Source organism: Pinus tabuliformis, chromosome 7 (assembly GCF_031772625.1).
Source record: "Pinus tabuliformis cultivar Carrire ecotype Pingquan chromosome 7, CPIR1, whole genome shotgun sequence".
NCBI lineage: Eukaryota > Viridiplantae > Streptophyta > Pinopsida > Pinales > Pinaceae > Pinus > Pinus tabuliformis.
In genome coordinates this window covers 841,792,942-842,081,299 of record NC_142293.1, presented here as the reverse complement: position 1 = coordinate 842,081,299, position 288,358 = coordinate 841,792,942, and the positions used below count along the sequence as shown (strand labels likewise).

The window sequence follows — 288,358 nt, the reverse complement described above, 5'->3', positions numbered from 1 at the left end:
ATAAATCATCTATCATTTCCATTAGATATTAGAAAATAAATCACTTATCCATCCCATTTATAAATCATTGGGAAACTGGTCCCATTATATCTAGTCAGAGCCACCACACCAAACGGAAAATGAGCTGCCTTTAAGGTCCGGACCGGGTGGTTTTCCCCGATGTTGATGCAGCGATTTTCGAGGCATCAATAGAAACATATGGTTAAGTGCTATTATTTTGGAAAAAAATTTCTTGTTCTTCTGTTTCAACTATCTAAGTGTTGGTTAGAATCAACCTTAGGAGGAAATTTTCCTTACATTTGTAGAAATTTTGAATAATATGACACATATTCACATAGATTATCCTGATTATACACTTATAAGCGGAACATGCATAATACATAACCTCCTCTACGTTGATCATCAATTTACAGAAGCAGAAACATTCACAGGCGTACATAGAAGCATCAATCACACATATCAACACAGTATTTTCCCGGGGAAAGCATCTCGCTAAAAACCCCAACTATCTATATATTATAGTGATTGAATCATGTAACAATACATAGTACAATACTCCTCACAAGTACTCAGTACTATCTCCACATGCTACACACAATACAGCTCAGATCTGATCTCCAAATCTCCTCCGCTGCTTGCCTGCCTCCACTGCACAATACCTGCTGAGAATGAATGAGAATGGTTTACCAAACTCGTATTTAACCTCCAAAGAATCACTCACACTGGGAAAGACGTGAGCAGAGGCTATAATACTTGGTATTGGCCAATTCATTGGCATACTCAATCCCTTTGATTGTGCAAATCATCATGCAAAACTATAGTCACAACTGATAGCAATTTGATCCTCTAACACCTGTCCATGTTGAACTGAACATGCACTGACATGCAACTGAGTTAACTGATGTATTCTATAGTTGCATTATGAGTTAATAATTATTTTAACAGCTCATCATTAGTCTATTTGTAGTTAGACTAATTACAACGAGTTTAACCAAGTCAAACTGAACACAACTTCATTAACTCTACAATCAACTCCACCAAACTCAACTGATTGAGTTCTAACTGAAGTCATGCATGCAACAACTCAACTGACCCACAAAGAAAGCGTACTTCCTTCTGACAGCTGCATGTGCCACATCTGTAGCTCAAATTGAAGTGCTCCAAGAGAATAAGATCAAGTTTATAGTCCAAATATTATTATGAGACAATAATATTTGACTTTTCTATTTTTGACAACCAGTCTAAAAATAGACTTTGATCACTCCTGCTGTGATCACTCCTGCTGTGATCACTCCTGCTGTGGTCACTCCTGCTGTGATCATCCCTGCTGTGGTCACTCCTGCTGTGATCATCCCTGCTGGGATCCAAAAATAGAACTTGCGCCATAATTTGCCTGCGGGCCCACTTAGTGAAGGCGACTCCTTTCCACTAAGCTCCATCATCTTGTTGCATTCTCAACAAGAATTTCTTGTTGCACACTTTTCAACACTCCCTCTCAACAAGAAAGGCTTCCTCTCAAATCCGACTTGTAACTCTTGAATTTTCTCCATGCAACACATCTGGCCGGTCCACTTGCTCTGTCATTAAAGTCTCTGACTGCTATTGCCTCTGTCGACTGAAAACTCTGCATCTATGTGCTCTTCAATATCTGACTGCTCTAGCCTCTGTCACTTTGATCTTTGACTGCATCTGTGCTGCTGTTGGTTCTATCTCCCAGCATTGCATCTGCACTGCACCTCCCAACTGACCTCCCTGTTGGGCTAGAAACACCCTCTAATGCTGAAGCTCTACCTGATGCTGACAAGTGCTCCCTCTCTGACATCTGCGCTACTGGAACATCTCCATGCATCTCGCACCATTGCACACCTCTCTGTGCCACCTAACACTGTGCAAAACACTTGTGCCTCTCGCATTGTTGCAGCCTGCTAGCTATGCGTTGTCCTGGGATTCCCTGCGATGTCGCTCTCTCTGCTGCTCCATCCGCATCTGTCTCTACCCAATCAGTTAGTTCCTACTACTCCACATCAGGGCTCCCATAGCAAGGTCTCATCTAAGAGGTTGGGTACCTCAAGGATCCTGCCCCTCCTCCTTGGGACGATCAATCCACATCACCCCACCTCCTACCTAGAGGTATGGCTGCATGCGATCCCTCAGCCCACCTGGCTTGAAGTTTCCCCCTACTGGAGGTCTCTGCATGAGTAGATGTCTCTACTCAATCTCCTCTCAGCTTCCCTTGTTGTGGCTGCTCCACAACCTCCTAAAGTTGTTGCACCAATCGTGGCTCCTCCACAATCGTCTGAGACTTCTTCTGGCTCTGCATGTTAAGAGGTAATATACCTTTCCTCTCAACCACCAAGTCTCCATCAATTACCTCGTTGCTCAAGGCTTTGCATGCATCTTGAACCTCAAGAGAATACAGGTTCTTGACCCGTGAACCCTCCTCATGACAACGAAAGCATCGCACTTTCGATTTGTCAACCTTCTTCCCACCACTGGAAGAACTGGATTCAGAAAGAGAACCCTTCTCCTTCCCCTTCTTCACCTTACTCGCTAAGGCATAGTTCTCCTCATCCTGCATGGATGAAGAACCGTCTCTGGTGCTCCGTCTAATCTCCTCCTGCACAAGATCCGACCAAAGTCTCTCCCATCCTGGCAGTTTCTCCCTTCCATTCACCGAGTCCTGGTAGCTATGCCAACTCTTAGGAAGGTCAAGGAGTGCTAGACTCACCATCCTCATCCGACAGTCACCCCCACACTTCCCAGCTCATCCTGGCATTGGGTGAACTTCGTGAGATACTGGGGCATACTGTCTCCATTCTCACACCTAATGTTTCTGAGTTTATCCTTGAACGCCAACTTCCTCTGGTCACTCTTGCTTTGGAATAATTCTGTCAACGTTTTCCACATCAAATATGGAGAAGCCTTTCCATGGAGGTTGGACACAATGTGATCCCTCACGCCCTCCAATAGAATCCTTCGACACTTTGTTGTCTTCTTTTGCTAATCCCCGACTTGAGCAGCATCAGTAGGTTTTGGGACATCCACATCTATGAACTCCTTCAACCCATTATCATCTAACACCGCCTCCATCCTGTCCTTCCATGCAATATAGTTCGAGCTGCCCTCAAGGGCATACTCCAATCGCAATCCGTTGAAAGACATTTCAACTTTGACACCAAGAAAACACTGCTGCAAATTCGAATTCCACCAGCTCAAAAAACTCAACCGCTTCTGATCTAAAATTCGTGAGAACAAAGTATTTCTCATACAGAGATCGACTGTATGGGCATTCACCGGATATCTCACCTTCCAAAAGAAGGATGAATCCAGAGGCTACCTAGCCCGATCACAGACTCTGCCTGAAGAAATAAAATGTAAACACTTTCTGAATAATAGATCTGATGATCAATCCTCGCTTTGATATCCTGTAGAACTTTTTCTACAAATCAAAGAGCTCCGATGCCATGTAGAAATTTTGAATAATATGACACATATTCACAGAGATTATCCTGATTGTACACTTATAAGTGGAACATGCATAATACATAACCTCCCCTACGTTGATCATTAATTTACAAAAGTAGAAACATTCACAGGCGTACATAGAAGCATCAATCACGCATATCAACACAATATTTTCCCGGGGAAAGCATATCGCTAAAAACCCCAACTATCTGTATATTATAGTGATTGAATCATGTAACAATACATAGTACAATACTCCTCACAAGTACTCAGTACTATCTCCACATGCTACACAATACAGCTCAGTTCTGATCTCCAAATATCCTCCGCTGCTTGTCTGCCTCCACTGCACAATACCTGCTGAGAATGAATGAGAATGGTTTACCAAACTCGTATTTAACCTCCAAAGAATCACTCACACTGGGAAAGACGCGAGCAGAGGCTATAATACTTGGTATTGGCCAATTCATTGGCATACTCAATCCCTTTGATTGTGCAAATCATCATGCACAACTATAGTCACAACTGATAGCAATCTGATCCTCTAACACCTGTCCATGCTGAACTAAACATGCACTGACATGCAACTGAGTTAACTGATGTATTCTATAGTTGCATTATGAGTTAATAATTAGTTTAACAACTCATCATTAGTCTATTTTCAGTTAGACTAATTACAACTAGTTTAACCAAGTCAAACTGAACACAACTTCATTAACTCTACAATCAACTCCACCAAACTCAACTGATTTAGTTCTAACTAAAGTCATGCATGCAACAACTCAACTGACCCAAAAAGAAAGCATACTTCCTTCTAACAGCTGCATGTGCCACATCTGTAGCTCAAACTGAAGTGCTCCAAGAGAATAAGATCAAGTTCATAGTCCAAATATTATTATGAGACAATAATATTTGACTTTTTCTATTTTTGACAGCCAGTCTAAAAATAGACTTTGATCACTCCTGCTGTGATCACTCTTACTGTGGTCACTCCTGCTGTGATCATCCCTGCTGCGGTCACTCCTGCTGTGATCATCCCTGCTGGGATCCAAAAATAGAACTTGCGCCATAATTTGCCTGTGGGCCCACTTAGTGAAGGCGACTCCTTTCCACTAAGCTCCATCATCTTATTGCATTCTCAAAAAGCATTTCTTGTTGCACACTTTTCAACAACATTAGTCACAAAAGGTATCAATAACAAAGCAAAGAATCTCTGCAGAAAAGCTATTTTTAAACTCTACAATTGTAGTCCAAGATAATTATTAAGGAACCAATGACTTCCCCCCCACTCAAGGAATTTGCAAGATTCAACGAGTAATCTAATTATACACTTTAAACTTAAAGAATAAGAGGTCTGATCAACAGTCGGCTTATCATGATCATAAAGATTATAACTAACTTACATTGCCACACTAAATATCAAAACAGGGTAATGGCTCAAGATTATTTCAATCAAAAGACAAGGGGTCTCATCAAGAGGCAGCTTGTTCAGTTAAGTTATAAGTCAAGTGAATGGCATTGTCAATTTTGGCCACCAAACCAAGACATTGTTCTTTAAGAAATAAAAGAGAAATAAGAAAAGAAAAAGTAATAAGGGTATATGAGGATTTATCTTTGAAAATTGCAGTCTTCTCAAATGGGACACTGGTTCATTGTTGGGTAACAGGTAACCCTGTCAAGGCTGTGAACGCCTGCTGGCAGCAGAGGCTCTACCTACGACAAATGAGTACACCAAAATTGATCTAAAGAGATGCTTTGTTTTATCTTTACAAACCAAGTAATGATTGATGTGAGTAAAACGACTAACTTTGAGAAGAAGATAATCAAAATAAAAATAGTTAGAACAAGATGTTGTTATTTAATAGATAGCACTATTTACCTTATATTTCGTACAATGAAGTTTCATTTTCAAAACCATCTCTATTTCGGAAGTTTTAGAAAATTCAAAAAACCTTCAGAGATAATTGATTCCTCCAAGCGAATCCCCAATTGTTGTGCTTATCAACAACCCCCACCCTGCCATTTATTAGTATTAATAATAACATTAATAAATGGGGACCCTTCCAAAAAAATCAAATCTTAGCATCTAATCATGCCTTTTTTTATAATAAAATAAGATGTCAAAGTGGAACTTGCCAAAACATGGAACAAGGACCTTTTCATACTTTAGGCGCATAAAACTTCATAAACATTCAGTTTCTTATAAAAGTGCCACATGATCAAAAAGCCTAAGAATAGCTTTATACCCGAAAGTAATGAATATTAAAGTAAACCTTAAATGACCCACTTTAAGGAGATTATTCTCGCATCGTAAAACAATTATGATGGACCTCCCTTATAAAGTTACCTCATTAAAACGCGATTCGCGAAATGCGAAATATTAAAATTCTCATAAACCTTACCGCATCGTAGTCTCAAACCACACGACGCTATTTGATAAAGCATAAGAAGATATTGTGAGATGCCATATCGCATCAACTCACATGGTAGTAGGTCTTAACGAAAACAAGTTTTTGCGATATAGCGATCTGCGATATTGCGTAGCAAATCGCAAAATCGCTTTTATCGCAAATTAAAGGGCTCACTATTCTAGAAGAGTACTTCATGACTTTCGATGTGAAGTTATGATCATTAAGTTAAGCATAATGATTCATTAGTGGACATTTATTAAAAAACGATTATGATCAGTTGTGAAAGGCCATGTGACATAAATTGATATCTTTTGAAGTGATTTAGAATTAAAGACCCTCCGTTGCCTTATTTTCGTACTCTCTATTGATTATTTATGCATTTACTATCATTTTTATCCTATTCTGCTTTCTGCTTGTAAATTTCAGGAGGAACACACAGAGAAGAACATCCGAAGAAATGGTGAAGAAAGGAAAGGCACCCACTTCTGAGAAGTCAGAAATGACCCCATTGGTCACAGACACTACCTGTAATCGAGATGCAGGGACATCTACGTGGGAAACTATGTATCAGTTATTGGAAGAAGAACAACCAATAATTATAGAAATAACAGTTACAATGGATGGATGCGGCTCTTGTGATGCTTCTTTGACTGAGCTTGCATGCTCATTCTTGCACCACATTGCTGCAAGGCCAAAGATACTCCCTTACACCGACATGGTTAAATGGATTATAGATGATGCAGACATATTTGACAGAGAATTCAAGACGGAAAGCCAATAAGTCATGGGGTCGTTTACTCCAGACAGCCTGAGGCTCATGTACCATTTACCAGAACCCCAGGCCATCTACAACAAGCACTTTGTCGAGAAGTTTGCCAAGGAGAATGAAGACTTGGCAGAACGCATGAAGCATTGGTCAAACAATGAGGAAAGACTCAAAAAAGATAAAAACAGTATGTACGCCATTGGTTCTCTTTGTTCCCCTTACTATTTTGCCACCGCTATGTTATGTAGACTATTTGGTAAACCAGACAGCAACAAATTTTCATCAGAATTGTTACCCCTAGTAGATGCAATTATCAATGCTACAATAATGAATTGGGCTCAAAACCTGTCAAATAATTTAGCCACTGCAATTTCAGAATATAGAAGAAAAAGAAGCATTGCTTCGAGGGTTTACCCTCCATTTTTCATGAGTGCCTATGTTATGGACGCTATTTGTTTTGGTTCCAAATTTCCTGTTATGGGATGGAAGTGGACGGTTCAAAATCCACTTCCCATTCAAATTTATCACAAATTCATGTGGGAATCAAATTTCGTGCCACATTTCTTCAAAATTTGTCACGGAGTTATACTCTTGATTCATAAAAAGATCTACAACAGAGATGCCCCAAGGTTTTCCCAAGAAGCTGAGGTAGATATTCTCCCCGTAGCGAGATGGTTTGGGGAAGAATTATTCACGTATATCAGAGTGTTTGGCAGTATTGCCTCACCCCATGTGCTACCTTTTTATGTCCCAAACAAACTAATGGTGAGGGATATAGCCTATCAGACATGCGGCGAGGAGGGGATGAGCAAAGTACTGAAAGATTCCAAGAAGGCCATTTGGCCTCAATTTCCTGTAACATGCGGAGCATTTGCATTGCATGACTTAGGACATGCTTTCAAAGAGGTTAATAATGTATTATATTTGCAACTACCCAAGTTCCCCGGAACGCAATATGATCCCTTCAGTATTGTAAAAGATTTTAACGCAATGGTTAAAATAAAAGTATTTTCCCATGAAAAAGATCCCTTTGATGATGTTTTCCTGCAGAAAAACACCTTCAAAGAAGTTCAACATACAGAACGAATTCTCTTTTACCAAGAAGGTCTCCAAACTTTTCATAATTATAGAAAACAGAGGTTATCTAAGGTCCCATTGGACCAATTACTCATCGAACCAGTAAGAGATCCTACTCCCAGTGTAAGCATAAGTGAAGATTCAAAAGAAAAATCCAAAGCAAGTACCGAAAAAGAATTAGCAGAAAAGTCTGGCGATCAATCCGAGAATGAACACAGTAGGAGCGAGGAGTCAATAAAAGACACAACCTAGTCCATAGCAAAGTCTGATCAACAGACTTCGTTTGTAAAACAAGTTAAAGCCTCAACTCCCCTTACAAAGCAAGCAAAGCCTCCCGTAATTGGTCTAAAGGAGAATGGGAAAATTTTAATAAGATACTTAACACAAAGGAACAAAGCCCAGAGCCACCAACAAATCCAAAAGAGACGACCACAGAAATGGTAATAAAAAGAGTTGTTAGCACTCAGGAAACAGAGCATATTCCCATTGCTCCCACATCTGAGATTGTACTAAGAATAAACGAAATTCCTTCTCTAGATGTATTCTACAGCCCTCAACATAAAGTCGTCGTTAGAAGACAAAAAAGAAAAGAAAGTTGGATTCTATGCTCACTCCCGAAGATGAACCTCTGGATGTTCTTTGGAAAGACCCATCTACAGATCCATCGCCAAATCTCACTAGGCTCTCGCAAGTCGCGGGCACATACGCTTCAGCAACCATTGACAAAGCAGGAGAGGTACAACTGCTGCTAAAAGAAAAAGAAGATAGGATTTTGTTATTGGAACAACAGTTACAGCAGGTCAGCATCAATCAACAAGCGGAAACATAGTTGGCAAAACTTCAGCGGGACTTTCAGTAAATGCAGTTGGCACATCAAAGTAGTTTAGCTAGTAAAGAATAACAGTTACAGAGTATAATAGAACTACATAAAGATGATCCCAAAATTGAACAGTTTTTCAGAGAGGCACTTGGTCTCAATTCTCAGCTTCTACAACAGAAAGAACTATTATCCCGAAAGATTTTGCAGTAGAATTCTCACTGCGAAATGAGTGATAACATAACAAATCAAGTTGTGGAATTACGACTTGAATATGATTCAATTTTTAAGAAAGTCTCAGACTTCATAAACTGGCAGAAATCCGAATAAGGGAAAAGAGCAGGCATGCCCAAAATTGATGGATCGGACAAAGAAATTTTATTTGCAAAATGGGATTCTCGGCTAAGAGAGGTAGAACAAGTAATGGAGGATGCGGCAGCAACAGAAAGTAGTATAATTGAATGTGTGAATGAAAATCTACACAAGGCTAATTTGGTAGCAGAAACTACCCCTGGTTTTCTTCCAAAAGCACAAAAGCTTCAAGCAGTATGGAAACAAGCAGCGGAGGAAAGGGCAGAGGCAATTAAACAGGTAAACATATTGAACTGGGAAGCATACTGGTAGTGCAGAGTGAAACCACACAGCTAGTGGATGACCATGAAATGCCTGATGACTTCCGCCAAGAAAATAGTGCCAGCACTCACCAATGTTGTATTTGCAGGACAACTAAAAGCTGAAGTCGACCAACTGACACTCTTAAAACCGATGCTAGATATTTGCGATCTCAAGGACCAAATGCAGAATTAGTCATAGACATACTTTATTTTTTTATATTTTTGCTTAAAATGAGGCAGGTCGTTTAAACCTCCTCATCTATTTTTGTAATTTCTATTTTTAAGTTTCATATATTAGTATTTAAACCCCTCTCATGCATTTAGAGAGGGGTCCAGAAATTTTATCAAAAACATTCTTCAGAACATGCACTTATGCCCCCCACTGAGGAGGTTTTGGTAAAATTAATGGAACGAGATTTATTTTCTACTTGAGTTTAACATCTTCTACTGAAATTGCACTTTTGTACTCTTAGTTGATGTTAAGTGATTTGAAGGCAAATCAATATTGCTGGAGCACATGAGTAGGACGTATTACAAATGGTACTTCTATCTCTTAATGCTTTTTACTTGTGTATCAAGCAATAAATTATTTTTAGTTATTTATGTATGAAAGTTTAAATTCTTAGTTATCATTATTGCACTTTTGTATGATGATGATTTATTATTTATGTTGAATATGTGAATGACTCTTTATGTGATATATCTATCATATCGTTTCAGCTAACTTTTTATACAAATCGATCATTATCAATTGGATTCTTTTCCTATCGTGATTGAATGATCTTTATTATCAATTACTTTTAGAAATCATTTTAGATCACATATATAAACGTTACTCCCGGGATAGTTTTTAAAAGTTAGATGTTTTCTTTGATTATGATAGATTGAATATGATAGTTAGAAGATAAATTAAATTCAGAATAAGTATTCACCCCATAAAACCCCAACAAGAAAAATATCATCCCGCTAGCACAAACATCATAAATAGATTGGGAAACTAGTCCCATCATCCCCAGTCGGAGCGACTATTCCAAACGGAAAAGGAGTTGTCCTAAGGTCCAGACCGGGTGGTTATCCCCCTTGTTGGAGTCCCAATTTTTCGAGCCTTCAACTGGATGATAAGCTTTCTTCCGTGTGGTTAGGACTTAGACTGATGGAAACCCTCTCTTCTCATACCAGAACTTGTTGCAGACTAACAATGTTAGATATTTGTATATTTATGTCAGAAAACTTCAACAATAAAGAATCTTCTATACATCTAATGCAAATGATAATAAGTGCGGGGATCTTATGCAGAGTTTTTCCCTCTGAATGGGAAGTTGCTTCAGTCATCGTCATTCAAAACATCAACTTGTCTATCATAATATTGGCATGCATCTACAAAATTGTTAGATCATGAAATCAAACTATATCAGGTTCTGAAACATATATCCATCATGGTCATAACATGTTAATTACATCAACTACTTCATCATCACATATGAACATGACATCAAGTTTTCATCAAGGGTTAGAGTCATATGGTTAGGACAGATGACAAGTGTATCATCAAAGATCATCAACACAATATCACTTACATAGCTTAGTTCATCAAGTCAAGGCATCCATATTTACTATATTGTCAAAATTACTAAGCCAAGGTCAGCAAGGGGATCTTGAGCAACAATATTATTGTTACACTTCTATAATCATGGTTATCGTGGTTATCATGCTTCTCACGAGCATTAACAATAGTATCAAGTCACCATATTAAAAATAGTGTATCTAGCTTGCTTCATAAGATCTAGAAATTCATCATCTTAGATACTTTTCCAAGTATACAAATATATCAAAAATCAATGTTTCTAAATAGCTTTACCATGACTTAATAGAATGTAAGATACTTGTCCAATACCAATTGCACCATCTCATCATAAGTACCATGAATCAAACTTACTTTCATATGCAATATGAGTCATTCATAAAGGCAATATTTCCATCATACTTTAGGGCTTACCTTGTCATCCAATATTTGCAACTGAAAAATAATATTGAAACAGTACATCATATATACCTTTTAGATACATGTGCACCTTGACATTGGCAGCTTGGAGCACTTTGTCAACTTTTCATCAGGTGCCTCTTTTCCTTTTCCAACACTAGCTCTTCTCTTCCTACACTAGCCATCTTTTCCTACACCTTAGATGATCCTCAAGAAGGATCCACTTATCACATCTCATCAGAAGGTTAGAAGTATCCCAATATTCAAATATACATGCAGGAAGTATAGTCAATGATCAAATCAATAAATCTAAACAAAAGTAAAGACATAAAGGAGTAACATAAATCGAAAAGTACTTATCTTCAATGAGAGATGATCATCTCCCTCTTGAACCAACCTTCAAGAGTTGTGTCTATTCATTGTTCATATAACGATTGTTGCCTTCAATATTTCAACCAACTTCATCAGCAACCAGGACTAATAGAGACTATCCCACCTAGGTCTTCATCAAATCTGTCACAAGTGGTTGATCATATTGATCATGCTAGGGTTTCTAGATTGTATATCTCAAATATTTTCCATAAAATAGGGTTCCTTCCAAACCCTAACCTCATAATATCCATCAAACACTAATAACCAAATTACCTAAGGTTTCCAAACCCTGGCCTTCTTTTAGGTCTCCCCCATATTCTCTTGTATCAAAGGTGTCTCCATATGGGTGCTCTTCAATGACTTTTCTTCAACCCAAATCTGATACCATGTTAATTTTTTTCTTAGGGCTACATTGTTCTTTGCTTTGATAATTACATTTCATTATTTCCATATTAAATTCAACCCACAACATCATAACATTATTCATATTTACATCATTATTTAGCAACATATGCAACTATATAGAAAGAAAAATATCATCATTAATGTAGTGGAACATAAAGGAACAATAGAATAAAAACATTCACACATAGAGACACCAAGGTTGGTTGGAGACTAGGAAAAATCCACTACGAGGAAAACCCTTTCAAATTATTCTTCTTGTTAGATTGTCATTGAATGGTTAAACAAAAGAGAGTACAATGATCCATATCTTCATCCATACAACTAAACAATATCCATGAAGAATATCCTAACAAAAATGATCTAACAAAATCAAAAAGAATATTACAACAAGAGTGTCGATCAGATAACACTTCATCATACTGTAGTCAACTTCAGTCATATGCAGTCAACTACGGTCAATTGCAGCAATTGACCCAAAAAAAACCCTACTTTCCAACCACAGGGAAGGCATGTTGTGCATGCAGCTGAGAGGCTTCAACCACATAGATGAGTCAGCATGCATGTGATTGCAGCCAATATTTCTTTGTGACATGCCTGTAATGGAGACCCAAGACCCTAAAACAAAGATGCGAGCTTTGGACCCTACAATTTCACCTTTGAGTGAATCCGTTCTTTGTGAACCTACCTCAGACCTGTGCGAGCCAAAACCAAGGAAGAGAAATAGAAGAATGATCCAAGATGATTTTCCAAATGAGGGTCACTTAACTTACATTTATAACCTTCTAAGGGATTCCGATTTGCTTTGGGGCTGACCTGATCAAATATGCACATGTGGGGTTTAATTCAAAATTACACTTTCCCTTAACCAAACCGAGCACTTCAATAGTCAAAATTAGTCCTCTTGAAAAGAGGAATCTCCTCCCATGGTTGGAATTTGTCACTAAGATGCCAAATTAACAAGTGCTACCTGGGAGGAGTACATATTACATTTGACGTAGTTGTTGGAGGCATTAAAAGGCACCAATTGCTATCAAATCTCAAGAATAGTGAGTTTGCACAACAATCTTTAGTGTATCTGGGGTATGCGATAGGTGTAGGGGAGCAAAAAATAGATCCTTCCAAGATGGATGCCATTATGAAATGGTTGTTTCCTACTAATTTTTATGAGGTTAGGAGTTTCATTGGGGTATCACAATAATTGAGGAAATTCATAGCCTCATTTTTAGCAGTAGTAACAACACTCCACCCCATAACAACAAGTGGAAAGAGTTTCTAGTGGGGAAAGGGTCAAAAAAGGGCCTTTGAGGAGTTAAATAAGAAGATCAATCAGGAACCAGTTCTATCATTACCAAACTTGCAATAGCCCTTTGAAGTGGAGACAAATTTTAGTGGGTATGTTATGGGAGCAGTCTTGATGCATTGATCTGTAATTAAAGACTTGAAGGTATATTAAAAATTTGCAAGTAAGTTTATGCATTGTGGGTAATGGATTAAGTTGCAAAAGCACATAAACTTTAGTTTTTTTAAAACTCAGTTTGTAGAAATAAAACAGAGAAATATGAACCATTAACAACAAAACAAAACAACAAAATGATAACGGAGTTCACCCCTCCTGGGTTACATCTCCGGGTCCAACTTCCAATGTTGGACCTCTTAAATTATGTGCTCAAATATGTAATTACATTAGATTACAGTGCTCAAAATGCAAAAATTGTGTTGCCAATGGATTCATAATGCTTAAAAACCCCTATCTAGGCTCTTCCTGAGCTCAAAAAGGTTAAAAACTGAGCAAGATATGCCTCCTTGAACAATTTCAGCTAACTATTCTGCAAAAATACAATTTTGGCTAATCATCCAATGATTTCTGCCTTTTTTCAAACTACTGAGAGACAAATTCACCTGGTGCTGGTTAAATTCCCACTGAAAAAGAGGCAAATTGTCGACTCCTTAATCACGTCAATATCCCTTAAGCATCGTATAAGGTCCTATGGAGGCCACGTGGCCGGTGCTCCAGTCCCTTTGTTCTTGGCGTATGGTCATATAATTTTTCACTAGACTGGGGATCAGCATGGGCCAGGTGCCAGCCAGTTCGCCCTCTCCGTCATTGGTTCAAGGTCATGTGGCATAACCGAAACAAGGGTCGGGCTTAACCTCCTGCTTCCTCCGCTTAACTCCTGACGTGGTCACTTTTGCACCATGAGACCAAGCCTAGGGCCTAGTCCCTGCCCCCTCCCCTTCCATTCCTCCACAAGTCCTATGGGTAGTATGTGATCGGGGGTTGGGGCCAAGCTCCCCGCCCCCTTCCCCCAACGCACCAAACAGTGAAATTTAAATATTACTCGACAATAATATATGTTAAAAATTGTTGTGGGGTACACCAGTAGAGCGCAAAGTTATTACTTGGAAAGTAGAGGGGTCAAACCCTGCCGACACCCTTGGGCCCCTTTACAAAAATTTTGGCCAACCATAGGGCGCCACATGGTTCCCTCTCATTGGGCGACGTGTCACCTCTTGATTGGTCCACTTCACAACCAAGGAACCAATGAAAAACTGCCAACTGCCTCAGTATGGTCCTGCAAGGTGTCAAGCCTAGGTTGGGTCATACAATCTGTTATGCATGCCCAGTCAGCTATTTATTTCAACGTACAGTTTGCCCAGTCAGCGACCCATTCAATCCTACTACACAATTTTTAGTTGTTTGGCCAAAACTTCATAACATCATAACTTGAGCATACGATGTTGGTTTGAGGAAATTCAAGTGGAGTTGGATTCAGAACGAAAAGCACCATGATCTAGCGCTGGTTTAGGGTGATTTCAAGCACTTTCAATTTTGAGCATTTTTCTGATCCCCTAAATCATTCCTCCCCACTGGAAGCTTTTTTACCACCAAAAGGCTATTTTCAATTAGCAAGTAGGTGAGGGTACAAATCCCTCACCCTTCCAATCTAAATCCATTTGGGCTTAATTGGATTATTTCCCTTGAGCCCCACACGAAGGTACTCCACATTGTCTTTGCGTGAAGGCCTTATCCTCCTGTCAATAATAGTATTTTGTTGCAATTCTTCTAAGTATTTAGGGGATAAATCTTCTATTGTTGGAATCTGAACATTCTCTCCTTTATCTTCAATCAAAGGAGACTCATATAATCTTAAGTTCTCCACATTTACAACAACATAAACTTACATGTATGGAGGTACATTTAACTGAAAGGCATTATTACCAATCTTTTCCAAGATTTTGAAGGGTCCATATCTGATTGTTTTGAGCTTTTCACCTTCTCTTTGGAGCCTTTCCTTGCTGATATAAAGCTAAACTTTATCTCCCACCTAAAATTTGTGGCCAACACGATGCTTATCATGTCTTGCCTTGTACTTGGCTTGACTCTTTTCCAACTGTTCTTGTACCATTTGATGCACCAACTGAATCTGTTCAATGAAGCGCTTGGCCTTATCTATGTCACTGTGTCCATCCACCACAACATCTTTCCCAAAGATAAAATCTAAGGGAGATTTTGGTAAATATCCCAAACATGCTTCAAATGGAGATGTTTGAGTCGAAGAATGCTTGGCTTTGTTGTAGGCATGTTGGATGTAATGTAAGTGTTCATCCCAAAGCTTAGGATGCTTTTTGCAATAACCATAAAGGAGATGTACTATTGTTCTATTCACTACTTTTATCTGGCCATTAGTTTGTGGATGAAATGTTGTGCTCTTCTTCAACTTGGTGTCCACGAGTTCCCATAAACTTGACCAAAATTTCCTGAAAAATTGAGAATCTCGATCAGAAATAATAGAAGTGGGTAACCCAAAATGCACCCATACATTTTGGAAGAACATTTGTGCAGTCTATTCAGTTGTAACCTGCTTCTTACAAGGCATCAAAACACACATTTTGTTGAAACGATCCACAACAACATAAAGATAATCATGACCTTTCCTAGACATAGGTAGTCCTCCTACAAAATCCATAGAAATACTTTCCCAAGGACGAGAAGGAACAAGAAGTGGAGTATACAAACCCAACTTTCTATTGCTAAGTTTACCGCACACATATAACATCCTCTTACATATCTTGACACACTTTCATTCATATGAGGCCAATAACAATACCTCTGTAATTATGCAATTATTTTGCCTACACCAAAGTGACCAACAATAAGAGAAGTATGACCTTCCCTTATGATGTTGACTCTTTCACCCTGTGTAACACATAACTTGCCAAGATGGTACATCAATTTATCATGAACATGGTAATCCAATTCTTCTACATGATTGCCTTGACACAAAGTTGCATAAACATCTTTGAAATCTTCATCTTTAGCATAATGTTCAACATAGCTCTCATGTATGATAGAATTATGCTTAATAATGTTAGATGCACTAACAATAGGCCTTGATAACATATCAACAACTTCGTTGTATATACCTTTCTTATACCTGATTACCAAATGGAACTATTGTAGAAATCCCATCCACCTGAAATGTCTAGCTTATTGTAGCTTGGTTTGCATTTAAAAATATTGCAAAGATTGATGGTCATTATGAATAATTGTTTCCTTACCCATCAAATAATGTTTCCATTTATTCATGCTTTATACCAAAGCATACAACTCTTTGTCATAAGTTGGATAGTTAATTACTGCATTGGTAAAGGTTTCATAATTATAACAGATAGGCTTACCATACTGCATCAAAACTGCTCCAATGGCATAATCACTTGCATCGGTTTGAATCTCAAATGGTTTCTTAGGATATGGAAGTGAAAGAACTGGTGATGTACTAATTTTGTCTTTAAATGTATTGAAGCCTTTATGTTGTTTGCCTCCCCACTGAAAGCCCTGTTTCACACTTGTCAAATCATGTAGTGGCGCTGCAATAAATGAGAAGTTAGCAATAAACTTTCTCCAATATTGGGTTGCTCCCAAAAATATCCTAATCTTTGTTATATTATTGGGTTTAGGCCAATTCACGATGACTTCAACCTTTGAGGGATCAATCTTCAACTCACCCCCTCCAACAATATGACACAAATAAACTAATGAGGTTTTCCCAAATTCACACCTAGACATCTTCAAATACAATTTCCCTTTCTTTAATAAATATAAAACTTGCTTAACATGTTATTCACAAGTCTTGTAGAAAATAATAATATCATCTAAGTAGACTATGACAAAATCATCAAGGAATGGTCTCAACACATCATTCATAACTCTCATGAATGTTGCAGGGGCATTACAAAGCCCAAATGGCGTAACTAACCATTCAAGCAAACCTTGTTTTGTATTAAAAGCAGTATTTTAAATATCACTTTCAGCAATCCTAATCTGATGATAACCACTTCTCAAGTCCAACTTAAGTGACTTAAACATAATCCTTCAATTGATCTAGCAAATCATTAATACGAGGAAGAGGATAGTGGTTCTTTATCGTGATTTTATTCAAAGCTCTAAAGTCCACACACTCACCATGTACCACCCTTCTTTAGAACCAAGAAAATAGGAGAACCACAAGGAGATTGACTTGGTCTAATGGCCCCTTTGTCAAGCAACTCTTGAATTTTCTTCTTGATCCCTGCATTCTCAAAAACTGACATTATATACATGCCAATATTTGGAAGAGGTGCATCGTGCTGCAATTAAATCTCATGTTAGATTCCTCTTTTAGGAGGAAACACTTCAGGTTCCCTAAACATCTTATCATAGGTGTTAACAACTTCATCCAAATCATGCTTGAGAACACATCCTTGAAAGGCTTCAAATTTAGCAGTATCTTTGGGTTTGATCATACACAATACAAAATTCTTACTAGCATTTACAAGCATTTTCATTTGACTGACACTTACAAGAGACAAATTCATTTTCTTGCTATATGCTCTAACAATATACTCAATTCCATCTTTAAACAAATGATATTTGTTCTCATGATGATATAATATGGATTTTCAGTCATATAAGTATGGACTCCCTAAAACAATTCCACATATTTCAAGTGGTACAATTTCAAGCTCTACCTCATCAATAAAGTTTACAGTGATGGTGAATTTAAGTTTACACGTTCTTGTCACTTGAAATTTGGCATTGTCACATATCCAACCCAAAGGATAAGGTTTAGGATGAAATATAGTTTCCAAGTTTAGTTTCTTGAAAATAGTTTCAGAAATAAGGTTAACTTGGGATCCACTATCAAACAAAGTATCAACTTTGGTATGTTTTGTAATGACCCTAATATGCGAAAGCTCAATTCTTTCTTTATCATTTTGAGGCTCAAGAGGCTTACTAGAAGAACTAATAATTGCAATAAAATCTTTACCTTTCATTCCCATGGCTGTGATTTTGGTCTCAGCACCTAAATCAAATCCTAGATCTTATTGAGTTATTGCAACAAACTTTTGTTTCCCTTTGTTGTTAAACTTCTTGGGTTCCAATTCTGGATGTAATTTCCAACAATGGTATTCATTGTGGCCTCCCTTTGAACAATGTTTGCATGCAAGATTTTCTCCCTCTTTATTGACTACATCATTCTTTTTTTCCCTTGCCTTTAAACTTCCCCTTTTCTTTGTCTCCATATTTGAATGGCTTCTCGCCAGTCTCTTGAGGAACATTTTTCCCTCTTGCTTCTAAATGAGTTGCTTGAACACATACTTCATCTAGTTTGGTGGGATTAAACATGAGAATTATATGTCTCAAATAACTACGTAATCTACCTATGTATTTTAAGAGAGTGTCTTGTGAAGACAAATCTACACCCAAGATTAAAGCTCTTCTTCTAAATTCATGTGTATAACTTTGAACATTCTCACCTTAACTTGCCGAAAATTTTTCTAATCCATAATTTCCTTTTTCATGTAATCTAATGGATAAAATTGCCTTCTTAATGTAGCTACAAAATCATTCCAAGAAGAAATAATTTTATCACTTTTCTTCAAGTCTTCTTGAGTTCTAGCCTCCCACCAGATGAGAGTTGCACTTTCCAATCGAAGAGAATCAAGCTGGAAGTTGGCCACATCATCTTTAATCCTTTGAATCCTGTAATAAACTTCAATTTGATGGACCCAATTATCCCACTTTACAACATTTACTTCTCCATGGTACATAGTTAATTCAAACTTGACATCAAGCTTTAACAAAGGAGACTTAGCATGTCCTTTTGGAGACTTTGGAGAATTATGTGAAGGGGATGAAGTATAATACGATGAAGGTGAAGATGGAGGTGAAGGAGGAGTTTGAGGTGGAGGCTTTCTCCCATCACCACCATTACTTTTTGGTTGATTTGAAATCTCTCCATGCAACCTTGTAGTCCTCTCTTCATATAACACTTTCACCATTTCAGACATGTCATAGAAATCCTTTCTGAAATCTTTCTCATCCTCAAACATCATCTCATGTCCTTATTCATGTGCCATGACTGGTAGAGTTTGTGACCTCCTTGAACCAATTTGAGGATTTGGTTCTTCAAGCACTCCTTCTCCTATTTTCAACTTTAACCTTGTAAGCATCAGAAAACACTTGCAAATACAGTCAAACATTGAAAAAACCATGCTCTAATACCAAATTGATCTGTAATTGAAGACTTGAAGGTATATTAAAAATTTGCAAGTAAGTTTATGTCTTGTGGGCAATGGATCAAGTTGCAAAAGCACATAAACTTTAGTGTTTTTAAAACTCAGTTTGCAGAAATAAAATAGAGAAATATGAACCATACACAGCAACACAAAACAACAAATTGATAATGGAGTTCACCCCTCCTGGGCTACATCTCCAGGTCCAACTTCCAATGTTGAGCCTCTTCAATTATGTGCTAAAATTTGTAATACATCAGTTTATAGTGCTCAAATTGAAAAAATAGTTTGCCAATGGATTCAAAATGCTCAAAAACCCCTATCTAGGCTCTTCTTGAGCTCAAAAAGGTTAAAAATTGAGTAAGATATGCCTCCTTGAACAATTTCTGCTAATTGTTCTGCAAATCTGCAATTCTGGCTAATCATACTATGATTTTCGCCTTTCTTCCAACCATCGAGCAACAAATTCATCTGGTGCTGACGAAATTCCATCAAAAAAAGGAAAATTATCGCCTCCTTAATCACGCCAATATCCCTTAAGTGTCAAATAAGGTCCTATAGAGGCCATGTCGTCGAGGGTTGGGCTAACCACCGGCCCCCGCCGCTCCGCTCCCTTCGTTCTTGGTGTATGGTCATACAATGTTTCATGGGACTAGGGGTCAGCATGGGCTAGGGGCCACTTGGTCCACCCCCTCTGTTGTTGGTTCAGGGTCATGTGACATAACCAAAACCGATGGTCGGGATTAACCACCTGCCCCCTCTGCTTAACTCCCGATTTGGTCAGTTGTGCACCATGAGACCGAGGTTGGGGCCTAGTCCCCGCCATCTCGCCTTCCACTCCTCTATAAGTCCTATGGGCAGTATGTGACTGGGAGTTGGGGCCAAACGCCCCTCCTCCTTCCCCCAACATGCCAAACAATGAAATTTAAATATAACTCGGCAGCAATATATGTTAAAAACTATTGTGTGGTCCACCGATAGAGCATAGAGTTGTTATTGGAAGGTCGAGGGGTCGAAACCCACCAAGGCCCTTGGGCCCCTTTGCAAAAAATTTGGTCAACGACGAGGCGCCACCTGGAACCCTCTCATTTGGTCATGTGGTGCCTCTTAATTGGTCCACTTTGCAACTAAGCAACTAATGAAAAACCGCCAAATGCCTCAGTATGATCCTGCCATGTGTCAAGCATATGTTAGGTCATACAATATATTGTATGCCCGATCAGTTGTTGATGTTAGTGTATGGTTTGCCTAGTCAACATCCCAATCAATCTTGTTACACAATTTTTAGCTGTTTGGCCAAATCTTCAAAACATCATAATTTGAGCATACGATATTAGTTTAAGACAATTCAAGTGGCATTGGATTCAAAACGATGAGCACTACGATGTGGCATTGGTTTCAAGTGATTTCAAGAACTTTCAATTTTGAGCATTTTTTTGATCCCCTGGATCATGCATGAAGGAAGGAATGTATGCTACCATTATAACATATTTCATGGGGTGGTTCTTAACTACCCTACCTACGACAAGGAGTTCTATGCCCTCAAGCAAGTTGTGAATAAGTGGAAGCATTATCTGATGGGAAAGGAGACAGTGATCCACATAAATCACGAATCATTATAGTACTTGTAGGCCCATAGTAGGATACATCAAACCAGACATTACAAGTGGATGGGGTTTCCAAATAAAAATCATTTAGTGATCAATTATAAGAAAGGAAACACAAACAAGTTGGTTGACATGCTTTCAATGTCGCTGACATCAAAGATCACAACTTTTGGAAGTTTGATGTCCATGGAGCCATTCACCTATGATGCATATCCATAGGATGAGGACTTCAAGGAATAATTTCATTAGTTGCAAAGGTAGAGTCATGTGTGCGATGGTGACAACACCATTGACTACCAACTCCAAGATGGGTCACTCTATAGGTTGGATAAGTTATGTGTTCCTAAAGGTGAGAAATCCCAACTAATTAGAAAGGCTCACACCTCTAAGGTTGCAGGGTACTTTGATGTAAGGAATACAATGGCCAACATGCAGAGGTATGTGTATTGGACCAAGATACGAGAATAGGTAGCTAAGTTCATAAGAGAATGCATGTTTTTTTGTACCAACAAGCCTAGTAACATGAAACACAATCTATATCATCCCTTACCTGTACCTATTCATCCTTGGGAAAGTATTTCCATGGACTTTATGGGAGGTTTAGCAACAACCAGGAAGGGACATGACTACTTGTTCATGGTAGTTTATAGGTTCAACAAGATGTGCGTTGGGATGCCCTATAAAAAGACAAAAACAACAAACTTGTTCTTTGGATAGGTCTGGGTGCACTTTCGGATACTGAGGAGCATCGTTTCAGATAGGGACACAAAATTTCTTAGTGCATCATGGACTACATTATGAGAGAAGATGGACATAAAGTTAAATAGGTATACAACATTTAGTCCATAGATAGATGGGAAAAACATAAGTAGTCAACAAGACTTTGATGCAACTTTTGAGGGGTTACAATCAAAAGAATCTGAAGACTTGGGATGAAAATCGAGTATATATACATCACTCTTATAATAGAGAAGTCAACACTTCTACTAGTAAGTCCCCATTTGAAATATGTTTAGATATTTGTCACATTCACCTTTGGATATTGCATATGGCAAAAACAGAGGAGTGAGAGACAATCTTACAAGGGATTCCTTGAGGGATGAAAAGTTTGTTGAGAAGATCAGGTAGATCCATATACAAGGTACATGAGACATTGTAGAAGTCACATGAAGAATATAAGGTTAGGCATGAGTGACATAGAATAGAGAAGTCATACAAGGTGGGAGACAGAGTATGGTTACAGTTGAATGAGGAGAGGCTACAAGGTCCTAGTAAGAAAATCAAAGCCCTGCAATATGGTCCCTTTGAGATACTAGAAAAGGTGGGAGATAATGCCTATAGACTTAGTCCACCACCATACATGCACATTTAATCAATTGACAGTGTAAAGAATCTGAAACTTTATGATCCTTCCATGTTAGACTAGGAAGAGGAACATGTCCTATCTTCTATGAAATATTTGGCACCAGTTGCTTAAGAAAAGTTGACATAATGATCCATAAACTGTCATGGATATTCCACTGGATAGCTCGTCACAACAAATCTGATAATAATATATTAAATTTTTGAATTTTAACACTATTACAATTTTATTAAACTTCTAGATCTATAAATTTAATTGTAATTAGTGCATGCATGCAAATGGAAATTATGAATAAAAGTATAGAACGATAAAATAAGCTCACACAGACACATAAGACACAAGATATACCCTCTGAAACCCTTTTGGGAGAAAACCCAGCTAGAAGGTGATGTCGCTTCACTCTCTTTCTCTGTCTGCAAAATAAGGTTGCAGGTACAAAGAAGTAATACTTGTGGCTCATGGGTTGCTATAGTACACAGATCCTCTCTATGTGCTTTACCTCCTATCCTTCATGGCTATCTTTGCTCAACTATGGAACAAAAAATCTCTTGAAAGAATGGAATGCCTCTTCCTCCTACTGGCTTGGTTTTAACACAACCCGATAGCCTACCAGTGGCTAAGTTTGACTACATCAACTCTTAACTAGAGTACCAATATAGAATATTCTAGAGTCTTTTACATCACAAACACGTGGCTAACCCCTTTTCCAGGAATAATGGGGGTTGAAGAAGCATCTTCCTGAACTATAGGTATGAAAACATGAAGCTCAAATTTTGAGTGACATAACTTTTGCATACAGACTCTGATTGACACTCTTCTTGCATCGTTGGAAATATCTTTGTGTGTATAATAGTGTGAAAAGGTACAATGCTAAAGAGACAAATTTTTACCCCCAAAAAACATTATTTGATGCCTCAAAATGCTCCCAAAAGGTGTTACAGGTCTATCTGGGCACATCAATCCCGATATTCAGATCAGTTAAATTAGGGCTCATCAAACCCTAATTTAGTTGTTACATGCCCTAGACGAGTCATCTCATTGAATGCTTCCATCCATCAAAGTTTCCTAGCCTGAAGTCTTGCTGAAATGCCTCCTTGGGACACCAGAGCAGCCCTGGTCAGGGGTAACTACACTGCAGAGTAGGCAAGCCCATTATGGCCTACATTGTAGTGCACTTAAGCCCTCTTTGACCTACGATGGGCGAGATTGAGCGAAATTTGGATAGGGTTATGGGAATATTCCTTGATTCTAGATCATTCTAGAAGGATCCCATCTCTTATCTCCTCCTATGAGCTCAAGATTAGATAGGCTAAGGATCAATTAACCTCCTATCCTCTCATCCCTTGCTCCACAGAAACTAACTCCAAGTTTGGAAGGCCATTAATTACCCTCATTTATGAAAAAACCACCTCCATTTCCCTATAAATTGAGCACTCATCATAGTGATCAAGGGGCTAGAATCTGAAGATTGTAGAGAAATTATGTTGGTTTGAGATTTGAGTTCATGTCAAGCAATGTTATGTTGCTGGATTGGTGTGATTTTGATGTGGTGAGGGTTGGACTGAAGCTGGAGGAGTGGCACAGGATTGAACTATATTGGGTGAAACTCTTCCTTCTACATTAATAAAGTGTTTATTCCTTTTCTCATATTCTTGTTCATATCTATGATGATTATGTGTTTCAATGTCTTCGATTCCATTGGTTTATAGTAGATAGATCATGTATGATTTGATCATTTGTTGTTTCTATTTTTGTTGACACAGGTACCTATTAAGCGGATTTAGTTCAAGTGGGAGCGACGGGAGAAATTCAAAGGGGATTAAGGAAGTGAAAGACTACAAGTAAGTTCCTTCATCTCATCTATCTACTATAGGAAAAGGTTAAACTACTTTCTTTCTATTGTTCTAGGTGTAGCTACCCACCTAGGGAAAATGTGTTTATCCGTAGATACAAATTCCATATAACAAATTGGCGACCATACTGGGGAACGACTGTCGTTCCTAGTAGTTTATCCTCATCAGATTATAACCTAGTAGACATTGCTTGACTTCATTGATCTTATTTCAGTCTTTTTGAAGTGTTTTTGGTCAAAAATTGTGCTTGAATGTCTCTTGATTTGATCCTCTGGCACCAGCGTAGTGTTGGTCTTGACACAGTGCGCTGCGGAGCAGCCTTAGCTTAGAGACAGTGCACTACAGCGCTTGTCTCCCACTCTAGCCTGCACTGATCCCTCTTAGGCTAAAAAACCCATCTTTGGTTTGATTTTTCCAAAGTTGCTTCTAATGTTGTTTTCTAAAAGATCAATGTTTTCAATGGTTCTGAAATCAAGTTGTATTTCTCCTTCTATCCCTACTTTGGCCTTGATTTTTTAGTGTTTCTTAAGTGATTTCTTTATCATTATCAATTCATTGTCAAAGTTAGCTTATATTCAATTAATCTTTTCTGAAAAGGAAGTGTTGTAAAGTCTTCATTTATTTGAAAAAGAAATTGTCGTAAAGTCTTCGTTTCTTGTGAAAAGTATTGATTGATTGTTTGTGCATTTAGTTTCCTTTTGTTCATCTAAACATTAAGGGAAATGAAAAGAAAAACTTGCATTATGCATTTAGAGGTTTGTGTGTGCTTGTAGGAATAGTATAGGGAAAGTTGCATTAGATGTGATTTATGCTCTTTGATTAAAAGTTCTGATTGCTCTATCCCTTGTAGTTAAGGTTTTCATTGTTCAAAACAAATGAAAAGAATGTTTCTCATCATAGTTTCATTCTAGGAATTTCAAAGACATCGCGCAGTGAACCTGAAAGACAAACTCCTAAACAAGATCAACTTAAAAGTTATCTCAATTAACCTAATGTAGCATTGCAACTTAACGCATAACATTTAGAGGTTCTAGGCTAGAGACGTGTTTCAACATCGTAAAACATAGCAATTGTCTTTAATTGTTTGTGATACATTTCGAGTGTGATACCTCATTCCACGTACATAAGTATATTGTAGCTCATCCATGTACCTTCGGGTATATAGGGCGGCGTTATAGTACAAAAAGTATAAAGGAATGCTCTCACTGTGCAGTTTCGCATTAGACAGCGCTAACACGGATTGGGCCTCCACGTACTTTCAGGTATATATGGGAGGACTACATTAGGTTGCTATCCATCCTTAGGTAACTGAGTCAACTGCCTTGTACACTGTGATACACCAAAAACAGCATTCGGGGAGATTGCCTGCACGTATGTTAAGTCCTTGGTTTACTGAGGCAGTATATTGCAGTTCACAGTTTCTTGGTAATTCTTTTTCCTAGATTTCTCTCTTTTTGTTTATTTCTTTTTGTAATAAAATAAATTAGCAATCGTGAAGGAACATCAACCTTTACCATGTTGTTTGCGGAGGACAGCGAGTAAACCGCCTTTACCCCCTAAAGCTACACCTAGTCGGCAAAAGTGGTCTCATTTAACTGAATCCAGTACATCACAAATTTCTGGTTCTTCATCTGAATTACCAGAGTCACCTATATCAGTAAGTACTATGACCCCAGTTACTCCTACAATTATTGGTACATCTGTTACTAAAGTGGAACCTTTACAATTACCTGAGGACACTAAAAGTGAACTTAGTGAAACGGTAACCCAAGTTGTCCAACAAGAAGTTGATTCTCAACCCAAATTTTTTCAACAAGAAATTACTTCTGAAATTGAATCTGTTCAACCAAAAGTTGATCCTGAACCTATCACAGTTCAACCAGAAGTTGTTCAAGAAGCTCAACCTGAACCCATTGTTCTTTTACCAGAACACTTGGATCTTGAAGTTGAACAATTAGAAGTTGTTCCCGTACTGGAAGACGATCGATCGGTTTATCCTTAGACATCTATAACTGTTGAGACTTCCCCTTTACCGCAGAGTCAAACACCAGAAATCTATTACGGACCTGACGGTGAAATCCTTCCACCTGGTTTGATTTCTATTGAAGAGGAATCTGAAGAAGAAACACCCAGAACTCCAACTCGTTTTGGACCCAGGCTTTATCTTTATCCTCATACTCCTCATTTTACTGCTCCTTTTGATCCTGTTTACTTTCAAACTCCCATTGATTCATTAGGACATTTATTGGGTCATTTGACTATGGCTGAATCAACATCCCATACTGTACCATCTGTTACAGCTGTGACAGAATCTATTGTTGCTACTTCTTCGATGTTTACTACAATGCCTGAATCACGTTTGTATGGTGTTTCGTCCGTCCCACCGGGTTACCAATATTTATCTAGAACTCACTCAGGTGTTGCTTCTAGTCCATGGTCTTCACCCATGTCGTCCACAGGAATTTTACCTGGTTCTTCACTTACAAATACTGAATAGTTTGATCCATCAAGTCAATATCAAGTTGGTCCATCTGGTTACCGTCCAATGTATCCACTTTACACTGCATTACCTCCATATGGAGAACAATATGCCCAATCCGCTTATCCTCCATTTTCTGGGGGGCAACCATATGGCAATATACTGTCGTCTTTAATTTAGCCTAGAATTATTGTTTGCCAGTAGCAACTTACAATGCCCACTCAACCAAGGCTTGTGTATCCATCACATCCAGTGCAATTTGTTTCATCCATACCTATTACGCCTGTCGTTACGACTTTACCACAGTGGCAAGCTCAGTTAATTGTATCTCAACCTTTGCAAGCTGGTCCTTCAACCTCTGACCCTCAAGTTTAAGGTTTACAGACTCAGTGTTCTCAGGTTGTTTTACAACAATCATTGTGCGTGGAATCCAACAACCTCAGGCTAGTTTACCATTTACTGGAATGACTCGGACTTATACTGGTTTAATATATTCACAACCTGGTCAAACTTACATTGGTGGGAAACAACCGTTACATCAACAACTGTGGCAGCCACAATATCAACAATAGCAATTGTTGAGCCTCAAACCTGCACCTTCCTATACACCCTCTTAGCCTTCTTTTTCCACTTACTTCATCCACCCAGTTGTTAAATCATTGCATTATAGTCTAAAAAGAGCTTTTTATATGGTTTTCTGACTATGCTTATGACTGTTGTTTGGTTTAGTTTTTTTGTTCATGCAGCTGCAGAAACTTGTCAGTTTCCGCAGCCAGCACAGGTTTCCGCAGCCAGCACAGGATTCCGCAGCTATTTTGTTAAAAGCTATGCTACAGGTGTCCTATGAAGAAACGAGCCACATGGGCAAGCTACAGGTGACGGATATATGGAACTTGTCCCTTCAAATCAGCCAAATCATCCATGGAAGGTCACGGTCAACGAGGGTCAAAGGCAAAGCCAACCAAGGAGTTCAGTGGTGGCATGTCTCTATTTTGGGCACATGAACGACTACGTAGCACAGTCCTCAGCCCACGAAGACACCGGCACACCTGGAGATCATCCCCATAACCTGAATCCAACAGCTACCACTCTGAAGATTTAACAGACATGATGACAGTTACGCTAGATCTCGGCTGAAGGGATCTGCGTGTCTTTGGCAACGCAATTAATAGCGTAGGATTCAGTTCGTTAGTTCAACACTTTTTCATTATAAATAACGCGTCGATGAACGCTGTAAAAAAGCTTTTGGATATGTAATTTCTGAACTGTTATTGTTATCACCCCATTGTTTTATATATGTTGTTGCTTTAATACATGAGAAGACTTTTCTGAGTTCATTTGTGTGACTACTCGTTGACTGGCTGAAGTGGTAGAGGGCCCCTGCGCGCTGAAGCCTTGTAAAGTTTTCATTTGGTTTTATTATGTTTCTGCTTTCATAATCTTTAGCTTGTACATAACACGTTGTTTTAATGTTTCTTAACTCACTGTTGTTTATATTTTCACCTCTGTTTTCTTATAGCTGTCAGCTGATCAGTGCTTTTCTGTAGGTTTTCTTAGGCAGCCCGGGCAAATTTTCATCTTTTTGATAACTATTGACATATGAGATCATCTTGTCCTTCCTGCTAACTTTCATTTTCTGAAGTTTAATTCCAGCACTGTCTTTTTCAAGTTGTGATTTGCTTATTTATTTTTTCTGTTATTTAGATATCATACTGCTCATCAGTTTATGGTTTCTTTCTATAGTCAAGTGACTCTATTAGCAAGAAATCAGAATATTACTAATTGTAGTGTGATTTAGCTATCATATTGCTTAAACTTATTCATGATTGCTTCCCACAAGGTAGATTGAGCTGAAGGGTAAAGGATCAGAAGAGTTGAAGTAGTGTGATTAGTTTCCTTTCTGCAATTTAGTTATCATATTGCTTAAACTTATTCATGGTTGCTTCCCACAAGGTAGATTGAGCTGAAGGGTAAAGGACCAGAAGAGTTAAAGTAGTGTGACTAGTTTCTTTTATGCAATTTAATTTCTTGCCATTTAGATATCATATTGCTTGACTTGTTCATGATTGCTTCCCACAAGGTAGATTGAGCTGAAGGGTAAAGGATCTGAAGAGTTTAAGTAGTGTGAATTAGTTGCTTTGCTTTTAGTTTGAGTTGCTTTAAGTTCAGTTTTTACTTTCTTTTCATTCAGCAGCAAGGATACTGGGCCATTGTCATTAGTTCACTGTTTGATGCATTTACTTCCTCTTAAGAATTGATTTCAGTTTAGTTGTTTTAAAGCTTTCTTCTTGAGCACTTTCAAGTTTGAGAAAATCACTGTAGAAACCACCATCACCATCCATACTCCATACTTCACTTTCATTTTCGCCATCACACATTAGGGAAAGATAAATCCAAAAACAAACTAAAAAAAAACTCAAAAACGATAAAAGACTAAAGAAATGGTTATCTAGTACATATAGTACACTTCACTTCGTTAGTTTACGAATCCCGGATTGACATTTTAAATAGTAATTTAGATCACACTAAATTGACCAAACAGCAATTCCAACAATACCAAACTTATCTTAGACTTGTTCAACAAGCCTATGCTGGGTTTGGTCAACAACAATTTTACCCAGGTCCTGGTCAACAAGCCTATGCTGGGTTTGGACAATAGAAAATTTATCTTGGTGCCCAAAAACCACCTTATACCGGATTTTCTCAACAAACTTACCCCTATCAAGGTTACCAACAGTAGATTCCTTATGCTAGTATGCAAAGGCCTATTGCCCAGGAAATTCCATCTTATCTTAGTTACGCTCAACTTGACCTAAACCGACAGTTGCCTTTTGTCGCAACACTTGAATTACCGGATTTAAATCAGCTTACTAATGATCCCATTCTTTATGCACCTTCGTGGTCTGTGGTTCCTCATAAATTTCCTTCTGATATTCCTAAGTTCAATGGAAACCCTGGAGAAGATCCGTCCAACCATGTTATGACTTTTCATTTATGGTGTTCATCCAACTCCCTGAATGATGATTCAGTTAGACTACATCTTTTCCAATGAACACTTATTGGTCTGGCTGCAAAGTGGTATATTGAATTACCACGAGCTTCATTTGACAACTTTACATCCTTAGCCACCACATTTTTAACCCACTTCTAGTTACCCATCAGATATGAAACTAGAATAGAACTGTTGACCAACTTTAAACAGACTACTGCTACTCACATTTCTGATCATATTCATGAGTGGTGTCGTCATCGTCGAATGGTTAAAACTTATGTTCCTGATCAACTTTTAGCTGAGTGGTTTATCAAATCCTTGTTGCCATCTATCACCAAGGATGTGGCTAAAGGAGGAGTTGTTACTGAAGAGAAAGTAATTGCTCATGCCCAATACTTAGACTTGATTTACACCTAGTCTAGCACGCTCTATGACAAAATTCCAAATGCACCCAGACCAACTTTTACTGTTCCACCACCTCCATCTAGTAAGGACTCTCATGCCGATGACGGTGTGATTGGTTCTTCAAGCACACAAACAGTAGGTAGACCATCTGGTCAAACACTTGCTATTTCTAATCAAACTTCTAGTGCATCTGATAATACTCTTGCTTCCAAAATAAATGTCGTGTCATCTGACAAAGGTAAAAATGAAAAGCAACTTGGAAGCAAGAAAAAGGGGAAAGCTAAAAAGAAACAAAATCCTCCCCCTCAAGAGAAATCATCTGATTCCTCTTCTTCGGCTAGGAAACCTCGTTACCCATGTTTAATCTGTAATGAGGAGCATTTTACGCGAGACTGTCCTCACTGCTCTGAAGTCTCAAAACTTCTTAAGACTTCTAGTGCATTCACTGTGTTGACAGACCCTTTTCCAAACCCAGAGACTCATTTGGTTGCTACAGATCATGCTTCCACTTCACAAGTGCTTATGCTATCCGCCTCTAAGCCTAAGATTGATGTTTTGGTGACTACAAGAAGTAAAGATTATGGTAATCCATTGTCGTTATCGAATAATTAGGCTTTAGATCAACCAAATACTTCGACTTTGACTTCGTCTGATCCTATTCCACCACCCATTGCACCAGAGTTAACAATAAAACTGCCTACGAGAGTTGTACATAAATCTACATTCAATCCTCGAGCTCGAGCAACGCAAAATTATAACATAGTAGAAGATCTGGCTCAGTCACCTTCTGCTATGTCGACGCTTGAGGTGCTTCAAAATTGTCCCTCCCAAAAGCAGGCTTTATTGTTAGCAATTGGTGGAATTGATCCAACAAATTCCAATCTTTTGGTTTTTAACCATGTGGGTTATACGCCACAATTACCGACTCAATTAGCTTTCTTGATCCAAGCAAAGGATTTGAATAAACTCGTTCACTGAACCATTATTGACAAGGGTGCATCTACTTGTATCATGTCAATGAATTGCTGGAAAACACTTGGCTCATCGCATTTGTCACGATTGCCTACAACGTTAAAAGCTTTTGACGGTCGCACTTATACACCTTGTGTAATTTTAAGTAACTTGCAGATAGAACTAGGGGGGAAAACTGTAACTATTGAAGTTGAGGTTGTTGACGGACCCCTTGACTACAACATTTTACTAAGAAGACCGTGGGTTGACGCTATGGATGTTTTGGTTTCGACATACTTTCGTATGATCACTTTCCCTCATAAAGGCGAAATCACAGTAATTGATCAACTCGACTTCTTCGCCTCTAGTTCAAAGGCTACTGGAAGCATTTTGTTAGTTCAAGGACCCCCGATATCTCTTTAGGACATTGGAGTAGGCACCTTCAAAGATTCTTCCCTAGTGGGTAATTTTTTGCTACCGTCACCATCACAAATGGCGGAAGTTGCAAAAGTTGAGACTTGTAACATGATATCTTGCACTTCATCTGATTCATGGAAGATTCCCAATAATTTTGAAGTTGATATGCATAATGAAACCATGCCTCTAAGCCCCATTGAGCTTGCATAACAATCAAGCTTTTTGGCTTGTGCGGCAAACCCAAATCCATTATCACCAACTGTATGGGTTGATCATTCGTTATAATACGGTACTTCCTCTAATCCTTTTTCACGTAAATTTTCTACTGATGAAGGAATCATCCTATCAATGATGATAGAAGAAGAACCATGGGCAAATTATCATCATCGGTCCCATCTTCCAGATCACATAGAAGATGTTTCAAATGAACTAAGTCACCCTTCAATTATTGATTTCCTTTTGAATTTTGTATTTATAGACACAGTTGATTCCGAACGAAACTTATCAAATATCGAAGAAACCATTTCTATCAATATTTTGACCGAACCTAGAATTGTAGAAAGCATCCATGTTGGCAAATATTGTTATCTGTTGGAACTTGAAACTTACCATGCTCTTTTCCGTGAATTCTGCGATATATTTGCCTCGTCATATGAGGAAATTGCAGGTATTGATTCTAGTATAGTTTAACATGAGATTAAAATGTATCCTGATGTCAAACCATTACGACAATGCCTCCATCCCATTCATTCAAAGAAGGATGCTGCCATAAAAGCAGAAATTGAAAAACTTGTGCATGCTGGTTTCATATAACCCGTTCCTCTTACCGATTGGGTTTCCAATCTTGTTCCTATCATGAAGAAACAAGGAACAATACAAGTGTGTGTTGATTATAGGGATGTTAATAATGCTTGTCCAAAAGACAACTATCCCACTCCCTTTATCGACTAGATAATTGATGATTGTGCCGGATTTGAAATATTTTCATTTATGGATGGCTTTTCCGACTATAATCAGATCAATATCTGCCCAGAAGACCAATATAAAACTGCTTTTATTTGTCCCTGGGGCACATTCGCATATAGGAAACTCCCTTTTGGTTTGAATAATGTTGGGGAAACTTTTCAGAGGGCAATGAATTATGCCTTCCATGACATCAAACACATTATTCAACCCTATCTAGATGATTTACCTGCTCATTCACGGAAACGGGCTGATCACCCGCAACATCTGAGAGCTATCTTTTTACGATGCTGACACTACAAAATTCGGGTCAATCCACATAAATGTGTGTTTTGTGTTCGTTCTGGTTTTTTGTTTGGTTTCGTAGTGTCTAAAGAAGGAATCTGACTCGACCCTTTGAAGGTTAAGGCAATTCTTGATCTGCCTCCACCTTCCAATTTACTGCAATCACAGAGACTCCAATGGAAGGCTAACTTTCTAAGGAGGTTCATTCCCAACTATGTTGAAATGGCTAAAGGATTTACTCGTCTTTTGAAAAAGGGGATTCCTTTCCAATGGGATTAGGTTGCACAAGCTTCCTTTTATGCTGTCAAAGATACCCTGATTCGAGCATCATTAATGTATGCCCCTAATTATCAAAACGACTATTTCTTGTATCTCGCCACTGCAGATACAACCATTGCTATGGTTTTAGTCCAAGAAGAATATGGGATTGAACATCCAATCTATTATTTGAGTCACAATCTCAATGATACGAAAGTTAAGTACTCTTATGTTGAAAATCTATCTTTGGCTACTGTTCAAGTTGTACAGAGATTTCGCCACTATATCCTGCTCTGAAAGACCACTGTCATTTCAGATTGCAACCCTATGACATACATCTTGTCACGTCAATTGCTGGGGGGCAAATATTCGAAATGGATTGTCATTTTGCAGGAATTTGATTTGGAATTCATCAAATCCAAGTCAAAGAAATCTCTAGTCTTTGCCGAGCTTCTTTGCGACCTTCCCTCTACTAATATCGATTCAACAACGAAACCATCAATTCCAGATGAGTCTCTGTTTCTGATTTCGTCATCTGACCCTTGGTATGGAGATATACTGATCTATCTCCAAACCCAAACTTTTCGGCCCGATACCTCTCGCTCGCAACAACAACATATTCGATACCAAACCAAAGATTATCTGATCATTGGCGACACCCTTTACCGTCATGGTATTGATATAATTTTACGGAGGTGCCTCACACATGAGGAGGACGAGAAAGTTTTGAATGATTTCCATTCTGGTGCTTGTGGTAGACATTTATCTGGTTATGCTACTGCATAAAAGATTCTCTATGCTGGTTACTTCTGGCCAAACATATTCAATGATTGCATTATTGCTGTCAGAGGTTGTCATGCATGCCAGATTTTTTATGGTAAGACTCGATTACCACTTGCACCACTGCATCCTATCATCGTTGTTGGACCGTTTGCAAAATGGGGCATCGATTTCATGACATGTAACCCTACCTCGGCCGGGGGGCATGGGTATGTTATTGTCGTCGTGGACTATTTTACAAAATGGGCCAAGGCCATGCCTACATAATGGTGAGACGACTGCTCTTTTTTCTTCAACCATGTGGTTGCATGGTTTGGTGTACCACAAGCTATAGTTACAGATCATGGTTCGCATTTTTGCAACCATATGATGACTGAATTGACTGCCAAGTTAGGACTTTCACATGATAGTTCTACTCCTTATTATCCGCAAGCTAATGGACAAGTTGAAGCCATCAACAAAATCCTTAAGCGAATGCTTCAACGAATGATAGGAGTTCATAAACGAAACTGGCATTTAATCCTGTACTCGGCTTTGTGGGCTTACCGAACCTCGGTGAGAAATGCAACTGGATTCACACCTTTTCAATTGGTGTATGGTCTGGAGGCAATCTTGCCCGTACAATGTGAAATTTCATCATTAAAACTCGCGATTGACCTGTTACCTGACACTTCTAATGAAGAATCATGTTTCTTAGAACTCATCCATCTAGATGAAACATGTCGTGAAGCCGCATTGGCTAACGAAGCACATAAGAAATGAATTAAGGTGCAATATGACTGAAATGTCAAGCCTCACATTTTCTCAGAAGGAGACCTGGTCTTACTTTATGATCAGGAAGCTGATAAATTAGGAGCAGGGAAATTTGAACCATTATGGATGGGCCCCTATATTGTCAAGCGTGTTTTGGCAAAAGGCGCTTATTCGTTAGTTGATTATGATGGAATTCCTTTGTCGCAACCCTGAAACGGGTTGTATTTGAAATGTTACTATGTCTGATTTTGCATAGTAAAAAACACTGTATATATGCTTTGATTATGTGTGTATGTGTCACAGTGTGACTTTTAAATTTTTTATGTGGTTAAGTAATCTGCTTTGTATTTGTTGCAGATGTCTGAATCTTTGGAAACATTTGTTGGTTATGCTGATGGTGCTCGTAGTACGCAAAACCTATCTTCTGCAGCATGGGCCATATTCGCTCCAGGTGGCGAGTTAGTGAGTTTTCAAGGGATTTGTATCAGTCATTCTACGAACAATATCACTGAGTATAGCGCATTGATCGAACTCTTCTCTGATGCCATTTCGCTTGGCATTTGGCGAATCATCATTAGGCTGGACTCACAACTTGTTGTACTACAACTTACAAATGTTTATACCATCCAAAATCCAACTATTTATCGTATGTTCCTTAGAGTTCGTCTCTTGGAGATACATTTTGATTACATGCAATATCAACACATTTCCAGGAAATTTAACACATTGACTGATTCATTAGAAAACGATGTGTTAAACAGACATTTACGACACATGTAAAAAGTAAATTTCCAATTCACATCAATAGTGGAATAGGATTACACATAACCATATAAAAAAATTGAAAGTAAAATAGATATATGTTTAAAGTTTTTACAAAATTTGCATCCAAGACATGTTGGTCATCTAACCTCAAAACTCAAAATGCATATAGAAAAACATCCTAAGTAGACCTAATGATGCTCATGATAACAGGTCATAGCCTGAGCTATCATACGGAATAGCCTCATCCAACAGCTAGGTACACCAATAGTATGGCATTGCAGCCTCATTGGTAACTCCTCGATCTGGACATCCGGAATACCGAGGGTTAACCCCTCTATATGATCCTGCAACTCTGCTAGTGTCTCGGTCAAATCCAAATCCTGGAGAACTGCTCTTCTGACATTTCTCTGCGCTGGTTCACCTGCCTCCTGTTGATGACCCATTAGTTGAACAGTGCCAACATCTGTATGCATGAGAACATTTTTAGTTTAGTCTTGGAAACATCAAAAACACAAAAACATGTAGAAACTTAAAAAATTAAAAACACATGGTCAAAACAATTTACCTATAGCACCCCATTGAGCACCCACTGGTAACCTCAAATCTGGATCTCCACGAAAGTCCATCCCTGCATATGGATTCTCCTCGATGACAATGTGTTGTCAACTGAGCCAACTGAAGAATGTAGGAGGAAATGAGATTGATGATTGACCAGCATGTCGAGCCATCAACTCAACCCATCTCTGCATCCGTGGATCTCTAGGACCAATCAAACTCAGTGACACATGCTGAGGTTGCATCAATGTAATTCTCTCTAAGGTAAAGGCAATCAATATTTGAACCATAGCTAAAATTATTTGTCTTATCACTCTTTACTTTGGTCAATTGCTCTTTCATCGAAGAGAGAACTGCCTCACACCAGTTGAATATAGTTGGCTCAAGGCACTCAAGCGCAAACTGCATGTATGATCTGTTCGCCAGATGAAGTGTCGCACTACCCACCAACTTTGCGATAGTGAAAAGGATTGTTCGCAAGGGCAAATAATGGACATCCTTGATATCTATCTTCCCATATTTGCTAGGCTATGTACCTGGACGACAGAACTGTCGAATGTAGTCCCTCACTGATTCACCCCCATAGGCAGAACCTGAAAGAGATATGGGGGCACCACGTATCAACAATCATGTAAGGAAGTAAACATCATCGATCAATATAGGGATCACTTTGCCCCTATGTGAAAAGCCTGATCCGCTGGATCCCATGAATGAACTAAGAACTGCAATAGTTCTAGTTGTTGCCTCATCCCAGACAACCTAAAGTATTTGAGTAACTCACAGTCTCTGAGGGCCTCAACAGTACCTAGATCATTTAGGAAAACCATATCCTGTTCTTCATGTTCTCTTTCACACCAAGTAATAGCCATTCTGATCCAATCAAAGCTTGAGATCAAACCATAATCTTAGTTAGGATCCATTTCATGCAAAAAACTAGAGGATTTTTGGGTAAAACAAGAGAAACAAATTTCTCAACTACGCCCAGCGTAGTCCAGGCCTTGAGACGGTGCGCGAGTAGGTACCCTTTTTCTTGGGTGCAGTGCAGTGTAGTTTTCGATGTGTTAGGCTGCGCTAATCCCAAGTCGAGGTATATTTTCCCTAGGGACACCAAAACCCTAAAAAACTTGCCAGAAACAGCAAAAGAATGAACTTAAATGGAAGAGAAAAGGTAGTTCTCGTACTTGGTCTTGACGGCGCGAAAAATGATCCACAGAATCTCTCGCAATCAGTTACTGAAGTTCGAGGTAAAAACTGGTTCAGAGCACAAAACTGAATGGTAAATATCAACTGGTGAAAATAACTTGGCAAATTCTTGTTTTATGATTATTTCATGTTCATTAAATGAATAAACTATAGTTTTTACCTATTTTTACCAATGAAACAGGTATGTTTAATCCGTCCAGTGTTTCTTTGAATAGACTTATAGCTGATACAGTGAATTTGACGTGAACAATCGTGAATTGTACTTTTGACCACAGAGCATACTTTTATCTCTTTTTCGAGCTCTGTTAAACATCGAAAAAGGAACCCCCTGGAGTCCTCTTTAAGCTCTTTTTCGACTTTCAAAATATGAAAAGATTGTTGAGTGCTTGTCCTTTTCAACTCGTTAACGGATTGGAAATGACATCTACTCAATATAAGTTTAACCCTTTTCTGCACTAAGATAGATTATTTATGAAAAAGGAATACGTTGATCGAACATGGTCAATAGGTTCTCTCTTGTATTATTTTACACTATTTTGGACTTGAGAGACAAATTTACAAAAAAGAACTAGTGGAGTTCTCTTTTTGTCCCTTTTCAAACTCTCTAAACATGAAAAGGACCGAGTTCTCATTGTCGTTAAACTCGTTAAACCATCAAATAGCGACAAACTTATCCATCATGACAAGACCGAGTTTCACCTTCTATAGGCTCATTAAAACATCACATAGCATTGGATTCACCAAAAGAGTGGAATTATACTACAAGCATGTGTAATCCTCCTCAAGCTTGTTAAAAAATAAAGAGGTATTGGTCAGCAATGACTGGGGAAAATGGGAAAAGGGATAAATCACTTTATGGTAGCAAGTTGCTCTTGAACATGATGCTTTCACTTCATCTTTGTGACTATTTGGGTTGGGTTATCTGCTTGATGGCTATCATACCATCCATCACTTTGGTTTTGGGTCAATGCTGCCAATTCATTCAGTGTCGCCGACATGTTCAAGAGAAGTCACTCATTAAACTCCATCCTTTGCAATACTCATAAACCTTCATTTTCATGGCCGCCATTCTTGAACCTTGTGTCGTCAGTCACATTCCGTCTCCAAAATCATTACACTTGTTTTGTGTCATTGATGGGGGATACATCAAGGCCCTCCTACGACCAGTCACTTCTTGTCAAAATCAACACATTATCCAAGAAGTTGAGTTAGAAACAACCTTCCAGTACCTTGGGGCTTGCATGCATCAATGGCAAGTTTCTCACTTCCAGTGACAGGTTGACATCACTAGCCTTCGACCGAAAGACTTTGTATGGTGTTCGACATCAAAACATCTATTCACACCATGCAGAACGTATTGTAGTACCATTAGAATCATTATCATTATCAGTGATCTCTCTCACGTTTGTTAACAACTTACATTATTGGCTGGTAATCAGACGGTGTCTTCCCATGTTCGACCTCAGATCACATTTTCACATGGTTAGACTCGTACTTGAGCAAACGATTGAAAAAGATAGAAGACCCCGGGTCTAGTTTCATCCATCCGAGCTGCGATTTCAGGAGAGTACTAAATCATCTGTACAATGGCTCTACACAGATGGTCATCCTATCAAGGGTCTATATCTGTAGACGACTATCTGATTTATGTACATGTAATGAAAAGTTTATATGCTGAGCATGGGTATGCCTTCCATCAACAATTCATGAAAAATTCAAAATATTATGATGTTATGTATTGTAATCAATGTAGGGCACCGTCCGCTTCAGATCCTCTCCGTCACATTGTAAAGCATATCACTCGACATTATTATTTTCAATTTCATGCTTTAGGGGGCAACTGTTACAGGTCTATTTGGGCACATCACTCTCGGCATTCAAATCAGTACAAATAGGGCTCATCAAACCCTAATTCAGTGGTTACATGCCCTAGACAAGTCATCTCATTGAATGCTTCCATCCATGAAAGTTTCCTAGCCTGAAGCCTTGTTGAAATGCCTCCTTGGGACATCAGCGCAGCCTTGGTCAGGGGTAACTGCGTTGCAGAGCAGGAAGGCCCATTCTGTCCTACACTACAGTGCACTTAGGCCCTATTTGACCTGCGCTAGGCAAGATTGAACGAAATTTGCATAGGATTCTGGGAATATTCCTTTGATTGTAGGTCATTCTAGAAGGATCCCATTTCTTATCTCCTCCTATGAGCTCGAAATTGGATAGGCTAAGGATCAATTAACCTCCTCTCCTCTCATCCCTTCCTCCACGGAAACTAACTCCAAGTTTGGAAGGCCATCAATTACCCTCATTTATGAAAAAACCACCTCCATTTCCCTATAAATTGAGCACTCATCATAGTGATCAAGGGGCTAGAATTTGAAGATTGTAGAGAAATTATGTTGGTTTGAGATTTGAGTTCATGTCAAGCAATTTTATGTTGCTGGATTGGTATGCTTTTTATGTGGCGAGGATTGGACTGAAGCTGGAGGAGTGGCACAGGATCGAACTGTATTGGGTGAAACTCTTCCTTCTACATTAATAAAGTGTTTATTTCTTTTCTCATATTCTTGTTCATATCTATGATGATTATGTGTTTCAATGTCTTCGATTCCATTGGTTTATAGTAGATAGATCATGTATGCTTTGATCATTTGTTGTTTCTATTTCTATTGGCACATGTACCTATTGAGCGGATTTAGTTCAAGTGGGAGCAACGGGAGCAATTCAAAGGGGATTAAGGAAGCAGAAGACTACAAGTAAGTTCCTTCATCTCATATATCTACTATAGGAAAAGGTTAAACTACTTTCTCTCTGTTGTTCTAGGTGTAGCTACCCACCTAGGGAAGATGTGTTTATCCGTAGATGCAAATTCCATATAACAGAAGGTTTCAGACATCGTTTCTCCAAACTAGGTTCTGCTGATAAAAACAGTCCCATGAGATGATTCCTCAACTTTTCCACTATGAATGCATTGATATGGATGACAAACAATATAATGATCCAATCTAGATCACACCTCCCCATTTTGGGATGCTTTTGGTCCCCATAAGCTTCTACTGAATGAGGTGAGGAAATTTGTCCTCCACCTTCTCTCTCGTGTACCATTTAGCCTTGCCTGGAAGTTGTCCCTTCAACCCAATCTACCTAAGGTCATGCCACCCCTGTCTTGTAGTTTTGGACCTCTTCTAAAAAAATATATCTTTTGTCAACTCTCCATGAGCATCTAGTGCCAAATCCTCCATAGAAGGTAGGACTTGTTCCTCTTCCTGATCTAGCATGGAAGGCTCATATAGTTTCAAATTCTCTACATTTACCACTGAGTAAATGTGCATATATGGTGGTAAATTGAGTGGATTGGAATTATCACCCACCTTTTTTAGTATCTCAAAGGGACCATACCTCAGAGCCTTGATTTTATGTTTCCCACCTTGAACGATTTCTTTGTTCTGTGTTGATCATGCCTGGACTTATACTTCTCCTATGACTTCTGTAGTGTTTCTTGTACCTAAAGATGGATCTGCCTGATCTTCTATATAAACTTTCATCCCTCACAACATCTCCTATAAGATATTCCTTCGCTCCTCCATTTTTCCCATATGCAATATCCAAGGTGAAGGTGGAAAATATTTAAAACAAGTCTCAAATGGGACTTTTCTATAGAAGTGTGGACTAATCTGTTGTAAGAATGTTGTATATATACCATATTTTCATCCCAGGTCTTCGGATGCTTTTGGTTGCATCCCTCAAAAGTTTCACCAAAGTCTTGTTGACTACTTTTGTCTACCCATCTGTCTGTGGGTGGAATGTTGTAGACCTCTTCAACTTTATGTCCATATTTTCCCACAATGTAGTCTAGAAGGCACTGAGAAATCTTGTATCTTTGTCTAAAATGATGCTCCTAGGTATCCCAAAGTGCACCCAGAACTGTCCAAAGAACAAGTTTATTGCTTCTTATCCACTAATGGTCTTTTTATAGTGCATAGAAACACACATCTTACTAAACCTATCAATTACCACAACCAGGTAGTCATGTCCCTTCCTGGTTGTTAGTAAACCTCCCACAAATTCCATGGAAATTCTTTCCCAAGGACGAGTAGGTACAAGTAAGGGATGATATAGACCTTGTTTCCTTTTGCTAGGCTTGTTGATACAACAAAGCATGCATCCTCTTATGAACCTAGCTACCTACTCTTGCATCTTGGGCCAATACACATAACTCTACAAGTTAGCCATGATCTTCCTTACACCAAAATGCCCTATAACCTTGGAGGTGTGAGCTTCTTTGATCAACTGCAATCATTCACCTTTAAGAACACATAGCTTATCCAACCTGCAGAGTAACCCATCCTGTAGATGGTAGTCAATGGTGTTGTCGCCATCATGCAAATTACTTTGACTCTACAACTACTGATACACCTCCTTGAAGTCCTCATATTTTGAATACGCCTCTTTGTATGCATCATGGGTGAATGGATCCATGTACATAAGAGTTTCCAAATCTGTGATTTATGATGTGGGTGGCCTTGAAAGCATGTAGTCCAACTTGTTTGTGCTTCCCTTCTTATACTTGATCACCAAATGAAACTGCTATAAAAATCCCATCTACTTGTAAGTCCTGGTCTGATGTAGCTTACTCTGGGCTTGCAAGTACTGTAACGGTTGGTGATTTGTGTGGATTACTATCTCTTTTCCCATTAGATAGTGCTTCCACTTCTTCACAACTTGCACCATGACATAGAGCTCCTTATCGTAGGTAGGGTAGTTAAGAACTACCCCATGAAATACGTTAGAATGATAGCATACGTGGCTTCCTCCCTGCATCAAGACAACTCCCATAACATACCCACTTGCATTTATCTCCACTTCAAAGGGTCGTTGCAAGTTTAGTAATGCCAGAATTGGTGCTTGACTAATCTTCTTCTTTAGCTCCTTGAAAGCCTTCTGCTAACTTTTTCCCCATTGAAAACTATTTCCAGTTGATATTATGGTGTGGAGCGATGCTGCTACCACTGAAAATGAGGCTATGAATTTCCTCAGGTACTATGCTACCCCAATGAAACTCTTGACCTCAGAAACATTAGTAGGCACCGACCATTTCATGATGGCCTCCATCTTGGAAGGATCTATCTTCATTTCTCCTCCACTGATCACATACTCCAAATGCACCAAGGACTATTACGCAAACACGTACTTCTTGAGATTTGCTAGCAGATGGTGGTTCTTCAATGTTTCCAGCACCTACATCAAATGTGAAATATGCTCCTCCTAGGTAGCACTATATACTAGTATATAACCCAAATAGACAATAACAAATGAATATATAAAAGGGCGCAGTCCATCATTTATTAATCTCATAAATGTAGCTAGTGCATTACATAGACCAAATGGCATAACTAACCACTCATATAAACCTTTCCTCGTTTTAATTGTGGTCTTCCATGTATCTTCTTCTTTGACTCAAACCTGGTGATATCCAGACTTCAATTTTGTAACGAACAAGGATCATATACAGAGCGAAAAATATTTAAAATACTTCAAAGACTTAAATGTCCATTGTAATACATGTAATTGTATATTGAATATTACATATTGAATTGATATTGAGATGATTACAAATGAGAATGAGGGTCTGCTAATATACCCTAGGCAGGTGCCCTTTCATGAATGGTAATGTCTCTAAGACATGCCTCTTTATTACTAACTAACTAACTATTAGTTAATTAATTATTATTATATTTATATTTATTATTTTTATATGAATTATATTCATAACATTGCCCCTCTCTTCAAAAAGTTTTGTCCTCAAAGCTTACTGATGAAAGGTTGGATCTCTTTTTTTGCTCATCGCGGAATTTTCATCTTCATTGTTACAAGATGATATGATCCTTGGAGCGATAAATAAAATTGTTGAATCGAAAATGGATCTAACCATCCTAGACTAATCCTCTATAAAATCTTCCAGTCACTAGAAATTTTCACTGAATTGTTATCATCATATTAGATTCTGCAAACTTCAGTATTCTTAGGAACATACATATGTTGTTTTCGTTCTAAGTGATACTGATACGTAGATTGACTGGAAAGTCTGCTATTGTGATTCAAATGTTGATAAGGAGTTTTTTTGGTTGGACTTTCCCTTATCATGTTAGTAGAAATTCCTTGATTTCCTTCAGGTGTTGTTGTTGTTGAGTTGGCATCATAATTTAGAATGTTCATTGTTTGAACTGCAACTTTTGGATATGTTTTAACTTATTTTGATTCTTCATCCTCTTGAGTTGTGACATAACTAGATCAATATTTATTCCTTTTTCTTCAACTTGGACTGAAACGACCGGAGACTTCAATACTTCTTCTTGAAGTTGTTCAAACTTGTCGTTTAGTGACTTCTTGTCACTTTTAAGCTTCTTAATTTCCGTAAGTAGGGCCTGATTATTATTCCGTAGACGTGAAAGTTCATCATTTTCTAAATTGTCGACTTTGTCCTTAGTATCCTTTTCTTTATTTTGATCTGTTCTAATAACCTTTGATTAAGAGTTTTTAAACATAAACTTTTTTTCTTCCTTCTTTGATAGATTCTCATTGAATTTCTCCTTAGAACTTTCACTCTCTTGCTTTAATTTTTGCTTCTTAATCTTGGACTTTTTGACCCGTTCAAGTAATTTTTACTATGGTTTGTGAGGCGCAAAATCTCCTCATTACTTTCTGTTAATTTTTCATGAAACAGATCTTTGAGATTTTTATATTTCTTCTTTAATGCTTTGTTCTTTTGTTGAAGTTTTGCAATTTATTCCTTTAATTGTTTTATTTGTATCTGCTCATTATCATTATTCTCTTCGGTACTAAATAATCTTCCACACCTTGGACATCTTAAATTGCATTTTTTTAATATAAGTGTATCCAATTTCATCTAAACAAAATAGACATTTAGTCCAAAATATTGATTGTTGTGTGGGACTCATCTTGACTACTTTCTTCATTATTTTCAAATTAGGCTCCATTTTTCTTGACTTGATAATTTAATTTTTTATCTTCTATTTTTTATTTATATCATCAACAATTGTTTTTTTTTTTTCTTTTCCTAAACTCTCTTTTTTTTTTTTTCTTTATCTTTTTTTACTTTTATATGTATATGTATATCTATATATATATAATTTATTTTTTCTTTTTTCTTTTTGAAAAGTTACAACCCTAGTTAAATGTGGCTATTCACCTCTTTGGGGTATAATATAAAATATATGTCCACTTATGTTCCTTTGACTCGGTTGATTTTCTCCATGTAAAAAGTAAAACTTAACATTCACATAAAGAGATTTTGTAGTCCTTTTATTCTTCTTTTACCTTGAAAATACCATGGGCAATTACCATGGGTTGCTAAACCCACAAGCTTGTAACCACTTAATGAAGAATCAAGATAATCTTATCTACTCTTTCTTCTCTTACTTATAGTTTTAAAGATATTTGGACATATTCCCTTTTTGAATTTATCATGCACTTTTTATAAATAATGTAGAACCTTTATATATATATATGAATGTTCTCCTTCAAAATTTACATCGGACTATATTTTGTTTTTACTAGAATCATTGAAATGTCAATGACCAAAGGCCTTTTCTTTTTAATTTAATTTCTTGGGGCCAAAGGCCTAAATGGCGATATGGAGCATCTCCAAACTCTGAGAAAAACGCTTCAATTACACAACAACAAGGTTGACAGGAAGTTGATGGCCAAAGGCTTGGTGATCAGCCAACGTGGCTCTAATACTAATGTAACGAACAAGGCTTGTATACGTAGCGAAAATATTTAAAATACTTCAAAGATGTAAATGTCCTTTGTAATACATGTAACTATATATTGAATATTGCATATTGAATTGATATGAGATATGAGATGATTACAAATGAGAATGAGGGCCTATATATATACCCTTGGCAGATGCCCTTTCATGAATGGTCATGCCTCTAAGACATGCCTCTTCATTACTAACTAACTAACTATTAGTTAATTAATTATATTTATATTTATTATTTTTATATGAATTAGATTCATAATAAAGTCCAGCTTGGTGAAGTACTTTACTTGTTACAACTGATCTAGTAGATCATCTATCCTAGGCAGGGGGTATCTGTTCTTAAGCGTGATTTTGTTCAACACCTTGTAATCTATACACACCCGCCAAGTCCTATCCTTCTTTGGCACAATGATGATGGGTGACCCACATGGTGAAGTACTCGGTCGAATGACACCCTATTCCAACAATTGTTGCAATTGTTTCTTCACCTTGCTTGCTTCTATAACAAACTGCCGTTACAACCCAATATTTGGTAATGGGGAGTTTGAAAACAATTGGATTTTGTGTTCTACTTCTGTCTTAGGTGGCAACCCTTTGGGCTCTCGAAACACATCCCTATATGCCTATAACAACTCCTCCAATTGTTGTTTCTATTTCTTAGTACACCCCTCCAGGGATGCATTGCCTCTTATTGACTCTTCTTACGACTGACTTTCTCTTAAAAATAATAAAACATACTTCTTGTTGGAACTGATCAATTTCTTGGCTTGGTTGGCACTTGCTAGTGAAATTTTCAACTTTCCTTTGTGCACATTGATGATGAATGATTTTCCATCCTTGATGAGTCGGTATTGATTGAATCTCCTCATGAATATTTCATCATGCATGTACATGTATGGTCTCCCAAACACGACTCCACATACATCAAGGAGAACCACATATATATCTACTTCATCAATAAAATTAGCACTTAAATCAAATCTATTTGTACGTTGTTTTGTTACATTCAGCTTTGCATCCTTATTTACCCATCCCAATGGATATGGGTTTGGAGGATCACGAACTTCTAACCCCAAATTCTTCACTTGCTCTGCTGCAATGAGATTCACCTGCAATCCTGAGTCAAACAAAGCATCAATCTTTGTCTTCTTGACCTATACCTTTATAAGGAAGAATTTGGTCCTTTCTTTCTCGTCTTGTTGCTGAAGGCTACTTAGATTCACTTCCTTTTGTACTAACGTACAAATGATCTTCTCATTTAGGTCTGAGTTGCTTTCAACTTGGTTTCTCAAATATATGGCCATGAGATTCTTATTCTTGTTATCTTTCTTCTTGTTCTTTGGGTTTAGCTCTAGATGCAACTTCCAACACTTCTCCTCTGTATGACCATCAATGTTGCAATGGTTGCTAGGATATTTACACGTGTGCTATGGTTATCATATTTTTATCTTTTCCCCCTTTTTTCTTCTTCTTCCCCTCTTTAGAAGCTTCTTGTTACTCCTTCTGCTTTGATACACTTGATTGTGCTCTTTTCAAACCTATGTTCTCCAGGTATTGTGCCTATACACAAGCCTCATCCACTCATTTGGGTTTGAACAACACCACTTGCTCACGTAGATGATGGTATATACCCCCCAAATACTTGAGGAGTACATATGGGTTCTTTGGAGAGATACCCAACATTATAGCCATCTTTCTGAATTCTATGATGTACTCCTACATGCTTTGACCTAACTTTTGTTTGAAGTAATGCCACCAGATTCACTGGTCCTCCACGCACCCAATGGGATAAAAATGTGACTTTGAGGGTTTTGAAATCTTCCCACTTATTTACTAGAGGTTCTCCTTCCAACCTCAGGGTTTCTGTGTGGCTCTCCCCCCAAGTAAATGTATGGTCGTCCAATTTTAACTGCACAAATGATAATTTTTGTCCTTCTTCAATCTAATGGATGCTGAAATAAACTTCCAATCGTTGCAACCAATGGTTCAGCTTCATATCGTCAATCGCGCCATGATATGGCTTGATATCGAATTTTGCTTCCCTTTTGAACAGGGACTGATTCACAACACTCAAACCAGGTTGATCTATTCTAGATTCTTTCTTCAACTGGTTCTCCATTTCTCCTCGATCTTCTAATCCCCGTTTTGATTTGTCCTATGCATTTGAACCCCGATATTCTCCAAATATCCACAACTTGTTATTCAGGGCCACCATGAGGAGGCTTACATTGCTGTTGATATTTGCGACTTGTTGTTCCAGCTGTGTAAACCTCACCTTTGCAGGATCACGACATTTACAGATAAGTCGACCATGATTAGGGTTTTACGATTTTCAGCCCTGCCGATATAGATCCCTGAAATCTCCACAAAAATACCCAAAGAAACCTGCTCTGATACAAATGATTCGTAAACTGCCATGGATATTCCATTAGATAGTTTGTCACAACAAATTTGATAATAATACATTAAAATTATGATTTTTTACACTATTACAATTTTATTAAAATTATAAATTTGTAAATTTAATTGTAATTAGTGCATGCATGTGAATGGAAATTATGCAGGAAAGTAGAGAACGACAAAATAAGCTCTCACACACACATAAGACATAAGATATGCTATGGAAAACCCTTTCGGGAGAAAACCCAACTAAAAGGTGAGGTCACTTCGCTCTCTTTCTTTGTCTGAAAAGTAAGGTTGCAGGTACAAAAAAATAATGTTTGTGGCTCGTGGGATGCTACAATGCATAGATCTTCTCTATGTGATATACCTCTTATCTCTCCTGGCTATCTTTTCTCAACTATGGAACAAAAATTCTCTCGAAAGAGTGTAATTCTTCTTCCTCTTAGTGGCTCGATTATAACACAAACCGATAGCCTACTAGTGGTTAAGTTTGACAACATCAACTCTTAACTAGAGTTATAATATAGACTCTTCTAGAGCCTTTTACATCACAAACACATGGCTAACCCCTTTTCCACGAATAATGGGGGCTGACGCGACATTCTCTTGAACTATAGGTATGAAACCAGGAATGTCAACTTCCAAGTGGCATAACTTTTGCATACGAACTCTGATTGATGCACTTCTTGCATTGTTGGAAATATATTTGTGTGTAGAATAGCATGAAAAGGCATGATGCCAATTCAACAAAGTTTTATCCCCCCAAAAAACGTCGTTTGATGCCTCAAAACGTTTCTGAAAGGTTTCAAACCCCGTTTTGCCAAACTAGGTCCCGCTAGTAAAAATGGTCCCATGGGCTGATTCCTCCACTTTTTCCACTCTGAGTGCATCAAGATGGATGACAAACAATATAATGATCCAATATGGATCACATAAGATATAATTTTGTAGAAGAGATCCATAACTACAATACATGGGAACACGAACTTTAACAAATTGAGTTGAAAGGATAATTTCCACGCAAGGCGAGGAAAATTTTCCTCACCTCATTTAGTAAAAGATTTTAGGGACCAAAATCCACCTGAAATACAGAGCTGTGATCCAGATTGGATCTGTTTTTCATCCATATTGATGTTTTTAGAGTGTAAAAAGTGGAGGAATCGACTCACGGGATCATTTTTACCAATAAGATCCAATTTGGCAAATCGGGGTCTAAAACCTTCAAAGACCATTTTGAGGCATTAAATGATGTTTTTTAAGGTTAAAATTTTCTACTTTAGCACAAAATATTTTTTTCCTATTCCACACGCGAAGACCTTTCTAATATCATAAGAATCACCTCAATCAGAGTTTGTATGCAAAAGTTATGCCACTCAAAAGCTGACCTTCATGTTTTTACCACCATAATTTGAGAGGATGCTACATTATCCCCCATTACTCAAGGAAAAGGGGCTAGCCATGTGATGATGATGAAGAAGAATCTATACGATTCCATATTGTAACCCTGGTTAATAGTTGAGGGAGTCAAACCTAACCACTAGTAGGCTATCGAGATGTGTTATAACTCGGCCACTAAGAGGAAAATGGTCAGTTCCATTATTTTCAAGTGTATCTTATTACATTGATGATCAGAGTAGCCAAGATGGATAAGGAGAGAGCACACAAATAAGATTTTTTTCACTATAGTAGCCCACCAACCACATGCCTTAATTCTTTGCACTCAGAACCATTTTCTATTGAGAGAAAGAGAGCAGAGTGACATCACCTTTCAACTAGGTTTTCTCTCGAAAGGGTTTCCTAGAATATAATTTGTGTCAATTGTGGTATGTGAGTATTTATTTTTTTGTTCTCTATTTTATGCATAGTTATAATTTGCATGCATACGTAATAAACAATAATTTACAAATACAAAAATCTAAAGAGAAATAAACCCTCGTAGTGTAGATTTCATATTTTAAAGTATAATTTATTAGATTTGTTGTGATGAACTGTCCAATGGAATATCCACAGGAAATTTACGGATCAATAGTGAAAAAATATGTCATTGATTTGATAAGCTCATTCAAAGTGTAGAGCAAAGAGCATTTGTATATCAATGGTGAATATAACAATATTTGTTACAAATGATGATAAATGCTAACTAGAAAGAGATGAATATAGAGTGAGATGATCTCATTATCCATTTCTAATTTTCTAAGGTCACTTGAGGCATGAAGCAAAAGAACATACACAAATTAGTAGGGTGGGAAATCCAAATAAACCAAGAACATTGAAAAGAATATTTATTAAGCTAATATTTTTATCACCTTTTTAAATCATTAGAAATAAATGACCATATCTCAACCAAACACAAGGAATTTTAGATGAAATGAAAGGAGTTCATAGAAACAAACAACATGTAGACATAATGGAATGGTTCAATCTACCAAGAAATGATCGACAATTATAGAAACAATATTGTGCTTTCAATCTACCAAGAAATGAAAGGAGTTCATAGAAACAAACAACATGTAGACATAATGGAATGGTTCAATCTACCAAGAAATGATCGACAATTATAGAAACAATATTGTGCTTTCAATGCAAGACAAATAATAAGCACAATCATGTAATGAACACAACCAAACTTTGATCAAAATACTACTTTCATACTTGTTACACATTGCCAAAATCTTAAAGTGAAGCTTCATACACTCTTGGATGTTATGTTGGGAAACATGATATATTGACATAGGTCAATCACTAAAGATATTTATTCACACATAGATCGAAGACTTGTACATTAATGTTTACATGGTTAAAAACACTCAAAGAGGAAAAACAATCCACAATGTTATAGGTAATATATTAATGCAAGGAAATAAGTTACATGAACATCTCTCACATCAATCATCAACAAATGACCCTCCATGCTCTTTACATAGAGATGATGGATCAATTAGGTGTTAACCCACATATCAAGTGCCATTAATATTCGGGATATGTTCACCATTAGGTTACAAATACATAAGACGTGATTGTGTTCATGGGATAGTAATAAAGTTCAAAAGCACACTTAAAATACACGTTACTTGAAAGCACATTAAACCAAGTTGAACTTAAATTAGCTTCCGGTGTTAAATATTTTTCATGTAACTTCGTGATTTTGGTATACAATTATAGCCTTGGGCCTTTGTACTATCATAATTCATTATTTGTGAAAGGCGAGTTTTATGTAATAAGGGTTGTGTTACTTTGTTGTTAATTTAAGATTTAAGTTAGGAAGTTTACATCTCTTTGGTTTTATTGCAACATCCTCCTCTGATTTATAACTTATATCATATTTTTTTGAAGGAAAAACGTAAGGGGAAAGTTAAGGCATGCTTCTCCACCTTCATTGATAGTTATTAAATCTCACAATATCATTTTATTCATTTAACTTTGAAATTGAATTTAAGGGAATTCTTGGGTTTTAGCAAAATCAATACAAATAATGTAAAATCATTATTTATATTATAGTATGAATAATAAATTCCACCATTTCAAACATTGTACCATGTTAATTATTTATGAATAGATTATATATAACTTATCAATAATTATTTTATTAAGAGTAAACATGTCACAAAATGGAATTTGAATTCGGATGATGAGGGGAACAACTTTTCCTCACAACCACTTGAATCTCATCCAAATGACCAAGAAAGGTCCACTATCTATATGATTAATAAAATCAATATAAGTTCTAGCAAAATAACATTAAAAATGTAATGATAAAATATAACATATATAATCTCATTAAAATTATAAAAATCTTAACCCCTACATCATTGCCAAAATTGATATCAATATAACATTTTTAAAATATCAAAAATAACCTCAAAACAAAAGTGCACATCAAAAACACTTTTATATTCACATATTCACATATTCACATATTCACATATTTATTTTTATTATTATAAGGTTCCAATTTTTTTCCAAAGGTGACAAAACCTATCATAACTCTGATGTCAACTGACAATAAAGACAACCATCCACGACTATAATTGCGGGCCAAATCATCACAATAATTTAAGAAAAATCATGCTACCTAAAATAAGATGTTAGTGATCTACGAGGGTGAAAATTCACTCTTGCCAAAAGCCTTTAGGAATTTGATTTTTAACTTGTTTCCTAGCATCCAAGGAAGATGAGCTCTTATCCAATAAAAAGTAGTTTCTAGTATCACTCTAGGACCAAAAAAGCATGTTCTTCTAATATGTTAGTGGCACTCTAGTTTGAGAGAAATATGAAGAAGGTCAAACAAGTTCCCATTAGATGGGTTGACGAGAAAAAAATTCAAGATGGTCAAGGCCAGTGACATATGAATATGAATTAGAAGCCTTACTTAAACAAGAGATGTTTGGTTCTTCGAATGTGGAATACAAACTCAAGGTTCTCCGTTTGGAACTTAAGATTGGATAAATTTTGGTTGAAAAGGAAGTTGCATGGAGATTGAAAACCAAAGCTCTGTGGCTAAAAAAGGGTGATGAGAATACTAAATGTTTTCATCAATGCCATTCATAAGAAAAATATATTACTATTTGGAAGATTGTAAGTCTTAATGGAAACATAGTTCAAACTTTGAAGATATTGCTTGTGTTGGAGTTGAACATTTTAATGGTATATATAAGGAAAATAATACTTTGACTCTAGCTTAGGTAGTTAAAATGATAGCATATTTCCCAAATTTTAACAACGAGGATGATAATGCAAGGTTAATGGAGGTATTTTCTAGATAGGAGCTTTAAATTGTCCTCCATACATTCTAAAAAAACAAAAGTTAAGGCCCTAATGATTGACCCATGGAGTTTTTCAAGGGATATTTTTTGAGCATGATTGAAGATTCAAGGGTTGCTAGAAAAGTATTGGCTACTTTGAATTGTACCTTTATTGATTTTATTCACAAAATTGACAATCCTCTCTTGTTTGAGGGGCTTTGGTCCATCTCATTGTATAATTGTATTTATATGATAATGGCCAAAATCATAGCTATGAGAGTTAAGAGCTTATAATCAAAGTCAATATCTACAGAACATTATGGTTTCATGTTAGGGAGACAAATTCATGAGGCAATTGAAGTTGCTCAAGAAGGTCTACATACTATTAAAACAAAGAGGTCACAAGCTAGATCTCACTTAGGCTTATGATAGAGTAAGATGACTATTTTTAAGAAAACACTAATTAATATTATCTTTTGTATCTCTTTTATCAACTAGGTAGTGAATTCTGTGACATTTCTCTATATTGATAAATGGTTCAACTATTGCTTAATTTAGGCCTATAAGAGGATTGAGACAATGTTGTTTGTGATCTCCTTTATCATTTCTCAAAATCACTAAAAGAGTAAGTACCACTAACTTAAGAGATCTAGATCATTCAAGGGGATAAGGAGTTGGGGTTCCTTATTTTTATCTCATCTCTTTTTTTGTGGTTGGTTTGATCTAAGGGGATTTAACCTTGATTTCATGGTTTACATAATACTTCATAACATGGAAATCACCAATTGAGTTGTCACTTGTGGCATTTTATCACATCTCTTATTTTGTGGATGACATTCTTTTGTTATGTGATGGGTCTATGAGAGATGCTAATAAGTTGAAGGAGATTATCAATCTCTATTATATTGCTATAGGAATGCTGATCAATGTGGGTAAGTTTACAATTTTTTTCTTCGGTATAAATGAAGATAATGAAAGGAATTTTGTGTTAATCATTTCCATTCCAAAATATTTTGCCTCTTAAATCTTTGAAGTATCTTGGGTTTTTATTAATATCTAATGTTATGTAAAGAAAGATTGGCATTCGCTAGTAGCTAAGGCAGAGAAAATATATTTTATGTGGTGTAATAAATGGATTTTAAGGGGTTGTAGATTTATATTGGTCAAATCAACTCTAGAGGCAATTCCGATTTGTTGGATGTCTTTAGCTTCTACTCTAAAAGGTGTTTTTAGAGGAAATAAGGAGGATTGACTACAATTTTTTTGGTTTGGTGATAAGGAAAGTAAGGAATTGCATGGGTACATTGGAGGAAAATTGCAGTCACAAAGAGTGTGGGGGTGGTGACTTAAAATTTTTCATAACTTCTCAAAAGCTCTAGCAACTAAGTGTGGAGGGAGGTTGATTTCAAGTGAGGGCCTTTGGAATCAAGTTGTCACAAAAAAATATATACAAACCGATAGTGTTGAGGGTTGGATTAGAAAGCCTAATAAAATTCTTCATAATGCTTCCATTATTTGGAAGGCTATTATATTGGTTTTTCCTATCATAATCATATGGTTGGTTTGGAACGTGGGCAAGGGGAATAGAGTTAGACTAGGGGAGGACCTTTGGGTCATATGTGATGCTTATTTCGAACTCCTTGCAAATTTGGTGGAATCTTATCATGAAATTACTTCTTTATGATCAAGTGGATGATGTTGCTCTGACTACCATACAAAGTTAGGATTGGAAATCTATAAAGGATATTAATTTATTAGATGTGTAAGTAGATGATTAGGAAATATATAATTTCTCTTTGAGACATAAGCATGTTTATATAAAGAGAAATGACGATGAATTGTCCTAGTCCAAGAATGTAGTTGGGTTTTACTACATAACCAAGTAGGGTTCTAAGGTTCTAAGTGAGTACGAAGTTTTGGAAAATCTTGAGCGGTGGTGCATGTGCATTTGGAATTTTAAGTGTCCTCTTAAAGTGATAAACTTCATGTGGCTGGCTCATAGACATAAAATGTTAACTTAGAACAACTTTTAGAAAATAAACAAATGTTTGTTGAGTAGGTGTCCTCTATGCAAACAAGTAGATGAGACTATTTCTCGTTTATTATTATTTTTTCCTTTTCTTGTTCAAGTTTTGAAGCAGGTTGAATCTCTTATAAGTCTGTGTGAGGTTTGGAGAGGGTATTATACTTAATGTTTTTTTTTAAGCTTTACCCTTTATTATTTCTTAGGGTATTCGACCCATTTGAAATTATACTCTCTTTAAAGACAAGCTAAAACCATTGCTTCTACGTGCTTTAAAAGGTTTGAATATGATTAACAATTTCATGTAAACAAAAAATGATAAGCATGATAGTATCATTGTTGAGGAGGAGGAAAATAACTATGGAGAATGGGTATATTTTGATGGGGTGTCTTAGTATGAATTTTAGGAAAATGGGGCTAGGGGAATCTTATATTTGAGAGGGATTCATAATCTTAAATCTATGGTGGGTTCAAGAAGGGGTACAAATAACTATGTTGAGCTTGTGGCTTTAAAATTAATTCTTTGTTCTTCTCTTTGAAAAAGATGTTCAAAATCTCCATATATTTAGGTTTTTTTTGTGGTAATTTATTGGGAGGGGATTAAGTGTTTGCTACAATTCTGTATTAAGGCCTATTTGTGATGACATTCAACTTTTCCCTTCAAATTCTAATATCATCTCAATTTTCTTTTCTACAAGAAAAGGAACACACTGGTGAATGATATGTCTAAGGATGATCTCTTGCTAGATTGGGTTAGTGGTGCATTTGGGAAGACGTGGATGGTCAGATTATTGAACTTGATCATGTTCTTGTTATTTAATTTGATCTTTGTGCATAAATTTTTTGGTTAAGAAGGCTAGTTTTAAATTAGAACATCATGGGTGCTTATAGCTTAGATGATGTTTGCTATGAGATCCGTTTGATACCTCCATATGGTGGAGTTTTATTAAATAAAACATCACTATAATAAGAGGGGCTTTATTTTTAGCATGGATAGATGAAACCCGTTTTTTTTGGGTGAGATATGTGAAAAATGTTGATAGGATCAACATAGTCTACGCAAAAATATATATTTTGTTTTGGGGATTTTCAAAGATGTATGAAAGAAATCCATGAATATATGGAGAAAATGATATAGAACATATTGCAATACATATAAAGAATGCAATTTTGTTTGTTCTTATAGATGATTTTTTTTAAAGTAAAAAATAAATGTTTATTAAATGTTCTTTTTTTTGTAAGTCAATGAGATTTTCATTATGGCAAGTTACATTGTTGTCTACAACTCTTCAAAATCCTACTAGCCTCGCTCCTACTGGATTTGTTGGTCGGTAGTTGATTCACCAGAATTTTGACAGTAGCCAAAAAAATACTAGGATAGCCAAAATAAGAGATTACCAAGAAACCAAAAAATCTACAAAATTTGCACACAACCTATAACCTTCAGGAATCAGAAGAAGTTACTGGCACAGGGTTTGTTGAGCTAGAACCAGGCGGTGGTGGCTTCAGAAGTTCACACTGAATGTACTTCTCCATGTGTTCCAAGCGTGCATCTAGACGGGTTAGATGAGCCTCCAAATGAGCCAAACTGTCTTGCATCCTCCATTGGTTTCTCTGTAAATCATTAAGGAATGATATGATCTCATTATGATCATCATGTTTCTCCTTGAGGACTTTCCCCAACAAAGTCTTTAACTACTAATGTAAGGAGACCAAGTGGATATATTGTGTTCTCTTCCCCCTAGTGTGGCCCAGATCAGGAGCCAATGATAAAATTTTCTAATAAGTTCTAAGTTCGAGAAAGATTCTCCCTCTAGATGCACAATAGGCTCTAGCTTGCGTATGTCAGATTGGGTGTAAGGAGAGGTCATAGCCTAAATGTTAAAATGATGTATGACACTCTTTTTTGTACAATACTTCCTCCTAATATTGCTTAAATTTGAGGTTTGTTCTATATATGTATATACATGCTTTCTCTTCTTAAAACAATTCTTATTTAATATATAGTAAATAGGAGTCCCCCGAGTATTGCTTAAATTTGAAGTTCATCCTATATATGTATATAGCTTCTAGAATTATAATTTAATTATCAATAATTATTAGCTAGATGGTAGGGATTTAACCCCCACAAAATATTCTAGAATATTCTTGGTAGTAGTCACAGATCAAATATTGAAATTTATCTCAAAAGTAGTTATGTCTTTTCTACCCTTCTAATTAAATTGATTAATTAAAAAAATTGTCATATGAACATGAGTTATGGGTTTCTAGGCATGTGGTATTATTAAAGCATGACATGAGCCCATGATATTATAGCAAAGTCTATTTACAAGTTAAAACTCTCCATGGTAAAATGGGGTGGATCTTCTTGGTTAAGAATCTTGTTACACTTGGAGAGTGGAGATTTCAAATTTTTAGGATGTGAACTGTGTAGAAAATTTCCTCGTTTGACGTTTCGAGTGGACACTCCACCCATTAGAAAATTTCCCCACGTTTCGAGTGGACACTCTACCCATCATCAGGGACCAGAAAGCAAGGTAAAATAACCAATTTACCATTGGCAATTTTTGGGGACAACCCATGGTTTTTCCAATGGCATTAGAAATAATATATATATAACCAACCTAGATCCCTCTTAAATTTGAATCTACTAAGAGCAAAGAGGGACCAAATCTCTTGAGGTGCAAACCTCTTTTAGAGTGAAAAGAGATTTGGTCCTTGGTAATTCCAGAGTTAAGATTGATCTAAATCTTTAGAGTGAAAAGAGATTTGATCCTTGGTAGAACTAGAGTTGAGATGGATCTGGGTTGATTTTAATCTTGACAATGTGATATGTATCACGTGGTAAGTGTTTTGATGCTTATTGACTTTTACTAGTTAATTAATTTATATTGTTGTGCTACTTTAATGTATTTTAGATAGGAGTCAGAGTTATGAGGAGAAAATCATGAAAGAAGAGAAACTATTAAACTTAGGGGTAGTCTAACTTATAAGCAAAATAACATTTCTCACCAAAATCTAATAACAAAATTTCAAGAAAAAATGTGATTTTTTGTTGTTTAAAATATATTTTCAAATGCATAAATGGATTCAACATCTTGAAAAACCCTTAGGGTTCTCGAATTCTACATATTAAACAACTTAAACTTGAGTTTTTAAAAATCTTTGACAAATTTTGGTTAAAATTAACCAAAAAAACGATTTGAAAAAGACCATTTCCTCTATAAGTTAGGCCACTCCTTAAACATATATTGTTGTGCTAGTTTAATATATTTTAGATAGGATTCCAAGTTACGAAGAGAAAGACATGAAAAAATAGAAACTAATATGCATATACCAGCCTAGATACATCTTAACTCCAAATCTACCAATCAAATCTCTTTTCACTCTAATGAGCTTTGTATCTCTTAACTCTTGATCTACCAAGTGGGATCAAATCTCTTGAGGTACAAATCTCTTTTCACCTTAAAAAGTTTTGTACCTCAAGAGATTTGATCCTACTTGGTACATCAAGAGTTTATATATATATATATATATATCATTGGGAAAACCATGGGTTATCAAAAGGAAGCCTAAAAACTTCAAATGGTAACTTGACTATTTTACCTCAATTTTATTTTAATTATTATTTTTTTTAGTTTTATTTTATTTTAAACTTAATTTTAATTTTATGTAATTTCACTGAGTCAAAATGTTTAACATGACATACTTAGCTAGAGAGCGCTTCTCAATGCAATAAAATTTGGTTAATAAATATTCTTACGAATGATAAATAATTTTTAACATGTAAAATTTAGGAATTGATAATTTTATTTTAAATTAACGTTGTTAGTTTAATTTCCATAATTACAAGTAAAATATCCAAATCAAATATAATTTTTCAATATTACCTCCAATATTTATATAATTTCATAATAATTTTTTTTGGCTCCACCCACATATATGGTTTAATCATGATTTTTTATTATTTGAAATGTGTTTTTGATTGCATATATGGATTCAACACTGTGAAAACCCTGAAAATTTATAGCGAAAATTTGTGATTTCAAAAATTCTCTACTAGATTTTGAGCAATTTGAACCTGAAAATATGGCTGGAAAAATTCCAAAACTTTAAACCTGAAAATATAGTTGAAAAAATTCCAAAACTTCTAACCTATAGACTACTGGGCATAGTGGGATATAGAATTTGAATTGGTTTAAAAATGGTAATAATTATTCTTTAATAAATTTTATATTATAAAAGGAAAAATTCCATAAATTTCATAGACCAATTTAATTGTCTTATTTCACCATAACTTTAAAAATACTTTATTATTATTACAAGTACACCCATTCTAACTTCAAAAATACATTTATAAGTACACCCATTCTAACTTCAAAAATACATTTATAAGTACACCCATTTGTCATTGGGTGGGAAGGCTTTAAAAATACATTTATAAGTGCACCCATTTGTCATTGGGTGGATGACCTCACATGGGAAGAAACACACAAGGAAAGAAAACAAAACAAATTATTCTAAATATAGCTATAATACATATTGCTTTTTCATATTATTGACCTTGACCCTTTTACTATGATTAAAATCAAACACTTCATTAAAACCTGAAATATGTAGGACGATCCCCGCACGCAATAAGGCTCTCCCATGGATTAGAAAATGCCAGCTCGTGACATGCAGATGATTGATGATTGATTGTGCAGAGGGACACCCACCATTCTAATTATTGTAATTCCGAAGGAAAGGTCCTGAAGGTCTGTTGTGCATACAATGACGATGGCCGATATCAAGGTGATCGGAGTGCTGGGAAGTGGTCAAATGGGGTCGGGAATAGCTCAGCTGGCAGCAGTTGCAGGAATATCAGTGGTGCTCGTCGATTCAAGCGACAGCGCCCTGCAAAAGGGAATGGAGGGAATTCGGTCCTCATTGCAGCGCTTTGTTAAGAAAGGAGAGCTTTCTCAGGTGATTTCCTATTCTTATTCTAGTTAGTTTTCACTATTTTAACTCTTGTATTTTGCTCCACACTGCCATGTGATTTCATTTCTGTGGTCTTATCTTTTGTTTGCTGTTTCATAATTCATCTTCTGCTTGAAGCTTTCTTCAAAAAGATCAGCTGTTCACCAGGAGATGGAATTTTTAGCACAAGATGGAATTTTCCCGAATTCACCTCGTCTCCGGAACCGTTGGCCAACACTAAAATCCATCTGAATTGTTTTTCTTCTACACTGTTCTTTTCCCCTGGTTCGGCCTCTCACTATTACTGTAGAAAAACATACCTTTCAAGCTTTAAAACCATCAATGCCCTGAGAACGTGTAAACAGAGTATAGAAAGTGGAATTTATTCGAGATGCTTATACTATCATTTTGGACGGCAGAAGAGTAAGGTCTCTGAATCCGTGTAACTCAACATCATGACTTCTGATGCAGATGATTCTCTATTCCAGTTATAGTACAGTGAGCGTGAAATTGAGATGGTCAACTTTTAGAGAATATTGTTGAACAAGATCAGAGATTTGTACAAGCCATTTCGACTGTGATCTAATAATCAGTGAATGGAAGATTGGAGTTGTTCTAACTTCCACAGAGCATCAACTTATTAGGAATTGGTCAGAGCTTGAAAAGAAAGGATACTAGAAGCAGGACGTAAAATTCCAATGTGATGCTGGAGCATTGTCGGCCTGTCAAACAGACAAGATCAAATTTGGGCACCAACTAATGGGAAATGAGGAAGAAGGGGTTTTGGACCTTGAAAACCGGTAGAAGAACTAGTCAACAGACAAATTGGAGTTGCCACGTAATCGGTGGTTGAGGTTTCTGCCAGGAAAGCATGAAGACCTAGATTCGTGAAAGACACAAGAGGTCGAGGTTCAGATCCAATGAAAGGCAGTGAAGCTACAGGATTTCTTCCAGAAGAAGGTCAAAGAACAGATAGGGCAATATGGAGGTCTTTAGGGCCTTCATGCAGCTGTCATGTCTTTTGGCTGGGCAATGAGAGGGTATTTCTGCGGGAGTGAGAGAGCAGAAGGTTTTTATAATGGTCAAGTGCCATAGTAATGATTTGTAACAGTTGTAAGCCATAGAAGATCAGAGAGAATGAAGAGTGAGGTTATTAGCTAGCCTATGGAGATTCTGGAAGTGTACTCATAATGCTTTGAAGAATATTTGATTTTGTAAATCGAGGTTCTATTCATTCATCAAAAATAAAGTACATAGATATCAAAATGCAAGTAGTCTCACCCCGACCGGGTTTGTTGACTAAAGCTAGCACCATATGACAAATAAACAGTAGCAAAACTAAAGGAACAATCCACAGCTTGACAGGCCAAAAGCACCAAAAGACAAACAGAACTAGAAGAACACCTGTGACCATGCTCAATCGTCAGAACTAATAGATGCGGGGTTGTCTGGCCTAGTCCCTGGAGGGGGAGGGGGACGATAGGTGCATTGAACATGCTGCTCAAAGTGAGCCATCCACGTTTCCAACTTCTCCATCTATTTAGATAGCAAATTTTGACCACGCCAAACCACCACAATCCTTTTCTTTGACATGGCATTGAAATTAATGCAATTGATTATGCGTAGCGATGACAACCTCGTGTTCTTCCTTCCTGGCCTTATCGTAAACTTCCAGGCGATCCAAAATACACTGGGACAGGTCACGATAGGCCTCAGAGCAACATTGCCGACCAACAACTCCTATATGCCTCAACCAACGATTCTGACCGCGCACACCTCCTCCTACCCCATGCGCCATACTACCCTTCTTTCCATTCTCAGCTGTACGACCACCCCGCACTGCTCTCGCACCACCCCTGCCACCACGGGCTTCTAACGCCGCATGGATCACACCTCCAACAGTTCGATTGCCCTGCGATGGACGCATAGTAACCCTACCCACCAACGCCACCTTTGACTCATTGCTGCACCCTCCCTGGTTGGTCGAAGCTCCCCTCTGCTTGGGCTGGGAATGGGAATTATGCGACACAGGTTGCATGGTGAGGGCCCAGGGATACACCTCTAAGATAGGATCAACAACAAACAACAACACCTCCCGACACCCCATGAACCGCAACAGAGCAAAAGGCAGCCCCGAATTATCCAGCAGACGCCTACTTCTCGGAACTGACGACCACCTCTCTCTAGCCCGGGGAGTTGCAAGCAAACCCACAGATAAGAAATGCGCCAACCAGACTGAGACCTTGCCTTCACCTCTACCAGAGGAAGCGCCTAGGAACAAAGTCTTGACACCAGGGCATAAACACATGAGATACGAACCCAAGCCAATTACCAGCGACAACAGTCGCCTTCAGACCACTTTTCCACCACCGAACCCAATTGTAGCTCTCCTAGTAGTGGGTCTCAGGAATCCAAGGAAAACCCACAAAGAGAGGAGGACTGAGAAGATATCCGACTGACAGGAGACTCAAACACCCTCTCGAACACAGATAACATCCAGGAAGAAATCTAGCATGCAATGCAGGAGTGGGCTCCAAGGCCGACCAAATTACCATGCAAAATTCACTCAAGCCACTGATAAAAGCGAGAAACCAGGTGAAGGGAGAAGAACTTAACGCTTTTGTAAACAGGACTTGGTGGAGGAGACGACGACGATGAAATCTCCACCACTCCTAGACTAACCGAGGGTTGGAGAAACCCGACAGACTAACAGAGATCGGACCACAAACTGCCAACCACCATACTACCACAACAAAATAGCATTCTTGAAACCCGACAAGTGCCATAAACCCACTTCCCTCTCCAGCACACAATTCCAAAGAGAATGAATGAAACTTTGCTCGCAACACCATTAAACTCACCGTACACCATATGATCTGATAACCACCCTATGAGTGATCTCAGTTAAGAATTATTAAATGGAGGTATTACATACTCATGTGTTGGTGTGTGTCTAGGTTATTTAAGCAACGGATCGATTAGATTGCAAATACATAGACACTTGAAATGGAAGACAGCAGAGAAACACAGTAAGCAAATATAAGAACACAAGAAATTAATAAGGAGTTCACCCTATCCTCCAGGGCTACATCTCCGGTCCAACTTTCAGTGGTGGCCTTCTTTTATTGTGTCTTAAAGCAGAGAATTACAAAGAAGGAGCTCAATATGAGTCTCCTGTCACAGGATAGCTTGGCAGGGTGGTTCTTGGATTTCCCAAGCCACTAGAGTACACAGACTCTTGGCCTTACCAACTTTTTGACCTCTTGGGTCTACAATGGAAGGAGCCCAATGTGGTGCTCGGTCCTAACAGATCCCCTTCAGGGATGGCTCGAATTTCTCAAGCCCTCTAGTGCTCGATGCTGCCTTTGGTCAGCTCGACCCTCTGTCTTCTTACTGCTTTTTGCTCTCTCTGTCTGCTTTCTCTGTTCTTCCGTGTGTGTGTCCCTTCTGTTGGTCTGTGCATGGCTTTAAAGCCACTCGAGCTCATGGCTGTTCGATTCCTCTTCCAACTCCGTTAGATCACCTACTACAGCTTCGCTTGGAGTTCCCTGTCTCGGCGTCATCATCAGACTCACAGGGAGTGGCCACTTGTCCTCCTGCGAACTGCGCCAGCTTGCTTCGTCGGTTCGGTTCTTCAGTTATGTCGTGGAATGAGTCATCTGCCACCTTGGCGGTCAAAGCGGACCTCAAATTCTTTTAAATCGCGGCTTAATCCCTCGTTACATCCGGTCTTACTGTCGGGCGCGATAACAACCGTTAGATCTGGATCCCCCAGATCCAACGCCATCCGCTCATTTCGCGCGGTTGACTTGCTCGACCGTTAGCACGCGATGAGCGGCGGTTTTCTCTCTCCTCCACTTGCCATGCGTCGGGCGCTGAGTGGAATCGCTCCATTTTCACCAAATCTGCTTACCGCCCAAGGATGCCCTCGATGAATACCGCCAGTTTTTAGAGCGTGGGTCCCGCCTTAGCCTTTAGCCTTTTTCCCCACGGTTTTCCTGGCTCCCATGTGATCGAGCGCTCGGGGCCCCTCCTTTTCAAGGGTTTTTGCCCTGCAATGCGCGATTAGCGCATCAAAAACTCCCTCTGTTTCCCGATCCGGGCTTCCTAGGGGCTAGTTTCGCCTCCTGCGCAGTCTCCATGGGCCTCGGTTACCGCACTTTGACCGAGGTCCTCGTCGTTCCACGCTGGCTGCCAACTACCACTATTTTAGAGGTGTTTTTGATCGCTGCTCTCAATTCTTTGAAGTCTGTCCTGACTTGGTATAGCCATGGTTCTTTTGATTATTCTTTATGGATCCAATTCGGATCACCATACGTAATGGGAGGATAGGATAATTGTCCTCCTTACCATCCGCCGAATGTACCCATTCATAGCACACGCATCTGGCAGGCCTTGATGTTCGTCACTCCCATCGGGGAATGCTTTGAAGAATATTGAAATGATGTTAAGAGTGATTTTTATGCCCCAGGAGGATTTTCCACTATAATTCCATTGTTCAAATTGTGAAGTTTTGATAGTTATGTTGCTTATTTGTGGTTGCACTGAGAGGCGCTCTCCAACCCAGTAAGGAAGAGATGTTGTAAGGTTATGTTATGTTGTGTAAACATTTTGACTAGGTCAAATTACATACCAATAAAAATAAAATACAATTAAAAAAATAAATAAAATATAAAAATAAATTTAATAATCATAATTATTAATTACAATATTTTGATGGGTCAAATTACATAAAAATAAAAATAAAAATAAAATAAAATTACTAATTATAATTATCAATTATTAATAAAATTAATAATTATAATTATCAATTATTAATAATTAAACCAACCTAGATCCATCTTAACTCTGTATCTACCAAGGGCCAAGAGGGATCAAATGTTTCGAGGTGCAAACTTGTTTTAGAGTGAAAAGAGATTTGATCCGTCTCGGCGCTTGGTAAATCTGGAGTTAAGATGGATCTACGCTGGTTGTATGGCACATGTATTGTTCTTGCCATTGTAATGGTTATGTAAAGTGGATGCTTGTCCGTAAGTGTTGCCAGCAAGTCTCTCTTTCCATTTGGGCTAGTGCTTGCCAACCTCAAGGGAGTGTCTAGCAAGATAATGACTGTTTGACCAGCAAGTTAGTGGCCAAACAAGGGTTTAAACATTCTTAAGTTTAATGTGTGAAATGGTCCTTTGCAAATCAGCTTCTTATATGGAAAAAATAGAGTAAGAAGAAAGTGTATTGAAGTAACTAATTGCTCAAATAAATAGCTGAAATAACTCTTTATATATTCCGCAGAATACCACTGAATCAAACAAACCAGAGTGAGTGGATCAAAACTAAATTTTATTTCGCAAGAGCCAAAAGGTTGGCTGCACCGAGATGACTATCATCGAACTTGAAGACAATGATATCCTGAGACAGATAATAACAGCTAGAAGAGAGACAAGAATGATGGAGAGAAGGGAGGAGGATACTTGCTTTGCTCAAGAAAATTCAAGTTGTAAGGTTGGCCCTTTCCCTATATTTATAATAATTTACCCCCTGCAATTCATATTAAGAGAAACAAAAGGTCGAATTCTTCATTAATGGTCACTGATGCACATGGTTGGTCGAACTAAACTCTGACTATAGAAGAAATTGTGTTAAGTGTCCATTGCTTGACTTTTTTTTCCGAGGAAAAAATCCGTAATTTATATTCATAATGAAATAAATTACATGTTGTAGATGCTTAGAGCATATGCAGATAGCTGTCCATGAGGAGGACAATTACAATAAAAAAGGAAAAATAAAATAAAAAATAACAAAAACAGCAAGCCTATACTTTTCTGCCCTTCTTCTTCTCCACCCTACGCCAACCCTGAGAGTCAGGAGGGGGTACAATGATGGCCTGCAGGTTCTCCTGTGTGTTCAATGGAAGTTCTTTGTCGGATTCTGATCCTTCAGATCCATGAGTTCTTTTTATGCCACTAACTTCCAGCTGTGGTTCTTGATGCTGGTGAATATTGTTTGGCCCCATTTGAGGGTCTGGGGCATTGGCATCCTGTGTACAATTCTGTTCCATATGTATATCAGGTTCCTCTTGGTTCTCTGTATGTTCTGTCTGTCTATCCTCTTCTTCCATCAGATCTGTATGCTGCCACCCTTTGGGCTTTTTTTGCTGTTTCTTGTTTCCTTTGGGGTTCTTTCTGGCCAGTGGGCAAGTATATTGGAGGTGTCATGTTTGCATGCATCTGCGGCATCTGAATGCAGTGTTCTCATAGTCAAGGGGTTGAGTCCTCAGAGTGTTGTTATAGTTCAATGTAATATGATCAGGCAACCCCTGACTCAGGTCCACTTCAACGCAAATTCTGGCGAATGAGAAGATTCCTCTGCTAACTCTGTCTTCATCAATTTTTAGGAATTTCCCCAAGGAATTTCCAATGGCAGATAATACTATATGATGCCAGAAGTGTAATGGGAGGTTATGAAGCCTCACCCAAACAGGCATTGTTGAAATTTTCATAGTGTTTGCATCAAAATCAGCGAACCAGGGGGTAATAAAAAGGCCAGCATTGCCCCAAAACCAAGGCCCCTCATTGATGATACTATCCCGTTCTTCTTCTGTGTGGAAACTAACAATAAAAAATCCTTTTGAACATAGGTGTATATCACAGTCTGGTGTCCAGCAGGAGTAAATCCATTGATGTAGAGCATCGGATTTTGGCCAGAATCCATTAAATCTACATATGACAACATTTTTAGAGAGTTCAGTGTGAAGATCAGTTACCTCTGGCATAGTAACTTGGAGCATTGGGGATTCCAGTTTTTGTTCCACTATATAGGGACCTGGTTGCTCTGGTGTTGACACTGATTTGTGCTGCATTTTTTCTTTCCCCTTGACTGCATCTCGAAAGGAGCTTGGAGTCTTTGAGCTGGATCCGTTGCATCCTCCGCGCAGTCTCAGATTAAGAAAAATGGTTGTATCATGACAGATCCCATATTCCTGTAGGGTGAGATGGTCCTGTAGACTACGGCTTGTACAAATCAGGTTCTGGTCTTTTGTGGGTATTCGAAGTTGGTTCTGTATTTCCTTTTTTAACTCTTGTATGTTTAACCCCATGCTGAGTCTCATACAGTGGTGGCTGCCCCCTGTTAATTTGATGAAGATTTGGATCCAATCTTCACCCAGGCAGTATGATTCAACCACATTGTGGCAAAGCTCCAGTGGTTTGGTTGTTTTCTGTAAAAAACCCATCGCTCCCCTGTTATTTTTATTTTGTCCGCCCCATGGGGCCTCCAAATCTGGTTTATAAGGGTCATTTTTGGAGTACTCTGTCACTGCTCCCAGATTTAATGGGTCCTCTATAGTCAGCCCCCTTACATTTATACTGGGCTTCCTCTGTCCCGTTGTTAACCAGGATGCCGCGCGTCCCTCGTCACATTTCCACTCGCACTCCGGCTTGAGGGAGGTAGTTCTTGTGCCAGGCCAAGTCTCAGACCATACAGGCTGTGGTGTGTCGATTTTGTTTCTAGGCGGGCCGAAAAACCAAGCAGCCGCCTCTCGGATCCGCATCTGTGGGTTAATTCATGTTTCACGCCCAAGTAATGGGTTCTGGTAGATATTGATCCGGCCGAGAAGCCCAGGATCTTGCTGGTAAGAATATGGCAGAAAAAACCCAAATTGCGAAAACGAAAATTGCAAAAATACCTCTGCCGGGCGTGGTTCTTTGTTCAGCAAAAGGGGAACATCTACCGGCCAGCACATATTCTCTACCAAACTGTAGTGACCCATGGGGAGGGTCTCTGCGAACAGGAGGGAGAAAGACGCCATTGTGTTGCAGAGCTCCGGTCGTGGTCACAAGTAGTTCACTTTCCAATACCCCCATTGCTTGACTTGAACTGAAGAATCTCCAAGTTGTCATGTGCTAAAAATATCTATGAGCACAAATATAGCTAATTGTACTTGGGTAAAATGTTCCTTGAAGTATTATTGGAAATTTTTTTCCATGATAAAAGTATCCCAAGGCAATTTCATCTAGGTCGAGTTGCCTAATTTTGCTTCCCAAGGCAATTTCATCTAGGTCGCAATTATCTAGGTCGAGTTACCTAATTTTGCTTCAAGCAATTAGACTTGGCTAATTTTTGTTCCTCATCATCTTCAGCAGTTCAACTTGGTATAATTTTAGAAGGTTTAATTGGTATGCTTTTTCATTCTGAAAAAAAGGAGTATATTAAGGAGAAAATATAGAAAAATGGGAGATGAAAATGGAGAGAAATTAGGGGGATAAAGGAGTAGGAGCAAGAGGGAAAATAGGAGAAAGGAACATACTAGGAGAGAGAATATTATGTGAGAGGAAAACAAACTTGCCTTTATTTCCCTGTCACACTCATGTGCAGCGTGCTCTGCGACTTCACCAATGTCTCATATGAACTCTTGCCACTTGTCCACTCACAACTGCTGCCATGTGTCAACTTCTCAGATTGTCACATCATGCTGCTAAAAACAGACATGCCAAAAATAACAATCCCCAAAAAATAAGAAAAAGTAGAAAATACCTGAAATAGAGGGGGGACCATGCCACATATAGTAAGCCTAAAATAGGCATTGCTAAAAATCACAATGTAAACTACATGCCCACAATATTATACTTATCAGAATCTGATGTGGAACCCAAATATGATGTTGGCACTTCCATGCAAAGACTGCAAAAAATAGAAATATCTTATATTCTAATGAAACTACCCTCATCAAACTCAGAACATAATGGGGAGTCTGAATATGTAATCAAACCTGACTTGCGACCACTGCTAAAAATAGAAAGTCCTTAAAATCTCATGAAATCACACTCATTGGATTTGCCTTTTAGTAAGGAATCCAAATTTGCAAAAATTTCCTATTTGTTACTTCTAGCGAGCAAACCAAGGCATAAGACTGCTTGATCTTATAATTAACCTTTTAACTATCAATAGACATGTGGCCGTTTGTAAGAAATGAGATGTAAATCAGGTTGTTTCAGATTCTAATTTTGGTGATGGGTGCTGTTTTGAAGCTGAAAAACAGCTGATTTACAAGAACCTTCCCAGGTTGAAAGGAGGGCTCTGGAGATGATATAGGGTATAAAGGAGGGCGGAGGTATTGGGAATGGATCAGAAAGATGTTGCTGGTTTAACGAATAGAACAATAAAAAGCGAACCAAAATGACACTATACTAAATTGGAAGATGTGAGGGAAGATAGTACTTCAATAGCCTAGAGAAGAAAGACTGAGGTAGATCAATGTACAAAGGTAAGATACTAAGAAGGTAGTTGAACAGGTAAGTTATGCATTTTTGTTTGCTGTTTTGAATTCTCTTGAACCACATTTTTATGATGAAACAAAGGGAAAAGATGAATAAGGGAAGGCCATGGAGGTTGAACTTGATGTGCTCATCAAGAATGATGAAACCTTTGCACCTACGGTAGATTTAGTAACTTTCAGTTTGGTTTTAGCCCTGATAACACCATCAGCTGGAGGATTTATCATATGGACATAAAGAATACCTTCCTCAACAGTGACTTGGATGAAGAAGTTTGTTTGAATTAGCCACAAGGATTTCAGGCAGGTCGGTTATGCCTACCTACAGGTTTAAATCAGACCCCAGGGGTTGTAAAAAGTTTGACAAACATTATTACTCAGGTGTAGAATTTTGGCAGGCTGACAATTGTGATCTTGTTTTCTAAACAAGGTGCCAAAAATTTGCTAGAAAAGTTTCTTATGATACTGGTAAATCAGCATCTGCACTTATGGAGGCTAAGCTGAAATTTGCAGCCAAGAATGACCCAAAACCTCATGTGCTCCCCCCTCTTCCCTGGATTATCTGGATGGAGACTGGCTCAACTGCCAGCCACAATAGCGTTTGCTAACCCCAAGGGATTCAACTGGATTTGGATCAGTGACCGTTGGATCCCCATCAGCAACATGCCATGGGTGGATGGTTTACCAGTTGAGCTAACCTTGGGGCTACTAGGCTGGATATATGTCTTACAGTCAGTCATGTTTCACACTTTATGACAGCACTAAAAGCTGTTTATTTGAGCAAAGCTAAGAGAATCTTGTGATATATATAGGTGACATTGGATTATGGATTGTGTACAACATAACAAGACTTGCTAGATATGGATGTTCGTCATCACTTTAGTCAGCAGCTGATTTGAAGTGGGGAGATTAAGCTACAATATTATGCAATTTGGGAACTGACTACAGATATCTTCATCAAAGCATTTGGTCCAAATAAGTTTGTAAAAAGTAGCAATAAATGCTTGTATTCAGAGAGGGTATTGAATGCCGTTTTATATATGATGGTCATGTTGTATGTTTGTTTACTTTACATTTTAATATTAGAGTTAGTACATAGGATAGTAATAAATCAAGTCAACAAACATGACTTTAATAAAAATACAACCATGACTTTAATAAAAATACATAAGTTACTTTAATTATGGTAATTCGGTTGTTGGTCATTTCTCTAGTGTGGACATCTTTGTGTGTTCATTATTATAATACAATGCGAACTCTTTCTTCTCTGCAATTATGTCTATACAGGCTACATGATAGCTGATTTTTATAGGTGAGAGTGGACACGCTCGCTTGACTCCTATGGTACTGTTTATGTAACAAATCTCCTCCTAATCCCACCCCAAACACAAGTTAGAAGGAGGTGGTCACTATGATGACCCAAGATCCATGGTAGTGTTATGGAAATGGGGTCTAAAAATTTTGATCTTCAAAACTTCAAATGGACGACATTGTTGTATTTGTCTCGTCGAGAAGATTCCGGTGATATAAATTTTGTCTGGATCTGTCTCTGAATCGAAAGATATGACTTTTTAATGTTGAACTAGTCAATTAGTGCCATGTCATTGATGAGCTCTAGTATTGCAGCAAGAATGCTGCAACTCCCAAGTCTACCAACTTTAATTTATCAATCCGGGATTCGTACAAACTTAAGAGGTGGCAATACTGTATGCACAGTAAGCTAGGTTCTACATAAACTGCTATGAGGTAGTGAGTCAAACTAAAGTGTACAGAGACCATTTGGCAAACTGAATCTAAATTTTTACAAGAAAAGAAAATATTGCGTGAGAGGAAATTCTAATGTAATTGCAAGGGATTAAATACTTGGAATAAAAACCCTAATCTATTGCAAAAACAAATGACAGAGAAATAAACCTAGTCTAGCTGAATAAAGTAAATGACATGGAATCAACCCTAAACTACTGCATCCAAAGTAAATGCTAGTTACAAGCTTGAACAAATGCTTCAAGAAATAACAATGTAAACTATTCCTAGACAACAAAGTCTCCTACCCTGCACTGAGAACAGTTACGTATATGGATCTGTCTTAATATAACTTTTATAACTTTAGTAGTGTTCTTGTTGGATGTTTTGTATGCCATTGAATAATGTCTTACTTTTGCTAACCCAAACCTTCATCTAGTTGCATTCAGGTATGTGAAAAAGTATATAATCCTCAGCTATGGTCTGTTTATATTTTTTTCGTTGGCAAAATATATATTGCTATAAAATAAATTAAGATTTCAAGTTGTAAGCTTTGTGGAAGGACCTGATTGATTTCATGAAATAAAAGTTTTCATTTAATCTTTGTTCCACACTATTAACGTCTCTTTGTGTTTTCAGATAAAGCAAACTCAGATTGTGAAAATTTTGAAACTAGAGGACACTAAACTTTAAACAGTTTCAGAAAAAATGATATGGTGAAATTAGATTTTAATATTTGGCCAAATTTTGGTAAGAAAAAGTGCCGTCCAAAAGAACTAGAGTTAAATTCTATTCGAGGCACATAATACAAATTCAAAAATGGCTTCCCTTAGAATATAGAAGTATTTTCATAATACATATTCATGGTGATACATAGTTTCTCAATCTTCTGTTTCCAATCCAACAGATAAAACATTTGCAACCGTAGTTCACAGGATCATTAATCATGTGAAACTTTAGCAATTCTTTGGCTGGCAACTTAACTTTTGAAATATCTATAGGTTTCAGTGAGTGCTGACATTTTTGTATACACCGAAGTAAAACCTTTCTCCCATATATGCAGGAAGCAGCAAATGATGCACTGGCAAAAGTAAAGCACACAACATCGCTAAAAGAAATGAGCTCTGCAGATGTCATAATTGAGGCCATTGTGGAGAATGAAGATGTAAAGAAGAATGTTTTTTCTGAGTTGGATCGTATTATAAAGCCACACACAATATTAGCATCTAATACTAGTTCTATCTCTATCAACCGTCTAGCTTCTGCAACCCGACGCCCTCATCAGGTTTGAATTGTCAAAAACCTCTCAGCGTTTTTATGTGCTTAACTTGAAGCAACGAGATTTCAAGTTAGAAGCTTCATTTTTTGGATGATGAATTTGCTAGTTTATGCTATTCTGCTTCATTTCCTTATGACTTAGAAGTCGGTGGTCAATGTTCAGTTGTTATTTTTTATGCTATAATTATGTGGTTGCTGCTAGCTAACTTTCTATTGATTGTGTGTTTACTGCTTTTGACTTGCATTAAAAAATTTGCTTAGAAGAAAAGTGATAACTATTGTTGTTTGAAATTGCCAGGAATTGAGTTTATTGACAAGGCAACTCTACAGCCATATAATTTTAATAGACATTGTACTTGTAAATGTATGTCTCATATTCAAAATGTGCATAGAGAAGACTGATGAGTCCTAATCTGGTGGATGTATCCAAATATGCATACTCTCCCTTGTACCTTATTCCATTGTCACTTGTCTTTTATGGGTGACTTACTCTAAATTGATCACTCACCCAACTATGTCTTTTATATTTGTTCTTCTTTCTGATTTTCCCACTTAGCAAATATTGCTAAGTGAAAATACAATTTTGCTCAATTTTGACATTTTTGATTTTCAACTTAGGGAAAGTGGGTTGGAGGACTCCACTTGCAATTTTTGGCTAAGAAAGGCTCCAACATAGGGGAAGAGAGGCAAATTGAACTCTTAGTGGATGGTGGGGCCACCCCAAAAGGGAAATACACACCCCTTAGACAATTCACACTTTTGGAGGGAGAAAGTCAAGAGGGGGTCAATGCATGGGACCCACATGGAGAAAAGGAAGCTCAAGGATAAATAGGAGAAGCATGCATCATTTTGGGGCTTTTGAACATTTGAAAAACAAACTTACCTAGCATGCTTGAGTTGTTGAGCCAAGTTTGTAAGTGTTGTTTAGCCCACGAGATTTCCAAGGGGAAATCTTAACTCTTCCTTCGGTGGACTTCGAGTGCCACCCTAGGGGAGCCATTGTTGCATTGTGGAGCTGTTCCGGAGGTATTTCTATAGGTGAATTCGTGGCATTCTGGAGTAGTTTGGGAGTAGAGAGGGACTACACATTCCTGGGGAGAGTGAGCTACAGAGCAACATCATTTCCGGGAATTTAGGAGCAAATTCCCTTGGGGATTAGCAACAATTTTGCAAGGGTTTGTCTGATGGTTGGAGGGGCTACACTACAAGCCGAGTTTTCTTCATCTGGGCTAGCGCAGAAGTGATTGGACTAGGCTTGCGCAGTCCCTTTGTGAGGGCTCATTCCGGGAGTTTGGAGCTGAGTTGGCGTGGAGGCACAAGGAAAATTTTGGGAGAAGGTTACTCAACATTTTGGAGGACTTGGGAAGCAAAATTTCCTGGGGGTTCGAATTACCCAACTGGTTGAGGAGCACGCTAAAATTGGGGTGAATTTTGGAGATTGGAACCAGGCCCAACCCTTTCTGGGTCTTTGTGGGTTTCTTGAGGAGAGGCCAAGGCTAATTTCTCAGAATTTTCTGAGCACTCTAGAGGGGCCAAACAACAACTTTTTTCCAGCCAACGATTGTAGATTTCCAGGGCCAACGCATAAATTGAAGGGGATGTACTTCCTAGCAGTTGGGAAACACAATTTCTCACCTGGTGTTGTCAAGCTTGCTTTAGCAAGCCCAGGTGCACATGTTCCATTCAGATTTGTACTTTCCTCTTACATATATAATAAAATGGCTCAAATTTGTGCAGTTTTTGGTTGAATTTGTGGGTCACTTATTGCATGTTGGATTTTATGTGTTGCATGTAATTTTTTTTATTGTTTATCATTCTATTTCCTAGTAGGAATATTACAGTGGTATCAGAGCTCTGGTCTTAGCTTAGTTGTGGGGATATTTCTATGATCACAAAGGAAAAGCAAAACGTTACCTATTGGAGGCAGAGGTATAGGAGATGGGAGACGGAGTTGGAGATCACACCTGATACTGAGACCCTAGAATAGGCGGTAGAGGAAATTGACATGGGGGAGCCCAAGAGAAAAGAGGAGGCAACTTTCAATTGCCTCTTGAGAGCCCTGAATGACTTAGCCAGGGGTAAGAAGGAGATGTTGGAAGAGATTAAGTAACAGAACTGGGACAAGGGCATTCACCGAGATTTCTTGTTTGGGGAAACTCCAGGGGTTTCCCACCAGTATGACCACCATTCCCCCTTGACTCACCCACACACTTTCAGTGGGCCAACCAGGACTATGTTGCCCACATTTTTGCCCTCAGGAGCAGGTGAGTAGGCTGGTCGGGATGATATGCCTATGGGAGAATACTGTCGGGAGTGGCAGTCTATGGGGGAGGATTTTCGAGCTGCACTGTCAAGCAGAATGAAAAGGGCAAGGGCGCAGGGGGCTCAGGCATGCAGAATTCAGAGTTGCAGCGTACTATTGGGAGGATGTATCTCCCCACTTTTGATGGGTCATCCAAGTGCATGGCTAGGGCATGGGTAGAGAAGTTGGACACATACTTTCAACTTAGTCGGATGATTGAGGTGGAAGCCATTAAAATGGCTACTCTGCACTTGGAGGGAGCAACACATGATTGGTGGTTCCATGGGTTGACCACGCTAGGGCATGCCAGTGTGACCTCCTATGAGGACTTCACACAGAGGGTTGCGCAGTGTTTTGATAGGAGAGATCCAAAGGCACATTTCAGAGAGCTGACACAACTCAGATAGACAGGCAACCCAGAGCACTACATATCGGAGTTTTTGAGGGTATTAGTGATGGTGCTGGACTTATCAGATGTTAGGAGGGTCTATACCTTTGTTGAGGGCTTGGTTGAGCCACTGCACGGGTTAGTGAGGTCTCTTTGGCCCACCACTGTATAGGAGGCAATATCTTGCACCAGGGATTTGCAGGACACAATTCCCAAGGCTAGGGCACCAGTTCCACCATGAGTTCCTTTCCCACAAAGGGGCTGTGACACTAGGCCTCCACCACAACGAGATATTCAGGGGCGTGGGTAGTTGGATGATGAGACCCGGAGAGAGCTCCATAGGAGGAAGTTGTGCTTCACTTGCCAGGAGCCATGGGCACTAGGGCACAGGTGCATCAAGGGCAAGGCCCACTACATAGAGATGTTTTTTGATAGTGAGCCGGAGGATGAGGTAGAGCAGGAGATGGGCACTGGTGATGATGAGCCGTAGGCGACAGAAGGAGGAGGAGGAGGAGGCCCACCACCCCCACCAGGAGGAGCTCCTTTCTTGCTGGAAATAGGAGTTATCGCTTCACTTTGGGGAGTGCCAAAGTACCTTACTTTGAGGATCAGGGGCACAGTGTAGGGACAACGTGTTTCGGTGCTAGTAGACAATGGGGCAACCCACAATTTCATAGATGCCCAGATGGTGGAGAGGAGAGACATATGCACAGAGTCCTTTGAGGGCTTCTTCATATTGGTGCTGGGAGACTGTACCATGCAGTGTTCTAGATACCTTCCCAGGATGACAGTGGTGATGGGGAACTATTCGATGACAGACTTTGTGGTTGACGTTCCAGACACCAATGTGGTGCTTGGTGTTAAGTGGCTCTACTCTTTGGGGCGTATTACCACTGATTGGAAGAAATTGTAACTAGAGTTCACACGGCCAGATGGGAAGCCAATTTTGTTGAGAGGCATGCACTCATATCCCCCATAGACAATGTCAACACATAGGATGGAGGTAGACTTGAGACATGGGGATATAGAGTGGGTTCTAGAGCTCAGGATATTTGATGTAGGGGGCGGGCCCAAACCACCACACCCGGACATCTAGGCCATTCTAGATAGTTACCCAACAGTATTCAGAGACATCCCATTGGGGCGGCCACCTGACAGGGGGTTTGAGCACACTATTGAGCTAGATCCAGGGGTACAAGCAGTCATCACAACCCCATACAAGCATCCCAAGGCCTATCGGGATGAGATTGAGCGAGCTATCCAGGAGTTGCTAGCATTGGGGCACATTAGGCCTAGCTCTAGCCCCTTCGCTTCATCAGTTGTTCTGGTGAAGAAGAAGGATGGTACGTTGCGGATGTGCATTGACTACTGGGCCCTTAATAAGACACTGAAGAACCGGTACCCCATTCCCCGCATAGATGAGCTTATGGATGAGCTTAGAGGAGCTAAGTACTTCTCTAAGATAGACTTACGTTCGAGGTACCATCAGATTTGGGTGAGGGATCAAGATATCCCTAAGACAACTTTCAGATGTCACTATGGCCATTTTGAGTTCTTGGTTATGCCCTTTGGGCTGACCAACACACTTGCTACCTTCCAGTCCTGCATGAACCATGTGTTTCACAAGTAGTTGCATAGGTTCGTGCTGGTGTTCTTTGACGACATATTGATTTACAACAGGACATGGGAGGAGCACCTACAACATATAAAGGAGGTGCTTCGTATTTTGGAGGGGCAACAATTTTATGCGAAGCTATCCAAGTGTGAGTTTGGGTTGACTAAGATGCTTTACTTGGGGCACATTATTAGAGAGGATGGAGTGTAGGTGCATGAGGAGAGGATTAGAGCCATCCGGGACTAGCCGGTTCCCTGGAATGTGACTGGGTTGAGGGGGTTTGCGGGCAATTGCACATATTATAGGAAGTTCGTAAAGGGCTTCTCACATCTAGCGGCGCCCCTCACAGATCTGACTAAGAAGGGGGCATTCGCATGGACAGATAGGACGTAGGCAACATTTGAGCACCTCAAGGAGGTGATGAGTTGTTGTCCGGTGTTGGCCTTGCCTGATTTTACACAACCAATCACCTTGGAGTGTTATACATCAGGTGAGGGCATTGGTGCAGTGTTGTCATAGGGAGGCCACTCGATAGCTTTTGAAAGTCGGAAGCTCCTTAGTCATGAGAGGCTATATTCTATCTATGACAAGGAGATGTTGGCCATTATGCATGCATTGGCCAAATTCTGACAATACTTTGTGGGCAACAGGTTTAGAGTGAAGACTGATCATAACATTTTTTGCCATTTTTTGGAGCAGAAGGGCCTCAATGAGAGGCAACAGAAGTGGGTCAGTAGGATTCATGCCTACGACTTTGACATAGAGTATGTCAAAGGCAAGTGGAACATAGTGGCATATGCCCTATCCAAGAGGCTCTCGACGCTTTCACTCATGAGCATTTGGCATGATTGGAAGGCATAGCTTTTGGTGGAGTACTCTAAGGATCGATAGATGTGTGAGATCTTGGATGGTAATCATGGGGATGAGCACTACTGGGTGATGGATGATGTCATTTACTACAAAGGGCACATATATTTGGTACCAGGTTCACAGTTGAGGGAGAAGATTCTCCTTGCAACACATGATTCGCCATTGTCAGGACATCAGGGGTTCCTGAAGACTTACAAGACAGTTAGGGAGCATTTCACTTGGAGGGGCCTCAAGGGGGATGTGTTGAGGCATGTGCAAGAGTGTGAGGCCTCTTAGAGGAATAAGGGGGAGTTGACTCATCCCGCTAGGTTACTGCTGCCGCTTCCCATTCCCGAGGGGAAGTGGGAGAGCATCTCGATGGACTTCATTACAAGACTCCCTATGGTGCAAGGCTATGACTGTATATATATGGTGGTGGACCGGTTGATGAAGTGTGCCCACTTCTTTGCTATCCCCAACAGGTACACTACTTCGCAAGTTGTAGAGCTATTCTTCAAGGAGATTTTTTGGTTGCAATGTCTCCCCAAGTCCATAGTTAATGACAGGGATAGTCGCTTCATGGGGGCATTTTGGCAGGAGCTCTTCAAGTTGGTGGGCACAGAGCTCACTCCCACTACCATCTACCACCCTCAGACAGGCGGGTAGACTGAGATAGTTAATAAGTGGTTGGAGGGATATTTGTGGAACTAGATGACAGGGCAACTGTGAGCTTGGGCGAGATGGTTACACTTGGGGAAGTATTGCTACAATACTACCTATCATATGTTTATTGGTATGTCACCTTTCCGAGCCTTATATGGATATGATGCTTTATATTTTGTTGACCTTGTTTTTGGAGACAGCTAGGCCCCAAGGGCCAAAGATTGGATATAGGAGAGCCAAAACATCCTTAAAGCTCTCAAATATAATTTGCAGACAACCCAAAATCAACGGAAAATGTATGCACACAGGCACCGGGTCGAGAGACATTTTGAGGTGGGAGACTTGGTTTTCATGTGTCTCCAGCCATACATGCAGTCCACGCTGAAGCAGAAGGGGGTCGAGAAGTTACAACCACGTTTTTATGGGCCCTATTGATTAAGTGGAAAAACTTGTCCAATGAGGATGCCACTTGGGAGGGTGAGCATATACTTGAACACCCATCTCTATAGTTGCTTGAGGGAAAGCAACATTTTGGCGGGGAGGACTGTGATATTCCCACTTAGCAAATATTGCTAAGTGAAAATACAATTTTGCTCAATTTTGACATTTTTGGTTTTCAACTTAGGGAAAGTGGGTTGGAGGACCCCACTTGCAATTTTTGGCTAAGGAAGGCTCCAACATAGGGGAAGAGAGGCAAATCAAACTCTTAGTGGATGGTGGGAGCCACCCCAAAAGGTAAATACGCATCCCTTAGACAATTCACACTTTTGGAGGCAGAAAGTCAAGAGGGGGTTGATGCATGGGACCCACATGGAGAGAAGGAAGCTTAAGGGTAAATAGGAGAAGCATGCATCATTTCAGGGCTTTTGAACCTTTGACAAACAAACTTACCTAGCACGCTTGAGTCAAGAAGAGGTTGATGCATGGGACCCACATGGAGAGAAGGAAGCTCAAGGATAAATAGGAGAAGCATGCATCATTTCAGGGCTTTTGAACCTTTGACAAACAAACTTACCTAGCACTCTTGAGCTATTGAGCCAAGTTTTCAAGTGCTGTTCAGCACATGAGATTTCCAAGGGGAAATATCAACTCTTCCTTTGGTGGATTTCGAGTGCCACCCTAGGGGAGCCATTATTGCATTGTGGAGCTATTCCAGAGGTGTTTCTACAAGTGAATTCACGACATTCTGGAGCAGTTTGGGAGCAGAGAGGGACTACGCATTCTCGGGGAGAGTGAGCTACAGGGCAACATCATTTATGGGAATTTAGGAGCAAATTCCCTTGGGTATTAGCAACAAATTTGCAGGGGTTTGTCTGATGGTTGGAGGGGCTACACTACAAGCCGAGTTTTCTTCATATGGGCTAGCGCAGAAATGATTGGATTGGGCCTGCGCAGTCCCTTTGTGAGGGCTTATTCCGTGAGTTTGGAGCTGAGTTGGCTTGGAGGCACAAGGAGAATTTTGGGAGAAGGTTACTCAGCATTTTGCAGGATTTGGGTAGCAGAATTTCCTAGGGGTTCGAATTACCCAGCTGGTTGAGGAGCACGCTAAAATTGGGGTGACTTTCGGAGATTGGAACTGGTTCCAACCCTTTTTGGGTCTTTGTGGGTTTCTTGAGGAGAGGCCAAGGCTAATTTCTTAGAATTTTTTGAGCACTCTAGAGGGGCCAAACAACAACTTCTTTCCAGCCAACAGTTGCATATTTCCAGGGCCAGCGTAGAAATAGAAGGGGAAGTACTTCCTAGCAGTTGGGCAACATAATTTCTCACCTAGGGTTGTCAAGCTTGCTTTAGCAAGCCCAGGTGCAAACATTCCATTTATATTTGTACTTTCGTCTTACATATATAATAAAATGGCTCAGATTTGCGCAGTTTTTGGTTGAATTTGTGGGTCACTTATTGCATGTTGGATTTTATGTGTTGCATGTAAAATTTTGCTTGTTTATCGCTGTATTTCCTAGTAGGAATATTACATTCTTAGAAACTTGGTCAAAGACTCAAAGATAAAATCTCCACCAGTTTCATTCTCCTATATACCTAATGTAGTCTAATGAGTACAACATGCGCACAGTTTGGAAATATTCTCTTATGCTTGCATACATGCTCCTTTGCTTTAAAACTTGAATGTGAGTATTAATTATTTTATCATTGTTGTTAACTGTTTTCTTAATATCATATCTTTCAGAGCCTAAAATCAAGGCTTTTCAGGGTTCTGCAATTTTGACCTCAATGGGATCTTTCTTGCTCAAAATTCTTCTTGAATTCTTAACTCAAGTGGTTTGAGCGATTTATAGGGGTGTTGACATTCTCCTTTCCTATATGTAGCCATTGAGTTGTAGGTAAATTGATCACTACTCAAATTTCTCTCCCAAATTTTTGCATTTTCATTTTTCTGTGACATTCTGTAGCTCCTCGTTAGTTGTGGTTTGTCTATTTGCCACATTTATCCTGCTGGTTTCTAGGTAGAAATCTGCACCATTGCACAAACTTATGATACCACTAATTAAGCTCACAATATGGTTGATACTCACGATATTTTTCTTATGGGTGACATACTTCGATTGCTACCTGTGATTTGCTCCTTTTAGGTTTCAAATTGACGAAGTTTGTATTTCTATACTATGCAATGCCCTCTAGTCACTCTTCCAAAGGCTTCTCTGACTCTCAAGAGTCCACCCTCACTCAGTTCATGGTAGGGCTAAAGAAAGAACGAAAACCCGAATGAAACCAACCCTTGATGAAGCAGCTTGCTGCGAAATGACAACAATAAAAAAATTGCAAGCCAAAATGTTGCAAAACATGTTGGGCATCTTCCAGCAGCTGATAACCACATAGTAGCAAACTTTGCAACAATGGTCATTGTAACAACACTATATGCCTACTGGTATCCACCCCATCCAATTTTTTTTCAAGTTGGACACTAAACTCTTTTTTCCCAGGTTCAACAAAGCTTTCAACGGGGACAAGCTAGATTCTAGACCTAGTGGTCTAGAGGCCTCCTTCATGAATTAACCTAATTTGTTTGAAGGAATGGCATTATACATAAGTAAAATCGTTATCCTAAAATAAAGACAAATACTATGGGTCCATATCATGTCTAGGAGGTTGATCAAATGCATATTGAAAGGCCAGTGCTAGGCTAGTGATATTGAAAATTGTTGATTTTGAAGCTCAGGTAGGTACTTCCGAACATGCCTTGTGTCTAGGCATGCAAAATTCATTCACATCTCCTTAGAACTCTAGCTCTAGGTTAAGCAAGTTGCTGATGTAACTTAGTCTAAGTCTAACTTAGGAGAAAAATTACATATTAATATGTTGGCTTATTGAGCTAATAGAAACTTAGAAAAAGTAAAGTAATTTACTTTATTGAGTAATTTTTAATCTTAGACTTTGATCTCAAGTGAGGCAAGATCTAATATTGGTCGTTAATCACTTTGAGATTAGGGTTTTGGCTCAATGCAAAGTTACAAAAGCAAGGCCGAGGAAAAGAGATAGACACACAACAACAACACAAGATTGAGAGAGGCATCTCAGTTAGCAGTGTGTTGGGTCTGAGAGAGTGTAGAGAGGTTGGAGATCTAGATCTACGAGTGAAAACGAACATTGATCTAAGGCAGATTTACTGGATCAGATCTAGGTTATTGTATCTGTATTTTCTTAGGTTGGCCATTTTCCCTGGATGGGAGCCATATTTCTTAATGAAAAACTTGTTAGGCAGAAATTTGTGTGTATCATTGTGATTAGATCGTTAATTGCTTCCGCTGAATATTTTTGTTAGGAACCTAGCTTTGTTTTTATTTAGTAAGTTCTTGCTAGGAATTAAATACTAGGTGTTGGGTTCAAGGAAATCTAACAAAAATGAGAATAAAATGCAACAAAATTGTTTGTATGTTGAATAATGTGTTATTGATGTCAAAGTTAAGGGAAGACCCAAAATGGATACATTTCAAAGTTAGGGGGAGACACTTTCTATTTGTTGGCCTTGTCAAAGTTACTAGTCGACCTAGTAAAGTTCAAGGGAGTGCATTTGGATGTTGATGTTCTATAAATAATAGATTGGTGAACACATTAATGTGTGTGTGTGTGAATTAAGAAAATGAAGCGATGTGATCTAGGGTAGAGGAGCAGAGGAGTGAGGAGCAATGTAATGGAAGTTTGAGGCTCGAGAAGCAGAAGTGTGAGGAATACAGGGCCAAGGAAGTTGAAGGCATGTTTGTGGTGCAAATAAGAAGTTTGAAGTGCAAAAGAAGGCCCAAGGTGCAAAGAAGAAGTTTGAAGCGCGAAAGAAGGCCGAAGGCTTGAAGTGGGAAATTATTTGAAAATATTGAAAAAACACCAAATTTCATTATAACATGGAATCCTTGCAAGTTCCATAGTTCCATGATGTATCCATCAATTAATGGAACAAAAGCTATGCTGGTAGTTGATGGTCCATGTACTAGGCCCTCCACATATCAGATTTTTTATATAAGGTATGTTGTGTGTTTTTCCCAATATTCCGATTTCTTGTAACCCTGGTGACAAGGGTGCTTAGGTATAGCACCTAAGGGCTAAAGGTGCTCGACATATAATCATATTAATGTTTTATTTAAAGGCATAGATTCATTGGATTTTTTGATGTTTTGATGTCTAGAAGCCCCTTGTCACAACCCTTCGTCATGAGGGTGCTTATGTATAGCACATGAGGGATAAAGGCCCTCAACATATTGGCACATCAATGTTTTGGGTAAAATGTGCAGATCTCAAATTTCTTTGATATTTGGTATGCACCTAGTCCCAACACTTGGTTGTAGAGGCACTTGGTTATAGTTCTTGAGGACTTAAAGCCCTCGGCATATCGATTATTGGGGGATTAAGAAGTGCAGTTGAACCTCTGAAACTTCGATATCCCCGTGCTCAGGCATGTTTACTAACAAAAAGGTTGCTGATTATTAACAATAATATTTATTGTCATTTGGTCCAAAAGAAATTAGTTTTGCTAGGTATTTTAGTGTTAAAATTTTTTCGGGTATTTTCTTGATATCTTGATATAATGCTGAAATTCAATGTTCTGTCGCCAAAAGCCCGATAACACTGTGTAATAGAGAGTTTGTGCTAAGTGTCATCTGTCACACTAGACCTTTTCGTACAAGAAGTTTACAAACCAAAGCCTTTCATCCATCTTCCGATATTCAGATATCTCTGTGCCTAGACCTGTTATCTAACAAGAAGTTTCACAACATTTGAAACATATATTTCTTATTTGAAGAGGATTGAAAGAAAGTTGTTTTGTGGGTATTTCCTGTGTTAACAATTTCGGGCATTTCTCCCGGTATTCCAGTGTATGGCTAAAATTTGATGTTCTAACTATTATCACATCATATAGAATTTCGAGGATTCAATAAGTGCTTGGACACCTCTCGAGGGCATATAATATAATGTTGGTGTTGAGTGCCAGGTTTGAAAAGTGGGTTGAATGAAGTGCCAATTATAAAAGTGTTACATTGGTAAAGCATGGTTTTGAATGTTTGGGTTGAAGGAAGTGCTTGGTTCAGAATAACACATTAAAAAATGAATGTGCAGAGACAAAGTACAAAGAATAATTCAGAGAAGTAGAGTGGACCTTTACGGAATTGATTACAGAGCAAATAATACAGAGGATTGATGTATCCTATAGGTTGGTGCCTACAAACACTTGCAACATAGATTGGATTGGTGTATCCGTAGGTTGGTAGCTACAAACACTTGCAACACAGATTGGATTGGTGTATCTTGTAGGTTGGTGCCTACGAAGTTGAGGGGATGGGTGTCTCTTGTAGGTTGGTGTCTACAAATCTTGCAACATGGGGAATTGGTGTCTTATGTAGGTTAGTTCCTACAACTCCTGTAGCATGGGGGATTGGTGTCTCCTGTAGGTTGGTGCCTACAAAGTTTGTATCAATAGGTTGGTGCCTTTCTTTTAAAAAAAATTTCATTAATATCTTGTGTTCCATATGTGAGATTGTTTAGTTATGATTCATGAATGTTTAAATAATAAATTGTATTATATTGATTCACCCTCCCCTCTAGCTATAATTGTGAATCCAAATATTGCTATAAGAGCATGTTCCTTTGGAAGCGACCTAACCACTGGAAGGAAGATCTCAAAGGGACCATGGCTAGTCATAAAGGTTCTTTCTCATACAAAGCACCTTTATTCGATGGAACAAATTATGCTATTTGGAAGGAAAAAATGAAGTCTTATCTAATGGCTCATGGCTTCAACATTTTGTGGTTTATAGTAAATTCTTACGAAGCTCCAAAAGTGCCACCATTAGATCAAGTTGGAAAGAAGGCTAGTGAGCATAATACAAAAGTCATGAATGTCATCTTGTTGTTGATTTTTGTGTAGCTTGGGAGGTACTCCAAGTCCTAGTGTTTGGGGTTTGGAGGGAAAAGCGCCACAAGTAGGCTTGTGGGCTTAGAACCCAAGTATGGGGTTTTTCACCCATCAGGATTTGGGCCCAAACCATGATGAATTTGAGCATGAGAAAATTTGAGGTGATAGAGCTTGGCGTGCCGATTCCAACACTCTAAAGATGACTCAAATCGAAGCTCTAGAAACAAAGTTATGAATTTTTGAAGTTGTCATTAATATTTGGACAAGACAAGTCATGTAGGCTTGAGGAATTTGTCCAAGAGACATGACTCTTCATCAAATTCGTGGAGCCCTCTTTATGTATATATATAGAGGTGGAGTGGAGTCTTTATACTAATCCATTGGGTAACACTTACCTCACAAAGAGCTTGTTGGAGAGGGAGATACCTCTGTTCTAGGTTGCAGCAAGGAGGACATGACCAACGAAGGTTGAAGGGTTGTTTTGAAGCCAATTCAGGAGCACCGAGTTGCTAGAGAGAGGGCCGAAGTGCATTGCTGGAAGGCCACAGGAAGAGGGGGCTGTTTGAGGGCTTGTTTGAGGTGGGACAGTCCTCAAAAGAGGCTGCCGCAGGCCTGTTTGAAGGTGTTGTAGGGTGCCGCTGTAATAAAGGGAGGGCAGTCTGTGTTAAGGGCTTGAAACTACCCAAAAGTTGCAACATGGAGGGACAACCTCTCATTGAAGGACAACCACAGTCCTTAGGTGCAAATCTGGGTAGAAGTAAAGGCTGAAAAGGGACCGTGATGATGCCCTAGTTTGCAGTAGTGGAGTAGACTTCAAACAATGGATAGAGGTATGTATTTTGGTGAATATTTGTAGGTGTTGGATCCTAGTTTAGGATCAGTTTTGGATCAATCTACATTGCAGTTTGTTGGGAGCCATTTGTTGCAGTTGCCTTGGGCATGAAGGAACTTAAACTAGGCGCAGATCTTTTATGGAGTGATGTAGTTGTCCTAGTGTGGACAGAGTTGTTGCAGCCTGTGGAAGCCAAGGAGGTAACGCTGATGTGGCATGTTAGAAGCCCTAACTGGTGGGCAGTTTCCACAATGAAGATTGGTGCCTAGATTTGTGCAATAACTCCTCTATTGTAGAGCAAAGGGCAGATATGGAGAAGTCTGTTGGCAACCCTGTGTAAGGTTCTTCTAGGTGTGAGGATGCCCTAACTAGGAGCAGATGCTACAATGTGGACTTGGTCACTCATGGACTGTTGGAGGGCAGCGTGAGAGTGGACCTAGTGTGAACGTGGATTGGGCATTTATGGTCTGCTGGAGGACAACGTGATAGTGTCCAAGTTGGAGCCCAGTGAGCAACACCTTGATGGACAAAGGTAGTTGCGAGAGTGGCAGTTGATGAGCTCAAGGGTCTGATCAACCAGGAGCAGTTTGTGGAGCCTGAGACTTGTGTGTGGAGAAGGACTTCTACAGCAGATGATGGGCAGTCCTCCTAGCCCGTGTTCATTGTGGGAGATGGACATCTTGTAGTGATAGGTGGTAGCCCTTTGTGCCCTATGTTGGTCTTCATCGGAGCAACGCAGGAAGACCATAGTGGGCTGAAGTCCTTGAGTCGCTGAGGAGCAGTAGTAGGCAGTCGAGAGTTGTTCACAATCGGAGCTGTGAACAACTCGACAGGAGTCTCGATATGTTGATGGATGAACGATCAACTAGTGAGCAGATTAATAGCCAAGATTCAGTGGCCAGATGGACTTGGAGCATTGATAGAGGCAAGAGCTGTAGATCGGCAGCCGAAGGACCAGGCAGGTACAAGGTATGACCGAGGGGAGCTGAGAGAGTTGAGTTCATCAGCCAGATGGTCAGAGTATCTTGTTAAGGGCAGATTGGTCGTTGATGTACTGACACCAAGCCCCAGTTTGTATCTTGTACTAGTGGATGTCTGAGGACCATTATCCCTGGTACGGAAGTCCTAGATTGTTGTATTATGTTGTTTAATATAATGAAGTTGGGTTGAAAAATGTAAAAAGCTGTCTATATTTTGTGCATGTGTGATTTACTATTGTTTATGTTCCGCTATGCAAAGTAGTATCGTTGAGATTCTTGGTTTGGTAGCGTCAGAGATTTTAAGATTCTATCCTAGAGCCAAGATCGTGGAAAATCAACACTTGTGTGGTCTATCAAAATCATAGTTTGATAAGTTGTGCATTGTGAAACAACAAAAGAAATCTAGGATAAGATGCAAAACATCTCAGGGAGGTGACATTAAAGAATGAAAGATCTGGAGAATTTGAAGATGGATGAATTGCATGGAATTCATGCTACATATGAAATGAGGGCAGAAAAGCTAACATTGAAGGAAGCAACTCTAAAAGCTTTAAAGAATACAGAAGAAATCAAAGCCATTGATGCAGACACTGCTAGTAAAGAAGATCAAGGAAATCAAGAAGAGAAAACTGATTTAGAGGATGATGATATTGATGGGGAAGTAAGGCTTAAAGTAGAGCTTGTTGGTGCCTTAGAAATAGGTAGACTCAGAGGAAAGATTAAAAGGTAGAAGGAACTATTGTAGAAATATGAGAAGAAAGATCGTGATTATGATGAAGCAACAATCATCATCCTAAGGCATAACTAAAAGAGACAAGGGGGATAGATGAAGTAGTGAGAAACAAGTTGAAAGAAAAAGAAGATTGTGAAAAGCTAGAAGCAGAAATCATTTCCTTGAGAAAGGAAGTAAAAAAGGAAAATTTAAGTTGAATCAAAGCTTGAAGTTTGGAAAAAGTACTGAAATTTTAGATGACATTCATAGTTGCTAGAGGTCTCCTTTTCATCAAAACAAGGTTTGGCTACAAAGAAAATCATGAGAAACTCCAAAGGAGAAATAAGCCTAAAGACATTAGTGAAAGAAAATGAAGAAAAACCCAAAAGCCATGTTGATGTTCTCAAAAGTTCTATGAACAATGAAAGTAGTACCAGGAAAGGAGTTGAGGACCAACAAAGACGTGACTTTTCCAAAAGCTCTATCAACAATGTAAGCAACACCAAAAAGGGAGTTGAGGACCAACAAAGACTTGACTTTTCGAAAGGCTCTATCAACAATGCAAGCAACACTAGAAATGGAGTTGAGGACGGTAGAGACCTTATTTTTCTTACAAAGACACCAAGAATGGGTTCATAAGAGCTATTTATCCAAGAAGGGATTTCACATATAGGTATCAAAATCTCTTCTTTAGCTTTTGCTTTGTTTGTAATAACTTTGGTCATAAGGCAATAAATTGTAGAGCTTGTGAAAGAAATGTGTTAAATTTGGAAACTAGGGCCAAACTCCACCTTGGACAGCTCATATGATGAAGCTGATATTTTATTGGATTCCTCTTTCTGTGAGGTGTAGGATTGATCTAAAGATCATCTCATTTTGACATGTACAAATGGAATTATGAATTATTTCGTTTATGGTCAAATTGTCAAGGTCGACCAACAAACTAATGTAGGCTCAGAAGCCCAAAAGACATGTCTTTTCCTCTTCAATGTTGCATATAAATAAAAGGTGCATCTACCTCATTTGGACATCATTCATTACTGACATATCTCTCTCTCTCCTCATCTGATTGGATGTACAGATTTCTGGGCAGCCTCTCTTCTCCACACGTGCGAAGGACAAGTCTATAATATTTTGTTTTATGCGTTGATCAAAGTGCGGAAGGGTTGACCAGCGGACCAACGTTGACCGTAGGTTTGACTCTGTGTTGACCGAGTTTGACTAATATTTTCGGGATTGTTTTGGGTTGATTTGGACTATCCTTGGAGGCCGAGTTGACTGGGTTTGACCGAGCTAATTTGGAGGAAGATTGCAGCTAAGTTGATCAACGTTGACTTTTTGGTTAGGGCATCCTATTGACTACAGTTTCACTGGACAGATTTGACTGTGTTTGGGCAAGTGAATTTTGTATATTGTACTCTCTCTCTCTTTGTTGGACTTTTGAAGAATATATAGAAGACTTGATCAAAGGGTTTCCCCACATTGGGGTTTTTCCCTGGCATCCGCCAAATATTGTGTCCTCTTGTCTTGGCTTGTCTTCTGCTTTTTATTTATGTTCTATCTGCATTTACTATCATGTTAATGTGATTGCTAATCTGGAAATTGATATTGGGCTAATAAGAAAAATTGAAGTAAATTGCTCTTAAGCATAGAACATACCATTGTTATCTAAAATTAACATGGTATTAGAGCTGAGGTGAAGACAAAGCCCAAGCAAGAGTGAAAAGAGCAATCACTGAGAAGAGCAATCACTAAGATTTGTTGGACAAGGACAAGAGTCAATGGCCTCTACATCTTACTTCAAGCCTGATGACAAGCTCAATGATAAGTCTGATTATCATGCATGGAAGATGTCTCTTGATTTGAATTTGGAAGAGTAGGATGTTATGGACTATGTGCAGGGAAATATTACTGAACCTCCTACAAGTGCACTGGCTTCTGCTAAGACAAAGTACAAGAAAGGTGAAGTCAAAGCTAAGAAGATCACCAGAGATTCTATTAACAAGCATTTGGTTGCATACATCTCCGATTTGAACACATCTAAGGAGATGTATGACAGGTTGGTTGGCATGTTCAAAATTAGCAATGCAAACCAAGTTCTCTTCCTCAAGAACAAGTTGAAGGACATAAAGAAGGGAAGAGGTGAAGATATCCAATCCTACTTCATGAGGATTACCGAGATAAAAAATGATCTTCTTTCAATTGGAGAAGTTATTGCTGATAGGGAGCTCACTCTCATTGCCCTTGGAGGTCTCCCTCGTGAATGGCACGTGTTCAACACTACTATACTCAACAATGACAAGATTCCAGGTTTTGATGAGTTGTCGACTAGATGTACTCAAGAAGAGACAAGGATGATGGAGAGAGACATGCCTTCAAATAGGAATGAACCTACTGCATTCTCCGCTCATGCTAAAAAGAAGAACAATGCAGGTTCAAAGAAGCAATGTCAAAGAAGACTGGGATTCAAAGATGGAAGGAAGGGAAGATGCTTCATTTGTAACAGGTTTGGCCACTATGCTAGGGAGTGTCCTAATAGAAGGGATACACCTCATGATGATGACAACCACAACCACAACAATTTCAGGGGAAACAACAATCAAAGGAATGGCAGATTCAACAACAAAGGAAAAAGGAATGCTTCCGCTACTCAACATGGAAATGGTCGACCTCCCAAAAGATCAAGAAACTCCAGATATAATGAATCTAATGTTGTAGATAACAAGCAAAAATAATTTGATCTCATATCTTCCCTCTCTACTGCCTCTCCTCTGGATACCTTGGGAAATTGGTTGATTGATAGTGGTGCCTCAAGGCACTTCACTGGGTATAAGGAAGCTCTTTCAAATCTGATACAAAATGATACAAATCTGGAAATCATTCTTGGGGACAATGCCACCTATCTCGTGAAGGGAGTTGGAAATGTTACTCTTCAATTGAATCAAGGTAACACCATTTATCTACAAGAAGTTCTATATGTACCTGATCTAAAGAAGGACCCGGTATCTATATTAGCGCTGGAGGACAAAGGATTCAAGGTGGCATTCATTGATGGAAAGGTACATGTTTGGAATAGAAATTTCAAAGAAGCATTTACTCTTGAATTCAGGGTTGATAGGTTATATCAAGTTGGAGGAAGCCCATTGGGAGCTATGTCTTGCGACACATCACTTCAATAAGAATTATGGCACCAAAGGTTCGCTCATCTACATTATAAGGCTCTACCCGATGTGAGGAAGATGGTGATAGGTATGCCCGAATTTAAAGTAGAACATGAAGGTGTTTGTCAGGGATGTGCCAAAGGAAAACATACAAGGGGACCATTCCCCTCAAGTGATAGCAAGACTACTGACATTTTGCAATTGGTTCATTCTGATCTATCTGGTATGATGCCTTTGACATCCTTGGGAGGATATTTATATTATGCTATCTTTGTGGATGACTTCTCTCGCAAAACTCAGATATATTTCTTGAAGAAGAAGGACGAAGTATTCTCATGGTTTCGTTCTTTCAAAGCCTTGGTCAAAAATCAAACTGGGAAGAAGATCAAAATATTGAGGACCGATAATGGGACTGAATATGAATCAAATGAGTTCAATGACTATGGTAGAGAAGCTAGCATTAAGAGGGAGACTACTACCGCATATACTCCAGAGTAAAATGGCGTTGCTGAAAGGAAGAACCGTTCTATCATAGAAGCCACTCGTGCCATGTTTCATGATCAAAGCCTTTCGAAGTTCTTATGGGCAGAAGTTGGCAACACTACTATGTACGTTCAAAATAGATGCCCTCATCAAGCGTTAGACTCCAAAACACCCGAAGAAGTTTTCACTGGTAAGAAACCTGATGTTTCTCACTTTAGAATTTTTGGTAGCCCCATATATTTTCATGTGCCGCAAGAAAAGAGAAGCAAATTGGATGCATCTGGGAAGAAAGGAATTTGTGGGCTATAGTGAAACTTTAAGGCATATAGAATCTATGTGCCTGGTCAAAGAGAAGTGGAGATAAGTTATGATGTCACCTTTGATGAAGATGCTTCCCTTCGGAAGATTAGTAACCTTCCTATTCCAAGGAAGGACAAAGAAGCAGATACAGGAAAGTAGGGCGAATCGCAGGATGAGCCAATGCCCGATGTTGAAGGACCAATGGATCCCATTGATCCACCTCCTCATGAGCCCTCATGGCTTAGGGAAACTCTCGAAGATGCTGAGAGACATATTGCACCAAGGGGGACTTTTCGTGAAAGTAAGAAGCCAAATAGGTACCAAGGGTACTTAGCTGCCATGAGCACCATTGTTCAAACTGAGCCTTGCACATTTGAAGAAGCTGTGAAGCACCAAGTTTGGAAGGATGCTATGAACGAAGAGTATGAGTCGATTATGAAAAATGATGTCTGGGATGTGGTCCCTAGACCCAAGGACAAATCCGTTGTCACCTCAAAATGGCTCTACAAGATCAAGCATGGAGCTAATGGAAGTGCTGAAAAGTTCAAGGCCAAGTTTGTTGCTTGAGGCTTCTCTCAAAAGGAAGGTGTGGACTATGATGAGATATTTGCACCTGTTGCTCAATATACCATCATTCGTTCGATTATAGCCCTTGCTGCCTCGCAAGGATGGAATCTACACCAGATGGATATCAAAACCGCCTTCTTGCATGGTTCAATTAAGGAGGAAGTCTATGTAGAACAACCCGAGGGGTTCGAAGTTCAAGATCGTCAAACACATGTGTGCAGGTTGAAGCAAGCTCCCCGGGCTTGGTATGAGAGGATCGACAACTATTTGATGAAGCTGGGTTTTACAAGAAGTGAAGCCGATCCGAACCTTTACTTTAAGGTTGAGAATGACAGGCCTCCCATATTGGTACTTTATGTGGACGATCTCTTTCTGACAGGTGTAGACCCTCTTATTCATCAATGTAAGAGGGAGTTGGCTTCCGAATTCGAGATGAAGGACCTAGGACTGATGCATTATTTCCTAGGGTTGGAGGTCTGGCAAAAGCCAGGTGAGATTTTCCTTTCTCAAGGAAAATACATTGTGAAGCTACTTGAAAGATTTGGGATGGTGGACTACAAGTCCGTGACTACTCTGATGGAACTTAACTTCAAGAAGTTATGCAGAAGCGTTGCTGGGCCTGATTTGGGAAATCCTTCTGAGTATCGTCAACTTGTGGGGGCCCTGATGTTCTTGGTGAACTCTCGTCTGGACATATGCTTTGCAGTGAACACATTGAGTCAGTTTATGGTTGAGCCTCATCACATTCATTGGATTGCTGCCAAGAATCTCTTGAGATATCTTCGGGGCACAATCACTTATGGATTGAGATACACTGTCGGGAATGTGCGGCTCCATGGTTATTCTGATGCTAACTGGGCTGGCAGTGTGGTGGATTGTAAGAGCACATCGGGATGTTGCTTCTCTCTAAGTTCTACTTCAATATCCTGGATGAGTAGGAAGTAGAAATCGGTTGCTTTAAGCACTGCCGAGGCCGAATATATTGCTGCTAGTATGGCCTCCTGTGAAGCTATTTGGTTGAGGAAGATCTTTAATGAGCTGTTTGGACATGTGATGGTTACCACCGTGATCTTCTGCGACAACCAAAGTGGGATTCGTCTTTCTGAGAATCCTGTGTTTTATGACCGTTCTAAGCATATTGATATCAGGTACCACTTTATCCGGGATATGGTACAACAGGGAGCAATAAGGCTCCATCACATTGAGACTGATGATCAGGTCGTAGATATTCTTACGAAGCCCCTGGGGAAGGTCAAATTCTTAACCTTTCATGAATGAATTGGAATCGTGGAGAGACCCTCTTATGAGGGTCCCGTTTGATTTGGATATTGAGCTTTGGGAGCTTCGGGGGGCTTGGGGTACTTCTTGGAGCAATGAGCGACCATAGGGTGAGTGGTTCACCTTCCCCTAGTGGTGCGTGATGTACATGGTGAGTGGTTCACCTTCCTCTGTGATACCCCATGATGGTCGAGATATGCATAGGATGAGTGGTTCACCTTCTCTTATGGCATATGAGCAGGATGAGTGTTTCACCTTCTCCTGTCGATACATCCTACACATGTAGTCTGGGACTCATGGGGAGTACCTCTCATTTGCCCAATGAGTAGGGAAATGAGGATAGGGACCATAGTACTACTGATGGATGCATCGTGTACTACCGTACTCCCTATGCTAGGATGTTTGATATTGATCTGGGATCAATGGAGACTGACTTCGGGTCAGTGGAGAGTGGTATGATACACTCTCAATCATTGGAGACTGACTTTGAGTCAGTGGAGAGTGGTATGACACACTCTCGATCATTTCTTCTTCATTATTTCTTCATGGTTCAGCAAAGAAGAGCATAATATAACAGGGATGTCAGAAATGGTACAGATTGACAGACGATTGGCAGGTGGAGTTCTTCCTAGTTGAGAGGGAGTGTTAAATTTGGAAACTAGGGCCAAAATCCACCTAGGACAACTCATATGATGAAACTGATATTTTTATTGGGTTCCTCTTTTTGAGAGGTGTAGGATTGATCTAAAGACATCTCATTCTGACATGTACAAATGGAATTATGAATTTATTTCGTTTATGGTCAAATTGTCAAGGTCGGTCGGCGAACTAATGTAGGATCAAAAGCCCAAATACATGTCTTTTCATATTCAACGTTGCATATAAATAGAAGGTGCATCTACCTCATTTGGACATCATTCATCACTCACATATCTCTCTCTCTCCTCATCTGATTGGGTGTACGGATTTCTGGGCAGCCTCTCTCCTCCACACGTGCGAAGGACAAGTCTGTAATTTTCTATTTTATGCGTTGACCGAATTGCAGAAGGGTTGACCAACATTGACCAGGCAACAATTGACCTTGTTTGACTGCGATTTTCCTTGGAGAAATTCTGTTTGGGCAGGCCACATTTCTGGGCACAGAAATCGAGGCATTCTGAGCTGTTTGACTAGCGTTGACCGCAGGTTTGACTCTGCGTTGACTGAGTTTGACTGATATTTTCGGGATTGTTTTGGGTTGATTCAGACTATCCTTGGAGGCCGAGTTGACTGGGTTTGACTGAGCTGATTTGGAGGAAGATTTTTGCTAAGTTGACCAGCATTGACTTTCTGGTTAGGGCATCCTGTTGATTGCAGTTTGATTGGACAAATTTGACTGTGTTTGGGCAAGTGAATTTTGTATATTGTACTCTCTCTCTGCTGAACTTTTGAAGAATAATAAGAAGACTTGATCAAAGGGTTTCCCCACATTGGGGTTTTTCCTTGGCATCCGCCAAATATTGTGTCCTCTTGTCTTGGCTTGTCTTCTGCTTTTTATTTATGTTCTATCTGCATTTACTATCATGTTAATGTGATTGCTAATCTGGAAATTGATATTGGGCTAATAAGAAAAATTGAAGTAAATTGCTCTTAAGCATAGAACATACCATTGTTATCTAAAATTAACAAAATGACTATGTGAGAAATAGAAGCAAAGGATCTTATAAGACCTTAATGAATGGTAATGTAAGCAACAAATCTAGAAGTCCTTATGTTAGAAGATACAACTTATCTCCCCCCCTCTTGGATCATATTGAATCTTGCAAGTGCAATAACTATGGGTACAAAGCATATGATTGTAGAAGTAGCACAATAAGGCTTCCTAATTGTTGACCACTACCGGTCAACTACCCATGCAGTACATTCCCCTTTTCTTTGCAAAAAGGGGCAGCATCTGATCGACACGTCCGTGCCAGCCTACAGTCATCAACAGCTTGATCATTTTAATTGTAAACCCAGTCTGCATGTATGAATTGTAAATAATCTAAGCAGATCAGAGTCATGTATGTAAAATTGCCTAGGTGGACCTAACTTTCTAATGATGATCTGCGTCCCGGGAGGTTTTTCGTCTCACCGATCTACGATCGGCAGAGTTTTCCTTCAACCTGACCCCAAAGCCGGGATGCATTTTGTTATTAGAACTTTAGGAGAATCCTAGCGTGTTAATCTGCTAGATTATAGTTGTGTCGCAGAACTGGGTGGTTTATGAGGGTCTATGTTAAAGTGGGTTTGTCCCCTTAAGATGTAAATTGTAAAAGTCATGATGTAATGTGTCTTGAGGGTTGAAAAATGTTTTAGTCCCCTCATGAGTCCTAAGTCCTAGGTCCTAGTTGATGTTTCCAATGGCTTAGTTCGAATGATCCATTTAAGAAAATAAATAAAATACTAAAATAATAAAATAAATAAAAATTAAAAAAATTAAAAAATCAAATAAATAAAAAATAATAAAAAATTCATGAAATAAAGCAAAAACCCTAAATAATAAAATAATAATATTTTTTGTGAATGCATGCAAAATATCATTTTTTAATAAAATCGACGGATGAGATTAGGGGATGTCTTGATCCTAATCGACGGTCGAGATCACTTCAACATGGATCACTCAAACTAGCCGTTGGGATCATTTCCTTTATATAGGGTCTTAGGGGGTCATTTCAGAGTTTTATCCGATCTGTGAGTCTGTACTGAAAAAGCTCTCTTGTAATCTGATTTCTGGTTAATAAAAGAAGACTTTGGGGTCCAAATCTTGCTGGTGTTACTCTCTGGAATTGCTGTGAGATGTTTATTTTTCTGCATATTTCAGTTTTCAGCCATTAATAGTAGCTTGTTTTCAGAGTATTGTGAGCACAGGTATCTTGTTCACTTGCTAGGGTTTGAGTGTTGTTAGGGTTTCTGAAATAATGGCAGGTATCTCCATTATTTCCTGAGATCTAGCAGCATTCTTGCTCTCTTTATTGATGGTTGCTTGAGATGTGCAGGAAATCTTTAGGTGAAGGATATTGGTGGGCGTTTGGGGAAGTTCTAGGCTGAACCAGCCGACTCCCACAGGCTCTTCTTTGCAGAGCCCAGCTGATTTTGCCCTGGGTTAATCATTCAAAGTTTATTTCATGTTTTACATTGAGAGATTTTCTTTCTGTTCACAGCAAAGTTCAAGTTTCTGATATTTCGAAAATATTACTGCAATTATTGTTAAATTTGGCTGTTCTAGAGCTGTGATTTTCTTGTAATTCTAGGTTAATTTTGAAGTGGTTTTACTTTGAAGTTTTGCATATATCTGCCGGGCTCTTGTTTTCTGTTTTCCAGGGTTATCATTACGCTGTCTAAGGTTTTGCAGGCCCACACCTTTCTGATCTGAAGCTGTAAAAAATGAACAAATCCAATTTGGATAGCAAGTGCATGCCTCGATCAACAACGCCACGGGTGGAGCCAAAAGTCCTGGCTGTTGACAAATTTCAACGATTTTGAAACGCTGCTCTATCCGCCATTTTCCCTGTCCACAGCAAAAATGCATTGACTTCATGCTTCAATCAGGCAAAACGAAATCATTCTCTGCGGGATTTTCAGATTTGATCTCAGTAGCACAAAACGCTCAGGTAAAATTTCAGCGAATCCGTTTCTCAGACGCCAGGTACGAAAATCTCATTCAATTGAAGTGATTCGATTCTGTGCATTTCCCTGATAAATTTCTTAACCAACGCATCCTGTATTCTCAAAAAAAGGTTTTTTGTGTCGGTGCTTTATTTCCAAAAGAACGCATATTTCGATAGTCTCTGTTTTTTTTATAGCTTGCTGGGGTTTGCGGCTAGGGTCATTGTCGAAGTCTTCAACAGGTGAAATCAATTTTTTTTTTTAAAATCATTGCGTCTGTCCAGGTAAGTATCAAACCCCTACCATCCTTTGTCGAGTTTTTTTTTCTCTCCGCGTGCGTTCAGTCTTTTCCGGCCAGGGATATCGATCGCATTTGTTCTATTTTGATTTGGGCATTCATCGATTTATTGACTGGTCGCAGTGCGTTTCTAGGGCATGCTTCACGCCATTCACTGGTTTACGTTCTCGATTTGGGCATTTGCGTTTTTTTTTTAATTGCTAGCTCACTCAGCGATCCTTCTCTCAGGGCTACGATTTTTGTTGTAAGTTTTATGCTCTTTCGATTTATGCCCTTGACGCTTACGCTCAGCAAATAATCACATCTGCGGTTCTGCGTATTTAACTGTGGGTTCGATTCAGTATACCATCACATTTGGTTTGGCGTTTTCTTCAGGCCGTTTCATTTTACTTGTGCCCTCATTCGATCCTGTCATTTTGATTGTTTACATCGTCATTTTCGTGGTCCAGGGTTACGCTTCTTCCTCCGGTGGCTGAGACGTTTCAGCGTTTTATGATTTTTGGTTTTTCGATTTTTTCATAATTCCGTAGGTTCAGTGTTTTGACTCCGTCGTATGTTCCGACTTTGTCATTGTGTATGAGTCTTCACGTTTTTGTTAATTGTATTTTGAATATAAAAGAAAAGGGGCAGCGTAGATTTGTAATTTAGATTTTTATTTCAGTTTTTTTTAGTTTTGTATAGTTTTCCCTTTTTATTTTATGTGTTAGTTTTTTTAATGTTTTAGATATTAGTTAGATTTTAGATTTTAGTTTTAGATTTTTTCTTTTTAGGATTTTATCTAAAAAAAAAAAAAAAACTTTTTGGAAAATTTTCTTGCTTGCAGAAATTTTCATGTTCAGATTCAAAAGTTACTGATGTGGAATGAATATTTACTCGTACATGAATGTTAGCTGCATGTGGTATCTAGTCAATGACTGTGTGATTGATTAAAGCATTTATTTCTTTTTAGTCGCTGGATATCGTTATTTGAGGAACTTTGTGGTTTTACTGGATATTTAAAGCATTGTTCTCATTATTTGATGATAAATGATTGCTGTTTATGGTTCATGTTCTTATATCGTCTAGCAAGTAATCATTTAAGCACCAATCTCATAAGGCACTGGTCTATCAAATTAATAAAATCATTTTAGTGCATCTCGTCTCCCAGCCCAACTGTTTGGCAGTTGGCCTTCATCATTTCACAGGGTCTACCCCCCTTAGCCGTGGGAGACAGGCTTAAACGGAGGGATCGGGGATCAGAGTGACAGCCCCCGGTCTGAGCGTTGTCGTGTCAATCTGCGCGACAACATTTTTTGGCGCCGTTGCCGGGGATAGAGTTTTTCTGTCCTTGGTTCTTTCATTTCAAGCTTTTCTGTGTTCAATTTCTTGTTCAGGTGGCGACTCCACTTCCTATATTATCTGCAAGAGTACACTAGGAGACATCCAAGCAGTCCGTGCAATCCTACTCCTGATCCTGAAAAGGTTTATAGGGTGCGATCACACAAACTCGCTTCTCGTACACTTCTTGGAAATCTTGGACAAGAAGCCCTCTCCGATATTCATTTGCTCTTTAAAGGTCAAGTTAGGCGCAGCACCATGAGTCTGTATGCCCCTTGTGATTTTTCTAACATTCCTGGATACCCCAATGCTATTCCATCTGTTGGGATAGACAAATTGCCTAGCTTTCAAGGAGATAATGCTATTACTGTTAATTCCCATTTGCGAGATTTCAACATATGGATGGCTAAGTATGTTAGATCTCCTGATTTTGATCATGAAGATGTCAGGATGACTCTTTTCATCTTGACTCTAGGAGGTGATGCTTATGACTGGTTTACAGAAAAACCTCCAAATTCATTTGACTCTTTACAATCGATCATTAATTCATTTAGAGAAAAATATGGAGATAAGAGAGAGGGAAGACATCTTGTAAAAGCTCTTACTCTAATGAAAAAGAGAGAGGATGAAACCATTGAAGAATTTAATAAAAGGTTTAATGGTATTATTAGAGAACTACCTCAAGACTATAAACCTACAGATAAAACTCTCCAAGACTTTTACATTGATGCCTTTAGTCCTGAACCATCTTATGAGTTAAGGCGTGCTAAACTTAATGATTATAGAGATTGCCAAGCCTTAGCTATAGAACTTGAAAAGGACAAGGCAGCTTCTGGGAAGTCTGAAATCCTAGGTTTTGATAGGGCTGCTACAAAACTAAAGGAAACTAAGGGAAAAGCAGTCCAAGAACCTGAAAGTGAACTTGTTCTTAAATTGCTTCAAAAAATTGAAACTATGGAAATTAATCATAATAAGGAGATAAACACTTTGCAGAATAGATTGATTCAAATGGAAAGAACGCAATCGCAAAATTTTCAACCTCGAAATAATAATAACAGAAATAGTAATTGGCAAAGAAAGGGTCAATCTAGTGAGCAGAGGCCTCCTAATCCGCTTACTAATCTGGTTGATAATGCTCCTCCTTACTGTCGTGCTTGCGATGCTTTTCACGAAGAATCCTCTTGTCCCATCATCAGAAGACTCTTGGATAATGGAATGTTTGGGACAGGTGAGCAAATAAACGTAGTAGGGAGCAAATTTCCTTTGCTTATGAATGATTGGATAGAGGTTAAGGAAAGGAGCTATGATGTTATGAATCCTGCATCTGCTTTTAGTGTAAATAACCTTGAAAACGAAGATGACATTTTGGCTAGGTTATATGGTGAGAAACCCTCTCCTGAGAAAATTTTAGAAATTGCTAGAGATAAGGGTTTAACATACCAGAGAAGGGATAAAGATCAGAGCGGAAATCAAATTCCCCCTCGAACTTTAAATATAAACTCTGGAATAGATGTCGATTTGGGAAGTTGGTTTAATAATGCTAAAATCTGGGTTCCTGTATCTGAGATCGCTAAGATCCCTTCCCAAAGAGACAAGTTACTAAAAGCAATTCAGGGTCCTCAAGTCAACGCTTCTCAACAGAAGATTCGTGAGGTTGACTATCATGATGCTCCTATTTATCTGCAAAGCATAGATGCTGATAACAAAGATCATCAACCCTTCTTTATCACCTTATTAGTCAATGGGTATAAATTGAATAACTGCATGTTGGATTCAGGTGCATCTGCTTGTGTTATGACTAAAAGGGTTATGGAACAGCTTAACTTAAGAGTTTCCAGACCCTACTATAATATATGTGCCATGGATTCTAAGAAAATCGAAGTACATGGTTTAATCAAGGATTTGCAAGTTCATCTTTCGGTTTACCCAGACATCATGGTTGTTATGGATATTGTTGTCGTTGATGTACCTGATGCTTGGGGTATGCTGTTATCTAGAAAGTGGGCCTCTGATCTAGGGGGAAGCATTCAGATGAATTGGTCATATGCTATGATTCCTTCTCCTAGCGGTGGTGGTTTCGTTAGACTAAATAGAGAGCCTGAGAGGAAATTTCATGTTGAAGATCCTAAGAAGCCTCATAACGAAATAATTAGAGAACAATCTGACATCGGGAACTACTCTATCATGTCCAATTTCATAATTCCTCCCGATGATGAGATTAAAGATCTCAAGGATGAAGTCTGGTATATGTACTTTGATGGTGCGTCCTCTAGTCATGGTAAAGGTGCTGGAGTAGTGCTTAAATCTCCCCTTGGTCACATATTCAAGTTTGCCTATCGTTTAGAATTTGAAGCAACCAACAATGTCGCTGAGTATGAAGCCATATTGTTGGGACTTGAATTGGCCAAAGCTTTGAGGATTAAATTACTTAGCATCAAGGGTGATTCCGATCTGGTTATCATGCAGCTTAAAAACAAATTCACATGTAGAAATCAGAGATTAAGAAACTATCGAAATGCTGTGTGGGATACTATGGAGCACTTCGATGCCCTTAACCTTGAAGCAATTCCTAGAGAGCTAAATAGTTTGGCAGATGAACTTGCCGTAGCTGCTACCACTTTCCAGTTGTCTGACGAGTTAATTAACGATAAAATTAAAATGGAAGTAATATTCAGACCATCTGTTCCAGACAACTCAGAGCATTGGCAAGTTTTTAATGATGAAAAACAAGTCGTTCGTTTTCTCAATAGTTTGGATGAGTTTGAGGATTTCCGGATAGTTTCTGGCGAGAATGGTTCTTTAGATCATAGACATATCATAAATCCTACTCCCAGAAATGTGGTTGCCTTAGAGCAACATTTTGATCGGCATGATGCCACGAAGCTGAGAGAAGAAAACAAGTTGGACCCAGGCGAGTACCTTGAAGTTAACATTGGTACTTCTGAAAATCCGAAAATGGTTAAAATCGGTAAAGGTACTAGTTTGGAGGAAAGGAAAAAGTTAACTGATTTACTTTGCGAATATCGAGATGTTTTAGCTTTTTCCTATGATGAGTTGAAGGGCTATAGGGAAGATATTATGGAGCATACTATTCCCTTAAAAGACGAAAATGCTAAACCCTTTCGGCAGAAACTTAGGCAGATTAATCCTAAGTTAGCCCCCCTGGTCCAGAAAGAGCTTGCGAAGATGCTTGCAGCAGGAATCATCGCTCAAACTAGGCATTCGACATGGTGTTCGAATTTGGTGATTGTCAGGAAGAAGAATGGTACAATAAGACTTTGTGTCGATTTTAGAAACCTTAATCTAGCATGCAAAAAGGATAATTACCCTTTGCCAAACATGGAAACTTTGTTGCAAAGGGTAACTGGGTCTGGAATGATGTCATTGCTAGATGGCTTTTCTGGGTACAATCAAGTTTGGGTTAAAAAGGAAGATCGACACAAGACCACATTCACAACACCATGGGGCACTTTTGAATACATTAGAATGCCATTTGGGTTAACAAACGCTGGGGCTACATTCCAGAGGGCCATGGATTATGCCTTCAAAGGGTTGATCGGGAAAATTATCGAAATTTACCAAGACGATCTTACCGTTTTCTCTAAAGATGGTATCAGTCATATAGATCATCTTAGGAAAGTTTTCGATAGATGCAGAGAATATGGAATTTCTTTGAATCCGGCTAAATCTGTTTTTGGGGTAACAGAAGGGAAATTACTCGGTCATATCATTTCTAAGGAAGGAATCAAGATCGATCCCGAACGAGTTGAAGCGATTCAAAAGATTCCTCTCCCGCATAATCTTAAATCCCTTCAGTCTTTCCTTGGAAAGATAAATTTTATTAGAAGATTCATCCCAAATTATGTAGAAATAGCTAAGCCCATTCAAAGTCTTCTGAAGAAAGATGCGAAATTTGTCTGGCAAGAAGAGGGCAAAAAGGCTTTCCAAGAAATCAAGTCCGCTATTGCAAAAGCTCATGTCCTGGTTAGTCCTAATTACTCCAAGAATTTCATGATTTTTTCTTTCGCTTCTGAAGATACCATTGCCGGTGTCTTGCTTCAAAAGAATCGAGATGGTCACGAGCAGCCTATTGCTTTCATGGGTAGAGCACTTCAAAACTCTGAGTTGAAGTACAATACCATGGAAAAGCAGGCCTATGCCCTGGTCAAGTCTCTCAAGCATTTTAAAACTTATGTGGGTTATTCTAAGATTATTGCTTTCGTCCCACATTCTGCTGTTAAGGACATATTAACTCAAACTGATTGCTTAGGGACTCGTGCTAGGTGGGTTACTAAGATACAGGAGTATGATTTAGAAATCAGACCCACCAAGCTGATCAAAGGCCAAGGTTTAGCTCAAATGTTAACAGAAAGTAATGAAAAGACTCTTGGTTTGTTTTGCCTTGACGATCTATCTTCACCAGAATTGAGAAGATTAGCAGAGCATGAATGGTAAAAGGACATAGTTTACTACTTGACAAATCTTGCATGTCCTAACCATTTAGTCGCTCATAAGAGAAGGGCTCTTAGACTAAAGGCCACTAAGTATTGCCTTATGAAGGATGGCCTTGGATGGAGAAATCCTGAGGGCATAGTGCTTAGGTGTGTTGACTATGTTGAGTCCAAAAGATTAATCTCCGAATTTCATTCAGGATTTTGTGGTGGTCATTATGCCGCTAGAACTACCGCCCACAAAATCCTGAGAGCTGGCTATTATTGGCCTTCGATTTTTTCTGATGTGCACAAGTATGTTAGAACGTGTCAAACCTGTCAGCTGTTCACTGGGAAGCAGAAGCTTGCTGCCCTTCCTCTACAACCTGTTGTTGTGGAGGCACCTTTTCAGCATTGGGGTCTGGACTTCATAGGGAAGTTCTATGAAAATTCTAGCAATGGCTACTCATGGATTTTGACTGCTACAGATTATTTCACTAAATGGGTCGAAGCCATTCCTGCTAAGAATGCCACTGAAAAGGTGATTATGGATTTCATTGAGAATAACATCATTACTAGATTTGGTGTCCCCGCTAAGATCACTACGGACAATGCCAAGGCTTTTAGTTCTTCAGAGTTTACATCTTTTTGTTTCAAATATGGCATTGTCTTATCTCATTCGTCGAATTACTATCCTCAGGGTAATGGTTTGGCTGAATCAAGTAATAAAAATCTCATAACCATTATCAAGAAGATAGTAGGAGATAACAAGAAGTCTTGGGACAGCAAAATCAAGTATGCTTTGTGGGCAGACAGAATTACTAAGAAGAAGTCTACTGGTAAATCTCCCTTTGAATTAGTTTATGGCTTGGATGTTACCTTACCTGTGCACCTAAAATTGCCAGCCTATCAGCTTCTCCAAAATTTTTCCACTAATAAAGATGTTGTTCAGAATAGGATAGATCAGATTGTGGAATTAGATGAGGCTCGTCGGACAACTTTTGAGGCTATATGTAAAAATCAATCTAATATTAAGAAAAGCTTTGATAAATGCTCTCGATCTAGATCTTTGCAGGTTGGAGATATGGTTTTACTTTGGGATCGCAAAAATGAAAAGCCGGGAAAACATAAGAAGTTTGATAGTTTGTGGCTGGGACCATACATCATTAGAGATATAGCCGGGCCAAACTCATTCTACTTGAGCAGATTGGATGGCGAACCACTTGATCTACCAGTGAACGGCCAAATGCTCAAGCTGTTCTTCAGAGATGATATCTGATGCCATGGGGCATCTTCTGTATTGTATTTCTATCCCTACTCCTTGTCTTTTCAGCATTTCATTTCTGTTTTTAGGATTAGATTTACTTTTCATGTTGTTAGTTAGTCAATAAATGAAGAGCTTTTATCTTTCCTGTGCTTAATGTATATGATGATTTTGGAATGGACGCTACTTATTTTTATCTGTGTGTTGTATGGGTGCAGATTCTGGATTCTCACATTCCTACAGTGCAGCAACGTGTCCCCAAGTAGAGCCAGATGTTGACCACTACCGGTCAACTACCCATGCAGTACATTCCCCTTTTCTTTGCAAAAAGGGGCAGCATCTGATCGACACGTCCGTGCCAGCCTACAGTCATCAACAACTTGATCATTTTAACTGTAAACCCAGTCTGCATGTATGAATTGTAAATAATCTAAGCAGATCAGAGTCATGTATGTAAAATTGCCTAGGTGGACCTGCGTCCCGGGAGGTTTTTCGTCTCACCGATCTACGATCGGCAGAGTTTTCCTTAACCTGACCCCAAACCCGGGATGCATTTTGTTATTAGAACTTTAGGAGAATCCTAGCGTGTTAATCTGCTAGATTATAGTTGTGTCGCAAAACTGGGTGGTTTATGAGGGTCTATGTTAAAGTGGGTTTGTCCCCTTAAGATGTAAATTGTAAAAGTCATGATGTAATGTGTCTTGAGGGTTGAAAAATGTTTTAGTCCCCTCATGAGTCCTAAGTCCTAGGTCCTAGTTGATGTTTCCAACTTCTTAGTTCGAATGATCCATTTAAGAAAATAAATAAAATACTAAAATAATAAAATAAATAAAAATTAAAAAAATTAAAAAATTAAAAAATCAAATAAATAAAAAATAATAAAAAATTCATGAAATAAAGCAAAAACCCTAAATAATAAAATAATATTTTTTGTGAATGCATGCAAAATATCATTTTTTAATAAAATCGACGGATGAGATTAGGGGATGTCTTGATCCTAATCAACGGTCGAGATCACTTCAACATGGATCACTCAAACTAGCCGTTGGGATCATTTCCTTTATATAGGGTCTTAGGGGGTCATTTCAGAGTTTTATCTGATCTGTGAGTCTGTACTGAAAAAGCTCTCTTGTAATCTGATTTCTGGATTAATAAAAGAAGACTTTGGGGTCCAAATCTTGCTGGTGTTACTCTCTGGAATTGCTGTGAGATGTTTATTTTTCTGCATATTTCAGTTTTCAGCCATTAATAGTAGCTTGTTTTCAGAGTATTGTGAGCACAGGGATCTTGTTCACTTGCTAGGGTTTGAGTGTTGTTAGGGTTTCTGAAATAATGGCAGGTATCTCCATTATTTCCTGAGATCTAGCAACATTCTTGCTCTCTTTATTGATGGTTGCTTGAGATGTGCAGGAAATCTTTAGGTGAAGGATATTGGTGGGCGTTTGGGGAAGTTCTAGGCTGAACCAGCCGACTCCCACAGGCTCTTCTTTGCAGAGCCCAGCTGATTTTGCCCTGGGTTAATCATTCAAAGTTTATTTCATGTTTTACATTGAGAGATTTTCTTTCTGTTCACAGCAAAGTTCAAGTTTATGATATTTCGAAAATATTACTGCAATTATTGTTAAATTTGGCTGTTCTAGAGCTGTGATTTTCTTGTAATTCTAGGTTAATTTTGAAGTGGTTTTACTTTGAAGTTTTGCATATATCTGCTGGGCTCTTGTTTTCTGTTTTCCAGGGTTATCATTACGCTGTCTAAGGTTTTGCAGGCCCACACCTTTCTGATCTGAAGCTGTAAAAAACGAACAAATCCAATCTGGATAGCAAGTGCATGCCTCAATCAACAACGCCACGGGTGGAGCCAAAAGTCCTGGCTGTTGACAAATTTCAGCGATTTTGAAACACTGCTCTATCTGCCATTTTCCCTGTCCACAGCAAAAATGCATTGACTTCATGCTTCAATCAGGCAAAACGAAATCATTCTCTGTGGGATTTTCAGATTTGATCTCAGTAGCGCAAAACGCTCAGGTAAAATTTCAGCGAATCCGTTTCTCAGACGCCAGGTACGAAAATCTCATTCAATTGAAGTGATTCGATTCTGTGCATTTCCCTGATAAATTTCTTAACCAACGCATCCTGTATTCTCAAAAAAAGGTTTTTTGTGTCGGTGCTTTATTTCCAAAAGAATGCATATTTCGATAGTCTCTGTTTTTTTTATAGCTTGCTGGGGTTTGCGGCTAGGGTCATTGTCGAAGTCTTCAACAGGTGAAATCAATTTTTTTTTTTTAAATCATTGCGTCTGTCCAGGTAAGTATCAAACCCCTGCCATCCTTTGTCGAGTTTTTTTTTCTCTCCGTGTGCGTTCAGTCTTTTCCGGCCAGGGATATCGATCGCATTTGTTCTATTTTGATTTGGGCATTCATCGATTTATTGACTGGTCGCAGTGCGTTTCTAGGGCATGCTTCACGCCATTCACTGGTTTACGTTCTCGATTTGGGCATTTGCGTTTTTTTTTTAATTGCTAGCTCACTCAGCGATCCTTCTCTCAGGGCTACGATTTTTGTTGTAAGTTTTATGCTCTTTCGATTTATGCCCTTGACGCTTACGCTCAGCAAATAATCACATCTGCGGTTCTGCGTATTTAACTGTGGGTTCGATTCAGTATACCATCGCATTTGGTTTGGCGTTTTCTTCAGGCCGTTTCATTTTACTTGTGCCCTCATTCGATCCTGTCATTTTGATTGTTTACATCGTCATTTTCGTGGTCCAGGGTTACGCTTCTTCCTCCGGTGGCTGAGACGTTTCAGCGTTTTATGATTTTTGGTTTTTCGATTTTTTCATAATTCCGTAGGTTCAGTGTTTTGACTCCGTCGTATGTTCCGACTTTGTCATTGTGTATGAGTCTTCACGTTTTTGTTAATTGTATTTTGAATATAAAAGAAAAGGGGCAGCGTAGATTTGTAATTTAGATTTTTATTTCAGTTTTTGTTAGTTTTGTATAGTTTTCCCTTTTTATTTTATGTGTTAGTTTTTTTAATGTTTTAGATATTAGTTAGATTTTAGATTTTAGTTTTAGATTTTTTCTTTTTAGGATTTTATTTAAAAAAAAAAAAAAAAAAAAAAACTTTTTGGAAAATTTTCTTGCTTGCAGAAATTTTCATGTTCAGATTCAAAAGTTACTGATGTGGAATGAATATTTACTCGTACATGAATGTTAGCTGCATGTGGTATCTAGTCAATGACTGTGTGATTGATTAAAGCATTTATTTCTTTTTAGTCGTTGGATATCGTTATTTGAGGAACTTTGTGGTTTTACTGGATATTTAAAGCATTGTTCTCATTATTTGATGATAAATGATTGCTGTTTATGGTTCATGTTCTTATATCGTCTAGCAAGTAGTCATTTAAGCACCAATCTCATAAGGCACTGGTCTATCAAATTAATAAAACCATTTTAGTGCATCTCGTCTCCCAGCCCAACTGTTTGGCAGTTGGCCTTCATCATTTCACAGGGTCTACCCCCCTTAGCCGTGGGAGACAGGTTTAAACAGAGGGATCGGGGATCAGAGTGACGGCCCCCGGTCTGAGCGTTGTCGTGTCAATCTGCGCGACAACACTAATCAAAGCAAGGAAGAAGATATTATTAGGCATAGAGAACGATGCACTAAGATATGGAAAAGGAAGTAAGAAAAATAGGAAGAATGTGGGCTAGCTCTATATGTTCAAAACAAAGGAAGTCAATGATGTATTGATAATGGGTGCTCAAAACATATGACAAGAGATAAGAGCAAGTTTCTCTCTCTAAAGGAGGACAAAGGAGGCAGTGCCACTCTTGAAGATAATGCTTTAGGAAGGATAATTGGAAAGGGGATGGTTAGTCTTGATAATGGAAAGACTAAAACTCAAAATGTCCTGTATGTTGGTGGTTTAAAATACAATATTCTAAGTGTAAGTAAAATGTGTGATTGAGGATATGATCTCACATTTCATTCAAAAGCATGTGAAATAAGGAAAGCAGGTTCAAGAAGATTGGTGGTAAAAGCAATCACGACCTTAAGTAATGTATATGTCCTTAATGAAGTTAATAAGAAGAAAGTTGTTATATGGGAGTAATATACCTCTCATCTCATCTGTAAAAGGAAGCATAAGCTTAGGGGGAGCAGTCTCTTGCGCATGATTGTTGATTTTTCAAGTGCAATATAGACAAGCGCAATTTTCTATTATGGATAATTGCTTCAATGATATTGTTTATACTTTAGTAGCACATTTCTGATCATTAAGCAATTATACTTAAGAAAATTTCAACCACAAATGCAGTAGGACAGTAGAGATCATAGTAAGATAAGCATGCACAAGAGACAAAAATTTTTACCCTGGGAAAACCCAACCTTGGGAAAAAACCAACAATCTTTTCTTAGGAGAAATTGTCCAATTCAAAAAATGTACATTTTGAATATCCCAGTCAAACTTAGTCAAACTGACCAATCAATTCATATAGGTCAAACCTGGACACAAGAGAGAGAATCTTAGTCTTCTGCTACAGCGAGTCAAATCTGGTCAAATAGGTTGAATTTTGGCCCTTGCAATTGCCTCAGGAATTTCGGTCAATTGTCCTAGAATTTCGGTCAACTGCCTTAGTCAAATTGTGGTCAAACAAAGCAACAGGAGGTTTGGTCAACACAAGTCAAACAACCTAGACAAATTCTCAGTTAACGCTGGTCAAAGCATATCAAACTTATGGTGAACTTCGCTAGTCTTGACTCTCTCTATTCTTCGCACGTGTAGATAGAAAACAAAAAAATAGATGATCTGAATTGATGCCAAATGGAGGAAATTGATTGGTGTATTTATAGAGGTCACTTTAGGAGGGTTTTGACCAAGGGTCAAACCCATTTGTATGGTGGGGTCGACTTGTCCTCCTGGAGCCGACAATAACTCTAGAAAAATAATATTTTCTTTCTTTTGAATATTGACCACAACTACAAAAATTCAACACCCCCTCTTAGCTAGGGACGTGTTCACCTTGACTTCCTCATATGTACATTTGTTGAAAAATTTCTCCATCCCAAGAAAAGATTGAATGAGCTAGCTATGTTGATGTATCCATCCACTACATGTGGAAAGCATCCTGCATTAACATCATGCAAATAAATCTAGCTACCCACTAGACATACCCCCTTTGTTGTTGGAAATGTAACTAGTTTTGGTCGTCATAATTTTTGTTTTACTCATTTCAATATGTATATCTTATGTAACAAACAAAGGAAGAAAGAAAAGTTATTATTTTAAAGCATGAGTTTCATGCTCGTTATTGACGGTCTTCTAGGTAAAAGCATGTTTTTCACGCTTCTAGGATTTGTTAGGTCATAAGATTTATTGTCTTGAGTCAAGAGAGTCAACATCATGTTTATAAGATCCTTTTGGGCAAAATATATCTTGTAAAAGAATTTATTTTGAGTCTAGAAAGTCCTGGAAACCTCCAAAGTACAAGTTGGCCCTTGCAACTTCAAGTCAGCCTAAAGGAAGAAATTCAACCCCTTGGAAAGGCTATATAAAGGAGTAGATTCGACCTCATTTGGCACTCATTCACTCACAAGTTCGATTTAAGAGAAAAAGTTCGATCTAAGGCTAGAAGAGGCAAGAAAGAACGATTGAAGGTCTAAAAGGCAAAAGGAGTTCAAAAAGTCACGGGAAAAATTGTTTTTGGGCTCTATCTCTCTCACACGTGCGGAAATCTATGGTTTCTGCAACTACAATGGAGGCCAAAATTGTAGGTCTGAGTTGCAGTAGGACGAGTTGCAGTATCAAGTTGCTGGGAGAAGGAATATTCTGTCTTGACCTCATTGAACTTGGGAGGACCTGTCTTGATCAAAGAAGGATCTCTTGAAGAAGTTGGATTAGGGTTTTTGCAACAACTACAAGGCCGAAGGTGCAGGACAAAATTGCAGGCTAGAAATTGTGGTCGAAGTTGCAGCTAGAAGCAAGTTCTCTTGGAAGGGATGACTTGGTACTTGGAGGAGAACTTGGTCTAGGGTTTGGGTCTTTGTTGTCTCATTTGAAGATTCTATAAGAAGAGAAGAGTTTTTTGGGTTTTCCCCCTTGGATGGGTTTTTCCCTAGCTTGGAGCCTAACTTGGTGTTCACTGTATTGTTTTTCTCTTGATATTTGTTTGTTGATAAAGAACACAAGAAGAAGAATAAAGTCCACAAGCAAGTATTAAGGTAGGAAAATTGGAATTAATAACTGCCACACTGCATTTTCCAACATTTGCAAATGGATCTAGTCACCCGCAAGCCAGTTACCCATTGGCTGGTCTGGTACTCCCTAACACAAGACTAGTCCTTGTTTCACCAACCCACCAAGTCGTCACTTGGAACCATGTCAGGTACCCCCTGACAAATGGTGAAACACTGGGCCCATTTACCGTTCCCACATGTCATGACATGCTATTGAATGGTAAAAATACTTGCTCGATGCTATGAGGCATTCACTCAACCCACTAGCCAAGTAACCCTTGGCAATATGGTTAGGTAATCCCTGACTAGGGGAGCACTCCGGGCCTTGATGCTCACTGGGCCAATCTCCCTAGCCACATTACATGGCTCATGGTCATTACTCATGCCTTGGTCAATGCCCTTGATCTAGGGAGAATCTTCATCCCTTGATGCTACAACAACAATACTCCCTCTCATCGAGGGAGGCATTCTCGACCACTGCATGCGTATCCCTGAAGTATACAAAATTTGCTTAGGGTAGAGGCTTTGTGAGAATGTCAGCGACTTGCTCGTTTGTAGAAATGTATTAGAGCTTCATTGCTCACTTTTGTACCATGTCACAGATGTAGTGGTACTTGATCTCAATGTGCTTCGACGTGTCATGAAAAACAGGATTTTCTGAAAGCTTCACATAGCTTTGATTGTCACAATATATCATGGTCGATTCCAACACTCGATCAAACAATCTTGCGAGTAGCTTCCGAAGCCACACTGCTTCACAACTTACCAAGCTAGCTGCAATATACTCAGCTTCAACAGTGTTGAGTGCGACAGATGTCTGCTTTTGGCTCATCCAAGAGATCATAACAGATTACAAACTGAATTAACATCTTGATGTGCTTTTCTTGTCATCAATACTTCTTTCCCAATCGGAATCTATGAATCCCTGTAGTTGAACTTCGCCATTTGAAACATATCTCAATCCATACTTGACTACACCACATAAATATCTCAATATATGCTTTTGTTGCAATCCAATGTTCATGCCTCGGTTCCACGTAGAACCGATTTAGAGTGTTTACTACAAAGCAAATATATGGCCTGGCATTAACTAGATACATCAAGGATCCAATCAATTGTCGATACATAGAGGGATCCACCAAATCTGACTCAGAGTCTCTCAACTTCTTCAGGTTAGTCACCATGGGAGTGGCCATGGACTTGCAGTCCAACATCCCAAATCTTTGAAGGATTGTAATAACATACTTCCCTTGAGCAAGGAAGATCTTACTCGGCTTCTGCTATACTTCTAATCCCAAGAAGTAGTGTATCAGACCTAAGTCCTTCTTCTCGAACTTAGAGGTCAAATCCCTCTTACATTGAACAATGAGATTCTATGCTCTATAGTAACAAAATTACCGGCTCACCTCCAATAATTTTGAAGTAAAGATTTGGATTAGCATCATTCTTGGAGAAACCAAGACTCATTAGGTATCCATCAATTCGAGAATACCGAGCATGAGGTGCCTGCTTGAGTCCCTACAAAGCTTTCTTTAGTCTACAAACATGAGTCTCCCTCTCATGTACCTCAAAACCTTGAGGTTGTTCTATGTACACTTATTCCTCAATCACTCCATTGAGGAAAGCAATTTTCACATCCATCTGATGCAATTTCCAACTTGCAATAAAAGCAATAGAAATAATCATTCTAATAGAAGTGTACTTGGAAATTGGAGCAAATGTGTCTTCATAGTCCTTTCCCTCTTTCTGGGAAAACCCTTTTGCCACAAATCTTGCTTTGTACTTCTCTATGCCGCCATCCACCACATGCTTGATCTCATAGATCCACTTGGAAGTCACCACTGACTTCCCTTCAGGTCTCGACACAACATCCAACACATCATTCTTCATGATGGATTGATATTCCTCCATCATGGCATCCTTCCAAGCTTGCTGGCCTGTTGCTTCCTCACAATTGGATGGCTCAAAATCAATGAGGTGAGTCATCAATGCTGCATACTTGTTATTGTCACCAAGCTCCACTTTTTGTGTTAACTTCTTTTCTACCAATTTTGTGAGACTGTCACGGTTACCTGTCATATGATTGGATGATCTGAAATCTTTGATTTATCGACATAATCCAAGATCTTTTCTTCGGTTGATGTTAGTAGAATTGCATGAAAGAGCATGTAAAAACCATATGTGCAAATACTTAAAGAAGAAGCAACATAAAGGAGACCATAAAGACAATACACACAAAAGTTTGATAACAGAGTTCGTCCAGTGTGGACTACATCTTCGGACCTTGCTTCAATAGTGGGGAGGCCGCTTCATTCATCTCATAAAAAAGAAAGGCAAGTACATGGAAAAATACATCATTATACCTCCAATCCTAGGAGTGACTTGAAATTCGGCTACTCAAATCGCAGCATTCATAGCACCAGCAGGTCCGTCTCGTCCTCTTGAGACTTTTGACTGTAAACATGACCTACTTCTGAAAGGCGCATTTTTGTCTCAAACTTCGTGCCCAACAATTAATGATGAAGACAGGTTTCTACCATGACCCCTAAAATACACTACTCATATGCAAAAACAAACTGCACCATTGCGATCCTTGCGAAATTTTGGTTAAAATGAGTATAAAGTTGACCACATTCTGCCACCCGCAATTCTGTCTGCTTAGGGAATCTTTTAGATTCCTCGCATCATCAAAAAAGGTATATACTAGGAATATTCCATAATATATGCTTTGGGATTATTCCTAGAATCTTCTTGTGATTCATGCCTGCATTAGTCTGCGTGCACCCTCCTCTGTCATACATTCTCCATGGTTCCCTTTCAACCATTCGAATGGCATTTTTAAACAAATTGTGAGGGTGAATAAGACAAAGTGTGTGGTTGGCATAGTCATATTAAGTTACTTGTTGCTAGGGAGGTTTTGGGTTCAAAACCCATGGACTCCCAATTTTGGTTTAATATAGTTTTAAAGCCCAAATTTGGTTTTAATATAGTTTTCAAACCATATAATATATGGTAAATGCATATCCACATTGTAACAACTCCCCAAACCATGAGAATAAGACAAAAATGGAGGTTACACCATCCCAAGGCCACTTGGGCCTGATTTGAGGTGCCATGTGGCACCATGTGATTGGGCTATGTGGCAGGCTCTCATTGGTCCACGTCATATGCCATCTCTGCCACTTGCCATGCGTCGACTTGTGGTGTTGCCACATCACTTGCTTGTGGGTCCACTTGGTTCGCTGACTGGGCTGCCACATCAGCTCTATGGGTCGCACCAGGCCTGCTAATTTTGCTGCCACGTGGCAGCCTATGAGAGTACCACGTGGCACCCTGGGTTGACTTTGACTTTGACTTTTGTCTAGTTTGATCAAAACTTTGACAAGCCATAACTTTTGCATACGAACTCAAATTGAGGTGTTGTTTGCACCATTGGAAAGCTTGCGACAAGCTCTTCGATTTGGTCTTGGTTTTGCCGCAATCCAAGGACTTTGATTTTTGAGCCATTAGGGATCCACCTAAATCATTCCTCCCCACTGAAGGACTTTTGGTCGTCCAAAAGTATAAATAGTATTTCAATCTTGATCTGCATAACAAATGTCTTTGAAAGGCCGCACTTTCTTCTCCTTCACCTTTGTACTTCGGAGCTTGAAGTGATGAAATTGACACCTATATCCATATGCAAATCTGTAGCCACCAATACGTGTCCAATGTACAGGATTCCAAACAAGAGCATACTTGCTAAGAGTTTATAACACACTGATGGTCAAGTATTCAACAAAAACCATACCCCTTACATTCCAATTGAAGGCCAAAATATCACTTTGTTGCATATACAAGTGATGTTATACATTCATCGCTTTTACAAACATTTTCGCAACATGTGATTTACAATGGTGGCCATACTCAACTACTTAAAAAGACTACCCATCTCTTACCTAACCAGGCTAATGGGCTTTCTTCCTGTAGCTAACTTCCTTGTTGAACTGCTTCATTGGTCGGTTCCTTCACTGGTGCTTTCACATGCTCCCTGTCCTTCTTTGGGAGTAGCTCTAGATGGAGCTTCCAACTTGTGGATTTCTGATGTTCACCCATGTTGTAATGGTTGCAATGGTTCTTACTCTAGAGTTTCTTGACCTTCTTTCTCCCAATGAGTGTAAGAGGGCTTTGCTTCCTTTTTCCTTGTTGTCGCTATCTTTTTTGCACGACTATCTTGTTCATACTTTCCCCTTCTTTCCAGAAGTACAACCTTCACACTAGCTTCATCAAGAGTTTTGGGTTCAAACAACAACAAAGAATGTCAAAGATAACTATGTAAAGAACCAATATACTTCATCAAAGTATCAAGTGAATCTAAAGGAATGCTCGATGCTAAAGCTTGTTTTCTAAATTCCTTTGTGAAACTTTGAACATCTTGGCCTTTTCCTTGTCTCAAATGTTGCTATTCTATCATGGCATTTTGTCGATATCTTAATGGATAAAATTGTCCTTTTAAAGCAGAAACAAATTCAAACCAGGAAGAAAGGATTTTACCCACACGTTCAATACCTTTCTGAAGCTTGCTCTCCCACACACGAGAATGGTGCCACTCAGTCGAAGAGATGCTAACTGGATCTTGGCCTCATCTTCTTCAATCTGCTGAATCTGACAATACACTTCAATTTGTTTGATCCAATTATTTAGCTTTTCTGCATTAGACTCTCTGTTAAACACATGCAAATCAAACTTTACATCCAACTTAAAAAAGGCTTTTTAGAAGCATTTCTATGCTACTTGTTAGAATGATGAGAATGAGATGATGAAGAATAACTTTCACTAGAAGATGGAGATGGAGGTTCAAGAGGTTCTCCTCCATTTTCCCAATTCACTGAAGCATTGTTCTTTGCTTTCTCTTCCTTCTTCTTTTCCTTCTTGATCATTTTCCTCTCATAATCTGCAAACAATTTGTCTACCTTATTTGCCATGATGTAAAAAGATTTATAGAAGCTTGTTCGTTCTCGGTATGAACATTATCATCTGCCATTTTCCTTCTCCGCGTTGCACACCCAATATCTGGATCAAAGGAAATAATTTTTCCTTCTCCTTGTTGGAGCTTGTTCCTAGTTATCATTCACACTCGCAAATCACATCAGCAAGAAAACTGCTCCGATACCAAACCTGATCCAGAATCTTTGATTTACCGGCATAATCCAAGATCTTTTCTTTGATTGATGTTAGCAGAATTGCATGAAAGAGCATGTAAAAACCATAAAGACAATGCACACAAAAGTTTGATAACATAGATCGTCCAGTGTGGACTACGTCTCGAGACCCTACTTCAATAGTGGGGAGGCCGCTTCATTCATCTCATAGAAAAGAAAGGCAAGTACATGGCAAAATACATCATTATACCTCCGATCTTGCGAGTGACTTGAAATATGGCTACTCAAATCGTAGCAATCACAACACCAGTAGGTCTGTCTTGTCCTCTTGAGACTTATGACTGTAAACATGACCTACTTTTGAAAGGCGCATTTCTGTCTCGAACTTCGTGCCCAACAATTAATGATGAAAGTGGGTTTCTACCATGACCCCTAAAATCCGCTGCTCATATGTAAAAGCAGATTGCACCATTGCGAACCTTGCGAAATTCTAGTTAAAATGAGTATAAAGTCGGCTACATTCCACCATTTGCAATTTTGGTCCCTCGGGGAATCTTTTAGATTCCTCACAACATCAAAAACGAAATATTTTGGGAATCTTCCCTAATATATGCTTTGGGAGTATTCCTAAAATCTTCTCGTGATTCATGCTTGCATGCACCCTCCTCTCTCATACATTCTCCATGCTTCCCTTTGAACCATTCGAATGGCATTTTATAACAAAGTGTGAGGGTGAATAAGACAAAGTGTGTGGTTGGCACAATGGTTGGCATAGTCATATTAAGTTACTTGTTGTTGGGGAGGTTTTGGGTTCAAAACCCATGGACTCCCAATTTTTTTTTTAATATAGTTTTAAAGCCCAATTTTTGGTTTTAATATAGTTTTCAAACCATATAATATATGTTAAACGTATGTCCACATTGTAATGACTCCCCAAACCATGAGAATAAGACAAAAATGGAGGTTGGACCATCCCAAGGCCACTTGGCCTAATTTGAGGTGCCATGTGGCACCATGTGATTAGGTGATGTGGTAGGCTCTAATTGGTCCACATCATATGCCACCTCTGCGACCTACTTGCCATGTGTCGACTTGTGATATTGCCACGTCACCTATTTGTGGGTCCCTCTAGTTTACTGACTGGTCTGCCACATCAGCTTTGTGGGTCTCCCCAGGCTTGCTAACTTTGCTGCCACATGGCAGCCTATGGGAGTGCCACGTGGCACCTTGGGTTGACTTTGACTTTGACTTTTGCCTAGTTTAACCAAAACTTTGACTAGCCATAACTTTTGCATACAAACTCGGATTGAGGTGTCATTTGTGCCGTTGGAAAGCTTGCAACAAGCTCTTTGATTTGGTCCTGGTTTTACTGCAATCCAAGGACTTTGATTTTTGAGCCATTAGGGATCCACCTGGATCACTGGATGCACGATTGTCCACTAACCAAATGTCATTGTGATCTGTAATAGAACCTGCAAGGGTAGAAATGTTCATCATTAATGTTTGGAGCTGAAGCATGTTGCTTGCCCTTCCTCTTCCTATTATCCTTTCCTTTAGGGCACTTGTCCTTATAGTGACCAAACTTGTGGCAACAGAAACATTGAATCTTTGACATATCCTTCTTTCCTTGAGAGGGAGCATGTCTTCTTCTTCCATCCTTTTTTTGAAACTTTCCGAAATTTCTTCTTCCTCTGCCACTCTTAGAGTGGGCTGCGAATGCTTGAGAATCACCTCCTTGAGGTCTCTGAATCTTCCCTTTCGACACTAGTCTAGATTCCTCTTTAGTACGTGAGGTCCATAGCTGATCAAAACTTGGAACTTTTGCCCTACCACAAATGATAGATGTAAATGAATCCCATGAATCAGGTAGACCATTAAGAGTTGCAGTCACAAGTTCTGTCTCATCAATGATTTCTCCAATAGCCTGAAGTTGATCTCTTAATTGAGAGGTGCTCATGAAGTAGGAAGCCATCTTATCATCTCTAGTCATTTGAACATCATGAAGTTGGTTCCTTAAGGTCATTTTCTAACCAATGTTATTGATGGTATACAATCTCACTAGAGCATCATACATTTGCTTTGAAGTTTCCAACCCTAAAACGTATGGAATGAAGTGGTCTTTGATGGATTCAACATAAATCCTCTTAGTTGTGATTTCAAACTTCTTGTTGCTTGCTTTTCCTTCATTATCCCGTGGTTCAGTAACTTTTCCTTTCACATAATCCATAACATCATTCTCTTCAAGAATAGATCAGTCCTTCTCTTCCAGGACCTAAAATTTGTAGCACCTTCCATCTTATTCTTTGTCTTAGTAGATGAACCCATGGTCAAAGATCTGGTCACAAATTAGATTGCCGAAGTAGGTGTCATCAAGAGTGATCTCAATGCTAAATCCTTCACCAAAGTTCTGATACCATGTTGATTTTCAAGTTTAATATAGACAAGCACAATTTTCTGTTACACATAATTACTTCCAAGGATATTGTTTATACTTTAGCACATTTCAAACTATTAAATAATTATACTTCAGAAAATTTCAACCATAAATGTAGTAAGACAGTAGATCACAGTGATATAAGCATGCACAAGAGACACAAAAACTTACCCTGGGAAAACCCAACCTTGGGAAAAAGCCAACAATCTTTTCTTAGGAGAAATTTTCCAATTCAACAAATGTACAATCTGAATATCCCAATCAAACTTAGTCAAACTGACCAATCAATTCATATAGGTCAAACTTGGTCAAAAGAGTGAATCTTAGACTTTTGCAACAACTAGTGAAATTTGGTCAAACAGGCTGAATTTTGGCCCCTGCAACTTCTGGTAAACTCTAGTCAAATAGGTTGAATTTTGGCCCTTGCAACTACCTTAGGAAATTCGGTCAACTGTCCCACAATTTTGGTCAACCGCCTCAGTCAAACTGTGGTCAAACTGAGCTGTAGAAGGTTTGATCAATGCAGGTCAAACAACCCAGAAAAATCCTCAGTTAACGTTGGTCAAAGCAGATCAAACTTTTGGTTAACTTCGCTAGTCTTGAATCTCTATCTCCTTCGCACGTGTGGACAAAGAACAAAATAATAGATGATCTGAATTGATGCCAAATGGAGGAGATTGATTGGTGTATTTATAGAGGTCAAACTAGGAGGGTTTTGACCAAGAGTCAAAACCATTCGTATGGTGGGGCCGACCTGTCCTCTTGGAGCCAACATGAACTCTAGAAAAATAATTTTTTTCTCTCTTTTGAGAACTGTCCGTAGTTACAAAAATTCAACAATGGTTTATATAATTGGGGGAGAGTTGTAGATGAGGAGAAGCATAAGTTCAGGGGGAATTAAGTTGCAGACAAAGGATAGTCGTAGAAAAGGAGAAGTTACAGATAGGGACATAGTTGCAGACAGGGAGAGAAGTTGCAAATAGGGGGAGTATCCCATTTGTTATCGATGTCATAGGGGGAGAAGTTACAGATATAGGAAGAACTGCAAACATAGGAAGTATTACACTAAGGAGGAATAGCCCTTTGCCATTGATGTCAAAGGGGGAGAAATTATATACAAGGGGAGCCTTATAGCAAAAGTGTACAAATGTCTAGGGTTGCCATCAATGACAAAGGGGGAGATTGTTGAATAATGTGTTTTCATTGATGTCAAAGTTAGGGAGAGACCCAAAATGGATACTTGTCAAAGTTAAGGGGATAACCTTATAACAAAAGTGCACAAATGTCTAGGGTTGCCATCAATGACAAAGGGGGAGATTGTTGAATAATGTGTTTTTATTGATGTCAAAGTTAGGGAGAGACCCAAAATGGATACATGTCAAAGTTAAGGGGATAACCTTTTTATATGTCAGTCCCATCAAGGTTACTAGTCAGCCTAGCAAAGGTTAAGGGAGTCCATTTGGGTGATGATGCTTTATAAATAATGGATTGGTGAGTGCATTACTATGTCTGAATTAAGAAAATGAAGCAATGTGATACGAGGTAGAGGAGCAGAGGAGCGAGGAGTAATGTAATGGAAGTTTGAGGCTTGAGAAGTAGAAGTGTGAGGAACAAAGGGCCAAGGAAGTTGAAGGTAGATTTGTGGTGCAAGGAAGAATTCTAATGAAAGAAGGTCCAATGCGGAAAGTGGGAAATTATTTGAAAATATCGGAAATACATGAAATTTCGTTATAATGTGGAATCCATGCAAATTCCATATTTCCATGTTGGTATCCATTAGTTAATAGAAAAGAACCTTTGCGAAAAGTTGATGGTCTATTTGTCGGGTCCTCTACATATCATACTTTTTATATAAGGTACGTTCTGTGTTTTTCTTGATATTTCGATATCTTGTAGCTCTTGGTCACAACTGCTAGTCATGAGTGTGCTTAGGTATAACACCTAAGGGCTAAAGGCCCTTAGCATATCGCCATATCGATGTTTTATTAAAAAGGCATAGATTCATTGATTTTCCGATATTCTAATATCCAGAAGTCCCCAATCACATCCATGGTCACGAGGATGCTCAAGTATAGCACTTGAGGGTTAAGGGCCCTCGACATATCACCATATTGGAATTTTATTAAAAGGCACAAATTCATTGAATTTTTCGATATTTCGATATCTAGAAGCCTTCGATCACAACCCTTAGTCATGAGGGTGCTTAGGTATAACACCTGAGGGCTAAATGCCCTAGGCATATTGACATTTCGAAATTTTGGGTGAAAAGTATTGATCGTAGATTTCATCGATATCTAGTAAGTGCTTGGTTCCAACACTTGGTTGCAGAGGCGCTTGGTTATAGCACTAGAGAGATTAAGAAGTGCAGTCAAACCTTCATTATATCGATATCCCTGTGCCAAGGCCTGTCAATTGACAGAAAGGTTGCCGATGATTGATAGAAATATTTTTTGTCATTTGGGTCCAAAAGAACTTATTTTTGAAAGGTATTTTAGTGTTAAATATTTTCGGGTATCTTCTCGATATCTCGATATAATGTTGAAATTTGATGTTCTATCGGGAAAAGCGCATTAACACTATTTGATAGAGTTTGGCGCTACGTGTCATCTGTCACACTGAACCTTTCCATATCGGAATCCATCTTTCGATCTTGTAATATCCTAGTGACTCGGCCCGTTATTTGATAGGAAGTTTCACAACATTTGACATATATATTTCTTGTATGAGGAGGATTGAAAGAAATTTGTTTTGTGGGTGTTTTTGGTGTTAAAGATTTTGGGCATTTCTCTCGATAGTTTGGTATATGGCTAAAATTTGATGTTCTGACTATTGTCACATCATATAGAGTTCTAAGGATCTGATAAGCGCCTAGACACATCTCGTGGGCATATAATATAATGTTTTGGTGTTATAAGCTTCAAGTTTGAAAAGTGGGTTGAAGGAAGCACCAATTATAAAAGTGCTACATTGGTAAAGCATAGTTTTGAATTTTGGGTTGAAGGAAGTGCCTTTTTCAAAGTAGCACCGTAAAAAGTGAATGCACATTGAGACATAAAACATAGTAGAATTCAAAGAAGCAGAGTGGACCATTATAGAATAGATTACGAAGCAGATAATAGAGGGGATTGGTGGCTCTTGTAGGTTGGTGCCTACAAACACTTGTAGCAAAGGGGATTGGTGTTTCCTGTAGGTTGGTGTCTACAAAGTTTTTAATAGTAGGTTTGTGCCTACAAAGTTCTTATCAGAAGGTTGGTCCCTACAAAGATTTGTTTTAAAGAAGTTTTTATTTATATCTTGTGTTCAATATGTGGGATTGTTTAGTTATAATTCATGAATGTTTAAATGAGGAATTGTTTTATACCAATTAACCCCCCCTTTCAGTATAGTAGATTTATTTTCAAGAAGTTTTCATTTATATCTTGTGTTCAATATGTGGGATTATTTAGTTATGATTCATGAATGTTTAAATAAGGAATTGTTTTATATTGATTCATCCCCCCCCTTTCAGTATAATTGTGAATCCAATGTTCTATTTAAAATTGCTAGCTATGAATCTCTACATCATTTGGGGAGCCAAAAAACATCGTGGGTTCAAACATCAAAGGAGTTTTGAACTAGAAAAGTGTATGAAGGGTGACTCTGTGATGGTGTACACGAAAGGAAAAAGAGTGTTGTTAATGTTAGACTTAGAATGGCAAGGAAGGAATTTTTGTTAAGGGTTTTATTCAAAGGAGAATATAGGTAAGTATACCCCGTTTTAAATTGAACCTCCTCTCCTAAAGTCAATTCGTGGGGGAAAAGTTAAGCAATGTTTTTTTTAAAGAGTGTACTTTTTTCCAATATTCCACCAAGTTTTCGAGACAAGGGGACACAAGAACAGGGAGATGCATAGGGGGGACATGTGAGAACACCCCCAAATTTAGGGAAATCTGGCAGGGATGTGGGTATGCCAGAGTGTGTGTCTATGTGTATTATGAACATGGTTCAAATTCAAATTCAATAATGAAATCCATTGATTCATACATCATAAATGATTCAATGAAATAGAAATAGTAAAATATTGTACACATTATTTAAATTCATAATTCATCATTCTAGAATCCGATTAGTATGGCAAAATAGTAGATACTAAAGTCTGAAGATTTGAGTAGTAAATTGAAATTATTCAAACCCAAAAATTGTAAAGAGTGACGAATCAAAGACTTGGTCTGCGGTCATCAATATCTAGAGTTAAGACTCCGAAGTTAAAATTTAAAATGAACAATGGAAAATGAACCAATATTATCAAAACAAACCGGTCATCTAACTAGTCAACCCCAAGTTCGAGAACCAAAAAAAATTGGTTGACCAAAAAATACATGAATATTTAAATTTGAAAAAAATGCATAAATATTAATGTGCATCCATATGAATCCACATTGTTATACACAAATATGCAAAGTTTCTCATATATATAGCAAGTGTGGATATAACCAAAATAGCACTGAGTGCTATCCATATTTGAACCAAAAATACATTAACAGAGAGGGTTTAGATGGCCTCTATTCCAAAAAAATTCATGCTACAACAAATACGTACGTGTAATTAAAATCGTTGCATATATTGGGATCCTCATCATCAATATCATCGTTTGAGCATTAAGCTAAGATAGAAAAAGCTTAAAGCGTCAAATCAAGATTTTGTTTGAGTGATGGGTATAGTTTTACTAGGGTCATTATAGAGGAGCTCAACAATCAATGCCACCAACATTGAGGTACATAGAGGGATTGGTGCTCTTGATTAAATGATAGCACCATACCCTCACATGATAGTCACCAATGGAAACGTTGCAATATTGAAAATTGTAATGTGGAAGGTTATCTCTGGTTATGGTTCATGCCTTAGCTAGAAAGACCACAAGTTGTCCTTTGACCATGGAGCGTGTTCATGGAGATGGTGAAATTTTTTCTAGTTTGCGGGGATAACTTCACGAGTTCATGCGTAGTGTTGGAGGATCAGTTAGGTGTACCCTTCTTCAATTAACTAAGTAATGACGAGTTATGACTCCAGTGATGACTCGAATCTGTAAAGGAAGGACAAAGGCACAAAGTTTATTAATTGTTGAGTGAACAAGTTTTGTGAGATCTCTTTGCTTGTGGTGTGCGTAACGTTGATGAGCAAGAATGCACATGCTTATTGAGCAGATTTGCGCTATATAATAGGAGACCAAGTGCACACAGAAATAGGAGCCTAGTATGCTACAAAATAGGTGATTTTGTGGGCAAGGAAATAGGTCCTAGTGCGCTAGGAAATAGGGCTGCTAGTGCGCAAAGGATTAGCAGCAAGGATCACGAGTTTTGCAGGGTGAGTCTAAGCTAGTTCAACGAGAGAACAATTTTGTTCTCAGTGTGACAGATTGCCTTATAAGAGATTCAATTGCTCAAGCTCAATCAATAAAATACTACAAAAAAGAAACAACTTTTCCCAGTTGGGTTTCTTGAGAAAATAAGTGTCAACTTGTGTGATTGTGTTTTTATCTCTGTGTTTATATTCCACTACTTATCAGTTAAGAAAATTTGTATCTTGGTGAAAATAATTTTGGTTTCAGTATTGGTTGCCTTTTTTTCAATTATTCACTAAGTAGTTGCAGAGTTTTACGGAAATTTAACAACAATTGCCCCCAATCCTGAAAATTGTTAAGTTTGCTGGAACCACTCTCAAACACCCTAAAACAATTAATGGTAATGTTAAAAATTTATGTAACTTTAACTTTACGAATCTAACATTACCATTAATTACATAGCATTAGTAGGGTCCTAAGGTTGAATATCAAGCTTCCTTGCTCAAAAGTTATTGTTTTAAGGAAAATTGTAGTGGGGGACGCCTAGATGTTCCCCTTTAGAGGGGAGATGCCCACAAGCACTGCTTTTGGGGAAACATGTCCCCCACATTTGGGAAACATTTCCCCCTATGTTTCCTTGAGCTTCCCCAAAAGGGGGACCTGGGGAAATGTTTCCCCAGGTACCCCCCTTCTGGGGAGCGTGGGAAACACGGGGAGCATGCCCCCAACCCTGGGGGATGCATCCTCATGGAACACTGCCTTTTTCTAAAAGGGCCACATTTTAAAGTGAGTTTGTTTTTTCCATAAGCAATTTTGAAGAAATTTTATTGGGATTTATTGAAATTATTTTTAATGGTGGGAAGTGGTCAAAGTGTTACCTTGCAAAATGTAAATAATGTAAAAAAAAAATAATTATAGGTACCCGATACCCTATGTGCACACTGAGGATGTGGTACTTCTTGAAATCACCAATTTCACTCCAAACTTGTTTCCCTGATACCTTTCCTCACTATCTTGCTATTAATTAATCAACACATGTAGGCAAATTTACGCAAGAATAATTAATAATTCAGTCATAATGGTACTATGAAATATAATTGTAGGCTTACACATGCAAACATGACTAAACAAACTAGACAATAATAAAATCCATGACATAAACAACATTATTTCAACATAATTCACAGGGACATTAGTGAACACTTATTTATTTGGAAATTGTCAACCAACTAGCTATAGAAGAAGGATGTTCTACCCAACCATAGGCTCCTTGATGCATCAATTCTATCTACAAGAGAGGCCACTCTTGAGTTGATCCTTTGAATCCATAAGGGAAAACATCTCTTACCTTTAATTCTCTTCTCACAACCCAATTCCCAGGTTCACAATCAATATTTACACCTATTGTTGGTCTCCAGAATTGTCATCTCCAACTACCTCTTTTCTTTATTATTTCCCTACTTCTTGTACCCATTTTGCCTCAAAAACCCATGATTTTAACCCCGAGTACCCCTAACTAGTGTTATGATGTAATAATTGCTTAATCTATTGAAATCTTCAGTTATTAATTAGATTTAAGTGGGTCTTTTGAGATTATGTTACTAATGATGGATTTGTAGTTCACTTCTGGTACATGTAGGAGGATTATGGTACTAAAGATTTATGATTTCATCGTATACCATATGTATAGTTGTACCGTTGTCCAAATAGGAATACAACTCATGAGTTTCGAAGGTACAAATGTCAACATGGTATCCTTCCTTTGGCATGCGCTCAAACTACTTCAAGTAATCCCCATATCAAGTCAAAGCATATATTGGTTTTCTTGTGCACAGGTCAGTGGCAGTGCTCGTTCCTCCAGACGACGAAACCCTATTTTGGCTATGGAAAAACGTACATATGAGATATGGTTGATCCTTGTGCACCTATGTTTATCATGGTGAAGGTTTTAGAGCTTAAAAAGATTTACTTTCTAGTATTTTGAATATTTTGAGAGGTCCTATTCCCAAAATAGGGGAATGATCCTCATCCATGTAAATGGCCTCTCTATGACTATAAGTTAATTAGGTGCTACTGGTTGGAAGGGCTCCTCACACGAATGCATACCTACTCTGTATTTTATCACCTTCATTTATATATAGTTTGAAGGTTTACCTTTGGATATGCTTTACTTCTTGTAGCGTTATATTTCATTGATTTGTGTTTTGATATTTATTGTGGTTATCGTTGTATGTGCAAATACATAATAGGGTAAAGCTGTGTGTCCCATTTGTGAGCAATAATAGCACGTGAAACTTAGATATGAGATCGATTTGATCCCATATTGAAGTCTGTGTCATATAATGCTTTGTATGTCTGTATTTGGATTAAAACCATCTTTCTATTTCGAGATCTTATTAAATTATTAACCCATTGGAAATTGATTGAACATCGTATCAGGAATTTGAGCTGATTAATATTGTTTTCATTCGATTTGGCTTTCTTTGATTTTATATAAAAACTTACATGATATTGTCAACCCTGGATTTCGATTGAATACCCTGTCATTGATGTGACAACATTATGAGATTAATGAGATTGTTCTGAAATAGTGTTGACTTCTATATTGGGAACTCGATGCTTTAGAATTGATTTGCAACATTGATTCATAATCTCATCCCCAAAAATCAATGTCATTTGAATGAGTTGAAATCGATATGCTTGTGATTTTGTATGCTTAATTCTAATCTTTGGTTCGAATAGCAATACATTTTATCGTGAAACTAGGGTTTTATTGTCCATTGTCAAGCACAGTGACTCTGTGTAACATTTACAACACTGTTCTAATAATACTTAGTATTGGTGTGCTTATGGATTGTATGTTTGAGTGTGACTCATTAATACCTGAAGTATAGTGACTGTAATTATTATTATTGGAAGTATTGGGAATCTGTATTGTGTGCTTTGCTTATATCTTTCATGGTTTGTCAGATAGTATTGGTAGAGAATTACTAAAGGTTCCATATCAGATCTCTCGCTCAAGCAAAACACTAGGTGACAACTTTAGTATAGGCTTCATTTTAGTGCTTTGATCTACGATTTAATGCCTTCTCTTTGGATTTCCAGTATTTGATTTCAGGGAACTAAGAACTAGAACTAGAATCTTTCATTCATCAAATCCAACTTGCTAATGAATACATGAATGCTTCCCTACATAGCAAAAAGATTGTGTTCTGGAGTTAAGCAGGGGATTTAAGATAAAGACTAGCTTGACAAATTTTAGACCCAACGTGTTCTATTTCAGTTTCCACAGATTATTCAGTTGCTTTACATTGCCAGCACTAGTTTTAGATACAAGTTCGAGTTCTTTTTCTGAATTATATCATGGAGTAATAGTTTTGGTTGGTTTGGCAAGTAGAATAGTCTTTTCGTTGCCTGCATATACTGTGTTTACAACTCATAAGCTTATGTCCTAGATTGCCTTGTGAAGGGTTTTATTTGTGACATTAAAATAGGCCAACACCTACAACAATCCCAAGCAACAACCCTCTTTCCCCATTAGCCTGCACAACCCAAGGAATGTGATTCCCTTCTTTGCTTAGCAATCCCCTAGGCTATCCCACTTCCCTCTAGGGCTCAACCACAGGTTGGCTAGGAAACCTCATTTTTGGGATTCCATTGTTGGGATTCCATGGATTATCAATTGTATTGAAATTTCTCAATGACATAAATTATCCTTCCATATAGTCACAATTCTCTCATAATTCATGGTTTATCCAGCAAGATGGCAATTTGAGCTCTTCCAAATTTGGTAACTTGAATTCCGTCACTAAGTGATAACTCGGACTACATGAAGATTCAAATTAGAGTGGTCGTTTCAATAGATTGGTCACTTGAACCTCTACTACTTTGAACCCTTTGATAATGCAATTCCTCTATAATTTTAATTGCCCCCCCCAAAACATTCTAACTCACCCCCCAAAACTTCAAACTCTCGCTTTGTCACATGGACAAAAAAGGCATAGGTAAAATTACATGTAAGTGGCAAATCATGTGTCTTCATGGAAAGTACATGTTTTCCCTCTTCTACACTAAATCCAAGGATTAAGGAATACTAATTAAGCAAGGTTAAGGACTTAGGATTATCATTAAAATAATGTTATTTTCTTTAGCCCCCATGGGCCTCTTCAGTCCCCTTTCTTTCTGTCCTTGTGGAGTCATAGCTCCCCATTCTTTTGTTTTTCTCTTTTGTAGCATGTGATGTAATTTTGTGTTATCATTCGATGTATAATCTTATATATTATGTTGTTCGACTCTTATCCATTCATTATATACATACACAATGCTAATCTAGGAGTTAGGAATGGGGTATTACATTCCCCTCTCTTAGATTTTGCACCATTCTTGTTGCACATCATCTTTATATACAATAATTTTTACATCAAGATTTCAAAATAAATGTGAATATGCCTCTTGCACTGCATTCTCCAACTCCCATATTTCTTATTCAAGGATGTAGTGGGTTCGTTGGACCTTTTAAGTTTTACCATCCCTATGACTGTTCCTAAGCACAATGACCTTCTTGTATAGTATGCATATTGGTTGTGTTAACTTTAATACTAGCTCTGATTTATTTTTTCCTCAACAATTAATTTATACCCAGAAAATATTTTGGTCAATAAAATTATGAAAACTGTTGGAAAATAAATACATTGGTATTTCTAATTTCAAAAATAAAATTGCAGCAAAAATAAAATAGGAAAATCAACCACAGGAACAATAGAAAATTCTTCCCAAACAAATTCACCTTCACTTTATTAAATATGGAAAATTGGGGTCTTGACCCACAGAGAAACACAAAAAATACAACACACATGGAACCTAGATTTTGACCCACTATGACTAAAGAAGGTCGGCCCTCTGGAAATTTGGCTTCACTAGAAAAATTGGTCCTTGAAATCTCAACACCACCTGCAAAAATCGGCTTCCTCCACCTGTACGGCCTCTTGTACATTGGGAAACTGGCCTCCCTCCTCTGCGCAAACCTAGTTGGAAAAATTCGGCTTCTCTTTGCTGGTTTCAGCTTGCTCCAAAAACTCTGCCTCTTTCTCCACAAGCTCAACCTCCCTAAATTTCACTCCTGAAAATTCTTTGCTGCACACCTTTCCCCTCTCGTCAGTCTTGGATTCTCTCCCTTCTTGAGAAAATAGCTCTCAATCACAATATGTCTTTCACCTCTCCCTTACTTTTATTTTATAATTTCATCTTGAGCTAAATCCTTAACCCCAGACCTCAAAAGTGATATATGACTAGGATTAATTCTTAACCCACTTAGATTAGTGATAGAGATTAGATCCAAGTAACTTAAATAATTTAATTATTTATCCTTAGAAACTTAGCTTAATAGTCAACATTAATTAATTAAATTAATTAATGTGCTTTTCCTAAGTTAAATCTTAGGAAAGAAATTATAATAATCACTTACTCCACTGAAGCAACCATCTGAAGAGGAAATCAAACATCTTTTGCCATGCTAGACACTTAGCCTATGTAGAAGCACTTGTTCGAGCTAATAACATCAACAGGCTGTACCTAGAAGTCTCCTTTTGATTCCACATGAATCAATGCCGCATCAATGACATGGTTAGGAGCATGCACATACTTTTTCAACAATGATATGTGGAAGTCATTGTGAATTTTTGTCATAGCAGGCAATGGAAGCATGATCTTATCCTAACCAAGATCTCAAAGGGAACACAATATTTGGCTACCAATTTAGTGCAACCCCCCAACTTCAATGAACTTTTCTTTGGTTTTGCTTTAAAAAACACATGCTCCTTGTTGTCGCCTGGATTGTACAGGCACGACGACAATGCTTAGGACGGGGGCTGTCACTCTGATCCCCGCCCACTCCGTTCTAGTTGTCTCCCAACAACAGGCTATGGGGGTAGTCCCTATGGAATGAAGTGAAGGAAAGCAAGTTGAGAATCAACTTACTTGGGAGACATGAATGAGTGGCCTAGCCACTTGGTTGAATTTAAGCAAGATTATTGATTAAATTATATTTTTTTATTATGAGACCAGTGCCTTAATGGAGTCACAAATTCTTGCTTCTTATGAATTGAAACCAAATGACCAGATGGACACTCGCTGCTTGAATGATTGACTAACCTATATGATGTGAAAATCCTAGGACCTATGTGAGATGCAGTGATCTTGGTAAATTTTAGTTAAATGCCTAGTCTAAGTGTAACCTTCCTTTAACTATTTTGAAGCTGGGCTCCAAGGTAGGTTGTGGGAAGGAGGCTAACAAGAAGCAGGCTAGGGCCTGATTAACGATACCTTTTGTTAGGCTTTTATCACTCAATGCCTTGGGCGCTACAAGGTTATTGTGGCTCTGACGACTGCAAGGTTACTGTGTTAGCCACCGAAGAGTTGCCGAGGCCCCTCAAGCTAGATAGAAAGGGTTGACCTATATCTCTATCAACCTAGCTTATGCTAGGAGGTAAATTATTAATGCAAATCTAGATCTAGAATGCTTATGCAAGAGATTATGAGTGAGATTTATCTTGAGTTAAGATTTTATTAAGTTGTTTAAGTACTTTGATTAGAAACCTTTTAAGAGTACTTATCAATAGTGAAATGCAAATCTTAAACAAGATAAATTGCTTACGGATACAAGTGCAAATTTCAACAATATTTCACAAGATATCAAGTAACCCAAGATGCCAAATGCTAACAATAGTCAATCAAGATGCTGATCACAGATTTATGACAGTTTATATCAGCAATACTACTTCAGAAAATTCAGATTTATCAATGTTGTAGTAGCAGTGCATAAACTACTTCAAATGACGAAACTTGCCCAACACATTGAAACATAAAATTTCCAATTTGACCAACAATGTAAATTAGCTTCTTTAGCACACTTTACGATGGTGTATTCAACAATATTTCAGATTTGATTTTGAAATTACAGCAGTAAGTAAAGACAGATCAGCAAGATAAAATTGCCCAAGATAGATGGCCAATATGCCAAAAAATAGCAAAATGCACCAGAACTTGAAAATTTCAATTTTAGGGCTTTTGGTGAGTTTGACTTAGCAATTTTCAGATCTGATATGATTATTACAGCAGTGAGTTAACCATAGATCAACAAATTAATCTAGCCAAAAATAGATGCCCAATACTTCTAAAAATAGAAAATTTTCACCAAACTTGAAAAAATTAATTTTTTGAGTTTTCTAGAGAATGTGATTCATAAATTTCAGAATTGATAAACTAATTACAGCAGTAAGTTAGTTACAGATCAACAAGCTAAAAATACTAAATATGCTGCCCCAAATGTCTAAAAATAGTAAGTTTTAACGGAAACTAAAAATTCCAAAATTTTTAGTCCTTATCAAGTATGTGCTTCAGAAATATTTTAGACTTGAATTTCACATTTATGCAGTAAATTCCAGCAAAGCTAAAATGTAGGTCAAATTAGAGATGCCCAAGTGGCCAAAACTTGTGAAAACTTAGATTTTGCAATTTTAATTGATATTGACCAATTAGAATATGATTTTAGGGCTTAGAAATTAATGATTTAACCATTGTGTTGACGCTGAAGCAAAATAAGGGTTTGGAGGTTAAACCCTAGGCCCAAGGCCTTGAAGATCCCATCGTTGAAAATCGGTGAAACTTTGGGATTACCTTGTCGCTTGCGAGATGTGAATATTGAGACCTTAATCCTGTAAAACTGCCAAGTATTTAGGCTTAAAACTTCAGATTAGGGTTTCAGGTCAATTTTAGGGCAAAAGAGGCCAAAAATTGGAGAACAAGCTCAAGGGAAGCTAATTTGCGAGGATAAATGGGCTAGGATGATAGATCGGGACACAAGGATGGATAAAATGGCCAAGAAGAGCCAACGCTTTCCCTAGTGAGACTAGCATTTGGGAAATAAGGGTTTAGGGGCTAAGGCCTAGGGCCTAGGGCCTAAAGGATCCACAAGGGAGCCGCAAACCCTTAGAGGGCTGCGGCCTTGTTGGGATGGGGTCTCTGGGGTTAAATTTTGTATTTCTTTCTTGTAAAAATGTAAAGTCTCTGCGATTTGTGGAAGTGAAGCACGAAGATAGTAAGATTCAAAGGGGCTTTAGTCTCTTAGGTTGTTAGGTGTTAAGAAGGTTTTGAGACTCAGCCATGGTCCATGGACCATGGTATTGTAAAAGGAAAGAGTATAAATAGAAGAGTCATAGCGAGTCTAGGGGAGCATAATAAGTTAGAAAATCGTTGTTCGGGCAAGTAAGTTAAGGCAGGAAAGTCTGTTTCCCGTACTTAGGTGAAAGGGAAGGTTCTTGTAGCTGAGTGTGTGAAGACCTTGGTAAGTCCGCAAGCTGAGTGCGCGGGCCCCTGCAGATGAGTGCGCAGGGAAGGAAAGTCTGTACTTTGAAAGATCATATAATAAAAGATAGTTTTGATCCGTACTTTGCGTATCTACTTATTTGTATTTACATCTGCAATTTATGTGTTTCCACTCTGTATCTAAAGGTATATGAATAAATGTTTATCTAATGCGTGAAAGTGGTATATCAGTATAAATTATGCATGTTATGACTAGTTAATGACCTTCGCGAAGATATAATTGCTATGTATAAGATTTATTGTTATTAACTATTCCGGAAGGGTTAGGGTTCGCGAAGACAGAATTAAGCCCTAGAAGCCGTAGGAACCCATCACACAGACCTCTGGATGCAGAAACCTGGTTCTGTCATCCCCCAATATTGCTTTGGGTGAGACTGCAGCTTGCGCTACGTGGATTGCTGCTGAAAGGGCCAGCAGTTTAAGGTTTTGTTGGTTGGCGCAACTAACGTTGAACCTAGGTTAGGCCCCATCAAGCCAGCAAATGGTTCTGTTGCTGGGATCGGGATCTTGTTGAGGAATGTGATAAGTGGTTCCCCACTAAGAAAGAGATTGAAAAGTGGATCAATCGAAAGCTGCACGTGTTTACAACTCAGGAGAACAAAAATCCGCGATTGTCGAGGGAAGAGTGGCTGAATAAATACATATTCACAGATGAACACGAAATATTCTTCTGCTCTTTCCCCTGTGAATTGCACGAGTCGCTGTCTAAATTGGTGGATAGTCAGGGTACATGGAAGCTTGACGACCTTATTATGTAGACACCAAAACTTGTGAAGCTCTTGGAGACTTCAAAAAATAACATCGCGCGGGCTGTCGACCATTGGATCAATAGTATTCTGGGAGGATTCATCACTGAGTTCGCGATCGATACGTCCACCAGCTACAGTGAAGCAGAGCGCAGGTTCTTCAAGGGACCAAGAGGTAAGTACCTGAAATCTCTGAAGACCTGGATTAAGATGCTATTGTGTGAAAAGCAGGTTATGCCTTTAAATTTATGTTTGGGACTACGCGAAGTGGGAGAGCATTCAGAAGGAACGAAGAATCAGTCTCTGAATACAGTTTGCTTGTAGGATCTCCTGATTGCGACGATGAAGGTAATATTATGAGAACACCATGAAGCGCGTTGCAGATAGTAAGTCAGGGTATCACAGGGATGCCTCATCCATCCACTCCACATCCACCTCCTCCTCCTCCTCCTCCTCACACACCTACGTCTTCGCCTCCACCTCCACCCCCACCAAAACCATTTAGCATGGCGAATACGATGAAGATGCTGGTATTTAAGGGTTTGGGAATCGAAGACCCTGAACAATTTTGGTTTGTTGCAGATGCTGTATGGAAGGCACAACAGATCACTGATGACAATATGAAGAAAGCACAACTAGTCACAACGCTGCAGGACAGAGCGCTGAGTTGGTACATCAAGTTCTGCACAGATAAACCCAACGTGACTATGCTAGAAACCCAGCAAGCGCTGAACAATGAGTTCAAGAAGCCCAAATCTCAGGCCCAGTCTGTGACAGAGCTTAAGGAGATTCAGCAGAGGGTAAACGAGTCTGTGTGGGACTTCGATCAGAGATTAAAGTGTCAGATTCAACAAGCTAATATGAGCATTACAGATACTCAACATAGAGATTGGTACATTGCTTCACTCCTACCTCATCTGAGATTACCATTGTCGCAACAGAAAATAGGAACGCAAGCAGAAGCAGTGGAGATCGCCATGATATTAGAAGCTTCACCAGTGCATGACATGAATATAGGGGTACAACAGATTTAGTCACATCTGGCAAGCTTGCACATGGAGTTGCAGAGCCTTAAGAAGGGAAAAGAAGTCGAATCCAAAGTGCACACAAAAGTTTGGTGCCTGGAGTGTAAAGGCCTTGGTCATCATAAGGACCACTGTCCAATTGATCAAAATTACCTTATTGGGGGAGGTCCTGTTCCTCTAAAGCCAGAAAATATTGTTAGACCAAGCGCAGGGGTAGCCTTATGGTGCGCTATTTGTCAGATAGCTGGGAAGCACGCGACTGACAACTGTCATCTCCTACAAAAGTTTGTGCAAACTCCGCAACAGTTATTTTGTAATTTCTGTAAATCAGTTGGGCATGACGAGCACAACTGCTGAAGCTACGAACTGATGATGGAGCGGACCCCTACATATAGAATGCAGGTGGAAAATCGGCCTCAGGATCAGGGTGCGGGTGCAGCGCGTGGAGGATTCTAGGGTTGAGGAAGAGGACGAGGAGGAGGGGTTGGAAGGGGTTGCAGACAAGTCATTTGTTATAATTGTGGAGAAGCAGGTCATTTTGCGCGCGACTGTCAGAACCCAACATATCCCTCCTGTCAGTATTGTTGACAGTTTGATCATGTTATAGAAGATTGCCCGGTACTAATAGCCAAGATGCAGGAGAAAAAGGCTCAAATACCTATGTAGAATATTCAGATGATGAGGGCGGAGCCTTGCAAAGAAGAACCTAGCATTAATATAGTGATGCGAAGTGGTATTGCCACTGGAGAAGATAAAGGAAAACAATCGGAAACTGAAGGATGGGTATGCAAGGTTGCTGAGAAGGAAGTGGGATTCGATCTAAGCCAGGCTAAGGAAACCTTTATGGAAGCCAAAAAGAGCTTTGCTGAGGCCTCTACCTCAGGAAGTCAGGCAGAAACAACGAAGCACAGGACGTAGATCCTTCGCTATTAGCTACCTTTCTGAAGACTTGTATGAAGCTGTTACGGGATAGAAAGGCGGTAGAAGGGCTCCAAGAGTTAATTGATAATTGTACAGGTAAGGTTAAGACTCCTCCCGAACAATGCGTCGTACGAAAAGTGGGCAAAAGCAAGAAATGAACAAGTTGTGAAATGAGGCTAACTGCGCAGATTGGAGAGTACGAAATGGATTAGGTAATTCTCGATCTAGGATCTGATGCGAATGTGCTACCAAAACAAACTTGGGAAAGAATGGGAAGACCTGCACTGTAGTGGTCTCCTATCCAGCTACGCATGGCAAATCAACAGAAGATCATTCCTATGGGGCACCTGTATGGGGTTACGGTGGATATTGAAGGAGCGAGCGCCCTGGCCGACTTTGAAGTGATCGAGATAGTGGACGATAGTAATCCTTACCTTGCGCTATTAGGCATTGATTGGGCCTTCGACATGGATGCAGTCATTAATCTTAAGAAGCGCAGGATGACATTTGAGAGGAAGGCGCTTCGAGTTATTGTTCCATTGGATCCAACTGAAGGTGCACGATACACAACCAGTCCGCGATTATGAAGAAGAGGACAATCTGGACTAGATATATAAGATCACTGCGCATGATGAGGACTGGATCAATCCTAAAACAGATGGACAAATTACATGGGATAGAGATAGCTCCTGCACCTCAGATTTTGACGAAGAACTTGAGCATTGGTAGAATAGATTACATGAAGTCTCCTCGCTACGCTGCAACATGTTGACAAAATCGCTTCATGCATATCCACAAAGGTACGAAATCTACCTCATTATGATGGTTTAGATGATGTTAATTTGTTTTTGGATAAGTTTGAAAGGGAGGTGCCAGAAGAGCATCGGTTCCAGGCACTAGATCTGGCGCTGCGCGCTATGCCTGTTGTTGGTGGGGTACACATAAGGGCAAATTTGTTGATTGGAAAGAATATAGGCGAATGATGAAGCTGAGGTTCGAGTACGCCAATACTCGTATGACGGAGAAATACACAAGAAAAGACGATCCGCGCGAGCATTTGGCGCAGTGGACTAAAGCTTGGGGAGAGGAACCTCAACCTGAATGGGTGCACATCTTTTGTCACACTTTGGATACCATTCCGATGAACTGGTACCTGGAAACTGAGCTGCGCCATGGGACGACCAAGTGGGCTATCCTGAGGGAAATTTCTTGTTGACCTTCAACTTTGAGGATGGCTTTGAATGTATTGATGAGGCGCTCCAAGAAATTAAGGCTGCAATCTTTAGAATGCCTGAGGAATCGATAGAATGGGTTCAACTAGACTGGAATATGCAGCTGCGCCATCACCGTTGCAATGCTATAACGTGAGCGCAAAGGAAGAAGAAGATGACCCTAGAAATATCAACATTCCAGAGTTTGAGGGACAACGCGAAGTTGAAGGACCCAAAGCAGCAATCCCTGACATAACAGAGCCTTTGAAGATTAGATAGGTAAACTTTGGATCGGTCAACCTCGCGGCACTACTAATCCAAACCCTGCATGAGTTGCACCAAGGAGTATCGAATGAGCCGAGGGTCAGGAAGCAGTGCGCACTGCTGGTGATTAATGAAGTAAAAACAAATAACCAGTAGATCTTCGAAGAAAAGGCGCAAGCACTGAAGGAGAAGGAAGAAATTGCTACGCACAACCAGCACTTAGAAGCAGCGATTACACAGGCGTGTAATGAGCTGCCTGAACTTAACATTGCAGCTGATGCAGCGTCGATAGAAAAGATCCAGAAGCTGGCCGCGACGATCAAAGAGTCCAAAGATGAAATCGACCGAGTCCGATTTGAATTACAGCTACAGATTTTGGAGCTGCAATTGAAGCTACAGCTGACAACTTTGCCAGAGGTTCGAGAGCAGCGCAGAGCTGCTATAAAGGAAGGAATGGCCACACTAGAAGCAACAGTCAAGGACTGCACAGAGTTGTTCGAGCAAGCCATGGAGCTATGGATGTCTCTGCAGGAGGACCCCACTCTGCAGAAGATTGGCGCAGACCTTAGAGAAAAACAGTGGCAGTTTGATGAGATTAGATTGACTGCGTGCACTTTGGCGCCAGTGCAGCGGTTTGCAAGACTATAGGAAGGGAAGTAGCTTCAGAATGAAATTGAAGAGCTGCGCCGGAAAGAGGCCATTCTTATGGCAAGAACACAGCCTTGGACAGAGGAGGCCAACCAGCTAACTCTGTCAGTGCAAAGCAAGCTTAAGGGCATGCAACAAACTCAAAGGACCATGGGCCTCGCGGTGGAAGGCCCCACTACAGAGAAATTGGTTGAGGAAGTACAGTAGGCAGCTACGCAAGGCACAACTGATCTGCAGGTTTTGAAGTTGGAGTTCTGCGAACTCCAAGCAAAGATTGAAACGCCAGCTGAGTGACTCAAGGACGAGTCACCAAATTGTGTTGGGGGCCTGTTGGGATGGGGTCCTTGGGGTTAAATTTTGTATTTCCTTTTTGTAAAAATGTAAAGTCTCCATGATTTGTGGAAGCGGAGCGCGAAGATAGTAAGAGTCAAAGGGGCTTTAGTCCCTTAGGTTGTTAGGTGTTAAGAAGGTTTTGAGACCCGCCCATGGTCCGCGGACCATGGTATTGTAAAAGGAAAGGCTATAAATAGAAGAGTCATAGTGAGTCTAGGGGAGCATAATAAGATAGAAAATCATTGTTCAGGCAAGTAAGTTAAGGCAGGAAAGTCTGTTTCCTATACTTAGGCGAAGGGGAAGGCTCCTGCAGCTGAGTGCACAGAGACCTTGGTAAGTCTGCAAGTTGAGTGCGCGGGCCCCTGCAACTAAGTGCGCAGGGAAGGAAAGTCTGTACTTTGAAAGATCATATAATAAAAGCCAGTTTTGATCCGTGCTTTGCATATCTGCTTATTTGTATTTACTTTTGCAATTTATGTGTTTCCGCTATGTATCTGAAGGTATATGAATAAGTGTTTATCTAATGCGCGAAAGTGGTAGATCAGTATAAATTATGCATGTTATGACTAGTTAATGACCTTTGCAAATATATAATTGTTGTGTATAAGATTTATTGTTATTAATTGTTCTGGAAGGGTTAGGGTTCACGAAGACAGAACTAAGCCCTAGAAGCTGCAGGAACCCATCACACAGACCTCTAGATGCAGAAACCTAGTTCTGTCATCCCCCAATACTGCTTCGGGTGAGATTGCAGCCTGCGCTACGCAGGTTGTTGCTGAAAGGGCCAACAGTTTAGGGTTTTGTTGGTTGGCGCAGCTAACGTTGAACCTGGGTCAGGCCCCATCAAGCCAACAGGCCTAGGAAGAGGAGGAGGGAGGGCCAAGTGGATAAGAATGTTGTTCTGTTCCAACTTATAACCCTCCTACTTCTGCTGTACATTCTTTTTCTCCAAGCCTTCTTGTATCTGAAGATGATGCTCATTGGAGGTAGTAGCCTCAAGAATTCTATTCCTCAAATCAGATTTGCACATAGAGGCATTGCATGTACTTTTCTATTGAATGCATCAACAACCTTGTTCTCCTTCCTTCTAATATGTTTAATACCAAAGTCATATTCACTGGGAAAGTCCAACAATCTTGTCTGCCTAGCATTTAAAGCCTGTTATTCAGATAAATATTTTAGACCACTGTGGTTTGTTTTTAACTCAAACTTTCTCTCCATTAGGTAATGTCTCCACATGTTTAGTGCATAAACTATTGCAACGAGTTTTAAGTCATTGGTGATATAGTTCTTTTCATGCTTCTTAAGCTTCTTGAATTCATACAAAATCACATGCCCATTTTGAGTAAAAACTCCACCAAGTTCCTCTTTGCAAACACTTGTACATAACACAAAACTTTTGTTTGGATTAACAAAATTAATAATTGGTGCATTACTAGTAATCAATTCCTTTAACATCTAGAGGCTTTCTTCACACTTTCTTCTTTTGTAAAGGTGGGATGGGATGACTATGCTGGAGAATTCTTCTACAAATCCTCTATAGTATCTAGCAAGCCTGATGCATAACCTTACCTCAGCTACATTCTTAAGTGTGAGGCATCCCCTAATAGATTCAATCTTCCCTGAATATATTGCTATATCTTCCTTAAAGATGATGCGTCCCAAATAATGAATCTACCTTTGATAAAGAGAACACTTGCTTAAATTAGCATATAGTTGATGTTCTCATAGCACTTGTAGTATTGACATCAAGTGCTCTTCATGTTCCTCTTTTAAAATTGAATAAGAATGAAATCTAGGAATACAAGGGCAAACTTATTCGAATAATTTCTAAATAGTCGATTCATTAGTTGGTGCATTTGTTGATTCAAATGGCATTAGTACAAACTCATAGTGTCCATACTTGGTTTTGAAAGCTATCGTACTGATATCTTCATCCTTTATTTTTATATGATGATAGCATGATCTTAGATCTATCTTCTAAAAGATCTTTTCTCCTTTTAATGGATCAAATCAGTTATTGCTTTTTGGTAGAGGATATTTATTTCTCGAAGTGACCTTGTTTTGTTGTCTAAAATCAATGCATAGTCTCAAAATCCCATATTTCTTCTTTACAAAGAGTACCTGTTCGCCCCAATGAGAGACACTTGGGTGTATATACGTCTTCTTTAACAATTCTCAATTCGGATGTTCTCATTTTGTATTAAGTCTTGGATATTGGAGTGTCTATAGGCATCAAATTAATAGAGAAATCAATCTAAGATCTTCTTCTGGCTATTAAACTTTTCTTGAAGAAGCTTACTTTGATTCCAATTGTTGGAAATACACAATGATACTGGGGGGGGTGAATCAATATCACTTAGATTTAAGTTGTTTTCACTTTATTAATCTTAAAAATAAAACCTCATAATCAATCATCAACACAATGCATAAACACTGAGATTAAAGTGAAAATTCAAACTCGAAGAAAAAATACTTGAATTGCTTTTCATATACTGTTCAATTTATTACAACCACTTGTGAGGAGACCAATCCTCTATAAGCACCAACTTACAAGAATTGCAGGATCCAACCTGTTAAGAATATGAGGACACCAATCCTCTATAAGCACCAACTTACAAATCTGTAGGATCCAATCTGGAAGCTTGTACTTAACCTTGACAAATCTGTTGTCACTTCTGTTTAGGAAGCCTTGATAAATTAGGGCTCAACCTCCGCTAAACCAACACACAGAACTCAGCTAGGGATCAACCTCCTTCAAAACTCGACCTCTGGAACAGACCTCGGCCTCTCAATAGAATAGATTTCGGCCTCTTAGAATAGACCTCAACTTCTACAAAATTCGGCCTGTAGAACAATCCTTGGCCTCTTGATAGGGCTGACTTTGACCTCTTTTGAAACATAACTCGTCCTTCTTGACACCAAAACTCTATCTCCTTTAAACCAAAACCAAAACAAACAGAAAAACCTTCAAAAATTATGCCAACAAATACTTAACAAAAGACTTCTCCAACTTGGCTTCACTTCACTAAGTGGTTCATGAGGTATGAACCCCAGATCTACTCTTCCTGCTTGCTAAACCAAAACTGAACTTGCTTGGGCAATGGCTAGAAATGATCATTCCAACACCTATTTATAGTGCATTTAGGGTTTAGGGTAGGGCCAACTTGTCCACTGGCTTGGTCAACTTGTGCAACTAGCAGAATGTATAATGAATATTCAAAAAATCATTTCTCCTCAACCATGAGGAGTTAGAAGGCGTGCCATATATCATTGGAAAGGTCTCAAAATATGCTATTTGACTATGTAACTTTCTCTTTCATTTGGACAACCTTTGACTTTAATAACAACCATTTTCAACAATTTTATGCTATTTAATGTAAATTTTGCCATAACCTAACCCTTGTGTACCATGAAAAAGAGGAAGAAGATATATTTTTTTAAAGATTGACACACAAGGACAGTGCCTTTTATCAATTGGGTATATGGAGTTGAAAGGGTGAGGTCAAAGGTGGATGACCTTGAATGGAGTGAGAAACAGAGAGGAAGATTATTAATTTCTAAATACCAGATTTGATTTATATTCCAAGCAATTTTTATAACTCAAAAAGATATTTAACCTAATAAATGATTTTTTGTAATTATTGAAAATATACAATTGCGGTCGGTATTTTTGTCAACAAAGTCAAAGGAAAAATTATTATTTTTTATGCTGTTCAAGTCGACCCCAATTTGATAGGTCAACCCCACTTAATCAAGGGGTTTGATCCTTGGTCAAAACCCACTTGTTTGGACATGTATATATTGACGAATTGACCTCCTCAATTTGGCATCTCACCTCATCACACAAATTCAGGTCTGCACAAGAAGAAGATTTCTGTTCACACGTGCAAAGGAAGAAGAAGACTTTGGCCAACAAAGTTTGACCTATTATCTTCTGTTTAATCGACATTGACTTGGCATTTTTTGGGTTGCTTTGACCAAATCTTTGACAGGTTATTGGAGTGAATATCTTGGAATCTTTGACTGGACCATTGAATGAATCTTTGATTGATTTCTGGGTGTTGATTGAACTTGTTTGACCAACATTGATTGTGATAGTTTGACCAAAAATTCTGAAGAAGTTGCAAGGTCGAAATTCGGCCTCTTTGACCGTAGTTGACTAGGAGCAACAAAGGCCGAAATTCGGCTTATTGACCAGATTGGACTTGCTAACCATCATTTTGATTTTCTCTCTTTTGACTAGATTTGACTTGGAAAGTGGTATGGTTATTTTGACTATGTTTGACTGGGAATTCAATTGTACAAATTGATTGAATTGGACAATTTATCCTAAGAGAGGGTTGTTGGGTTTTTCCCTTAGTTTGAGGTTTTCTCAGGGTAAACTTTTTTGTCTCTTGTGCATCTTTATTTTACCGTGATCTCTACTACCCTACTGCATTTATGGTTGAAATTTTATGAAGTGTAATTGTTTTATGATCTAAAATGTGCTAAAGAAGTAATTGTATCATTGGAAGTAATTATATGGTAGAAAATTTGTGCTTGTTTTAATTGCACTATAAAAATCAACATGGTATTAGAGCTTTGGTGAAGGAAAGGGCATTGAGATCACTCTTAAGAGACCTACTTCTACAATCTGATTATTGTCCAGATCTATGACCATGGGTTCCTACTCTAGGACAGAGAACTGTTGGCGAATGTAACTAGGTTTGGTCTTCATAAAATGTATTTGAGTCACAATGAAATGTATTTATCAAAAGAATGAAGAAGATATTTATTATTATTATTATTATGACTTATTAAAGCATGGGTTTCATGCTTGGGTCATCATGTTTTAGGTCAAAGTCCCCATTGAGGACTTCTAGGATTTATTCTGAGTCATTAGAGTCATTGTCCATTTAAAGAGACCCTTCTTGGGCTTTTGAATCATGTAAAAAGAATTAATATTGAGTCAAATATGCTATTTGTCCCCTCCACACCAAGTCGGCCTCAAGGAGATCAAGTCGACTTCAAGAAGGGTAATTCGACCTCACTAGAAGGCTATATATACAGTGCAATGCAATTCATTTGAGACACACAAGTTTGATTTACAAGCCAAGGCAACTAAAAAGTGTGAAGTTGGAAAAGAGTTGGAAAAAGGGTATGAAATTTGGAAGGAAGGAAGAAGACATCAAAAACGAAGTTTTGGGCCATCTATCTCTCACCCAAGTGAAGTATCTAAGAAGATCGAAGTCTTTATTGCCAAGTCGAAGTTGTTGCTACTGCTAGTTGCTGCCCAATTGCTACCAGGTCGAAGTTGCTGCCGCTAGGTCGAAGTTGTTGCTGGAGAGTTATCATCTGTAGAAGAAAGAAAGGGTTGACTTGGTGTGGAGGAAGTCTTTGTCTAGGTCAAGAGTCTTGGATTATCAAGTAAAACTATTGAAGGAAGAATTGTTGATTGGGTTTTCCTCTAGATAAGGGTTTTGCCCTGGCTGTCCGCATATATCTAGTGTCTATGATCTTTGTGCTATTGTTTTGGTAATTGCCTGATGAACTAAAAGATAAAAGAAGAACATAAAGATGAAAAAAGTCACAAGTAATTATCTATATAAGAAAATCATTATGCCTTTCTGATTTTCTAACATGGTATCGGAGCTAAGGTGAAGAAGGAAAAAGGTAGTTTAAGGATCTACTGAAAGGAGTCTAAGAAACCTCAAATGATTGTGCAAGGGATCATATAAAGAGATCTTATAAGGAAAGAAGCTTACTACCTTCAAGGACAATGTCTAACACAATAAAGGGAGAGAACAATTAGAAGGAGCATCAAATATAGGTCATGGAAGAAGAGAATTGACCTCATTCTTGAAAAGAATAAAGTCTTGGATTTGTTCAAAGTAAAAGTGAAGAAACCTACCAAAGGATCTAGTGATGCAAATAAAGTGAAGTTTAGAGAGTCAAAAATATTGGCTATGACACTAATGGTAGAAAGTATAAAGGACAATATTGTCCCATACATTTCCAACATAGACTATGCTCAAAAAATGTATGAAGCCTTATCAAAATTGTTCACTATCAAGAACATCGGTCAAGTAGCAAGTCTTAAGAATGAATTAAGGACCACAAAAATGACAAAAGATGACACTGTGGCTTCCTTCTTTGTAAGGATAGCTAGAATTAGAGATGACCTTCTAGCAATTGATGAGATTGTACCAAAAAAAGAGCTAGTGATTACTAAATATGGGATTGCCACCTACATGGAGTGCTTTTGCTTCAGGACTCAACAACTGGAAAGAAACTCCATCATTTGAACAATTATGGAATGCCTACAGCCAAGAAGAGATGAGAATATCTTTAGTAAACAATAATGAAGAAGAAAAAGTTTCAAATGCATACTCCGCTTATCACAAGAAAGGAAACTTCAAGAAGTCAAAAGGCCCAAGAAGGAAGGTAGACATGCCCAAAATATAATGCTACCAATGCCATAAAATGGGTCACTATAAAAGTGACTGTCCCGACAATCTGAAGAATAAGAAAAGGAACAGGGACCAAGCTAATGTTGCTGAAGAAGGGTCTCCAAAGAAGAATAAACCCGAAGAACTAGATATAAGGTTATAGGTATCCCTCGAGCTTGGAGGGAGCCCTCACCAACTTCTAAAGATAAGTTTCTTATTCCTTATATTACCTTTTCATTTTTAGTTTTCCTTACTTATCTAATTTTGCTTGCATTAAATATTAATCACATTTCTATTCATATTTTCCTTGTTTAGGAAAATCTTGTTGAATACTCAAGGATTATGGAAGAAGGCCTCACAAAGACAAAGCATTGGAGTTACAAGGTTTGTTAAGAAACAAAAGGTATGCCTTAGACTATAAGTTTTTGCTCTCTTCATGATATTCATTCTTGATAAACTATTCTACATTACTAACATTATTGTGTCTAGCTCTCTTGAATCATAAAGATTCTTGATTGGGTGATTCATCATTAGATAAATCTACCCTCCTCATATCTTTGATTATTCTTGTGGAACCCTAGAAAGGTTCTTTGTAAAACCCTAACTTAAGGGTATGTCGATGATAATGTGTGAAACCCTAGCCTATTTAGGGTTATTGATGAAGTCTAAAGAAAATGTTTGATGCTTTGATGATGTCATGTTTGGGTTTTTGTATGGTTATGAAAAACCCTAATTTGTTAGGGTTGAATGGTGATGTATGAAATCTCAAACCTCTGAGTATTAGGGTTTGCTGTGTTATGTATTGAAACCCTAAATCATTAGGGTTTGGTAGCGTGTATAAGCAAGACTCTTATAATGTCCTAGAAATGCTATCCTACGTATATGTGTGTTTGTCTGACCGAAACCCTAGTTTGATCAAGTTTGTTATATGTCTAACCTTAACATATTGATATTTGCGTCGTTGGGTTTGACTAACAATGATATCTTCAGCCTATTCAAGAGTTTCCATAATGATACATTTGGCTCCTTGCTCAGTTATATATTCGACCTTTCCTAACAAGAATGACTTTGACATAACTACAACAATGATGACATTTGACCTACACAATGATCTACAATGGGCATCTCTATGTCAAAAATGCAAAGAAAAGTAAAAAGGCCGAGCTTGAAAGGAATTACAACAAAATCAATGTATAAGGAGGTTCAAAACAGTTCATAGTACAACTAGTATTCCAAAAACAAGAATATGCTTTAGTATGGGTCATGAAATCTGTCTTGAGAATCCAAAGTGCTGAGCATAAGGATAAATGTTTTGACAACATATCAGAAATCCAAGAACTAAGGTATACTTAATCTACAAGGGTATAAATGGAGCATCCAAAGAAGTCAGTTATCAAGTCTTGGGAATATGTGATAGAGCAGTAGTAAAAGTCGAGTTAAAGATCTATAGCAACATTTTTTAAACAAAAGTAGCATAAGTCAATCTTGGCATTCTTGAAGGCAAAACTTAAGAAGGTACAACTTTATCCTTGAAAAGAAGTCACTTACAAAATAGAATGAGGTAAGAAGGACGTGAGGTATGTATAATTGCGTTAACAATATAAAGTCTAACTCAAATTAGATTAGGGATTTTGAAATCTCTTTTGGTTCTCGGGTTTGTAATATTGAAAGTTGTTGGCATCCAAATTCTTATAAACCGTAGTTAAGAAATCCTAATTCTATTTCCTTTTGTAGAAACCCTAGTTTTGATCTCTAGGGAGTCCAAGAAGAAATTGAAAAATCCTAGCAAGTATAGAATTGAATGTAAAACCCTAGAATTAATATTTTAGAGTTTGGATCTAAAAATCCCTAGTTTGTCATCATACTCTTGTAGATGTATACTTTTGGTACTTGTCAAGTAAATGTTGCAGGTAAGAGGGAGCTCTTCATAAAGAAGCTTCCAACTTCTTACAAAGGATAAGTATTATATATCTAGATTTATCTTTATTATCCTTTCTCTTGTATTTTTTCCTTGAAAGGACTAAGCTTGCAGGTATAAGGATTATGGCTAGATTAAAAGGGAGACTTCAAAGCAAAGACTTGAATCATGAAAGAAGCTTTGTTGCAAAGGGAGCCCTTCAAAGAGGAAGCCCTACAAGGTTTGTAAAAGAAGCAACTGAAGGTATGTTCACGACCACAAGATCTATAGCTAATCTTTTTCATTTTAAAAAGGTACGATCATTTTTGAATTACTGACTCTCTCATGTCTATGGATTTGAATCATCAAGATTCTTATTTAGGGTGATTAATCTTTGCATTACATCAACCCTTACTATACCATCTATCTTTTGTTCACTTTGGTAAAACCCTAACCTTTAGGGTTCTGTAAAACCCTAACATTTTGATGCTTAAGATGTGTTGATAATGAAACCCTAGCCTACTTAGGGTTTGTTAATAAAAGTCTAGAACATATGATTAAATCCTACTCTCTTGATGTTTAGGGTTTGTTGATGCTATAATGAAACCCTAGCTTTATAGGGTTTGTTGATGTCTAGGATATACGATGAAACCCTAGATTTTTAAGGTTTGGTAAATTAGGGTTTATGGAAAAACCTTTGTAATAGTTTGTAAAATCTTAGGAATGAAACCCTAGATGTATATGCTTCTGTATGTTTGAAACCCTAGCTTGGTCGAGTTGTATAACTAACATTGGAGTTTTGATGTTTGTGCCTAAGGTTTACGACAAAACCCTAGTAAAGATTGATATAAGTTTCTAGGGCATGATGATGAAACCCTAGATGTAAAATGCTTTTGCTATCATTGGAATTTTACTAAGTTGTATGATACGGGGAAACAGGTATGAGTTTCCGAAACCGGTATGGGTACGAAACGTGACACCCCCAAATTTTGGAAATGGGGAAACACGATATATATATATATATATCTATATATTAGGACAATTAAGAAATATGTGCAATCACAAAGCATACATGATACATTATCATTTATTACATTATGATTAAATTGTCCAATGTCAATGCATAAACTACAAGTCTCTAAATTTACATCACATTTACTCATGAATGATCACATAATGAAAATTGCAATATCCAAAATCAACCTTTATTGTATATCCAAATTTAAAAATCAGCCTTTATTATATATATGAGGCTGCAAGTACAATAAAGACAATGAGGCTGCAAGTACTATAAAGACTAATAGCCTTCAACCCTCTTGCCACGAGAAATTTCTAATTTCTTTTCTTGTGCTTGATTGGGAGTCTCCTCCTGCATAGTTGAACGCCCTTGGTGCTCTTGATTAAATACAAGTTCCATACCCTAGTACCCTAGGTGCTCTTGATTATTGGGAGTCTCCCCTGCATAGAGGGCTTGGTGCTCTTGATTAAATACAAGTTCCATACCCTAGTACATGACAAAATCCATTGGAAACATTGCAATCCCCCCAATCCCGAAATCCTAAAAAAATGATAAGTCTACTGGATTTTGAGTGATATTTAAGATTCTACTTTCTCCATATGAAATCCAATGAGGGCGAAACCACTCTCAAACATCCTGAGTCATTTCATGGTAATGTTAAAATTTAAGTAAAAAATCACTTTTACTTTAAGAATTTAACATTACCATGAATTGAATATCAACACTAAAGCCATAGCCTTGAACATTAGGTTGCCCCACTCAAAATTTTTGTTTCCAATCTTCAATGGCTCCCTCTGTCACTCCTGAATGTTTTGAGTTTGGAGAACAACTAAAACACTATAAATGGTTTTTTGTGATTGATAAAGCTATGAGCAAGATTCAGTTTTTTTGACGAAATGCTGAGGCTGAGTTTGGTGTTGTTGGATAAGGGAAGCTTCCGTGGAGATATGTTTGGATTATGTGATGAACTAAGTAGCATCAGAAAGATTGAGGACCCCGAAGATTTGTGCTAACATATATATATATATATATATTGAAAGTTTGTTACTAATTGGGGTTATGATTGTGCAAGATCTCTCCATAAGTAGTTTGAATATTTTAGAAGCATGCTTGGACTGGTGGGTATATCTTTTTTAGTTAATAGGAGAGATGAAGCATCTTAGGCTGCGTGCCTGTGTGATGCTTGGGAGGACATCTTGCCGACCTATGATGATGTCTAGATCCCGAAGTAGGGAGGGTATCGTTGGTCTTATGGAGCTCCAACCTTGGATGCAATACCTAGATCCCTGTGGGTTGGTGTTAGAGCTGAATCTTGATGATACCTATAGTGGCATAAGCTTGGATAACGCCTTAGTCCCAACCAGTTAGATACCTTGGTCAAGTATCTAATCTTTAACATTGCATATGCTATGAGTCTTCATAGAACATATCATTTTGAGTTCATCCTTGTACCTATATATATGTACAATTATGAATACCTCTCTAGTTAAGAGGGAGTGTTGAAGAATGTAACTAGTGTTAGTGTTCATAATTGTATTTGAGTCATGGACTTGTTAAAAAGAAAGAAAAAGATTTATTGAAAAACAAAATTATTTTTGGCATGGGTTTCATGCTTATTGTAGGTCAAGCCTCCATTGTAGGCTTCTAGGGTTGTGTCAAAATTATAGTAATAGTCATTATGTAAAAGACCCTTCTTGGGCTCCTTATTTCGAAGAACAAAAATATATTTTTGAGTCAAAGTGTATAATAAGCCTCCATCCTTCAAGTCGGCTCCATCTTCTACAAAGCCAACTCCATCTTCTAAAAGTCGGCCTACCTACTATTCATGTCGGCCTCAAAAGAACAAACATGAACCACTATATATAGCAAATGAACTTGACCTAGTTTGTGGATAGACAAGAAATTCGATCTGCAATTACTTAGTGAAGAAAAAGGATGCGTGGAAGCCAAAAAATGAAGGAAAGCTACAGTTAAAGAAAGGATATACTTGTCTAATGAATGGAATCCGAAATACTTATCTTTCTGCCACATAATCGAAGTCTTGCAGAGCAATTACAAGAAGTTACAAACATATTATGGGGCCGAAAAGTTCAGACTAATTGCAGAAGTTGTAGGTATAGGATCACAGAAAGGGTCGAGACCATATTACACCTATGTTCTTGAAGCACTGTTTGATGTTGACTTTTGAAGAACTAGAAGTTGACTTATCTGCATGAAAGGAGGGCTTGGTGGATGGAGGAAAGTTTTGGTCTTAGTCAAAGGGTCTTGATTGTATCAACTTGATTTGATTCTACTAGAGGAAGAGTTTAATTGGATTTTCCCCTTCATAAGGGTTTTGCCCTGGCTGAATGCCTACATCTTGTGTCTATTTTGTCTTTGATGATCTTCATGTTTTGGTAGTTGTTTGATGATAAAGAACATAATAAAAACAAGAAGAAAAAGAAAGTCATAAGCAACTATCAAAGTTATGAGAAATCAAATTAAATAAGCCCTAACTAAGTTGCCCTAGATTTCTCAACATGGGCCTCTTGCACTCACGAAGAATCTAGACTGTCTCAAGAGGGAGGATTCAAAGACCTCAAGATGGTGATCAAGCATTTGTAGCTCAATCTAGGAATGGCAGAGGAAGAAGAAATTTTGGAAGGTTTTAAAGGAATACAGGAGGAAGGCTTGCTCCAGGAAGAAGACCTTCTCCCTCTCAAGGAACGAACGATATGTCAAGACTTGAATGTTTTCGTTGTCAAAAGTATGGTCACTATCAAGGCAAGTGTTTTGAAGGAAACAATAACAGGGAGAGAAGGGCAAGCAACATGCCTTAGCTGTAGATCTTGATGATAACCAAAAAATGAAGATGATGAATTTTTCTTTTACTCTGCTCTTAGAGGTTCTATTGCTAATAACAATGATGTTTGTCTAGTAGACAATGGTGCTTCTAGGCATATGACAGGGAGTCGTGAAAACCTCACAAAGTTGGTGGCAAAGAAGACTACACAAAACGTGGAGCTTGGTGACAAATATGCAAAGGCATTGGTTCAACATCTTTTCAGCTAGAATCAGGAGGGAACATTTTCTTAAATGATATATTATATGTACTTGGTTTGAAAAATAATTGGAAGATAAAGGGTATAGAGGTGCTTTTCTTGATGATCAAGTTCTAGTATGGAAGAAAGGTTCTAGCATAGATTATGCTAAAGTAATTGGTGTGCGGGAAGGAGGCTTGTATAGACTCCTAGGATGATCATTTCAAGCATTGAGACATAATGACATCGATCTTTGTAAGTTATGGAATCGAAGATATGGACACATTCACTACAAAGCCTTGCCTAGAATGAAAGAAATTTTTACAGGTTTGCCGGAAATCAAGGTTGAACATGAAGGAGTTTGCAAAGGATGTGCACTTGGGAAGAATACCAAAGGACCATTTCCAAGCAGTGATAGTAGGTCCAAAGGAATTTTAGATCTTATACATTCTGATGTGTGTGGACCCATGTCTGTGAAATCCTTGGGTGGTTTTCTATACTATGTAACTTTCATTAATGATTTCTCTCGAAAGACATGGATTTATTTCTTAAAGACCAAGGATGAAGTCTTCGATAAGTTTTAGGAATTCAAGGCTCAGGTGGAAAATTTTACAAGAAGAAGGATCAAAATTCTGAGGTCTGATAATGGTGGAGAATATACCTCCAAGGAACTTATTGCTTTTTGTAAGGATGTTGGAATTAAGAGGGAGTTGATAGTCCCCTACAACCCTCAACAAAATGGGATTGCTGAGAGAAAGAACAAAACCATTATGGAAGCTGCTAAATCCATGATTCATGATCAAGACCTACCTATGTTTTTATGGGGAGAAGCCTCCAAGACAACTGTTTATGTCTAAATAGAAGTCCTCACTGAGTATTGGGGAATAAGACTCTTGAAGAAGTCTTCATAGGTGAGAAGCCGAAAGTTGGACATTTGAGAATCTTTGGTTGTCTTGTCTACATTCATGTGCCCAAGGAGAAGAGGACCAAGCTGGAACCTTTTGGGAAGAAGGGAACATTTGTTGGATATAATGAGACATCGAAGGCCTATAGAATTTATGTTCTAGGACAACAAACAATTGAGATTAGCAGGGATGCTACCTTTAATGAGGATGCTGCCTTCTGGAAGTCCAAAGGATCACACTTGGACACTAATGATGAGGAGCAAGAAGTCCCCAAGGATGTGGGTTCAGGACTTGCAGTTGATCCTCTTAATCAACAGGAAGATCCTAAAGGACCAAATGAACTTATGGACCCACCAAGGGTCATTGTACCAGAAACCAGGAAGAGATTGGCATGGCTTGAAAGAACATTGCAGGAAGTAGAGGGACATGTAGCTCCCTGTGGGACTTTTAGGGAATCCAAATGTGTTAAGAAATTCTCAAGCTATGCAACATTGATGAATAAGATGATTGAATTCGAGCCCTCGATCTATGAAGAAGCAACATGTCAACAAGTTTGGAAAGATGCTATGTTAGAAGAATACTAGTCTATTATGAAGAATGATGTATGGGAAATCGTGCCGAGACCTGAAGGGAAGTTAGTGGTGACTTCCAAGTGGATATACAAGATCAAGCATGCAGTTGATGGCAACATAAACAAGTACAAAGCAAGATTCATGGCTAGAGGATTCTCCCAGAAAGAGGGAGAGGATTATGAAGACACATTTGCTCTAGTTGCTAGGTATTGTTATTGCTTCTATTGCAGGTTGGAAATTACATCAAATGGATGTCAAAACTACTTTCCTCAATGGATTGATTGAGGAGGAAGTGTACATAGAACAACCTCAAGGGTTTGAGGTTCATGAGAGGGAGACTCATGTTTGCAAATTGAAGAAAGCTTTGTATGGACTCAAGCAGGCACCTCGAGCTTGGTACTCTCAGATTGATGGATATTTGATGAGTCTTGGTTTTACTAAAAGTGATGCTGATCCAAACCTATACTTCAGAATTGTTAAAGATGAGCTTGTGATTTTGCTACTATATGTTGATGACTTGTTTCTGACAGGAGCAAAGGATCTCATTGTCTAGTGTAAGAGGGAGCTGATTTCTGAATTTGAAATGAAGGATCTTGGTTTAATGCATTATTACTTGGGATTAGAAGTGTGGCAAAAGCTGGGTGAAATTTTCCTTGGTCAAGGAAAGTATATTGCTAAGATCCTTCAGAGATTTGGGATAAGGTTATTTGGGAGTGGGAGCGCGAGTGGGGAGCGACATTTTCAAAAGTTCCCAGGCCTGGAGCGAATCGGGAGCAAATTTTTATATAATATATATTTTTATATATTTTGATGCATATATGTCAACAAAAGCATGTATAATGATGAATTAGATATAAAAAGCATAAAAACATGGACTAAACCATATAACATCAATCATCTAGAAGTTATGATCTTCATCAACCACGTCCACAAGTTACAAGTTCTAATTTATATAGCATGGAAGGGTGCACATAACCAAAATAGCATCGAGTGCAATCCATCTCTGAACCGAAAATATGTAATATTCCTAATTAGCCATGGCTAATTGGAATATTCGATTTTGCTTATTTTTGCCTTCTATAGTTATTTATGAATAAAAAAGGTGAGGGAAAGGGGACATGACTCACTTTTAGAATAAAAGTCACTTCCTAGTAGCACAATGTTGTGACTTAAAGGGGAGCCAAGGGGGCCAAAGGGGGACGCATTAATGGAGCCCACACAGACACTTGGAGGGACTGCGCAGAAGGGAAGAAACACGTGGCAAGAGAGGAATTACGCTGGAGAAGGTGGGCCTTGGGATTGAGAGAGGCAAAGGCTATAAAGGAGAGAGGAGCTTCCTCATTTTGGCATTCGATTATGTGCATTTGAGCTAGTCATTTTGACTTAGAGCACGCTGGCTGTTTCGCTAGTCTGCAGCACTGTTTAGTGCATTGAGTGTCTCTGTTCGGAGATCTCACCCTTAGCCCCGGGGGACTTCGAGTGCTTGCTTGGGCAAGGTATTTCCATCAGCATTTTTGCAATAGTTTCATCAGCATTTTTGGCAGGAGGATTGAGCATCTTGGAGGACTGCGTAGCATTGAGAGGGAGGACGCAGTTCTTTCTGGCAGGAGTTCTGGATTGAGGGTTTGCAGTAGGATTTGTGCAGGGGATCAACCCTTGCATATTGGAGGGTTTTGGTAGAGGTTTCAGGCAGATTTTTGGAGGGTTTCATTCAGTGGCAGCGCAGAGCCTTGGGTGACTGCGCAGAACCACAAGGGGGTGATTTTCGGGGGTCGGCCATTCCAGGAGAGCTTTCTGGGTTTTTCTGGGTTTCTTGAGTAGAGTCCGATTCCAGAGTTTCAACATTTTCCGAGGAGGGGAACAACCCCAAATCCTCACTTGATTCCAGCAGCAGCAGCAACACAACAGTTCTCCAGCAGCTTCCACGCAGTTCTGAGAGGGGCCATTTCATTGCTATTCTGAGTATATTTCTTCACTTGCCTGGTGCAAGTCGAGGTGCTATCTTCCTGATCACCTCTTGTACTCTGTCTATTACTCAGTATAATAAAATGGCTTAGCATTTCTCGCTGCATTTCTTGAGTATTTGTTTACGTTTCATGTATACATTGTTGTTTGCTGCACTATTGTTATTTCATCTCTGTGAGTTTTTCGGCTATTATACCACTTGTACGTTTTTCTGGTTGGGGTTTGATGGTGTTTGAGAAATATTCCCGGAAAGGGATATTACAGTGGTATCAGAGCATAGATCTAGCTCAGCTTGTGGAGCTAGAAATCTATGACACCGGGGGAAAAACCCTACATCTGTTACAGAGGTAGGAGATACAGAGACACTGGGCATAGGTTGGAGAATACCTACGGAGAGGGAGACTGTGTTCTGGTGGTGGACGCAGAACAGGAGCTTGTGGTGGACGCAGAGCAGAAGGATCCGATGGAAAACGAGGACAGGAAGAGATTTGCGAATATGCTCATCAAATTAGTACAGGATCTGTCGAGGCAGATTGAAGTGATGGGGCAGAGATTCACGGCAGTAGAGGCCAGACAGTGTGAGAGCCCATGGGTTTTTCAGATTGGTGAGGGATCAGGTGCATCCCATCATTTGCTAGAGCAGCGTGATACTGCGTAGCAGGTGGCCTCGCATGCCCCTACACGCTCTACCATGCCCACTTTCTTAGGAGCAGACACGGGGGTCGGGGCCCAGCAAGAGGCAGAGCCCGATCATATGGGCGATTATTTTGCAGGGTACCAGGCCTATGGGCAGGAGTTCAGGGATGCTCTTTCGTTCAGAGACTCTGTTCAGCTCCAGCGGGATAGTAGAACCCGCGACCATCACAGAGGGTACCGGCATTACCATGATGGTGACACCCACCGTGCAACGAGTAGATTCCACTTGTCTACGTTTGATGGTTCATCAAACAGTTCAGCAAAGTCTTGGGTGGATAAGTTGGACATTTATTTCCAGCTTAACCAGATGTCGGAGACAGAGGCCATCAAGGTGGCAACATTGCATTTGGATGGTGAGGCTCAGGATTGGTGGTTTCATGGGATGGTTACACTCGGACACTCCACAGTGATGACATATGCCGAGTTCACCAGGAGATTGATGGACCGATTTGATCGGAGGGATCCAGAGCAGCATTTTGTTGAGCTGACGAGGCTCAAATAGATAGGGAGCCCAGAGACCTACATTGCAGATTTCTTGAGGGTTTCGGTGATGGTGCCAGATCTATCCACGGCACGGAGGATCTATATGTATGTTGAGGGGTTAGCAGAGCCACTTCGCGGTTTAGTCTGATCCACTAGACTAGCCACACTCCAGGACGCCATTAGCAGGACCCGGGACTTACAGGATGTCTTACTCAAGACCCAGACACCATACCCCCAGAGACATATTTTCCAGTCTAAGGGGAAGGATGTGAGGAAAAGGGAATCCAGGACGAGCACAGATTGACGATGATGCCAGGAGGGAGCTGAAGAAGAAGCGGTTGTGCTTCACCTGTCAGGAGCCGTGGGCACCAGGACATAGATGTGCTGTTGGCAAAGCACATTTTATTGAGGTCTTCTCTGAGAGCAGTGGGGAAGAGGATGATGAGGATGATGTGGAGGCAGGAGATAGTCATGTCGTGCAGGGACCTTTGCCACCTCCACCGCTAGCAGCAGGTGGTGCATCTTTTGCACCTACCGGAGGGGCCCTTGCAGCATTGCGAGGAGTTCCCAAGTATCTGACGCTACGCGTACCGGGGACAGTACGTGGACAACGAGTATCAGTTTTGGTTGATAGTGGGGCAACCCACAACTTCATCAATGCACAGATGGTTGAGCGGAGAGGTATACAGACAGAGAGCTTCAATGGGTTTTCAGTCTTGGTCCCAGGAGATCAGGCCATGATGTGTGCTTGTTATGTTCCAGAGCTGTCAGTGACGATGGGCACCTACACATTGATTGACCACTTTTTCGTGGTCGATATTCGGGACACCAACATAATACTGGGTGTTCAGTGGCTTATCACTCTAGGGAAGGTCACGACAGATTAGAAGACCCTAGAGATGGAGTGGGATGATGAGAAGACAGGGAGGCATGAGAAGATAAGAGGACAGCACACACATCCGCCTCAGACTGTTTCGGCTCATCGGATGGAGGCAGTGTTCCGGAAGGGGGACATAGAGTGGGCAGTATAACTGCGTGCATCAGAGGCAGGGACTACAGGGGCAGACGGTACATCCGGAGATACAGTCCATCCTTGACCGGTACGCCATAGTGTTTGGGGAGATTCCGCCGGGACAGCCACTGGACCGGGGGTTTGAGCACGCCATCGAGCTTGAGCATGGCATACAGGCAGTGATTACCACCCCCTATAGGCAACACAAGGCCTATTGGGATGAGATTGAGCGGGCTATCCAGGAGTTGCTGGCTCTTGGGCACATTCGGCTGAGCACGAGTCCTTTCGCTTCTTCCGTGGTGTTGGTGAAGAAGAAGGACGGCACATTGAGAATGTGCATTGACTACAGGGCCCTGAACAAGAAGACATTGAAGAACAGGTACCACATACCCAGGATCGACGAGTTGACGGATGAGTTGAGAGGAGCACGGTTCTTCTCAAAGATTGATTTGAGATCTGGGTACCATCAGATTCACGTGAGGGAGCAGGACATTCCCAAGACCGCCTTCAGGTGTCACTATGGGCACTTTGAGTTCTTGGTGATGCCCTTTGGGCTAACCAACGCCCCCGCCACATTTCAGTCCTGCATGAATCACATCTTCTGCAGTAACTTGAGGAAGTTTGTGTTGGTATTCTTTGATGACATTCTCATTTACAACAGGACTTGGGAGGAGCATCTCCAGCACATTGAGGCAGTGTTGCGTATCTTATAGGAGCAATAGTTCTATGCCAAACTCTCCAAGTGTGAGTTTGGGTTGACGAAGATGTTGTATTTGGGGCACATCATAGGGGTGGACGGAGTGAGAGTTCACGAGGAGAAGATCAGGGCCATTACAGAGTTTCCAAAGCCGAGAAACGTGACAGATCTCCAGGGGTTCATTGGCATTTGTACTTACTGCCGGAAGTTCGTCAAGAGTTTCTCACAACTTGCTGCACCTTTCAGTTGGTCGGATACAGCGCAGCGAGCCTTTGACAGGCTCAAGGAGGTTATGAGCAGCTGCCCAGTGCTTGCATTGCCAGATTTCACGCAGCCATTTGTTTTGGAGTGTGACGCGTCGGGAGAGGGGATTAGCGCAGTATTGATGCAGCGAGGTCACCTATAGCCTATGAGAGCCGGAAGCTCCTTCCGCACGAGAGGTTGTATTCTATATACGACAAGGAGATGCTGGCCATCATGCATGCATTGGACAAGTTCCCGCAGTATTTAGTGGGTAACAGGTTTAGGGTGAGGACTGATCACAACAGCCTCAGATTCTTTTTGGAGCAGAAGTAGCTACAGGAGAGGCAACAGAAGTGGATCAGCAAGATCCAAGCATATGACTTTGACATTGAGTATTTCAAGGGTAAGAACAATGTGGTAGCAGATGCTCTTTCATGTAGACTAGCCACATTGTCTCTTATGAGCTTGGACACAGACTGGAGGGCTCGACTCTTAGTAGAGTACTCCAAGGACAGGTTTGCATGTGAGGTTTTGGATGGGCAGGTGGCGGATGACAGGTACAGGGTGGTCGATGAGATCATCTACTACAGGGATCAGATCTTCTTGACTGAGGGATCTCAGCTCAAGAAGAAGATACTCCAGGCATCACATGATTTACCATTGGCCAGCCATCAGGGGTTTACCAAAACCTACAGGGCCATCAGAGAGAGGTTCTCATGGAAGGGCCTCAAGGAGGACGTACTCCAACATATTCGGGAGTGTGACGTTTGCCAGAGGAACAAGGGGGAGATGAGCCATCCTGCGGGTTTATTGCAGCCTCTTCCCATTCCGGAGGGGAAATGGGAGAGTATTTCTATGAACTTCATCATAGGGTTGCCCATGGTACAGGGCAAGGATTGTATCTTTGTCATCGTTGACCGGCTGACGAAGTACACACATTTCTTTGCCATATCCGCACACTACACAGCAGCACAGGTGGCTGAGCTGTTCTTCAGAGAGGTCTTCAGGCTACATGGTCTTCCTAAGACCATCGTCAGTGACAGGGACAGCCGTTTCATGGGCGGGTTTTGGCAGGAGCTTTTTCGGCTAGTGGGGACGGAGTTGACACCAAGCACCAGTTATCACCCACAGACAGAGATAGTTAACAAGTGGCTGGAGGGCTACTTGCGTAACTATGTCAGTGGGCAGCAGAGAGCATGGCTGAAGTGGCTGCATCTAGGGGAGTACTGCTACAACACTACACATCACATGTCCATTGGTATGTCACCATTCTATGCTTTGTATGGGTATCATCCTTTATCTTTTGTTGACATGATGTTTGGTGATAGCAAGGCTCCGAGAGCCAAGATTTGGATCCAAGAGAGTCAGGATATCCTCTGAGCTCTCAAGGATAACATGGCTACAGTGCAGAACCAGCAGAAGCTGTATGCTGATAGGGGTCGGGTGGAGAGACAGTTTGAGGTAGGGGACATGGTCTACCTACGGTTACAGCCATACCGACAGTCGTCACTGAAGCAGAAGGGGGCTGAGAAGCTCAAGCCCTGCTTTTATGGGCCATACAGGGTGATACGCAGGATTGGACAGGTCGCGTATGAGTTGGAGCTGCCCCAAGGCAGTAAGATTCATAACGTTTTTCATGTATCATGTCTGAAGAAGGCATTGGGGCAGCAGGTGACAGTGACATATGAGCTACCACCCATGGATGATGAGGTGTATTTGGTGTTGCAGCTAGAGGCTATTATTGATACCAGGGAGAGGCAGCTGCGGAGCAGGACGGTCGGGGAATTCTTGGTGAGGTGGAAGAATTTGTCGGATGAGGATGCCACTTGGGAGAGTGAGAAAATCTTGTAGCATCCATCACTTCAGTTGCTTGAGGACAAGCAACATTTTGCCGGGGGAGACTGTGATATTCCTAATTAGCCATGGCTAATTAGAATATTCGATTTTGCTTATTTTTGCCTTCTATAGTTATTTATGAATAAAAAAGGTGAGGGAAAGGGGACATGACTCACTTTTAGAATAAAAGTCACTTCCTAGTAGCACAACGTTGTGACTTAAAGGGGAGCCAAGGGGGCCAAAGGGGGACACAGAAATGGAGCCCATGCAGACACTTGGAGGGACTGCGCAGAAGGGAAGAAACACGTGGCAAGCTAAGTCACAGGGTTCGGCGAACCTGAAGCTTCAGGTTCGAAATTCGCCGAACCCGTAAAAAAAATTTGAGGTTCGTTCAGGTTCGGCGAACCTCAAGCCGAACCTCAAGTCGAATTCGAACCTAATCGAACTCCATCGAACTTGTCGAAACCGAATCGAACTTAATCGGACCTAAACGAACCGAATCGCGTACTTGAACGAATTTTTGAGGTTCGATGGTTTTCTGGACGATTTTAGAAGAAAAACAGTGGGCCGCATACCGCTTTTTAGCAGTTTTGGCCCGTAACCCCTACTGCACGTTATTCACTGACTCAAAGGAGGACAAATTGCAGCACATCTCACAAGTTTGAATCGTCACTGCCTTGGGAGTAGGAAGGTTCTGATGAGGCCAGGAGGAAGGCGATCACAAAGAGAAACGCAACTCCTTCCGCCTTTGAATTTCTTGCCTCCTAGGCATTCCTCCTGATTGGGCTGTTCAGTCATCGAACACCGAGAAAAAACGATGAATCGGATACGCCAACATCGATAGGGTCCTCCCTTCTGTCTCCTTTCCTTATTAAAATAACACTTCTTCCCCCACAGGCAAGTGGCGAGATAACGAGCACAACACGAAAACAAACTATAAATAAGGTTTTCCTAAGAAGGGAAAGCCAATGGAAAATACAATTACGTGCGCTGGTTCACAAGTACAACATAACAACTATTTAAAATATAATATTTCCAAGCATCGAAAGCCCACGGAAAGTAAAATATATTTTCCAAGAAATTCATCTCAGCTTCAAAACGATACTTTCTAGTTGGAAAAAGCAGCGGAAATTATAATTAATTGTACGGGGAAATTAGTTTTAAAATGAAATTTTATTATTTTAAAGGTATTAATAATATCATATATTATAAATAAGTTAATGATTAATTTAAATTATAAATATTTAACTCATCACTTTTATTAATGGAAAATAATTAATTGGTGGTCTGTAAATAGGTTTTGGTAGTCTCAGGAGACCGCCTTTTTGCCAGATATTTTTTGGTCTTTGAGTATAACTTGTTTCTTTACTTCTTGAATTAACCAAATAAAAACAATTTTAAAACATATTCTAAACTCATTATTAATAAATTATTAATTTTTTTTTAAAATTTTTTAAAATATTAATATTACAATAAATAATTAATTAATATTATTATATTTTTTAAATTATAAACCACAAAAATATAATATAATATACAAGAAAAAACCACTAAAATAGAATCTAATATACTGCAGATTATTATAAGATAGAGTAACCAATTTTAAAAGTAAAGATTAAATAGTTATCGTAACACTTATATATACGTTGTGGAAACAAAAAAAAAAGATTTGCATTTTTTCATAATAATAGTGTTTATCATACGGTAATGAATGAGGAGAAGGTTTTTTATTTCATTGTTGTAAATTTAAAGGAAGTGACCGTCAAGGGGAATAATAAAAAATATGATTTTTTATGGTTATGTCAGAAATGTTAAATTTTTTTAATATTTAATATAAATAATAAAATTAAAAATTATTATTTATTAATTTATTTTACAATATATAAAAGATTACTAGTATTTGACATTCATTTAAATTTTGAAGACTGAAAATTATGTCATTTCTTTTTGCAAACTACTATTGTCACATTGTGTATGTTTACATTTAACTAGATGTTAGAATGATTACATTATTCATGTATGTTTACTAATAAGAATTTGTGTTCATGTGTTTATGGATCGATTTTGAATTTTCTATTATTTTGTCATATATATATATATATATATTGAAAAATATGTATAGTCGAACCTAATGCCGAACCTCATTCGAACCTGATCGAAAAATTCGAATTCGAATCGAACTTGATCGTTGTCGAACTCGAACTCGAACCGTGTGACATAGGTGGCAAGAGAGGAATTACGCTGGAGAAGCTGGGCCTTGGAATTGAGAGAGGCAAAGGCTATAAAGGAGAGAGGAGCTTCCTCATTTTGGCATTCGATTATGTGCATTTGAGCTAGTCACTTTGACTTAGAGCACGTTGGCTGTTTAGCTAGAATTTATATTGGGGTGGTAGTGAGACAGATGGAAGAAGCACAACAGGTGGATGCTTCAGCCTTGGATCCTCCATGGTCTCATGGATGAGTAGAAAGTAGGACAAAGTTGCTTTAAGTAGTGCTGAAGCTAAGTATGTTGTTGCAAGTGAAGTCTGTCAAGACATTGTTTCGCTTAGGAAGTTATTATCCAATATGTTTGAAGGATTGATTAGCTCTACACATATACACTTTGACAATGAAAGTTGTATCAAATTAACAGAAGACTCGATATTTCATTCTAGGTTGAAGCATATAAACAACAAGTGCCACTACATCAGAAGCCTAGTACGAGACGGGGTCGTGGAGCTGGACTATATACCTACTAATGAGCAGGAAGCAGATATACTGACTAAAGAATTACCAAACAAGAAGCTGGAGTATTTGAGAAACAAGCTTGGTTTGGTAGACATCTCTTCCCTAATTGAGAGGGAGTGATGTTGGATAGTTTTTGTCTTTATGGGTTAGGCACTAGACTAGGACTAACAACCATAAGTCTTAGTGAAGGCCATAAAGAAAGAATGGAGTTCAGAGGATTGGATAAGCATCTTAGATTGGAACTTCTTGTGGATTGTAGAATTTGGGAAAAGACGTTGTTGATCGATGCTCTTTAAGGATGAGAGAGGGCATCCAAGATAAGAGTAGTCAAAGAGGACCGATATTGTTTGAGGATCCAGGATTGGGAATCCAAGATAAGAATAGTCCTAAAAGGACAAACCTTGTGGACATCCGGATGGGGTATGTGCCTTAGACGTAGTGTGGCAGCTCACATAAAGCCTGTTAACATAATGCTCTCGAATAAGGATGAGCTTGTTTAGTTAAGGCCTTCAAGGACAATGTTGGTTTTGATATAGATGCTTGACAAAGATGGCTTATCAATCCGACTCTTCTTATGAAAATGCTTCAAGATTGAGATTCCTTGTACCATGTAACAAATTATGAATACCTTCCTAGTTAAGGAGTGTTGAAAATTGTAACTAGGTTCGGTCTTCATAATGACCTAATTGTAATCATGACATTGTATATTCTTTATAAAGAAAGAAAAAGAAAGAAAAAAATTTATTTTATTTTTGGAGTATGGGTTTCATACTCAAGTTTCAGTGAAAATCATGTTCTTTGTGCTTTTAGGTTTACTAGGTCTTTCTAGGATAAATAATAAGTTTTCTCATGTGTCATAGTCCCATTTGGACCCATTGTAATAAAGGAAATATTTATTTCATCAAGAAAAAAACCACTTATAAGCCCAAGACCAAATTGCCCTGTTGACCATGTACATGTCAACAGTCCAAGAAGTAGAGTATAAAGCAGTGGATCAAATTTTTTCAGATCATTGTCATCGTTCAGCTTCCGGTTTCATCACTGTAAACCCAATTTTTGCAAGTATATTGTAAATTATTCTAGTATGACTATTAAGCCATGTAATAACACATAGGTAAGTCTATGATTTGTTTCAAAGGGTTTCATCCTAGGGAGTTTTTTAACCTCCCCGAATTATGTGTGTTTCTAAACATGGGTAATCGACAAAGTTTTTCTCCTAGATATAACCCAAATCTGGGGTGGAATTCTTTGATGAGGTCTTAGGTGAGTCCTAGTGTTTATCATGTCTATGTATTATTCATACTAAATCATGTGTCTTGTCACAAAATTGGGGAAAGTCTTGAGGGTCTGTGTCAATGTTTATTTCCCCTTCTAAGGGTTGAACTAAATTGTAATATCTTGTAAAAATATTTGAGTGCATGGTTACTCATATTTAGACACCATGGCTAAAGTATTTGAGGGTGGAAAAATATTTATTCTCCTCTTGAGTTTTTTAATTAATTTTTCTGGCAAAAATAAAAAATAAAATAATTACCCAGAAAATTAATTATTTTTTAGTAAAATAATTTGAGAGAAATTAAATTCTCTCCAAGTGGAAAGTCATAAAAAAAATTGTGGGTCAAAAAAGAATTAAATTTTGGAGGTCTTCCAGCAAGCGAAAAATGATTTTTTTAAGAAAAATTGACCCCTTGGACCTTGGTGGTTAAGTCAGTAATTTTTTTGAGGATAAAAGTCCAAAATATTATTTTTGGACTAAGAAAAAAGAGGTTTTAAGAGAAATTCGATTTTTTTTTCTCAAAATAAAAATAAAAATAAATTCCAATCGACGGTGGAGATAAGTTATTTCAAATGAAAATCAATGGACAAGATTATTTTGACAAGGATCAAGCCAACTAGCCATTATTTTCCACTTGGAGTGGTTTTCTTTTCTCATTTTCTATATAAGGAAGCTATGAAGCTCCTCATTCAATCTTTGGATGATGTAACAATTATACGATGTATTAAGCAAGGCTCTGTTGGTGTTTCTTTGCACTTAATAAAAAGTCTTTGGGATTCAATTCAAGGTGTCTTTCGCTTGCTGATCTATGGTATGTGCTGGATGTTTTATTGATATGCTTTGAAATATATTGTTGATTATTATTTCAATTGCTGGTGGTAGGAACAACTATTGGTACAGGTACCTTGCCTTAGGTGTTGGGCTAGAGTAAGCACTCTAGATCTAGCGAAGTTTGGTAGGTATCTCCAGGATTATAGATCTATTGTGTGGATCAAACCCTTTTTATATATCATTTGAAGTGCATTGAGTTACAAGTTGCTCTAGCCCTTGGCCTCCAAGTTCACAAATTGTGAAGGGATCACACCCTTGTTTGGTTCCAAGCCTTGATTTAACGAGGATCTTATGCAGGAGGGGTTTGCAGAAATTAAAAAAATTATTCTTATTTATCTTGAAATTTATTTACTTGTGTCATAAAGTTTTAACATGCTAATGAGAGCAAATTTTATTTTGTAAATATTGTAAATATTTGTAAATTATTTTTCCACTAACCCTTCTATTTTTTAAATACTAACACTCTATTTTTGTATAGTATTGGAGTTTTGGGGTTTCATTTCAATTTTTGTATATAATGGGCTCTTGGCTCTTCCCTATTTCATTTGTGTAGGTGATAGCTCAAGGGTTTGAAGCATAAATGAATTTCTGAGGCGATCGTTTAAGAGGAGGCTGATCTAGGCCCTAGAGGGTAAGATCTAGCCTCTTCAAACCCTATTTCCTCAATGTCCAACTGAAAGAAGAGGGACGCTAGTTTTTTTGTAGTGTTTTCTCGCCATAATTTTGTGTTTGCAAGGGGCCAAGGACATTTGAAGGCTATCCGTGGGTATTTTAAGGCCTATTACTCCTAGCCAACCCCTTTTGGGCATTTTACCCTAGCGACAACCCTTTAGGACTTAACCACAGGCCTTAAGGCCTCTCCCTTGGCAAGCTGCAGGCCTAAAAGGCCTTTGTTTGGGCAGCCACCACGTCTAGGAGGCGTATCCCTCCTAGCTGCAGCCCCTAGAGGGGTTTTTCTTCTAGCCGCGGTCCTTTTGGGCTCTTTATGGGGTAGCTGCAGGCCTTAGAGGGCTTCTAGCCCTAGGCCGCAACCCTATTTGGGCATTTTTCTTATTGTTATAGTCTTGTATTAGCTTATTTGTGGGGTGTAGCACTTGATTTTGATCCTAATCCTTGTTTGACAGGCCTAGGGTAATTTTGGCAGGGGTTTCAAGTGTTTTCTTGTCTCACGGTATCATTGATTTATGCTATGTTGAGCTAACAATTGGTTTTGTAGGCTTTATCATTCATTGAAGGAGTTTACAAGGGCTCAAGTCCTCTCTAGCCTTCCAACCAACCCTAGAGCCCCTAACTTCAGTCAATAGAGGTCTGATATATCATTTTGTCAAGCTAATATTTGTGTCGCAGGTATTTGAGGAAGCTCTAGTGCACAAGGGAAACTCATTTGTTCATCCACAAGGCCCTTAGGCCTAGGGGTTTGCTCTCTAACCCTATTCTTTTCTTGACTGTCTTAAATAAGATCTGAAGACATCTCATTACAGTGGCAAAATCTCTGAATACACATCCTAAAGCTCATGAACATAAGCCTATAATCATCACACATTTAATCTCAAGTGATAAGAAAAACTTATGCCATTGCATTGGTGGTGTTCTGTGAGATTTTAGAGGACTGTCATATGGTTTATAAGGTCTGATATACACTTTTATAATTTTGATATAAGTCACAGTGGTAAGAAGGACATAATAGAAACCTTTAAGTTCATAAGAACTCATCTTGAGGCTTTGGTGCATCATCTCTCTTACCTTAAGTTATTGGCAAAGTAATTTTGTGGTTGGGCTAATCATTGTGGAATTATATTAAAGGAAAGTGATTGTTGTCTTGCTGATCATTCCTTGCTTGTCCCATGTCTTGCATTGCATCATTGGCATAGTCTTGCTTTTGTCTCTATTTGCATCCCATGGTTGCATATAAGTGCCCCTAAGCTAACAACAAAGTGTTAAAGTGATTGCTTGTATAAGTAGTTCATATTCTAGTTGGTAATTTCATTTGAAAGATCACTGTTAGCAATCTCTTTTGATGATAATTGTGCTTCCACAATAAGCATTGGTTAAAAAGGTGAATCTAATTGCATGTATTTGATGTAAGAAGCTTGAATGATTGCTAATGCTCTAATGTTCTCTTGATATTGCATAAGTGCATCTTGCTCTTTTTCATTTGTTACCATTGGAGCATTTGTCTTGTTAAAGAGCATAATTTCAAATTAGTCTATTGTTCCTAATTGCTAAAGTGACATAAGATTTCTCTCGCTCCTTATTGTTGTCATTTAAAGAGCATTGAATTTACTAATTGATAAGATCACTTTATAATATCTTGTGAGCGTCATGTTTTAAGCTAATATCATCATCATCTTTGGAGCATTAAGGTGAAATTTTAAGCAATATTGTGCCCTTAAGGGTGACTTCACTCAAATCTTATAATTGAATAATCCCTATTGGAAGTTACTAATTGTGTTTAAAGCCTTCTTGTCTCATTTTTGGCATTGTTCATTGTCTTCTTTGGTTTCTAATTTGCACATCAAGTTATGAAGAGTCCATTGATAAATTTGTACTCCTTGCTCTCCATTGTCATTAGATATTGATTATTAGTTCATTGGATAAATCTTGAATTGGTTTATTGTGAAGCACTTTATGTGGCAAATCAAGTGGTTTATTGGCACATTGCTTTAGTTTAGATTGTTCCTTTAATTTTTCTCCAAGTACTTCGTTTGCACTCTCCTGTTGAACATCATAAGCATTGAATCTTAAGTAATTTAACTTGAAGTACTTAAAGGTCATTTAATAATCTCACTTAAATCTGTCACTCATATCTTGCATATCATTCTAGGATTAGAGGTGCATCTATAAAATGTACCTCCAAGCATAAGCTTGGTTGAAAGAAGATAGGGAAAGCCTTTCTTACCCAACTTGTGAAGTTCAATCTGTTAGTTTTTGTAGCATTGAATGTGTTCTAACCATGAAATTTGGTGGAGAGGCTAGAATGCATGAGATCTCCAAAACCCATAAATCGTTTTTGGAAATTCCACCTAGACATGACTTAATTAGACTATTAATCTATTTTTTAATGTTTCCTAAGTCTAAACTTAGAAAAATGGTTAATTAATCAGAATTAATTAAGTCAAGGTGAGAATAGTCTAGAAACTCACACAGATCAACTTCAAGATGATCCTAGCCCTTGATTAAGTTTTAATCTTGGTCATTGGTGCTCCAATAGAGGATTATAAGAAGAAGTCGATGGGCACTTGGAGAACACACTTCAGCAGTTTGATTTCCAGAGAGCAGCAGCGGTTGCCGGAGAGCCAGAGATCGAAGTAGAGACAGTGAGGGGTAGGGACAATGATCCAAAGGAAGTTTTCCAGATCCGGAGAGGCAGCAGCAAGTGACAGAAGTGATCCATGTACAAGCAACACAGGGACTACGTAGTAGTTGAAGCAGAGTAGTTTGATTTAGTTGGGGAGGAAGTCGATTCAATTTCCATAGGTCGAGAAAGTCTTCCAGAGGATTGGAGAGTCACTTCTAGCAGCAGAGACAAGTTAGACGACTTGCTTAGAGGCAGATTCGAGCCACATGTGTAAGAGGTAGCACAAGGATTGTAGAGGGCCTACGGTGGGGTTTGGACGACCAATTTTTTTTGGAGAAGCTAGTGTCGGGATTGCTAGTGGGGTGACAAAATTTTCTCTCTAATTATTTTTGTCAAATACTTGCTATTTGGATTGCCAGCTGGGCATCCGTAGATTGTACTCAGAATTTCACTGCTGCATAATAATAAAATTCTTAGCTGTTGCACTGGTTTTCCCAAGTTGGGTTTTTCCGGGGACATTTGTCCAAAAATAACTGTGTAAAATATATGTGTGTGTGTGCTAGATTTTCTCAGTTTCTAGCGCAATTTTCTTCCACAATTTATTTGTGAAGGTTGTGTTGTGATTTATTTGATATTTGTTGTAGTAAATAAATTGTTAAATTAATTAACAATTAGAACAATAATTTCCAGTTGTTGCAATAGGATTTTAGGCTTGAAATTTTCACATGGTATCAGAACGTGAGTGATCAGCCGGGAAGCTCAGAAGAAGAGAAGATAATTTCGCTATTCAGAGGGAGTAGCAGGCTGAAATTCTTAAATGCTGTGCAATATCTTGACAGGTAGGCCAAATTTGCTGGGATCAAAGTTCAATTTTCAGTCGCAGGGTTGCAGAAAAGTTGAGTTGCCCGAGATAGTAATTCTAGCATTTAGAGGGAGTAGCAACAACTTAGATTTTCATTGAGTAGATTCCCTGGTTGGACACAGAGGGTTTGGCAGCTGCAGAATCAACGTCGGGTGGAAGAGAAAAACACACACAGAGGGAAAATTTCTCCAAGGGAACTTCGAGTTTCTGTAGTTCGATTTTTTCCAGTAGCAGATTGGCAGTAGCTAAGTGCAAATTTTCTCACTCCAGAAGGGAGTGCATATAGCAGAACCAATAACCAAGCGCAGGGAAAGAGGGAGTTTTCGACAGATTCAGAGATGGCCGCAGCGGGGCATAGAGAGATGGCTCTGATACCAAATGTTATGAAACCAGCTCACAAAAAGATAGAAAAGAAAGATCAACGCCTTAGAATTCAGCCTCTTCGAGCGGGCAACCTCCTTTCTATATATAGGAGTCTAAGGGGTCATAATATAATCAGAGCCGACATAACAATAATAATGTAAGGGAACAATAATAACAATAGTGGGCTTCTATGGGGCACAATAATAAAAATATGGGGACGACATGGGTACAACAATATAATAAGGGGGTTGTACTAATAATAATAGGGGGTTACACTAGTAGTATAGGGGCCTAACATTCCCCTCTCCTTCAAAAAGTGTTCTCCTCAATGCTTGAGTAGTTCTTGATGCTTCTATATAAAATTCTTGTCCTCCCATGTGGACTCTTCAACGGGTAAGTTCTTCCACTTGATGAGATACTCTGAAATTGATCGATTTCATAGATGTCGGGTTCTTATTTCGATGATTGCTCTAGGTTCCGATATGATTTTTCCTTCCTCTTCAAGTTTTGGCAATATTGTTTGAATTGGGATATTCTACAACTTTTGAATGAGTGGCCACACTTCTTTGTCCTTCTTCCATTCACCCCTTGCTTCATTTATCCAATTTGGTTGGATAATAGAAATAGCACAAAACAATGCTTCCACATCCTCATCCTTTCTTGAGAGTGCATCTGCAACAAAATTTTTCTTCCCTTTTCTGTAGATGATGTCAAAGTCATAACCCAACATATTTGTGACCCATTTTTTCTGTTCTAAAGATAATATTTGTTCTAAAAAGTATTTAAGACTATCATGATCCATTTTTACCTTGAAGTGTCTTCTCATTGGGTAAAGTTGCCATTTCTTAAGTGCATGTAGTATTGCCAACATTTTCTTCTCATAAATAGCTTGCTTGAGATGTAGCTGTAAAAATACCCAATCACCTACATCAAAACTTTTTTCACTGCGATGTTGATCTACCTGTTGTTTCATTCGATTTTGCACCAAAGTGGCGTTATCCTTTAAAAGTTGGAGAACTTGTTGTTGATGCTCGATGTTATCTTTCATTGCTTGAACCTTTTTCTTCTTGATATGTCCTTCTATCTTGAGAGTTTGAGGAGTAGTAATTTCTTCCAATGCTTTACAAGATATGGTCGGATTCATTTCTTGATGCTCGATGTGATCTTTCACTTCTTGAACATTTTTCTTGTTGATATGTTCTTCTATCTTGATAGTTTGAGGAGTGGTAATTCCGACCAATGCATTACAAGATATGGTTGGATTCATTTCTTCTTGCTCGATGTGATCTTTCACTTCTTGAACCTTTTTCTTCTTGATATGTCCTTCTATCTTGAGAGTTTGAGGAGTGGTAATTCTTGCCAATGCTTTACAATATATGGTTGGATTCATTTCTTCTTTCTCTGGGGCTGGGTCCTGGCGTATATCCTCTTCTTTTGATGTTTCTCAATCCTTTTCTTCCTCCTCTTCATATTCTATGTAAAATAATTTCTTCTCAGCACACTTATGACCTTTAGTGCATTTTCTATCACAATTGTAACAAAGCCTTTTTTCTTTTTTTTCTTCCAATTGTTGTGGTGTAAACCTTGTAGGTTGTGAAAGGCTAGGAGAAGAAACACTTCCATAATTATAGTCGTGAGTGGTGGGATTCCTTGTTTCCATAATTTCTCTTTCAATTTTTCTTGCCCACCTGAATGCCTTCTCCAATGAATCAGGTTCCCAAAGACGAACCTCATGTTGAATGTTATCCTTTAAAGTACCTATGAAGACATCAATCCTTTGCTTCTTTGGAATATCATTTACTCGTATATTCAATTTTTGAAAGTCCTCAATGTGCTCTGCCATTGAACACTTTTGTTTGAGATTTATCAATTGGTTAAAGAAGGCGTTTCTCTTTGTATCCTCATAATGTGCTATCATTTCCTCCGTGAAAATTGACCACATAACAAGTGGTTTACGAGAACAAAGCCCTTATACCATAAAAATTGATTCGGTTCTAAATAATTAGATGCAATACATACCTTTTGTAACAGTGGTACACCATGTAGATCAAAATATTGTTCCATCTGTAGTATCCAATTTACCGGATCCTTGCCATCAAACTTCCTCATATCGCTTTTTCTTGATTTTAGGAGCTCGATCTTGAAATGACTATAATTCTGTAATTTTGGCGCTTCCAGTTCTGAAATTGCGACCTGCAATATCCCTCTATGTCCTCTTTCCAATGCCACCAGTCTGATCAAAATTGGATTCTCCAAGAAAGAGTTATGCACAATCTCCCAAGATGACCTAATTATATACCTTTTCAGAAGAGCGAACTTGTATGAAGTGCCACATGTCACTGTCTTGTCCTTTGGATCTCCAAAATATACACAAGAAACTACAGTTTATCCTCTTTCTGTAACTTCTTACGAAATTTCAATCTGATGCTCAGAGAGACAATTATGACGATTTTCCCAAGGTGACCTGTTTGGAATGTAATTCAGGAGTCTGCAAAACCCTAACTTCCTCAGACTATATCTCCGAAACTATAGCGAGACAGGATCTAAAATTCGGAGCCGAGGTTCAAACCGATTTCTTCTCAAATGGGTTTTTTTTTTTAGCTTCTGAAACTTCGTAGCGAAAGAGTTATAGCGAAAATCCCACGATGATCTGTTTTAGTTGAAATTTTGGAGCTTGCAAAAACCCTAACTTCCTCAGATCATATCTCCAAAAATATAGTGAGACAAGCTCTGAAATTGAGATTGGAGGTTTAGCGCGATTTCTTCTCAAATGGTTTTTTTTTTAATTTTTGAAACGTCGCAGAAAAAAAGTTATAGCAAAAATGCCACAATGACCTGTTTGGAGTAGCAAAGACCCTAGAATCCAAAGCTTTGCTACCAAATGTTATGAAACTAGCTCACAAAAAGATATAAAAGATAGATCAACGCCTTAGAAATAAAACTCTTCGAGGGGGCAACCTCCTTTACATTACACAAATGAACAATTCTTGGCTGATACAAATGACAAGACCTCCTTTCTATATATAGGAGTCTAAGGGGTCATAATATAATTAGAGCCGACATAACAATAATAAAGTAAGGGAACAATAATAACAATAGTGGGCTTCTATGGGGCACAATAAAAAAAATATGGGGACTACAAGGGTACAACAATATAATAAGGGGGTTGTACTAATAACAATAAGAGGTTACACTAGAAGTATAGGGGCCTAATAGAGGGTTCTTCTAACTATGTCATCTGGAAGGCCATGATGTCCTTCCTATTAGATGAATACGGTAGTTCCCTAGGATGTGGATCAACTAAAGGAATACCAGAGGGAAATGGTGAAGGCGAAGCGGTTGATCCTAGATAGAGTCTGGGACCATATAGTCTCGCATATATCTAGCAAGGATACTGCCAAACAGATGTGGGATGCTCTCGCCCAGCTATATCAGGGTACTTCTGAGCAACGAAAGATGTTTTTGGAAGAAAAGATGAGATGCATCAGGATGCAGAAAGGGGAAGGCATAGATCCCTTCCTCACCAGGATTCAGGAGGTCCGGGATCAACTTGCAGTTGTTGGGGCAGCGCCTCAACCAACAGAGCTAGTGTGGTTGGCATTGAACAATGTCTCGGAGGATTAGCAAGTCTTCGACCAAAGTATATTGGTTCGATACAAGCTACCAGAATGGGACAGGATGTGGGCCAACTTGCAACAGGCGGAGTTGAGGCGAGCTCTTCTAAGGAGCTCCATCAGTGGCAACAGTAGCAGTGGATCAAAGGGTGTGAAGGAGGAGGAGAATGTGGCCCTCGCATCTAAGGGTCCCAGTCAGGGGCAGGGGGAGCAGAAGAAGAAGAAGAAGGACCTGTCAAAGGTCAAGTGCTTTAGGTGTGGTGAGTTCAGCCACTACAATACCCAGTGTCCTCTCAGGAAGAAGGACAAGCAGGAGAAGCAGACAACATTCGCGGAAATAGACAAGCTTTCCTCTAGGCTAGAGGAAGAGTTTGCTATGTTTGCAGATATACCTCCAAGAGTGAGGTGGGGTGATTTGGTGTTGTAGCCCCAGAGAGCTACAAAGATTGGGTAGGGTCCTTGAGGAGTCCACCTCATGGATCATTACCTGGCTACGGGGGCCCACAGTATTCAGTAGCAGGATGGATCAGTGGCAATTGATGCAGTCAGTACTAGAGTGACAGTTGCAGACTAGTAGTAGTCAGACACTGAGGAGCGTAGTGCAGTGTTGACAACAAAGTAGGTGGCTCAGTGCAGAGTTAGCAGCAGCGCAGATTCTTCAATGACAATGCAGAGGCTAGTAGCAGTCAGGACTCGGGAGATAGATGCATCATACTGAACACAAATGATTCAGTATTTTGGATGCTTCTCAGTTGTAGTAATTGCAGTTGCAGCAACAACAGATGAGAGGGAGTTGCAGTGTTGGCAGTGTCAGCAGCAACATAGATGCAACATCAAAGTTGCGCAGTGGTTGGTGGGCAGTATGGCCAGACATCAGCAGCGTGACAGAGGATGATACAAAGACAAAGTGTTGTAGTAGGGTGTGCAACACTAGAACACAATCCTCGCTAAGAGGGAGTGTTAGTTTTTGTAGCATCAAATGTGTTCTAGCCATGAAATTTGGTGGAGAGGCTAGAATGCATGAGATCTCCAAAACCCATAAATCGTTTTTGGAAATTCCACCTAGAGATGACTTAATTAGATTATTAACCTATTTTTTAATGTTTCCTAAGTCTAAACTTAGGAAAATTGGTTAATTAATCAGAATTAATTAAGTCAAGGTGAGAATAGTATAGAAACTCACACAGATCGACTTCAATATGATTGTAGCCCTTGATTGAGTTTTAATCTTGGTCGTTGGTGCTCCAACAGAGGATTATAAGAAGAAGTCGATGGGCACTTGGAGAACACACTTCAGCAGTTCAATTTCCTTGGTAGATCGATTTTTAGAGAGCAAAAAAAATTGCCAGAGAGCCAGAGATTGAAGCAGAGACAGTGAGGGGCAGGGACAATGATTCATAGGAAGTTTTCCAAATCCAGAGAGGCAGTAGCAAGTGACTGAAGTGATCCATGTGGAAGCAACACAGGGACTGCACAGTAGCTGAAGCAGAGCAATTTGATTTAGCTGCAAAGGAAGTCGATTTAATTTCCAGAGGCCTGGAAAGTCTTCCAGAGGGTTGGAGAGTCACTTCCCGCAACAGAGATAGGCTAGATGGCTTGATTAGAGGAAGATTTGAGCCACACGTGCAAGAAGCGGCGCAAGGACTGCATAGAGGGCCTACGTTGGGGTTTGGACGAACAATTTTTTTGGAGAAGCCAGTGCCAGGATTGCTAATGGGGTGAGAGAATTTTCTCTCTAATTATTTCTGTCAAATACATGTTGTTTGGATTACCAGTTGGGCATCCATAGATTGTACTCAGAATTTCACTGCTACATAATAATAAAACCTTCAGCGGCTGCACCAGTTTTCCCAAGTTGGGTTTTTCCGGGAACATTTGTCCAAAAATAACTGTGTAAAATATATGTGTGTGTGTGCTAGATTTTCTCAGTTTCTAGCGCTATTTTCTTCCACAGTTTATTTGTGAAGTTTGTAGTGTGATTTATTCGATATTTGCCGATATTTGTCGTAGCAAATAAATTGTTAACAATTAGAAGAATAATTTCCAATTACTGCAATAGGATTTCAGATTTGAAATTTTCACACAGACCCTCATTGTGGTTAACATAGGTGACCTTGCAGTTCTCTTGTGGGCAATCCCTTGTAGGAACGAAGGCACTTGGATGGTTAGAACCTCACGAGAGGTATCGTTAATGAGGCCATAGCCTCCTTCTTGTGGGCTTCTCTCTACAACCTACATTTGAGGTTGACTTCAAAACAGTTGAGAGTACAAATTCACTTAGAATAGACATTCTAATTAAAATTAACCAAGGCCTTTCATCTCACTTAGATTTAGGTGTTGCATCTCATATAGGATAGTTTTTCATCCTAGTGGCAACTATTCATCCTGTAACTTGGAATTTAATCTATATTGTGCAAGTAAATTGACTCCTAAGGCACTGGTCTCTAATTGATAATTTCAATAAATTTAATTGAGTTGCGCTGAATAATTAAACTTGCCAATTATCCCTAACCAAGTTGCTAAGCCATTCGGTTGTCTCTCTCGAACTCATCTCATTCCTAGTGACTACCCTAGGGAGACAACTTAAATGGAGAGGGTTGGGATTAGAATGACAACCCCTGCCCTAAGAGTTGTCGCATTTTGGTGTACAATTTGAGTGACAACACGGCCCAAGGAGCAAATCAACTCAGCCTAAAGGAGGGGAATTTGACCCTCAATAAAGGCTATATAAAGGGGAGAAGTTCGACCCATTTGGGCACTCATCAAGCACAAGTTCGATCTGCAATATTGAAGGTGAAGAAGAGTAGCTGGAAGGATGAAGAAGAAGAGCAAAAGTCAAGGTTTGAAGATAATCTTTCTTTTTCTCATTTCTAGGGTTTGTGAAGTTGTCAAGTGAAGCTACCAGTTGCAGGAGGCTAAAGTTGCAAGGCCAAATTTCTGTGAAGTAGTTGCAGGGGTCGAAGATGCAATAGCAAAGTTGCAGCCTTGAAGTTCTAGAAGCTGCCTTAAAGATCTTGCTGGGGGCTAACTTGGGGCTTGGAGGGTTTGTTGGCTTTGGTCCTTGGGTCTTGGAAGACTCTTTGTAAGCAAATTCTATAGAAGAAAAATATTTTTTTGGGTTTTCCCCCTAAAGCGGTTTTTCCCTGGCTTGGAGCCTATATCCTCTGTACTTTGTCTCTTTGTGATCTTCATTGTTTTTGATAATTGCTTGATGAACAAAACTAAAGAAGTAATTAAAGACAAACTAACGTCACAAGTAATTATCAAGATAAGGAAAATAAGTAATAATCTACAAAACTATATATTTTCCAACAACACTATTAGGTGCTTCCAATCTCAAGAGGAGGAACAGTGCCTAGGCCAACCCATCAATTAGTAGGTGCAAATGAATAGTTGTATGATGGGGGTTTACTTCATAGGGGATGTCGCCATCTATGTACCAATTATGAAATACCATCATCCTTGAGCATTATAATGTGAAGAGAGAGCAATCGTGGGACTTAAGTCACTCCTTTCCTCAACCTATTTTTACCACCCCTCTTGTCTACCTTTTCTTCATTGATTTTTGTTTTTATGGCATATCTTGGGCTACAAGCTTTATTTATGCATTCATTACCCTTTAAGGATGAGGTATTTTATTGCTCATCAAAGTTGGGATATCAAAGTTCCTTTGATTTTGGTTTACTCATGTTTTAGCCACGAACTGGGTGAGGGCTAATGAGGGGGATAGAGATTTATCCTAGCCAATATTTTGCATTCTATCTTTATGGTTCATGCTTTTTCTTTTCTTTCTGTTGCATCAACCTTTGAGAGAAATGTTTCTAAGCCCCTATTGAAGAATGAGGAAATCAGGGTACTAATACTAGTGATAGATTACAGTCAACCCGGAGATTGGGACATGAAACCAAGGGAAAATGGAAAATGGCAAGTATGGATTATGATGGGCATGCGACATCAATTAGTGCCTCCTATTTTTTCCCCTCTTGGACAATGGAAAGAAAGGCCTTAAAGAATGTCACACTGGATTAGGGGCAAAGGATAACCACCAAGGTGAAGCATGCAAACAAGGATACAACCAAAAGTGGTCAATCATCCAATTCAACTTGTGATTCATACCAATATGCTCTTAAACATTAAATGAAAGCACTTGATTACAAACATGGTTAATGTACCTTATGATGGATGACCCACCTTCATCTATTAAGTAGGCTAGATGTCACAAAGCACTAAACGAAGTATAGATGGAGGGCCTTTAAGGCTAGCCATATGTAGATCACATAGGGCTGTTGTGTGGTAGACTGATCAGATTCAGAGAAATGTTTTCTCCTAGGGATCACCCACTTGGGTGGATAACAATGCCATAGGTGTTTTGGTTAAAGCATGCGAACAAGGATACATCCAAAAGTGGTCAATCATCCAATACAACTTGTGATTCATAACAATATGCTCTTAAACATTAAATGAATGCACTTGATTACAAACATGGTTAATGTACCTTATGATGGATGACCCACTTCATCTATTAAGTAGGCTAGATGTCACAAAGCACTAAGCGAAGTATAGATGGAGGGCCTTTAAGGCTAGCCATATATAGATCACATAGGGCTGTTGTGTTGTAGACTGATCAGATTCAGAGAAATGTTTTCTCCTAGGGATCACCCACTTGGGTGGATAACAATGCCATAGGTGTTTTGGTTAATCTAACAAAAGTCTACATGCCCCGATTGGATTGCTCCCAAAACTATAAATGAACTTCCTAGTGTCCTATGGTTAGTCAATATTTATGTTAAGTTCAACATCTTAAACTATTCAAAGATTTCTTTTCCTTTCCATCACTTGACCAAGTTGTAAATATAGTGTTTGGTCCTCTACCTAGGAGAAAGTGATCAAATTTCTCCAGAAAATCTCTCATTATGCTCTTGTTCTTTCTTTTCCTAACTTGGCTAAATACATTTAACATCTTGGGTGAAATTCAACCTTTTCCCAAGCCAAATTAATTCACTATGCTCTTGTTCTTTCCTTTCCTAACTTTGCTAATTAAATATAATGTCTCGGGTGAACTTCGGCCTTTTCCCAAGCCAAATTAATTTACTTTTATTATGATAAAGAACTTTATGCTTTTGCCCAAGCTATTGAGCAAGGGTGTTTCTTCAGTCTTAGAATAACCGATGTCACACAAGTTTTCAGAATGGAGAAACAAGTTGGGAATGACTAGGAGCTCTTCCCAAATTTTGCAAGAAATGACACATTGAAAGAGGGAAAAATAAATATTCAAAATAAAAAAATAAAAATGAAAGAAAAAAATAGCAAAAGATTCAAAATACATAAAAATTTAGCTCAAGAATGATGCATACATAATACTATTACATAATGCATAATAATATCAGTTATGATTCTAAACATGTAACATGTTAACATATCGATACTCAAATGATAACATAATTATTTAATGATAAATGTGAGACTGAATTATTAGTTTTCGACCTATGTGCAATCATTGTAGAGCTCAGCTAGGGTTCCACACAAATGAGCTCTTGTACCATGCTCATGATTGGTAGACCATTATATCCCTTGCTAGAGAAAGGGAATCTTTGACTAAAGATCAGACACATAAAAGGAGGTTTGCTATTATTGTTAATGGTAGGGAAAGGTAGTGTTCTATGCAAATCTTATGACCAAAATTTTGATGCTAATTGGAAGAAAAAGGACCTAGTAGTTGGCAGTTGGTTCACTTGGTTAAACGTAGGGAGAGGTGTGGAAAGAATTCAAGCTAGATTGGACATAGTGTATGTCCTTTTCACTTCTAAGTGGTTGGAGAGTTGGAGTGGTGTAATGATACATAAGTTTTAATCATCTTCCCATTCACACTGTTATCCATTTAAGGAGCTAGCTTGCCTGCATCCCTTTCATTATGCTTGATATTTTGATCTTGAATTTGAAGGTTGTCAACAACTCATTACTAAGCTTTGGAATAAGGTTCATATGCTAAAGGGTGAAGAGGGATGGAGTATTTGGTGGGAGGCAACAATTAATCACATCGGAAGAATTTTTGCCAACCATAGGAGAAGAAAAGAAAGGCAAACTCAACAAAGACTTCAAGAGTTGGGTACTCTTATGGATGTATATGCTCACAATATCACCCTTCAAGAAGTCCCAACAAAGGGGTATTTCATAAGGTGGATGGAAAAATATCATGTTAGATATGCACATGTTAGAGCTAGGTTACAATGGATAGAGGAGGGTGATGAACCATCCGACAATGCTTTGATTTTTTTAGGAGGAAGAATGTGCTAGAGAGGATTATGGGCTTGAAGCACCCAGATGGTGTGTTGGTTGAAGACTAGATAAAATTAAGGTTATGTTTGGGTGGCCTTTCCAAAATATATTTGTAGAGTATCATATTATAAACTAGGTAGTAATCTTTGCTCACGAGGCTTGTAGAAACGTGGTTCCCTAGGAAGTGTGGACTAGTGAGAGGGATATTTGATGGAGGATAATCTTATCCAAGCCTTCAATTGAATGGAAAACATCAAATCACCAAGGATGGATGGCTTTAAATGTGAGATTTTGAAGAAAATGTCACTGTCCATTGGAAGCAATACTTTATCTATGGCACATGAATTGTTTTGCATTAGAAGAATGGGAGAGATGCAAAATTGAGGCTTGATCAAATTGAGTCCTAGGAATGCAACTAATGAGATTATTGGTCTATTGAGATCAATTACCCTTATTAATGTGTCTTACAAGATATTAGCGAAGGTGTTGCCCATACGGGTTCCAAAGTTTGTGTCTTTAATTATCCTGCTAGAACAGGCAAGATTTTTATAGGGGCGATTTTTCTTGGAGATGGTTCCCACAAAATTTGTGAGTATAAAATGGGCTAAGGAGATAGGGAAATATTGATAAAGCCTACGATAGGGTTGACTAGTTTTTAATCAATGACATGCTTTCTTAGCTAGCTTTTGTGGAAATGATTAAGACATTGTTTGCTAATGCCTTGAATTTCCTATTAGTTAATGATTCCCTCTTGGTTAAAATTGTGATTCACAAGCCCATTGGGTAGGGGTGCCCTTTAGCTACTTATCTCTATGTGTTAGCCATTGATGCTTTTGGTTATATTCTTGATTCAACCAAACCACAGGGGAGGGTGAGAGAGAATTCCATTGCATTAGGGGAAGTTTTAAAATGACCACTTTGCTAATGATTCACTTCTCTTGGTCCAACCGTTCCCTGATTTCAATGGAGTTGCTTTGAGTTTTTTAGATACTTTTTGTATTGTAGCAAGTTTCATTCTTAGTGATCAAAAATCTATTTCTTGGTTTACATGGACGGATGTTCTTCTCGCTTGGTTGAATTGCCTATGGAGGAGGGTTAATGAGGGACAAATTGCTTGGTATTTAGGAGTTCCCTTTAGTGTTAGTGTTTTTGTAGCTGATATGTAGGTTTAGATCTTGAAAGATCTTCAATGTAAGAACTGGCTAGTAAAGTCATTGTCCTTAGAAAAATCTTTTGGGCTGGTCATGTGTATTAGGTTGCTTGTTGGTTCCCCTCCAACACCCAATTCAGAAAACTAGAGAAATCATTGAGAAGCTATCTCTAATCCAAGCTTGATGGTAAAAGAGGCATGCCATTAATTCTATGGCTGATTTGCACAATGTCCAAATAGTTTGGGAGTTTTGGCTTGATTGACATTAGTCTTCAAGGTGCTATTTGTCTACTAGATGGGTTGCTCACAATGTTTTTGGTGATGAACTCTAGGAGCGACTTCTCTAGTACAAAATTCTTCATTTTAGGCATACTACTTGCTTAAGGGGTCTTTTTCAACATTTTGATATTATAAGTACTCAAATGATTTTAAGATTTTAGGTTCTTCTATGCTTGAGGAAATTTATGAAGCATGGAAGAAGGTTGCTTCTTGTCTGTCATTGTAAGCTTTGGGCTTTTGGAGGGGTAATAATGTTGCCATCCAAACCATTTCGTCTTGGAAGATATATAACACTCTACTCTCATATAGAAAGATTTTGGCCTAAATGTTTGGCAAAGAAGGGATTTTTTGTGTGGGGTGACCTTTGGGATCATCACAATAGATTTTTGATGTCTTGGTCTTTGCTCTAGCATGAAAATAGCTTCCTTATATTAGAAAATGCCATTATTCAAGAATTAGAAAGCCCATCTCTACAGAAGACAAACATAGGTTGGATAGCCACACACTTGGCCTTATCAGGATGGATTGGCCTTAGTGGTATAATAAGCTGATTTGGGTTTACAAGACTCATCAGTTGTATTGTGAAACCCGCATTTTAACAATTTAATCAAAATCTAGAATTGTACCCCAAATTTGACCAAAATTTGAAACCTGAATTAATTAATTATCTAGAGTCTAAACTCATTTAACAAATTTGTGAAACCCACTTTGGGAAGTCTACCAGAATCTAACCAATTTAACAAATTAACCGGAATCTAAAAGGTGTGCCCTAAATTTATAAAATTTACACCAAACATTCCATAAAAGACATAAAAGATACACAGATTTCCAATTTACTCATACATGCAAATAATTGGGATGCAGAAGAATACCTGGTTATCTGTTTGAAGGTATTTGTTGTCTGTGCTCCCGCTGCCCCCGCTACCAAACCAAATTTTCCTCCCAGCCTATCTGGGGATTAATCTATCCGTTCCCCAGATCCAGAAGACTTCGTATTTGAGGTCTTTTGGCCCCCGTGCCCAAAACCCCAAGAACAATTACTCAATTTACCAAATTTCTCTTCACAAATTCCCTCTGTCCCTTTGTCTATTACTTCTCCACTTCTCTGCATAACCTCTATGTCTTTGCTTCTCGGTAAGATTCATAAATCCTCCTTCGTGTGCCCTCCTCTGCCTACACTCCTCCCCTTATATCATCTCCAGTTCCTTCCTCTCTATGCCACCTCTTCACCGCCCTTCCATAAAATATTGTCCAATTTTCATGCAATGACCGTCTTCATTATAGGTGTCAATAGTGTGATCCTTATATAATTGTGAGTTATAATTCCTTGGTAATTCATTTATAACATATTTCTTTTATTTTGGGTTGTATAAGACGTATATATTATAGTTCCTTTCTAGTTAGCATGATATATGTATATTATAATTATAGTTCCTTTAGTATAATAAATAATAATATATATTATAATCCCTTTTGTTTTGTATAACATGGTTATATATATATATATATATATATATATATATTATGTCAGTGGTACACACATTAAGTACTCCACTTATAATTCCTTTATATTCTTGTGAATTAGGTACTAGTATTTTCAATAATTAATTCATTTATTCTATACTTGGACATTTTTCAGAATCAATTAATATGTATATTAGTGTCGTGCATGCGATGCATGCATATGTAGCTATCATATGCATGTATCGTATGCATGCTAATATTCCTATGGAGCTCACGATTCAAGATGGTTGTTACATGTATCAAATGCTCCATGTGAGACTTCCACTTAAGGAGATCTTCAACAAAGATGGGATATTGAGGAGGAAAAGGAGTGGGATTTTCATTTAAATTTAGTTTGGGATCATAGGGTATCTCACTTGCTGAGGGTCTTTCTTGGATGGTGGTCTATTAGGGACTTCCTTCAAAGTTGAGACATGCTAAATTCGGTTTGCAAATGCATTTTGCCTCCGTTGTGGGGTCACAAAGATAGTTTGCCACATTTTTTGGAACGACAAGTGTGCCAAAGCCTGGTGGGATCTGGTTTGGATCTCTTGGAATCATATTCTATTATCTAATACAAACGTTTTTGTTTTATCGATACCCTTTAGAGGATTTGGATGTTGTTTCCCTACCTCACTTTAGAGGAGTTTGGTATTGCATTAGAATAGGGTGGTTGTTTTCATCTGGAGAGTGAGATGTAATACAGGTTTTTGGCAACTCATTTTTCGTGTTGATCTTTCCATGGATCGTTGTATGCTGAACTTAAGGCCCAACTTACAACTAAGGTCATTCTCATTTGGAAAAAGTATTATTATCCCTGGGCTGAATCTATTTTAACTTTTAAGGTCCTTTTCTTTGCACTTTGGATATAAGCTAGTGTATATTTTGTATTTTTGTTGTTAATATAAGAAGCATTCTTTCAAACAAAAATGATGAGACTAAATTTACAAATTGATAACATGAAGGAGGGGAAAAATCGTGAGGCTGAATTTATAAATTGATAATATGAAGTAGAGGCACAAACTTGAAAATAATACGTTATAAATTAAGCATATTGTTGTTTGAATGTTTATAGTCAAGTCAAAGGCATAATCAATGGAAAATATATCCTCTTAAAGCAATATCCGGTATATACACATCAGTGCTATATTAATCCTATGTTCTTTATCTTGATTGTCTGTCTTTTTATATAGTTTATCTAAATTTTTTTATTTTGTTTTATTTATATTGATTATCTTTGTTGTTGTAGAATTTATCTAAAATTTCTTATTTTGTTGGGCATTGCATTCAACACTTTCCTCAATGACATTTTTTATAGCAATAAATGTTTAAAGTCTAGATCACAATGTTGTCAATAATAAAAAATGCTAATGTAAGGAACTCTCAATTACAAATCGAGAACACCTTTTTCTATAATGCAGACTAATGAAACCGACATAAATTAGTATGTTGTTCTATAAAGTTTCCACCTGTAATAATATATTCATTCTCATGGAAGAGTGCAACTATTAGTGGTTTCTTGGGTATGTTCAATCCTAACATATTGTAATACCTTACTAACAATGAAGATATTTCCTAATTCTTGATTATTTTCCAGTGGTGTTTTTCATACATTCTTGCATGATACTAAACGATAACCAATTCACCATTAGGGCACAACACCACTATAATCGAATATATGAAATGTGGCATGTATCTTACCTCCAAGAGAATGCACTTAAAATATGTGGACATACAAAAATTTTGTATATCAAATGTTAGGTGGCCATTTTCGAAGTCACCAAATATTTCTATTTGTAGAGATTCATGGTTATTATTATTGCTTTTTGATGCCAAGTGAGACACTTTGGAGTGTCAGCTTGGCCGACTGAGCCCTTTATAGGCCTGTTTCAACACCTCCATTGGGTTCACATGTTTGGTAGCTTGGGAAAGTTTTCAACTTATTGAGGAGTGTTGTGGAGAATAAGTTTCAAGGAACAAGATATTACTAATGGGTCCATACCTCAATGAGTTTGTCAAATAAAAGAACGAAAATATATGAAGGTTTTGACCAACAGAGTTAATGGTCGTAGTTGTCCTCACCTTCTCTGTTGGACATTGGATAAACCAACGCTCCCCGTGTGTTTTGCGACATGGACTAATCGCCTCTCGTGGATCCTTATCTATGGCTATGCGATCGTTGACTAACACCTGCGGGTTTTGGTTTGACGTGTGATTTCCAACAAGTGGTATTAGAGCGTAGGTCACGAGTTCGATACACACCCGAATCGCGTTGGGGGGGGGATATTGTTAGACATTGGATAAATCAATGCTCTCTGTGTGTTTCGCGACATGGACTAACCGCCTCTCGTGGATCCTTATCTCTGGCGATGCGATAGTTGACTAACACCTGCGGGTTTTGGTCTAACGACAATCGTGATTCCCAACATTCTCAACCCAACACTTGAGAGTTTCGCATCACGACTTTCAAGATTTGAGTTGTTTGTATAATGCTCATGGACTTTGGATATTTTTTAGGTAGTCACTCATACTATAAGTTCCAATTTCAAGCCTGTTACCCACCAAAAGTGGGTGACCCCTAAGAGAAACTCCATTCCTCTTCATCTCTTTGAGATGACAGCCAACAACCCCTGAGAGCCACCTTGTAGCTAATATGACGTGCCATTCATATCTTTGCCACCTGCATCAGTCATATGTCCCCTTGCCCATTTGTCAGGATCACATGTTGGAAGGTGGGCTTCTGGTCAAAAGGTACATTATTCATTTTGCATTCAGGTGCTTATGCTTGTTTGTATTTTGGGCATTTTGGCATGAATTATGGGGTGACTTGGAAGAAAGAAGGGTCTTGGCGGTAGTCTTTTTCCCTCACCTTAAATGGGGGGGAGGGTAACTTTTTATCTTGGTCCAACAAGACTGCCTCTAATGGATTATTTCTTTAGGAAAGGGAACTACTTTGGAATCCATGATTGAGATAGTGTGTCCCGTCTATCCCTTTTCCATACTTAACACTCCCCTTTGTACATTACTAATCCTTATTCCACTTCCCTTCTTTGGGTCCACTAGGATTGAGGACACCCCCTCCTCTTTTCCACATGTATGGGTCGGGCCCGAAAATGTTGCCCCAGGAGGTTGATACAGATGAAAGAAAAGAAAGAGCATATCGTGGCCACAAGCAAGAAACAAAAGAAAGAAAATTATAAAATGCAAAATATGGTTAGGACATTAACATTAGCACGTGGGTAAAATCCAAGCATGAGCTCTACCCTTATCATTATGGCCATCACCTAGCTCCCGAGGCCAATGTTTCCCTATCACATCATTGGAAAGGAACCCTTGCATGTCCCGACCCTTGGTGGGCGATGAACTGCCCCGCCATTAAGGGGTAACCATTGCTACACATCATTCAAAGCATGCTCTCATTTCCTAGAGCTTCAAGTGGTAATACAAAGAAATATCAAGAAAAACCAAAAGGCAATAAGAGGGGTGGAAAAACAAAGGCCGGGGTGACTCATGCATCCAAAATTTCTCCCTCCTCACATTTGTACACTCAAAATGTGGAATTCCTCATCATTTGTAATATTCCAAACTTAAATAAATAGTGATATGCAAAGCAAGAACGATTTACAACACAAAATTTTTAAACAATCAACAAATGCTCATAAAAGCTCTGGAATTAAGAACCAGCTGAGCCATTTTATTAATCAATGGAGCAAGTATAATAGTATGGAGGAATGCACCTAGGCTTGCCTCAATGGCAAGCATGACAGAACCCAGGTGATAATACATTGATCTCAAATGTTGGGAATGACTATTCCTCTAATGCTCTGCGCTGCCTAGAAAACTTCACTGCTCTTGGAAAGGGACTACAAGAAAATCCTCCTCCAGTGCTTAGAAAATGATGAAACTTCAGTGACAAACTCCTTGGCCAAAACCCACAAAAACCCAAAAATGGTTTGGCCCGATTTTGACTTCCCAAAATTGACCCCCAAAGGCACTATTCAATCCCCAGCGATTCTACACGGTTTGATGCAAAGATATGGCTTAAAACCCCACCTATGGTGTTCAGAAAATTATGAAACTTTATTTATGGGATCCTTGTCAGAAACCCATAAAAATTCAGAAAGGATTTTGATTGGTTTAGACTTCTGAAATTCGACTGCCTTGGAGCCCAACCTCAGTTGCAACTGCAAAACTAGGCCAGCTGGAAACTACCTGTAAATCCTCCTGGAAATGCCCCCAAAGTGCTGGGCTGACCCTTGCTATCCAATCCCTGACTTCCTGGGTGAGCTCTTGGCCTAAGACAACTGCTCCTAAGGTCCATGAAAAACTGATGAGTAACCTCTGCACTGTCCCCTAGCCCAGCAATTCGAACTGGTGGAATGTTGGCTTCGCTGGCTGTAAAACTTAGCAAGAATGCTGGTTTATTGTTGCTATCTCAGCTCTCTAACTCCTCGACAAACAATCTGATCTCTGCTGGCCTCTATCTCCCTTTGTGTATTCTCTAGCTGCCCAGAAATACGCACTCCCTGCTCTGCGCTGGTTGGTGGTGCTATGTCACTACCCTGAAACTCCTGAAATCCTTGTAGAACTGCCTCTCTAGGGCAGGCATGGATGGTCCCCTGAAGTAGAGGTTGAATCTCCCGCTTGAGAGATTCGTGGCTAAACAACTAGTTGACTCAGCTAAACAACAGAGTGAACAGTCAAGTGATTTTGTTTGCAAGATGTATGAATGAATCCCAAAATGAGAGCTGCTCCCTCCTTATAACTCCTTGGGCCTCCCTTGCCTCATGTGGGCCCCTCCATCCACCTATTCGACTTTCCCTCCAAGCTATTCGAATGGGCCAATTTGAATTCCCATGTGGGTGCCCCCCACATTCCACTAGCAACCAAATTAAGTTGAATTGCCTCCTAAGTCCCTAAGTCGAAAATGATGGGTTCTCTTCCTTAGCCAAAATTGTGTAGCAACACCCTGTTACAAATGTGTTTGAGAAGGGACATGACATCATTGCTACCCTCTTGACCAGGGCATTTGGCCTTGAGACCCCTTCTTCCCTCCATTCCATCATCATTCAAATATACCACCTATCAATTGAAGGGAGGACTGAGGACTTGTCACTTCCCTTTGGGAGTTGGAAACACATAACAGGGTCACCTTTTAGCCACTCCTACCTAGGCAAATAACACCATTATTTGACTAAGCCCCCAATTTTGGAAGAGGAACCTTGTATGAAGTGTCACATTGTCCATTACTTGCAAGCTTTGTTCACTTTCATGCAAAAATGATTAAATGTACCTAATGTCATAAATTGCAGAACTGGATATTGTGTGTGATTGGCAAGTGGTTTCATTATGGGTTGGGCAACTTAATTGAGGCCCATGCCCACCAGAGGTTCATATTGACGCCCACAGGTGCTCCGTTGAGGGCCCTGGGTTCTGGACATTTATAGAGCATCATTTGCATTCATGGGCACCTTCAACACCCCAAAGCTTCTGCACTTTTCCCTATGTTATTCATGGGAGGATGCACCTAGATCAACATACCCCAACCGACTTATATAATGTTCCAACACAGAAATTTGCACAATTTTTCTTCAAAATTCATCAATTCCTGTAGCAGACTTTAAACAAACAGTTTGCATGCTAATTCTGTCAAACACAAAATTTGATACCACAAAGCACATTCAGTTATTTTTACAAACATTTAGTGGGAAAACTAGAAACAAAGCTACGACCAACAATTATGCTAAAAAATCTCCCACCCAACAACAGTATTTACTATTTTCATTCAAAACAGTTGGAAAAAGTCTTTCACAAAATGAGGGAACCTGGGAATTAAATTTCTGAAGATGCTCCACCCAGTTTGTTCCTCTTGGATGTGTACATGACCTTCTTGAATTGAGTAGTCCGTCCTAATGGGAATTTTCCCACCAACTCAGCCCTTTGGAAGTGGTTCAACCGCACAACTAAGCCATTTGGCCCTCTTTGGAAAATATGGAAATTAAACTTGGCTCTCTGGACCAAGAACTCTGCCCTCTGCAAAATTGGGAATTTCAGCCTTCACCCAATACCCATGAAAATTGCAACTCAGTCTTCCACAAGATAACCTGGCCTCCTTGAAGAAATTTTGGCCCCAACAAATAAACTCCTAGAAATGGCACAATTTGGCCACAAGAAGTTCGACACCCTCACCAGAACTCGACCCAAGGATACTAAGGGGAATTTCGGCCCACAAAAAGGTATTTGACCTCTTCAAAAAATTGGCAGCTCAGCCCTGGAGAAATTTGTGCACTCGCGCCCCTTGAACAATGGGCAATTCGACCCCTTTAGAAATACAATTTTGGCCCCCGTGGAAGAAATCAACCTCACTTGGCAATTCAGCCTCCTCACAAGATAACATGACCTGTCAATTAAATTTCAGTGCCTCTGTAATTGTGATTCCCCTGCAATAAAATTTGGCATCAAACTCTAACAAGAAAATTTGAAATTAGTTCAACAACAAATGCAACTAGTGTGGCAATGTATTCCACCGAAATTGGGGAACCAACTAGGGTGACAATTAAATTTACTGAAACTGGGTTGAGGTTCTCCCTTGAAGCCCTCTAGTTGAACTCGGTTGAGCTCTGCTTCAACTGCAATTAGAAATGGTCAAATTGGATAAACTTCAGAATGAACTCCTTCCCCTTTTTATAGTTTCTCTTTGAGAGTTCTTTTTAATTTAATATTAAGTTCACCTGTTTGTCACCTTTTTATCAAAACACTAAATACCAGAATTACCCTTTTGCCAACTTTTTATCAAAAAACTGATCAAAAATGCCAAAAATGGATAGAATATGCTACTGTTCAAAATGATGGGGACATTACCGCTTAGCAGTGATCACATGGTTTGGCAGTTGATCCAGTGCCCATATGAGGTTTGTCTCATCTTTGGAGACATGGGAGAGCTTGCACCATCTTTAGTGCCCTCAACGCTGGAGCAGAGACAAAGATTTAGCCACGTGGAGACCCATGAGACCCATTTTGTGCCCCAAACTGTATTTGGGGGTCCACAAGATGATTTGCATCGAGACAAAGGGACCAACCCCTCCATCATGACTTTAGTGTTGAAAAGTGTAACTAGGTTCAGTCTTCATAATGACATGTGTAATTGTGATTTTATGTAATTGATGTAAAGAAGAAAATAAAATTATTTTTGTAGTACTTGAATCATGGGTTTCATGATCAAGGAATTTTATTTTAGTTAAGGTTCCCATTGTGAACCTTTAGGTTTTGTCATCAAGTCATAAAAGTCAAATTGAGTCAATGTCATGTATGAAGGACCCTTCTTGGGCATGTTACATTTTTGTATGAGTCATTAAATGAATAAGAAGGCCCTCCAAGACCAAGCAAAGCATCTCCTTCAAGTCGGCTACAAGATGGAGTAAATGATCTACACCAAAGGACATGTCAACTCACCCTCACTCAAGTCGACTTATTTGATGGGCAAACCACTATAAATAGGGCAACTCGGCTTTCATTTGAGGCAGAGATTTTCGGTCAAGCAAGTCTGCAATTAGGAGTGCAAGAAACACTTAGAAAGGAGTCTCATAGCCAGCGAAAGGAAGGAAGGAAGAGCAAGGTTGTTTGGGTCTGTTTTAGGGTTGATCTCCACTCACACATGCGAAGAAAAGGAGTGTCACTGCTGCAGAAAAGGGCCAAAGTCTTCCTTGCTATGCTAGAAGCCAAATCAAGAAGTATTTAAGTCAATTCATCAAGCCGAGTTGGAGAAGAAAGCCATTCAGTCCAAGCGAAGGAGATTAAGGGGTTGAATCACCATATATCTCTCACATGTGTTGCAACTAGGGTTTCCAAGGAGGCCGAAATAGGGTGCAAGTCTGAAGCAGAGAAAAGGAAGCCGAATTCTGAAGGGTAGCCGAGAAGGAGGAAGAAGCAGAGGTTTGACTATTGTTGACTCAAGCAAGAAGAATCTCATCAAGGAGGCTTTGTGTCTTGGTCTTGGAGTGGCAAATAGGTCAAGGGTCTTGGTCTTGGTATTCATCAATTGAAGTCTCTATAAGAAGAAGAATTCGTTTGGGTTTTCCTCTCAATTGGGAGAGGTTTTGGCCCTGGCTGATAGCCTACATTGTGTGTCTCTTGTCTCTTTATGGTTTATGCATTGGTAATTGTTTGATGAAGAAGAACACTATAATAACATAAGTAAAAGAAGATCCTAATCTAAGAAGTAAAAATCATTCACAAGCAGTTATCTATCATAGAGAAATCACCTAATTGTTATGCCCTAGATTTCTCAACATTTAGAGGCCCTCTACATCACACATGGCACCATTTGGCCTCAACGCCTTCCCTCTAGAGGTCTACACATGCATGATGTTAGCATTTCGGTCCTCCTTTAGGAGATTTTATCATTTGTTACATTGGTTACTAGGTCGCCTATGACCCATAGGTGTTTCTAGCACATCACTTTATGATTTTAGGGGCTTGTAGGCATAATAGCACATATTAAGACTCATAATTATTAGAGAGATGTCATTTCATCTCTCATCATCACTCATTGGGGAATTCAACCTCGTTAGAGAGACTCACACTTGTTCTTTTCTTGGATTATTGGATGATTGGATGCATTTTGATATTTGGAGCTGATTTTTGGACATCTTTTGGAGCTATTCTTGGCATAATGGATGGAATTTCTTGCTAAATTGTCTTGTAAGTGCTTTATTGTTGAAGATATTTCTTTTCATGTCTAATGTATGGAATGAGTAGTTCTAATCTATGCTAAATTGTGCCCTAAATTTTGATAAGTATGTATTGAATGCTAGTTAGAAGAAAATTGCATGCATTATTCATACATGACATTGTAAGATTATCCTAGTGGTGAAACTCTTTGTAGCTCTTCCCATAAAATTCCATTATTCCTTGAGTGGGTAAATGCTTGAAATTTGTGCTAGGGCATCAAATTTCAGCCTCCTTAAGAGCAAGATTGGCCTATCTTAAACATCCATGACTCCATATACCCAAGGGACAAGGCACTAGTCCAAGTCTTTGGTGATCAATCTAAATTCTTATTCATTTTCTCCTTTAAAATTTTGGTCCTTTCAAGGATAGAGGAGAAACTAGGGCTTGGTGTGAATTTCTAGGGAAGAGGGTTTTTGGAGGATTGAGAACCTAAATGTCAAGTTGACTTGGTTTGCCACAAAATTTCTCAATTTGGTGGGCATCCACTCAAATTTCGTCCATAAATTCTCTTGCCCTAGGTGTTTTCCCTAGAAGGGAAACCCTAGTCTTCATTCTCTCAACTTAAGGACTTCCTTGAGGTTTTTATGAGCCTTGGATTCACTGGTTATCATAAAATTCCCTTTCCCTTTGGCTTTGACCTTGAGAACACCTATTATCATCAAAAACCTCAAAACCATAGGTCTTGAGCCTTGTTTTCTAGGGCCTTTCTTTGAGACTGATTTGCTTCTTTGAACCTTGAGCCGTTATTGTGTGTCTCTCTCTTGAATGAGCCCTAGTGAGATCATCTCATACCTTATCTATCACATATCTATCATAGAATTGATATCTATCTCTCTTATCATGACTCCTCCCATCAGTGAAAATCCGTAAAGAGCAGGGTGTTTTGGCTGAGGTGACATTGGGCCTCTACCCCATTGCTGTCCCATTGTCTAGTTAATACCTTGTAGGGTTTCCCTCTCCAAGCCTTGCTAGATTTTGCGGCAACAAATCCCAAAGAAAGATGCTCATCTTAAGCAGGATTCTTGTTCAATTTTGTGGAGTTCCTGTGCTTCAATGAGGGGGGAGAGATAGTCATTTTTGAAGGAGGCACCTTTGGCATTTATGGTGGTCACTTTGGAAAGGACAAGGCTCTTCATGATTTATAGAGATTATTCTATTAGTCTTGGACCTAGAAAGATGTGTTCTACTTCCTTTGAGTCTTGGCTGCTTGTCACAAGTCCATGATAGCCAATAGCAAATTAGGAAATTTGGTTTTTCTCTTGTTAAATGCCTCTTTCTTCTTGGTCTTGATCTCAATGTATTTGGTTTTTGGATTTTTGACTACAATGTATCACTATGATTCTGTCATTGAAGATTTCTAATGAAATCAATGGCTCACTCACATTCAAAATGTCCAGTGGAACTTTGGGCTTCTGTGCAGCATCGCTGTTGGAATTTGAACTCAGAGGTTGTTTCCCTTTTTTTGAGGGGCTTCGTGGATATTGTTGAATACCATTTTTCGATGGTTAGACACAGATGGTGAACCAAATCCTGTTTTAAGTCCTTATATTTTTTAATCAAACCTCACCTTCTATTGTATTTTAAATCTAACTCAGACTGACTGTTCACATAACAGAGCAATTCAGGTCTCCACTTCTCATTCTTCATTTGAGGTTTACATCTAGTGTTGGAGTGTTAATACTTTAATACTAAAATTGAAATATAATGAAGTCACAGTTTTATTAATGACTTTAAGAAAATGATACTAGGGTATTTGTTAATAAGTGCTTAGGATCAATGTTATCAGAACCGAACCGGTGATTGAACCGAAAAACCGTGTGTACCAGGAACCGGTAAAAAACTGAAAAAATAATGGTTTACCAAAAACACATAAAATTTTCATATTTTAAAGAAAAACATATATATTCATGTGCACCCATATGAATCTAAACCATTTATATACAAATATGCAAAAGTTTTCATTTACATTGCATATACGGGTGCACATAACCAAAATAGTATTGAGTGCAATCCATCTCTGAACCGAAAATACATCAACAAATAGGCTCTAGATGGCCTCTAGCATAAAAAAAAATCGTGCTACAACAAATGCCTACATATCATCAAAATCATTGCCTATATTGGGGTCTTCGTCATCAATATAACCATTTAGGCATTAAAATAAGATAGAAAAAATGTAGCATGTCATGTCAAGATTTTGTTTGAGTGATGGGTACATTTTTAGTAGAGTCATGGTAGAGGAGTTCGACAACCAATGCCACTATCATCAAATTACATAGAGGGCTTGGTGCTCTTTATTAAATACTAGCTCCATACCCTTGTACAAGACCAAATCCAATGGAAATGTTGCAATCCTGAAATCCTGAAATCCTGTTAAGTCTGCTAGATTTTGAGTGAAATTCTACTTTCTACTTTGGAACCACTCTCAAACATCCTGAGTCATTTCATGATAATGTTAAAAATTTAAGTAAAAGGATGAAAATGAAAACATTACCATGAATTGCATAGCAATACTAGGGCTATAGGCTTGATTATTACGCTGAGGGCCATAGGCTTGAATATTAGGCTAGCCTAGGGGAGAGTAAGAAGTGTGTCAACTAACTAAAAATTAATAAAAAAAAGACAATTTTTTTTGCACAAAACCGGTCCTGAACCAGCTGGTTCGGAGGGCTGGTTCGGACCGGTTTTGCCTCCAAACCGGTCGGACTGGCCAGTTTTGCTAGAACCAGTTCGGTTCTGATAACACTGCTTAGGACTATTGGGTAGTCTAATCAGCACATTGATGTAATAAAAGGGGAATTCCTTCTTTATATATGATGAGTCCCAGTCCTTGAATATTAAATAGTCATTCATCCTTTCATCTCTTTGTTTATTGTCAAAAGTCCAACATCCAGCACTTCATAACTCATGGCAAAGATGAATCAGTGTCCTCATCTGGTTTGGTGAATATCTCGTCATTGGATGTAGCAGGAGTTTCCTTACTTGTAGGAAGCTCTCTGCCAATACTTACCCTTGAGAGGAACTGATGAAGAATAATATTTAGTGTTGTATTGTTTAAAGGGACTAAATCTGGTAGTTATTTTTTGACCAGAGGGAACATAAGTTATAATGAATTACACGTCCATGAGAGGGAGCACATGCCAAGGTAGTTGGTAATTAATTGTTAGGTAGTTTTCAACTTTCAAGAAGTTCGTATTTTTTAATTAGCAAAATGCGTGATAAAAATAGTTATGTAGGCAAATATAAAACTTGTCAGGAATTTGAATAGTCTGTCTGCGTTTCTCTCTCTGTTTTTATCTCTTGATTTTTGTCTGTGTCAATTGTCACTATCAATGATTGATCTTTAAATGCCATGTTGAAGAACAACTTTGAACCCTTGAATGAAGTGGTGCATAGTGGAAACACGACCCTTAACTTTTCCATTGATTTGGTTGTGTGTTTAATCTCTCCATTACATTTGATCTAAATCAAGGATGTCTCATCTTTGAGAATTTTTATGTGGTTTATTTTTTTGGAAATACTGCTTACATGACTTACAGCTGACCTTCTGGCTAAGTTTCCACGTTATGAAGGGTGTTTTATGCTGTTAAATCACCCAGAACTTGCACTTGGCCTCAACCACATCTACTTGGGTGGTTTGAACCTGAGACTTCAAATTAACATGAGCCAAATCACCTTGTTTTTTTCTGCTAGACCATACTCCCACTGGCAATCTTTGTGTAACTAAGATAACTATGTTTCTATTTTAAAAATTGAATCCATAAACAGATTTAAAGCACATTGGTAAATGAATCTTTGCTGTTATTTTTGTTTGTATCTTTCGTGTATGGGGGCTGGGGCTCCTTTCCATGACATTATGACTGGCTTTAGTATCAATTTTTTTGAGGTAGAATTTTGCAGCTAGACTATTGCTATAAGTCAAATCACTTCAAGCCTGGGGCAAGTGATCATGATATGTTTTCTGTATGCCTTCTTGTTCTGAAATTATATGCTTTTCCATTGGCAATGAAGATCTGGCCTTTCATGGAGGACTAAGGGGTGCCCATTGGTTCAATGGGCTCTACCTTATTGAGTTTGACCTATTTAAGGTCAAATTTGGTGGGCAATGTTCCCTTGAATTTCCTCCCTCAATACATGGCCCTCTCACTTTACAAAATACAGTCTTTTTCAGAGCCTCTAGCGGCCAGAAGGTATGTGTTGGTGTTTTAGTGTTTTGAATGGGATTTAATCTCTCCATATTCTTTTAATGTTATTGGGAGATCGAATAGAGGATATATAACCTATATCTATCTCCGGGATCAAGTAAATTAGTAATAATAATTGACAATGTCCTGAAAAGATGCGGATTTAGAGCTCAGTCTATTTGGTCTCAGATCTTTGTTGAGTTTAGTATATGACCATTGAGGAAGGGAATGTTTTTGAGGATGCTAGTATGAGACGAAATTGCTAGGGTTAAGTTTAGATTTCATGGAAGCTTTTCATGTGAATTCACAGAAGCTATGGTAGTGTGAATGGGCTACAATGTGCATGTACATTGGTAAACTCTTGAGATTAATCACATGTTTTTGAAAGTTGGTTTCTGTGGCCTGAGGGGCCATGGACGAGTGTCTTATGTGAGACCAAATTCACATAAAAATGTATTTCTGATAGCTTAAGCTGTGCAGGTTTGATAGAATCTGACAAAAGTTCAGCAAATCTATATTCGAAGATTAATGCAGACCACATCTGATCTTTTTGCAGGTGATTGGTATGCATTTCATGAACCCCCCACCTATCATGAAGCTAGTTGAAATTGTTCGAGGATCAGCAACAGCAGATGGAGTCTTTGCAACTATCAAAGCCTTGGCTGAAAGGTGACACCTAGCTTCTTGCCCTAATCAGCTTTATTGCATGATATATGCTAAAGTCTAATCTCGTTTGGATGTCAGTGCCATCTTCTTTTGTCATCAACAATCTGTTCATGAAATGATTTGGTGGAAGGTCTTACATTAAATTTCGTTGCCCTTTTTCCCCATTTTTTTGCATTTGACAGCATGCATATTTGACAATATTGAGAGCTACGTGTCACTGTCTATGAGAGAAAATAGATTGAGAAATATTTAGAAGCAAGAGCAGCACAAGTAATATTGGCTTTCTTATTATTGCACAGGTAGTATTGTCTTTCTTGTCTGGTCACCATTTTCATGGCCAGTTTTGTAACAACAATGAACCTATGCTCTAAGCCATGATCACTCAACGAGTTTGATTAAACTTCAAGTATAATACATAGAATGCACTTCCATCTCAGAATTGTCAGGGCAAAAAATGGTGAACATAGAATGCATATTCTATCTCTGAATTATGTTAGCATTAAAAAGGACGTATCTTGTTTAACTTTGAAAATGAATCATAAATAAGTGATTGTGTAGGGTCCAAATGTGATTGAAGTCGAGCCATGAAATAAAGATTCCTAGTGAAGACCTCTATTGGTTGCTATAAATAATTTACCATACCCCAGCCACTCCAATCCATGATTACAAAGAGGCGTAAACTCAGCCTACAATGTTTCAGTAGGTGCCTATGAAGCAGTTCCCCTGAGCTTCATCTTGAACCTCATGCCATTCCTCATTTTCTTCTGTAAATAGTACTATTCCATGATGTTCTGTAAAGGTCCTGCCGCATGGGTGATATGTATACACTCCCATATCACTGCATGTATGAGAACTTTGTGGCTTCCCAGTTTTTTCATCTCAATACACACTCTGAGATTTGAACGAAACAATCACCAAGGAAGAACTGAAGGTCACCAGAGAGTCTACATACTTTGTCTGCTTATCTTCATATAATTTTTTTTTATCATCTGTGGACTTAGTTCCTTGTTATCTCCAGTTAGTACTGCAATTCCTTAACAGAAGAAAAGTTAAATTTAATTTTTGTCTTCTCATTTGGGGAATCCGGAACTGCCTTTGCTGATATTTACTAATTTTTTGTCATTAACTGTGTGTGTATAGTTACTTTTTAATCATCCTTCACAGTTTAGATTGCAGAAAAAGATGAACTAAGGAAGCATCATATTCCACAGGAGTCACTGATTAAAAATGTTTTGCAGGTTTAGCAAGACTGTCATATGTTCACAAGACTATCCTGGATTCATTGTAAATCGTATTCTCATGCCAATGATCAATGAGGCATTTTACACACTTTATACGGGTGTGGCAACGAAAGAAGACATTGATTGTGGGATGAAGCTGGGTACAAGCCACCCCATGGGACCCCTAGAACTTGCAGACTTCATTGGATTAGATGTTTGCCTCTCAATTATGAAGATTCTCCATCACGGGCTTGGAGAAAGCAAATATTCCCCATGCCCACTGCTTGTGCAGTATGTTGATGCAGGGTACCTTGGTCGGAAGAGTGGGAAGGGCATCTACTCCTACCGTGCATCACCAAGTAATGGTAATCCAAGGTCTCGCATATAAAATTCTCAGGAGAATTAAGTCTGGATAGTCCAAAGAAAATCAGTGTTACTAACTAAAAGGGACTTATTTGACGAGCATGGAATTTCCCCATGAATAATCCATTCCAAGCAAGGTTGTTGATGCAGTAGTATATGAACCTCATTAGTTAAAAGCCAAATCATTTATTTATGGTAACCTGTGTGCATCTTTTGTATATATTGGGAAGGAGTAAATAGGGGGGAGGCTCTTCAGTTTATTTAAGTCTGGCATTTCTGAAAGGCAAAGCTGTCAGGCTAACTGCTTTCCCTTGTCATTTGCTTTTAATCTTCAATTCATATCATTAAGCTTTACCAATCTAGGAAAGGTTCATATCTCATGGGATGCATATTGAAGCTTAGTTGCTGTTGCTTAAAGTTTATGCTCAACATGTCTTCTAGATGAAATTTTTTCTTAACATGGCAGTAGAAAAAAAGTAAACTGGTATAGATTCATCTTAAGCTCAGCTCTATTAAGCTTAGAGGGATAAAAAAGGGAGCTTAAATAATCTAAGGTTAAGATGAATCTATGCTAGTTTATTTTTCTTATATTATGATAATTAATTAAAAGAAATAAAAGATTAACACTTCATTTTTTGGGACAGTATTTCTAGTAATTTAAAAAAATTAGATGTCTTTGTTTTGATCTCTTCCACCATGCATTATCACCATGTATTGTAAGAGCACCTTGCTTCTCTTGGTGCAATATGTAAGCCTCTTTAGTTAAAAGTCAAATCGTTAATTAGTTTATCAGAGCAGCCTTTCGTTAATTGATGGTAACCTCTGTGCATCTTTTGTACATATTGAGTAAATAGGAGGGAGGCCATTCAGTTTATTTTTTGGTAGGTTTACCCTTGTCATTTTTTTTAATGTTCTATCATGAAGATTTTACGAGGGATGCATGTTAAGGATTGATTGTTGTGTAAACCGAAATCACAAGACACAAGGACACGGGACACGGAGCACACATAAATACAGTATTCGACATGAGACACAATGACCTAGGAAATAGGATATGAAGGACACATTATATATATATATATATATATATATATATATATGTGTGTGCCTGATTCATATTTTTTAGAATTTAGAACATATACATATATGAATTATGATGATATCTATTTACTAATTGAGTATTTATAATTTTACAATTTTAGAACTAGTAAGTTCCAATTTACTACATCAATGATGTTCGCAGTTCAGTGTTCATTATTCATGTTATTAACAATTGTTCAAGCACATAAGAAACTAGAAACTTAGAAATATCATGATTGATAAAATAAAACTAGAAATTAGAAGTATATCTTAGATATTAAAACCAGAAATTGCAGATTTTTCATTAAATCATCAAAGTCAAAATTTATTTACATAGATACTAATGGAATGCCGCTGGAAAATACAAAATAGAGTAGATACAAAATACTTAGGAATATCATAGCTCGTTAGTGGTACTGGTCATGACTCACTAGTCACCACTCTATCAATAGTGTAGGTCCTCCTCCATGTCACAATCATCATCACTACCATTGCCCTCTAACTTTGTTCCATCCTCCTCCATGTCACAATCACCATCACTACCATTTCCCTCTAACTCTGTTCCACCCTCCTCCTCTATGCCCAATCCAAGATCTTCTGCTGCATTTGTTGGTGTGGAGGATGACCCCTCAAGAGACTCATCATCAAAAGTGATTGGCTCTAGCACTGGGTCATTAAGATCCATGTTGGCTAATGCCTCATGAACAAACATGAAATTGACAAAAAAATGAAAAAAATCAAGATGTGCCGCTTTTTACTTTGGGATTTTAGGGCACGTGTCCGACACAACCCAAACATGTGTTCTAAAACTAGGACACGTAGGGCACGTGTTCGACATAGCCCAAACACGCATCCTGATTTTATGACACATTTTATTGGTCATGTCGTGTCCGACACGCAAAATACGGGACACAAGATCTCTAAGGACATGTCCCGTGACTTAGGTGTAAACCTTGCACCCAACATGTTCTCTAGATCAAAAATTTCATGACATTATGAGTAGCGAAATGTAGATTGACATAGATCCATCTTAACCCTGTATCTATTAAGCATCAATGGATAAAAATCTAGGCTTAAAGATTTAGAGTTAAGTTGGATCTGTGCTTGTTTTATAATGTTATGGTACTTAATTAAAAGAAATAAGAAACCATGTCTTTTATTTTTTGAGATTATAGTAAATAAAAAAATAGATATTGTCATTTTTATTTTATTCTACTACAAATGGACACAAAGATCTCTTCCACCATGTGTTGTAAGAGCACCTCCCTTCTTTTGTTGAAATTATTGTACAACGAAAAGTATTTATCTCAATCTCTTCTATTCATTTTCCCTAAGTCCCTTCTCATGTGAAAACCTTTATTGAAATTCTTTATGGCATAAGTGCATCTACTTTGGAAACCTAAATCATGTATAACCAACCCAAAACATGTAAGGTTGAAAAATGTACATGCATATGTATTAGCCCTACTTCTATTTGTGTTTAATAATAGTTTGTAAATCTTATAACCTAATCATGTAAATTCATTACCATTTCATAACATCGTGAGTAGCAAAAAAGCAAACTAGCATAGATACATCTTATCCTTCGATCCATTAAGCATCAATGTATAAAGATCCACACTTAAAAGATTTAGGGTTAAGCTAAATAGATGCTTGTTTTTTATTGTTGTGGTAGTAAATTAAAAGGAATAAGAAGTCATGTCTTTCACTTTTTTTGAGATTATAGTAATTAAAAAAATAGATGTTGTTTTCATTTTATTCTACTACAAATGGACACAAAGAGCTCTTGCACCATGCATTGCGAGAACACCCTACTTTTTTTTGGGTGAAATGATTGTATAAAGAAAAATCTTCTTCCCAATATGCTTATTCATTTTCCTTGAGCCCCTTCTCATGTCACAACCTTTATTAAAATTGATTATTACATAAGCACATCTCCATATGTTACTTGGTGCGTCACTTGCTCTATCAATTATGGATGCACAAAGTTGGTAGTGTCCATCTTAAATTGACATAGAGGTCAAGTCACTGCTTGCGGGGAGTGGTTTCATTATTGTTAATCCACTCCATGTTTTACTGAAGTTTAGTGGATATGGCCAAGTTAGTTCTCCCCTAAGGTTATGAGAGTGGTCTAGGGAGCAACTTTAGTCCACAAATTTGATAATTATTTTCCAGATCTTTGTTGAAAATTGGGAATGGCTTGAAGTGGTCACCAAGCATGATAGTAATGATTAGATCAACTTTATCTCAAACATCATCCAAGTGAGATGAACCATCATCTTCTCATTTGAGCTACTATTGTTCTTAGTATTCAGCTATATATTAACAAGCACCAAAATTATAATGAATACCTCTTTTTAACAAGGAAATTTTGTTGCTAGAATTTATTTTATTAGATTTTATTTCTCACTAAATGACCAATCTTACTTGCATTGTTATGATGATATTTCCATATATTCAATCATATGTCTTGAATTTGACACTAAACCCTTATTACCACCATAACTGAAAATTTATGATCAATACACCTATTCATAAATGATTCAAGTGGGTAAATGAACAGAGATATTAACCCATAAGAAGCCCTTGAACATAGGAGCTACAATCATACTTTGTGTTCCACCAATTTTTTTAAATTTAATGGAATAATATTTGAAAAAATAATGTGATTGATAAAAAAAATTCAGCGGAAAATCCAACTAACCTAATACATTATGAACAAACTTACATGTTGTAGAGCTATGTTGAATTTCTAATGCTACTTCAGTGTTAATTTTCTCCCATACCTTTCCCAAGGAAACATAAAGTTACCAAATCAAGCTTTATTGCTGGTTTACCAAATTGCCTAGATCATTGTTTTGGAAGAAATTTGGGCCATCCACCTATAAGTTTTGTTCAACATTTGACATAGCTTCCAATAGGTATCCTGGAGTAGGAAATCATTTATATGAAGCTTTGCATTTGAATTTTCAAGCTAGCTTTCCATATCAAAAGTTACCAACAACCTTGGCAGTGATTTTGTTCACAACATCATTTTGTTCACCATATTGGAGATAAATCCTCTTTGGCCCCTCGATTAGCCCATCTCCCCATGGCCTTCTAAGAATAAAAGGTTATATGAGCTACTCTAGTGAATTGGATTTTGTCCATAACTAGCATGTTTCAACTAGATCTATTTCCATTATACTTGGAATTAAATATGCAATAATTATACATATTCAAAGATATAAAATTCCTTTGTGGTGAAGGTAGTCTGTGTATCCTTCCATTATAGATGCTTATTTTTGTAATGATTTAACCCTTTTCTAGAATGACATCCCTTGCAATAACCTCAATATGTTATTACTTTCTCTAAATTAATCTTTTTCTACACTTCCTCAACCAAGTAGTAGAAAACATTAGGATGTCGTTGATTAGGTTATTCTCCTAATTGAACAACTTGCTAACCTCATTAAGGTCACATTCCTTTAAAATGTAGTACAATTTATCAACACTTAGCTCTCCTTTTGAAGGTCATGTCCAAGGCCTCCATCTATTCCCATAAACATTCATATTAATTCCTTTTCCTCTACAACAAGAGAAAAGGTACGAAATTGCGTCAATCAAGCATGCAATGCCAACTTCTATAGGTAGATTGCCTTGGATATTAGGTTAGTGTTGACCCATTTATGTTCCACTCGTGTTATAGAGGCTTGAAAAGTGTTTCAAAGCTTAGTATCTGTCTTTCATGCTCAAACTAGAGTAGGTGGGGTTCCCTAGTAAAAGCATTACAAATGATTGATATCAATTTATCACTATATGGCACATGCTTCTATGTTTGACATGAGCATCATTGATTGTTCTTTTCTCATGCATATCTTTTTAGTTTTAAGAAAGTTTACAAATATGTTTATATATCTGGTGATTTATAATGCAAAATTGGTTCCAATCTATATCATGTTCACATGTATATCATTATTTATTACTCTTGAAAGGTTGAATAAATATTTGCATAAGACCTTGATTATACACATTATAAGACAATAATTGGAATAATGTTTGAAGTTCATTGTGGTTTGAAACCTGTATGTCAAGCCATATTGTTGTGATTGATTACGATATAAATAGAAGAACCTACAAGCTAAGATTACATGTCAATAATATAATTGTTTTACTTCTCATGCGAAACAATGTCAATTTGAAAAGAAAATATGATAGCTATTTTTTTTGTAAGTTGGGTTATTGTTGTGAATTTGAAAGAACACATGCATTAGTTATATGTGCATGAATCCTTGGAAGTCATACTTACACACCAAGATGAGTTGTGTCGATTGTTGTGATGCATATTCAATGTATGGTTTGATAAAAAATAACAAAGCTCAATTTACCATATGTTTTTTTTTTTCAGGACTTTGCTCCTACAAATTTCATATCATATTTAGTTTCAAAAGAAATGTTATGGGTGATTTAGTTTGATATATCTTTAAAATTATTTGAAAATTAAGAAAAATGGGGGTTGGTTCATACTTATTAATACATATTATGCTTTGTAAAAGAAAATCCTAGAAGGGATTTCAATTTTTTTTTTAAAGAGATATGTTGAAAATCTAGACTCTATTTCAAATATCCAATGATAACCTAAAGCATGGGGATTGATTCAAATTGAAAACAAAGATTATAATTTACAACTCATTCATTCATCCATCTATACTACAACTTTTCATATGTTATTACTTTGAAAGAAAAACAAGATTAATAGTTGCGATGCAGCATAATCCTTGTGAAAATTCCTCAACAGGAACTCCTACTGCAACAAACTGATGTTACTTCTCCTACTTGTTAATCCATACAAGTTATTTACTGTGTTCTGCGATAAATATCGAAGTAAACACTACTGCAACCTTCACTTAATTAAATATTATGCGGAAACAAGAGACTGAGCAAGAATTAAAATACAACAGAAATGAAATCGTTATTTTTGGACAAATGTCCCTGGAAAAACCCAATGCGAGAAAACCAGTGCAACAGTTCTGAGGGTTTATTAGTATTAAGCAGTAATAAATTCTGAATACATCTTTGAATACCTCTTAGGTTATTAAGTTACAGAGAGAAATACTAGCATAAAGATTTGTGAGATTACCTCACACAATCACTGAGAAAAATTCTGGCTTCTCTAGACACTGGATTAGGTGCCTATGGCAGACCCTATGCTACTCTGCACAGTCCTCACACAGTCTCCGCATCAACCTCTCTAGGCTCTGCGTCACCTAGTTTGTTGATCGATTTGTTGCCCAGAGTCTCTGCTCTTAGCCTCCCGGTCTCACACCCCGACTCGCGACTTTTGAAACTGACTCTTCTCAGTAAAATCTTAGACTCTCTCTCACCCTTTGCGTGGTCCTTCATGGCCCTGTGTCAGCCTCTGCGTTTGGGCTACTAGATCGCTCTTTGCCTCTCTCTGCTGATGATTCTACAATTGAGAAAATCTCTCTCTCTCTCTGGATGCTATCCCTGCCCCTCAACTGCAAGAAATCTCCTCAATCGAATTTCCTCCTAAGAACTTCTCACTTCAGAAATCCGATCTCTTGATCTCTCAGTATATTTTCCAAATGACCCTCAAGCCCCTTCTTATATCTTTCCGTTGAACAACCAATGACTTAGATTAACTCCTAATCAAAGGCTCATATCATTTTGGCTTGATCTCCGTCTTCTTCTAGAATTTACGCCCACAATTATATTAATACCCATTAATATTTTAATTTTCCTAAGTTTAGACTTAGGAACTCCATTAAAAATATTAATTATTTTAATAAAATCGTTATGGGTGGAATTTTCCAAAACGCTTTATGAGTTCTTTGGAATACATGTGCCCAAGCCTCCCTGCAAAATTTGAGTCCTAGAGCACATCCAATGCTACCTCAAATCAACACTCCTTTTTAGCAAGGAATGTGCTCTAGCAATATATGTTGCTGCATACTTCTCTGACTCTGAAGCATTATCCTCTGCGCTGTCGATGTCTGACATGTTTTCCACCAACTATTGCGCTACTACTCTATTTGTATTGCTGCTATCACTACCACTGTCAACACTGCATTTGTACTACAACTCCCTCTCAAGTGTTGCATCTATGCTACTGCTAGCAGTGCCACTGCCAACTTCCACTGCATTGCAAACTATTTCTTATAGTAACGGAAAAACATCCAAAATTATTGAACTAATTGTGTTTAGTATGATACCACGTCAATGCTAAAGTCTAATTGTTACTAGTCTTTGCACTGACCCTCTAAATATACTACGTTGTTGTTGACCTCTGCTCTGTGCCAATTGCGCTGCTGTCAACTCTGCCCTGTGTTGCTCAGACTCTAGCACTCCTAGCCACTGCAAATGTCTCCCCGACACTCCTCGACACCAATCAACACTAGTCCATCCTGTTACTACTGATCTGGGCTCTCGTAGCAAGGTATTGATTCGAGAGGTGGATTCCTCAAGGATCCTGCCCATCTGTAGCTCTTTCGAACTACAGTTCCAAATCAGCCCACCTCCCTCCTGGAGGTATCTCGGCTGTCATGGCGAACTTCTCTTCTTCGATCTTCGTGGGCGCAGCCTTTGGATCATGCTTCTCATCCTTGTCCTTCTTTCTGAGAGGACATTGAATTGCGTAGTGACCCATCTCACCACACTTGAAGCACTTTATCTTCGAGACGCCCTTCTTACATCTCCACTGCTCCTGCTGTCCCTTCGATGCAAGGGATGCATTGTCCTCCTCCTCCTTGGGCTTCGACCCATAGTTGCTCCTTCCGTCAAGTTTAACCTTGACTAAGTCTCTCCTCAGATCCTCTTATTTTAGAGATGCCCACATCTCATCCCAATTAGGCAATGTTGCTCTACCCAGGATACTCTGGACAAAGACTTGCCACTCATCTGAGATAGAATTAAGGGCCGATCTAACCAACTATGAATCCTGAGGTGTATGCCCTGCAACAGACAACTCATCACGAGTTTCCTTCAGCTTTGTGAGGAATGGATCCACACATTCTCCCTTCTACATTTGATAAAATCTCAGCTTCTGCTCTAAGTACATATTTCGCTGCTCGGAAGATCCCTGATATAACGTAGCCAAGGCATCCCACATCTCCTTAGCAGTTCCTTTGCTAGCAACATGACACACCATGTGATCCTTGACTACATCCGGAATCATCCTCTTGGCCTTCACCATTTTAGATCTGTACTTCTTCAATGGATCCGCGTCTATAGGGACAACCACCACGCTGTCTACGTATGTCTTGAGGGCATGCTCATCTAGAAGCAATGACATTCTTGCCTTCCAGATGACATAATTGGATGCTCCGTCCAACCTGTCTAGATCCCTCAAGCCACTAGTTGCCATATCTGCCAAAAATATCGAAAATCTTGTTTCTTCTTCTCACTGCTGCTGCTTAGCCAATGAGAAAACGAACTTCTCGGCAGGAAGTTTGCTAAGGAAAAGTTTCCTCAAGGTGATTTTCTTCTCTCTTCTGACATTTTTTCAGCCCAACAATCTGCGTGTTGAAAAATCTGCGTCCCACCAACTCTCTCACGCTGAGGTTTTAGCGCTGCTCCCTTTGCCCCGACAAAAATTCAAACTGGAAGTCCTTCTCTCCGTCGAGTCACTCAGAGAGATTCTGCCTCAAAAATCTTCCTGCTTCACTTGTAGCTCTGATACCATGTGAAAATTCCTCAACAAGAACTCCTACTGCAGCAAACTGATGTTACTTATCCTACTTGTTGTAATGCCCCACTTAAATCTTATCCTGCAAATTTTGTTAATGTTTACATTATCTGAAAATATTGAAACATATTGGTCTAATATAAAATTCATGATTTCCATTATTTCAAATAATATATGTATTCATCTCACATTCCCCAATGTACCCTCACATTTACTAGGGAGAAGACATGGTCCTCTCCATTTAATTACATCTCACATTCTTCAATGTACCCTCACATTTACTTGGGAGAAGACATGGTCCTCTCCAACTCATTATCAATATATATATTCATTTCACATTCCCCAATGTACCCTCACATTTACTAGGGAGAAGACATGGTTCTCTCCATGTAATTACATCTCACATTCCCCAATGTACCCTCACATTTACTTGGGAGAAGACATAGTCCTCTCCATTGAATTATAAATATATATATTCATCTCACATTCCCAAATGTACTTTTAGATTTACTTGGGAGGAGATATGGTCTTCTCCCATTAATTTCCCAATTTTATATTCATGTCACATTTCTAAATGTACTCCCAGCGTTACTTGGGAGAAAAGAAGTCAACTGTAAGGATGGATGAGAAGTTAATGACATTAATAAGAGGTGGTTGAAGTGGAAAAGGGAGGGAGAGTATAAAAGGGAAGGGGGAAGGGAGAACATGGGGGAGGTTGGGGTTTTGCTTATGATTGTGGGGTTGGTTGTGATTTGAGGACTTGTTGTGTTTTTGGAGACCTTAGGAACCTGTGGAGGTTTCTTGAGTTGTTGAGAGGAGGGAAATATTGTTATCTTGATCTAGATCATTCATCTTGGACACACACACTACAACTAGTTGGACTTGGGCTCGAAGAGCTAGGGAACCTATGGAGGTTTCCTGGGCTAGGGATTATTCCCTAATTGGCTGGGAGGTAAATCCAGTTGGTTCCATCAAGAGGAGCGTTCATCAAGAGTAGCAGGAAAAAGGCATCTCCATCAGCCATTGGTACAGGTATTTCTCCATAGATTACTCTTGTAAATTTTATTAGAATGAAATATTCACCTTAAGTTATGCTGATTAGAATGTAAATGGTAAAATTTTATTTGTTTAAAAGTCTTGTAAGTAAACTATCTCCTCTTATTTCATTTAATTTAAGAAGAGATTAGATCTGTTAGCAGACCCTAGGATAGGTCTCTTACATATGGTATCAAAGCTTTGGTTCAAAATCTGGACCCAAAGCCCACTAAACTCCAAATTCCGTTATAAAGAGCTTGTAACCCTCGTAAGGACTCATAATCATAATGTATAAATTCTTCATATTTTCCCCTCCAAAGCCACCTTGCACCTATTTTCAGATCTTAAATCGCCTTACAGATGCCATGTAAGTGCAGATCCATGAGATGGACCGTGTAAGTGTGCTTCCAAAGAACCGTTTTGCATAATCTTGTATTCTAGCAGCCTTGTCTTCCCATGGACACAGAAACCCAGCAAAGACACGAGGTTTGGATGCCTAATTTTGCTCATTAGTTCAACCTCACTCTAAAATTCATCATCTGCCTATTTTCTGTTTTCATTTAGCATCTTGACCGCAAAACAAAAATCAGCAAGGAACTTCAAGCCTGCACGGGCGCACCAAAGGTTTTGTTTCCCTCGGAAATGTTCACCTCTACTACGCACTGCATCAGGGTAATGTGATTGTGCAGCCTCTCTATGGCAATCACTCGACCTCTTTGTTGCACTGCCAGCATGCTTCTCAAAACTAGAAATGTTGAAAAACATTTCTCCTTTGCAAACGGTCACATTGACATTGGATTTCTTGCCCTATAATCCTGCCATTGAATTGCATGTTCCCTCCCCGGGTCAAATAGTGAACATCGCATCCTTCCAGCAAACCTGTCGAAAGTAACATTTTGGCACATGTAGGTGCCTGCGTCAATATTATCTCTTTAACTGGTGCTCTAGCAACAGAGGAAGCCTGGTTGAATTTTTTTTTTGTTTCCCGCTGATGTCTTCCCACTAAGGTTTATCTGTTTATTGTTAGGCATGTGAGAAGGGAAACATTACGTTCAGATGTCCTTGTCACCCCATCATTTTCTTTGCACCAAGTAAATTTTTCATTTTCTATTTCCATGGGATCATTCTTCCCATGGAATTGATCAAGTTTTCCATGTTCAGTAAGACTATGTAATTCTTGAGCTTTGGAATTTTCAATTAAAACTTCCTCCCTCGAAGATGTCCTGGAGCATCCATCTTGAGCAGTATCCTGAATCTTGAATCCAACTCCCGCCATTTGCAGTTCTTTTCCTGAAAACCCAACTTCCGAAGCTGTGATAACACTCTCAAAGGAAGACTTGCTCCAAAGCTCCCCTGTGGGAGTGCAAGCAGCATTCTCGCCTCCCTCTATATTTGCAACTGAAACAACACCGCAAAAATTTTCAGGGAAGTTTTGGGGATACTCTTTCATAAATAATGGCCTAGGACTTGAAGTTTTCCCAGAAACAATCCAATTATTCCTTTTAGAATAAGGACTCTGCAAGCACTCATCTATAACATCACTACAGACAACTGGAACAACGCCATTGTCTGATAAATTCACTAGACGCTCTGACGCTTCTGGAAGAAGATTGGACCCGTAATGATTCACTTCTGCTAGTGCACTATCGCTAATCACTTGGAATCCCCAGTTAGTACCCTCTGTTCCTTGCCTTTTATGAAGATGAAATTGATCAACATCTCCAGCAGATTCTACCTCACATCGTTTTCGTTTAGTCGCTTCTGCTACTGCACTGTCGCTAATTCCTTGGCATCCCCTGTTTGTACCCTCTGGTTTTTCCCTTATATAAAGATTAAATTGAGCAACATTTCCAGCAGATTCTACCAAATCGCCACGAAGGGTTACATAGTTGAAGACTTATTTCCCTTTCTGTGGAACCAAAAGATAGGTTAACAAAATTAGGATAAATAATCAAAGCTCTCTGTAAAATGGTCTTTGTAACACTTGGAGCACATATTCTCCATTGCGGAGCTTTAGAAAAGCTACACCCTGTAAATTATTTAAATATTTTGAAATTTACAATAAAATTTATTAATCGGCTCTTGAATTTAATATCAACCGTCGTGCTCACTTAATCGTTCCTTGGCGTTATCTGAATATAAAGCATAGATTCCAATTCAATTTCAAATTTTAGTTAACATTAATTTTTTTACAAACCCCAAATTCTATTAAGCAACAGATTACATAGACATCTAAGATTCCCACGAAATTTGTCATCAATGTTAGTAGCAATAATTTGAGCGGCAGTAATTATTTATAAACATTTTTCCTTGGAGCTTTGAAAACAAAATAGCAGATATTTTGGTGCCACCGACTGGATGAGCTTCCTGTTCTTCTTTTGACACGAAGTGTTGGGATTAATCTTTATGAGAATTTTTTTTGGAAATAATGGAATGAGATGCCTATGTCCTTGGACATTGATCGCTAGTTTAAAAGTTATTTCAATGACGAGTCTAATACATTTTATTAAATGAAAACATTTATTCATTTTTCAAATAATATAGACACATTTGGTATCAGATATATTATAAATACATTGGTCTTTGGAATTTGCAATTTTTTTACGGTCAAATATATAGCTTGAGTGGGCCTAATGGTTAAGAGCATGTGTTTCCTCTTAAGAGGTCACAGGTTCAAAACCAAAGGGGGTAGAGTATGTATGCCTTCGTAGACTTAGCAGTCAAATCGCTGCGCAGAGGTGGGTCCCTTGTCCCACAAACAAGGGGGTATCATACACCAATTTAGTGTCTGGCTTGGCTGTGACCTTAAAAATAGATATTATTATTATTATTATTATTTTAAGTATTTATTTTATTTTTTCAATAACAAATATTAAATATTTCATAATAAAATTATTTATATTATGAAAAATATATATAATTAATACAAAGTCTCAACATCCACAGATTTTGAGTGCACGACTGGTTCTTTTCTTCACGGAAGATAATGCGCAACTACAATATTCTGTTATTGAAAACTTTTTCAATGAATTTATTTCACTGGGCACGTCCTTAGACAACCTTTTAGTCATTTATGAATGGCCATGTTGCCCACAACCAAGGGAATCATGAGAAACTGCTTCAATTTTAATAATAATCCCATTATGTGGAGATATAAATAGTAACATAACTTGAGTACAACCACTACTGCGAAAGTAGGAATTTCACATGTCTACAGTGTTTTTCAGAGGGGCCGTAAATCTAGAAACAATTTTTTTTTTTTTTTTTTGAATCTAGGATAATCGGTAACTGGTGAGAGTTATCCTGAACAGACCCAGGATCAAATCTAACTGGCTGCCACTATAAACCTAGGCTACGTGCAACAACCTGCAAGCTGCACAATAGCAGGAAACTTATGCCTCAACAAGAGCCAAGATGTCCTCTATGGGGTCGCCTACTCTTCTAGCCAAGACACAACGGGTCAAATATATACTCAATGAGATTTGAACCCTCATCTTGTGGGTTTCACCCAACAAAACTCACCGCTAAACCCCATACACTGTATAAACAAATTTATTATGTTATTAACACATAAGTATGATTCTGGGAGCTTGGAGACTTCATCGCTTCCATTCCTTATTTAGTACGTAGAAGATACCAATTATTAATTTTCTATTATTTAATAAAGGAAAAATCATAGGAATGGGTATTAGATTCCAATCTCATTTATTTTAAATATATACCATGTAAGATTTGAAAATTTTGTTGCCATTAAATAGCACTGTACAGTTGCTAATATCACTAGTTCCCTCATCCTTCTATCTTAATTTTCCTGTTTATTTATCAAAAAATAAATAAATAAATGCAAAAACATAAATTTTATTCCTCTGGTACTATAATATCATGGGGACTCATGGAAGAATATAGAGAGTTATCAATACTACATTCTCTTGTTGTATATTGTATATGGAAAACCTAATGGAATGAAACAGGTAGAAGGAAAGATGAGGGAGAGTCAACTCACAAATTTTTCTAAGGGAAAACTCCTTTCTAGAAGAAAATACTCTTGTGAATGTTTTATAATCTTCTCTTCACCCTCTTGGAGTTGGAGCTGGGTTAGGGTTTTTCCACTTTGTGCAATAAAATATTAGTTCACATAATCAATGACTATTAAAATACCTTGGTAAACATGAATGTAAATATCTATGACTCCCAATTGGGCCCACTTTAGACATTCATAAATGAAGAAAATCGTTTGTTGTAGTCCTTATTCAGTTTCAAGTTTTTACATGAAGTTTAATGCCCAAACCCAATACTACATGTAGCTGAGATAAATGTTAAACATGCATTCTGTGAAAATTTTTTAATCTAATACATCAGAACCTCTACTGCATTTTCTGGTTTACTATCTCCTACTTGTTCTTTGCATAAACAAGTTATTTAAAAGCATAAATATCGAAGTAAACACAAATGCAGCCTTCCCAAATAAACAAATCAACATGTTCTAAAGTTTAAATTGTGGCAACTTCGCATAACTTAAATTGATCTATTGCTTGGGTTCTCTTTGGACTATCTAGAGTGTGGTAGAAAATGTTAGGAATAGTGTTGATAAGTCTTAGATATCGTGCATATTTTTAACAAATCAAAATGGTAAGGACACGAAGAAACTAAGGGCCCGGAGAGTCTTCACAAGGACCTCCTTCACATAACCCGTTACCTTCACCAGAATTGACTCTCATCCTGCGTTCCCTAGAAGCAATTAATGAGACCTTGAGAGGGCGCCAAACAAATGAAATGGAAGGGGAACACCCTTCATCAGTGTTAGGGAACCCCCAGGGATCTAGAGACTATGATAGAAGACCTCCAGTTGAGGACATTACTAGGGAGCTCTAGAAGATTAAGCTCCCAGAGTTTGCAGGAGGTCGTGCCAACGAGCATGCAGAACTCTAGTTAGAGGGGATGGGAAAGTGTTTTGCTCTAAGGGATTACAATTCCAATTCCAAAGCCAAAATAGCAATATTCCAACTCCGAGATAGTGCTTTGAACTGGTGGGGTAACTTGGAGCATCAACTACACCTCACTCCAGACACAGTTACTTGGGAATTATTTGAGGAGAGGTTCAGGAAGAAGTACCTACCAGCGTATTATGAAGAACAACAGGTAGGAGCCTTCCATGCCCTGATACAGGGAGGTCATACTGGAAAAGAATATGAAATTCGATTTATGGAATTGGTCAAGTATGTCTCCTACATGGATACTGACCAGCGCCAAGCGGATCGTTTTATGTATGGATTGAGACCTAAGATTAGGGCAATGGTGCGGATGTGGAAACCATCCTCAGTTGCAGAAGTTGTAGAACAAGCTCGTTATGTCGAAGAACACCTAGACTTAAAGGGTGAAGGTAGAGCCATCTTTCAACGTCAAATAGGGTTTATGGGGAAGGCCCCTCGTACCTTCCCAAGGGGAGGAAGTCGGAGGCCTCCACCATATGGAAATAGGGTTATACCTAGGACACTGACAGTAGGGATTTCAATGGTTTCTAGTGCAGCTTCACCCACAGCTTCAAGGGCGCGTACAAATCAAAGTCATACGCGAGGAGTAGCAAGTGGGGGCAGGGGTTTTAGGGGAAGAAATTCTTTCCAAAGAACTCCACAACATTCAGTTCAAGGTCCACCACACATCACTTGTTGGGGATGCGAAGGACCTCATTACTAGCAGGATTTCCCTGAGTTTCGAACCGGTAACAACAGAAGAGAGGGAAAAGAACCAATGGGGAGAGTAGGTAGCCACCACCGAATCTATGCAGCAGTTGACAATCAACAAGTTGAACACCAGTCTGCCGTGGTAGAAACCTCAGGTATGATAAACAAAGTAAAAGTTAAAATTTTGTTTGACTCTAGTGCTACAGATAGTTTCATTTCACCAGTTGCATTAGAAAAATGTGGGTTGGCAGCCTATGAGCATGATGACTTTAAACAAGTTGAGATGGATTCTAGAATAAAACAAGCAGTAGGGCCTAGTGTTGACCAATGTCAGGTAAACCTCAGGGTGTGCATGACTAAGTTGAAGGCATATGTCACAGCATTGGGAACGTATGATGTAATTATTGGAATGGACTGGCTAGAAGCTCATCGAGCTTTGGTAGACTGTTTCAAGAAGAAGGTGATCTGTTTAGATGATGAAGGTAGGCCAATTGAAATTTTTGGAATCAAGAGGGGAGTGTCCCTACGATTCATATCCATGATGAAGGTACAACATTGTCTCAGACAAGGTTGCAAACTATATTTGGTCAAAACTGTAAGTGACCAGAAAGGACCTTCCCTGGATCAGCATCCAGTCTTGGCAGAATTCAAGGATGTTTTTCCAGAAGAATTGCCTGGATTACCTCTTGTAAGAGAGATTGATTTCACCATTGATCTGAAGCCAGGTGCAGAACCAATATCTAAGACACCCTATAGGATGACAAATTCAGAGCTTTATGAATTGTAGCTGCAGTTAAAGGAGCTATTAGACTTGGGACTGATCAGACCTAGTATTTCACCTTGGGGTGCACCAGTAATTTTTGTCAAGAAGAAGGATGGTTCCTTGCGGCTACGCATAGATTATAGAGACTTAAACAAAGCCATGATAAAGAATAGGTACCCAATACCTCGAATAGATGACTTATTTGATAAAATGAAGGGGGCATCGATCTTCTCAAAAATCAATCTACGATCTGGGTACCACCAATTGAGGATAAAGGAGGAGGACATCTCAAAAACTGCATTTCAAACTCGGTTTGGGCACTATGAGTTCGTAGTTATTCCATTCGGTTTAACCAATGCACCAGCAGCATTCATGAGCCTCATGAATGGTGTGTTCAAGAAGTATTTGGACCAATTTGTGCAAGTCTTCCTTGATGACATTCTTATATATTCCAAGAATGAAAAGGAGTATGAAAAGCACCTAAGGGTAGTATTGACTTGTTTAAGGGAAAATCAATTGAATGGGAAATTGTCAAAATGTTCCTTCTTTCAGAAGAAAGTCCATTACCTTGGGCACATCATTTCAAGAGAAGGGATTTCAGTTGAACCGGAAAAGGTGAAAGCCATAATGGATTGGCCAGTACCAAAAAATTCCCATACATAGTTTTATGGGGCTAGCTGGGTATTATCGCAGATTTGTGGAAGGGTTTTCAAGGATTGCAAAACCCATCACCACATTATAGCGAAAGGGGGTTAGGTATGAATGGACAAATGAATGTGACACTGCATTCACAGAGCTGAAGAGGTTACTAACTAGTGCACTGATCCTTCAAGTACCAGACATGAGAAAAGACTTCATTGTCTGCACCGATGCTTCGGCGCAAAGATTGGGTGCAGTATTGATGCAAGAAGGCGGAGTAATAGTTTACGCTTCTAGAAAATTGAAGAAACATGAAGAATTATATGCTACCCACGACTTAGAATTGGCAACAGTGATGTTAGCCTTTAAGTTATGGAGACACTACCTAATTGGGAGAAGATTTGAGTTAAGAACGGATCATCAAAGCTTGAAGCATCTCTTCACTCAAAGGGATTTGAATGCTAGACAAAGGAGATGGAGCAAATTCATGAGTGAGTATGATTTTGAATTCTCATGCATTAAGGGAAAGGAGAACGTAGTGGCGGATGCACTAAGTAGGAGGCCATTAACCTTCTCCGTAATAGCCTTAAAGGTAAATTTAAGGGAGCGGATATTGGAGAAACTCTTTGAGGATAGTAGGTATCTAAAAGTCATCTCAGCTATCCAGAATGGGAAACAGATAGAACCAAAGTTTGAAGGATATGTCCTTGAACCAGATGGGCTATTGAGATTCCAAGGGAGAAGGTACATACCTAAGGAAGGGGGCATAAGAGAAACCATCCTCAGAGAGTCTCATAGAGCACTCTATTGTGCACATCCTAGGGTAAAGAAGATGTACGCAGACACAAGGAAACTCTTCTTTTGGGCAGGCATGAAGCATGACATAGTCCAGTTTGTCGCCAAATGTCTTGAATGTCAGCGAGTGAAGGCTAATCATAACCATCCAGCAGGACTCATACAACCTCATGACATCCCTACATCTAATGGGAAGTAATTTCCATGGATTTTGTGGTGGGTTTGCCACTCACTTCCTAGAGGCACAATGCTATATTGGTTATAGTTGATAAATTGACCAAAAGTGCCCATTTCATCCCAGTAAGGGACACTTACGATGTTACGGATGTGGTGCGAGTGTTTGTCAATGAAGTTATTTGACTACACAGATTGCCCACAAAGATCATTTCTGATAGAGACTCCCGATTTACATCTAGGTTTTGGACAAGTTTGCAGTCAGCACTAGGAACTGAGTTATACCTGAGCACTGCATATCAACTAGAAAAAGATGGGCAACTGAAAGAGTAAATCAGGTTCTGGAAGACATGATTAGGATGTACGTCATGGATAATCAAACTCAAAGGTACTTACCATTGGTAGAGTTTTCCTATAATAACAATTATCACAGTTCGACCGGGATGCCTCCTTATCAAGCTCTATATGGAAGGTCTTGCAGGACACCGTTGAGTTGGGAAAAGTTGGAGGACCGAGTGATAGTTGGCCCGGAATTAGTTCAAGAAATGGAGGAACAGGTAAATCAGGTTCGACAAAGGTTAAAGGAAGCACAAGATAGACAGAAGATTTATGCTGATCCACATAGGATTTATTGCAGTTATGAAGTAGGGGACCAAGTTTTTATTCGTAACCGGCCCAAAAAAAGCACCATCCAGTTTGGGAAGGGGACAAAATTGTCACCTTGATTTGTAGGACCTTTTAGGATCAAAGAGAAGATTGGACGAGTTGCCTATCGTCTTGTACTACCGCCGCATTTGCATAAAACTCATGATGTTTTTCTTGTATCTATTTTACGACATTATGTTTCTGACGAATCTCACAAACTGGATTGGCGGGACTTGCAGGTCCCGCACATGGGATTTGTAATGGTAGAACCATTACGCATATTGGACCGTAGGGTTCGACAGCTCAGACGTCGCATGGTGGACCGAGTTAAGGTCTAGCGGGAAAAGTATAGCCCAGGATCTGCTACCTGGGAGGATGCAGAGACTATGCGTCGTGACTGCCCCTCACTATTTTGAGCATCTATGATGCCTATTTTGACTTAGATAGCTACCTATGTTAAGGTTCTATTTTGCAGTTCCATGTTATTTATTTATGAATATTATGTAATATTGATGCATTTGGTTTGACACATAAAACTACTTATATGAATCAGTTGATAGATTTGATATTTATGATAGAAATGGTTGATGTATGGACTACATGTATGACTCACTTAGTGATGGATTATCTAGTGCATAACTTATCAGAATTATTTTGGTTCATATATAGCTCAAGTGGATATGATTTATTTAGATGAATGACTTAGTGAGAATTCCCAGATTGACACATGGATACTAGAATTAATAATGTGATGATTATATGTCTTGTTGTTATATAAATGCATGAATGAGAGCTAACCCGCAGGGGAAAAGAACTATATGATAGCCAAGAGGGAAGGACGAGACATCTCATGAGGAAGGCGGCAAGATGACCTGACTGGATTATTCGATGACAAGTCCAACCAGCTCTATAGTGTGGTTCGTATTAGGGTATTGACCCTAGTTCTACAGGAGGGGTGGAGGCTTTTCCCACCGTGTATCCTCCAAAACCTAGAATTGTGGGAGGGCAGTGGTGGACATGCTCCCCTAGACGTGTGATGACGATTGCCAGTTGCCTGCTGGGGAAGTTAGGTCGATGTATTCGACGCTTCCACCATGTCGGTTTTATCAGTGGTTAGTAAGGTCGTTGCCACTGATAAAGCAGTAGAGGACAGATAGGGTGGGAACGAAAGTAGGTCAGGATGGATAGGAGGATATAGATCAGTTGTAGACTCATGATGGGAAGTAATGTCATTGTCTAACTTATCAAATTTTAATGCTATAACTCTCTCTAGTTTGTTATGCTTTCAAACTCCTTGCATATTTTCATTCTAACTCCGGGACGAAGTTTTCTGAAGGAGGGGTGTATGTAATGCCCCACTTAAATGTTATCCTGCAAATTTTGTTAATGTTTACATTATCTGAAAATATTGACAAATATTGGTCTAATATAAAATTCATGATTTCCATTATTTCAAATAATATATGTATTCATCTTGCTTTCCCCAATGTACCCTCACATTTACTAAGGAGAAGATATGGTCCTATCCATTTAATTACATCTCACATTCCCCAATGTACCCTCACATTTACTTGGGAGAAGACATGGTCCTCTCCAACTCATTATCAATATATATATTCATTTCACATTCTCCAATGTACCCTCACATTTACTAGGGAGAAGACATGGTCCTCTCCATGTAATTACATCTCACATTCCCCAATATACCCTCACATTTACTTGGGAGAAGACATAGTCCTCTCCATTTAATTATCATATATATATATATATATATATTCATCTCACATTCCCAAATGTACTTTTAGATTTACATGGGAGGAGACATGGTCCTCGCCCATTAATTTCCCAATTTTATATTCATGTCACATTTCCAAATGTACTCCCAACTTTACTTGGGAGAAGAGAAGTCAACTGTAAGGATGGATGAGAAGTCAATGACATTAATGAGAGGTGGTTGAGATGGAAAAGAGAGGGAGGGTATAAAAAGGGAATGGGGAAGGGAGAAAGGGGGGGGGTGCGGGTTGTTGGGGTCTTGCTTATGATTGTAGGTTTGGTTGTGATTTGAGGACTTGTTGTGTTTTTGAAGACCTTAGGAACTCGTGGAGGTTTCTTGGGTTGTTGAGAGGAGGGAAATATTGTTATCTTGATCTGGATCATTCATCTTGGACACACACACTACATCTGGTTGGACTTGGGCTCGGAGGGCTAGAGAACCTGTGGAGGTTTCTTGGGCTAGGGATTATTTCCTAGTTGGCTGGGAGGTAAATCCAGTTGGGTCCATCAAGAGGAGCGTTCAGCAGGAGTAACAGGATAAAGGCATCTCCATCAGCCACTGGTACAGGTATTCCTCCATAAATTACCCTTGTAAATTTTATTAGAATGAATAATTCACCTTAAGTTATGCTGATTAGAATATAAATGGTAAAATTTTATTTGTTTAAAAGTCTTGTAAGTAAGTAAACTATCTCCTCTTATTTCATTTAATTTAAGAAGAAATTAGATCTGTTAGCAGACCCTAGGATAGGTCTCTTACACTTGTTAATCCATACAAGTTATTTACTATGTTCTACTGTTAATATCAAAGTAAATACTACTGCAACCTTCACTTAATTAAATATTATGCAGAAACAAGAGACTAAGTAAGAAAGAAATACAACGCAAATGACACCGTTATTTTTGGACAAATGTCCCTAGAAAAACCCAATACGGGAAAACCGATGCAACAGTTTTGAGGGTTTATTATTATTAAGCAGTAGAAAATTTTGAATACATCTCTAAATACCTCTTAGGTTATTTAGTTACAGAGAGAAATATTGGCAGAAAGATTTGTGAGATTACCTCACACAATCACTGAGAAAAATCTCAGCTGCTCTAAACACTAGATGAGGTGCCTCTGGAAGGCCCTACGCTACTCTGCGAAGTCCTCACGCAGTCTCTGCGTCAACCTCTCTAGGCTTTGTGTCACCCAGTCTGCTGATCGATTTGATGCCCAGAGTCTCTGCTCTCAACCTCTTAGTCTCACACCCTGAGTCCCGACTTTTGAAACTGACTCTCCTTAGCAAAATCTCGGACTCTCTCTCACCCTCTTGGCTGCCTCTACGTGGCCCTTCGTGGCCCTACGTCAACCTCTACATCTGGGATACTGGATCACTCTTTGCCTCTCTCTGCTGATGATTCTCCGACTAAAAAATTCTCTCTCCGGATGCTATCCCTGCCCCTCAACTGCAAGAAATCTCCTCAATCGAATTTTCTCCTAAGAACTTCTCACTTCATAAATTCAATCTCTTGATCTCTCAATGTGTTTTCCAAATGACTCTCAAGCCCCTTCTTATATCTTTCTTTTGGAAAACCAACGGCCTAGATTAACTCGTAATCAAAGGCTTAGATCATTTTGGCTTGATCTTCGTCTTCTTCTAGAAGTTACACCCACAATTAGATTAATGCTCATTAATATTTTAATTTTCCTAAGTTTAGATTTAGGAACTCCATTAAAAATATTAATTGTTTTAATAAAATCGTTTCTTGGTGGAATTTCCCAAAACTCTTTCTGGGTTCTTTGGAATACATGTGCCCAAGCCTCCCTACAAAATTTGAGGCCTAGAGCACATCTGATGCTACATCAAATCAACAATCCTTACCTCTACTACTATCGCTAACTAATTGATTAAAGATTGTACGGATTGCAAAGAAAATTCCACACAATGAAAGAAAAACTCTCTCCCCACGAAGCTCTCTCCACAATGAAAGCTCTCAGCAGAGTGAAAGATTTCTACACAAGCTTCAACAGGTAGTTTAATTGACACTTGTACTTATTACAATCGAGTAAAACAACAACTAAAATACATGAAATTGATCTAAAAACTTGATTGTGTGGAACTGCAGAGAAAAGTATTTTCAATGTGCAGTGTCTCTAACTTAGCTCCCTAACCCACGCTAAGAAATAAACCTTAAAAACATTTACTATACTTGTGCGGAAAGCTTCTCACAAGCAAAGCTCCACACACTACTTAAAAACTTTAAACACTAGGTGTTAATATATGTTTAAGTTTACATGTCTTCCTTAAAAAAAAAAAAAATCAATGCCACATGCTCCTAAATTCTTAATTTTACATGCTTTGAAATAAATGATGAACTGGTAAAAATATGATTAATTTCATGAATTTAATAGAACGTTAAATCTATAATTTAAATAATGCCATTACCAGTGTGGAAATTTGCAAAAGTAATAGTCGTCTCTTATTTATCTCCCCAACCCACCCTAAGAAATAAACCTTAAAAATAGTTACTAGACTTGTGCGGAGCGTTGCTTGTGCAAAGCTTTCAATGTGTGGAAAATTTTGCACATTGTTTAAAATTTTTAGTTTACATGACTGCCTTTCAAAAACAAAGAAAATAATCAATGCCACATGTTTCTAAATGGTAACAATACGATTTCATGAATTTAATTAAACCTTAATGCTATAGTTTCAAAAATGCCATTATCAGTGTGGAAATTTGTAAAAGTAATAGTTGTCTCCTACTTAGCTCCCCAACTCTTGCTAAGAAATAAACTTTAAAAACATTTACTAGACTTGTATGGAGCTTTGCTTGTGCAGAGCTTTAATAAAAAAATATTACTTAACAGTAAAAATAGGTAAAACAACATCAACTACCAACCCAAATAAACATGTTTTGAAATAAAAGATTAACTGGAAAAATATTATTTATCTCATGAATTTAATAAAACATTAACGCTATAGTTTCAATAATGCCATTAGCACTATGGAAATTTGTAAAAGTAATAGTCGTCTCTTACTTAGATCCCCAACCCACGTTAAGGAATAAACCTTAAAAATATTTACTAGACTTGTGCGGAGGTTTGCTTGTGCAGGGCTTTCACTGTGCAAAAAGATACACACATTGTTTTAATGCAAAGCTTACCACGTGTTCCTAAATGCTTAATTATACATGCTTTGAAATAAATTATTAACTAGTAAAAATATAATTTCATAAATTTAATAAAACGTTAAAGCTATAGTTTCAATAATGTCATTACCAGTGTGGAAATTTGTAAAAGTAATAATCATCTCTTACTTATCTCTCCAACCCATATTAATAAATAAACCTTAAAAACATTTACTAGAATTGTGCAAAACTTTGCTTGTGTGAAGCTTTAATAAAAAATCTTAATAGTAAAAATAGGTAAAACAATATCAACTACCAATCCAAATAAACATACTTTGAAATAAATGATTAATTGATAAAAATATGATTAATTTCATGAAATTAATAAAACATTAAAGCTATAGTTTCAATAATTCCATTACCACTGTGGAAATTTGTAAAAGTAATAGTTGTCTCTTACTTAGATCCCCAACCAACCCTAATAAATAGGCCATAAAAATATTTATTAGACTTGTATAGAGCTTTCACTATGCAGAAAGCTCCACACAAGCAAAGCTTTGTACATTGCTTTACATGCAAAGATTTGCGCACTGTTTAAAAAAATTAGTTTACATGTCTTCCTTTAAAAATAAAAAATAAAAAAAAAATCAACGCCACTTGTTCTTAAATGTTCAATTTTACATGCTTTAAAATAAATGATCAACTGGTAAAAATATAATTTCATGAATTTAATAAAATGTTAAAGCTATAGTTTCAAAAATGCCATTACTAGTATGGAATTTTGTAAAAGTAATAATAGTCTCTTACTTAGCTCCTGAACCCATGCTAAGAAATGAACCTTGAAAACATTTACTAGACTTGTGTAGAGCTTTCACTATGCGAAAAGCTCTGCATAAGAAAAACTTCACACAATGCCTTACATGCAAATCTCCACACACTATTTAAAAACTTTAAATACCAAGTGTTAACAAATATTTAGGTTTACATTCCTTCCTTTCAATAAAAAATAAAAAAATCAACGCCATGTGTTCCTAAATGTTTAATTTAACATGCTTTAAAATAAATGATTAATTGGTAAAAATATGATTAATTTTATGAATTTAATAAAATGTTAAAGCTATAGTTTCATAAAGTCATTACCAGTGTGGAAATTTGTAAAAGTAATAGTTGTCTCTTACTCAGCTCCTTAGCCCACGCCAAGAAGTAAACCTTAAAAATATTTACTAGAATTGTGTGGAGCTTTCAGTGTGTGAAAAAATTTGCACAAGCAAAGTTCACATGCTATTTTACATGCAAAGCTCCAAACATTGCTTTACATTGAAAAATTGGCACACTGTTTAAAAATTTTAAATACTAGGTGTTAATAGATGTTTAAGTTTACATGCCTCGTGCTCAACACACAACGCCCTGTCGAGTGCCTGGGCACCCACATCGTCATGTATCACACGCCACCTTGTCGCATGCTTCATCGAACTCTCCCTTGCCTGTTCTGCACTTCGTGCCAACTGCCCCTCATGTAGCCCGATCCTGCTTGTCACACATCTCGCTTGGCTTGTGCCCATCGCGCACATATTGTCGGCACCCTCTGCCCCACTCGTCCATGGCATACGTCATGTGGTTGTGTTGCCTGACACTTTAACTCACCCGCTTCTTGTTGACTCGTGCACGCAATCCGCCTATGTGCACCTGGGGACCTTGCCTTTATGTGGGCGCGCGCGAGGTGCTTACCTTTCTGTCGTGCAGTCTATGTGACTCCCATGGGCCCACTTAGTCTAACCAATCGGCCAAACACTCGACCCATGCGTCCAACGTGTCATGCTTGTGCTCCACACCCATTACATTGCACGACTCAGGCACGCATGGTCTATAAGTCACCAAGGATCATCATGGGCACCCGTTTAACCATGGTGCCAACTTGAGGTCTTAAGAATCCTTTACTTATATGTGTCATTGTCCGTTCATTTGTTTGGGTGGGCGCCCCTTCATAAGTCGAGCCAACACACTGTGTGTCGTGAAGGCACACCCCTTTGTTTAGGTGCCCCAATGTGCCAAGAGCGCAATGCCCCATCGGGCACCTGGGAACCCCGCCATCGTGTGGGCATGCCCAGGGCATGGGCACTGACATCACTATGTATTGTGTGCTACCTTGTCATTCGCTTCACCGAATTCACCCACACTCATTTCACCCATCTCATGTCTCGCCCGAGAGATTATTACCACATGTCTCGCCACGCTTGTGCCTTTTTCTTGCTCTACACATCGTACCTGATTGCCACTCATGTGGCTCGGTTCATGTCTGTCACACATCTCGCTCCCCCTGCACCCGTCGTGAGTGTATCGACAGTGCCCTCCGCTCGACTCACCCTTGGCGTCTGTTATGTGGTCGTGTCACCTAGTGCTCCAACTCACCCACTTGTCATCCACTCATTCACACAACCTCGCCTATAGGTGCTTGGGCGTCACACCTTCGTGTGTGCACGACTAGGGTGCTCACCTTTGTGCTTGAAAGTTTTGAAATAAATGATTAATTATGGAGCCCATGCTAAGAAATAAACCTTAAAAATATTTATTAGACTTGTGTGGAGCTTTCACTCTATGGAAAGCTCCACATGCAAAGCTCTACAAACTGCTTTACATGAAAAGCTCCACACACTGTTTAAAAACTTTAAACACCATGTGTTAACAAATGTTTAAGTCATATGCTTTCCTTTCAAAAAAAAATCAATGCCACGTGTTTCTAAATACTTAATTTTACATGCTTTGAAATAAATGATTAATTGGTAAAAATATGATTATTTTATGAGTTTAAAATGTTAAAGCTATAGTTTCAATCATAACATTACCAGTGTGGAAATTTGTAAAAGTAATTGTTGTCTCTTACTTAGCTCGCTAATGCGCGCTAAGAAATAAAACTTAAAAAAATTGTTAGACTTGTCCGAAGCTTTGCTTGTGCGGATCTTTCACTGTGCGGAAAGCTCCGCACACTGTTTAAAAACTTTAAACACTTGGTGTTAACGAATGTTTAAGTTTACATGCCTTCCTTTAAAATAAAAAATAAAAAAATTAACGCCACGTGTTTTTAAATGCTTAATTTTACATGCATTGAAATAAATGATTAATTGGTAAAAATATAATTGATGTCATAAATTTAATAAAACATTAAAGTTATAGTTTCGATAATCCCATTACCGTTGTGGAAATTTGTAAATGTAATAGTTGTCTCTTAGCTCCCCACCCCACACTAAGAAATAAACCTTAAAAATATTTACTAGACTTGTGTAGAGCTTTGCTTATGTGGAACTTTCATTGTGCGAAAAGCTCCACACAAGGAAAGCTCTGCACACCACTTTACAAGAAAAGATCGACACATTATTTAAAAACTTTAGTTTACATGACTTCTTTTCAAAAAAGCAGAAAAAAATCAACATCGCATGCATGTTCGTAAATGCTTATTTTTACATGCTTTGAAATAAATGATTAACTGGTAAAGATATAATTTCATGAATTCAATAAAGTGTGAAAGTTATAGTTTTGATAATGCCATTATGAGTGTGGAAATTTGTAATAGTAATAGTAGTCTCTTACTTAGCTCCCTAGCCCATGCTAAGAAATAAACTTTAAAAATATTTACTAGACTTGTGCGGACCTTTTCTTGTGCAAAGATTTAATAAAAAGTCTTACTTAATAGTAAAAATAGGTAAAACAACATCAACTACCAATCCAAATAAACATGCTTTGAAATAAATGATTAACTGGTAAAAATATGATTAATTTCATGAATTTAATAAAACATTAAAGCTATAATTTCAATAATTACATTACCACCGTGGAAATTTGTAAAAGTAAGCCGTCTTTTACCTAGCTCCCCATCCCACGTTAATAAATAAATGTTAAAAATGTTTACGAGACTTGTGTGGAGCTTTCACTATGCGGAAAGCTCCCCACACTGATTCACATGCAAATCTCCGCATATTGTTTTAAAAATTTAGTTTACATGCCAAAAAAATCAATGCCACATGTTCCTAAATACTTAATTTTACATGCTTTAAAATAAATGATTAAATAGTAAAAGTATAATTTCATAAATTTAATAAAACGTTAAAGCTATAGTTTCAAAAATTCCATTACTAGTGTGTAAATTATTAAAAGTAATAGTCGTCTCTTATTTGGCTCCCCAACCTATGCTAAGAAATAAATCTTAAAAACATTTACTAGACTTGTACAAAGCATTGCTTGTGCAAAACTTTCACTGTGTGGAAATATCCACACAAGCAAAGCTCCAAACACTGCTTCACATGCAAATCTCTGCATACTATTTAAAAACTTTAAACACCAGGTGTTAACGAATGTTTAAGTTTACATGCCTACCTTTAAAAAAAAAATTCAATGCCATGTGTTTCTAAATGCTCAGTTTTACAAGCTTTGAAATAAATGATTAATTGGTTAAAATATGATTAATTTCATGAATTTAATTAAACGGTAAAGCTATAGTTTCAATAATGCCATTACCAGTGTGGAAGTTTGTAAAAGTAATAGTCGTATCTTACTTAGCTTCCTATCCCACACTAAGAAATAAACATTAAAAATATTTACTAAACTTGTGTGAAGCTTTCACTGTGTGGAAAACTCTACATAAGCAAAGCTCCATACACTGCTTTACATGCAAAGCTTCACACACTGTTTGAAAAATTTAAACACCAGGTGTTAATGAATGTTTAAGTTTAGATGCCTTGTCTCGGCACATAAAGCCCCGTCAGGTGGCATGGCGCCCATGTTATCGTGTATCACACATAACCCTATCGCATGCATCACCAAAATCACCCTTGCTTGTTCCGCATGGCGTGCCGACAACCGCTCTTGTAGCCCGATCATGCCCATTACACATCTCGCTCAGCCTGTGCCCATCATGTGCATATCGTCGGTGCCCTCCGCTCCAATGCTTCAACTCACCCATTTCTTGTTGACTCATGGACACATTCCACTTATGGGCGCTTGGGCACCTCACCTTCATGTGGGAGCACCTGAGGCACTCGTCTTTCTACTGTCCACTCTACACGACACCCGCGGGTCCACTTCATCCAACCAATCGACCAAACAACTCACCCATGTGCCCATGCTTAACACCTGTCACATCGCACAACTTGGGCGCGCACGGTCTAGAAGTTGCCAAGGATTTTCATGGGCGCCCGTTTGGTCATGGTTCCAACTCGAGGTCCCAACATTCCTTTACTTATATGCATCGTTGTCCATTCATTTATTTAGGTGGGTGCCCTTCAATAAGTTGGGTCGACCCATTATGTGTCGTGCAGGCACACCCCTTTGTTTGGGCACCCCAGCGTGCCCAACATGGAATGCCCCACTGGGCACCTAGGCATCCTGCCATAGTGTGGGCACACCGAAGGCATAGGCACCCACGTTTCCATGTATTGCATGCTACCCCGCTTCTTGCTTTATCGAACTTGCCCATGCTCGTTCTTCTCATCACACGTCTTTCCCGGGTGATTGCCATTACATGTCTCACCCGACCCATGCCATTTTCTTTCTTTACACATCGTGCCCAATCGTCACTCATGTGGCCCGGTTCATGCCCGTCATAAATCTCGCCCGACCTGCACCTGTCGTGCATGTATCTTCAATGTCCTCCGCCCGACTTGCCCTTGGCGCTTGTTGTGTGGTTGTGTCATCTGGTGCTCCAACTAGCCCACATGTCATCGACTCGTGCACGCAAGCCCGCCTATACGTGTCTAGGTGCCATGCCTTCGTGCGAGAGCACCTAGGGTGCTCGCCTTTGTGCTTGAAAGCTTTCTCCATAGTCCTATACATGACCAGCGGTTATTTTATTATTAATAGATTATGTAGAGTGTGAAGGTACACATAATGAAAGCTTGAAAACTTCCTCTGCAAAATGGACTCCCTTTGTAGCCCCACACATATCCATTTGTGTTAACTTTTTTTTTTGTAAGCTTGGTAGGATTACATCTTCATTATGTCCAACTTCTCACCTTGGTCGAGGGGGAGGGGGGTTGGTGGGATGCCACAAGATTTGAACCTAAGACTTCCGGTTCAGTTAGACTTCCTTTCCATGACCATTTCCAATTGAGCTACCCTAAGCAGACTCATTTGTGTTAACTTTGAGAGTATATGTTAATATTAATATTTTAATATTTTTAAAATCATGCTTTTAGATTTGATATTTTAATGCTTTGAAATATTGTCATATATAATAATGCTTTTTAATTTTGATGTGATGTAAATTTTAATTGAAAAATTACAAATTTTTTAAAAACTTTAAACACCAAGTGTTAACGAATGTTTAAGTTTACATGCCTTCCTTTCACAAAAAAAGAAAAAAATCAATGCCATGTGTTCTTAAATGCTTAATTTTACATGCTTTGAAATAAATGATTAATTGGTAAAAATATGATTAATTTCATAAATTTAATAAAACGTTAAAGCTATAGTTTCAATAATGCCATTACTAGTGTGGAAATTTGTAAAAGTAATAGTCGTCTCTTACTTAGCTCCCCAACTCACCCTAATAAATAAACCTTAAAAATATTTACTAGACTTGTCCAGAGCTTTGCTTGTGTGGAGCTTTCACTGTGTGGATATCTCTGCACAAGAAAAGCCTCAGACACTGCTTTACATGCAAAGCTCCACACATTGTTTAAAAAATTTAAACACCAGGTGTTAATGAATGTTTAAGTTTACATGCATTCCTTTAAAAAAGAAAAAGAAAAAATCAACGACACATGTTCCTAAATGCTTAATTTTGACATGCTTTGAAATAAATGATTAAATGGTAAAAATATGATTAATTTCACAATTTAATAAAACGTTAATGTTATAGTTTCAATAATGCCATTACCACTATGGAAATTTGTAAAGTAATCATCATTTCTTACTTAGCTCCCTAGCCCACGCTAAGAAATAAGACTTAAAAAGATTTACTAGACATGTGTGGAGCTTCGCTTTAGCAGAACTTTGACTGTGCAGAAACCTCCACACAAGCAAATCTCCACAGACTTTAATTTGCTAATAAAATTTTATTTTGTCATCATTATGCTCAACCACTTTTTTATTTTTAAGATTTCATTCTTATACTCAACCTTCTAATTTCTGAAATTTTATGGCAGGTGATGTCATGATTTTGAATGTCCACTTTTAATTAATAATTTAATATATTGGAATAGAGTCGATTTATGAGATGACGAAGATAAGACTTAAAAAGATTTACTAGACACGTGTGGAGTTTAGCTTTTGCAGAGCTTTGACTTTGCAGAAACCTCCACACAAGCAAAGCTCCACACACTTTAATTTACTAATAAAAATTTATTTTGTCATCATTATGCTCAACCACTTTCTTATTTTTAAGATTTCATTCCTATATTCAACCTTCTAATTTCTGAAATTTTAGGCCAAGTGATGTCATGATTTTGAATGTCCACTTTTAATTAATAATTTATTGTATTGGAATAGAATTGATTTATGAGATGACGAAGATCCACGTGAACAAATAACAAGAGAAATGACGAGGTTTTTGGATTATTGGAGTTGTTAAATGTTTTGGTTTGATGCTTTTTACATTTTATTACCATGCTTATTCATGGCACTCAAAGTAGCAACAAGTTTAATTGGTAAAAATATGATTAATTTCATGAATTTAATAAACGTTAAAGCTATAGTTTCAATAATACCATTATCAGTGTGCAAATTTGTGAAATAATTGTCTCTTACTTAGCTCTCCATCCCACGCTAAGAAATAAACCTTAAAAATATTTACTAGATTTGTTCGAAGCTTTCATTGTGTGGAAAGCTATGCACAAGCAATGTTCCAAACACTGCTTTACATGCAAAGCTCCACTATACTTAACCTTCTAATTTCCGAAATCTTATAGCAAGTGATGTCATGATTCTGAATGTCCACTTTCAATTAATAATTTATTATATTGTAATAGAATTAAATCACGTGAACAAATAATGAGAGAAATGATGAGGTTTTTGGATTATTGGTTTTTTTATTATTGGAGCGGTTAAATGTTTTGGTTCAATGGTTTTTACATTGTATTACCATGCTTATTCATGGCACTCAAAGTAGCAACAATTTTAACTGGTAAAAGGTTAATTTCATGAATTTAATTAAATGTTAAAGCTATAGTTTTGATAATGCCATACTAGTACGATATATGATGTGGAAATTTGTAAAAGTAATAGTCATCTCCACACAAGGACATATTAATTTATTACTTCTCTTTCCATTTCCTTCTTGCATGTTTAATTTTTCTATATTGTAACATGGATCTTGTTAAACATTTTTAAAAAAAATTAGTGAAGTATGTTTTTGTTGCATATTGCATTTTACTTTAGAATTATGGTTTTGTTTAAATTTTCTCTATTTAATTTATTACTCCTCTTTCCATTTTCTTCTCGCATGTTTAATTTTTCTATGTTGTAACATGGACCTTGTTAAACATTTTTAACAAAAAAATTAGTGAAGTATGTTTTTGTTGCATATTGCATTTTACTTCAGAATATCAATTGATTTTATGGAATGGCATATATGAGTTTCTTTAGTAGGAAAAGAAAATGAAACAAAAAAGGAAAGAGCAAAAGACCTAATGTGGTGTGGCAGGAAGGAAGAAATAAAAGAATAAGGTTTTCTATACAATTTGGTGCAAATCATGATGAATTCAATAAACTAATCCAAACTAGTTGCGTGGACTTGGGTGGACAACCAACCCTATCCCAAATATTTGCTTTTCCTTGTTCTAGCTCTGCAACCTCATCTGAGTATAATAGATGCTCTATACCCCCTTCCTTAGCCTAAGAATGAAGGGTGGAAAAATATTCTTGTTAGGCCTCCCTCTGTTATAGTTCATTGACCTACTAGTCCTAGATATGCATCATTACCATCATTTCTACACATGGTGACTTCAACTACTTCTTTTTCCCATTCTCCCGTAAGAAATGATAAACAACATCTTCTTGTGTTTGTTGAAGATAAATGGAAGAAACATATTGAAGTTCAAAGAATTGAGTCATCTCAGTCCACTTTTGCATAATCAAAAGTGAAATTAGTAAAGATAGGGCATGAAGGATAAAGAAAGATTTCATTTAATGATATGCACCTCGAGTTCTTTTATAATTTTATATTTTATGATCATATTTTTATAATTTTATGTTTTATGATCATATTTATATTTTGAATATTGGAGGATAATTTTTTAGGCCACAATAATGGTATAATATTTAATTTTGGTTAACTCAAATATCATATATTTTGATTAAGGGAGGTACAAATTATATGATTATGGCTATGATGATGATAATGCATTTTTTATATATATTTTTCCATGATACCTTGGTTGTATTATTTATTATGGGAGATACAAGGATATTTTTATATGCAATAAAAATTTGTGAGAAAGATTTTATTGGGTTCCCACTTTCTTTTAGTTCACTTTCCTTTAAAACAGTGATGATTTTTTTCTTAAAATATTTTTACTCCCCATAAAATAAAAGATTAAGTAAATGATTAAAAAGTAGTTGAACTACCTAACTATTTTTTACAAGTTTAAAGGAGGAGAGGAGTGACAAATTGAAGGGGAAAAATGTGTGAAAGGTATGCCCAAGCTTTGAGAGTGAGCTTATTATTCTTATTCATTTCCGTTTTGGGTTTCTTGTGGACTAAACAATCTTATTGATAGTAGGGATAAATTACAAAATGAAAAGGAAAGATTAAGTAATGTTGAACTGTGGTGTTCTTCAAGTTTATTTGTTCTCTTTGTATTCTCTTTGCACTATTTAGAAGTTATGACTTGATTCAATGCAAATTAAGGTTACATTTTGTAGAGGTTTTCTAATGTTATTTATATCTCTTGAAGTGGTCTAGATCATATTTTATTATTTTGTCTATTTTCCATGGCACTTTGTCGTCTTTGTATAAGTCTTTATTTCATTTGACGCTGCTAAGACATCTCGAGTCCCGATCCTTACATTGATCATAAAATACATTTTTGTAATTTAGCCTGATTTTCAATACAATTCATTTGTTGATTTGTTTCTCAAAATTGGCTTACTGGAATATTTTGATTTTGAATTAATATCGATGTTTATTTTATGTTATTTTTAGCATTTTTTTCATATTTATGAGCTGATGTATTATTTTTTATTCTTTCATTATTTTGCTAATATAAGTGAAAATATCAAATATTTATAAACTAAAAATTGATTTTCAATTTCAAGGGCTTAGTTCTTGAATTTTAGTTATAAATTCAGTGGGATATAAACCTAGGGTAACATTACCATCTAGTTCTCTTAGTCTAATGAGATTCAAAATATTTTCGTGACAAGTATCAAAACTTCTCAATCAGCATACTTTTGGTTCAAACCATATTGGGGGTGATTTTACTCTTGGGTTCTTTTTTCTTTTATTTTTATTTTAATCACTTTTGCTATTCCTTAGCAACCAGATATAGGAATTCATTTTCCTGATCAAATAAGTATTACTTCAAGTTTGTTTAATCTTATTCTTGAGACTATTGTATATCACAAACAACTTGAACCTTCTTAGGATGTTATTGCTTGTGATATAGAAATGAAGGAACAAAGAGAAGCTCTTGAAAGGCAAACTCAAATTTGTCATGCTCATTATTAAGTTGGATTATTTCGTCCCAATCTCATGCCTCCTAAAGAATGAGGGTTAAGTCATCTGAATTTGATCCTTTTGTTGAAATTGGAAGGGGAAAGGAAATCTTAGAAAGTCTACAAAAGCAAATTTAAACAATCTCATTTTGATTATGAAATAGAAGTCACAAAACTTCTTCTCCTAAGAAATTCATAATGAATTCTTTAGGTGTTTCAAACATATCCTCCACATCTTAGGCTTCTACATTCTCTCTTATTAAAAACATGTACAATCACTCTAATCCTATTCAATCCACAACAAATCTAGCTAAGCCAATTAAATAATATTTTTTATTCCAATTTGAAGTAGATGCAAATGCCACTCCTTGGCATCTACCTTTCCCTCTAAATTTATTGTCAACAACCAACCCTCTCCCTAAATTCAAATAATTTTTTTTCCCAAATTCTTTGTCAATGGAAGTATTTATAAAATGAAAATTTCGTTGATTTCTCAAATGTATGTCATAATATAGGGACAAATGATAATGACACATACATGAGATTATTTGTTGGTTCTTTGGAAGGGAAAGCTACTCCTGATTTTTTTGAATTGTTGTATAAGGTTTCCTTAACTTGGACTAATTATGATAATGGTTTAAATCTACATATGAACAAACTCAAACTCTGGTGGACATGTTGAGAGATTATAATGATCTTGTTTATAATAAAGGTGAAACAATCAAGTCATCTAATTTACGTTTCATCAAATCAAATAGTTAAATCCTTGAGACCATTAGACCTCAAAATCAACTTACATTGGTGCATTATTATAACACATTATATTTTTCTCATCAACAAACACACACACACAATCTATGTTGATGACAAAAATCCCTAAGAAAAAATCATAATTTTATTCAACGTGTAAACAAGGAATACATTACATTTTGTAGATGCCATTAGGCATTCCTTTTGGCTGATGCACAATATATATATATATATATATATATATATATATATATATATATATATATATATATAATTTTTCTGAGGGATAAGTGTGATATTAATCACTTAACTTCTTATTTTTTCCTTTCTTTTTCTAAACTTTTTTCCAAACCCTATTGTTAAGATCAACTATTACTATTTCTAATTGATTTCTACCTTCCTGCCCAACAACCTCTTTGTCTGAATTTGAACTTCCAGATACATGTGTTCTCTTTATAACCCCCAATCCCTTTTCACAGAGTGTATTCTCTTTCTGTTGCTTTGGTGCTTTTATTTTTGCTAATTCTGCACCCTTCTGGATGCGGGTCACGATTCCTACTGGTCCCCAACTCCTTCATCTACCTGGCTGCCATGTTGTCCTTGAGCATCCATATTTGGAGGATTTTCCATGATCTCTTCTTATTCATCCTCAGAACTGTTAGGTACTTGCCCTCCGTTTGGTTTATGCCCTCCCTTTGGTTTATGGGTCTGCCTCTCTTTTTTTTTTGGATATTTTTTCTTGTGGCCATGTGTCTGCAACTATCCTATTTGAAAGCAAATTCAACATCTAAATGTCATATTTTCGTAATCTAGAACCTGAGTCTTTTGTAAGTTTTCATGTTTTATATGGATAACATTAGGTAGACCTTTACTAAGGTCTATCTCCACACAGATTCTGAAAAATGTAAAGAGTCATTTTTCTATTCTAGTAGTGTCCATGTTTTTGAATTTTCCAAGAATATTCAAAATATCTTGTACGACTTGACAAAAAGGGAGAGGGAGGTTTGGTAATATCACCTAGACCAACATTGTAGTGACCACCATACTTGTAGCATCAAAACATTGTAGTGACCACCATGCTTGTAGCATCAAATTCTGGGAACCAAGGGGTATAAAGAGCCCAACTCTACCCCAAAACCATGGCCCATTGTTTACTACTTGCTCCCTAGCTTTTTTGTGTGTCAAATTGAACTATGAGGAAACCCTTAGAACATAAGAAAAGTTCACAAGTGGGTGTCCAAGAAGAGTATACCCACTAATGTAAATCTTCAATTCTCGGTTAGAAGGCATTAACTATGGATATTAATTTTGTAGACTATGGATCAACAAAAAGTTATTTCATCTCAAGGTGTTTAACATCCATTATTGGTGCTTTTTAGCTTGTTTGACTATGTATGGTCTTGACATGTTTTAGATCTGGTCAATATGAAATGCCACTGTATCGTTGAATGAAGCAGGTCCATTGGGGTTTCTAATACTTGAAGCTCAAACCCTCAGCCTTCGATTTAATATTATAGTGGAGTTCCTTTCAATACCATAAGCATTCATCTAAATGGAATCTTGCAACAATTTCCCATAAAGAATCAAACTTTGTAAATCCACTGGTATACATAGTTTATTCTATATAGCCTGCTCAAGTTTTCTACAAGATCTGATCCTCGAACCCTTAGAAGGACTGATTTGCCACTTATGGTTTTAAAAAACATATGAAAAACCTCCTCCATATCCAGTTTTTTATTCTGAGGATTCTCCACGATATCTAAGCCCCAAATATAGATTATGGAAGTCTTCTAATTACTTTTTGTTGGGAGATTAGGTATGCTTCTGAATCTGCCTATCTTTTGGTCAGATCTAGAAGTTTCAGATTCTCTGGATCTAGAAATGACGTGGCAAGCATATGACCCCAAATCATAAAATTCGACTTCATCTTACTCGATCTTTCTTTTTCCGCTCCTCTCATAGTTCCCTACATCAGAACTCCTTGATCTATGCTCTCCCAGAACCAAAAGCTTCTTGGGATCATGATGATGCAGACTTTGTGTTGAAATAGGCTATTTTGCTCCAGCGTTGACACTTATGGCCACTCTGAGCGAGGCTGATCACTCCTCTTGCTAGCCATATCCACCACTTCTCAACCGTACGACCGTTCATTCCAATAGATCTCACCTTGTCATCTAAAGGTCAACACAACTCCGCCACTGGTTCCATTTTTCTCCAAGCCAACTAAAATCTAGGTGTGAGCCACTACCTGTTCGTCTCAGACTCGCATCTGCTCAAGCCCTCAAGCCCTCAGGCCCTGCAATGAAAACCCTAGATCTCTTAGATTTCACCGTCGTCTCCACCTTCACCCATTTCATCACAATGAAGTCCAAAATCCATCAACATAGATTATAAGAAACGAATCCAAATAGTTTGGGATCAACTCTGCAAACATGTTTAGAGTACGAAGAACAATTAACAAGGATATGTATTCTTGTTGAAGATCTAAGTAAGCAAATTAATATATCAACTATCTCATAGCTTGTATAGGATATGAGAAATAGGACGATTGATATTGAGAGAAAGGGTGTTGTTTCAACATCTGCAGATACTTTTATACAAACTCCTTTGAAAAATCAATTTCAAGGTTTTCAACGCAGAACAATACTTTCAAGATCATGGTGTAATTTTTGTGAAGAGAACCGTGATGAAAATATCTACGAATTGAGAAATAATGCTTGAGAATGGATTTTTCGAAGCAAATATGATTCTACAATCACCACTTGAGATTAAGCTCTTGAATATGATACAATTTTGGTTGAGACAAGAAATAACTCTTATTAAAATAGGAGCATGGATGGTCCTCAAACACCATGTTTGCTCAAGGTTCATTTTCTCAACAAATAGATTTTCAAAAAACTTCTAATTTAGATAGTCAACTTGTTTGCTCAAGGTTCGTCTTCTCGACAAGTAGATTTTCAAAATACTTCTAATTTAGATAGTCAACTTCTCGGACCTACTTCATATCCTGAGGTAAGCTCAACTCCCTCTTCTTCATATTTATCAAAGCATAACATTTTGAATAAATGGCTAGCATAAAAGAAAATGCTTAATTACTAGATGTCACACCTATCTTGAGTAACAAAAAACCTTAAAAGTTTCATGGAAGGTAATACCTTCACTATTATCATTTTGATTAAAAATGAAGATGAAGCAAATTTGTATGGAAATACGATAGGTGTATATAGTTCTAGATATCTATTTGAGAATCCTCCTTTTTATGTTTCAATGAAGATCACAAATAAAATTGCCCATTGTTGTTTGATTGATGGTGCATCCAGTCCTAATGTGATGTAAAGGATCATAATGAAATAATTAGGTATTTCGTGAAATAATGAGAATTCTAAAAGCATGTTAGCTTAAATAATAAACAATATGCTACCATTGGTGAGATTAAAGATGCACAACATGAAAACATGATCACCTGTAATTTTCAAGTCATAGATATGCTAGCAAGAAATTGTTCTATCATTCTAGGAAGAGTTTGGTAGGCTCTAACTAGTGGGAACGTGTAAATGGATGGAATCTACATGTCTCTTCCAAAGGTTGGAAAAAGAATTATTGTGCTCCATGAAGGAAAAATTTCATTGTATATTCAAAGAGGCACGCAACTACATGTATATTATGTAAAAGAAAAAATGGGTGTATATTATATATTTAGAAGAAGACGATAATCTTGTCACTCAACATATTGGTCATAGAAATAATATCTGGCATATGCACTTTGATGGTGCATGCTCAAACGAAGGAAATGGAGTAGGTATTTTTCTATCACAACTGATCCTACAAGACAATTACTCCTTAAGATACTAGATTGTACTTTCAAGTCTTCATATGATCCTCACTTTCTAGGCAACATTGAAGCCTGCCAAGTTTTTTCTGATGATGAAAGAATGTGTTCTTTCTTGTAGAATGACCCCTTGAATAAGAAATAAATTATTTTTTTGGAATATAATAAACTCCCCAAAGGATTAACTCCTTTGGAAATCTCATCTTCATCAAGTGATGTAACTAATCAAAAGGAAAAAAATGAGGAATTGAAAAGGAAAATAGGTGAAAATATTCCTTGTGAACATTGGGACTCATGAGGATCCAAATATTTTAAAGATTGGATCCTAGTGTTTAGAACATGAAAAACAAAAATTCATTTACTCTTTCCATGAATTTGTGATGTCTTTGCATGGTCCTATTATTAAGTATCCAGATCAAAATAACATAGAAACTTAAGAAAATTAGCTCAATGACAAGATAATAAGCCACTTCGAGGGGGAAACCTCCCTTTACATCACCTAAATAAACAATTCATGGATGATTCAAATGATATACCTCGGTATATATAAGAGTCTAAAGTGCCAAACTATAATTATGGTGTACATAACAATAATAATATAAGGGAACATCAATAACAATAGTGGGATTCTATGGGGCACAATAATAACAATATATGAAATACGTTAGTATTATAGGGACCTAGCACGCCCCTCTCCTTTAAAAAAGTGTTGTCCTCAACATTTGAGTAGTTCTGGATGATTCTATATAAAATACTCATCTTCCCATGTCGAATCTTTAGCAGGTAAGTTCTTCCACTTAATGATATACTCTGAAATTGATTGATTTCATAGCCCCCAAATTCTTGTTTCCGTGATTTCTTTAGGCTCCAATATGATTATTCCTTCCTAGCCAAGTTCTGGAAATATAGTTTGTACTAGGAGCTTTTCACCTATAACTTTCTTTAAGCATGAAACATGAAAATCTGGGTGTACTCACGAAGATGCAGGTAGTACTAATATTTTAGAACACCTTGTAAGGTCCATAGTACTTGGATGTTAATTCATTATCCTTCTTAGCTTGCTTGAGAAGCATTTGTTTATATGGCTGTAGCCATAAAAATACCCAATCACCCATGTCAAAACTTCTTTCTTTTTTTTGCTAATGCAAGAGTTGTGCCTTCTATTCAAAATGTTCAAAGGGTAAAATTACATAAAATACAAACAACCACAGGCTAAACCTTTTAGCCCTAGGTAAAGCCTTACCAAAAAAAAAAAAAACCGCCAACTAGGTCCTAAAGACCCAAACAACAAACCCGAAGTAACTCAAATCCAAAATAAACAATGTGTGAATGGCCAAAAGACCCGGACCCACCAACATGCACGATAAAAGACCCGGACCCACCGACATGCATGCTATTCCCTAACCGTTGATTCTCCTCGCCTGATCCAACGACGGAGGATCATATCGCATGAACCAAAAGCACAGATAATTACCGCACGATGAGAGTGGTATTCTCTCCCCAACCTTGGCCACGTGTTGCGTGGTGAGTGGAATCACTCCCACCTCTAAAAAACCGCTCTCGGCTTTAAGGGCATGTGATAAACCAGAAACCACCTTGAGAGTCGTATTGACACCATAGGAAGTAAAGCGGGGGTTTTGAGTCTGCTGAGAAAGCCGAGACTTCGGTCCCTCGCACCATCCCAACTCCTCAGGCGCATGAACCAAAGGAAGATAAAAATCTTCTTACCATTCTTGATGTTCTCCATCCGATCATCCGAGAACCATTGTCTGTCGAGCAACTCCCACCTGAGACTTCTGGGTTTGCGCTTACCTGGGCTGAGGAGGTAGACAAAGACCTGCATCCCAAATGTAACATCACTTTTGAAATAACACTTCATGTTGAATCCGAATCAACTAGACCTTGTCTTTGTGACTCTGTTTCAAAATAACGTTCTGCCCTCATCCGCCTGATTGAGACAATGCTCCCTCAATTTATTCTAAGGCATCTCTTGCCAACTCAACTTGACCCTGCTTTTGGTGCAAAGCACCCCTTGATTGGCTAGAATGTCTGCCAATTTATTTTCCGTCCTTCGCACATGAGTAAAACTCATGGTTCACAAGCACAGAAGGTGAAACTGAATCCTTTGAAAGACATAAATCAGCCTCCAGCGTCTTGAGACTTTTTTTGGCTCCGTGCCACAACAGATTCTCTTGATCGAGTTAATGATTAACTCAGAATCAACTTCAATTATTATATTCTAGAGATTGTCCTACTTCAGGATTTCTAAACATTGCTCAAGTGCCATTAATTCCGCCATATTGTTTGTAGCTCTTCCCAAATGGCAATGAAAAATAAAAAGGATGCAGCCATTTTCATCCCTTAACACCCCTCCATAACCAGCAATACCCGGGTTTCCTTTTGAGGTCCCATCAATGTTGCATTTCAAAAAACCTTGAGGGGGAGGATGCCAACAGTCTGGCTTATTGACCAGTTTCTTCACCTTCCTGTCCATGCCCCGTGGTATAAGCCCCTACATACCCAACTGAAGAAGTATCTGAATTTCAGCTTCTGAAGGTGGATTGTTTGGAGAAGTTCGCACTAAAGTTCCCACCGTCTCCTTAAGCTGTCTTAAGATTTGCCCAATAATGTGTTGGGAGGAACTTTTTAATTTTTGAGATTCTGTAGTTCCTTTCTTTCTAGACATTCCATATTATGAAGCTTGGAGTTAAAGCCCAAGCTGAGCGAAGAATTTCATAATTAGAGAAGTTTCTTCTCCAGTTATTAAGGGTATTGATAATGCTTCCTTTTTCCCTGTTTGTCTATTTGAAAATTGTGGCAAAAGTATCCCACAACCTGGAGGTGAAAATGCAATTATTGAGAAGGTGCTCCATCGTTTCCTCTTGGGATTCACAAAGCTGGCATCTAGAAGGACCCAGAACACCCCTCTTCCGAATGTTTTCCCAAGTCAGAATTTTCTTATGATGTACCAGCCACATGAAGAGTTTGATTTTCATTCATCCTTGATGCCTCCATAGGTTCTGCCAAACCCTGTTTGGTTCATTGGATTCCAGCTCCAGGATTATGCACTTTGCCTCCTTAAGATTGAAGGTACCCTCATTATTGTTGCCCCATCTAAGTTGGTCATGCTCCTATGAAACCAGAATTTTCCTTTGGTCCAACATTGTCAGAAGTGCATCAGCGTTTGCTTTCAAGGGGCTATCATCCTGTATTCCGTATTCTTCTAGGTTCTCCATTTTCCTTCACTATTGGTTTGATCCCAAAAATCTTTTACCCTAAGTGACCCTTTGGTATCAGTTCCATTCTTGAGGTCCACAAAGTCCTCTCTGAGTAGTATAGGTTCTTGTTGCCATTTATCCTCCCAAAACAAAGCAAGATCTCCCTCTCTGATTTCCTAGAAGCTATTTTTTTGCACCAAGCCTCTATTCTCCCAGGCTTTATTCCAGATGTAGGAGCCTTTTATGATGCCAGTCATCCTTATGTGATCATTATCTTGCCAATTGCTAGCATATTTTTCTTTCCAAATACGAGCCCACTGAGCCTTTGGATCAATTAGCAATATTTTCAATAACAATTAATCTTTCTAACCATCACTAGTAATTGAAGATAGAAAAATAAATGCAATGACAAAGGAGACAATCAACACATCAACAAGAGAGACCAGATTTGGTCAAAGACCATGGAAAAAACCTCACAAGCGGGAAACCTGTTATGAAACCAACTCACAAAAAGATAGAAAAGATAGATGAACACCTTAGAAATAAGCCTCTTCGAGGGGGTAACCTCATTTACATTACACAAATGAACAATTCTTTGATGATACAAATGACAAGACCTCCTTTCTATATATAGGAGTCTAAGGGGTCTTAATATAATCAAAGCCGACATAACAGTAATAATGTAAGGGCACAATAATAACAATATGGGGACTACATGGGCACAACAATATAATAAGGGGGTTCTACTAATAACAATAAGGGGTTACACTAGTAGTATAGGGACCTAACATGCCCCTCTCCTTCAAAAGGTGTTGTCCTCAACGCTTGAGTAGTTCTTGATGCTTCTGTATAAAATTCTTGTCCTCCCATGTGGAATCTTCAACATGTAAGTTCTTCCACTTGAGGAGATACTATGAAATTGATTGATTTCATAGCTGTTGGGTTCTTGTTTCTGTGACTACTCTAGGCTCCAATATGGTTTTTCCTTCCTTGTCAAGTTCTGGCAATATTGTTTGAACTAGGATCTTCTACAACTTTTGAATGAGTGGCCACACTTCTTCGTCCTTCTTCCATTCATCCCTTGCTTCGTTTATCCAATCTGGTTGGATAATAGAAATAGCACAAAACAATGCTTCCACATCCTCATCCTTTCTTGAGAGTGCATTTGCAACAACATTTTGCTTCCCTTTTTTGTAGATGATTTCAAAGTCATAACCCAACATATTTGTGACCCATTTTTCTGTTCTTCTAAAGACAATCTTTGTTCTAAAAAGTATTTAAGACTATCATGATCCATTTTTACCTTGAAGTGTCTTCCCATTAGGTAAGGTCGCCATTTCTTAAGTGCATGTTGTATTGCCAACATTTCCTTCTCATAAATAGCTTGCTTGACATGTAGCCGTAAAAATACCCAATCGCATACATCAAAACTTCTTTCACTGCGATATTGATCTGGCTGTTGTTTCATTTGATTCTACACCAAAGTGGCATTATCCTTTAAAAGTTGGAGAACTTGTTGTTCATGCTCGATGTGATCTTTCACTGCTTGAATCTTTTTCTTCTTGATATGTCCTTCTATCTTGAGAGTTTGAGGAGTCGTAATTTCTTCCAATGCATTACAAGATATGGTTGGATTCATTTCTTGATGCTCGATGTGAACCTTCACTTCTTGAACATTTTTCTTCTTGATATGTCCTTCTATCTTAATAGTTTGAGGAGTGGTAATTCCGGCCAATGCATTACAAGATATGGCTAGATTCATTTATTCTTTCTCGATGTGATCTTTCACTTCTTGGACCTTTTTCTTCTTGATATGTCCTTCTATATTGCGAGTTTGAGGAGTGTTAATTCTTGCCAATGCTTTACAAGATATGGTCGAATTCATTTCTTCTTTCTGTGGGGTCGGTTCTTGGTGTATATCCTCTTCTTTTGATGTTTCTTGATCCTTTTCTTCCTCCTCTTCATAATCTATGTAAAATAATTTCTTCTCAACACACTTATGACCCTTAGTGTATTTGCTATCACAATTGTAACAAAGCCCTTTTTCTCTTTTTTCATCCAATTTTTGTCATGTAAACCTTGTACGTTGTGGAAGGCTAGGAGAAAAAAACATCCATAATTATAGTCGTTAGTGGTGGGATTCCCTGTTTCCATAATTTCGCTTTCAATTTTTCTTGCCAACCTGAATGCATGCTCCAACGAATTAGGTTCCCAAAGACGAACCTCATGTTGAATGTTGTCCTTTAAAGTCCCTATGAAGACATCAATCCTTTGCTTCTCTGGAATATCATTTACCCTTATATTCAATTTTTGGAAGTCCTCAATATGCTTTTCCATTGAACCCTTTTGTTCGAGATTTATCAATTGGCTAAAGAAGATGTTACTCTTTGTATCCTCATAATGTGCTATCATTTCTTCCGTGAAAATTGACCAAGTGACAAGTGCTTTACGAGAACAAAGCCCTTTACACCTTAAAAATTGATTTGGTTCTAAATATAAAGATGCAATATGTACCTTTTGTAACAGTTGAACCTCATGTAGATCAAAATATTGCTCCATCTGTAGTATCCAATTTACCGGATCATTGTCATCAAACTTCCTCATATCGCATTTTCTTGATTTTAGGAGCTTGATCTTGAAATGACTGTAACTTGCTAATTTTATATCTCCAAGTTCTGAATTGCGTCCTGCAGTAGCCCTCTGAGTCCTCTTTCTAACCCTGCAAGTCTGATCAGAGCATGATTCTCCAAGAAAGAGTTATGCCCAATCTCCTAAGATGACCTGATTATATAATGTTTTAGTAGAGAAAGCTTGTACGACGTGCCACGTGTCATTGTTTCAACCTTCGGATCTGAAAAGTATACATAGAAAACTATAGTCTGTCCTATTTCTGTAACTTCTTACGAAATTTCAATTTGTTTCTCAGAGATAAAGTTATGATGATTTTCCCAAGGTCACCTGTTTAGAATATAATTCGGGAGTCTGCAAAAACCCTAACTGCCTCAGATTATATATCCGAAAATATAGCAAGAAAAGATCTGAGATTCAGACCCAAGCGTCACCAACCTTTTGGCTCAAATGAGTTTTAATTTCAGAGTCTGAACCTTTGTAGAAAAAATATTATAGCGAAAATTCCAAGATGACATGTTTGAGATGAAATTTTAGAGCTTGCAAATACCCTAACTTCCTCAGATCATATATCCGAAAATATAGCGAGACAATATGTGAAGTTCGGATGTGAGGTTCAAACCGGTATCTTCTCAAATGGGTTTTTCTTTTAGCTTCTGAAAATTTGTAGCACAAAAATTATAGTGAAAATGCCACGATGACCTGTTTGGAGCAGTGAAACCATAGAATCCAAAGCTTTGATACCCAATGTTATGAAACCAGCTCACAAAAAGATAGAAAAGATAGATGAACGACTTAGAAATAAGCTTCTTCGAGGGGGGAAACTCTTTTACATTACACAAATGAACAATTCTTGGATGATACAGATGACAAGACCTCCTTTCTATATATAGGAGTCTAAGGGGTCATAATATAATCAGAGCTGACATAACAATAATAATGTAAGGGCACAATAATAATAATAGTGGGCTTCTATGGGGCACAATAATAATAATATGGGGACTACATGGGCACACCAATATAATAAGGGGGTTGTACTAATAACAATAAGGTGTTACACTAGTAGTATAGGGACCTAACAAAACCCTTTGAAAATTATTCTTCTATTAGATTGTCATAAAATGTTCAGCAGATAGTACAACAATCCCAATACAAAATCATCTAGAAAAATTAACCCAACAACATTATGAAATATGTTCCCAACATCAATATATATCAGAGACAACTTTTCTTGTCTACGGTCATCTACGGTCAGATGTCAAAATTTAGCCCTAGATCCCAACCACATGGAGGAAGACTTGTGAATGTAGTTGATACCTTCCAACCACACCATTGATATTACTAGCCTACGCTTATAACTGGAAATTTCCTTTGATGAGCCTGCAGTTGTGACCAAAAACCCTAGAACATGTGCGAGCTTCGGACCCTGTATTTTTGAATCTGTGCGGATCTCTTTCATTGACCCAACCTCAGACCTATGTGTACCAATCAATGAAGAAGAGAAGAAAATGATGCTTGGTGATGTCAAAATTATCTTGAGGTCACTTGTATTTATAGGCTTCCTAGGGTGACCAATTTCCTGTGAAGGCCAACCTCTCCAAATGTGCATATGTGGGATTTTCTTCATAAGTACACTTTCCCTTGTCCAAATTAAGCACTTCAATAGTCAAAATTGGTTCTCTCAAAAAGAGGAATATAGTCCCATGGTTGCAATTTGTCATTGAGCTTCCAAATTAACACTCCCTCTTAGATAGGGAGAAATTCCAACTACATCCTGTTGTCATATCATGTCCCATCTCTCCTCAACTCTATCTTCTGAAACATTCTCGAATCTAAAGAAGAAGAATCATCAGGGAGCATAATGTACCACCCTCTATAATGTCAGAGAGAACAACTCAATCCGAAAAAATATCAAGGAACACATCTCAATCTAAATCTACATTGGGAAGCACATCTCAACCCAGAATCTTATGGGGGAGCTAGACATCTTCAACCCCATATCGAGCAATAGGTGATATAAGGGAGAAAATATCAACCCATCCTATTTTCCACTGATATTCCCAACAATGACCCTAAAGAGTCATGCGGTATAACACCTACACCATAATCAACTTTGGTTGTACAACCCCAAGTACACTCTCAACCTATTGGCCAAACGGGGAGCACTAATTCCAACAAGTTGAGCTTGTGGGTATGATGCCAACTGGGGTATACTCTACAAAGACTAAGATATGGGATCAAAATCTCCAACCCTATAGGTAAAAGATATGGGAGAAAAATATATGATCCTATTTTCCACAGATTCCTCAAGCCAAGGAGCCCTCCATCTCAATTTCCCACCCTGGGAGCTCAGACAAGGGGGAAGAGATGACTCATTGTTCTCGATCAGTGATGCCCCTTATCAGGATGGGTCACATCCATCAGTCCAAGCTACTCTCTAAATATCAAGAACTTCCTTTTTGGCAAAGCCTTGGTGAGAATATCTGCAATCTCCTCATCTGTCATATGTGATGGAGTTTAATGGCTCCTCTCTGCACCATGTCTCGAATGAAATGATATCAAATCTCTATGAGCTTGGAATTTCCATGAAATACAAGATTATTTTCCAGAAGGATCCCAATCATATTGTCACAAGGACTTACTCAAATAACTCTCCAAAGAGCTTCCTCAACCAAACTACTTCACATCTAGCCATGCTAGTGGCAATGTACTCTGCCTCGATGATACTCAATGATATGGACTTCTTCTTCCTTCTCATCCAAGATATCATGGAAAATCAAAGGTTAAAACAACATCCCTATGTACTCTTCATGTCAAAATTGTTTCTTGCCTAGGAAACATCAGTATATCCATGAAATCAAACACCTACGATAAAATATCTCAGACCAAGTGTGATCGTCCCATGAAAATATCTCAAAATGTTTTTGGCAACGATCCAATGTGCATGGAGAGGATTGGTCATGAATTGAATCAATGTTTTCACAACATAGCATATGTTTGGATAAGTGTTCACTAAGAACATCAAAGCCCAAATAGACTGTCTATAATTGGATGGATTACCAATTCAGGTCCTGCAACTTCTCCACATAACTTCTTGAAGTTCATTTCCATCAGTGTGGGTAGGGAATTTCATTCTGTCATTCCAAATCTCTCCAACAACTTCACAACATATTTTCCTTGTGAAAGGAAAATATCACCAGGCCTTTACCACACCTCAAGACCTAGAAAGTAGTGCGTGAGTCCAAGGTCCTTCATCTCAAATTCAAAGGCTAGCTCCCTCTCTTACACTTGATTATTGGGGGCTCAATACTTGTCAATAATAGATCGTCAACATATAAAACCAAAATAAATGATATATCTTGGACTATTTTGAATTAGAGGTTAGGATCAACATTGCTTCTTGTGAATCCCATCTTCTCCAAATAACTGTCTATGTGGGTGTACCATGCTCTAGGGGCTTAATTCAATCCATATAATGCCTACTTGAACCTCGAAACATGCATCTTTCAATCCTCTACTTCAAATCCATGTGTTTTCTCAATGTGCACTTCTTCTTGTAACATGCCATGGAGGAATGTTGTCTTTACATCCATCTAATGTAGGGTCCATCCTTGACTTGTGTCAAGAGAAACTATCAAATGAATGGTTGTATATCGAGCCAAAGTGAAAATATGTTGTTATAATCTTCTCCCTCTTTCTGGGAGAATCCTCGGTCCACAAACCTTGCTTTATATTTCTCAGTGCTACCATCAACTCCATGTTTGATCTTTAATAGCCACTTTGAAGTCACCACGGACTTCCCCTTCGATCTTGGTACAACGTCCCATACATCATTCTTCATAATTGATTCATATTATTTGGCCATAGCATCCTTCCAAACTTGTTCTTTCATGACTTCTTCAAAGGTGGGAGGTTCAGATTGAATCATAGTGCTCATGGCTACAACATATCCATGGTATATGCATGGCTTCTTCCTTTCTCTAAATGATCTTCAAATAGGAATTCATCTCTCATCATCTTGTAATGTGTCACAGAGCCAAAGTGGCCTCTTCCTGGTAGGAGGATCACTTGGAGGAGGATCTAAGGGATCCATGGGCTCCATGGGATCATAAACAATGTTTGCCTGGGATTTAGGCATGTAAGGACCATCTAAAATATCGATATCGTCATTCTTCCTCTCAGGAGGAGGAGGTAGAGAAAGGTCCCTTGATTTCTTGAGGGAAACATCTTCATCGAACGTTACATCCATAATAATTTCAACCTTCCTTTGACCAGGAATATATATTCTAAAATATTTATAATTCTTGCAATACCCAACAAATGCACCTTTTCTTCCCGTGGCTTCCAAATTGTTTCTTTTGTCCTTCGACACATGAAAATATATGGGACAGGAAAAAATACGGAGACGGATAAAATTGGGCTTGACACCTGTGAACACTTATTTAGGGGTCTTGTTGTCCAATGCTTGATTGGGTACCCTAATTTGTACATATACGACAAAATTCATTGCTTCTCCCCAAAGGAACTTCAACAACTTTTGATCATGGAGAATGGCACGAGCAACTTCTACAATAGACCAGTTCTTTCTTTCAGCTACTCCATTTTTTTTGGGAGTATAGAGCATAATCGTCTCTTTCTTGATACCTTTCTTCTTGAAAAAATCAATGAACTCCTTTGATATGTACTCTCCACCATTGTCAGATTTGAATATCTTGATTTTCTTCCCTATTTGATTTTCGACCAAAGCTTTGAACTCCTTGAACATTTCAAAGGCTTCATCCTTGTGCTTCAACTAATATATCCACGTCTTTCTTGAGAAGCCATCAATGAAGGTGATGTAATAGAGATGGCCATCAATAGAATGCACGAGCATTAGACCACATATTTCAGAATGAATGGGATGGAGGATGTCATTTGTCTTGTTCTCGCTAGAGGGGAATGGTCCCCTTGTCTTCTTTCCACTGGCACAACATGGACATACTCCATCATGTTGGGCTTGAACATTGTGATACCAGATATTATTTTTTCATTTTCGAAAGAGCGTCATAATGTAAATGGGCTAATATTCAGTGCCATAGCTCACTTAGATGATTAGTATCATGGACCAATGCTAGAAGAGGTCTTCTAGTAACCCTGTAGAGTCCTTCAAATCTCGATACCAATGTGAATGCATCTCTCATAGGTGATCCAACAGGCCAAATAAGAACCTTTACCCTAATGAAGGAAACCCTCATCCCTCTGTCTTCCAAAGTGTATATTGACACCAAATTCTTCTTCAATATCGATGCATACATCACATCTTGGTGCAAAATAGATTCCAAATGAAATTTGACGGATCAAAAGTCTTTAACGATATGAGTGGAGTTGTCTCCAAGAATAATTTTCAAATTTGATTCCCTCTCTACCAAATTAGAGAGAACTTCCTTATACCCAGATAAATGATGAGTAGCCCCATGAATCTAGAGGAGAGGAACTAGTAAGGGAAGAAATAATCTAGAGGAGAGGAACTATCCCATGAATCTAGAGGAGAGGAACTAGTAAGGGAAGAAATAATAATATATTCAGATTGATTGGCAAAATTATTTTCACACCTGGAGAATCTTGATTTCTTTTGAGGATGACAATCTTCTTCATGATCACTTGGAGCATATCTTCTTCTTCTTTAATCTCTTCTATTGTGATCATTCCTTTGGTAATATCTTCTTCTTCAATCATCAAACTTGTTGTTTTTGCTTATAGTGTTGTGGCAAGGAACATTGTTCTTTTTGGGGCAATCTCTAGCATAATGACCCTTCTTGTGAAAATGTAGCATGCAATGTGGAGGTTTTCTTGAATTTAATAAGCCTTATTTCCCTTTCTTTTTCTTGTTTTGAGTGACGAATACAGTGGGATCTCCTTCTTCATGATTTTGAATCTTCCTCTTGATGTCATCCTTGATTCTTCTTGAGTGAGCTTTCCAACAATATCATCAAATGATAGGAAGGTATTGTTGTTTCTTATAGTAGTAATGAAGGTTTCCCAAATGTGAGGGATACCTCTAAGAGTTACAATCACCAATTCTATGTCGGACATAGTTTCTTCAACTCTTTGCAATTGATCTCTAAGATGAGATATCCTCATAATGTAGGATTGCACAGACTCTCCTTTGTTTATCTTCATGTATTTGAGTTGATCCTTCAATGACATGATTTCATTCAAATAGTTGACTTCATACATGCCGAATTTCTTATTATACATGTCCTTAGACTTCCTCAAATTTCCAACATATGCAAGTAAACTACCTTGTAAACCATCAACTATAATTTACTTTTCTTTTAACTCACCTTTCTTGTACTTGTTCTTGGTAGCAGCGGAAGAATTCTCTGGAGGCTCATGTACTTTTCCTTTAATGTATTCCAAAACATCATTGATATCAGCTATGATCTCTAACCTGATCTTCCATGCAAAAAAGTTAAATGAGTCACCCAACATCTCATGTTCCTTGAAGAAAGAGGAAGATGTCTTGACTTGACTAGATAGGCTCCTTCAACTTTCCAAAGATGATTACTTCAATACTTGTCTCCTTTTGGGCTTGTCCTTCACCTTAGCTTTGATATCATGTTAATTTTCACACTGTTGTATGCTGTTTCAATTACTTTTAGACTAATTCAATCCTTCAATTAGCAATATTTTCAATAACAATTAATCTTTCCAATCATCAATAGTAATTGAAGATAGAATAATAAATGAAATGACCAAGGAGACAATCAACACATCAATAAGAGACACCATATTTGGTCAAAGACAAGGGAAAAACCCCACAAGCGGGAAACCCTTTGAAAATTCTTCTTCTATTAGATTGTCATAAAATGTTCAATAGAGAGTACAATGAGCCCAATACAAAATTATTTAAAAAAATTAACCCAACAACATTCATAAATATGTTCACAGCATCAATATAAGTCAGAGACAACTTTTCTTGTCTGTAGTCAACTACGGTCAGATGCCAAAATGTAGCCCTAGAGCCAACCACATGGAGGAAGAGTTGTGCATGCGGTTGAGACCTTCCAACAACACCCTTGAGCTTGTTAGCCCATGGTTATAGCTGAAAATTTCCTTTGACGAGCCTGGGGTTATGACCCAAAACCCTAGAACACATGCGAGATTTAGGCCCTGTATTTTCAAACCCGTGCGAACCTGTTTCCTCAACCCAACCTCAGATATGTGCGAACCAATCAATGAAGAATATAATAAAATGATGTTTGTTGATGTCTGAATGAGCTTGAGGTCACTTGTATTTATAGTCTTCCAAGGGTGACCAATTTCTTGTCAGGGTCGACCTGCCCAAATGTGCATATCTGAGATTTTCTTCATAATTACACTTTCCCTTGTCCAAATTGAGCGCTTCAATAGTCAAAATTGGTCTTCTCAAAAAGAGGAATCTAATCCAATGGTTGGAATTGGTCACTAAGCTGCCAAATTAATAGAAATATCTAGTATAAGGGGACAAGCACTATTTGTAGCGATAGACAAAACAATGGGGCTTGTAGAATTTTCTCTTTGCAAAATGTGTTTAAGAGCTTGGAATATTGTCGATATTTTGTTGCCTTTCATAAACTGTTATCTGTAAATTTGAGCTTGGACGATAGCAACAGTGCAGGGTACAAAAGTTGTATAATATTGCAAGCTTCTATATCGATTTTCCTATTCGCTTGTTTTTGGTTCATCAAGCTTTTCTCTATAATACTCTACAGTATTGTGTAAACATTGATTTTATTTACAATATTACTCGAAATGAGTGTGTCAAGTTATTTGTAAATCAAATTTGGTTCAATTTTACAAAGTAGTGGGGAGTAGTTGTGAAGTTGATTTGTTGTATAAGGTAATTTTTCTATTTTGTGGTATTATTGATAGTTTTACAAGTTTTAAATTTTAGTAATTATATTATTTTCGTAATTTTAAAAAACAAAGAGTTTAAAATTAAATACGTTTGTGCGAAATAAGGTTTGCACTACATCGTAAATGCATGTCAAATTTTGTGAGAAATATACGTGTCAAGTTACTCGTAAATCAAATTTGGTTCAATTTTACAAGGTCGTGGAAGGTAGTTGTCAAGTCAATTTGTCATAGAGAGTAGCTGAATATAGGTTACAAATTCGCTCGGAGAGATATTTTTCACTGGAATCTGACGATTTGATTCAACACCATAAAAAACTCCTTGGACACCTAAAATCTTGAAGCCTAATGGCTGTAACCCATATTTCCCAAAATTATAATTCATGAAGATGGAAATAATAGAAAAAATAAAAATAAAAAAGTTAAATAAAAAAGAAATAAAACTAAAAACAAAAAGTTAGTAACTAATAGAAATGGAATTTACTAAGACCTCAATGAATTACTTTACAAACAAATAAATTTAAATAAAATAAAAATTAACAAAAATTGAATTCTTAATGTTAAACTATGGATAAACATCATAATTTTTTGGTCAAAGACAAACTAATACGCAGTGAAAGCAATACCATGCCAATTTTTTATTAGAGAAATTTAAAAAACACTTTAAAAAAATAATGAAAAAAGAAAAAGAAAAAACAAGCAATGAAAAAAATAGAAATATAAAAAAGTAGAAAAATGTTAAGTTTAAAGGTTTTTTTTTGTAATAATAATATTTGATATGTAATACATGGTTGGAAAATATTTGAATTTTAACCTTACCAAAAAAGGAGACGATGTTGCATCTTCATTTTTACATTTCAACTTGTTTTTTCATGTTTTTGGTAGCCATTATATTTATTTATTCTTTAATACTATAATTGAAAAATGCTTGAAATTTTAACCCTGGCCAAAGAAAAACCTAGATGATTTGCATCCTTATTTTTACATTTCAACATGTTTTTTTATGTTTTTGATAGTCATTATATTTATTTAGTCTTTAATACTGGTTGAATTCTAACCGATTAAAAAAATGATCTTGCATCACCCCTTCTAGATGTTTTTGAAAAAATGGAAAAAAAATACATAATTTTTTTATAAAACAAAACAAAAAACAAATTTTTAAATGTTTACCATTTTTCCTTAGCATTTTTAATGTAAATTGTTAAAAAAATAATTAATGATTAAAGAAAAAATTATGTAATGTCATTTTTAATTTATAGTTAATTTTGTTTTTTCATTTTACGTGGTACTAATAGTCAACTTTCTAATATTAATTAATTGGTAATTTTAATCCAAAAATAATATAAAATAAAAGTTAGAGAAATTTAAAAAACACTTAATAAAACAAGTAATGGAAAAAAAAGACAAGCAATAAAAAAAATAGAAAAGTAGACATTCTAAGTGTTAATTTTTAAAGTTTTTTTGTAATCATAATATTTGATACATAATGCTATGGTTGAAAAATATTTGAATTTTAACCCATTACAAAAAAAATCCTTATTTTTGCATTTCAAAATGTATTTTCATATTTTTGGTAGTCATTACTTTTATTTATTAGTTAATGCCATAATTGAAAAATGATTGAAATTTTAACTCTTACAGAAAAACTAAGTGATATTACATCTTTATTTTTGCATTTCAACATATTTTTTAATGTTTTTGATAGTCATTATATTTATTTAGTCTTTAATACCACAATTGAAAAATACTTTAATCTTAATCTATTAAAAAAATGATAAGCACTACCATTTTTACATTTTTTTTAAAAATGATAAGCACTACCATTTTTACATTTTTTAAAATAATTTTTCGTGTATTTCATAATCATGATATTTAATTTTTAATATTTAATTTTTAATATGATAATTTAAAAAACTATTGAAATTTATCCACTTTCAAAATCTAAATTATGCAACCAAAAAAAAACTTTACCAATACTAATTGATAACATTGTTAATTACTAATTCAAAGTATCTATGAGGTAGCCTCCAAATTGATCATAGTGGAATCAGTTTCATGACCCAGGTTTGAACCACCCCACCTCAAGGATTCCTTCTGCAATCAGAGCAGAGCCCAAATATAGACACAACATGGGCCCTTTGTACAAGTTTTTCTTCAACCATGACGTGGGAATCGCTTTTTTTGAGCTATATATAACCAGGTTGACGTATCGAAATCGGTGATGGGCATTAAGATGATACAACATTAAATGATTTGGCAACGAGCTCGTGGATAAAATCATTTAAATTTGATGAATAGAGATGGAGCAAAAAGTAAAATTAGAGATTTTTCTTGAAGTTTTACAATTTGTACTCATCCCATCTGTTCCCATAAATTCAAGCTTCAAGCTGCAAGCTTGCCAACCTGTAATATTTCATTGCTTCTGCTGCAGCTGTGAGGATACCAGTAATTCCACTTTCTGTCTCTGTTTCTTTGGGGCATCATGGCTATATACTCTGCAGAAGCACCTAATTCAGTGAGTGATTTTCTGATCCTTTTAAATTCAAGGCTTCCAAGGTTTCTATTGGTTCTGTGTTGGAATTGACAGCTGATCATGATATTCTTATAATTTTCTACATTTGTCAAGGTAAAGTGTTTTTTATTATATAGTCCATCACTCTTTCCCATTTTTTATTTGTTAAATGTCAAACACCTTTGTTTGATGGCTAAGAATTCATTTCCACATTTAAAACAATTTGTAAAGGATTATGCATGAAAGAAAACAGTTCAATCCCTTCATTTTTTGGACAGAAACAAAACGTTGGGCAAAAACACAATTGCAAGGTGAGCATGATCAGTTTGCCAATTATCAGTGACTCAAAAATTCAGATGTAGGGTACATTGGAACAGTGAATTTGTGCAGTTTTTTTCATATAATTGTGACAGACAGGTTGGAACTATGAATTTTGTGTAGATTTTACGAGTTTTCTTTTTCACAAAATTGTGAGACAAGTTGGAACTGTAAATTCTTGCTGTTCTTTAATTTTGGTTTTATGCAGTTTTTGAGTCAGAAATGATTAGCAACTTGTCCATTGTTTCATGTTAAATGAATTTTAAGAAATAGGTTATTGGTGTAGTAGTGGGAATTTTTCCAGAGATCTGTTTAGATTTTTGATAGATTGTTGGAGTTATAAATTTTGATTATTAAGATTGTAACATTATTTTCTACAACTAGATGGAGTTTGCAATTTTTTAATGGTTTGGTTTTATACAGTTTTTGAGCAAGAAATGATTAGCAAAGTGTGCAGTTCTTTAATAGTTTGGTTTTATATATTTGTCGAGGAAGAAATGATTAGCAACTTGTCAATTGGTTCAAGTCAAATGAATTTTATCAAATAGATTATTGGTGTAGTTGTGGATTTTTTTTATAAATTTGATAAGATTTAATGGTTGGAGTTATAAATTTTGATTATTAAAATTGTAATATAAAGTTTTTATAATTGGATTTGAATGGTTTTCAGAGATTGATTTACAATATTTTTTTTTGTTGGGGTTTGCCTATGATTTATGAGATTAATTTGGGATATTTAAGTGATCAAAGTTTAGAGATCCAAATGATTTTTTGTTTGTTGGTGTTTGTTTATGATTTATGAGATTTACAAATCTATAATTTATGAGATTAGTTTTGGATATTTAAGTAGTCAAAATCAAAGCATTCTAAGATTGCTGGTTCTGGGTCCTGTAACATGATTAGATTATAAAATTAGTTTGAGACATTTAAATAATCAAAATCATCATTCTATAACCACTTGTTCTAAAACCTCACTCGATAATATCACACAAAAGTACTAACAAGATACCTTGTAACTAACTATTCTGACCCTAATGGATGATTCATTTACGATGTTACAGTTTATACCATTTATTGAAAATATATTTTCAATTAGCAATTTTTGACTGAATTTACTTAAATGTACAAACAGACTGTTCGGACATTTAATATCAAATAAATCTAAACATGTGAGACAGAAGTGTTATATCCTGAAGGCAATTTCACCCCATCCAATTTAGTTTAATAAACATCTCATGGAAACTATGCTACATTCATTCTTTATATATAAGGGCTGGGCTTTTGAACGTCCAATATCGATATTCTAGATTGATTTAAATTTAAATTTGAATAGCTTCATTATGTGCAATTCTGCAAGTGATTTATGTCAATTTGCATTGCAGATATTGGAGGAGGAAGCGAGGTTTGAGGCAGAGGTCTCAGAGACGCAAGCATGGTGGAACAGCACAGACCGCTTTCGTCTCACACGCCGCCCCTACACTGCCAGAGACGTGGTCCGCCTGAGAGGAAGTATGCGCCAGAGTTATGCCTCCAACGAGATGGCAAAAAAACTATGGAGGACACTCAAAACCCACCAGGCCAACAAAACAGCATCACGCACTTTCGGTGCCCTGGACCCTGTCCAGGTTTCCATGATGGCCAAATACTTGGATTCCATCTATGTCTCTGGATGGCAATGTTCATCGACCCACACAACGACTAATGAACCAGGCCCTGATCTTGCAGACTACCCTTACGATACTGTGCCCAACAAGGTTGAGCACCTTTTCTTTGCCCAACAGTTTCATGACCGCAAGCAGAAGGAAGCCAGAATGAGTATGACCAGGGAGGAGCGCTTAAAGACTCCATACATTGACTACCTGAAACCAATTATAGCAGATGGAGACACTGGTTTTGGGGGTGCTACTGCTACTGTGAAATTATGCAAGCTATTTGTTGAGAGAGGGGCTGCTGGAGTGCACATTGAAGACCAGGCTTCTGTCACTAAAAAATGTGGTCACATGGCAGGGAAGGTGCTGGTCTCTGTGGGAGAACATGTTAACAGAATGGTTGCTGCCAGGCTCCAGTTTGATATCATGGGCGTTGAGACCTTGTTGGTGGCTCGCACTGATGCAGTGGCTGCTACACTGATTCAGACCAATGTGGATGCTAGGGATCATCAGTTTATATTGGGTGCCACCAATCCTAATCTCAAGGGTAAGCCTCTTGCTGATGTTTTAGCACGAGCTATGGCCAGTGGAAAGAGTGGTGCAGACTTACAGGCTGTGGAGGATGAGTGGATGGCTATGGCAGGTTTGAAGCTTTTCTCTGATTGTGTAGTGGATGGTATCAAAGCTCTCAATGTTTCAGAGCAGGAGAAGGGTAGGAGATTGGGTGAATGGATGCAGCAGACTGGGGGTAACACTTACAATGCTTTATCATATTATCAGGCTAAGGAATTGGCTGAAAAACTGGGGATATCCAATCTGTTCTGGGATTGGGATCTGCCTAGAACTAGAGAAGGCTTCTACAGGTTCCAAGGTAGTGTCAAGGCTGCTATTGTCAGAGGATGGGCTTTTGGGCCCCATGCTGACATCATTTGGATGGAGACCTCTAGTCCTGACATGGTTGAGTGCAGGGACTTTGCACTAGGAGTGAAATCTAAGCATCCTGAGATAATGTTGGCCTACAATCTTTCACCTTCCTTCAACTGGGATGCCTCCAGAATGACTGATGAGCAGATGAAGAACTTCATTCCTGAGATTGCACGGTTAGGTTATTGCTGGCAATTCATCACACTGGCTGGATTCCATGCCAATGCACTGGTGATTGATACTTTCGCCAAGGACTTTGCACAGCGAGGGATGCTTGCATACGTGGAGAAAATCCAAAGGCAGGAAAGGATGAATGGAGTGGACACATTAGCTCACCAGAAATGGTCAGGTGCCAACTATTATGATCAGCTGCTGAAGACTGTTCAGGGTGGTATCTCTGCTACTGCTGCTATGGCTAAAGGTGCTTTTTCTGCCTACCTACTATTTTTTTCCAATAGCTATTTGGGATTAATAAAGGTTCTACTCTTGACAGCGGTGACTTAGTTACATATTTGTATTTTTCTTTTCAAAAATTATATGGCACAGTCGTATTAACCTGCCTAGAAATTGACTACCAGTCTAGGGATGAAATCCAAACAATAACCACCATGGCTATAAGAGTGGAGTCTATTGCTTTGGGTCCATCTCTTTCTGTTTTTATTGATAGTATGGTATTGTTGGATATGAACAACAGTGTGAGCTTAGAAATAAACGATAGCCTCACAATTAGAACAATATCCACTCTGTTTCTTGACTACCAATCTAGGCATCAAATCCAAATAATATCTGCCATGGCTGCAAGAGTGGAACCTATTGCTTGTGGCCCATCAATTATTGCTTTTATTCAAAAGCAATGTATTATTATATATTTAATCATAACAGTAGTGAGCTTGGAAATAGACTATAGCCTCATACAATTAGAGCAATAACTACCCTGTTTCTTGACTAGCAATCTCGGCATCAAATCCAAATAATAACCCCCATGGCTGCAAAAGCCTCAGACAATTAGAACAATAACCACCATGTGTCCTGACTACCAATCTAGGCATCAAATCCAAATAATAACCATCATGGCTGCAAGACTGGAGCCTATTGCTTGTAGCCCATCTCTTGTTGTTTTTTTTCCAAAAATAATGAATTACTAGATATTTGATCACAACAGTAGTGAGCTGGAAATTGATTATAGCCTACAATTAGAACAATAACCACCATATTTATTTGATTTCCTACATTAGACCACCAGCTGCACTGAGAATTTGTATCTTAAATTAATGTATTATCAGATATCTTACCCAGCTCATGTTGAGATATCGGTCTGCAAATTATGGCCCAGATTTTATGCATGATTAGACATCTATTTACTTGGTGATTTTGCTGATTGCAGGAGTGACAGAAGACCAGTTCAAGGAGACACAAAGCAGCACACTGGCACTAGAGTCTAATATTGGTGCGGGTACTGTGCTGGCCAAGTCTAGAATGTAAAACAATGAGAATTGTGGTTTCACTCCATATACGTGGGGATATTCCATCAAACCATTCACCTATTGGGTAGAGGGGAATTATGGAAAATTGTTATTGCTGAAATAACTTTAGCAAAGGTAGTCAATAAATGTTGCAAGGCCTTGACTTTAATAATATTATTATTAATATTGTAGTGAATATAAATTTTGAAGCACCATATAAGAAAAAGGATGGTGCTAAATTGAGTTCAGGATTGACAATCAAGTCGCATAAAATAAATGTTCTTTTGAATTTTTTTCTTCATCGTTGTAGCTTCTAATGCAATTATGTTATCATGTCAGTTCATTCACATATGAATTACATAACCGGCAAAACGTTTGTTTAGAATTGGAAATGGATATCATGTTTTCATCATTTGAGCATTATGAGATAATCGTTGTTATTTTTTTATCTATATATGAATTTATGTATTTTGCTAGGTAGTGGGAACTTGGTTTAGGATTGAAGGGCATATATTAGATTTCTATGATTTCTATTCTGTTTCATGTGATGCACATTTAACATAATTGTCTTTGCAATACAAAAAATCTAATTAAAAACTTCAAAATTATAGTTTTGTAATTGAGGTTAAATCTGTTATGTTGGACATAGGAAAAATTATCCAATTGCACAATAATAATATGAAGGTGCACAATGTTTTTTTGATCAACTAGTGAAATCACCAATATGCTGTAATATTTCTCATAAAACACAACCACCCAATATGCTGTAATATTCCTCATAAAACACAACCACCCAATACATATTACATCTTTGCCCATATAACTTTAATATTCAACTTGGTCATTTGGATTATTGATAATAAATAGTTTTTCCTACCAAAATCATATAATATATTATTACTAAGGTTCTTATATTAAAAATGGAGAGTGATTTCCAAATTTTCTATAAATGTAGTGTTAGACAATCGGAAAGGCAGAAATTTTTTCTTATGTTGATAATTACTTGTGATATTCTTATGTTCTTCTTTTATCTTTTCATCAACCAATCATCAAATTAAAACCATGAAAATTAGGAATATTAGAAGTAGGCACTCAACCAGGGCTAAAACCCCTATATAGGGGAAAATTTAGTCAAAAACTCTTCCTTTAGTAGATTAAAAGTGAGATAGACCAAAACCTTAGACCCAAGACCTTCCTCCTCCACCAAGTCAATCTTCCAATATGATTCAACAAACTTTGATAGTCTCTTCTTGTCCAACAGCTACAACCCAACAACAACCCTGAAATTTTGGCCTCAGCTTCTCCAAAAGTTCATTCCCCCCAACTACTGCAAAATTTTGCCCCCCTGCAACACTCCAGAACTTCACACGTGTGGGATAAGAGAGAGAAATTTCGACTTCTTGACCTTGAGAGAGACCTTCTTCTTTTCCCTTGGACTTTTCCTCTTCTTCCTTAGAATTTCACACTTTTCCAGCTTCCTACAATTGTAGATCAAACTTCTTGAGTTGGTGCTCCATATGAGGTCGAGTTGTTGCCTTTATATAGGTTTTTCTACCCCTCAATTAGGCCGACTTATCCTTCTTTGAGTCCGACTTGGTGGAGGATACCTAATTGACCTATTTTACATTAAAATAAATTTATTTCTTGACAAATAAATCCCAAGAAGGGTCCTTTACAATATGACATGGACATGGACATTTGACATAAACCTTAGAAACCTGCAATGGAGGCTTTGACCTATAAAGAATTGACCCAAACATGAAACCCATGCTTTAATAAGTCAATTTTATTTAAAATAAATTTTATTTTTATTTCTTTTGACAAGTACATTACATCATGACTTGGATACAATTATGAAGATCGACATTAGTTACATTCTTCAACACTCTCTCTTAACTAGGGGGGTATTCATAATTATATATATATAGAGGTATATGGAATATCTCAAAATGAACTATGAAGAGTTCTAGCACATTAAATACTGCGGAATAGAAACCTGACCAGGGTATTCTATCTGGGTGGGACTAAGGGGACTCAAGCTTTAGCCAACTCTAGGTACCATCCGGCTTTTAAGCTCTACCACCAACCTAGGGATCTAGGTGCATATCCAAGGTCAAAGCTCCATGACCAACACATCTAGACATCAAACACATAGGTCGGCCAGATGTCTTCCCAAGCATCCTGCCATTAAATGCTTCATCTCTCTAATAAACTAAATTAGATATATCCATTTGTCCAAGCATTTTTTCAAAGTGTTCAAAACTTTTATCGAGATATTTTCCTGTACAAACACAAATGCCAATTAGCGATAAACTTTCAAATATAAGTAAACACAAACCTGTGGATTTTTAATCATTATGATGCTACTTTCATCATCAAATTATCCATATACGTCTTGTCGGAGCTTTTTATTCTTTTATTTCTTCAGCAACACCAAATACAACCTCAGTGCTTTGAAAATCCATTCAATCTTCAATTTCCTTCTTTCTTCAAGGTATTTACTATGCCCTCCCTCTCAATAGGGGAGATGTACCCCTTTATTTAGTCTCCCTCTCAACTTGGGGAGATCACTTTCTTCTTATATGGCTTCATCCTTTCTTACAGTATTAATGTAATCTTCATCATCATTATTCATATAACTTCCTTCATCATGCTTATCATTATCATATGAATATCTTCATCATCTTGAAGATTATGTACCTGCAAAACTATAATAGCAAGTACAACAAAGTACAAATATATGAAAGCATGAAGTTAACTAAATCATATTACTATAATGGAAGCATTCAAACATTCAAACTTTTAGACATCAAATACCTAAACCTAGTTAGGTTCATAACAGACACATCTTTTACATACTACACTTCAACTTCTAGCTAGGGATTTGTCATAGACCCTAGATTCCTTCTTTGATACTCAAAGCCTTAGATATCAACAATTCAATCAAATTACAATCCAATCATATACATCTAAGATTTCAACAAAATGTTTTTACATGTTAGACACTACTAGAGTTTGTTCCAAACCGTAGATTTATCATCAAAGCTAAATCATATCAATAATCGAAAACAATATCATTATCTCCTAGAATATCAATCTCTAAGAGGGTTTTGTAACAAACCCTTGATTTTACAAATCAAAACATGAGTGTCAACAATTAAGTTAGCATACTCGCATATATCTAGGATTTCATAACCATGCACTAGCATCTCACAACAATATCTACTAGATAAACCCAATACACAAACTTTAATACATCAAAGTTAGATATACAACAATTTTGAGTAGACATGATCCAGACTTATGTAGGAACACAACTAAATACAAATATAAACATAAACACAAAGATGCAATAGAAGTAAAACTTCATTTCATTATTATCAAAGCACTGAAATATGCTTACATACATAATGAAAATAAAGTAGCTCGGGCAATGGTAGCTTATCTCTAAGAAGAGATGTGGCAGCTACATGCCACTGAACTGTGTTACAATGAGGCTCAAAGGCCTATTTATTATTAAGAAACAATGGAAAACCCTAAACATCTAAAAAAATAACCCTAGGAGATGAAGCGCCAAAAATATGGGCCCCGTTGGGGTAAATTGGTACATCAACTTCCCCGAGTCGTAACATTGGCATACGATCTTCGTTTGATGCCCATGATACCTCGTTAGAAAGATCTATCCGAGGACTACAAATTTCGAATATGAACAATAATTAAACTATTATGCTTGCCTGTTTTCCAAAAAAATGTTGTTTATGGCCTCAAAATGGCTCCGGAAGTTCAAGACCCAAAAAACTGCCAAAAATAGTAAATTGTGCTACAATTAAGGAAACTGAAAAACCAAAAGAAACAATGGTGGGGGTCCAAGTGGAATAAGAAAGTGGCCACCAATATCCACCTGGATCAATCCTCCCCCATTAGGATGCAATGGTCCCCATTGTGTTGAGTGCCTCCATGAGATGGGGGAACTTCTGTTGAACTTGGTCCTTGGTGATCCACTTGCCTTGGTGCAGGTGTTGGCCAACTTTGACAACCCGATACACTTGGATCTTCTGCAGGTGAGGGTTATTGATCTATGTGTCCATGATCGAATCAATTGTGGCTTGTTCCATGCAGTTTAGGTTTAACTCTGTTGGTGTGAGTTGTTCTGCAATGTCTGATGTGTCCAATAATGGTGGAAAGTATGGTCGAATGCTATCCACATTGGACATTGGGTGGAGGCCAAGGAATAGGAGAATGCTGAGCTCAAAAGTATTGTCTCCCACAACCTTGGTAATGGTGTAAGGCCCATATCTGAGTGGTTTGAGCTTCCGATGGGCTCCGGTAAGGTGTTCTTTCTGCAAATGCAACCAAACTTTGTCGCCCTCCTAAAACTTGTGTGGCACCCGATGTTGATCATGTCGCTAGTACTTGGCATTGAACTTCTCCAAGATGTCGTGAACCTGCTAGGGGATGTGTTGTATGCATTCAATAAATCTATTTGCTTTATCAGCCTCAGAGAGTACATGTGTGGATTTTGTCTGTGTAGTCACATGAGGCATGGCAACATCAATCAGGCACAATGATTGAAATCCTAGACCCACTTAAAAGGGACTGCAACTAATCGAGCTATGGAGAGCTCTGTTATAACTATGTTGCACAAAGGGAAGACTTTAATTCTAGGTTTGTGGATGCTTGGAGTTGTACATGCAGAGTATGTGCACTATCATCCTGTTGATGACCTCTGTCTAGCCATCATTATGGGGATGGTGTTAGGTAAACTTGACTTGGGATAGAGTCAAAGTTGACCAGGTTAAACAGTGATGGTTTTGGGGCACATGGTATTGTGCACCCATGGTATTCTGCCTGTGGTATTATATGTAATGGAGGTTATAAAAGGTTGGAAGGACTTCATTGTAATGCAGGGCCTGGAGGTGAGTGGTGAAGGCTCACTTGGTTGGATTGGCCAAGATTTTTGCCAATGCTAATGAGATCTTATTAGGTTGGGTTTTTCCCCAGATTTGGGGTTTGCTCAGATAAACATTTGTGTTTATGTATTTATGGTTGTTGGTGGTTATTTTTATATTTGTTTCTGTCAGTAATTCTCCATAATTAATTTGTGTTCTCGGGTAAATTTCTTAACAACTGGTATCAGAGCCGAAGGTCTATTTGGCTGATAAACTTGCAGGAAAGAAGGGTTCCTCGTTCGAGTGGGAGCAATGGCAGAAGATGGTAAGTTTAGGGTCGAGAAATTTAACGGCCAAAACTTCTCGTTATGGAAGATGCAGATGGAAGATTATCTGTATCAGAAAGATCTGTACCTACCATTGAGCGGAAAAACAAAGAAGCCGACGACTATGACAGATGAAGAATGGAACCTTCTCGATACAAAGGCACTCGGAACAATACAGTTGTGCCTTGCTGCGTCAGTCGCCTTCAACATTTCAAAGGAAACAACGACAGAGGGTTTGATTCAGGCACTGTCGAAACTATATGAAAAACCCTCGGCCTCAAACAGGGTATTTCTTATGAAACGGTTATTTAATATGAAGATGTCGGAAGGTGGATCTGTTGCAGATCATTTAAATGATTTTAATACAGTTACAAGTCAATTAAGTTCTGTAGGGGTAAACTTTGAAGATGAAGTTAGAGCTCTATTATTCTTGTGCTCATTACCAGAAAGTTGGAATGGTTTAGTAATCGCCATTAGTAACTCTATGTCTGGATCTAGTACTTTAAAGTTTGATGATGTTGTGGTGCTATCCTTAGCAAGGAAATGCGACAGAAGAGCTCCGGTGAGACATCGAGTAATGCTTTGAGTGCAGAGTCTAGGGGAAGAAAAATGGAAAGTGGAAAGAGCTCAGGATATCGCAGTAAATCAAGGAAAGGCAGATCCAAGTCCAGATCGGGGATAGTGTGCTGGAAATGCGGAAAGAAATGATACCTAAAGAAAGACTGTAGATCTCGGAAGGGAAAAGAAGGAGATGCACAACAAGAAAACAATCATGAAGCAAATGTGACAGGTGAGGTGTTACAAGATGCTTTGATTCTTTCTTTCGAAAATATTATTGATTCCTGGGTGGTAGATTCAGGGGCCTCATTCCATGCCACACCTGATAAGAATACTTTCATGACTATGTTCAAGGAGATTTTGGACAAGTTCGTTTGGGTGATGATAAACCCTATAAAATTGTTGGAATGGGTAAGGTTCTTGTAAAACAACAGAATGGAAACCAATGGCTACTAAAGGAGGTAAGGCATGTTCCAGATCTAAAGAAAAATCTGATTTCAACAGGGCACTTAGGCGGTGAAGGTTGTGTGACAACTTTCACAGATAAAGCCTGGAAGGTCACCAAAGGAGCCCTAGTAATAGCAAAAAGCGAAATGGTTGGTACATTGTATTTATGCAATGGTATTTCTAACTCTGTTAATGCTTTAACTTCCAAAGGATCAGATGCAGCATTATGGCATCATAGGCTCGGACACATGAGTGAAAAGGGGATGAAGATTCTTCACTCAAGGAATTTGTTGTCGGGTTTGAAGAATGTTGATTTGGACTTATGTGAGAATTGCATTTATGGAAAACAGAAGAGAGTCAGATTTCTCAAAGTTGGGAAAGAAAAGAAGAGCGAAAAATTAGAGCTTGTGCATACAGATGTATGGGGACCTGCTCAGGTATCATCTCTCCGTGGCTCTCGTTATTATGTTACTTTTATTGATGATGCAACTAGAAAAACTTGGATTTATTGTATTAAGAATAAATCTGATGTATTTGGTACTTTCAGGAAATGGAAAGCTTTGGTTGAGATTGAGACAGGAAAGAAATTGAAGTGTCTTAGATCAGACAATGGAGGTGAATATTGCAGCAAAGAGTTTGATAGGTACTGTTCAGAGCATGGAATTCGCAAAGAGAAGACAGTTCCAAGAACACCACAAGAAATGGTGTGTCAGAAAGGATGAACAGAACAATCATGGAGTGTGCAAGGTGCATGAGATTGCATGCAGGATTGCCTTTACAGTTTTGGGCAGATGCTATAGATACTGCTGTTTATCTAATAAACAGAGGGCCTTCAAGTTCCTTGGATGGTGGTGTTCCAGAGAAAGCATGGACAGGAAAAAAGGTAAACTACTCTTTTTTAAAGCCTTTTGGTTGTGAGGCCTTTGTCCATATTGATAAAGAAAATAGAACAAAGCTTGAGGCAAAGTCAAAGAAATGTACCTTTATTGGATATGGTGTTAATGATTTTGGTTATCGCTTATATGATTACAAAAATCACAAAATCATTAGGAGCAAAGATGTAATATTCAATGAAAAGGTCTTGTATAAAAATCAGTTGCAAGAAAAGAAACAGGAAAAAGAAAACAAGGAATACGCAGTTCTTGATGAAATCACTGAAAAAGTAAAGGTGCCTGAAAATAATAATAATCAGCAACAACAACCACCACAACCGCAACATGCACCCCAAACACCTGAAAGTGGTGTTAAAAGATTTACCAGGATAAGTAGACCCCCTGAACGATACTCTCCTTCATTATATTATTTATTGTTGACTGATTCTAGTGAACCCGAATGTTATGAAGAAGCAATGCAGGTTGAAAGTAGGAAGAAGTGGGAGGTAGCCATGGAAGAAGAGATGGACTCCTTAATGCATAACCAGACTTGGGACTTAGTGAGGTTGCCTGCAGGAAAAACTACATTGAAGAATAAATGGGTTTACAGGCTGAAGGAAGAAGATGGAGGAAAACAGAGGTACAAAGCTAGACTTGTGGTGAATGGGTTTGCACCGAAGAAAGGTATTGATTTTGATGAAATATTTTCTCCTGTTGTTAAAATGACTTCAATCAATTCTATTTTAAGTCTAGTAGCAGCTGAAGATCTGCATCTTGAGCAGTTAGATGTAAAGACAGCCTTTCTCCATGGGGATTTGGAGGAAGAGATATATATGCAGCAGCCACAAGGATATGAGGTGAAAGGGAAGGAGAAACTAGTGTGCAAGTTGAAGAAGAGCTTGTATGGCTTAAAACAGGCTCCAAGACAGTGGTATCTAAAATTTGACAAGTTTATGTCTGAACAAGGTTATACTAGATGTCACTTTGATCATTGTGTTTATCTGAAAAAGCAAAATGATGGCAGCTATATTATATTGTTATTGTATGTAGATGACATGCTTGTTACAGGGTCTAACATGTAGGAAATACATGTGCTCAAAAGAAAATTGGCAAATTCATTTGCAATGAAGGATTTGGGAGCTGCAAAACAAATCCTTGGTATGAGAATAACTAGAGACAGGAAAAATTGCAAATTAACATTGTCTCAAAATGAGTACATACAAAAGGTGTTGAAAAGATTTAACATGCACAATGCAAAACCAGTTAGTACACCTTTTGCTAGCCATTTCAAACTTAGTAAGGAAATGTGCCCAAAGACCTAAGAAGACATGGATTATATGTCTAAAGTTCCATATGCATCAGCAGTTGGAAGCTTAATGTATGCAATGGTATGCACAAGGCCTGATATTGCACATGCAGTGGGAGTTGTAAGCAGGTACATGAACAATCCAGGAAAGGAACATTGGATGGCAGTGAAATGGATTCTCAGATATTTGAAAGGTACCACAAACCAAGCATTATGCTTTGGTGGTTCAAACATTTCTCTATGGGGATATGTTGATGCAGATATGGCAAGTGACAGAGATAACAGGAGAAGCACTACAGGATATGTATTTACTATTGGTGGAACAACTATCAGTTGGGTTTAAAAAATCCAAAGTTTTGTTGCACTTTCAACAACAGAAGCAGAGTATGTTGCTGCTACAGAGGCTAGTAAAGAAATGATTTGGTTACAAAGGTTTATGGGTGAACTGGGTAAGGAGCATGATATGGGCACATTATACAGTGATAGCCAAAGTGCCATTCATCTTGCAAAGAACTCAGCATTTCATTCCAGGACTAAACACATACAGCTCAAGTACCATTTCATACGATCAGTGTTGGAAGATGGAGAGTTGAAGCTGGAAAAGACACACACTAGCCAGAATCCTGCAGACATGCTAACAAAAGTTGTAACCAGGGAGAAATTGAGAACATGCTCAGTTTCAATTGGTCTTCAAGGATGACAATGAAGATGAGAAACAACCAGGTCCAAATAGGAGTCATTGTCCAGCAAATGAAGTAGCGGTGGAGTTGCTACAATCATTCTCCAAGTGGGAGATTGTTGTGTGTGGAGCATGATTGTTCAGAGGTCTTTGTTTTAGCCGGATGTATACCCCAGGAAGTTTGTACACCCATCCACGCGTGGATGTGCGGGGGGGACTTGTCCCCCCCGCGGGGGCCAATCCCCCTGGCTGGGGGGTCTGGGGCCAGCGGTCCCCCGGCGGGGGCTCGGGGGCAGTGCCCCCGAAGCCAAAAATAAATGTAAAATTGCCTTGTAAAAGTATAGTAATTTCTAGTCAATCTGGGTCGTTCATTAGGCAGATGATCTGACGGTAGAACTTATGTTTAGTTTAGGGTTTTTTGCCCTAGAAGGCAACCCCCTCTCTTTGTATGAGGGCATTGTATTTTAGGCTATGAAATCGATGTGTATTCTGAGAGCGAGAAACAAAGAGGTGAGACTGTGAGAGAAAACAAAGGATATTACAGCGGATCTGCTGTAGGTTGTGTCTCTTCATTTTGCTGGATAATAGAAAGGCAGGACTGGCTGTTCGAGGTGGACGTAGCCCAAACTGGGTGAACCAAGTATATCTGTGTCTCTCTTGTTTTATGTGTTTATATTTCTGCAATATTTTATGTGTTCCATTGCTTCGTAATATATAATTTTATAACAGATGGAATGCAATCGACTTGGTGAGCTTGGATTGCAATAGTGCCTAGAGGCTTGAACAGAATGTGCTCAGGAACCTACTATCCTGATTTTATATAATGGTCTACGTGATCCCAAAATGTACCCACACTCATTCAAAGAAGAGTTTGGCAGTGTCCTCTATTGTGATACTCTTCTTGCAGGCCACCAATATAGCCATCTTAGAAAATTTGTCCACGACCACAAATACATAGTCATTACCATACTTGTTAGAAGGGAGGCTAAACAGATAGTCCATGGAGATGGATTCCCAAGGCTGGTTGGGAGTAGGAAGAGGAGTGTACATGCCTTGCTTCTTGATGGTTGGCTTGGCGATGGTGCAGTCAATGCAAGAGCTGATATATTTCCCAACAACTTGTCAAAGTTTTGGCCAATAAAATTACTTTTGTAGTATGGTTAGAGTTTTCTCCACACCAAAGTGTCCTGCGACTTGATTATAGTGCGCCTCTCAAAACAACTTGGCATGCTCACTTGAAGGAACACAAAGGTGGCCCAGGTAGCCTAATAATGTGTCCTAGAGGTGGAAATTAGGAACTTTCTTGCCATCTACTAGAATCTGGTATATGGAGGTGAACTCTGGATCATTTTTGTGTAGTTGTGGCCATCCAGAGGTCTCGTGGCCACAAGTGTTGAGAACGGTAGTCAGTGCTAAAACTGGTGGGTAACTAAGGCATTCTACAACATGATTGGTGTTGCCCCTTTTGTATTTAATGTTCAAGTGGAATTGTTACAGATATGTAGACCACTTCTAATGGTGATCATTCTGCAACTTCCCTTGTGTTTATATAAAATGAAGAGTTCAGTGATCGGTGTGGATGACCGTCTCCTTACCCAAAATGTAATTCTTCCATTGTCGGAAAGCATGCACGATGGAATACATCTCTTTATCATAGGTAGAGTACTTCCGAATCGTTTTGGAAAGTGTCACACTATCATATGCCATTGGATGCTCGTGTTGCGTGAGGACTACACCAATAACATAGTCAGAGGTGTTTGTCTCAATTTCAAATGGCTATTGTAGGTATGGAATTGTGAGTACCGGTGTAGAGCAGAGGCAACACTACAACTCAACAAACACCTTATGTTGGGAATCAGACTAGGAAATATTTTCTTTAGCTCTGCTTTTGGTAATCTAACTCAAAGGCTAAGTGATATGGGATAATCCGAACACAAACCTTTGATAAAAATTTGCAAGGCCCAAAAAGCTGCGAAGCTCTATTAGAGTGGTCGGGCTGGCCAATCCTGAATGACTTGGATCTTAGTTGGATCCACATGCATGCCTCTCTCATCTATGATGTAACCTAGATATTAGACCTGGCTCATGCCAAAGGTGCATTTCTCCAAGTTGGAACAAATTGTCCTTCCTCAAGGTTTGAAGGACTTGTCAAATGTGTTGCAAGTGTTCTTCCCAACTCTTGTTGAATATGAGGATGTCGTCAAGATAAACAACCACGAATGAGTTGGTCAAGGGACACAAGAAGTCATCCATTAGTTTCATAAAAGTAGCAAGGGAATTTTTCAACCCGAAGGGCATAACCAACCATTCAAAAAGGCCTTCCTTGGATTTGAAGGAGGCCTTCCTTGGATTTGAAGGCGGTCTTCCATACATCTTTGGGCTCTATTGAAACCTGGTGATAGCCATACTTCAGATCGATCTTGCTGAAATACTTGGGCCCCTTGAGTTGGTCCAAAAGATCATCAATCAGTGGGATTGGATATCTGTTCTTGACAGTGATTTTGTTTAGTGCCTGATAATCAATGTAGAGCCTCCATGTCCCGTCCTTATTTTGTACAAGTACAATTGGGCTCCCACAAGGCGAGGAACTTCGTCAGATGTGCCCTTTTTGTAACAACTCCTGGATTTGCTACTTGATCTCTTCATTTTTTAGAATGGAGCGACGATATATCAGCCCATTGGGTAGAGGTGCTCTGGGAGTCAGATCGATCGAATGCTTGACCTAATAGTGTAAGGGTACCCCTATGAGTGAGGAGAAGATGTCCCTGTATTCTTGCACGACCTTATCCACCTGATTCTGGTACATGGAGGAACCCTTCCCAGGGGCCATGGATGTGGCCACGGTCTTCTCCTTACTTTGAGAGAAAAATAGAAAGAAAACAAATTTCCCAATCTGAGAGATGATCTTACTGCATTTCTTAGCAAAGATCAAAGATATGGTGGTAGGTGAGGCTACCTCCGGTATCCTGTATAACTTATTACCCAAATAAATAATAACAGCACGAGGCCTCAACTCATATACAACATGATGCTTCCATATGTATGGTTGGCCTAATAATACATCAGAAACTTCAAGAGGAGAAACATCACACAATTCCTCATCTGTGAATGGCTTGATACTATAGGGAATGCGGCACTGCTAGCTAACGCAAAGATATCATCCTTGATGAAGCCACCGGATGGTGTATTCCAGTGGTGTGGTCGGTACGCTCAACCACTTCATGACCTCTGCTGAAATGATGTTCTTTTGGCTCTCGCTTTCAACAATGAATTGCAGGACGAACCCTACACCCACATCTGTGAGTTGAAGAGACACTCCCCCTCCTCTAGATATTCAAGCTCAATCCTTTATTTCTTGGTGGTGGAAACAGTGGCGTTGGGCTCTGCATCAATAATCTGCTTCCCTTTGTCATTCCCCTTGTTGGGTTCTGACTCAAAGTTGGAACAAACATCTGATTATGAAGCCTTCAGCTTGACCACCAGTGACTGCTTGGCCCGACACTCACTTGTGTGGTGAGTGGGGCTCTTATGGACCATGCACCACTTTCCTGACAGTGATTTTGTTTAGTGCCCGATAATCAATGCAGAACCTCTAGGTCCCATCCTTCTTTTGTACAAGTACAATTGGGCTCCCACAAGGCGAGAAACTTGGTCGGATGTTCCCTTTTTGTAACAACTCTTGGATTTGTTGATTTATCTCTTCATTTTCTAGAATGGAGCAACGATATATCGGCACGTTGGGTAGAGGTTCTCTGGGAGTCAGATCAATTGAATGCTTGACCTGACAGTGCAAGGGTACCCCTATGGGTGAGGAGAAGATGTCCCTATATTCTTCCACGACCTTATCCACCCGCTTCTACTGTGTGGAGGAACCATTCTCAGGGGCCATGGATGTGGCCACGATCTTCTCCTTAATTTGGGAGAGAATCAGAAAAGAAAACAAATTTCCCAATTTGGGAGATGATCTTACTGCATTGCTTAGTAGAGATCAAAGATATGGTGGTAGGTGGGGCGGCCTCCGATATCTTGTATAACTTACTACCCAAATAAATAATAACAATGCGAGGCCTCAAATCATATACAACATGATGCTTCCACATGTATGGTTGGCCTAATAATACATCACAAACTTCAAGAGGAGAAACATCACACAATACCTCATCCGTGAAGGGATAGATACTGTAGGGAAGGCAACACTGCTAGCGGATGCGAAGATCTCGTCCTTGGTGAAGCCACCTGATGGTGTACCACTGTGGGTGTGGTGTGGCTGGTACACCCAACCACTTCATGACCTTGGTCCTCTGCTGAAATGAGGCTCTTTTGGCTCCCTCTTTCGACAATGAATTGCAACGACGAACCCTACACCCACATCTGTGAGTTGAAGAGACACTCCCCCTCCTCTAGATCTTTGAGCTCAATCTTCTGGATCTTGGTGCTGGTAACAGTGTTGTTGGACTCTGCATCAATAATCTGCTTCCCTTTGTCATTCCCCTTGTTGGTTTCTAACTCAGAGTTGGAACATGCATTTGATTCTAAATCCTTTAGCTCGACCACCAGTGACTGCTTGGCCCAACACTCACTTGTGTTGTGAGTGGGGCTCTTATGGAACTCACACCACTTTCATGTGTCTTTCTTTGTCTTCGTGGTGTTGTTCTTTTCTTTCAGCTTCAACAAGTTGTCCTGGTTCACCCCACCTTGGATTTGTCCTTTTTTCTAGTAGTTTAGGGGTGCCTTTCTGTTACTTCATATTTGCATATCCAATTCTCACTTCTTTTGTTTAAAATTCTACTTGATCTTGATAGCCTATAGATAGGCGGCGCCAAGAGAGGAGATATCTAGGAACTCCATCTCATCCTGGATGTATTTGTGAATACAACCTCAGTACTTGAGTACCAGATGCCACTAAGAATCCTTGATACCCAACTTTGTGCGAAGGGTATGAAAAATATTTGTGGACTCGAGCACATCTTAGTCCCTTCCCTGTCCTAGTGTGGTCCACTTTATGTATTTATCTTCATAGCTCCCAACAGGGTAATACTGCTCCTTGATGGCATCTCAGAAAGAGTTCCAAGTGGGTGTGGCTAAAAGCAATGAAGGTTCCCTTTTGTCCTTCTGCTCATAGTGGGTTTCCCACTAGTCCTTGACTTGGGGGGCGGCTTTGAAGAGTGCAAATGTTATCCTTTCCCTATTGGAAAAATCATGAACCAAAAAATACCCTTCCAACAGATTTAACCATCTATCTAGGACATCTACATCTATCTGGCCTTCAAATATGGGAATATCAAAGTCGACTTGTACCTTGAAGGAGGTGGTACCTCTAGAGTGGCTGTCAGATGAAGATGTGTCACCTGTGGGCATCCGTTGAAGGATCTAGGAAAAGTTTTCCATCATTGCATTCCTATGTCACTCGAGGGCTTCTTTGAGAAATATTTTGAAGGGATCTCATGCTCCCTCATCTTTCTTTTCTTCTGCAATGGTAGGTCATCGAGGTTTGCAAGGCTAATCTTGCAAAGGTTCAACCAGTTCGAGCCCTAACTCTTTATACCCTGAACTCATTAGGGACATGCAAAGAAAAACCGAGAAAGAGCAGACTGCTCTGATACCACTGATCTGGACTTATATAGGAACCCAATGGAATACAAATATAAACATAACCATAGATATGCAACAAAAATAAAACTTGATTTAATTAATATCAAAGAACTGAAATATTCTTACATATAAAATGGAAATAAACTAGCTCGGGCGATGGTAGCTGATCTCTGAGAAGAGATGTTGCAACTACATGCCTCTGAACTATGTTACAATGAGGCTCGAAGGCCTATTTATTATTGAGAAACAATGAAAAACCCTAAACATCTAAAAACCTAACCCTAGGAGATGAAGTGAAAAAACTATGGGCCCTGTTGAGGTAAATTGGTACATCAACTTCCCGGGGTTATAACTTTGGCATACGATCTATGTTTGACGCGAACGATACCTTGTTAGAAATATCTATCCTAGGACTATAAATTTCGAATAAAAGTTATAATTAAAGTATCATGTTTGCCCATTTTCCAAAAAACCATCATTTAGGGCCTCACAACGACTCTGGAAGTTCAAGACCCAAAAAACTACCAAAAATAGTAAATTGTACTACAATTAAGGAAACTGAAAAATTGAAAGAAACAATGGTGGGGATCCAAATGGAATAGGTGGGTGGCGACCAATATCCACTTGGATCAGTCCTCCCCCCAGTGAGAAATGGTCCCCATTGCGTTGAGTGCCTCCATGAGATGGGGAAACTTGTACTGAACTTGGTCCCTAGTGAGCCACTTGCCTTGCTACAAGAGTTGGCCAACTTTGACAACCCGATATAGTTGGATCTTCTATTGGCGACTGTTCTTGATCTATGTGTCCATGATCCGATCAATTGTCACCTATTCCATGCATTTTGGGTCTAACTTTGTCGGTGTGAGTTGTTCTGCAATGTCTGATGTGTCCAATAATAGTCGAAAGTATGGTCGAAAGCATTCCACATTGAACAATGGATGCATGCCAAGGAATGGGGGAATGTTGAGCTCAAAAGAATTGCCTCCCACAACCTTGGTAATGGTGTAAGGCCCATATCAGAGTGGTATGAGCTCCCGATGGGCTCTGGTAAGGCGTTCTTTCTACAAATGCAATCAAACTTTGTCGCCCACCTGAAATGTGCGTGGCACCCAATGTTGAAATTGGACTTCTCCAAGATGTCATGAACCTGTTGGTGGATGTGCTGGATGCGTTTAATAAATATGGTTGCTTTATCAACCTCAGACAATACATGTGTGGATTTGTTTGTGTAGTCACATGAGGCATGGAAACATCAATCAGACGCAATGGTTGAAATCTTAGACCCACTTGAAAGGGGTTGCAACCAGTCGAGCTATGGAGAGGTTTGTTATAATTGTGTTGCATGTAGGGAAGGCTCTCATTTTAGGTTCGTAGATGCTTGGAGTTCTACATGTGGAGTATGTGCACTATCATCTTGTTGACAACCTTTGTCTGACCAATAGTCTGGGGATGGAATTCAATCGACTTGGTGAGCTTGGTGTCCAATAGTGTCTAGAAGCCTTACCAGAATGTGCTTAGGAACCTACAATCCCAATATGATATAATGATCTACATGATCCCAAAATGTACCCACACTCATTCAAATAAGAGTTTGGTAATGTCCTCTATTGTGATACTCTTCTCGCATGCCGCAAATATAGTCATCTTAGAAAATCTACCCATGACTACAAATACACAATCATTACCATGCTTGGTAGAAGGGAGGCCAGATAGATAGCCCATGGAGATGGATTCCCAAGGTTGGCTGGGATTAGGTAGAGGAGTGTACAAGCCTTGCTTATTGATGGTTAGCTTGGATATGGAGCAAGCATTGCAGGATCTGATATATTTCCCAACATCCTGTTGGAGTTTTGGCCAATAAAAGTACTTTTGTAGTACGACTAGATTTTTCTCCACACCAAAGTGTCCTGCGACCCGAATGCAGTGCGCCTCCCAAATAATCTTGGCATGATTACTTGAAGGAACACAAAGGTGGCCCAGGTAGCATAATAATGTGTCATGGAGGTAGAAATCAAGAACTTTTTTGCCATCTAAAAGCATATGGTATTTGTGGAGGTAAAATTTGGATCATTTTTGTATAGTTGTAGCCATACAGAGGTCTCATTGCCACAAGAATTGAGAATAGTAGTCAGTGCTGCAACTGGGGGCCGCCTGAGGCAATCTGCAACATGATTGGTGCTTCCCTTTTTGTATTTAATGTTCAAGTGAAATTGTTGCAGATATGTAGACCACTTTTGATGGCGATCATTCTGCAATATCCCTTGTGTCTGTATAAACTGAAGAGGTCAGTGTTTAGTGTGGATGATTGTCTCCTTGCCCAGAATGTAATGCTTCCATTACCGGCACGCCTGCACAATGGAATACATCTCTTTATCATAAGTGGGGTACTTCTGAATTGTGTCGAAAAGTGTCTCACTATGATAGGCCACTAGATGTCTGTGTTGGGTGAGGACAACACCAATAGCATAGTCGGAGGCATCTGTCTCAATTTCAAATAGTTGTTGCAGGTCTGGGAATGTGAGTATCAGTGCAGAGCAGAGGTGACATTTCAAGTAAATGAATGCCTTCTATTGGGACTCGGACTAGGAAAACTTTGATTTTTCTCTTCCCTCGGTAATATGACTCAAAGGCCAAGTGATATGGGAGAATCGCAACATGAACCTCCAGCAAAAATTTGCAAGGCCCAAAAAACTGCGAAGTTCTGTTAGAGTGGTAAGGGCTGGAAAATCGTGAATGATTTGGATCTTAGTCGGATCTACATGCACACCTCGCTCATCTATAATGTAATCCATATATTTGACCTGACTCATGCCAAAGGTGCACTTCTCCAAGTTGGCACATAATTTGTGCTACATAGGGTTTGAAGGACTTACCATATGTGTTGCAAGGGTTCTTCCCAACTCTTGTTGAAGATGAGGATGTCGTCCAGATAAACAACCACGAATGAGTTGGTGAATAGTCACAATATGTCATCCATTAGTCTCATAAAAGTAACAAGGGAATTTTTCAACCCGAAGGGCATAACCAACCATTTAGAAAGGTCTTCCTTGGATTTGAAGGCGATATTCCATACATTTGTGGGCTCTATTGAAACCAGGTGATAGCCAAACTTCAGATTGACCTTGCTAAAATAGTTGGTCCCCTTGAGTTGTTCCAGAAGGTCATTAATCTATGGGATTGGATACCTATTCCTGAAAGTGGTTTTGTTTAGTTCCCGATAATCAATGCAGAGCCTTCATGTCCCATCCTTATTTTGTACAAGTACAAACAGGATCCCACAAGGCGAGGAACTTGGTCGGATGTGCCATTTTTTAGCAATTCCTAGATTTACTGCTTGATCTCTTCATTTTCCATAATGGAGCGAAAATATATCAGCCCATTGGGTAGAGGTGCTCCGGGAATCAAATCGATTGAATGCTTGACTTGACAGTGCAAGGCTACCCCTATGGGTGAGGAGAAGATTCCCTGTATTCTTCCACGACATTATCCACCTAATTTTGCTGCGTGGAGGAACCCTTCCCGAGGGCTATGGATGTCACCATGATCTTCCTCTTACTTTGATATAAAATCATAAAGTAAACAAATTTCCCAGTCTCGGAGATGATCTTACTGCATTTATTAGCAGAGATCAAGGAGATGGTGGTAGGCGGGGCCACCTCCAATATCCTGTATAACATATTAACCAAATAAATAATAATAGTGTGAGGCATTGACTCATATGCAGCATGATGCTTCCATAAGTATGGTTGGCCTAATAATACATCACAAGCTTCAAGAGGAGAAACATCATAGAATACCTCATCCGTGAAGGGCTTGATGTTGTAGGGAAGGAAACACTACTGGCTGATGCAAAGATCTCATCCTTTGTGAAGCCACCCGATGGTGTACAACTACGGGTGTGGTGTTTTCGGTAGGCCCAACCACTTCACAACCTCTATTTAAATGAGTTTCTTTTGGCTCTTGCTGTCGAAAATGAATTGAAATGGTGAACCCTTCACCCACATTTTTTAGTGGAAGAGACACTTCCCCCTCCTTTGTATCTTTGAGCTCAATATTCTATATCTTGGTTGTGGCAACAAGGGCTTTGGGCGAAGAGTTATAATAACTAGTAACTGGGAATCTATGAGTGAAGGTGCAGAGGTAAAGGATGGCGAGGGTAGGTTTCGATCCGGGACCCCTAGGCCCTAGGCCTAGGTGATGCAGGATCCTGCAGGTTGACACGCAGGTACGGAGGCGCAGCGTTGGCGGACCCAGCGAGCTCTGGTTACCTCGTGGGTCAAGCGGGGTGTAGAAGGTTGGGTTAAGGAACTTTCCGTCAGGCTGGAGGGTTTTGTTTCGATCGAGGGTTGAAAGAGCGGTTTCCTGTTTGTAACCCGTGAACCTTTCTTGGAGCTGTGCTGTCCCGGTATTGTTGCTTTGTATGACTTCTTCGGTTGCAGGCGGTTTTTCAGCTGTCTTTCTCGGGTAACGGTTGGGAGGAGGTATTGCCATTTACGGACTTTTAGGTTTTTTTACCATGGTAATTGCTAATGAGTCGGTGGAGCTTGACCCATCTCCTGAAGACCTACTCACGGTATGGGGGAAGGAAATCAACGCGCAGAACCTTGGAGAGTTAATTGGGAAGACTGATGGGCATGGAGCTGTTTCGGTCTCGTCTGGTGTCACAAGGGTTTCGAGCTTTGCTAGAGGCCTGCTGGACGAGAGTTGGGATCTTTCAGGCAACCTGGGCTTCATTGGCAAGAGCTCTGAGAAGGAAATCCCTAAAGCAGAGCTGAGTACTTGGGGAGACAAGGGTTTTGCTGCGGCGACTGGTAAGTCTTTATCCCCATCTAAAATCTTCTGTCCGTCAGGGGGTTTGGAAGATATCATCAATTCTGTTCATAACGTAGGGGTATGGAGGTCCGTAGGGGGACTCAAAGATTCAGGGAATGAGGCCGGGGGAAGTGCACATCGTTTGGCTGTTAACAGAGGTCTTTTTTCTAAGGACCCTTCTCAGAGGATCGTAAGGTCGGAGGGGTTGGTTATCGATTCTGGTGGGCAAGCTAAGCAGGGGTTAGTAGCTTCATCGCTCGGGGCAGGTAAAGGATTTGAGAGGGATCCCTCCGAGAATGAGGCGGTAGGCAGCCCAATCGAAGGGCTGGTAGAAACCCTGTCAAGAGATGGGGTTGATCATGCAGCAGGGCCTGAAGATGGGGCGCAAAAGGAATCTGGAGTACAAACACCAGATATCGGTGATAAGAATACAGAGCCGGAGCTGAGAAGGTCAGGTGAAAAAAGAAAGAAGTCAAAACCGTTGAAGACAAAGTGTTTCTCGGAGCTGGTTCTGGGAATGGACGTGCAGGTGGAAGACGTTCTGGAGGTAGCAGAGGTCACACTTGTGGGCAGGATCAGAGGGAGGCCTGTTTCAGGCAAAGCCCTCAGGCAGTGGGCGGCGAGTCAATGGTTAGGTACTCCAGCGGCCTCTTTCAAAACAAATTCCCTGGTTAAAGGATGGTTCATGGCCAGTTTCGACAGCAAGGAGGCTGTGGAATGGGTCGAAGGGCGAAATTGGGAATTCGGGAACCGGCCGGTATTTTTCAAGAGATGGACGCCGCTCTTCGATGCCGCCAAAGAAAAGGTCGACGAGTTCCCTGTATGGGTAAGGGCTCCAAGCTTACCGCCATTCCTCTGGGCGGATTCAGTTTTTAAGTCTATAGGGAACTTGTTGGGAACCTATCTGGATGCCGATAGGTCGTATCTTCACTCTTATGAGAAAGCGGTGGCTCGAATCCTGGTGAGACTCAACCCCAAGGAAGGTCTGGCAAAATCTATTACTTTGCGCTATAGGGAGTACGTTGTAGAACAGCCTTTGGACTATGAACTCCTTCCGTTCCGCTGCCATCGCTGCCATGAATATGGGCATCTGGCGAGGGATTTCCCGCTGGGAAGGAGAAAGAGGAGGACACAAAGAGATGAAGAGGAGTGGGAAGAGCCTAGGAGGCATGTCAAGAGTCCGCAGGAGGAGCCTATTCCAACTGGGACTATTGCGGAAGAGCACACGCATCAGTCAGTGGAAGGAAAGCTCAAGGAGGACGGAGGTACGCTGACTTCGCCAGAGGATCAACCGATGCTGGATCCTCCTTCTCATGTCCCGGCCGTCGTCAACGAAGAAGATCAATCGGGTATGCAGTCCTCTCAAAATAATACTGCCTTCTGTTCTGAATCTTTTGTCGGGGGGGTTTCTCTGTTTAATAAATGTAAGGATGTTATGCAAAATATTGATAATCTCTCTGCTGAATTGCCCTCCTTAAATCTGAACTGTGAGAATTTTCCCCCTTTGGGTATGGGTGCTGGACCCTCTTCTGCTGCACGCCATTATAACCTTAGATCCCACAGCAAGAAGTCGGGTTGTTCGAAGGAGATTATGGAACCTGTAGGTGGGTTAGGGACTGAAACCCCTAAGGTTTGTTCTAAGAAGGGTAGAGGGCGAAAATCCATGCTTTCAAAAACTCAAGCTAAAGCCGTTTATGATGTAGCTGATGGGAAACAGATGACAATTCCTGGGGCGCTTAGAGCAGCAAAACCCCCTGAGGCGGTTATAAAATGATTTGTTTTTCTTGGAATTGCAGGGGTTTAGCTAGTAAACCCAAAAAACTAGCTCTGAAAGACCTTATCTCTCGTAATAACCCGGATATAGTGTTTCTTCAAGAGACTTTGGGCAAAAGTATGGATATTGAATCGTCTCTCTGCTCTCTCTTACCGGGTTGGGTCTTCATAGCTGCTGATGCTGCAGGTCACTCAGGAGGGCTTGCCATGGGGTTTAAGAAAGGAAGGCTGAAGGTTTTAAATTCCTGGGGATTACCAAATGTGTTGGGAATGGAGGTTGTGTCCCCTGATTTTGATATCCCTTTGTTGATCGTTAATGTTTACGGCCCTTGTCAGGGAAGGGTTTCTTTTTGGAATGATCTCCTTTCAAAAGCACTGTTTAAAGATAAAAATCTAATAATTGGGGGAGATCTAAATTTTTCTATGGGGATCGCTGAAGCTTGGGGGCCTCTTGCGAGGGAGGATCCCCTGACTGATTTCTTCTCTAATGCCCTCCTTTCTCATCATCTGATAGATGTCAATATCATTAAAGCAAAACCAACATGGAGGAACAGAAGAACGGGGGATGATAGGATTGCGAAAAGATTGGATCGGTTTCTTATCAATGAAAGGTTGGCGTCCAATATTCCCCTGTTCCGGCAATGGGTGGGTGAAGGTGGAAACTCAGACCACTTTCCCATCCTGCTGGAATTCTCAAAGCCCCCTTCAAAACCGGCTGCTCCTTTCAAATTTAATGCCTCTTGGCTTCAGGAGGAATCTTTCATAAAGCTTTTCAATGAAACTTGGAGACATGCGGGCCCGGAGCTTTCGGAGAATAAAGCAGCTCGTTTCATGGATAATCTTAAGAGACTTAAGAAAGCTGCTATTGAATGGGCTTCAGCTAGAAGGAAAAAACAAATTGAAGAGCTAGTCAGCATTGATGAGGCTCTGGGGGCCCTTGAAGACCCAGAGGCGGATGCTTATGCATCCCAGGAATCGAAAGAAAGAATTCTGGCTCTGGAAAAGAGAAAAGCGAAAATCTTATTGGATAGAGAAGAGGAGTGGAGATTGAAAAGCAGAGCTATCTGGTTGAAAGCAGGGGATGAAAACACAAAATTTTTTCATAATTATGCAAAAGGGCGGAGGAATGCAAACACTATCTGGAAGCTGAGGGATTCTGAAGGCAGGGAGGCCACATCATTTGAAGGTCTGTCCTCTATGGGAAAGAATCACTTCCAATCTCTATTCTCCGATCCTGGGGGGATCTCACTACCTGAAATCATCAGAACTGCCCAGGCTTTTCCTCGTTTTGTGGAGGAGGAAGAAGCTGAAGATCTTTTTAGAGAAGTGACAAAGGAAGAAGTAGAAAGTGTAATAAAGTCTATGGCAAAAGATAAAAGTCCAGGACCTGATGGATGGACCATAGAACTATTTTTTGAATCTATCGGGGCAGAAATTACTGAAGTGGTGGAGGAATCTAGAGTGAAAGGAGAAATCTATGGCCCGTTCAATGCAACCTTCATAGCTCTTATTCCAAAAAAAGAAGACCCTGGATCTTTTGAAGATTTTAGGCCTATCTCTCTGTGCAATACCATTTACAAGATTATAGCAAAGATCATTGCAGTTCGCCTGAAACCCTTTTTATCTTGCTGTATTTCAAAGGAACAATTTGGTTTCTTGGATGGGCGCCAAATTCATGAAGCTATAGGGGTAGCTCAAGAAACTATCCACAGTATCAGGCAAGCAAACAAAAAAGGGGCAGTGCTCAAAATTGACTTATCTAAAGCATATGACAGGGTCAGTTGGATGTATCTAAAGCTTCTCTTGACACATCTGGGGTTCCAGGTGGGCTTCATAAATTGGATCATGGGATGTATCACAAATGTAAATTTTGTTGTCCTGATAAATGGAGCTGCTTCTCAATTCTTTAAAAGTCAAAGAGGGCTGCGACAAGGGTGTCCGCTTTCTCCCCTGCTATTCCTTCTTGCTGCTGAAGGCTTGAGCAGGCTTATTGCAAAGGCAAAAAGCTCAGGTTTGGTAAAAGGTTTGGAAGTTGCTGTTAATCTGTTCATTACTCATCTGCTCTTTGTCGATGATATTCTTTTGTTTTCAAATGGGAACTTAAATGAAATATTAGAGATTAAGCGCATTCTTGATCAGTTCCTGAAAGCTACAGGGCTTCAAATAAATGAGAGAAAGTCTCAACTAATTTTCGAGGGCTTCAATAGACAGGAGGAGAATGTGATTGCTGCTCACTTGCCTTTTGGAACCTGTAATATGGAGCAGCCGTTCAAATATCTTGGTTTTTGGCTTAAACCATCATCTTACAGAAAGCAAGACTGGAATTGGCTAATTGCGAAGATTGAACAAAAAATATCCCATTGGAGTTTCAAGTGGCTTTCTAGAGCAGGAAGACTTACTTTGGTAAATTCAGTCCTTCAGGCTATTCCGGTTTTTTGGGCAGCATTGACCTGGATCCCCAAAGGGATTCTTCACAAAATAAAGCAGATCTGCAGTAGGTTTCTGTGGTCTGGGTCAAAAGAGGATTCAGTTCTTCCATGGGTGGCATGGGACAAGATCGCAAGACCAAAAGAATGGGGTGGATGGGGATTGAAAAGTCCCACTGACTTTAGTCTAGCCTTAGCAGCTAAATCAGGATGGAGAATCATCTCCATGGAGAATCTCTGGACGAAGGTTGTTAAGAGAAAGTACATTGATCCTACCCCACTTGAAGATTGGATTAGAACGCCAAACAAAAAAGGAAGAAACTGTTCTGTCATCTGGAAAGCCACTTCTGAGGCTTTTAAGGTAATTGAACAAGGGCTGGCTTGGCGGGTCGGAAATGGTGAGAATTTGAGGATCGGTAGGGACCCGTGGGTGGGGTGTAGTGAGGGTTTTGCTCTTTCTCCTGGAATGCTCACTCACCTGGACGATATTGGAATCAGAAACTTAAGGCAGATTGCAAATATGGAGCAGTCATCTATATGGGGGCAGGCTTGGAAGTCTGAAGTCGATCTAGGAATAGATCCCTTCTGGAGGAATGAATGGCAGCTATTCATTCAGGAGCTTAGAAGATCCAATGTAAGAATAAAGGATAGGCCGGATTCTCTGGTTTGGGCTCATGCGGAGACAGGGCTATATTCTCCAAAGGCTGGCTACAGTTTCTTGATGAAGAATAAAGGCTGGAACCCTCCTGTTTGGTGGTCAAAGCCATTGTTCAAACTTAAATGTCCTAAAAAGGCTAGAATCTTTTTTTGGTGTGCCTTAAATCGTAAGATTCCTACTTGGGAAATTCTTCAAGGCCGGTTTAAGCAGGGTCCTGGAAGATGCCCCCTGTGTTTTGTTGACTCCGAATCCATTTCCCATCTTTTCCTTTCTTGCCCCTTTACAAAACAGGTTTGGAATGAAGTGGAAAGGCTCATAAATATAAAATTAAGATGGGAGGGAGAGTGTTTGGCCACAGCCTGGGAATATTGGTGGAATCACTTTCAAGAGAGGAATCTGAGGAATTTACCCCCCATCATTTGCTGGGGTATTTGGATTGCAAGGAATCGTAGCATTTTTAGAGGCTCGTCGACCCCGGTGGCTGCTATTGCCATTCAAAGCAGTGCCATCCTTGAAAGCATTCCTGTAAAGGAAGAACCTGCAAATCTTGTCCCGCGGAAGGAACCTCGTATCAGAGATGGGATACCATGGGCTTTCTTTGACGGGGCAGCTCAAAACGATTACACGGGTGCTGGGGTGTGCATACATCTTAGCGATTCTCACTCTCTAAAGGCCTCAGTGGGAATAGGGAGGGGAACAAACAATTTTGCTGAACTCACTGCTTTAAAGCTGCTCCTTTGTTGGCTCTTTCACAAAAATATTCTCACAGTTCAGATTTTTGGAGATTCAATGAATGTTGTTAACTGGGTTAATGGGAAGCATAGATGCCAGCACTATATGTTGATGCCTTTACTAGAAGAAATTCAAATGTTAAAACAGCAGTTTAATGTCTTTTCTATTGACCACATCTACAGGGAGTACAATGAGGAGGCGGATCGACTATCTAAAGAAGGCCTGCAGCAAGCTGTGGGCTCTTGGAGAGTAACAGAACAGGTTCAGGATCAGATCCGTGTGTCGGATCTCCCTCCAAACATATAATGTTTTTTGGTTTCCATCTATATGCACTTGATAATCTGTGTTTCATATGATATCGGTGGCATATGTCAACTATGGTCTTTTTTATTTCCTCTTATATACTGTTATGCTCTGGTTTGATAGAGCGGATTATGATCTGGTTACTATATGGTTTTTCCTGGGTTGTTTTCCTCATGAAAGGAGACCCAGGAGACACTGTGGACTTCAGCTTCTTTTTCTTGGTTGTGGCTGTTCAGGCCGAGTACAGGAGATTTTGTTAGTACTCTTAGGGGTGCTGATGATCTTTATCAGAGGAGTCTTGGCTCCTTATCAGGCAGCTTTTTTGCAGAATGTTAACTCATATGCTTTGTAACTTTTTTATTTCTTACAAAAAAGTTCGTTTTTTTCCTTGGAAAAAAAACAAGGGCTTTGGGCTCCGCATCAATAATATGCTTTCTTTGTCATTTCCCTTGCCGAATTTTGACTCAGAGTCAGAACATGCATCTGGTTCTGAAGCCTTCAATTCAACCACTAGTGATTGCTTGGCCAGACACTCACTTTTTCTATGAGTGGGTCTCTTATGGAACTCTCACCACTTTTCTATGTCCTTCTTTGTCTTTGTGGTGTTGTTATTTGCTTGCAGCTTTGATGAGTTGTCCTGGGTCACCCCTCCTTAGCTTTTTCCTTTGTTCTGTGGTTTGGGGACGCCTTTCCCTTCCTTCATATTAGAAAATCCAAAGTCTTGCTTCTTCTGTTTAAATTTCTGTTCGTTCTTGACAGTGTATTGGTAGGCGACACCAAGCGAGGAGATGTCTAGGAACTCCATCTCATCCTGGATGTATTTGTGCATACAACCGCAATACTTGAGTACGAGATCTCACTCAGAATCCTTGATACCAATCTTCGTGCAAAGGGTATGAAAGATCTTTGTGAAATCTAGAACGTCTTGGTCCCTTCCCTATCATAGTGTGGTCCACTTTATGTACTTATCTTCATAGCTCCCAATAGGATAATAATGCTCCTTGATGGTGTCTCAAAAAGAGTTCCAAGTGGGTGCAGTTGAAAATAGTGAGGGTTCCCTAACCCTAGGAGATGAAGGTCCAAAACTACGAGCCCGGTTGGGGTAAATTGGTACATCAACTTTCCGGGGTCGTAACTTTGGCATATGATCTTCGTTTGACACACACGATACCGCGTCAGAAATATCTATCTGAGGATAACAAATTTTGACTACATTCACTAATTTAACCATTGAGCTTTCTCATTTTCCAAAAAATAATGTTGTTTAGGTTCCCAAAATGGCTCCAGAAGTTCAATACCTGAAAAATTGTGCTACAATTAAGGAAACTGAAACAAACAATGGTCGGGGTCCAAGTGGAATAGGCGGGTGGCCACCAATATCCACCTGGATCAGTCCTCCCCCCATAAGAATTAATGGTCCCCATTACGTTGAGTGCCTCCATGAGATGGGGAAAATTCTGCTAAACTTGGTCCCTAGTGAACCACTTGCCTTGGTGCAGGAGTTGGCCAGCTTTGACAATCCGATACGGTTGGATCCTCTGTTGATGAGTATTCTTTATTTGTGTGTCCATGTTTCGATCAACTTTGGCCTATTCTATGCAATTTGGGTTTAACTCTGTTGGTGTGAGTTGTTCTGCAATGTCTGATGTGTCCAATAATGGTGGAAAGTATGGTCGAAGGAAGTCCACATTGAACATTGGATGAATGCCAAGGAATGGGGGAATGTTGAGCTCAAAAGCATTGTATCCCATAACCTTGGTAATGGTGTACGGCTCATATCGAAGTGGTCTGAGCTTATGATGGGCTCCAGTAAGGCATTCTTTCTGCAAATGTAACCAAACTGTGTCGTCCACCTAAAACTTGTGTAGCACCCAATTTTGATCATGTCTCTGCTTGTACTTGGCATTGGACTTATCTAAGATGTCGTGAACCTGCTGGAAGAAGTGCTAGATGCATTCAATAAATCTAGTTGCTTTATTAGCCTTGGACAATAAATGTGTGGATTTTTTCTGTGCAGTCGCATGGTGCATGACAACATCAATCAGACACAATGGTTGAAATCCTAAACCCACTTGAAAGGAACTACGACTAGTTGAGCTATGGAGAGCTCTATTATAATTGTGTTTCACATAGGGAAGGTTCTCATCTAAGGTTCATGAATGCTTGGAGTTGTACATGCAGAGTATGTGCACTATCATCCTTTTGACGACCTCTGTCTGGCCATCATTCAAGGGATGGAATGCAGTTGACTATGTGATCTTGGTGTCCAATAGTGTCCAGAGGCATGACCATAATGTTCTCAGGAACCTACTATCCCAATTTGATATAACGGTCTGTGAGATCCCAAAATGTATCCACACTCATTCAAAGAAGAGTTTGGTAGTGTTCTCTGTTGTGATACTCTTCTTGCAGGCCACCAATATAGCCATCTTAGAAAATTTGTCCACGACCACAAAAACAAAATCATTACCATACTTGGTAGAAGGGAGGCCAAACATATAGTCCATGGAGATGGATTCCCAAAGCTAGTTGGGAGTAGGTAAAGGAGTGTATAGACCTTGCTTCTTGATGGTTGGCTTGGTGATGGCACAGACAGTGCAAGATATGATATATTTCCAAAAATCCCGTCAAAGTTTTGGCCAATAAAAGTACTTTTATAGTAAGACCAAAGTTTTCCCCACACCAAAGTGTCTTGCGACCTCACTGTAATGCGCCTTCCAAATCAGCTTGGCACGCTCGCCTGAAGGAACACAAAGGTGGCCAAAGTAACATAATAATGCATCCTGGAGGTGGAAATCAGGAACTTGTTTTCCATAAACTAGCATATGGTATGTGGAGGAGAACTCTCGATAATTTTTGTATAGTTGCAGCCATCTAGAGGTATCGTGGCCACAAGAGTTGAGAACAGTAGTCAGTGCTGCAACTCAGGACTGATTGAGACAGTTTGCAACATGATTGGTGCTACCCTTTTTGTATTTAATGTTCAAGTGGAATTGTTGCAGATATGTAGACCACTTATGATGGCGATGATTCCGCAACTTCCCTTGTGTTTGTATAAACTGAAGAGGCCAGTGATTGTTGTGGATAAATGTCTCCTTACCCAAAATGTAATGCTTCCATTATCAGAAAGCCTGCACGATGGAATGAATCTCTTTATCATAGGTGGGGTACTTATGAATTGTGTTAGAAAGTTCTCACTATGATAGATCACTGGATGCCCATGTTGGGTGAGGACTGCACCAATAACATAGTCTGAGGTATCTTCCTCCATTTCAAATGGCTGCCATAGGTCTAGAAATGTGAGTACCAGTGCAGAGTAGAAGCAGTGCTTCAACTCAATGAATGTTTTTTGTTGGGAGACAAACCAATAAAACTTTTCTTTCATTCCGTCCTTAGTAATCTGACTCAAAGGCCAAGTGATATAGGAGAATCCCAACACGAACCTCTGATAAAAATTTGCAAGACCCAAAATGCTGTGAAGCTCTATTAGAGTGGTCAGGGCTGGCCAATCCCGAATGAATTGGACCTCAGTCGGATCCACATGCATGTCTTGCTCATTTATGATGTAACCCATATATTGAACTTGGGTCATGCCAAAGGTGCATTTCTCCAAGTTGGCACACAATTTGTTCCGTCCAAGGGTTTGAAGGACCTGGCGAATATGTTGCAAGTGTTCTTCCCAACTCTTGGTGAACATAAGGATGTCATTCAGATAAACAACCACGAATGAGTTGGTGAAGGGATGCAAGATGTCATCCATTAGTCTCAATAAAGTGGCAGGGACATTTATCAACCTGAAGGGCATAACCAACCATTCAACAAGGCATTCCTTAGATTTGAAGGAAGTCTTCAATACATATATTGAACTTAGGTCATGCCAAAGGTGCAAACCCATATATTGAACTTGGGTCATGCCAAAGGTGCATTTCTCCAAGTTGGCACACAGTTTGTTCCGTCCAAGGGTTTGAAGGACCTGCCGAATATGTTGCAAGTGTTCTTCCCAACTCTTGGTGAACATAAGGATGTCATTCAGATAAACAACCACGAATGAGTTGGTGAAGGGATGCAAGATGTCATCCATTAGTCTCAATAAAGTGGCAGGGACATTTATCAACTTGAAGGGCATAACCAACCATTCAACAAGGCCTTCCTTAGATTTGAAGGAAGTCTTCAATACATCTGTGGGCTCTATTGGAACCTAGTGATAGCTCGACTTCAGGTTGATCTTGCTGAAATACTTGGACCCTTTGAGTTGGTCCAGAATCTCATAGAGCCATGGGATTGTATACCTATTCCTGACAATGATTTTGTTTAGTGCACGATAATCAATGCAAATCCTCCAGGTCCCATCCCTCTTCTGTACAAGTACAATTAGGCTCCCATAGGCCACACGTTGAGATCTATTTTGGGACAGTTCTGAAGGAGCATTGTTTGGGAATGCACAAGTGCTAAAGGGACGAAGAGATGAGTGCATCTGTGAGATTGATCTATTTACTGGTATGAATAATTTATGGGATTTTCTTTTAATATAACTTGCCACTGTATATGTTAATGATGGGACAGTTCAAGTCTCCGCTATTTATGAGTTGATCTGGCTAAAATGCTCAAAATTCTTTTTCATTAAACATAGATCTGAAGGATAGTAGGAAACCAAATTAAAATGCACATTTCACATCTTTGTTTCCTGTCTTGAGACAAAATTAGTATACGAAAAATCAATTACATAATTTAATGCGTGGGTGAATGCACATCTGATGATCACATTTTCTCAGATCAATCTGAACAGTGCGTTTTGGTTATGTTTTCTGAGATCGATTTGTGTGATGTGACTTGGCACTGATGGGATCAAGATATGGTGTACACATTATTTTTTTTTGTCTTTGCCTTAATTGTGTGCTGAAGTGTGTTGTCTCTTTTGGTAGTCAAATTAAATGTCATGAACACAATTCCTTCTGAGACCTCGATCTGGGCATAAGATGAATCAATGGTGTTAAAAACTGCTTGCGTATAGAGCAGTTTGGTTCTTTTTATCTTGCAAAGTTATTTATTATTTAGCGTGTTGAAGATCTTATAATAGTATGTGATTTAGCCCATGAATAGTGTGTGATGATTCCTATACATTTTTCTTGGCATCGTCACTGAGTTTTCTTGCAGGTATCTATGTACGAATCTCCCGAGCAGGTCTGAAATCCACTGAATGCATGCACAAAAGCATATGGATATTGTATACAAAGGCTAATTGAACTACATCTATAAGTTTTTGTTGGGTTATGTGCATTTATCATTCACAACATTGAATATCGTTTAATCATATGTGGTATGGGCAGAACATAAGTGGCGGGAAATGGATTTTTGCATTTGTCTTGAGCAGATCTTTGTGGCGGATTACTTGTATACAAAGATCATTGTTTTTGACAGAATATTTGACAACTTTTATTGACTAAACCTGAGTTTGTTTTCTATTTGGATGAGATGCCAAATGTTTAAATTCTTTGGCTATATATTGAGACTTGGATGATGTATACAATGATAATTTGAAGGTTGTTGATGACGTTTGAAGAGATTTAATATAGGCAGAGTTATATGATTGTGAAGGGCTTAAGAAATGACTTTGACAAGGTTCTTGTTACACTAGTGTTCTTCCTGTGACAGTAGTTGTATTCCCGTGACTGCAATTTGATTCCTATGACAAAGTTTTCCTTGATGAATATTTGTGACAGAAGTTGATGACAATGAAACTTGTTAATATGTGCCTTATTTTCTGCTACTTGTTTTGATATATGAAAATATTTTTGTGAAGATATTCTACATTTTGACTTGGTGTCTGATGAATTAGGGTTTGAGGTATTGTCACATGAATCTTGTTCACATTCAAAGATTATACTTGTTGCATAAATAGTTTGGAATTTTTTGAGAGTTTTTGGCTTACAATAGGATTATGTATCTAGTGCTACTTGGTATGATATTTGACAGTGTTGGAAAGTTAGGGTTTGACATGGTTTTGTTTTAGTATTGGCATTGGTGATATTGTTGCAGAGGTATGATGGTATTCAGTGATTGACATTTAGTGGTTGGTATTTTATGATTATGTGATTTAGTTATTGGTATCTAGTGATTCAGTAGTCAATTATTTAGTAATTTAGTATTCATTTATTTAGTGATTTAGTGTTTTGGTATCTTGGCATACAGTTAGTTTGGGTGGTGGCCTGCATGTTTTTTATGGTTGATGGAAATAAGTGGATCCAATACAAAAAATTTGAAACGTGGTCCATAAAGATGCTGAGGGTTGCAAGCTTAAGTGAGGGAGTAGTAGCTGGGGGACCCTTCTTTTCTTCCTTCATTTTGTCCCCCCAGCTACTACAAAATTTTTTCCCACCAGCAACACTCTATAACTTCGCACGTGTGGAATATGAGAGAGAAATTTCAACTTCTTGACATTGATAGATACCTTCTTCTTTTCCCTTGGACTTTTCCTCTTCTTCCTTAGAATTTCACACTTTTCCTTCTTCCTGCAACTGTAGATCGAACTTGTTGAGATGGTGCTCCAAATGAGGTATAGTTGCTGCCTTTACATAGGTGTTTTTGCCCCTCAGTTAGGCCACTTGTCCTTCTTTGAGGCCGAATTGGTGGAGGAGGCCTAATTGACCCATTTTACGTTAAAATAAATTTCTTTCTTAATAAATAAATCCCAAGAAGGGTCTTTTACAATATGACATGGATAAGGACATTTGACATAAACCCTAGAAGCCTGCAATGGAGGCTTTGACCTATAAACAATTGACCCAAACATGAAACCCACGCTTTAATAAGTCAATTTTATTTAAAATAAAATTTGTTTTTCTTTCTTTTAACAAATACATTACATTGTGACTTAGATACAATTATGAAAACCGACACTAGTTACATTCTTCAACATGCAGATGAAATAGATGGTGTTCTTGCAACTTGGAAGTACTTGAAGCAACAAGCCCAAACAATTCTTTATTGTTGACTTCAACCTTGATCCAACCTAGTTATGGTATATACCGGTAGAATCCAATTAAGCAGTAGGGGATTGTAAATATAAATCCTCAAATATAACTTATATATATGTTATTTTCAAAATAAAAATGTTCTTTATCTATTAACAAATGACATGTAAAGAGAGTTAGTTAGTTAACATGTGTTGCTAAATAATAAAAAGAAGAATGTGTAATTTTCTACTTCCTTAGGTATCACTTGGCTATTCTACCATAATGGAAATTGAAGAAACGAAACGCCTCAGTCTATTATTGCACACTAACCAACCATTCCTACATGGATCATCGACTCCTCTAATATCCTTCACCATGTCACAAATATGCCAAAATGATAAGTTTAGTGTACTAACTCCCTTTCCTACTTATTCATGTTGAGCATCCACTTTTACATTAATCTTTGACCCAAGAATTTACCAAAATGATAATTCGGTGTGCGTAACTCCCTTTTCTATTTGTTCAAGATGAGCCATTACTCGTACATAGATTTTCAACTCCTACATGGATATGAGTCACAATCTTTATGTTGATGTAATGATTATGTAGCTTTTTCTGGTTGAATAGAAGTGTATACAACAAGTCTATCTCTATTTCCTTAAAGAGTTATTTCCTTAAAGAGTTTTTGTGGCTTATGTTAAGGGAACAATAATCATGGGTGATAAAATGACATTTGAGAGCCATGTTTACAACTGGTTTATCAAAATCATTTTAGGAAAGAGTTTTACTTATGAGATTAAGTATTTATGGTCTTGTTTAGTGCTATCGTTTCCCTAAGAGTTAACTATGTTAGTTGTATTTTCTTTCCAGCATAAATAATATGATTAGTTGAGTCCCTCCAATTTTCTTGAAATGGAGAAAGTTGTTTTTATTGACATTAAAAACTCATGATGTCGGTATCTTCCAAAAAGGCAGTAAATGTGGTTAAGTTGTTTTTATTGACATTAAAAACTCATGATGTCGGTATCTTCCAAAAAGCATTAAATGTGGTTATGTAAAAGATTTGGAATTTTAATTGCAATAAAACTATTATAAATATTTTATTTAAGATTTGATTTAGCCATTTTATTTAAGATTTGATTTAGCCTTTTGATTAAGAGAATGTGTAAAAACAAGTCCACATTTTAAATATTTGGAATTTGAGTTAAAAAATTGGAAAAGGAATGAAAAAACAAGTCTACTATTTAAATATTTAGAGTTTGAGGTTAAAAATATTATTTATGTTAATGTTAGTTGTCATATGAAGTGTTGAAACCAACATTTTGAATAAGAAGGATGTATTGTGAAGCTAGTTAAGCAACAAAATGTATAAATGCATGCAAATATTTCCATCAGCTGATCATGTTCAAACAAGAATTTAGGTCTTGTAATTGTTATATTCCTCTGGATTAATTCTTTGGTTTTTCTATCAATCTTTTATATTTGTTTTATTCATAATCATATTATTTTGTTTAATATGGTCTAGACCTTGGTAAATCTATTTATTTATATAATTATGTTTTAATAAGATGAACAAGATTGATTTATTTATAAATTGAGCTAATGATATGTTGGATAATGTTGTAACATTCTTGTTTTCAATAAGTTAGTTATTAGATGAAAAAATCAAAATGCCACAGAAAAATGATAAGTTAGGATATGGACCAAAAACAAAATAGAAAATAAAAATGTTAGGAGTGATTATTATTTCAGGTCCATATCACATAAAAAATGATAGGGTAGTTGCTCTAAAAAAAGAAGGCAAATGAAAATGTTAGATAAGCAATAAAAGAAAAATATTTGCTTTAGAAAATAAAATTAAGGTTGCTAAGTTTAAACCCACCTTTGAAATTAGTTTTTAAATTAATCAATGCTTGAGTTCTTTAATTATGATTTAATAATTGTAATAATGTTTGATAACCTTGCAAATAAGTCATATTATATGTGTTTGTCGCATCGACAAAAACGACAAAACTTCACGTCAGGCGTTGATAACCATCAGACACTTTTCAACGAATATCATTCACTCCACCCGGATCAACGATGGAGGAAGATTTTTGCCCTCCCTTCGGTCATTTCCCATTAACATGAGGGGGGGTTCGAAAAGAAATTTTAATGGCTGCCCCTTTTTGCGACGTGGCACCCCCACAGTGTTTTGGACCCCCAAGGCTCGAAACCATAAACCATCATGCCCCCCCCCCCCCCCCCGAAATCTGCTAGTGGTTTTCCTCCATCCAACCGTTGACTTCTTCCTGCGCCATATAAATCTGTTATCTTCCATCCATTCATGAACCTCCATGTCACTAGTCCATTTTCGCTCACCCATTCACCACCCGCCACATTATAATGTCGTTGCCCATACGCTCCAAAGCCGTTGCTATGCCTAATTAACTGTTTAATCACCTGTTAAACATTAATTCACATCCCTCTGCAAATTAATTGCCTACGACTAGATTTAAACAATCAATTAAGCCCAATTGCACCTATAAATACCCCATGGCCCCAATCTTTGCCACTTTTCGCTTCCATTCATATACCAAAAGCGCTATTTGTCACCCTGTGTGTATTTTCACCACTGTCATCCATCTTTGATTAAAACAGTTTCTGAATTTCACCTGTAGCAGGATGGCTCCTAAAGCAAAAATACGGAAGACTGCTGAAGAAGGGAATCCCTCCGTTGTCTCCCTTGATTTGGATCATATGCCCCTTGTAGAATCCCTTTTCAAGATTAATGACTGTGAATGTGAATTCAATTTTTATGAATTACATTCATGGTTAAAATTGAAATATGCTAATAAAGAGGACCCCATTCGCTTCTGGGAGACACTTTTTCCATTATATTCTTTTCCCAAGACTCATCACTTCCCTGATCTAATTACTTGGTGTCAAGCCAGGTATGATCTTGTGCAAAGAACAGTGATGACTCAGGATGGAAAAATCCTGATCACCATTACTACTCAGAGCATAAATCAAATGTTAATGATACCTCCATCTGACTCCCTTAGCCATTTTTCACTAGCAGCTCTCATGGACCTTTACAATAAACTCACTTTCCCACAGAGAGCCCTTATCTTTGAACTTTTCTTACCAGAAGATGTTGAATTACCTAAGAGAAATCCACCATATTCATCTTCCATGTTCCCTGAAGCCACTAGACATATTATCTCTCTGCTATCATACCTCCTAGGCTATGAAAATGACCAATCTGTTGATGAATCCATCCTTGGATTCTTTTCCATTTTTAGCAAAGAATATCAACCTGCTTTCATGTATAATTATAGCCACTTTTTGGCTAATAATATACATGAACATTTTAT

The 288,358-nt window shown here is 38.4% G+C and overlaps 2 protein-coding genes across 2 annotated transcripts; both read left to right on the top strand.

Moving 5' to 3' along the window:
• The first annotated feature begins 58,656 nt into the window (after positions 1 to 58,656).
• Positions 58,657 to 193,866, top strand: LOC149250247 (3-hydroxyacyl-CoA dehydrogenase family protein). The gene is made up of 4 exons (XM_089458991.1): positions 58,657 to 59,010; positions 71,076 to 71,297; positions 191,794 to 191,906; positions 193,142 to 193,866. The coding sequence occupies exons 1-4, from the start codon at positions 58,819 to 58,821 to the stop codon at positions 193,509 to 193,511; spliced, it is 897 nt and encodes a 298-aa protein (XP_089315117.1). The 5' UTR covers positions 58,657 to 58,818; the 3' UTR covers positions 193,512 to 193,866.
• Positions 193,867 to 248,076: 54,210 nt separating this feature from the next.
• On the top strand, positions 248,077 to 252,856 carry LOC149250246 (isocitrate lyase-like). Its single transcript, XM_089458990.1, has 3 exons — positions 248,077 to 248,325; positions 250,023 to 251,634; positions 252,598 to 252,856. The coding sequence occupies exons 1-3, from the start codon at positions 248,293 to 248,295 to the stop codon at positions 252,693 to 252,695; spliced, it is 1,743 nt and encodes a 580-aa protein (XP_089315116.1). The 5' UTR covers positions 248,077 to 248,292; the 3' UTR covers positions 252,696 to 252,856.
• Positions 252,857 to 288,358: the final 35,502 nt, after the last annotated feature.

What these genes read in the sequence shown, in the direction of transcription:
- LOC149250247 (XM_089458991.1), top strand. Translation starts at nt 58,819, where the DNA reads ATGACGATGGCCGATATCAAGGTGATCGGAGTGCTGGGAAGTGGTCAA. An exon ending in CAACCCGACGCCCTCATCAG is followed by an intron (nt 71,298 to 191,793) that starts GTTTGAATTGTC and finishes ATCTTTTTGCAG; the next exon opens with GTGATTGGTATGCATTTCAT. An exon ending in ATCAAAGCCTTGGCTGAAAG is followed by an intron (nt 191,907 to 193,141) that starts GTGACACCTAGC and finishes AATGTTTTGCAG; the next exon opens with GTTTAGCAAGACTGTCATAT.
- LOC149250246 (XM_089458990.1), top strand. Translation starts at nt 248,293, where the DNA reads ATGGCTATATACTCTGCAGAAGCACCTAATTCA. An exon ending in CTGCAGAAGCACCTAATTCA is followed by an intron (nt 248,326 to 250,022) that starts GTGAGTGATTTT and finishes TTTGCATTGCAG; the next exon opens with ATATTGGAGGAGGAAGCGAG. An exon ending in TACTGCTGCTATGGCTAAAG is followed by an intron (nt 251,635 to 252,597) that starts GTGCTTTTTCTG and finishes TGCTGATTGCAG; the next exon opens with GAGTGACAGAAGACCAGTTC.